The 288,358-nt window shown below is 41.1% G+C and overlaps 6 protein-coding genes and 2 long non-coding RNA genes across 14 annotated transcripts in view; 5 read left to right on the top strand and 3 right to left on the bottom strand.

Annotated features, from left to right (window-relative positions):
* Positions 1 to 33,901: 33,901 nt before the first annotated feature.
* On the bottom strand, positions 33,902 to 100,855 carry LOC135981704 (uncharacterized). The gene is made up of 4 exons (XR_010598842.1): positions 100,715 to 100,855; positions 86,626 to 86,701; positions 59,483 to 59,544; positions 33,902 to 34,032 (listed from the first exon to the last, which is right to left on the bottom strand). It is a non-coding gene; the product is annotated as an uncharacterized LOC135981704 (long non-coding RNA).
* LOC101932077 (desmoglein-1-gamma-like) lies at positions 51,515 to 91,043 on the top strand. Its single transcript, XM_024105467.3, has 16 exons — positions 51,515 to 51,755; positions 61,701 to 61,736; positions 62,156 to 62,284; positions 63,070 to 63,225; positions 63,406 to 63,553; positions 65,881 to 66,044; positions 66,326 to 66,460; positions 68,211 to 68,396; positions 69,960 to 70,231; positions 73,018 to 73,160; positions 74,810 to 75,031; positions 76,390 to 76,755; positions 80,729 to 80,877; positions 81,238 to 81,301; positions 83,059 to 83,276; positions 84,622 to 91,043. The coding sequence occupies exons 1-16, from the start codon at positions 51,708 to 51,710 to the stop codon at positions 85,627 to 85,629; spliced, it is 3,444 nt and encodes a 1,147-aa protein (XP_023961235.2). The 5' UTR covers positions 51,515 to 51,707; the 3' UTR covers positions 85,630 to 91,043.
* A 3,646-nt stretch (positions 100,856 to 104,501) lies between the features above and the next one.
* On the top strand, positions 104,502 to 153,409 carry DSG2 (desmoglein 2). 2 transcript variants are annotated; one of them, XM_065585424.1, is made up of 15 exons: positions 104,502 to 104,683; positions 125,850 to 125,885; positions 127,289 to 127,423; positions 131,459 to 131,620; positions 131,806 to 131,950; positions 135,730 to 135,884; positions 138,391 to 138,525; positions 138,678 to 138,863; positions 139,807 to 140,066; positions 140,549 to 140,691; positions 142,432 to 142,659; positions 144,238 to 144,468; positions 145,346 to 145,474; positions 147,409 to 147,956; positions 150,138 to 153,409. In XM_065585424.1, exons 1-15 carry the CDS (start codon positions 104,639 to 104,641, stop codon positions 150,579 to 150,581), a joined length of 2,982 nt encoding a protein of 993 aa, XP_065441496.1. In that variant the 5' UTR covers positions 104,502 to 104,638; the 3' UTR covers positions 150,582 to 153,409. The 2 variants fall into 2 exon arrangements, with proteins under 2 accessions (XP_065441496.1, XP_065441497.1); XM_065585425.1 differs by lacking the exon at positions 104,502 to 104,683 and adding an exon at positions 104,742 to 104,890.
* A 5,041-nt stretch (positions 153,410 to 158,450) lies between these two features.
* LOC135981705 (uncharacterized) lies at positions 158,451 to 161,264 on the bottom strand. The gene is made up of 2 exons (XM_065585426.1): positions 160,524 to 161,264; positions 158,451 to 159,528 (listed from the first exon to the last, which is right to left on the bottom strand). The coding sequence occupies exons 1-2, from the start codon at positions 161,098 to 161,100 to the stop codon at positions 159,053 to 159,055; spliced, it is 1,053 nt and encodes a 350-aa protein (XP_065441498.1). The 5' UTR covers positions 161,101 to 161,264; the 3' UTR covers positions 158,451 to 159,052.
* Positions 161,265 to 180,573: 19,309 nt separating this feature from the next.
* Positions 180,574 to 191,631, top strand: TTR (transthyretin). The gene is made up of 4 exons (XM_005279992.4): positions 180,574 to 180,726; positions 181,697 to 181,836; positions 189,950 to 190,085; positions 191,364 to 191,631. Exons 1-4 carry the CDS (start codon positions 180,658 to 180,660, stop codon positions 191,469 to 191,471), a joined length of 453 nt encoding a protein of 150 aa, XP_005280049.1. The 5' UTR covers positions 180,574 to 180,657; the 3' UTR covers positions 191,472 to 191,631.
* Positions 191,632 to 196,829: 5,198 nt separating this feature from the next.
* Positions 196,830 to 209,218, top strand: LOC101947881 (transthyretin-like). Of its 2 annotated transcripts, XM_065585429.1 has the most exons (5): positions 196,830 to 197,006; positions 199,025 to 199,155; positions 201,690 to 201,825; positions 208,858 to 208,965; positions 209,002 to 209,218. In XM_065585429.1, exons 1-5 carry the CDS (start codon positions 196,938 to 196,940, stop codon positions 209,014 to 209,016), a joined length of 459 nt encoding a protein of 152 aa, XP_065441501.1. In that variant the 5' UTR covers positions 196,830 to 196,937; the 3' UTR covers positions 209,017 to 209,218. The 2 variants fall into 2 exon arrangements, with proteins under 2 accessions (XP_065441501.1, XP_042710793.1); XM_042854859.2 differs by having other exon boundaries at positions 196,832 to 197,006; positions 208,858 to 209,218.
* Positions 209,219 to 211,059: 1,841 nt separating this feature from the next.
* On the bottom strand, positions 211,060 to 261,451 carry B4GALT6 (beta-1,4-galactosyltransferase 6). Of its 5 annotated transcripts, none has more exons than XM_065585428.1 (9): positions 261,292 to 261,451; positions 237,303 to 237,419; positions 236,734 to 236,847; positions 225,213 to 225,337; positions 224,100 to 224,216; positions 222,355 to 222,542; positions 218,937 to 219,059; positions 216,648 to 216,749; positions 211,060 to 214,695 (listed from the first exon to the last, which is right to left on the bottom strand). In XM_065585428.1, exons 2-9 carry the CDS (start codon positions 237,400 to 237,402, stop codon positions 214,548 to 214,550), a joined length of 1,017 nt encoding a protein of 338 aa, XP_065441500.1. In that variant the 5' UTR covers positions 237,403 to 237,419; positions 261,292 to 261,451; the 3' UTR covers positions 211,060 to 214,547. The 5 variants fall into 5 exon arrangements, with proteins under 5 accessions (XP_065441500.1, XP_005280045.1, XP_023961233.1 ...); XM_005279988.5 differs by having other exon boundaries at positions 260,496 to 261,369; XM_024105465.3 differs by lacking the exon at positions 261,292 to 261,451 and adding an exon at positions 252,822 to 252,958.
* Positions 261,452 to 278,254: 16,803 nt separating this feature from the next.
* The window catches only part of LOC135981706 (uncharacterized), a 15,380-nt gene continuing 5,276 nt past the window's right edge, over positions 278,255 to 288,358 (top strand). The window contains exons 1-2 of the long non-coding RNA XR_010598843.1: positions 278,255 to 278,644; positions 279,018 to 279,179. This is a non-coding gene — a long non-coding RNA (uncharacterized LOC135981706). The remainder of the gene's footprint in view (positions 278,645 to 279,017; positions 279,180 to 288,358) is intronic.

Genomic DNA, 288,358 nt, shown 5'->3' on the forward strand with positions numbered 1-288,358 from the left:
GTAAATGAAGATATAGTTCTTATATTTTACATAAAATACATGGGATGCACTGTTTATAAGTTTATTACACTGAAGGCGTGAATGGAGTTGGCCAAACTAATTATGTCTGGAAATCAATATCCATATCCCTGCATGTTGCATGAGTCAGTGTCAAAATCTATCTAAGTAATCTATTGGTATTTTAAAGCACTATCAGCACTGTGCATCGATTCAAATACAACCCTAAGGTGGTGAAGTATTAGAAGTGACTCCTTTTGCTTTGAATTTTGTGTTGTAATGTGATTTCACTGAGCTGAAAGCGGGGGACAAAGACATGTTAGACATTTCACAAAATATTTATAAAAGGAGGGCACCCAAAATCTAGTAATATAGTTTTTCATACTACACGAAACATTAATCTCTGACTCTAGAAGTCTAGGAAAACATTGATTTATGGACAGAAGGGGGACATTATGTTCTATTTCTCTGACCTGCATAACACAGGCTGCTAAAAATCATGCCGGAATTGAGGCGAGGGAAAAGCAAGACTGTAATTAGAACGACCTGAGTCGGTATCATTTTATTTATTAAATAGTTTTTTCATGATATTCCCTAACAAATATGAATGAAGTAGACGTAGCTTTCTCAGTAGTTTCACAAATCTTAAAGAAATTGATATTTAAATATCAGTTAGAACTCGCTCTCCCAAAAAAGTCAGGCGGCCCTATGCAGCTGCTTACATCAACTACTTTTTTCATATTCATAGGAGCTGCCACTGGCCAAAGAAATTAAGTGGGTGAAATATTAGGACAAGGACAATTGTCTGCCTGACCTAGAGAGCAAGTATGTCTGGAGCAGCCTGTGTTTGTAGCATAGCATACTTCCCTGTGACCCAGACAACCTGATTCTGTGGGATAGTATTTTTTTATGACTGGCTACAGTATTTCATGAGAGACTTGTAATCTAATGGCCTGAGCACAGGATTAAAATTCCATGAGCCCTAATCATGTCTCTGACAATGACTCCCTCATGGTTTTGGGCATACCATTTATCTTCTCTAACAGAGCAGCTACACCTGCAAATTGGAACAATAATGCCTACCTCACAGGGATGTTGCATTAATTGGTTAATGTAATTGGTTAATGTTTGCTTTGAAGATGAAAAGTTGTACGTATTTATTATTGCAGCAAATCATGAAGCCCTTACTCATTTCTCAGTCAGACTTCAAGGAGAATGTTTTCTGAGTAAGAACTTCAGGATTTCATCTCTTATTGTTAAATTCATAAGTGGACTTCAAACAGTCACAAAAATTGTGAGACTGTGGTACATCTGCCTCTTGAAGACTTCAGACCTGACAAAATCTAGAATTTTTCTACACCATAAAGACTTTTCAATGGGCAAATGTAGGAAGATCAGTGGAGAAAAAATGTATATAAGTGAACAGAGGCAGGAGGAAACAATAACCACAGTTTTTCTACTGCCAAGAAAAAGAATCAATCTTCTGAAATTACCAGTATTAGATGCTCGAATGATCATTGTGACCTTATTTCTAAGAAATAAGATTATCACTCCCAATCACTTGCTCACACAAAAGAGTAAATGAGATTCTAAAATATCCAAATATCCACCACTAAAATATTGAAATTGGGAAAAAACAAAGCCAGAAGTTACTAGCTGATCTTCATGAGGAATAGGGATGGGTTTGGGAGGGGGTAGTGAATAAATCCTGGGTACCCGTAGCATAAATTGGAGGAGTTGAGATCTAATGTGCTGCTCAGGACACAGGGTTTTGTCTCTACGAGACTATCAATATGATTATTTCATTTGTGTGGTAGCCGTGGCAACGATGGATGTTTTCCCTCTATGTGTTTAAAAAGAAATGAGATAAGATTCATGAATGTAGCTAATGAGTTATTGCCCAGCATAAAGGCATCATTTTTCTTTAATAAACAGCTCTGTGGGAATTTTCTATTCAAAAGTGTTGTGGATGGTTAATGTATTTTTGAAGTAATGATATTTTTCTTGTGGTAAGGAATATAGTTGTTCATATATTTTGGCCTGATGCCCAGAAAATATGTTGCTGAATAGGCTTGTTCTTTAAGAAGGTGACTGTATCAATGCACTTTGTTGCATTGTCCCATGCAGGAGGAAAGACAAGGGATTAGGTCACAACCTTGTTAACTCACCTGGGAACTATTTGACATTGCAGATCATCCATCTCCCTTAATCATTCCCACATATTTGAGGGCTGCATCAGTGCTCTCCTCTGCCCCAAATCTGGTCCCAGCCCATTACGAGGACCTAGTATGAGGGTTAAGGGACTGGGGAAATAGGGTTGTCTCCTTGCTGTACCAGACAGTAGGAGCCCTAATTCCATTCCCCAACTTTCTAAGTGCACTTCCAGTTCCAACTCCAGTTTATCAGGGAATCAGACCCCCTATGGAACAACTAGTACCTGACTTGGACACCTGCCATCAGGAAAGCACCAGCAATTAGCTTGGCTGCCCAGCCCCCTCTCTAGACTCAACCCAATCCAGGATCCCAGATAGTTAACAATTCCCTCCCTAACACCAGCCAAAAATATGTTTGTTCCCCCGATGGAGAAGTATACCACATTATCCCTGTATGGATCAGGTACCCATTATGATATATTTTGATGGGTAATTATTGACACTTCCCATTGATGTACAGATTTAGCCACTTCTTAATTCATGTACCGTCTGGCCTTGTCAACCCATGGAGGACAGCAGCTCCAGTATCTGGTGGCCCCTGGCTGCCAAAGAATGTAGGAGGTCCCTTGGCTCTCCTTCCATACCAACTCAGAATCTTCTCTCCACTGAGGCCCAGCTGTGAACCTCCAGGGAACGTAACCACTTGCCTGTGCGCCCAGTGCACAATCCTGTGTCCACAGAGCCACATGCCTGACCTGTGCACTTGTTCCTGAAACTGGATATATAGTCAAATTAGCCCTTTACATTATTGGACTCTGATTCTCAGTCAGAGGCCTCATGGACATCCTGTATGCATTTGAATGCTAACGCCCAATTGCCTGTACCCCTGATACCTTCCTGAATTGGGCCGCAGCTGTTGCTGCCCCAATCTTGAATGAGTGGGACCTGAATTACCTGACGTAAGACCCTTTTTTAAAAAACTCCCACAAACTGGTATTTTGTGAAGTGCTTTCTGTCACCATGAAGAAAGAAAGGTTCATCCCCAACCAGCCTCCATGTTTGTAAGTTCTTGAAGTCCCAACTAGATCACCATTTTCTTGTAGCACTATGGACTCAGCTTGCCCTCCCGGATCTGTTTTTGACATCCCACCAATCATGCACCCCACTGAAAGTCCCAAACCTTGCCAATTCAGGCACAAGTTCACTGACTCTAATGCTCCAAAAAATGCTACAGGACTGTCGCCTGGAACAACTGCATTGTCACATCTGGTGAAGAACTTGCATCAGATCCCTAAGAATCTGCATAGTGACAGGTTGGCCGGGATCTTGCCTTTGGCCTTTGGCTCAACAACACTCCACTAACAATCCCCTAACTAAAACCGACCACAAAGATCTGGATCATTTTTTATTCTGCTACAAACTGTGATGCCTGTTAAGTAACAAGAGATGGTTGATGACACCAGGCTATGGTGTACCAATAACACCAGGTACTGAAGTACTTGGTCTTCAGGACTAGGCCAGATCATAGGCAGGCCCACCCTGCTCGGCCTTCAGCAATTAATCTGCCTTCTGACCCCAGTCTCATGCTGCTGACACCACAGAGGAGTTCCCAGGGGCTTCCCCTCTTGTGTCAGCACCAGCTGCTTTGTGGCTGTGTATCTGGGGTTAAATCCTGGCCATTGACCTTAATGAAACCTTTGCCATTGACTTCAGTGGGGCCAGGATTTCACCCATCTACAGTGAGCAATGGCAGGAGCACATGCATCATAGGAGGGAGAAGAGAGGATGTGCGGGGGGAGGAGGTAGGGGAAAGGGGAATGGTGGATTTTTTTTTTTTTTAACCAGGACAGATGTGGCCCAATGATTGGCTACCAAAAGAGATAGTAAAGTAACATTTCTAGAATTCTTTCCCATGTCGGTTGCAGTGGCTAGTTGGAGGCAGGAGTTTGTGAACAAAAGAGTGTGATTTTCGAGTGACAGCTTGGAGGTGATACACATTATCAATAGCTAGTCCCCCAGATCGCCCAGGGTTAGGAGGTTGATGAGGGCATTACTCCCGTGGTGTTTAACTTACAGCATCTGTTTCACTGCTAAACATGTGCCCAGGATTAATAATGGCATAGGTGACGCTTTGTCGTTGCTTAGCGGCTTGTTCTTTAAGAAGGTGATCATTTCAGTTGATTGTTTTGTGCCTGCTTACTGAAACAGTTTTTAGTTGGAGTTCAACCAAACCTAAAATTCATGGGGTTCCCATGTGTTTCTGTGCTTGTTGCATGGTATGACTGGGTTTGTTTTTCTCCATTTCCTAGCAGAAAACAACAAACCTACGTCCACATATATAAAAGGCTTATTTGACTACCTCTTAAAAGATGCAGAATTGTTTTGAAGACTGTAGAGTGCCATGTAAAATAGCTCTCTTTAAAAGTGTCTACAAGCAAACAGAAAAACCTGCTAAACTACTTTCTTGGGTTGGGTGTTTTGTGAATAATTAGCCTTGAGCAATGAAACTCCAGAGCCACACCTGACTTGAATCTTTGAGCTGTCATCCTATAGCTGGAACCACATTATGGCCTGTATGCTTTATACTGCTCTTGCACATGATAAAATCTTTGCCATTGCTTACATACTACAGCAAAATATTTATTTCTTTAATTTATCTGTGGATGTTGCAGTTCACAGTTGAATTATGTTGAAAACATATTGTTTGTTCATATTTGATTTGAATGTGGTTTAGTCTTCTTAATGCTTTGCTATTTTTTCATGATTTTGTTTCTCTTCTTATTAAAAAAAAATCCACCTTGAAAAGCTGGAATTCTATGACACCTACTTCCCTGATAACATCAGTTATGCTGACAATATGTATAATAATCAGTTTGCTGACAATACAGAATCTTCATGTGCCCTATTTAACAGGTGTACTTATTTAAAGTTGTTTGGAGTAAAATAAAACAATATCATTTTTATGATTTATAAGAAGTATATAATTATTTTATGTTAGTGTAACTTTTTAGGATAAAAAAAATCCTTCTTTAAGGCAGAAATTTTATTAAAGAAGGGAAAGGGAGACATAGCCTCATGTACATATTATATTTGAGTATCTGATATGGTTATAAGTAAATATTCATTGCTGAATACTTGGGAGGAAGTGTGAAATAAGTGGTAATCTGTATCACCTCTTTTCTAATCCTGGCTGTGCTGCTGACTCTGTTTGTAGCCTTGGGCAAGTCACTTAACTTCTCTGTCTTCCAACTTCCCCATATGTACAGTGAGAATAATAATAATATAAGATTTATTGGTTTATTGTATATTGCTTTGAAGATTATAGGTCTGAATCTTCTCTCATTTACAGTGTAGCGCTCCATGCAGCTAATTTATAAAAGTGAAAATGAGAGAAGAATCAGGGCCAATACATGCTACTATTTTTCTGTGGATCTAGTTTATTTTATTGCAGAGGTTTCTGGAGGAAAGCTTTGGGAATGTCCTTATGTTTTGTTTGGAAATTTGTGAATATCTCCATCCTATGTAGCAAGATTGATTTTTAATGTATTTTCCTTATAACTTCTTGTTACTGACTACTAGAATGGTACACAGAAGGTTAGTGGCAATTTGAGAAGTGATTCTACTGTGACTTATATCACTAAAAATGTTCCCACTTTCGTGTTTGATTAGCAAGTAGACAAGTATTTATTTGGGGACTATGATTCTTCCATTTCTTGCAGATATGACAGCAGATTAACCCAGCTACCTTCAGACTACAGCCTCCCCAGTCTCTCAAAACAGCCACTTTTTCCTGTTTCCCTTCTGAAGCTCACACTGAGAACCCCTTCCCTGACCAATCTATACCGTTGGCTCCACCAGCTGAAATCCAGGGTCATGAGGAATACAAAGTGCATGGAGTCCTTGCTTCCCAATGGACATCTGGCTGCCTGTACCATCTGGTGGACTGGGAAGACTACTTCCCCAAATAGCACACTTGGAGCTTGTATCCCATATCCATGCCCTGGACCTGATAGGGGAATTCCAGAAGGCTCATCAAGCCAACTCTGCACCAGTACCACCCTGAAGGGCTAAAACCTGGGACCAAAGGGCAATGGTTCTCAAACTTTTGTACTGGTGACCCCTTTCACATAGCAAGCCTCTGAGTGTGACCCCCCTTCTAAATTAAAAACACTTTTATATATATTTAACACCATTATAAATGCTGGAGGCAAAGCGAGGTTTGGGGTGGAGGCTGACAGCTCACGATCCCCCATGTAATAACCTCATGACCCCCTGAGCGGTCCTGACCCCCAGTTTGAGAACCCCTGCCATAGGGTGTCTGGGCTGCTGAGACCTTTGAATTACTACAGGAGGATCCTGTGAAGTTATGCTTGGCAGTAAGTACTATCCAGCACAGCCTGAGTGGTGGCCCCTCACAGCCCACTGATTGGCTGATACCTAATATTTAAACTAGGAAGTCGGTGTGAAGAGCTCTCCATATCATAACCTGCTACTAACTGGTACCCTTGTGGTAGTGTCAGTAGAAAGGTTAAAGTTGAATGGCCTGTAAGACAAAGGGAATTTTTGGTGCATCTTGTGTGTGTGTGTGTGTATAATATGGAAAATTGGTAGGCTTCTGTCTTCAATGCTGCAACTTTGGCAACAATTAAAACTCACATTTAAAAAAAAGAAAAGAAAAGGAAGAGATCCATTATTTCTGCAGCTATGAAGCAAATTAATCCTAAAATAGACAGCAACATCAATAAAAAGCATTGTTTTTATGCTGGTCCGTGTACCCATTGTGATATGTTAACTTTTATTCTTGGCTGCTTAATTACCTAATATTTAAACAATTGTTTTTAGAAAAGCTATAATGGTACAGTGTATAACAACATGGATCTGTTCCTTCAACCAGTATACGAAATCTTAACCTTTCTACAAATATCAAGAATAGTACCATGAAGATTTATAGCTATTTGGACTATGCATGGGAACGTACTTTTCTCTTAACTGAGCAACCAGCATTCTTCCTAACAAACACCATCAAACTCTGTCAGCAATAAAAATGCCATACACAAAATATAATCTTACTGATTCTGGTACTAAAGTGGTGACACTGAGTTACACCAGATTAATTGGAGGTCTATTATACAACTGTTTTGCTGTTTCCTATGTATCTGGTGTGGTGATTTTTTCTCTTTTTATGGTTTGGAATATCTATTCCTCCTTTTTCACCTGCAGTAGCTTTTTCAAATAGACGGTTCTGTTGTATCAGTGATTCATTGGTCAATCCTGTTACCCAAGAAATCTAATAACTTTTACATTCTTCAGTGGATGAGTCTGACTCTGCTGTAAGAAATCTATTTTTTGCTGAGCTAATAACTTTAGTATCTTGCCTTAAAGTGAGGACAAGAGTTAGGCTGTTTGAGCGTATGCTGAGAAATTATGCAACAAATACACTGTCATCCACACCCTGTTTATGAGCTTGGTCATAATGTAAGTCATTGCTGTTAATCTTTCGGTGAGGAAATGCTTTGAAAATGAAAAAAACTAAGACATCCATAGCAATTTAGCTCACAATTTTTTTGACTACAGGCCAAATTCTATGGTCTTTACTCAGTGAAAACAATTAAAGTCAATAGGAGCTATGGCCAAGTAAGAGCTTTGGCCTTGATTCTCCACTGCCTTGTATTTGTATATTTATTTCATCTGTCGAAAGTGTGTTCCAAACAGTTATATTTATAATATATAATAGTTATACACACTTTGCATTGGTGTAAATGATTATGCAAGGTACAATGTAGTGAAGAATCATATTCATGTATGTATTGAGCAGCTGTAAGCACATTGGGCCTGATTCCCCAATCACTTGCACCATTTTTATACCTGTGTATCTCTTTCAGGCAACGTACTCCTGAGTTATACCAATGTCAGACAAATGAGAAGGAGGCCTGCTGTCTGCACCCAAGAAATAAACATTAATACACATGTTGAAACATTTTGGATTGGATTCCAGTTCTATAATGTTATGACTGTCTTCAGATATTATTTTCTTGGACTGGAGTATTTAGTCAAGGCTTACATCAAACAGGCAGAATCTTGTTCCACATTGTTAGTTCTAAGCCTGAGGGTCTTATGTGTCCCTTTATTTGTCAGGACTTGCTGGTACCCTGATTAATCATTTACCACATCTGCATCTCTTAAAATATACATCAGAACTGGTGAGGATACCTACTCTGTGTTAGTGTTATGTTTCCATGCAGGCATAATTGAAAGGCCTTCAAGATTTGACTAGTATCCACTGTGTTAGGAATTAGTAGAGATTAGCCCAAACCAGAATAACTTTCTTAACACCCAGTCCCTGGAAGTTTACATAACCCAAATCTGAACCACCTGTTTCTCTTTTGTACAGCACAATCAAAACTCAATGGGAAAAGTTTAGCAAACCAAAACCACCTCCAGTTTTGTCCATCTTTACTTTTTACAGTAATTCTTCTCTCCTTTTTATGAGAAGATATCAGAAAACAAAATGTTAAACAAGGGAATGGCAGGCGTAATCTACTACTACAATATTGCAGAGATCCAGGGTCTCCTTGCAAGTTTTGTTTTTGTAGATATATAGATGTGTTCCACTAATCAAGGCACCATCAAGTACTGAAAAGACTAAGGGATGTTTATGACCTTAAGGCTTAAATGCTAAGAAATCCTTAGTGGAGCATGCACAGTGATATCCTATACAAATTCTAGTGACTTAATAGTACTGAGTGGCTATCATGTACTCTTATACTACTTCCTGTTCACCCCACTACCACCACACATACAAACCACAAAATATACATTTTTTTTTCATTCTAAAAAAGTTGTATCTATGGATACAGATTACGTTAAGTTTGATGTGTAGGCAACAAGGTCAACTTTAAGATGATTTAAAAGTTTGTTGCTTTTAAAGGCCTAAAAATGATTTAACCTGTGAGCATTAATATTGTGTCAAAAATACACTGTGTTTGAAACCCATTTCAATGGGCAGTACAAATAAAGACTCCTAGTTGTTAATTTGGGTAAGACTAGTCAACTCTTGGAGGCCTTTTAATTGTACCTGCATTAAGTGTGGTGGATTCAGCTCACAGGTAGTTCCAAGTATTTTTTATTATTGTTCTTCACAACCCCTAGGGTGTGCGGTTTTGTGTGTGTGTGTGTTTGCTTTTAGTTTAAAAACAAAAAGAGAGAGAGGAAAAAAATGAGACGCTGCTTAGGTTTGATGGTTCAGATCCTCTCCTAGTATAAATGGTTGTAGCTCCATTGAAGTCAACTGAGCCATAACTATTTACCTTAGCAAAGGATCAGTCTGATAATACTTGTGCCTTGCTCAAAACTCATCCCAGGAAAGTTCACCTTTAAATTGTCGCCCGAGCCCCGCTCCCGGAGCCGGTGGAAATTTAAAGGGAGTGGGTCCCTAAAAATGGGTGTATATTATTACTTCGGGCATATTTTGTGTGTTATTTACCAAGGTGAAGAACATTAAAATGGCCACTATGGATGGGAATAATTATATCACAAAATGGTACTAGGGAATAATGATCTTTTAAAGATATTGGTGGACCTGATTTTCCTATTGCTTACACCAATTTATTGATTTACAAGTAAACATGAGGAGAATTAGGCCCTTCATAGACATTGTGTTCCTCCCCTAATCTTTCTTGCTCTGTTATCTTTCTCCCTCCTTTGCTATCCTGTGTTCTGCTATTTGCTCCTATCTCTTGCTCACTCTTGTATTGTATATTGTCTCCCCATCCCCAATCTCTACTTCCCTTCCATCAACTTTCTTCTTCTAATTATCTTCTTTATCTTTCTCTGTGGGAGACCTAACAGAATTCTTTCTGAGATCCAGATTGTACTTTGCAGGCTCAAATGGACCCTCTATGGCATGTACCCACATCCTTCTTGGCTTAGTAATGCCAGCTTGAATGTTGTACCCAATGGAGATGGCAGGGTGGATGTCCCTCTGATCAACAACTACCAGTCGACTAAAGGGTCTGTCTTTGATAATAATGTTAGACTTATAAGCAACCCTCTACATCTGACTGTGGATCCTGGCAGATGGGGAGTTGGGTTGCATGAGAGAAGAGCAGTGGTTAAGCTCATTACTGCAAAGTATGTTTCAAAAGGTGGTCATGGGTGCTTGCCAGAGGTGAAAGTAAGCCGGTACGCCCCAGTACGGCATACTGGCAAGAGCCATACGGCATACTGGACCGGCTTCCCCAGGCGGCAATTTAAAGGGCTTGGGACTCCGAGCAGCGGCTGGAGCCCTGGGCCCTTTAAATTGCTGCTAGAGCCCCGCTGCCGGAGCCCCCGGGTAGCGGAGGTGGCTGGGACCCATGGGGCTCTGGCAGCGATTTAAAGGGCCCGGGGCTCAGCTGCGGTAGCTGTGGCTGGGAGCCCCTGCCCCTTTAAATCACTGCAGGAGCCCCGCCGCCGCTACCCAGGGCTCCAGCAGTGGGGCTCGGGCAACAATTTTTAGGGACCCATTCCTGTGGAGTTAATAAATGAGTGAGCCCATGATGAACAGCTGAAAAAATATTATTGCGTGTTTATTGAAATGCTTCTAACAGCATGCACAGTCTGGATTTAATAAGGGAAAGATAGCCTCTGAGAGTAGCAAAGGAGAGAGAGAAGAGAACAAGAGAAAATAAAGAAGATAACAGTAGTGGGTTCAGAGATAATGGAATGCGGGGGTGGGGTGGGGGGAGGGGAGGAGGCCAGGGTGGAGCTGAAGGGGAAAGTGTATGAACAAGAGAAAAGAGCACTCTGCAACAGTTTATGACTGAAAGCTCAGATCAGTTTTTTAACAAGCTACCCTTACTTAGAGCTAGCTGGGAATTTTCTGACAAAACAGAGGGTAGAAGAGCTGACTGTTGGTCACTTTGTTATATAAATAAATGGGCTGAAATTTTCAAAGACGTCTATAGGATTAAGTTAATGGATCTCTAAATCCCCAGACTTGCTTTGAAAATCTCAACCATGGAGTACAGTGCTTTAAAAAATTCTTAAGCAACACACTATATTAATTATTAAACTTCATTCAAGTTTTAAACTTCATTCTTTCAAGAAACTGTCTTAGTTTATATGTTCATACTGCAGTTGTACTAACCTGACTGCAAGATTGCCATTGATGTGCCCACTTAGCTTCATATAATTTCATATACAGCTTTTAAGTATCTTCATTTAAGAGAGAGGTCTGTAGAACTGGCAAATATTAAAGCGCTCTGGTATTCACAGAGCACTGTAATTTGTATGTGTTTCATTGGGTCTAATGCTTTTGTATATTGTATTGTCTTTGTAAATTATACATTTTGCAACAGATCATGAAAGGTTTGCAATATTACTTATTAAAGAGATACTAATAACACCAAGTACTTATGTAGCTCTCTTCATCTTCAAACCATTTTTCAAACATTAGCAATAACCCTTTAATGTAAGTAAAGTATGTGCACTTTTTGGATGACACACTTTTTCAATTAATTTTCCCAAAGCCACAGAGAAAATCAAGTTTAAAATGAAAGATTAAAACGCAGGAATTCCTGGCTCCTGGTGCTGTGCTCCAACCGTTCAAACATGTCTCTCTAATGAATTGTAACTGAGGAAAAAAGCAAAACAGCATTTCATTATTTGATAGAGTAAAACTCCATGTTCACTTTTATTTTTCTAAATTAGAAAGTCAATCTAAGATTGGTTTAAAACAAAACATTTATTTAAAATGTATTTTAAATTTTGATTCAGTTCAGGTTGCCCATTTCTCTTTGTTTCTGACTATATTTGAATGACCTCTTAGAAATAAATAATTTTGCCCCTATTGATGGGTTGACACAATTTCACTTTTATTTTGCAAACTTCTCTCTCCCTTATTTTTCCAGAATCCAAGGCAAGCCTGCATTCCTCTGTTATCAGACACATGGTTCAGAGACTGAATTTAATGTTTAACTAAAGTTAACCCACACTGTTTTCATTTCCACAAGCTTGATGCATCTTTTCAGTTTTCTGTGATGTGACTGGTATATTTAACTTTGGCTTATCATCCAAGGTCTGCTTGCTAAAGTATATAAATAGCCCTGAACATTTTTTCATGTAATTTTCTGAAATGCTTTTGAAGCATTTTTGTTGTTGTCATAGAAGTCTATGTACTGTAGTGTAGCTGGAAAGCAAAAGCATAGGAAGCCTGAGTTGTCTGCTGAAATGTGTTGATTAATAAAAACCTGAATAGCATCCCAAATGTCAACAAAACACAAGCGAGAACTTTTAATTGTGAATATAGGACCTCATCCAAAGCCCATTGAAGTTAATGAAAAGATCCCTCTTGACTTCAATTAATATTGGATCAGACCCATTCTCTCTCTTTTGTATAATGGAAAAGCATAAACTGTTTGGCCCAGATCCACAGATGGTGTAAATTGAAGCAGCTCTGTTGAAGCTAATTTGATTGTTGATTTGCACCAGCTAAGCATCTAGCCTTTTATATTTGTAACGCTATAAAAACCAAATTCTCCTCTAGCCTATCTATTCAGTGTTCTTCCATTTCATCTTTTTATTTGTCACTGGAAACTATTCTTTCTAGTTTCACAAAGACTAACTGTGACTAGAAGGGAAGAAATATGCCTATATCTAAAAAGATGCACTATAGCCCTTAATGTATAATTTATTCAAAGGTGAGTGAAATCTTTGTCCAGGTAATACTCTGCACTACACAGAACAACATCAATGTTGGAGAGTAAATGTCTCCCAGTTTGCCAGAGGACTGCATTGTAGCCACTGATTTTATTAGTGTATGATTAATGAAACAAGTATAGCAAGCAGACTCGCTCAATTACAGCTTTCCTGCTTTGTCTTTGTGTTTCAGAATTTTTTTAATACAACTATTTAATTATGGTGTTTCAGGCATTTAAAGTAAAATTATTTGCTTTAATGGTTAATTAGTGCTTATAGCATGTTCACTCATTTCTGACTAAAAGCCAGATTTTAAAGACTGTATCACCACCTGATTATTATAATTTAAATGGGAAAAAAATAGGTATTGATTTTATTCCCATCTAATTTCATTCAGGTTATTGTTTTGCCCATAGACTCCACAGTCTTTATGGTTTTTTAAGCAAATCCATGGTTTTTGATGCTTGGCATTGCTCCACCTGAATCCAGCTGGAGAGCTGGATCAAGTGGTAAGCAACTTCACTGAGAGCTTTAGGAAACATGAGATTCCATTTATGCAAGTCCTCTGTATCCAAAAGTCCCTCTGTAAAACTGCCTCTGAAATCAGTGGGAGTTAAGTGATCAGAAAGCCTGAAGGACTGGCCCCTTAGGGCTAGAGCCACAAAGAGATTTAGGTGCCTAACTGCCACTTCAGGTGCCTAAATCCAATGTTTAGCTCCTCAAGCTCCCTGCTCAGCTGCTGCATAACTCTGTAGGCAACTAAAGTCCCAAAGTGCCTACATTTCTGCTGGTAAAGTTCCTTAGGCAGCTACAAATCTGCCAGTTAGCATGTGCACAGCTGCCTCAGCCTAGTGGCTAGCCCTCAGCAGGATTCTGCAGGTAGGCAAGGGAAAGTCTAGTTCATCTGTGGGGCCTGATCAGGTAGCCATTGTTAGTGTTAAATTGAACAAGTGGAACTTTATTAAATTCTATGGATTGTTGTGTCCATGCGGCTGAGCTGCTGCCAGCCTAACTCCCCTCAATTTCCATTTTCCTGGTGTTCTGTCAGTAACAGCCCCTCTAGGGAACGGGGGCCCTCTCCAGTTCTACTGATCACGATATATCTTCCCTGTTTTACAAATTGTAAATCTAACTATTAAAAGCAAATAATTTACTCCCAGATGCCCACCCCCTGTCCCTTTGGCCAGAGGTTGCTAGCACATAGCTGAGTTTGAATCTAGTCTTTACCACAGACTCAGCTGGTTACATAGTCTTTGAGATAGTTTGGTCTCATCAATAGGTACCACACTGGGCATGACTTATCTCTGTCCCATGTCATCTGTTTGTGAGTCTAGCAAACTATCTCTTTCAGGAGTCTCCTCCCTGTGGGGTTAGTCTCCAGATGGTTCACTGCCTCTCTGTTCTGTGATGACCTCTGTATTTCTGCAGAATATCTCTGGGTGTTGTCTGCTTACTCACAAGTATCTCCTGTTCCTTTGGATAACTTGTCCCTCTTGTGTAATCATCTCCTATGACTTGAGTGCCACTGCATCCCTCACCACTCCTTTAGCCCACTCCTTCTGGAATCTCTTTAATGGTTGAATCCTCACAGGAGAGCGCCGGTTTCTCAGGCCAGTAGGTCCTTGGCTGACCTGTTGTACTCTGGTGACAGCTATATCTGATTGTTAGCAACCTCCTCTTGGCAACCTTTCTATCCTGGCTTCAACAAGTCTAACCTCATTGGTAGCAAGGCTTTGGTCCTTCATCCCATCAGTGTCTGCTCTGGACTGTTTTGGCACTAATCTGATAAGGTATTCCTGTGTGCCGAAAATTCTAACAAGGGGTCTGAAGCAGAAAACGCAGCCCTGTGCAACAGTCTCTTAGCTGTTTTCACAGCTGATTCCACCTTCCCATTACTCTATGCATATGCTGGGAAGGGACTGTGGTAATCAAATTCCCATGTGTATGCAAATTCTTTGAATACTTCCAAGACAAACTGAGGACCATTGTCAGTGAATACAGTATCCAGAATGCTGTGTTTCACAAAGTGGGCCTTTTGTTAACCAATCAGACTTTCTGCTTGAATCATTGTTCCCTTCTCCTACAATGAAGATTTCATCTGCAATTATTTTTCATCCCAGGAAGTCCTTCCCGTGCTTGGTGAACCTTCTCTGGAATATATTTGGTGCTGGGCTTATGAACTTCAGCACGTGCAACCAATCTGTATTTACCAAATAGTATTGCAAAAGTTGCCAGATGCTGGACTTTTTATCCAAGCTTATGTGCCAAAACCTATTCCTCACATCCAGGACCATAAAGACTCCAGCTTTGGAGAGTTCTGGCAAGATCTCATCAACTGTGGGCAGTGCAGAGTGGCATCTTTTCAATGTCTGGTTCAGTGGCTTTGGGTCGATCCATAATTTGCTTGATGGTTCCTTACCACCACCAGGCTGCTTACCCAGGCTGTATTGGCTTCTACAGGTTCTATGATACCCCTGCTTTGCTTTCAAGCTTTTACACTGGATTACATAGTGCCACTGGAATTTTCCTTTGTGGTAAGCACACAGGTACTACTAGAGGGTCTACTTCCAGTGACAGCTTTCCTTCGACGCATCCCTCACCTTTGAAAACATCTTCAGATATTTCCCAAATTGTCTCTTCCATTATACGTAGGGCTCCTTTTGCTTCTTGCACTTCAGCTATAACTTTCTGATGCTGCACCCTGATCAGATCCATGGCTGCTCTGTCTGTATTCCCCAAAAGGGGTCTGTGGTACTTACCCAAGATGTGGGTGGGCAGGATTCAATTCCCCACTTTGCCTGATATGGAGACAGAACTTGAATTTTGGTCTTCCCACTCCAGGGAGAGTACCCCAACTACTGGGCTATGGGGTGCAGAGTTCTTTCAGTCTCTCCTGTTGAAGTTGTTCCATTTCTTCACTTCACTTCTTGACTGTTTTTCTTGTTTACAGGGGGGTCGGATGTGCCCATGATTCTTTGCCACTCCTTCTGGGCAGTGGCATGGGTTCATAGGTCTTGAAGTTCAGTCCTTTTCTCTTGAAACTTCTCCTGACAGAGTCTTTCCATTGTATTCTCAGTGTTCCACATCCTTTCTTGCCCTCTCTCTCCCAAGCTTTCTTTGCTGGTTGTTCTTCTCCTATTCTTATAACAGGTCCAGCCCACCTCAAACATGTACTCTCCAGCCTATCTATCACTGCGAGTCCCAAGTCCATTTGCCCCCAACTTCTTCCAATTACACTCTGTCTACCCCCTGCTTGCCTGCCATTCTCCCCAGTATATGAAGCCACTTTACTTCAGTATCTCCAACTGCCTCGATTATATCAACAGTTGTCTTGTCTTCACCAGCAGCTTTACCATGCTTCATCTTATTTTGTACCCGTTGAAGCTATTCCACTGTGTAAATACTTAAATATGCATTATGCCAGCAAAAGGGTGAGACAGACTCTAACACAGTGGTTAGGGCATGCTTATGGCAGCAGGGAGACCCAAGTTCAAGACCCTTCTCTACCTCAGGTTAAGGGAAGAATTGAACCAGCTTTGGCACAACCTGTCTGGGCTTTAATTACTCCATCTCCACGTTAGCTTGCAATACAGCAACATTCCACGTTAATATTAGTTTTGGAGTGTTATTCTTTTATGATGAGCTTCAGGCATCTCAAGCCAAAATGATATTTTAGCGCTCTCTCTCATATAGATATAGATATTGATGTAGATTATGACACTGAGATGATAATCAAATGTTACTAGTGAATAATATATTTGTATTTAATGTCTACAAGGACACTTGCAAAGTTTTATTCCTGTCAAAGAATTACCTTCCAACTGAATACAGTACATGAATACAATACATTTGGTGCATGAATTTATGTAAACTGATATATTGGATGCACTTCAGCAGAGAACAGTGGTGATGCTGACTTTTATTATGCTATTTAATTTAAGGCGTTGTATTATGCAGCTGTGAATTCCATTGTTATGGTTTTGGTGCACTAATGAGACAGAACTTCTTTACTAAATACTTGTACTTTGGATTCTTTTAAAAAAAAAAAAAATAATAAACAAAGTACATCCAATCCAAAAAAGAAAATGGTTTTAATTTACACCATATGTTTTACTGTTTAAAGAAAACTAAAGAGCTTGTCATATGTATTCTGTAGGAAAAATGTTTTTGAAAATTTATCAGAATATATTCTACTCTCCGTCTACCTCCCCTCCCCCAACATTTCCCACTGAAATTAATGGAAGTTTTGTGCACCTGCCAATGGACACTGTTGGCCACATGCAGAAATAAATTGTAAAGCAGCGTAAAATAGACTCCCTTATAGTAACTCAAGGCTTGATTCTGCAAGGTGCTAAGTGTTCTGGCCCCAGTCCACTATAGCAGTTAAAGTTAAGCATGTACTTAAGTTCTTCACTGTATCAGAGCTAAAGTGCTCAGCAACTTGCAGAATCAAGACGTTGATGCCAGATTCTGCCGGATCCTTATACAGATGCACAGGGTGGTAGAAGATACAAAGAACCTCGTCCCCCAGACTTCCTCATAGACAGCCTGTGAAACGATGATGGAGAATTAGAGTCCCTGACCTCAGATGGGTGCAGACTGCTGTCTCCCTACTGCCCTGGAGGAGGTGAAGGAGGTAGGGCTATGGTTATGCCCCATTGCCCATGCACCAGCAATGGAACTGGCCAACTACATTGGGGAAGCAGACTTCATTCTATAAACAGATGTAGCAGAAGACACCTGGGGAGATACAGCTCCACATAGCTTCTTGTTATGGGCTGTGCCTTTAAGGCACAGTTGAGCCCATAGCCTCTCTTGCACCAAGTTGGTAGAATGTATTCACAGAGCAGCTGGAAGAACATGTACATGGTGACCTACATTTGTATAACTTTCTGTTAGTTGCCTTACATGGTGCATTCCTGTTTTCTAGTCCTTTGGCACATTAGTTAAACCATCTTCTGGCAGACTGCCTTAGAGTTGCTTAGCTAGAATCAGGTGTGAGTCTAAATTGGTTTAACATGCATGGTAAGTTACACCAGTTTAGATCGCCTCTAGAGTTATTTAAACCCACATCTGAATTTCACCCTGTAATCCCTAAAATTGCAATTTAGAAACAAACTACAGTGACTGTTACATGGAGCGTAATTCCTGAAGGTGGCAGCATTATAAGCAAATCCATACATAACCTTCAACACATGTAAAAAAAACCACCCACAAAATATTACCACATAATTATATGCACTTACTTAACAACAGAGCCCTATCTGAAGTATGAATACAGCATAGCCAAGAGTATGGCTTGTGTGAACATTATGTTTGCTTAGAGGTTTATTGGTAGTATATAAAATATTGAAAAGTCACACTAAGTATTGTACATATGTAAATATCTTGCTTCACTGAGTATTTCAGCATTTTTTAAAACAATGGAGGTGCATATTTTTAATGTTCGCATTTGAATACTATAATATTAAAAGCCCAGCTTAGCACTGTAACACATTTTTAGTTAGGCAGAACTATTTACATCATTAATGAGAATGTGTAATGCTTTGTTAAACAGTGGTAAAACAGCTTTAAAAGTCCTTCACCTTAGATTCCTTTTAATGTTCCACACCAATAACTATTATGAATCAGAGTAAACACTAGCTGTATTAATGTTGCATACTGCAACATTTTGGTAAAATTGACACATCCTGCTCCTGATTTGTGTTTCACAAAGACCCCTTTACACCATGCTGGCAGCGTAAAGGGGCCTTAAAATGGATGTAACTGTAATTTATGCTCACTTTAAGGCCTCTTTCCAAAGTAAAGGGGCCTTAGTATAAATGAGAATTCAGCCTTCTCGTGCCCCCAAAATGTAGATGATCCCCAATGTTGTCCCCAGTTACTTGGATATGTTTGTTTATTTATTATGACTTCCAGCTGCACTTGGCTGGATGTTCAGCAGAAACGGGATAAGGGGCAGGGCCACTGGTTCACATACCTTGTGACTCCACAGACACACAACTATGCATAGAAGCAGCAGGCCACATCGGAGGCTTGGTCTCTCCTCGCGCTCTCTCAGGAGCTCTGCACAAGCAAAGTAAAAAAGCTGGCCTCAAATTTGTACAAAGTTAGGGACCACTTCGGCTCACAATGAAGTCAGAGGAAAAGGACCCATTACATTCAATGAGAATGGGATGGGCCCCTTATTTAGGGCCAGATTCTGCTTAGCCCTTACCCAAAAGTGCAGGGCTGGAAGTGGGAGAGACATAGGGACCTTCCCTCCCGAGCCCATGGAGAAGGCCAGGCAGAATTGTAGACCCTGTCCTCAGGAAACTGTAGGGGCTGCTCCATTCTTATTCCCTTGGGTAGCACCTCTCTTCATCCCTCCCACCCCCCCAACCAGTGGTGCTAGTTAGCCATACATGATGAAGTAAGCTGCATCCCACAAATGGGTGTAGTAACAGGCACAAATGCCTCCCAGTGCTCTCCTTGGGACATGGCATCTTTGCTCCAACCCTTAATATATACCAGTCATCCCCAAACTTTTTACCTCACATCACCCCCAGGGCCAGGAGCAGGGCCGCAGCTCCAGGAGGGGGGACACAGACTGGGTAAGGGGACTGAGGCGGGGGCCACAGCTGGGAGTGGTTACCGATTGTAACTGCCAGCTAACTACAGGACTACAATATAAAATGTTCTAGCCATTTCTCAAACTCTTTTATTATAACATTGCAGATAGGAATGCTATAGTTTAACTTGAGAAGGCCAAGCCATTCTAATCTGTTTTGAATGAGTCTTAAATTTTCTTACCAGTGTTTCGGAAATGTGCTGAAACATCACACACTTGATGTGCTCGAATTTTTAAAAAATAAATGAAAATCCACTCAGCCATATTTGCTTAGGTGAGCAGAAAACACCACTTTTTCCCATTTAAAAACTTGCAAACTTTTTTTTCGCAATGAAGCTGAAATGGCTGAGTGTTAAATATTAAAATTTAGTCACAAGTGATCAAAATTATGTATGTCAGAAAAATCAAGAAAAAAACAATCAAAATGACAGAAAAGGAAAAAATGTAATAGACATACGGGTGTTAGCCTTTCAGCACTGTGGGTGGGGAATTAGGCTTGTGACCATGACTGTAACTGGGCTAGATTGTGCCCTTGGGAAGAGCCCTGAGTCAGGGACAGGGTATAAACTGTACCATTCCAGGCATGAGGCACTATGCCTCAGAGACACCCCTCTGAAACGCATTTTCTTTGGTGCTCCTCTCTTCTCACCTCTCATATTCAATCATCTCTGGGGGCCAACACATGGAGAGGGTGGTGTCAAGGCTCTTTGCCCCTCCTTTCCCACTCCCTGCCCCCTTACTTCCCCTTGTGAGCAATTTGCAAATCCTCTTCTCCCCATTTCCACCCTCAGACCAGGCCAGTTTAATATGTCCATGCACAGTTGTGCGAATGGACCTTACTCCCCTGTTGTTAAACCCAACAACAATCTAGCTCAATAACAGGAGTTGTTCACCTTTTTCCTCTGCATGCTGCACTGAAAGATTTCCCAATGACTGAATTCATGTATTGAACATCTTAGGCTGCAGTTTTTGTGTAGTACCTTTTTTACATGCCTGAGTGGTAGTATGCTTAACTATAATGATAGTTGGGAATGGAGCTGTTATTAATAAGAACAAGAAGCCAATGCACGTTAAAGGCAACTGCATGTTGAAATTTTTGGAACATTCCCAAAGTTTTGTAGGCTAGAGATGTCCAAAGGTGGTGGTGTTTAAAATGAAACAAAACAAAAACACAAGAGTTGTTAGCTATGGAGAAATGTTTGCTCATATGACTGGATGGTGAACTTCTGAAAATATTCATAACCTTTGTCAGATTCTGCAACATGAAAACAGCTGGAATTCGTGACACAGGGATTTTCTCCACTTAAAAATATAATCAAGTCTTGCACAAGAAGACCACTTCCAGTGATATCTTCTTGCAATCTAAAAGAAAATAAGAGCTATAATGTAGCTTTTATAAATTCAAAATCCTTTTAATGCACAGTATGTCTCTGCTTGTGATTACAACATATTGCGTCTGTACATCTCCAACTTTTAAACATTTAGTTAATCATCATCAGAAAAATTAATCCGCATTGTTTAAGGACAAACAAATTCTAGAAAAATTTTGATTTTTCTTTTTTTCTTTCTGTGGATTTCACTCCTGAAGATTCCACACACTTTTATATTTTAATTAATGCTCAATTCCATCTGAGTTTCAAAGTGCTTTATCGATGGAAGTTCGTTCATGGGAACTGAGAGTTCTGAAAAACGTTTTTTAAATTATGTTGACTTGAGATGGGAGTTCACTTTGGCTGCTGTCCAAGCTGAGAGAGAGCTAAAGGAGCAAATTACACCTCCACACCCAGTTAGAAACAGGCTGTAGGTATTAGTCACTTGCTGAACAGAGTCATTGCGTTAGCAATTTTAGCTTTGTTTGTTCTTTGTGGAAGATAACAAGCTCTTCCAGATACTTGGAAATTATGGCAGGGCCAAGCATGATTTTATTAATCATTATGCTAAATTTCTGCAAGTACTATTACTTTTAAATATGCAACTATCTTCTATCTAAAATGGCTATTTTTATGTATGTGTCTCCTAAATATTTTTTATAAATATTTATTTCAGAAATTTTTCTAAAACACCTTGCTCTGTTTTTTCCTCAGAGAGATATGTTCACTGTGTATTTGATAGTTAAGTCCCACGCAGACTGAGAAGAGCTACAAAAGGATCTTACAAAACTGGGTGACTGGGCAACAAAATGGCAGATAAAATTTAATGTTGATGAATGCAAAGTAATGCACATTGGAAAACATAATCCTAACTATACATATACAATGATGGGGTCTAAATTAGCTGTTTCCACTCAAGAAAGAGAACTTAGAGTCATTATGGATAGTTCTCTGAAATCATCCACTCAATGTGCAGCAGCAGTCAAAAAAGCAAACAGAATGTTGAGAATCATTAAGAAATGGATAGTTTCTGTTTTATTATCTATCATATTGCCTCTATATAAATCCATGGTATGCCCACACCTTGAATACTGCGTGCAGATGTGGTCGCCCCATCTGAAAAAAGATATATTGGAATTGGAGAAGGTTCAGAAAAGGGCAACAAAAATGATTAGGGGTTTTGAACAGCTTCCGTATCAGGAAAGATTAATAAGATTGGGACTTTTCAGCTTGGAAAAGAGGCGACTAAAGGGGGATATGATAGAGGTCTATAAAATCATGAGTGGTATAGAGAAAGTAAATAAGGACGTGTTATTTACTCCTTCTCATAATACAAGAACAAGGGGCCACCAAATGAAATTAATAGGTAGCAGGTTTAAAACAAACACAAGAAAGTATTTTTTCATGCAATGCACTGTCAGCCTCTGGAACTCCTTGCCAGAGGGTGTTGTGAAGACCAATACTATAACAGGGTTCAAAAGGGAGCTAGATAGATTCATGGAAGATAGGTCCATCGATAGCTATTAGCCAGGATGGGCAGGAATGGTATCCCTAACCTCTGTTTGCCAGAAGCTGGGATTGGGTGACAGGGATGGATAACTTGATTATAACCTGTCTGTTCATTCCCTTTGGGGCACCTGCCATTGGCCACTGTCAGAGGACAGGATACTGGACTTGATGGACCTTTGGTCTGACCCAGTATGACCATTCTTATGTTCTTATTTCTGTTCCACGTTGATATATCTTGTAAGTGTGCTTTTGTATTTCTTTGCATTGAAATGTGCAGCATCTCTCTCTTGGAGATACAATTTCTGCTGCTTTCTATAAAATACTCCTGGAGCATAACCATCAATAAAGGAAAAGCTTTGTAGGCATCCTCAGGCTTGTGAACAGAAAGTTTTAGAATTAGTCATCGCTGTAGCTCAGTGTGAGAATGATCCATATATTCATATAGAGGTGTGGCCAGAAATTCCTATCTGCGTGTACTTGCTTGGTTTCAAGCAAGGATGAATGGTTACAAAATAAATCATATTTCTCTTCACCCTATGCAGGGATAATAGAAGAACAGTACTGTCTATAAATAAAAATAAGGCATAGAAACAAATCATGTTCCCGCATGCAACTGTGTAAATCTGGAATATCCATTAAAGTCAAGGAGTTACTCCAGTTTCACGTTGATGTAACACAGGGTAGAATTTAGTCCACAGTTTGGCTACAACTTAATCTGCAGCCTCTCATCTTCCTTGAATTCAATGGGGCTGCTCATGTGAGAAGGATGAACAAGATTTAGTCTTGCAGAGGAACTTGTTCTGAACTCTTGAAAACTAAACGAAGGACTAAAATACAAGATAGATGCAGTAATTTTGCTGTGTCTGCTGGCCCCCAGAAATGGTAATTCTGCCTAGAGTAGGGTGACCAGATAGAAAGAGTGAAAAATCTGCAAGGTGGGGGGGAGAGGGGTAATAGGCGCCTATATAAGACCACGCCTGAATATTGGGACATCTGGTCACCCTAGCCTAGAGGAGGACTGCAGTGGCACACAATGCCTGCAACACTCTCCTCCACCAGGGTATCTGCAGACAGACATCCCAACCCCAAAAAATGGCATTACCATTGTGGCTGGGGATGTCCCCCATAACCTCTCCTGGCTTGATAAAATATAAAGCTGCCTTCCCCTTGTGGACATGGTGCCCTTTGCTGGCATAGGTAGGTACAATTTCAACCTCCCCATGCAAACTCCCGTAATTAATTCACCCATAGCTCCCCTTTTTCTCCATGTATGTACAAAACCAATGAATTTTATCAGAAGAAGCAGATATGCTTGAAAGGCCTGTATGTGCTAACACTGGTTAAAACTGGGTGAGGGTGGTGTTGGTGGTGGGGGAGAGGGTGTTGTGCAATTAATTTCCAAGTTTGATAAGCAGGAATGTCTCTTGGTTGGCTGAATTCATAATTTACAAATGATAGACTAGATCCTGCTCTTTGCTTTGCTATCTCATATCTCTGTGTGGGTTTTCTCATAAAATCAGTGGAAGCAAAGGCACCTTAGCTGGTTTTACAAGATGCACAAGAGTGGGCTGGGAGCATATTTAAGTGCAGGGTTCAGCTTGAGGATTTTTCTCCACCAGGGTGTCAAGTCTCGAAAAATGCCATTTTCATATTATTGAAAATATTGTGTAACAAGGTCCTGATGGAATGTATGGTATTCAGACGTCTGGAAGTTTATATGTGCTTTTTGACACATGCATGTTACAGTGGAGTCCAATATGAGGATGAAAGAAGCAGAAAAGGAGTAAGGAACCTAAATACTTTGTGGATCTGGGCCTAGGAGCCTTTGCAAATAAGTAATATATGTGAATTTATAAATGTACCAGATAAACTGAATTCTCATTGGCCTTAGCAATAATTCAGTAGAGACAATATTCACAGTGAGGGTGACTTCATGAACAATTTGTCCTGCGTACCTTCAGTACTGAAATGGCCCCTACTACCATAATATCTGAGCACCTTACACTCTTTAATTTATTTACCTTCACAGTGTCCATTTGAGGTAGGGAAGTACTAATATCCCCATTTTACAGATGAATAACTGATTCAGAGACTAAGGCCCAGATCCTCAATGATATTTAGGTGCCACACGCCCAATTAGGGTGACCAGACAGCAGGGGTGAAATTAACTTAAAGAACTTACCGGTATTCTGGAGTCCTTAGGAGGGAGTGGGGCCTCAACCGGAAGAGATGGGGCCTTTAAATCCCCAGGCACTTTAAATCAGGATTTAAAGGGCCTGGGGCTGGGACTGTGGTAGCAGCAGCTGGGAGCCCCAGGCCCTTTAAATCATCCCTGGAGCTACTGCAGCTGGAAGCCCCGGGGGTGATTTAAAGGGCCCAGGGCTCCAGCTGCTGCTACCGCAGTGGAGCCCCGGGCACTTTAAATCACCATCAGAGGGTGATTTAAAGCTTTAAAGGACCCGGGGCTCCACTGCAGTAGCGGCAGCCAGGAGCCTCTGGCCCTTTAAATCGCCACCCAAGCGTCACCACCGCTTCCCCAGGGTTCCGGCAGCAGGGATCTGGCGGCAATTTAAAGGGCTTGGGGCTCCAGCTGCTGCTGGGAGCCCCAGGCCCTTTAAATTCCTGCTAGGGGAAGCCAATCCACCCCAGTACAGCGTCCCAGCTCTTGCCGGGACACCGTACCGGGGCGTACCAGCTTACTTTCACCTCTGCCAGACAGCAAATGTGAAAAATGGGGATGGAGGTGGGGGGTAATAGGAGCCTCTATAAGAAAAAGACCCAAAAATCCAGACTGTCCCTATAAAATCGGGACATCTGGTCACCCTACGCCCAATGGGAGTTTGAGGATCTGGGTGTGCCCGACATCACACAGTAAGTCAGTTTCAGAGTAGGCGATTGAACCCCGCCCTCCTCAAGCCACCAGACCATCCTTCCTCTCTGTTTAGGAATCAGCTGTAGCTATGTTTTAAAATGACTGGGAAAGAATACCTGAGCGAGCCATTTGCAGTGAATCATTTGTTTTGATAAATTTAAAACTTGTTGGTGTTCACAGATTATTCTGGAGCTATGATTTAGGTTTTTTTCACTATGCCTAACTGACAAACATTCACTGGGAATAGATTTCAGCCTATGGATTGCTTGCGGACTCATTCAAGCAGTTTTGGCGTGGTGTGGCCTTTGGGCCTGAGTCACAGGGCATTGTTTCTGGTCTCTGATTAGATAACCTAACTTTTATAAATGGGAAGCACAGCTAAAAAAAAATCTTTGGAAGTTTGATTCCCTCAGGGAGATGGTGGAGAGCAATTCAGGGCTGAAGGTTCAAGTGATAAGTATGCCGAAGAAATTTTAGAATACTTTCTTCTTTTCCCCTGGAAAGTAGGCTGTGTGTAGGGCCCTGTATTTAAAATACCTGAGTTGCTTCCTGAATCGGAGGAAGAGAGAAAGCTATGAACTAGGGATGAAAACCTGGCTCCATTGAAGTCAATGGGAGTTTTACCATTCATTGTAATGAGGCCATAATTTGACACCAGATTTATTATCTGCCCTGCATAGGGGCTGGTGCACAACCACACTGCCCCATGAGCCACACCAGAGAGATTGTGCCTCAGTAGGTGGTATCTCTCCTGATGCTGCTCAGTGCATAGTCAGTCAGAACAGATTGCTCTTCCCAGGGTGCCAGCCCACTCCATGCACCAGTACACAGGGGAGGAGGGGTCATGGCCCTACCTCCTCCCCATGTGTCCTTGCTCCCTTTTTGGTTACTTCCTCCTAAGGGGAATAACAGCGAGCACTCCCTACGACCGCTTTTGTGGCTATAAGGTGTTTTGCATGGCTTCTGGCCCCCTCCTGTCCTCTTAGGACCTCTCACAATCTGACCCTTCCTTTTTCATGTCATAGTCACAAAAAGTAATTGTAGTTGCAGGTACTTGTGGGCACCTATCATTGTCTCCTCTTTGATTAACGCTGTTGGATTAACACATTCCCCCTGCCATGCTAACATTAATCACTCTCTGATGAGTATCAGCAGCACACATAGTGAATAGCCAACGTCGTCACAGGAAGTGGAGCTTTACAGAGGTTAGCGCCTACCAGCAAGTCATGCTTAGGCCCCAGATGATACTAGAGGAACAGGAACACTTCTAACATGAGTACCACCAGCACAATTAATCATTGCACTGTCTTTCACTCCTGCCACTAACCAAACATAGTGATCCGCTAAGCAGAAATTTCAGTCTAGCACACAGTTTGTGTGAAAAGGAGAAATATTGTTACTTAGCGGGGGCTCTTTTGATTATAGGGGATGGTAACCACTCTTGTCTGTTCATCAGACTATGAAGGTCGTAATTACCAAAGAAGGGTTCATTTGCAGAGGATTTGTGGCTGGGGTTTTCTTCTTCTGAGAGAAATCTTTATGATTGATTAGTGGTGGTGTTGCCCTAGTGACAATTATTCCTGAGGAGCAGGAGAGCCTAAGTATTTTTCATAGCCTGTAAGTACTTACATGAATAGAAAGTATTTGTTACTACAGGCCCTTTAATCATTCTAGCAGATGAAGACATAACAAGAGGTAATGGTTGGAAGTTGAAGCTAAACAAATTCAAATGGGAAACATGGTCAGGGCCGGCTCTAGGTTTTTTGCCACCCCAAGCAAAAAAACTTTCGGCTGCCCCCCCCCCCCCACCAGCCCTGAGATCCCCCCCAGTGCCCCCACACCCGCACCCCCTGCCGCCCCAACACTGGGCTCCCCCCCAAACGTGGGATCCACTAACAGCAGACGGCGGCCAAGCCCTGTCCCAGCCGCGAGTCTGTCCCCATGCGGGTGGAGCTGCTGGGAGGTGCGGAGCGGGAGTACTTCCAGGTGGCGGTGCAGCTGCGGGGTGGCGCGGACAACACGGCCCCCTCCCTGGGCTTCGCAGCGCTGCTGGTGGCCGAGGTGGATCAGTTCGTGCTCACCACCCTCATCCCTGACATGCTGGTGGCCGAGGACCTGGAGAGCCCCCCGGACCTGCTGCTCTTCAGCCTCACCGTGCCCTGGCCCAGCCCCGGCGGGCGGGAAGGCGAGGATCTCCGGCTGCAGGGCTACCTGCTCAGCACCAACGAGCCCAGCCGGCCACTCACCTCCTCACACACTCCGGGAGCCCCTCTCGCTGCCGACGCAGCCCGGTCTCGGCTCCAGGGGACCCCGCTTCCCTCCCTCCCTGGCTCCTCACACACTCTGGGAGTCCTTCTTGCCGCCGCCGCAGCCCAGATGGCGGCAGCAAGAGGAGCTCCCGGAGTGTGTGAGGAGCCGGGGAGGGAGGGAAGCAGGGCCCAGGATGCAGGGAGGGAGGAGGGGTCCTGCTGCCGCTGCAAGTCTCCCCAGGGCCGAGCGGCGTTTCCCTGAGTGGGCTGTGCAGGGCGCCGCCGGGTTGGGCAGGGGGGACGGATCCTGGCTCGCGCACTGACAGGGCGAGTGGCTGGGCCAGGGCCGGCTCCTGGCAATGCCACCCCAAGCAAAAAAATTAAAAATAAAAAAAGGGGGGGGCGGAGTGCCACCCCTTAGAAAGTGCCGCCCCAAGCACATGCTTGGAGGGCTGGTGCCTAGAGCCGGCCCTGAACATGATGCAAATTTTTAACAGGGAGGGTAATTAATATTAAACAACTTACCAGAGGATGTGTTGGACTCTCTATCACTTGAAGACTTTTATATCAAAACTGGATGTCTTTCTAAAAGATAAGCTGTAGCTCAAACAGAAGCTATGGCCTGTTTTACACAGAAGGTCAGACTAAATGATTATAATGGTCCCTTGTGGCTTTAAAATCTATGAATCCTGTATAGCAACCTAGGGCAGTGGTGGTAGTGGGCAGAGGGGAGGAGTTTACCGTAGTATGCTGCTGACATCAGACTCGCAGAGCATCGCAAAGAAATGCGGATTGAGGGGAAGAAATTGGTATTACTAGATTAATGAAAGGTTGCAGTGACTAATACGAATACTGGACATATCTATATTGCTGCCTGTACTGGTGCATGCAAACAGCCACGAACAGTGGAAGACCAGGGTACAGCACTTGGTAAATAGAAGGCGAGGATGAAATCATGGGTTTGAGAGAATTTTTCAGGATACCACTGATCAACCCTGTGTAACTTATCTGATATGCCTGTGCTGAGGCAACAGCACCAGTAGAATCCAGCAAAGAAGAAGGTTGCAGGATCAACGTATCCTCACCACAGCCACTGCAGCGTCCTCCTGCATGGTGTCCCAATGCTGTCACAGCACATTCTGGCCTACCTCCAGCATTTGTTTCTACACCAGCAACACCCATATGTCCTCCTCAGTTACCTTCTCTCTGTGCTCAAATTCCTGCTCCCTTATGGTCTGAGCAATCTATTAGTGCCAAGTGACTGCTGTCAGATGGGAGATGTTGGCATCAAAGGCAGGATCAAGGTCCTCCTCCACTCCATCTACCTTCTACTGTGACCCCCTCAACTACTGCTTGGCCCCCTTCACTTTGTGTTGCCATTCTCTGGTGACCCAAGATGCCCTCTCTGCAACAGTGTATACTTTTGAGTGCCACCTGCCCTTTGGCTAGCAGTATGCATCTGCTTGAACTGATCATTCATTCCCCTTTTCGCTGCCTGGCGGAGTTCCAAGCACACAGCTGAATGACCAAGCACATACCACACTTCAAAAACCATTCATGCTGGTGGCTGGACACATCATTGTTGCTGCTCTGCAGCTATCCATCTCCTCGTTGCTGATGATGATTTTCTTTCCTTTTTTGGGTTGTTTGGATGGGTTTTAGTTCTTCCTGTTCCTCTGCCCAAAACTCTTTCCTCCTCTCCTTCCAAATTGCGGAAAGCTTTCAAAGTGGCCCTACAATCACTTGCTGTGCACATGCTCCCCCCTATGTACATTTATGAGGGCAGGATGCTCCTCCATCATTTCTAGAGACTAGGCCAGGAGCCCTCCATTCCTTTGTATTCAGTGGGATGGGATAGAAATGGTTTCCTCTTTCAGGTGTTTTTTTTAAAAAAGGAAACTGATCCTTTGTGCATGATATATCCATCTTCCCAGCTGATGAGGACAAATAGAAGAGCTACTTCAACTGTAAATCCATGTGCTTGGGATATGCTTAATACAGCTGAGAGAAATCTGATTGCAAATGTAGGCATTTGAAAAGTTGACTGGCTTCCTTTTGCTTTCTTAACACTCTCCATACAGGGAGGAGAACCATGCTAGCTACTACCATATAGATATGTCACTTTCTTCCTCAGCTGTTTCCTAAATCCTTTAATACCAGTAGTGTCAGTTTGAGACACTGCCTTTCTTTTAGCTTTTCTGGCAGCTGTTTAGAAAAGGGAGATTTGATTATTTTATAAACTGTATGTTTTCTCTATCAGTGGTTCTCAAACTTATTTGATCGCACCCCCTTCTTTGAATATGTAGTAGTTTGCACCCCCTCTCACCAGGACCGGTTCCAGGCACCAGCGCAGCAAGCAGATGCTTGGGGTGGCCAACGGAAAGGGGCAGCACGTTTGGCTCTTTGGCAGCAATTCGGCGGCCGGTCGCTCAGTTCCTCTCGGAGGGAAGTACCTGCCGCCAAATTGCTGCTGAAGAATGAAGCGGCGGCGGTAGAGCTGCCGCTGAAGTGCTGCTGATCGCAGCTTTTTTTTTTTTCTGGCCCTCTTGGGCGGCAAAAACGCTGGAGCGGGCCCTGCCTCTCACTCTGCCACCCAAATACATATACTGATATGTATACCACTTTGCCTTCAGAGCTGGGTGGCTGGAGAACAGCAGCTGCTGGCCAGGTGCCCAGCTCTGAAAGCAGTACCACCATCACCAACAACGCAGAAGTAACGGTGGCTATACCATACCATGCCACCCTTACTTCTACGCTGCTGCTGGTGACAGCGCTGCCTTTAAAGCTGGGCACTTTGCCAGTAGTTGCCACTCTCCACTCTGCCTTCAGAGCTGGGCAGCTGCTTCTCATGCCCTCCCCCAGAAGACATTCCACACATCCCAGTTTAAGAACTTCTGTTCTACACAAAGAACCAATAATATTACCAGCAATGGTAGTTCACATCTGTCTTTTAATCTTATTTCAAAACACCCGAATTCCCAGGCTTGACCCCTAACTATATTCAGCATCTCATTTAGTGTTCTTTATTTTTTATTTGAACACTTCTAAACCATCAGAACAATTCAACTACAATTTTTGCCAGCTGCGCCTGCATTAATTTTATGGCAGAAAAGTGTCTCACTTGAAGAAAACAGATGTATTCTCTTCTGGGAAACCCTTTAAAATTTTTAAATCAAGATGAGATGTTTCTCAAGAATGTCAAGCAGGAATTAGTTGAGGGAAGTTCTATGGCCTGTATTATGCAAGAGGTCAGAGTAGATGATTCCTTCTGGCCTTAGAATCTATAAATCTATGAAGCCTAGATAATGACAGGTTCTCTGCCCAAACAGCTTTCCACTGACTAATGAAAGATATGCACAATATTACACACAGAACCACAGTTCAGAGGAGTTAGGGTAAAGGGATTATTGATCTGTGTATTCTTAGACTTCATAGGGGACTGCCTGAGGAGCCAATGGGGAAGGTTACTAACTAAATGTGTAATTTTACTGAACAACCAAATGAATCTCAGTGCTTGACAGAAATGTTCTTATGGTTTGTACAAGGTAATTTTGAAATCACCTTGTCAGATTTTCGGTTTCCATGCATGCTACTGCAACAGTCAGAGAAGCGTCCTGGTGGCTAGCCTGGGTTTCTGCTTATCACTTTGTGTGTGTAAAGTACAGAAACTGTTTATCGGTTTCCTAGGTGGCTGCATGTTTTCTTGGGCGTGACTCAATACTCAGTGTGCTGTAAAGCTACACCTCTGAGTTCTCATTGCTTTCATTCGTTTATGCTGTTCACAGAATAATTATATGCACGCTATCATATCCTTGAGAAACTGGCAGCTGGTAACTAACTAAGGCAGTGACAGTTCTTTCTCTTGATTCATCCATTTATGTTTAACAATAAAAAGGACTTTTTGTGTTTTCTAGTCTTTGTTTTTATACCGCTTCATTGTGTACATTATAGTCACTGAGTCAAAGGGAGTCTAGGTGAGGGTTTTCTAAATTACCAATAAATTTTGATAATAAAATTTGGGCATTTATCCCCGATGGGTTTTTTTCTCTCATATCTCTGTCTGAACTTATCTTGACCTTTCAAAATGTTTGGGTTTGTTTCACACACATTGGAAGATGGAAATTTGGGCTGGTGCCAGTTTTTCTGTTTATTATTAGAAGAAAAGCAACCAACTCATTCTCAAAGTCCAATTTCAATTTTTGACAGCAATGGGAGTTGATTGATGAATATAATTAGGCTGGGAAGGACTAGATTTTTATGGGTAAATGTCGATTTCACGATACAAACACAAACAGACTAAAATATTTCCATCAATAATAATTGAAATTTATTGATAGGCAGAGTTTTTTAAAAATGGCTGTTTGATAACTTTAGAGTTGGATTTTGGAATATTTACTTTGTATATTTTGACTTTTAATGTTAACATTTTGTACGTTAATGGTTATAAAGCTTTAATTTTTTGAATCTCAGTGTCTGTCATTAAGTTATTATTGTCTAATCACCTCATAATTTCCCATAACTATGACAATTTTAATAGATAAAAATAGAAAAAAATTTGTCCAAAATATCATACAAACATAAAGAAAATAATATGAGTAAGTGTTTTCCCAAAGGCGGTTTCCTTAGTTAAACTACATCAAGAACAATAAGCGAGAGCATAATAAATGGAATAATATATACTTTGAATAAAGTGAAAATTATTCTAGATTTTTATACTTGTCAAATGTCATGCGAATAAATTACAGAAATAGTATAATCCATAATGTACATTAAATACAGTACATTGTTTTTAGAACATTTTTTCTTGATTAAAATATACAGGACAAGCCACTCATCTGGCATATATTTTTGTAGTTCCATTGACTTCTGTAGAGGTATGACATTTTACACTTGCTGAGGATCTTGCCACAGCATTTAGAACCAGCCTGTTCTGGTAGGGAATGGGCTAGATGCCATAATATGTCTTTTCTATAGCTATCTTTCTTCTGTGATTCAGTGTTACATGGGACAAATGTATTTGCCAACCCATTGCAGAAAAAGACCCATTAATCAAACTGTTATGTTGAAGTGTCTCCACTATACTGGTAAATATATTAGACTCCTGGGATGGAAAAAAGGCAGCAAGAGAGAATACACATGGTTATCTTTCATTTTAAGGACAGGTAATTTTTCAATTAATTAATAAATTAACAATAAATTATATAATTAAATATCAAATATTTTTATCTGAAAGGAATAGTGACAATCGTTTTGTGAATAATCAACAGTCTTTGTAAATTGACATCAGGTAATGTCACTAAGGTCTTTATTCCAAAAAGCTCCCAGGTCTCTTGTCCATAAAAACAGTCTTATCTCAAGACCTCTGAAGATGTCCAACCAACTTTAATCCAGATGTAATGATGAAAAGAACTTAAGTCCCTATAAAATATAAATATATTTTAATATTCACAGCAAGGAACAAAGATTTTAAGACAGATGGCAGAAGAAGCTTTAAATAAAATGAATAGTAATAGAAATAGAAACTTTGTAGGAGGAAGATAAGTTTCTCTCCACCACAATCAAGTGCAATTAGAAGATCATTAGAATCTTGAAAATTCAAAGTACAAAGACCCAAACACAAATGGCCTGATTTTCCAAAGGTTAGGCTCATACACAAATAATGTGAACACAATTATGTCCATAATGGTGTGTGCATAATTAATGTATGTACAAAATGTATGTTTATAGAAGTGTAATTAAATACCTAACTGGCCATTTGCTTGCACAAATTCTTGGTTTCCATATGTAGTTCCAGTAATTGCTTCCTATTAAATAAGCACCCAACCCAATCTAAGTATTCTCCAAGAGCTTGTCTCTGATGTCTCTTGGCCAGACTGTGACAGATGCTTACACAGGTGCACTGGGGTAACACACGGTGAGCCTCCTCCCCTGTGTGACCAGTGCAAGGACCTGTCACGTTTGCAGTCCATGCACACGTGGGAACTTACAGTCTGCTTCTGCAGGGCACCACAACAGTGCACCGTGCACCAAGTGGAATGGAGCAGAACAAGGAAGAGGTGAGGCTTCAGCCCCATCTTATCTTCATATTGACCCACAGAGGGGTCCTGCTGCAGAAGGGAGGACAGGGTGCATCATTCCAAAAGACCACGGTAACCCCTACTCCAGCCGGCGGTTAAGTGACCGATATTGGCCTGGTACATTTAGGAGTGTGAGAAATCCCCACAGTCAATTATTCAGAGAACAGAACTTCAGCTGCAACAGGAAGTCTGAAAGTCTCTGAGAGGATGACTCCTGCTGGGATGCTGGCAGGATGTTCAGGTAGATCTGAGAAAGCCTAGGAGGGTAGACTAGAAAAAGTACTCATACCCAAGGGAATGGAAAAAGGTCAGATATCCTATGAAGCAGCAGTAATCTCTGCCTCTAGTAGTACTCCATATTTATCCATCATGGAACTGTCCTTCCAGAGGAAGGTGGAGTCTTGGACAAAAGAGATGCACAGTAGTCATCCATACAGACAGCTGCTCCCCCATCTTGCTGTGTAAGTCAGTGAGGAGACACCACCATTCTGTGGGAGGCCAATGTGATCTTCAGCAGCCTGCATTATAGAAGAGACAATTGTGCTTTGTCAGACTTCATCTGTATAAAATATTCTGCTTCATTTTAGTCTCTGACTATTCATTTTACCTCGTCAAATAATACACGTGTAAATTGAAATATGAGTATTAACCATCCAATTGAGGGATATAACAATACCTATCACTGACAGAACAAGTGTTAGACAAGCTGAGCTAACTGGCCAGCAGTAGGAAAGTAAATAAAAATATAAATGAAAAGCTTTCTGAGCTCTCTGGTTTTTAGAAACTTTTCATTACAATAATGTTTCTGCCAGCAGGTAATCGGACTGGTCATCTGAGAACTGATAGGCAGAGTTTTGCTGATCCTCCAAAGCATCAGTGTTGGTTTACAGTAGCTTCTGGGATCTTATCTTGGTGTCTGCTCCCAACACCTCTGTTCAGCATTGATTGTTTCACTTTTCCCTGCAGTAAGTGGGGTCACTGTGCCTTGGTTTCCCCAAGTTTGGAGGGTTCACTTTATGACAGCTCCTCTTGAGTAGAGAATGCTGTTCCTCTTGAGTACGTTTCTACTGACTTTGGTTCTCTGAATGCCAGGTACCCCAGCCTGTCTCCTTGTACTTCCTAAGGGTGGGTTATTTAATCCTAGGAGTATGTAAGCAGCAGCTTTTATCCTTGGATCAACAGATAGATACTGATTATAGCTGCATTTAAACCGCATACTGTTCATTTAAAAAAGAGAGCACAGAAACAGACAAAACAAGAGAAAAGCATTTACTCTTCTCTTCCTATAGATGCATATCACAGGAAACCTGCCCATGGCTATTCTCCAGATGCGGGGTCGGGTGTGGGGTATTTGAAAGCAGGCATCCCTGGAGGATTAGCCTATAGTCTACTGGGAACTTAAAGCAAAATGGAGTCCCTGTCACCCACCTACTACCTGAATGTGGGTTTGATATATAAAGAGTTCTAAATATCATAGAGAAGTGAAAAGGTGTGTGTGTTTGAGAGAGAGAGAGAGAGAGAGAGATGGGAAGAGTCTGTCTGAAGATGGTAAAATATGTAGTGCTTTGAAACTAGTTTCACACTCTTTCTTTGTGGCTTCAGTTTGATGGCACAAGAGAAATTAGATTGGGAGAGGCCTTTTGTAAAGACTTAGAATATTTTTGTGGTTTTAGTCCAACAATTCACACAACAGTTACTGAGTGAGCACCGCCAGATTAGGCAAGAAACTGCATGCAGTGTCTTGGTTGCTGTCCAACTACCTGGTAGGCACTATATTTAAAAGAAGGGATTATATTCCCAGTAGTACATGGACATCAGGGCTCATTGTTGCCACCATGATACTCTACTCTACTCGTGCTCATTGAGTCTCAGTGAGGATAACAGACTAACACAACTGTTTCACTAGTGCTCTAATACATTTGGTCATTGCTATGCAAGGCCAGTGTAGGGGTTTCCCTAACCCACTCCAAGCAATGACATAGATTGAGCCATTGGAGCCATCTTAGTGCTGCAGTACAGTGGATTCAAATGGAATGAGCTAGGTGAATCTTTCTTTCTTTCTTTCTTTCTTTCTTTAATTCTCCCCAAAACAAGAGAGGCAGTTAGGGAACTAGTGACCTTCCTCATCAACTCAGGAGGCATTTGTGGAGACATGTCCTCTTCTGGACTAAACCTGTAGTTAGAGTTCTGCCGAATCCCACAGAGACAGCTAGGAAGAAGGTGTGCCCCTCTCTCACCAGACAGGCAGCGAGAGGTGGGAGGCCAGAGAGCCAGTCGGGCTCAGAGAAGGGACTAGGTAGTCTCCTCCAAAACAGATGTACAGGCAGGTGGAGGAGGGGACATGTCATGGAAGCCAGCCTTGCTAAATGCTTACTGGTAATCTCACAAATGGCTCAGTGCACATGTATGAAGTACCATGGTAACACTGACACTCATTATTGATACAGTACCTATGTGCTAATCGGCACAGGGTATTTAAACAGAACCGAATCGCAAAAGTGCCTTGCTTCTTTAAATCATGAACATAAAGAGAGATGACTTCTTCCCTCAGCTATCATCCAAAGCATGGAGCAAGTCAGCCATCCTGGCTGCCTAGCATCAGTGCCACATCTAGGGTGCAACCCTTCTCAGATCAGATGCCTTCTGCCAATGCAGCTGATTACCATTCCTGCACTGAACACCTGCCCATCCTTGTTCACAGACTACAGGTCAACTGGCTCTCCAACGGCTTTTAACTGCATTCTTTTCAAAAGGAGCAGAAAATGTTTTAAAATAAATGGGGATTTGAGTGCATGCTCCAAATGCTTACATACATTTTTGCACTGAATTTAATAAGTCTGGCTAACAACTGTGATCACCTACCACACCCGCATATTTAGGCACTGCAATCTTTTCAATTAAAAATCTATAGTCATGCAAATAGGGTAAAGTTGTTCCCTTAAACTTCTGTGAGTTTAGACATACATTTGCTGGCCACATTTTCCCTTTAAGATCGGTGGAAAGTCCAGCAAGTTAAACGTTTGAGGTTTATTATGGGCTCCCATGTAAAAGAAGTGATCCAATAATATCCTGCTAGTTTCATAAAGTTTTATGAAAAACTAGATCGGTGGGGGCGAGGGACTTGTCTGGCTTTAAGATTAAGTTAGATAAGTTTATGGAGGGAATGGTTTAATGGTAAAACATAGTTGTCAAGGAAAACCAAGCAATGGTAGGTAAATAGCATAATGGCTAAAAGGGGTCAGGATGGAGACTCTTGCCTATATGCTCGGGGTCTTACTGATCGCCATATTTGGGGTCGGGAAGGAATTTTCCTCCAGGGCAGATTGGCTGAGCCTCTGGAGGTTTTTCGCCTTCCTCCGCAGCATGGGGCAGGGATCTCTAGCAGGAGGGTCTCTGCCGATTGAGGTCACTAATAACAGGATTGGGGACTTCAGCAGCAGAGTCCAGGGAAGGGGCGGGGATGGTTTTATGGCCTGCAGCGTGCAGGGGGTCAGACCAGATGATCATAATGGTCCCTTCTGACCTTAAAGTCTATGAGTCTATGAGTCTATGAATGTTCAGATCCGCAAGATAGATCCTGCCCTAGATCTTGCTGCTTACATGTATAGACCTAGGGCAGCATGTGTGTCTGCTTGTCTTCTGCCCATTGTGGCAGAACTCCAGAGGGGTGTGTGAAGTAGCAAAACCTTAAGACAATCATATGTTACCACTGAAAGAGGTAGAACTTGGCTTGAGCCAGTATAGTAAATTTAAGTTATAATTGATGTTGGAAGGAAAATATATACTCTTTGGTCCACACAGGTTTGTGTTGCTGCCCTAAGCATTGTAGGCTTGAAGCTTTTGGTTTTTTTGTTGAATGTTTTTTTTTATTATTTATATTTTAAACAGAGCTCCAGAGCTTCTACAGCCGCCGCAAAAGTCTGAAGAAAACAGAAAGGCGGTGACCTCTTTCCTGAAGCCTAGAGAGAGTTCTCTTCTCCATTTGCAAAGCTTAGAGAGTGAGTTGGGAGGGAGGCAGTGGTCCGGAAATAGAAGGGAACTGGATAGCTGGATAGCTTTGCACGTAGCTGGGGTTCCTGCTCGTGGAGAGGGATTGACCATTGTCCCCCATGTTAGGACATTGTTCTGCCTAGACAGTGTAATATACTGGCACGTGTGTGTGTGTGTGTGTTTCTCTTCTATGTGCTAGATGGAAGGAACTTCATTGTAGAGATAGGTCAAATGACTTTTAAAAACTTTGGGTAATATATTATCACCCTGCAACAGGAAAGGAGTTATGGCTCCATGAGACACAGTTCCTACCCTACACTGCCCCTAAGTATGGACTCAGGGCCGGCTCCAGGATCTTGTCCGCCCCAAGCAGCCAAAACAAAACAAACAAACAAAAAAAAAGCCACGATCGCGATCTGCGGCGGCAATTCAGCGGGAGGTCCTTCACTCCCAGGCGGAGTGAGGGACCGTCTGCCGAATTGCCGCCGAATACCTGGACGTGCCGCCCCTCTCCGTAGCGGCCGCCCCAAGCACCTGCTTGAAAAGCTGGTGCCTGGAGCTGGCCCTGTATGGACTAAATCCCTGGGACATAATCATAGAATTGTAGGACTGGAAGGGACCTCGAGTGGTCATCTTGTCCAGTGCCCTGCACTCATGGCAGGACTAAGTATTATTTAGATCAGTGCTTCTCAAAGTCGGGCTGCCGCTTGTTCAAGGAAAGCCCTTGGCGGTCTAGGCCAGTTTGTTTACCTGCCGCATCTGCAGGTTCAGCCGATCGCAGCTCCCACTGGCTGCGGTTCGCTGTCCCAGGCCAAGGGGCGCTGCAGGAAGCGGCGCGGGCCGAGAGACGTACTGGCCGCCCTTCCCTTAGCCCCCATTGGCCTGGAGCAGCGAACCGCGGCCAGTGGGAGCCGCAATCGGCCGAACCTGCGGACGCGGCAAGTAAACAAACCGGCCCAGACCACCAGGGGCTTTCCCTGAACAAGCGGTGGACGGGCTTTGAGAAGCACTGATCTAGATCATCCCTAAGGTATTTGCCTAACCTGATCTTAAAAATCACCACTGATGGAGATTCCACAACCATAATCTTGACCAAGTAATTGTGGATATGGTTTAGATTATTAATATATCTGTGTACCTGATTTCTAGGCACATAGCAGTACTATCCAGAGATATACAGATGACCTAAAGTGTGTCCACAAATTGCGGGAGCAAAAAGGGAAGACACGTTTGGAAACTCTCATTTGTTTTTTTGTTTGTTTGTTTGTTTGTTTTTGTTTCTTTGGCTTTATTTTGTATGAAAAAATGTTGACTTTAGATTATAAAAGCCTTTCTAAAACTGCAAATTCCTTTTCTCCATTGTAAACTCCTCCGGGCAGGGACTGTTCGTTAATACATGGTTTTACAGCACTTAGCGTAATGGGGCCTGATTCTGATGGTGGCCTCCAGGTGCTATTGCAACGTAAATGTGTATGAATAATAATAATAACAATCTCAATTTGCTTTTAACGCTTATTATAATATTCAAATAATAATAATATTTATTTATTATAATACTAAAACAATAGAAGTATTTATTACAAGGCAGCTTTCAGAGCTCCTGATGCTCCCACTGACAATTTTGCCTCTGTAATCCTGGCATTATTAATCTGCACCTTAGTTCTTATTTTTTGGGCATAAACCTTACAAAGACTAACTCTCTGAAAGCCTCTGCTAAAAGCAATTGTTGAATTAATGCTGTCAAGGATGACTAGTGCTTCTAATACCATTGTTTTTATTTTCACATAGACTCCTTTTCATCTTTTCTCAAATTTTAAGGTCTAATCCTATGAGATGCAGAGTTTTCTCAACTCCTGTTGAAGTTAGACAAATGGGAGAGGTCCTTAAACCACAAACCCACTCACTAGTATCCAATACAATGGCTCAACTGCATCCCTGGTATGACTCTGTCTTTTGAGGGGTTTATGGCAGGGATTGATTTGGCCCGTTGTCTCCAGCTATATATAAGAGTGGTAGCCCTGGCTGGATCACAACCAGAAGATTTCAAAGTACTGACAGAGACTGCTGTGGAGATAATACAACATACCTACCTCACCACACCCCAGAGCCGGTCAGGTAAGTTATGACAGTTTATCAAATGTCTTGATCCTTCAGCATAATATTGGAATCGGTGTAGCTGGCGTAACATATATTATCTGAATAAGCAGGGTATACACTGCAAAACCATGAAAAAAACCTGCATTTATTTTGCACTCATATGTCCTCTGTCCACTAGTCTAAATGTACCATGTCTGTTTTTCAGATCCCGTCAGAACAGCTACTCTTTTTTTTAATAGAAAGGAAAACCACAAAAACCAGTTATTTTCCTCTCATGTGCAGCAGCCTAGATCCGTAACAGCATGGAATGAAACAGAAACCGTGCTCTGGGTTTTGCTATATTTAATACTGGACAAGTAACAATTGTAAAGGCCAATTTGTATTGGGATCCATTAGGGATAGAAATTAAAGTTGTATCCAGGGCAGATCATCCCAAGAGCTCCTTTGTGCCCTAAATTGTGTGTGCGTCCCATTCTTACATAGTTAACCTTTTAGATGCAAAGCGCCACTCTAGAGATCAAAGGCATACTTCAGAAGGGATGTTTTCGTAAAGCTGGCTCTCTTAGCCTGCCTCTGTAGCTCCTCCCACTGGCCCAACTCTCATCTGCCCCACATCCACTTCTTCGCTCTGCACTCACTAGTAAACACACTAGTTCTGCCAGCTATTCCCCGATTCTCTGGCTCTTTGATGCTACAGCTGTTGCTTCCACACCTATCTGGCCCTCCTAAAATGGCATCTCCAAAATCACTACTGGCAGATCAGACCTCATGAATCTGTTAACTAATGTGGACCTGGATGCCAGCACTGAGAATTTGAGCTTTCCAGTGATATAATGCAATAGTCGATAGCCCTGATAATTCACGAAATACTCACTGCTGTTACCTGCCTCCTCTTCTTCCTAGTTTCACTAAGAACTCTCACCCCTGTTTGTAACGTATGAGAATGAGTCCCCCTGCAGCTCTCTCCTGGTTGGAACAGTGGACCAGTAACATGAGACAGTTGATCTGCTGAAGACAAAAGTTCTTTCAGCCGCTGCAGAAGCAATAGGATCAAAGAGGAGTGCAGACAAATACCAATAGCTCCCAGATAGCTGGGGGTACCCAGGATTAAGATTCCCAAACTCCAAGTTCTTACGAGTGGTTGTGAGTCAGGAATGTCACCTATAACATTCCTGGATACCAACCAACCAGAGTGGAAACAGATAGGCCATTCTGAACTGAGGAGATCTGAGTTCAGATGCCTGGTTTAATAGATAATGACAGTGCCTGTAAAGCGGCCTAGTTTCCCCACCCCCATGCCTCATAAACTGACCAACCACTGACAGTTATTTTGGGGAGTGTGTCTCAACCACCCTTTGCCGTTGGATTTAAGGGGGATGCAACCACTCTTTCTATGTCCATCTCTTGTTATGGAGATCTTGGTTCAAATCCCAGCTTCACCTGCTGTTAGAATTTGGAGCTCCAGCTGTCTCTCCCCTACAGATCTTGCTTCTCTTTGCAGAACTTCAGCATTCAGCAATTGATCTGCCTTCTGATGCCACTCCTCTGCTGCTGCCACCATGGGGGAATTCCAAGGGGCTTGCCCTCATGTGTCAGCAGCAGCTGTTTTGTAGCTATGGATATGGGTGAAGTCCTGGCTATTGAAGTTAATGAGAGCTTTGTCAGTGACTTCAGTAGGGCCAGGGCCAGGATTTCACGCCTGGGCATTATCTACAGTGAGTCATGGCAGGAGCATCTAATATATCTGTACACTATGCTGGAGAAAATCTGAACAGCTGGCTAGACGGTAAAGCCTTGAGTTAGCAAGCGAGGCTTAACCAAAGAGTAAAGTACCTTACCTATATATAATAGGGAAAGGGAAAGTTGTAATGCATGTGGAAAAGGTCAAGGGCATTCAGGAGACACTGTCCCAGAGGAAGAAGTAGCAGGCCATAGCTTCCTAGGGACTTGTGGGCTGATATCAAACATATCTTACTTATTTTTCCTCCATCACTGCTTACTTCAGAGATCTGACAGTGAAGTAGGCGTCCTAAAGTGAGTAACTGTGTGATCATATTGCTATAACCCTTCTAATGCCTCACCCCTCCCTTTTGTTCATCACCTCCCACACATTATGTCATGTTTGATTTCTGCAAGCTCTTTGGGGCGGGGACTGTGCCTTTCACTGTCTACTCAGAAACGCCTAACGCACCTTTAGGAGCTGAAAAATTATTATTAATAATAATAATTATAATCATCTGGAATGGAATGAAACCTGAAAAGAATGTCTAGAAATTGAAAAACTGCCTGTGTGATGGTCCAGGCTTGAAAAACTCCATCAATAGTAGGATATAGGGTGTTTTTAACCCCAGGGGATATGAAGAAAAAACCTTCCTTTGCTTCAAGCTGCTTTGGTGGGCAGTAAATTGTGCTAAGGTTGAAAAGACTGACAACGAAATGGACACTTGACAGCCTGAACTATTGTCAGTTGGACTAACTCTTCACCCAAGAGAGAGATTATTGGGCACAGCGCAGCTTTATTGAAACAAAAGTGAGATTCACGACAACAAGGCAAAACATACCATGAACCATGTACCTCAAGCACTGCAAACTTTTCATGTGCCATAATGGTTAAATAATACTGAAGAGACCTCTAACTCCAGAGATGTAAAATAATGTGTACCAGAGGCCACTATAATGGCAGATGTGATGGTTGCCATATCCTTAAATGCAACAGAAAACTACAGCGAGGTGGTATGGCCTAGTAGTTAGAGCATGGGATTGGGACTCAAGAGCCTGGGTTCTATTCCCTGGCTCTGCCACTGGTTTGCTTGATGTCCTTAAGCAAGTCACTTCAGCTCCCTGTGCCTCAGTTTCCCCATCTGCAAAGTGGGGATGCAGATGCTGATCTTTGTAAAGTGCTTTGAGAACTACGGATGAAAAGTGCTATATAAGAGCTAGGTGGCATTAGTGTTATTATTAAGCTGTCATGCAGTTATGGTGTTTGTCATTTACCATGTGTAGGGTTCCCTCAGACATGGCATTCACCATGGGTAACAGACACTTCCCTCTGAGGCACTCTCATCAAGCAGTGATTAAGTTACTTTCATCTGTGTTTCTGAGTACCTCCCTGCTGAAAGGTGATGCTTTAGGAATTTCTAAGGGTGGGATCTTGCACCACTATGCTGTCCCATTGACTTGAGTGAGAGGAGAACCAGGCCCTAAGTGCTGGTATGAGACATTTCCTGTCATCTAGAATGAGACATGAGAGCTGGTATACATCTTTCACAAATGGAAAGCCTGATTTTATGATGTCATATAAGACATGTCCTCCAGGGAGGACCCACAATCTGTTTGAAATTCTTCATCAGTACTGTTGGTTTGACCTTTACAATGATAGAACAATACATGAGTAGGCTGTAGATATGGTCAATCAACTTCCTCATGTGTCTACATCCCCTGAGCTCTCTGAGTTAATCCACCTAAAATGAGAAGAATTTGTTTTCAATAAGACCTGGGAGTCATTTTTACAAATTTGGAGACCTTATAATGCATTCATTTTGCATTGAGCTACAGACGCCCCTCTTCATCCATCCCACATGCCCTTCCAAGAGACACATTGGGGGTATTTGGATGTGTTACACAGATTATAGAATTGCCCATCTGGAGACAAAAGTCTATGGAGAAACCATGATTCTGCATTGCAATCACAATAAGTCTGCTGCTTCAATAACACCCACTCAAAAAATTTCTTGCAAGGTGATAGCCGTAAGCTGAAGAATTCATAGTATGTCCAGCTGGCCAGAGGAATAAGTCACCACTGCATGGAGTCACAGAGTTAACTACATCTATAGCCTGCTAGAATAATTAAAGATGAGACCATATTTATCCCTGATAGCAATACAAAATACTAACCAAAAATAAATCCTGAAGGTGATATGGTGATATACGGGGCTAGTTTTTCAAACACTGAACTCATATTTCCCCACCTAACATTTTCAGAGTGAGTTAGATCATTTAGATGTCTTAAGTTCTCGTACCCACAAATCTGGTATTTAGATGTCTAAAGAGCCTAAATTGTGGATGCAAAGAATTGTGAGTGCAAAATTGTGCCAGGCTGAATCCAGGCTGCACATCTGTCTCTTTAAGTACAAGTATTCAGACTATATAGTTTTAGAAGGCTGTGAATTGGATCTCATTCTAAAATCCAATTATATTAAACAGATTATATAATGCTGATTTATATTGTGCTAGCAGATAGCCTTTGGTGCTTTCAAAAATTTTATGTCTACACTACAGAGCCTACGCTGGCATAGCTCCTTAGTGTACACACTGTACACACAGCCGGAGATTTTCTAATATGATAGGAACACCACCTTCCCGACTGGTGCCAGCTATGTCAACAGAAACACTCTTCTGCAGTGGGGGATGAGCTTGGCACGGCTATGTCAATCTGAGGGATGGGTTCTTTCACACCCTTGATCGACGTAGCTATGCCAATATAATTTTAAAACGTAGTCCAAGCCTAAATAATTTAGGAGCTTAAAATCCTATTGGAAGTCAACATGACTTAGGAACATTGAAACATTAACCTTAGTGGTGGGAAAGACCTACAACACTGGTTCTCAAAGTATGGGCCATAAACCACCAGTGCTCTGCATAGCCCTTTCTGGTGATAAACAGAAATGAATATTTTGAGATTCAAGGGTGGGATTTGGAAGAGAGGTGCTCCCTGAGAACTGTACAGCCTTTCCTTATTACATGCTCTGCAAAACAACTAAACAGATAGAGATTCATTGAACCACAGTAGCAGGTTACCCAGTCTGCCAACCTCAACTGGGCTTCCCTACATTTTGTTCTCTAGTGCTTTTTCCAGTCTAGTGTTAAATTTCTCTAGTGTTGGGACTTCCATTACCTCCCTTGGAGCCTCACTGCAGTTTTTAATAGTCCTCATGATTAGGAATTGTCTCCTGATATTCAGCACACATCTTCCTGTTCCTAAATTTAGTCCATTACTTCTGGTTTATGCTGTCCCTCTTGGAACACCTTACACAATTCCTCTACCTCCTGGCAGATGGTTTTCATACCCCAGCCCCATCTTCATCATTTATTGATATTTAGTTCCTTTAATTTCTCCTCTTAAACGAGTCTGGCCACAACTGTATTTAGGGGCACAAGAATATTTGGGTAAACCCACAAGCACAAACACCATTACTGAGTCCCCCAGTTACTGGATCGGATGGTGGCTGGCAAATGAGGCAGCCACTACCGTCCTTGCTGAGCAGGTGGCTTTCTCCCCACGTCTATCACATCTGGATGCTACTGAGACATGGGGCTCACCAGGCAGACAGATGAAGGTGTGACTTGAAAAGAGTTGCCATCTGCTTATCTTCGCTCCTGGGCAGAAGCAGGAGTTTCCTGCTTTGAAATGGAAATTTAGCATCTTTCTTCCACCTCATCCTGGCCCTCCTGGCTTCCACTCAGCTTTCTGTTTCTTCCCTGCCCAGTCAATTAGCCTGGGTTGAGGGAGACCTTGGAACCTGCTTATTCCTTTTGCAGCAGCGGGACCTCCCTGTACTCATCAGCCCCCAAGCAAAACAGTGGCTGCTAGGGTAGGATTGCTAGTGGCAATAGTCTAATACTATTCAGTCAGCTCTCCCCAAACAGTGACTGTCTTCCTGGTCTGTGTTATGATGCAACTGTGTGTTTGAACAAAAATCACACTTCTGCCTTTTTAAAAGTCATATATCCCATTACAGGGTCATTTTTGAGTTTGCTGTCCAATCTGTAAGAAGAAGGACAGGTTTATCACATTTCTGTCACAAAGTACTCTTGTGATTTGGGTCAATTTGCTTAGGATTGCATTTTCAAAGGGCCAATCTCTGTTTTGCAGGTGCAATTGGCCACAAAATTTTGCCTGAATTTTTGCACCTGCTATTGACATGAAGATGCAAATCTAAGTACCTGTGCCTCTAATTACATGATTGATGGTACAAATTGGGTAGTGAGAAGCTCAAGCACTCAGATTTGTGCTTGCAATGTGCTGCTTCAAATATGAAGGCACAAACTTTGTGGATGCCACAAATGGGAAGACCAGTCCTTGCCCATAACTGGCCCCTTAATCTGCGAGATGTGGACAATTAGACTTACCCACTTATAAAGTGATTTCAGAACATGGGTTGAAAAGAGCCACATAAGTGCAATGTTTTATTATAGTATTATTATTATCAGTCATACGTGTCTTTCAGCATTAATGTTTTCCAAGTGTCTCCCTGTCACTGCATTTCTGTGCCATAGATTCTGCTCCAGTACAGTTGTACCTCCTTAGGCCAGGGCTGTATTGATCCAATGTTTCAATATTTTCCCCAATATTGATATGTATTCACTAACTTTTCCATGTTGAATGTAATCTAATTTTGGTATTCCTTGCTCATATTTCTAGCATTTCTGGGTCCCTTTGTAGTACTTTGTTGTCCTATAAGTATGGTACTATACACTGGTATATAACATAGACATCTGAAAAAGAATATATCCCCCCATGTCTTTAAGTATTATAATAAATTATATTTGGATTTGAAAGAAAATCTATGAGTTAATTTCCTCTTCCGTCTACAGAACTGGCTCCTTTAATGCCAAAAAAAATTTAGTAAGCACTAAATTGTCTCTTAGTTGAAACAAGTTCTTTTTTTTTTTCTTTTTTTTTTTTAAAGATTGCTGAACTGTGAAAACTAGCCACTATTAGAGATAAGTTAGTTGTTCATGACACTGAGTACTTCTCCCAACTTCTTGCTGTATGAAATCAGTTATGATCTTTAAAGTGAGCATAGTAGGTAAAAATTTCAAAAGCATCTAAGTGGCTGAGAACCCTAAATTTCATTTTCAAAAGTGACTTAGGCCAGATTAAGAGGCAGATAGATGCCTATTGGGACTTTCAAAAGCATCTAAGCAGGTTAGGCATCAAACTCTCCTTGAAATCAATAAGACTTAGGCTGCATAGAATCATAGAATCGTAGGACTGGAAGGGACTTCGAGAGGCTTCGAGAGGTTGTCTAGTCCAGTCCCCTGCACTCATGGCAGGACTAAGTATTCTAGACCATCCATGACCAGGTGTTTGTCTAACCTGCTCTGAAAAATCTCCAATGAAGCAGATTCCACAGCCTCCTTAGACAATTTATTGTACTGCTTCACCAACCCGACAGTTAGGAAATTTTTCCTAATGTCCAACCTAAACTGCCCTTGCTGCAATTTAAGCCCATTGCTTCTTGTTCTATCCTCAGAGGTCATGTTTTCTCAACCTTTAATCATTTTTGTTGTTCTTCTCTGGATTTTCTCCAATTTGTCCACATCTTTCCTGAAATGTGATGTCCAGAACTGGACACAAGACTCCAGCTGAGGCCTAATCAATGTGGAGTACAGTGGAATAATTATTTCTCATGTCTTGCTTACAACACTCCTGCTAATACATCCCAGAATGATGTTTGTTTGTTTTTTGCAACAGTGTTACACTGTTAACTCATATTTAGCTTGTGTTCCACTATGACCCCCAGATCCCTCAGTACTTCCTTGTAAAGCTCACTAGATGCCTATCTGCATCTTTAGACACCTGAATATCTTTAAAAAGCCACAGAGGGTCCTGTGGCACCTTTAAGACTAACAGAAGTATTGGGAGCATAAGCTTTCGTGGGTAAGAAAGCTTATGCTCCCAATACTTCTGTTAGTCTTAAAGGTGCCACAGGACCCTCTGTTGCATTTTACAGATTCAGACTAACACGGCTACCCCTCTGATACCTGAATATCTTTGTAAATCTGGCCCTAAGTCACTTTTAAAAATGAGACTTAGGCTTCTAAAACACTACTAAAATTTGACCCAATGGGCATAATTCACTCATCAGCAAATATTCTGGTATAAAAATATATATGGCTAGTAAAACAATGGATTGATTACTGTTTTCTCCAATTAGAAATACAGTAACTCCTCACTTAAAGCCGTCCCGGTTAACATTGTTTCGTTGTTACGTTGCTGATCAATTAGGGAACATGCTCGTTTAAAGTTGTGCAATGCTCCCTTCTAACGTCGTTTGGCAGCTGCCTGCTTTGTCTGCTTCCAGGAAGAGCAGCCCATTGCAGCTAGCTGGTGGGGGCTTGTAAGGAGGGTGGACCCCCAGCCCCTCTATCAGCTCCCCGCTCCCCTAAGTTCCCTGTGCTGCAGCCACCCAGCAGGCTATCAATTGCTGGGCAGTTCAGCTGTCCCTCCTCCCACTGCCATGTCCTGCTCCTTCCCTCTGCCTTGGAGCTGCTCCCACAGACTCCTGCTTGCTGTGCAGGGGGGGATGGGGAGAGGCTACTGTCAGGGTGTCCCCCACGCCCCTGCTCCTGCACCCCGCTTACTCCTTCTCCATATAGATCAAGGAGGGGATATGGATGGAGAGAGACAGAGAGAGCTTGGGGCAGCAGCTGCTGTCTCAATTTCCTGATCCACTTAAAAAGACAATGCACTTAAGAGTGGGTCAGCTTACTTAAAGGGGCAGTGTGCATCTCTCTCTCTCTGTCTCTTTCTCTCTCCCATACACAAGGTGTGTGTCTGTCTCTGTCAGGGCCAGCTCCAGGGTTTTGGCCGCCCCAAGCAGCCAAAAAAAAAAAAAAAGCCGCGATCGCCATCGCGATCTGCGGCGGCAATTCGGCGGGAGGTCCTTCGCTCCCAGCGGGAGTGAGGGACTGTCCGAACAGCTGGACTTGCCACCCCTCTCAGAAGTGGCCGCCCCAAGCACCTGCTTGGTAAGCTGGTGCCTGGAGCTGGCCCTGGTCTCTGTCTGCTATGCTGTCTCCCCTCCCTCGTGTTCATGCTGCCTTGTGTGAAAGACTACATTAACAATGATGTGTTAACCCTTGAGAGCTCAGCCGAGGCATTCCCTGGGAAATATCCCTCCCTCTTCCACCCTCTAACTTCACCACCTCAATCAAGCTTCACAATCATCATAGCTGTGAACAGTATTAAATTGTTTGTTTAAAACGTATACTGTGTGTATATCTATATAATTTATAGTTTTTTGTCTGGTGAAAAAAATTTCCCTGGAACCTAACCTCCCCCATTTACATTAATTCTTATGGGGAAATTGTATTCACTTAACATCATTTCGCTTAAAGTCGCATTTTTCAGGAACATAACTACAACGTTAAGCGAGGAGTTACTGTAAACCTAACAAGGAATCCCATGCAAGTTTGTCTTCAGTGAAAACACTCCACAAAGAGACAGGAGGGCCTTTTTTTTTTTTTTTTTACAGCATGTTACTTTATATAAAAGTATTTGTATAGCACTATATTGGGGTCATTCCTATGCTGGTGCACAAAGGACTGAGGCAGAAAGCATATGAAGCCTCTATTCCCTATGCACTGAACAGGATTAAATCCCTTTATAGCAGTGGTGGGCAATCTGAAGAAAATCTGGGGCCTGCGGGCTGCACATGGCACATCAGGGTAATCTGCTGGCAGGCCGTGAGACCGTATTTACATTGACCGTCCACAGGCATGGCTGCCCGCAGCTCCCAGTGGCCTTGGTTTGCCATTTCCAGCCAATGGGAGCTGTGGGAATCGGCCTGTGGGCCCAGGTAGCCCACCACTGCTCTATAGCATAAATAAGAGCACTAAGAAATGAGCCTGACTAAGTACATCAGCCTGTGCAACATGTCCCGAGGGGGTAGTGGGCAGGAAATTAGGGTATGTCTATCCCAGCCCCTATCCCTCAGTGGATAGCAGGTATGTTGCAGTCAATAGCAAATGCTGGTTGACCGCAAGTAGGAGCATAATTTGCTTCCACTCTCGGGACTTGTTTACATTACCACTTAAGTCGATGTAACTTAAGTTGCTCAGGAGAAAGGGACACGGATTGACCCTTTTAGATACGGCCTACGTAGGGGGCAGTGTGGAGCTGCAGAGCCAGCATATAGTCCAAGCTATAGATTATGTAGTAATTATATTGATTACTTAAGAATTCCCAGTTATCACTTTGAGTGTTGATAGGTTCTTGTCCCAAGATTAGGCCCAGTTGCAAGATTCACACTACAGGAACCCTTCTATATTACTGTAGTTTATTCATACATTTAGTAAAGTCACAAACACTCTAACTCAGTAAGGTTGATAGAGATAATACAGAATGAACATCTGAACATCTATATACTCACATGCAAATGTTAGCCACTGAAACCTGAAATGGTAGCCACTGTCTTCCTCATCACCATCACCTTCCTCCTCATCACCAGTGGCCATCATTCTAGCACCTGCCGGGGGCTACATCTCTCTACTCCCACAGCCAGTCTGGGAGACAATTTTTATAATGTTACACTGATGCTGCTATGTATAATGTATATTCAGTAGAGGTTTCTCCCCCCACTTCCTTATTTGTATTTCCTCACCCTAATAATGTTGGGTTGCCCTTTTCCTATAGGTTAGTATATGAATTCTCAACTTCTTATCATATACGTCAATTCGTTGCCATGGCACTCTTGTGATCAGATATCTGCAGATGTTAGCTCATGTTCCTGGGGTTGGCTGGTGTCATTATAGTAAATTCCAACAAAAATCCCCCTTATATCCTCTATTCTCAGTTCCCCAAAACTTGAAAGTTTCTGTTGGGCTGTTTGTCTGTGCCAGAGTTCACAGGCTTCAAGCCTTATGCTAGCTGCTGAAGCTAATGTCTTATAGGGTACAGGCCTGTAGGTTCCTTGCATTACTGCTGAATATAATAAAGGCAGAATATAATGAAGGCAAGACAGTGAATATAATAAAGGCAAGCTAGCCCTATGAGCTACAAGCAAGAGCATTCAGTGGCACTGGGAATGACTTCTACTGGTGCTGAGCAATTCCTGAGTGCAGAGCACTCTCAGCTCCCATTGAACTCATCTCAAGAGATTCTTAGCACGTTGCAAATCAGGCCCATTGTGCCTCAGGGAGGCAGACTGCTCCCAGAATTCCCCAATTGCACAGGGGCACACCCATTGTACCTCCATTTAGAAAACTGGCTAGTTTGGAGAGAAGGTGGGGCTATTACCCCACCTTCTTTCTGTTCATTTTGGGGTGGCTTGTGCACCTGGGGGTGAAGTCTCTTCATTTGCTGTATTCTCAAGTGCAATTTTGGCCCACCCTAAATTGGGTGTAAAGAGAGGAAAGCTCCTTGAGACCTTCTTCTCTCATACACTTGTGCAAGGGCCATTCAGAGTCTGGCCCCAACTGAGTTCCACACCACATCTCCTTGGCCTGCCATGAGAGATCTAATCATGGTCAGCAGGATTCCTGTTTCAGAGGATGTACTCTGCAGCATCTCTGCTTCCAGTTGGTAGCACCAAGGAGGAGTTGGCCCATAGCAGGAAAAAAGATAGTGTCAAAGCACAGCAGTTAATAGGATCATAAGGGCTTGGTTTCTTATCCTAGATACTTCTGATGTTTTTATAACCCAATAAATAAAGCTTTTTTTATCAAAATATTGTATGATCTTGCTTGTGACAAGTTAGTTTATTCTTCCTAATCGCACATATAGTGTAGATGGGCCTGGGCTACGTCTGGCCCAGAAGACAGATACTGGTTTTACTCTTCTATAGGAAATGGATATGTATTTTCAGATGCACTAGTCAGTTGTTAAAGTTCATACTCTTTACAAAAATATTCCTAAATTTCATTATGTGCCTTTAGTCTACTGGCAGTAAGGAGAAGTCTTCTAACTGCATTTGAAGTGACCAGTTAACATTTTAATTATTTATCATGCTGTAACTTATAACGCACTCGGAATCTTCCCGGGAAAGCTTGTCTTCTCTCTTTAAAATGGTCTCTTTGGTATCCAGCAAAGGGTTTTGTTGCAATAAGAATTAAGGTGTGTCTCTAAGCTTTTACCTGGGAGCAATAATGATGTTGTCAAGCGTTTCAGTTGAGACCAACCCAGGATTTTTGGGTGGGGAAACAGACTCTGTTATACACCATCTTCAGTGCTTCCTTCAGAGGGAAGCAGAACGCCTCCAGAGCTAGGGTGTAAGAACATCTAGTGAGTGTCTTTTTACACTGACACTAAAGTGAGGGGGGAAAGGGAACAGCAGGGTAACCACAACTCACTTGGACTTGTATCTAAGAGTAATCAGATGCAATGGATTGGCTCCCCTTCAGAACAACTGCTGTTCTATTCATTTTAATGGTAAGTAGAATTTTAAAACAATATTTGTAAGCTCTCTTTTAATATCTGTCAACGTACTTTTCTACAGATGATTACATTTACTGCTGCCTCCACTTTTAACTACATTGAAACTCATATTAATCAATAAGGCAATTTTAAAAATTGTGCATTAGAAACTAACCATTGCTCGTTTTCAACTGAATCTTTTAAAAAGCTTCTGCAAAAACAGCCCATCTTTAATTTTAATGTTATCAGAATTATTTCTTTTGAATATAACTGTACCCATTGTACCATTCTGATTATTAATGCATTACATATCTATAATAATAAATACTTCTTAACAAGCTGCTTTCTTTATTATTATTTTTATTATTTTATTTTTATTATTTAGTTGTATGTTTGTCTTCATTTGTCCAGTGTATCGAGGGGGGAAAATCCAGCATTCTTTAAAAAATAATGGCTAAGATTACTTCACAATAGATCAAACCCTATAGTCTATTCAGGTAACCATCCCCACCTCCCATTTCATTGAATTCAGTGGAGGTTTTGATTGAGTAACAATTACAGGATTTGGCCCATTAGTTAATATTGCAAGGAACCATCACTGCTTGGTACATTAACATAGTAGCATTAGTATATAAAAGTAGAGAATAAACAAATCCTTACATTGGGGGTGTTATTCTCTTACTGTGTTTGTTTATATTATTGCAAAAAAAGAAAGTGGTGTTTGTTGTAAGGCAGAATAGTTGTGTAAGGTGTAGGCATCAGGAAGCTGAAATTCACTAAAACCAGAGAGATATAAAAGAGGATCACAGAGGATATTGTGACGATCTGTTCTGGCATCATATTCTGTTTTATTGGTTTTGGATTTGTTTTTCATAGTTTATCTTGCTTTTCTAGAATTAAGGACAATTATAAGGCCCTAAAAACTAAAAAGAGTAGATTCCCTGTACAATGGTTTGTTTTGTGGCGTTTGTTTCACACAATCTATACAACGAAGTGTACACCTATATTAACTTTTTAAAATAATACTACTGTACTAACAATATCTAAAGGATTATTGACATCGAATAAAAAATACTGGGGCTTATTTTGGAAAGATTAAGCAAACCTTAGCTCTTAGATTTGCATTCAGTAAAGTAGAACTAATCAACATGGGCAGAGGCCAAGTAAATAATTTTAAGGCTTGGCAAAAAACAGACAAGGTTATGATTCAGATTAGTTTCTGCTTGTTTAAGGCAACATACAGGTCTCTTCCAGGTCTGGAATAGTGTGTGGCAAAATAACAATTTTAGCCTTTTATTCAACATTATCAGCATTAGGTAAGATGAGATTTATTAAATCACATAGTAATAGGTATTTTTCATGTTTGGAACTTCAGTGAAAATAAACTATAACTGTACTATAAATTACCATCCATTCGAGTGCACATTTTACTGTAGAAAAATAATCTCTTTCAACACTGCAGCACTTTAATTTTTTTTAAAAAATACATAAATTTTACCATAGTTTTGTGACTGAGTCAGGATTTCAGTTTCAACCAGGAGAAGTGAAAGTTTATGTAAACACTAACCACATTTTGGCAGGTGTTAGCTGTATGAATGGTCATTATGCAGAGATATCAAGTAAACCCATTGGAATATGTCTTTCTCTTGTCACAGAAGGACTGGTCAAATGTTCATAGCTGGAATTTACAGGGATCTTATTTTAATTCAGTCTCAGTCCAAATGGATAAGAAAAAGAGGCTTTTTTGTACATACAGAAGTAGAGAGATTACCGTATATACTTGTTCATAAGCCAAATATTTCTGGTAAAAAAGTGACGCATCTAAGAGCGGGGGTTGGCTTATAAATGGGTCTTCACCAAAATTTGATTATTTTAAACTCTATGGAATCATTTAATTGAATATCTAATACATTGTCGTTTTGTTTACCTGGAGCGTCTGTAGGCACGGAGTCCCTCAGCTCTCAGTGTCCACGGTTTGTCGTTCCCAGCCAATGCGCCACTTCCCGCAGCTCCCATTGGCTGGGAATGGCAAACCACAGACACCGAGAGCTGAGGGGTTCCGTGCTTGTGAACGCTCCAGGTAAACAAAACGTCCAGGACTGCTAGTGGCTTACCCTAACAGGCCAGGAGCCAAAGTTTGCCAACCCTTGAAATATAGGGTTGGCTTATGAAAGGGTCATATAGTTTTTGCTATTTTTACTTAACCATCTTGGGGGTTGGCTTATAAACGAATTGGCTAATGAAAGAGTATATACGGTAAATAAATTATGAAAGAATTCAGTTTTAAAAAATGACACGAGGCCTAACCTTGTACTCCCAATTCACCCAAAACTCACATTGATTTAGAGGTTAGGTTTTCCATCTTTTTTTTCTTTTTTTAATGAAAGACACCTATGTGAGTGGTATATTTGATGATGGATTAGCATATTATTAACAAATTAAGCTAAATAAAATTGTTATAGAAATATACACCCTGTAGTATTCTGAATGCATTCTGAAATGAAAACCTTATTTTACCAGAAACAGACTGTGCTCTGCAACTATTAAATTTTTAGTACACATTTCCCTATTCGTGGGCCTGATTCTGCAACCCTTACTCATATGACTTCAAAGGCATTACTTGCATGAGTAGAGGGTGTAGAACTGGATTTTGTTTGTTGTACTTGCCCAGGCATGTTTTGTGGAAATTGTATGTTTGATTCAGTATGACTCATCTCCTTCCAGATACCATGTGATGGTTAGTTTATAACAATCTTAAATTCACCACCTGTCTTGCTCGGCTGCTTTTCTTCCATATATTTTCTTCACTTTCTCTTCTAATTGCAAAGATATGGGTTGCATTGTCCACTCATAATTTGGATGGATAATTACAGTATGCTGCGGGGGCCAAACCTTCCCCTTGGATATGCCTGTAGAACACTCACTGAAGTCAATGGAAGCTGCAACATGTATCTAAGGGAAGACTTTGGCTTTAGGAACTTAGGCCAAAGTTTTCAAAGTGTCTAAAGTTAAGTACTTAAATCAATATTTAGTCTCCTAAATAAAAGTGGACTGATTTTCAGAGATGCAGAATGGAAGCTGTGGGTTGTAAGCACCACTGGAAATCTGGAAAATTTTATTTAGGAGCCTAAATATGGATTTAAGTACCTAACTTATGAAATTCAAGTTTGAAAAACAATTGTTCTTAGAGCCTTTACTCGGGTTAGTTCTCCATTCATTTTTTGGATGGTTAATATTAGTTAAGAAATGGAACCCCACAGAATTTCTATGGGATTTGGCCTGTATTATTTATCAGATAGAGGAGAACAAATCCTGATGACAAACTTGTTAAAGTGTTTAGTTCCATGAATACAAATGTTTAAAAGTGAATGAAGCTTTGGGCCTTATTCTGCTCTCATTGCAGTGGGGAGTGTAACTTTCATTAACGCCAGTGGGAGCAGGGTTGGGAAAACATAGCATGTGAAAGTGTTGCCTTCAGCTTCCAATATATCACAGAAAGCATCTGGCCATTTTAAAGTTAACATCATCAACAACAACAACCAGAAAAGTCATCGTACAAAGTTTCCCCTTAAAAATGAAACTATTTGTTAATTAGGGGACAACGAGTAAGCTAACGGCAATGGGAAATATGCTTTTCTGTTTTGATTTAGAAGATACTACGTGGGTTGTTTAAATATGTAGGGGGAAAGATCAGTTCTAAGCTTCAGTATTTAGCATACAGTGGTTTGGTTTGGTTTCGGTTTTTTTATGGTTGAGTTACAGACTCTGGAAATAGACATTCATGAAAAGAAGGGTTTGTTCTCATAGGCCTTTACCCAGTGAGAGTTTTGGCTGAGTAAGGAGTGCAGTATATGACCTAAAGTGCTGACACAAACATAACCACAGTGGCACAAGGATGACTAATATATTGAGTGTGAGTGCCCAATACTCCTCCCAATGAGATCAACAAATATTCCCCTTGACTTCAAAGAGAATAGAATCAGGCCCTTTAGGAATAATGTTGGGAAACAGGGCAAAAAAGGAGTTATGGGCATGTTCAGTCATTTGGATGTGAATAGGTGGAGCAGGGAGGATTCCATAATTGCATATTATAATATTGCTTGGCAGTCAGCTAGCAATTAGTTAATGTCTGTACATTGCTTTGAAGATGCAAAGCACTATATAAATGCTAAGGGCCAAATTCTGCTCCCAGTTACGTCAGTATAAATCTGGAGTAGCTCCAGTGACTTTAATGGTGTTATTGCAGATTTTTCTCCAGTGCCAGTGGCACAGATCTTTCATATTATCCAACTGAATTGCAAAGCTTTGAGACAGACTAAACATAAACATGTTTAAGATTGTCCCAATAAAGATGATTTTTTTCAGCCTTGTATCCCCCACCCCAATCTAGCAAATACCTCCCTCAAGTGCCTACTCGCTCTTCTATGGACTTCCCTTCAGCAGGAAGTCTCACACAGGCTAATGATCTGTGAAAGGACAAAAATCTTGATGGTACTCTGAAGGGAACCAAGGCTCAACCCCTGAGCCTTCCAGCAAAGCTATCAAGTTTTCCCCTTTAATCAACTTCCCACCTGCTCCAAAATTCCAACAGCGTACCCCACACCTTGTACCCTTTCAATGGCGTCTGTTGCTGTACATGTAACAAAGCAATGGCTGCATAGATACTACAGCACTTAACTCTGTAGGTGTTTGGTGTAATAGACGTACTTAATATTGATATATAACCACAGACTTCCCATGTGACCTTGGATAAGTCATTTAGCCTCTCTGTGCCTGAGGTCCCCATCTGTAAAATGGTAATAATAGCACTTCCCTACCTCCCAGGATAAACATACTAAAGGATAAATATACTGTGAGGATAAATATACTAAAGACTGTGAAGTACTTTGAGATATACTGATGAAAAGCGCTATATAAGAGAGCATCATTATTATTATACTGTATACAGACTTCACATTCATCAGCTCAATGTGTACTTGTAGCATGAGGACTCTTGACTCAAAAAATAAATGTCTCCTAAGTAGAAGATCCTCCATTACCCACAAGTAGTGTCAGGGCTTTTTTCTTCTGTAGAGCAGCCACTAGAGGACAGTGGTGAAGCTAATCTTCCCATTCACAACCAGTGAAATATGGCGTATAGTTGCATGAAATCCTTCTCTTCCCCCAACAGTTCTGAGCTGCACGTTCAGAACATTCCCAACTAGTGGGGGCCCAAGAGCAAAGGAAAAATCTCAAGTGTAAAACTTATATCTCTCATGGCTTGCCAGCTGTGTTATCTCCAGGTCAGGTGAGGCTGAAAATAAAGATTTTATGAATATTCAAAACCTTAAAGATTAGTACTTAAGGTTTCTTTAGTAGCACAATTATTGTGCAGTGGTAATACTGTATCCTTAACACAACCTTGTTAATATGCATTTTGAAGAAAGGAATTCTAGTGAATAGCTTAGAGTATGTGAACATATGGAATATAAGTTACAGTGTTGTGTCTTATAATATACACCAATTAATACAGACACTGGACAAGATTCACTAACTCTTGTACACCTTTCTGGGCCAACAAGGTTGCTTGCATGCCAGAGGGGATTTCATCCTAAGGAAGGGGAAGCAGTGAGGCTACCAGAACTGTCTCTTAGGGTTCCATTTTAATTCCCAAAGGGGCTGCACAGGAGCTCTGCCAAAGGAAGCAACTCCTAATAGGCACTGAATCAGTGTAATGTTTGTCAGGGTGTTTCCTCATGCCCTTTTCCTGGTGGTGAGTGTAATTTGCTTCAGACTCTCCCTGATTGGGTCAACTCTGCATTGCCATCAAAGCAGGCTTGTGCCTGTCAAGCAGACTGCAGCCCTTTGTGGGTAGAGTATCCTCTCCTTCTCTCTCTAAGTGGGTAATAATTGTGCCTGAACTCAAATCCCATTCCATAGCTGAATGTTTAAATTGTCACCTAGTGTACATTTTTATATTAAAAGCGAGGCTAAAGCTACTAGCCCAACATGCCTATAGCTCTTTCTTTCTAAAGAGCCAATCCACATTTATAGTTATCCTTTCATGAGGAATACTTTTCTAGCCTATTTAGGTCTAGATTCTGCCCCCCAATCTCACAGTGACTAATACCTTATTCTGTGAGTAGTCTTAAATTCAGGTGGCAAAATCTGACCCATAATCAATTATCTTCATCTTGCACTAATAAATTGGGGCCAGACTGTCAAACCTTATTCAGTGGTATGCGGTCACACAGGCAGTCCCACTGATTTCAGTGGGATTACTTGCAGTCCCACTACTTTTGTAACTTGTCCCCAACATGCATAAATGGTTCACAATATGGCCAATTAGAGTCCAGGGGGCAAAATTGCCATTTGTGAACCTCATTGCCATTGGAGATAAATGATTTAAAAAAAAATAGAGCAAGCGGTATTAAGTGACCAGCTTCTGACAATACACTCATTCAGTAAATCGTTGGAGAAAAATGTTTACAGGAAGGATGCATGAGTTGAAATTACCATGGGTACATAGTAACTTCTGTGACAACTACTATTTTTTATCTTCCACAACACTTGACATAAAATCCATTTGTTTAAAATGCAGAGCAAATGAAACTGTGGTGACTTACTGCACATATGTACACTGAGAAATGGGCTTGGTAGCAGGGCTTCAGGGAAGAGAAGGCTATAAAAGATAGCCAAGGATGGTGAGAAAAGAGAAGGTCCACAACTCCATTGAGCCACTCACATTGGTGGGCCTTTTCAATGCCGAATGGAAATCAGGCTCTGATCCTGTAACACTCACATTAGAAGTCCTTTTTCATGAAAGAGATGCAGGATCAGGGCCTAAATCCATAGCTGACACTGTGAACTGATAATTTTACTGTACAAATTGCACTTGTATACTATATTTAAGTGTATAGTTAACTAAACTGAGTTGTATTTCAAATTTTATTTTAAAAAATGGCTCTTTCCTCCTGAGCTTTTTGTCATTTTAAAGCAACTTCACATTGGATCTGATCCTGCAATCTTTACTCACATGAGTATTTTCTTTCTCGGTTAGGGCTTGATCCAAAGCCCACTAAACTCCATGGGAATCTTTCCATTTACTTCCCTGGGCTTTCCATCATGAACTTAATCTCTTTGACTTCAATGGAAACATCCATATAAGTAAGAATTTCTCATATGGTTGGATAGTAGAAAAAACTTTTTCATTAGGAGGGTGGTGAAGCACTGGAATGGGTTACCTAGGGAGGTGGTGGAATCTCCTTCCTTAGAGGTTTTTAAGGTCAGGCTTGACAAAGCCTTGGCTGGGAAGATTTAGTTGGGATTAGGTCCTGCTTTGAGCAGGGGATTGGACTAGATGACCTCCTGAGGTCCCTTCCAACCCTGATATTCTATGATTCTATGATATGAAGAGTGGCACAGAGTATATCCCCCTGTACTTAAACCAAGCCAGTATATTGGCCTAGGTATGAACTTTGGAATGAATCTAGTAAGAACAATTTCAGCCTTTATACCAATAAATCTCCCTTATAATGAATTTGGGACCTTGTCTTATAGTCCTTTCTTTGAGAAACCCACTCTGATAGAATCAGATCAGGCCAGATAATTTTTATTTAATTTTGTTTATGCACATTTAAAGAAGAGGTTTAAATTTTTAAATTTAAAAATACATTAGGATTCTAAATTATGAACAGACAATTATGAAATATGAATTATATTTTCTAACAAAATGTTTGCAAAATAGTTTATCCTTCACTTACCTGCCAAGGATAAAGCTTAGGATTCTGTGCCACAGCGTCAGGAGTTGAAGACATCAGTAATGCTAAAACAAAACACAATGCTCAGTTTTAGATGTTTGTTTTGTGATCAGTTCTTGCAAGGAAAACACTGATCCCTGAACTCAGGGTCTTAGAAGGTAAGTAGAGGGGGAACAGATTTTCATATTTTTTTCTAAATATAAAATTGTTGGCAGCCTTTAAAGGACTCACTTTCACTTCCAGTGAAATCAATGGATGTCTCTGACTTCAGTGGAGGTAGGATCTGGCCCTAACAGCCCAGTTTTGTACTACTTGCCCAGCTAACTTCAATAGCAATCAGGCCCAGTATCCTTAGCAGCTCTCATGATGGCTCAGCACTTCTTTCTCACAACCTTAATGTGGACCCAGGCAAGATGGAGCCGTAAGTGACTTGTTCAAAGTCATACAAGACAGTAGTAATGCCAGGACTTAAACACGGGTCGCCATTACTCAGTCCTGCGTTTTTTACAAATACTGTAGTTCACACTGCCCGTTATGACAAACATCTAAAACATGATGAATTATTGAGAAAATTAAGATTGTCAGCTCCTTGTTTTATTGTAAACTAAAGTTTATTTATCATATTTCTTAGCAGCCCATTTTACCGAGTCTAGGTCACTAGACTGCTCCATTCGTGCCTATTAATAAGTCAGTTATTACAATGTTGAAAACTTTTTTTTATTTTAGATACTAAAAAGCTGGTATTGTCCTATTTCTAGAAGAAATGTTATGTCTAATCTACACAATGTGTAAAAAAGTATTTTGATATATATTTGACATTTGACAGAACAGTCATTGTTTAGGTTATATAACCCCCAAATTATTTTAATATATAAACATTGGTGACGTAAAGAAATGGAAAAGATTAACCATCGTGTTTTATATGTGTGGTGGATTTAAGGCTGGGGAATGCAAATTGATGCATCGGGAAGAGGGAGGCTTAGTATATCAGGCAAGTCCCATAATGATTTACCCCCTATATGATCCATAGATGTCAATGATGTTATAGAGGGTGTAAATCAGTGAAATGCTTGACCTTTGCTTTCTATTTTATCAGAACATCTTGCATAGTTAAGGGAAGAAAAGGAAGAACTTGTGCATTGCACTATCTTCCTCCTGTTCCCCCCCCAAAACCACCATGATTTATTGAAATTATTTATTTCCCATAGAGGAAATAAGCCATACTTGATTCTTAATTTTTTACAGACAGAGCCTTTGCCGAGGAGTTCCCTCTCGAAGGATGGAATAAACTGTCCTTTGCTTTTTCTTATTATTCTCTGATGAGAAATGATGGCACTAGCACTCCTTCTTCAGATCAATTTAATTTCTTTGTTCCTCTTTGCTTTGTGTTCCTTTGATTATTTTTTTCAACAAAAAAACTAAGCCCAGAACATTAGGACATTAGGTTCGTAGCATTAGGACAAAATTCTGCTCACCTTATCCAGGCAAATAGCCCCACTGAAGTGCCTGTTCCAGCTGAAGTAAATGGCAAATCTCCCATTGACTGAAATGGGAGCAGTGTTGGGCCATTGGTTGTATAGCTTCTGTGGCTACATCACAGTTCTTAACTGGAGTGTTTACATTCTGAAAATATTACTATTTGTGATCAAACCATTTAACACATGCTCATAAATTATCAATTGTGAAATTGCTCCTTTAATCCAAACTTGAAAAGAAATCTGGGTAAAAGTCACACTGATGTGAGGACTAACACAAAGCCCTCCATACCATTTAAGCCCCACATTGAAGCTGTACAGAAAAGGCACAGAAAGCAGTGACGGTAGCAGGCTGGAGAGAGGGCATGTGTCAGGGGAATGCCCAAGCATTGAAAGCAATTCAGCAGCCTCCTCACTAAGTGTCATGGGTGTGCTAGGGTAGCACATGAAGGATGGGGCATTGCTGCAGCTCTGTGCCCTAATGGCATGTAGAGACTGGGTTTTGCTTTCTCAATCCCACATTTTACCCACTTAAAGCCAGATTACTCAGGCTTTTTATAGACAAAAGGAATTTCATTATCTGTGCACAGCTCTTTTCAGGATATATCTACTCATTTCACACACAGAACTCCTTGTGTGGAACACACAGATTGAGTGCCAAATATGGCTCAGTACATTTTTCTTAGATTTGTCAGTGAAAGATACCCAACCTTTGTATTTGACTAACTGTATTACTGTATTTGCAGGTATTCTTGGATTTCAGCATTGGATTTCATGTAGAGGTAATATATTTATAAAAATAGTTATTATTAAAGAGCAGATTTTCTGAGCAATGAAAATGTAACTATCATTACAAATGAAATAAAGAATTGAAAGGGTTTTATAAGCTAAGATATAAAACCTGAAAAAAATACTTAAATGTTGACCTGCTAAGGAAAGAGATCTGGTCCTGCAAACTCCTAATTTTATTGAAGTCAGCGGACTACTCACATGAGCAAGAACTTGCAAGAGTAAGGCTGTGCAGGCTTAGGCTCTGGGACTATAAGTTTTATAAACAGATCATTAGTCTATACTAATGTTCATACTATTTACTATCTACTGTCTTCCATATTTTACACTGTTAAAATCCTACCAGTCTATATTGGTTTCAACTGTATTCAGACTGCTTGTCATAGTGACCCTGGAACTCTTTCTACCTAAGGTGAAAGAATGGAATGAAAATGGTGTGGCGCGATGGAAATCCTTCAGAAGACAAAAACGTGAATGGATTAAATTTGCTGCAAATTGTAGGGAAGGAGAAGATAATTCAAGGAAGAATCCAATTGCCAAAGTAAGTGTTGTTTATTGATTAGAAAGTATGTTGCAAAGAAAAACTGATAAAGCTAGAGACCTAACTGAGCTAACTGGTGGAGACCTTGAAATATAAATTTTGCCTAGCATGTCCCAAAGAAAAAAGGCAGAATAGGAGAGGGAAGGAGCGCTAGAGCTGCTGGTTCTATTGAGATTACCATACCCACATAAGATCAGAAAATTGTGGACTAGATTGTGCTACTGAGTGTTCTTGGGGCAGTACGGAGGCCTCCTAGAGCACAAGTGGAGCATGAATGCTGCTGCATTTTTTGGGAAGTGCAGCATACATTCTGTCTGATAACAGCTACACTACCACTTCATAATGGCACTCTCTTTCCCCACCCACTTTGAGGAATCCCTGAGAGCAGGGATTGGGATGGTGTCTGACTGATAGTGTGCAGGGAGGCAATGGGGCAGAAGAGCAGGAGGGTCCCAGAGCCCAGGCTCCAGCCCAAGCCCAAACGTCTACACTGCACTTTTGTAGCCCCACAGCCCAAGCCCCGCAAGTCTGAGTCATCTGACACAGGTTAGCCATGGGTGTTTAATTGCAGTTTAGACATATCCTGAAAGAGCAGCACTGGAAAGCTCTCTAAGGGGCTACATCCAGCCCACCATGTTACAGAGAATTCTGGCATAATGCAGTCTCTGGGGCCCATGAGGAGAGTAACTGAGAATTCTGTAAGGCTTTGTGAGGGGAGAAGCCATCACTTGTGTTCTCAGTAAACTGTGATAAACATAATATTTTCCATTTATTTATTGTTGTAGATTCGATCAGATTGTGAAGAAAACCTACCAATTATATACAGCATCTCTGGAATAGGGATTGATCAGCCACCTTATGGGATCTTTGTTATTAATTCAAAAACTGGAGAAATTAATATAACATCAATAGTTGATCGAGAGGTGACATCAGAATTTGTTGTAAGTATTGTACAATCCATTTATTAGCACAGTATATTCTCCTTTCTTTTTTACTTCATACCTTCTTTTGATGAATGCTGACAGAGAGGGAAGTGAAGTTTCAATTAATAATTATTTTCAAAATTTGAGTTTGTTTCTTCTTCTTTTAAATTATACATATTTGTAACCCTCTTTATCCAGATTCGCTGCTTTGCTAAACATGCACTTACTCATAGAGATTTAGAACCGCCTCTTGACCTTCGAGTCAGAGTTCTGGATATAAATGACAATGCGCCGATATTTTCACAAGCAACGTATATGGGATCTATTGAAGAATGCTCTATGGAGAGTAAGTAACTATTTTGTGCACATATTACAGCAATTGTCAGTAGCCATAGCAATAGTGGAGACTGCAAGACAATTACCACGCTTTTTTTCAGCTGCTCATAATGTTCTCAAACAAATTCTTTTCACATTTAGAAATGTTTAGGAAAATTGGGTTTTTTTTTCTTTTTAAGTTTGGTTACTTGTTTGTGAGGGTAAATATAATTATAAATAATATAATTTTCCCCATATGTCTTGATCTGAAAATATGTGTTTGTATAACTAAAAATGTGGCTGACGTTGGCAACTGCAAAGTAACATCCTAATACGGCAAACCCTTCCTACTAAGTACAGGGCTTACTACCAAGAGAATTCGTCTGACCTTACTCATGTGAATAATCTTTGTACACATCAGTAGTATCATTGAACTGAATGGGACTATAAAGATTACTCACATGACTATACATTTGAAGGTTATAGCCTATGTTGTGGCTATATTAGGGGAGGGATAGCTCAGTGGTTTGAGCATTGACCTGCTAAACCCAGGCTTGTGAGTTCAATCCTTGAGGGGGCCACTTAGGGATCTGGGGCAAAATCAGTACTTAGTCCTCCTAGTGAAGGCAGGGGGCTGGACTCAATGACCTTTCAAGGTCCTTTCCAGTTCTAGGAGATAGGATATCTCCATTAATTTATTTACTGTGACTTAAAACCAGTCTGATGAAAACCACTTACTGCTTTTTAAATTATGGACACTTATATTTGGCAGTGTCCAACTTTTATATTAGAAGAATTCCGAAACTTTTTTTCTGTTAGGCCCTAATCCTGCAAGTTACTTCACGTGCCCTTAATTTGTAATGCTTTTTTAAGAAAGCATTTTTTAAAAAGTAATTGATTACTGTGACCAGGTTTAGCCATAAGTAGCTGATACAATGTTAACCACAACTTGTCCTTGTCTATATTGATCCCAATGTTATGGGAAGCATCATTTAGTTAGCTCAACTCTTCACAATTTATATTCTAACACAAGGCACTTTTGAAGTGAAGTCAAGCCCTGGAAGTCAATAAAAGAAAGAGGGAGAGTCTGCTTCTTCCAGCATTCTCTCCCCTCCTATGAAAAAAGGACATATTGCCATATCTGTATCATGCACCAAGCAGGAAACTAGGGGACACCTAATGGCTCTGTCAGTTCCCTTTCCCCTCCTGGCAATCCTTAAGTGGGTGGAGAGGATGGTTGAGAGCAAAGTGGTTGTTCCCCTTCACAGCTTCACACTATGTGCTACAGGCCTGACGTGAATTCCTTTCAAATGCCCCCATTCTTTTCCTCCTGCCTTGTCCCTTTGCACAAAATAATGCAATTTGTTTAACCATATGATATCAACATCCATGATAATATACAGCCACAAAATTAGTGAACTCCCCCTACTTATTGTCATGTATTCATATTTTTAAAGGCCCCAATGAACCATTGTGATCATTTAGTCTGACTTCCTGCATAACTCAGGTCATAGAATTTCAAAGTTCATCTACTTTAACCATTGAGACTAAAGGCAAAATTTTATCCCACGGAAACTTAAAACACAGCTGTCCAGTTTAAAGCCTTGTGAATAAAATTAACTCATTTGATAGATTCACATATGGAAGCATGTTTTGGTGTAATTAATACTGCAAAGTAAAATGAATATACAAAATTCCAGGAAGGCATCAACATAAACTACTGAATATGAAGACGTTCTCCAAAAAACCCCAGCATGAAGTCTGATTTTCATGAATTCATTAAAACAAACTTTGAATTTATTGTTACTATGTTATTCTAAACTTAAATGGATGTTTATGCATCCTACATATATATGTGAGATCAGAATACAATTTTAAAAATATAGTGTGATTATATGTGCAGTATATCATCTTTAACAAACAACACAATAGTTAATTTACTATAAGATTATTTGCTGGCATTTCAAAATACTAGGGTTGCTAACATATCTCTTCATCTTTAAATAAAAACCACTTAATGTGGGAAAAATCATAAATAGTTACAATCCTGATTTTACATTTTTAAAAATTCACTGATATAGGTTTCCAAACCCCTGCTTATCACATTATGATAACCATTTCCATGGCATGTAAATGATGTTCATGATCACAAAACTACAGATTTCACTTGGAATAAGTACAGCCACCGTTTTACTAAATTAAGTACTTTCTATTATTTTCTTAGTAAATGAAATTAAACATAGCTCCTTATAGGTAATATAATTCTTGTGTTTTGATGACTGCTTGTCTTGCTGAGTAGTTTAAATTAACAAAATAGGGCTCTTATGCCAATTTAAGTGATACTGTCTTAATTCCTAGATACTCTGGTGATGAAAATAGTTGCCACGGATGCAGATGAGCCAAATAACTTGAATTCCAAAATTGCCTACAAGATAGAGAGTCAGGAACCTGCAGGTGCATCAATGTTTATTCTAAATAAACATACTGGAGAAGTTCACATAGCAAATTTTCTTGACAGAGAGGTAAAAGCTTCGATATGTTAATATTCAGTCTGAAAGAATGCGTGTGTGTGAGAGAGGGGAAGAGAGAGAGAGAGTAATGTATTTAGTGTTACAAAAGTGAAGTGGAAGATTGAAAAGGCTTTATTTTTTATAATACATAGATACAGTATGGGTTTTTTTATTGTATCCTAGCAAATATTTGTATCTATAACAAATTGGTGTATTTGAAAAGAGCAGCAAGAAATTACTATTCATTACGTTTTAACTTGTAAATAATGTGTTCATTTTTCTTTCCAATTTAGCAACATAGCAGCTACTCTCTTGTTGTGAAAGCCTCAGACCGCGATGGAGCTGCAGATGGAATCTCCTCCCTTTGTAGTTGTACTATTCAAGTTATTGATGTCAATGATAATTTCCCAGTTCTTTCACAGAGTTCAGTAAGTTTTTTTTCCCAGCAAAAGTAACACCCCTAACATTTCTATGCCCTAACATCACAGACATAACCAGTGGAGCCCTTACTCATTCTCAGGAGAACTTTCTCCTATGAATAGTCCTATCACAAAGGTACTATTCACATGAACAAGTTCTCACCAACATAGGTAAGCAAGCATTCCACAACCTGGCCCATGGTCTACAGCATAGGTACTGACTCTGTGGGTGCTCCAGGGTCAAGCGTCCAGAGTAAAAAAATAATGGGTGCTCAGCACCCAGGAGTCAGAGCTTGAGTGTGGAATGTGATGAGTTCTGTGCTGCTAACAACTTCTGCCCTTTTGGCAAGGAGTTTGTTTATAAACAGAGGCAGGGTAAATAAGATAACAAAAGGCTTGTCATTAAATTAAATTAAATTAAATTAAGGATCGTTAGATGATCCTGAAAGCATTCCCAGGCACTCCAGTTAAAAAATGGGAAACAAAGGGTAGGAATAAATGGTCCATTTTCAGAATGGAGAGAAGTAAACCAAGGTACCCTTCCTCCCCCCTCCCCCCGGGGCTTGTACTGGTCTGGGATCAGTGCTGTTCAACATAGTCATAAATGATCTGCAAAAAGGGGTAAACAGTGAGGTGGCAAAGTTTGCAGATGAATCAAAATTATTCAAGATAGTTAAGTCCAAAGCAGACTGCAAAGAGTTACAAACGAATCTCACAAAACTGGGTGACTTGGCAACAAAATGACAGATGAAATTCAATGATAGATGCAAAGTAACACACATGGCAAAATATAATCCCAACTATACATACAAAAGGATGTTGCCTAAATTACCTGTTACCCATCAAGAAAGAGATCTTGGAGTCATTTGCAGTACTCTGGAAGCATTGTTTCCAGAGTACTGCAAATTCATAAGAATCCTTCTCACTGTGCCTGTATCATCCTGAACTGTGGAATGCTCATTCTACTGCTTCAGAAGACTTAAAAATTATCTCCAGTCATCAATGGATCAGACACAACCGAATAATGTAGCTGTCCTTAACGTGTACCAGGGAACCTAGATGTAATTAAGATTGCTGACAGTTTCATCCAGAAAGCTATAGTGAGACATAATGTCTTTAAACTGTTAGTGAAGACAGCTTGTAGGTGATTGCAATGATCTTAATATACTGTAAGTCATGATAATGTAATTATGTAGTTCATAACAGTTGAATCATTATTAACATAGTAAAGATACCAATGATAGACACATTCAATAACTAGAATATGAAAGAAGTGTATAAATATGCTGAAAATAGCCCCCCACCCCAAAACTTGCAGAGTGCCCTCCCCAAACACACACACCTCTTCTAAAGCATCCACTGGCCAAAACAAAAGTCAGTGCCTCTGGTCTACACACACAATTCTGATTACAAATGCACAGGTTCCTTTTGCATCCCATGAAACCAGCTACAGTAGTAGCATATGAAGTGGGGGACAAATTATGTAGTCCATCCGCAGGATTTTTTCAGTCCTTATTCATGGAAAACACCCACTGACTTTACCCAGGATGATTTCACAGACATCTGAGGCAATACACACATTTGAATAGCAATCAGAACCACACCCTATGTGGGGCACATGATATTTTCACAACTAGTATTGATTGTGAAGATAACATATTTCAGAAATGTAAAACCAACATCTGCTTCTCTGTAGTGCTTCTTCATTACAAAATATCTTTTCAGTGCTTGTTAACAGAGTGTGCATCTGTCATTCCAGTATTCAGCAACTATTGTGGAAAATTCACTCAGTTCAGAACTGCTACGGATACAAGTTCTGGATGCTGATGAACAGTATTCGGACAATTGGTTGGCAGAATTTTTCTTTATATCTGGCAATGAAGACAACTGCTTTGAATTCGTAACAGATCCAGCAACTAATGAGGGTATTCTGAGGGTTATTAAGGTAAGGATGTATAAGTATTATAATTCACAGATTTTAAAATGACATTTCCATATCATTAAGGGCCAGATTCTGGTGTGTATAAAATGCAAGGGAATCCCAAATCATGCACTCCCCGTGTATAAGGTGTAAGAGAATCCTATGCTGAGAGTGGAGCTGGATACTTTCTTCCCCCTAGCTGGGGAAGGGGCTATCACACTGACTGGCAACCCTTGGCAAGGGATGCACATATTATGCCTCCATGAGAGAGCCTCTCATCAGGGCACTCCCTATAGTGCCAATGACTATGTTCTTCTTGTCTTTACACTGTGCAGGTAGTTTGCTTTTGATGCCCCTATTCATGTTCCTTACCAGAGCTGTGGTTTACATAGCCACTATATACTATTCATATAGCAATACACATTGGCAAGAACAAAGAAAATAAAAGTTAAGGCTAACATTCCTTCCTGCCACTGTGGCAAAAACAAAGTAAAAAAGGAATGTCAATTTTAACTTTATATTTCTTGGCTTTTTTCAGCTTAATGTAACTTTGATTAAGCATAGTATTTTGAATATGGATTTTTTTCTTTAGGTTCCCCCATTAATAGTTATGTGTGCTTTGTCTTAAAGCATATGATTTATCTATAGGAGCATAAATATTTTGTTAATTTGTTTTTAGAATTAGAAAACTAAATTTAGAGTGATACATAGAATAATAGTTTTCTGAGCAAAGCCCCATGTACTATGTGATTATGCAAATAGTCACATAATCCTCCCCTTTTGTAAAGCAGCCACATAAATCTCTCTTTTGTGGCACATAAAAGACACACCAGAGGCTTGGAGGAGTAGGATAGAAGGAACTAGAATAGCGAGGAAGCTAAAGAAAAAATATCAGCTGCAGAAAGAGAGTTGAAGAGGGGTTCCTGCCAGTGCCAAGTCTGCTGGATCAGAACCCCCAATCTCATAAAATGTAGGAGCTTTACAGGACAGGTATACTCCAACTCCCTCCTTCACTGTGTAAGAGTTCTACTGTAGTGGAGCTGGGGCAAGCTGGTAGCGATGAGGCAAGCAGCCTGGCTGCTCCTGTTGACAACTTTGGAGTGCTGCAGCTGGGATTGTGTCTACCCTGTTGGGTTCCTAAGCTTTACTATGGGCTGTGTTCTGATGTAGTTTGAGTTCAGCAGGACAAGCATCTGGTCCTGGGATCCTGCTCAGCTTTAACTTTAATGGCTTCCTAGCTGTAGTCCCTTTCGCAGATCTCCCCCAGACAGCCCTGACTCTCAAAATACCTTCCCAGCTGGAGAGTAAGTGGCTTTCAAAAATCCTGGGCTTGCTTCAATAGACAAAAGACGCCACACAGCTGGCCCTAACCACCTTTGCAGACAACCAAAGGCAGGGGCAGCCCCCATCCCTGTCATGAATGTGTTTTGGACTTCTCTCGTTCCCTGCTGTCCAGTCAAAGGACATCCCTTTCTAACGGCAGTAAGAGAGAATCTACTGGGAATAGAGGGGTGTGTGAATGAATGAATGAACTGAGAGTTTATGGATTTGACTAAGTTCTTATTTCTTTGTTTCTAACATTTTTAGCCGCTGAATTATGAATACTTGCAAAGTTATCCACTGAGTTTTGGTGTTAGAAACAAAGCTGCATTCCACCATTCAGTTGCTACTCAGTATCAAATTAGTGGAACACCCCTAATGATAAATGTAAAAAATGTGGTCGAACCACCATATTTTAGTCCATCTTCAATGAGCTTTTTTCTGCCAAGAAGCTTATCAACAGCTGCCATGTTAAATTACATTGTTGGAGCATATACAGCCACTGATGAGGAAACTAGAAAAATTGCATCAAATGTCAGGTAAGACTGTCTTTACTCTCTGTGAGTAACATCCTCTCCCCAGCATCCAGCCTGAACAATGATGTGAGCACCTGAGTACCCAGGGAGAGGAAGGAATCCTCTATTCCAGACCATGGAACAGAATTAGAGCCTGGGACGGATGCACATTTCAAAACAAGAAAGATTTCAAAAACTAAATAAATAAAGCAATAAATAACCATTTAAATAATTTGAAAATGTTTCATCCCAACAGGTAACAGATACATTTTAAACAAAGCATATAGGAAAGTCAGCAACAGTATTATCTCTTCATTTCTAAAAGACATTACACAGCAATGTATATTCCGAAGAGACAGTATTCATCACATCCCTGTATTGCCAAAGACAATTCAGATTGTTTCATGAGTATGGGACCTTGCCCAGCCAATATCTAGCTGGCTGGTCCTAATGAATATTAGCTGCTAGGAAAGCAATGGTGCTAAATCAGTTTTAGTCACATGAGATTATCTGGATGGTCAGATTGTTTGTCCTTTGAGGATTTATAATATATTACATTAAAAAAACTACATTAAAAGAACATACATTCTGCGAAGTCAAGCACTCGAAAGTTAGAAAATGTCAGTGTTATAGTCACCCAGGAATCCTTAATTCTAGTTCCTTGTGCATCCAGTCTATTCACTGAAGGAGGCTGGAGTCTTGTGGGAAAAAATAGTATGAGATCATGTCTTTAAAAACTATATCATAACACTTATGCACAAAGGGGTCAAAATAAGTTTGCACAGGTAACCATGAATCTAGCATCTCCTAACTTTTGAGTGTTTGATTTTGCAATCTAAATTACTCTCTTTTTTAAAAAGAGGCTTTTTTGTAATTTCCTTTTTAGAAAAATATAAAAACAAATTCTATTATTTGCAATTGCAACTGCCCACGTCCCCTCAAGTATCATCAACAGGTGAACCTTGGATATTTATCTCTGCAGCACAGAATTCTACTACTTAAACTACAGAAGGAAAAGATTTTTCCCAAGAATGTACTGTTGATTATATGCCCTGGATCCCAAGGGTGGTAATGGGGAGCCCAGCCCAAATTTTTCTCTCACTTCCTGGAAAGTGAGGGGCACCTTCTCCTTTCTGTGCCACGAGAAGGGCTGCTATGGACCTGGGCTGGGTCTGGAGTATGCAGTGGGGGATTTGGTAGAGGGGAGCCTATGCCAGGTGTTCTCCCTACTTCCCTGTGCTTTGCGGCTGCCAGGCATTCCCAGTGCATGCTTTGGTGGCAGCAAGGGCCCAGATCTGTAGAATGTTCATGTTTAGCTACATGTTATTTTGCTAAGCTGCCCAAATTATCCTTAGACTTAAATGCAAGAGGGGGGAAATGCTAGTGCCTAACAGTTTATAACTGAGCTGAACCTGAATAGAAATTAATTAGACAATGAAAGTCTCTCATCTAGCCTGGGGCCTTTCTCCCTGCCAAATATGAAAGGTCTGCTGCAAACAATGTAGTTGTTAGTTTCTCAGTAATAATAATAAGAGGAAAAAAATTTAAATCACAATATTTTTTCATAATGGAAAGTAAGAGTAGCTTAAATATAGAGGTCACTATCAGCTCATCCTATAATGTATTCCTATTGAAATCAGTGATAATTTTGCAATTTATTTCACTTTGTGTCTGTCTGTACATAGAGATTATCAACAGGATAATTTGCAGATGATTTCCATGGGAGCAGGATTAGTTTCTAGTGCATATATATTTACCTAAATACATACAAACTTACATATTTAGGAAGAGAGAGAGTTTGAAAATTTTCCATAGAGCAGACGATAACATAAAAAGGCATATAACTATATGATGTGATATCATACTGTACAATGGGATTTCAGTGGTACTTACTGGTGTTAGGAAGGGTTTGCAGGATTAGGCCCTACATTATTATTAGAAGGGGATGTCATGTTAACTACAGCGTGGATCTGGGGAAATATAGAACCAAATCCTTCAATCCATACTCAAGTATTATTCGGGCAAATCTCCTTTTGAAGCCAATGGTATATTTGCCTGATTAAGGACTATAGAACTCGGACTTTAGCGTACATGGAAGTATCTTAAAGTGACAAATATTTTTTAAAATTAACAAGTATGTAGCAGTATATAACAGTGTTATGAGCTTATACTAGGGGATTTTTATGACAAATTGTATGAGGTTTGCTTGCAAGGTTTAAAATGTCACCGGATCTCCTGAATAAAAGTACCCTTGTATTACATGGCTGATTTTCTATCATGCTAATTATACTGAATAGAGGAAAGGTAGTGTGCAGGCTACTGTAAGATATATTTTAAAGCTGTAATGAACATTGTACTCTTACAGGGGGAAGGGATAGCTCAGTGGTTTGAGCATTGGCCCGCTCAATCCAAGGTTGTGAATTCAATCCTTAAGGGGGCCATTTAGGGAACTAGGGTAAAAATCTGTCTGGGGATTGGTCCTGCTTTGAGCAGGGGGTTGGACTAGCTGACCTCTTGAGGTCCCTTCCAACCCTGCTGTTCTATGACTCTATGCAATGTCATAGTTTGTAAAACATGCTAGTATATTTGTATTTCTCCAACACATTAAACTTTATTTCAATATAAATGTTAAATTAATAATTCTCATAAACAAAATTTGAGGCCACATCCTCAGCTGATGGAAATTGCTGTATCTCCATTGAAGCCAATGAAACTATGCTAATTTATACCAGCTGAGTAGCTGGGACTGTCATGTTTGTAATACTTTACATTAAACATAATCCTAATCAGTTTTTGTAAACCAAAAACAGATATCGGATTGGACATGATCCAGCTGCCTGGTTCAGAGTCAGCCCCACAACTGGTGAAATCTTTTTGAACAAAATTATTGATCGGGAGTCATCCTATGTAGTCAATGGGTTATACAGAGCAAAGTTGCTGGCTATTACAAGAGGTAAGAAAATAGTTTTACCCTTTGTCATTTTGTATTTATTTATAGAACTGTCCTGGCCCTATAATACTGGTCTCCTATCCTATTAAAGTGGCTATTTCTCTGAACAAAAAGTTTAAGATGGAGCTGGTCCAAACCCAAGTGTTTTCACATAGAAATCTTCAACAAAAAATGAAAAGAACTGTAATTTTCATCAAAAAGTTTCAAGAAAATTTTTGCTTTTTCAACAGAAACTGGAAAACCAAAATAATTCAGCCAAAAATGGGAGTTGAGCTGAGGTTTGTTCCTTATGTCCCTTATTCCCCCCTATGGGCTGGGATCCCCAGCTGTACTACATCTCCCAAAATGCATCATACTTCCCTTGTTGGTGAGAAGCTGTCCATCATGGAGTCTCTGACTCTGATGCATTATGGGAGATGTCATCCAGCTGGGGATTCCCTCCCATAGAGAAGAATGGGGCATGAGGAGCAAACTACAACTCCCCCAAGGCACTGCAACTCTCATTTTCAGCCAAAAGTTTTCAGGTTTTGGCTGAAATATTTAATGAAAATTGAGATTTTTGCACAGAAAGCAGCCACTCTTTAGCTGAAAACCCAATTAGCCACTGAAAATCAGTTTAGATGGAAAAATTTTGACTAGCCCTAATATAGGTCTGATTCTGCAAACCATTATTCACTGGAGTATCTTCAATGGGATCACACATGAGTAAGATTAGCAAGCATAGAATGTTCTAAAAATGATGTAACTAGTTTCCTTCCCTCCACTGTTAGTTGAGATCAAATATGACTAACACATATGAATCAATCGCTACCAGCCTTAAGTAGTCCTGAGCTCAGGCCTTCTAAACTCAGCTAGTACTGCACCCAAAGGCTAGATTGCTATTTATTCTTATGGCTGCCACCTTTGAAGACATGGAGGATTTGAGTGTTTTGATAGCTCTGAAATAATAAATGATAATCACCATAATTTAAAGATTTAGAACCAGCAAGGATTCTAATTACAAAACATTGCCATCAAAAATGGGGATGTCTTCCAAATATACTACTGAACAGTCCAAAGCTCTAGCTTCTGGAGCAAATAGTTGCAAAATAAGTTTGATTTGGGATATTAATGAGGCCTGTGTTTGTCAGTTGTGAACAATGAGTTGGAAAAATGTTGAAAATTTCCCATAATTAAAAAAATAATAAGAAACAAATGCACATGCATTTTTTCCCCGTTATTCAACCACCTATAGTTGTGAAGCCAAATTCTGTTTTCACTTACATTCGTGGAAGTCCAAAGTGACGTCCATTCCTGCAAATCTTTACTTATGCATGCAACTAGCCCCACTGATTTCATTGAGACTTTCATGGGCACTAAGTCAATTGAAGTCAATGGTGTTACTCTGGATTTACACCTGTGTAACTGAGAGGTTTGGACCCCTTCACTTTAATTAGCACACCATCAATGTGTGAACAAATAAAGTTAGGCTTGGGTTGAGTTAGAAATTTAATTCTTGAATTGTAATTTTAAGAAAATTGCTAGCATTATTTATCTGTATTACTGCATTAGTATTTTAGACAGTGATATAAAAGAGAAATAAATGTTGTGCATGTTTTGACAGGCATTTACAACCCCTTGAATACTTCTTTAACACCAATTATTGTTGACAGATGTTCCTGCAAAAACTTCCACTGGTACCATTGTACTTGTAGTTGACGATTCCAATTATTACTGTCCAACTCTTAGTACTGAAATGAGAAAAGTATGTATGAGTTCTCCAAGAGTTATTATCACAGCAAAAGATCTGGATGGTGATACATATAGTCCTCCCTTTACATTTATCATAGCTAATCAGCCTGCAAGAAGTTCATGGAGTATTAGACCAATAGATGGTGAGTAAAGTTAAATTTTTATAACATAGTAAGTCATAGAAATAAAAACTCATCTAGGGTTTTCTTGCTTGCTTGTTTATGTGTAAGATTGATGACAATGATAATCAAACATCTAATAGAAATTAAGATGAATACAGTTATTGGGCCTCATTGTGATATCACTTGCATAGTTTTTATATTGGTATAGTTCATTGACTAACTGGAGTTGCTCCTGATTTTCAACTGTGTAAGATGAGAAAGAGGCTCATTATTTGCATTTTATCTAAAATGTATTAGTTTTAAAATATAAACCTATATGAAGATTCCACGGGACAGCTATGCTTTTGATTTTATTTTGCTGCACTGTAATTATGGTGTATAGGGTATATAGCTGAAGAGGGTCTAAAGCTAATCTAGTAATTATTTTGTTTTGTCAATTGCCCAAAGAGTTCTGAACATGTCATGAAAATGTATTAATTATATGTTATCCATGAATTTCTTGCTCAACAGAATACTTGATTTATGAAATGAGTATATTAGAATTGCAAATACGATTTGTATTACAATCTACAATCCTGAATCCATTGCAGTTTTTTGCCACTGACTTTAATGGAAGGAATGTCCCCTACATTAGTTTAATACATTAGTTACATAAATTACAATGTGCTTTTCAGATTCTATTTTATATTGTAATAGTCACAGATTACTCTTTCAGTTAGCTATGTAAGACATCCAACCAGGGATTGGAAACAATATCACATGACTTAAAGAGTGACTGTTAGCAAGTGGTGTTCCAACCATGCTGTAAATACAAGTCCACATATTTTGTATATGGTCAAATCACCCCCTTTCTGGGGAGGGGGGGAAGGGGCTATAAACAAGTCACTTCAAAATAATCTCCATACCCAACTCCCTAGATTTATCTTTCAGAGGAGTGCCCCTACCTCCTTGTATCCAGGGTGGAGTTAATAAACCACACTGGCAACACAGTCAAGAAGGTTCACTAAGTATCTCCCAGAGTCAAAATCTGCCAAGAAGGTGGGTCCATAGGAGAACCTGCCGCCATGTTACACCAAACAACACAGTGTAAATTCTGAATTGAATATACATTATTTTATTTATATTACAATAGCACCCAGAACCCCAACTGGGATCTAGGACCCAATGTAATAGGAATTGCAAATACATAGTAAGAGTAATCATTGTCCCAAAGAACTTAGTCTATTTTCGCTTCGATCCTTTGTCTGTCTTGTCCATTTAAACACAGACAAGTGAAGTGACTTGCCCAATATCACAGAGCAGGTCAGCAGCAGAGGCAGGGCAGAAACAGGTGCGTTCCACATGAGAATATCATCTTTTATTCTTTTGTTTCCCAAAAGGTTACTCTGCAGAACTGAGCACTCAAAATATCGAGTTTTTCATTTATGACGTCTATGTCCATATGATAGATAACCAAGGCAGAAGATGTCAACGACCACAGAGAATTCTTTTGCAAGCCTGTCTTTGTGATAGCCGCCTAATATGTACTAATGGTGCTACAAAACGAAATGTTACCAATGACATTCCGGAGGTGACGATTGTTGATGGTGTGGTCACTGTTAGTAGTATTGTTACATCTGTTGAACCTTATGCTGATTATACTGATATTTATGGAGATCCTAATACTGGAAGCCGGCAGGGTGGAATAACTACACTTGGTGGTGCTGCTATTGCTCTGATGTTTCTTGGAGGCTTAATATTTGTGTGTAAGTATTCAATAAGGTATGCTATTTAATGATCTCTCTATGCAAAGAGTATTGTTTTACTCTTCCAAAATATTTTTTTATTTTTTTTATTAAAACATAGAAGCACAGAGTATCTCTGTGGAAAAAAAAGAAGCATCCTTTAAATAATATGAATTTTTGCATGTAGTTTATTCAGAAATTATTTTTTCTGTCCTCTTATATATAGCTTTTTCCTAGAACACTGCCCTTATCAGAATAAGGATCTTACGCTGCTCCTACTGAAGTCAATGGGAGTTTAGGCAGGATCAGAAAGAAGTGTGGAGGTTAGGATCAAGAGTCAGTAAAATCTGGGCAAAAGTAGGCTCTAAAACTTTACCATAACTTGCATTTATCTCAGGAACATAAATGACCCTCCTTTTTTCAAAACATTTCTAAAAAGAGCGGTTGATGCTAAACTGAAAATAAACCCAAAAATAATAAATAAGAACCCAATCCTGGTTTCAGTAAAGGCAGAACAAAAAATTTCATGGACTTCAATGGTAGCAAGATCAAGGCCCTAATGTAGAAGTCATTTCATTATGTTGATGAAAATTAATATTTTCTGTGAGAACAACTAGAATACATCACTTATTTAAATATGTCCTCATTTTTCAAACAATGGAAGTTGTGGTCTGGAGAGGAAAAGAATGAATCCATCCACACTGTCGTGTTTCAGCAGTAGAAGTGGTATATGAACTTTAGAAATGACCTCCCATAATGCCAGAATCACAAATGGTGACAATTTTCAGCAGTCTGACCGCTCTTAACATGCTGGTCAGAAATGAAGAGTATTCTGAATGTCCTTCTAACAACATTTTGAAATGGCCTGATTCACAAATATTGGCTACATTTACTGTAGGAATTTAATTTGTTTCCCATTTTAGAACTTTATTTTTAAATCTTTGATTACAATTGGGCAAATAAAAATAGGTGCAGATTTTCAAAGATAAAAATAGTTGTTAGGCACCCATTCACTTTCAGTGAAAGTTATGCGCCTAGCTGCCCCATTTTTGCCTTCAAAAACCACCTCCATAATCAATAGCTGCCAGGGTAAACCATGGCCTTAATCTTGTAATGTGATACGTATGGGCAGACCTTCATGCATCACCTGGCTGCATTGGCCCATTGTTGTAAGGCACTTTGTATAACCCACTTTGTATAACCCACAGCCCTGCATTTTACTACTCCTCTTAAAGTCAGTAGAAATGACAGGTTATTTATTTGTAAGTCATGGCCAAAGAAATCCCCCATCCCCAACTTGTCTGTTCCTTGGCTTTAAACATTCAATTTCCCAAACAGGAAATGTATTTTCCTTGTTGTGGTTTTCAGTATAATCAATTTATTTATAAAGTGTTCTCTCACCAAGATTCTTGGAGTACAATAATTCAGTAAAGCACAATAAAAACATGTTGAAAACCATCCTATTCAAACATCAGGCCAACAGGACAAATCAATGGGAACCAAAAGTGGAAGAGAAGGTCATAAATGTGGGGCCAAATAGACTACATCTTATGTATCTTGGTCCCCAGGTTTTGAGAGTTTCATGTGTCTTCCCAAATGCCTAAATTTCACATACAAATCACTGATGAGGCTATTTATAATTGTAAGAACCACCATAGAAACACCTATAGTTAAGGTAGTCTGACACTTTCCATTTTAAGACCCTGCTTATAATTTTGCCAAACTTAATCTGTTCAGGCTGAAATTTTCCATGCCAGGTTTCTGCCTCAGGCTGATTTATTTTTGTTGTCATTGAAAGTTTCAGCTAAAACAATTCAGCTGTTTCTGAGAATTAGGTTAAGGGAAATACACTGTTGTGCAGATATTAAAATATTCTTATAACTATTTGATTGAGAAGCTCTAGCATTTCCATGCTTTGTTGTCCCCATGAAAACCAGACCAAATTTAGCCAAGTAATAAGCCTCTGAAAATCACAGTTCTCACTTGCTCAGTAGAGACTTGTAAGAGTTTGGTGGCTAAATTCTTCAGATTCCATCTCTGCTGGGCATGTTTCAGTCCAGGACTGCAGAGCCCATAGCAGAACTTTTCCTGCAATTGCACCTCTTGGCAGCTGAAGTCCACTATGTTCAGCTTCACGGGAACTCTCCTTTGCTCTCAATCATCCCACGCTAGTGCTCAGGGAACAAAGAGGAAAAGGAAGAAGCAACCTGACTGGAATGAGGCGCAATGAAGGGGAGAAAAGAAGAATAGGAGCAGTGGGAAAGAGAAAAGTGGGGAGGGGGGAAGGAGCTGGAGTAGATGGGGGTAGGAGCTATTGGGTGGAGGTGGATATGTTCAGAAGGGGCTGAAGGAAGGAGGCATGGGGGCAGGGATGAACAGAGAGGGAGGGGGCAGGAGCCAGGGAGCTGGAGAGGAACAGAGTAGAAGAATATAGGAGCAGAGATTGACAAACATGTGCCAAATGAATTGGAGCAAGAGGGGGTCAGGTTGGAAGCACAGGGGCAGAAGGGTTTATAACCATTAGAGCACACTCCCCTCCAGAACCTGGAACTGAACCCATTATTCCTGAGTCTCAACATGGTGTCAAGCAAATAGCTGTGAAACCCACTGGCAAGTATGTATGTCATCCCCTTCTAGTGGCTGGTCCACATAGAGGATAACCTACCACTGCAACCACTGACTTTGTTATCTCAAGTGGTAGAGGTATGTGCTGTGATCCGATGTGGTAGAGGTCTGTACCCTATTGGTGTCTCATGTTGGGATCCATATGGTTCCACATGATGGAAATTTTCAGTTTGCTTTTTTAAAAACCTAGGAAACAACATTTTTAAAACTGCATTAAAAGAATGTTAAGGTTGCAAAGTCAAACTCAGACTTTAGGAAATGCCAGAAGTAAATTTGCCTGTGAACATTTAATTTGGTCCTCTTGTTCATATGCATTATGCTACAATCTTTAATTACGTGATCACATACTATTTTATCACTGGACTTCTGCCTTATTCATTGCACAGGATTGTCAGGGCTGTGTCATGAATGAGTCTCTTATCTGTAGAACTCTTGCCTCATGCATTTTAGAAGTTGGAAGGTATATAGTGAAGGAGGCAGGAGCTTTTAAGAAGAGAAGAGAGGGCCTCATGGTTAAGGCAGTTGAATGCTGCCCTGAAGAAGTGGATTATATCCCAGTCTCAGCCATGGAGTTCCTACAGGTTTCTGGAGTCAATTGGAGCTATACTTTGAACATATAAAATTGTTAAGTACTCTGAAAAATCAGGCCTGAGGGTCTTCAAATTGAGCACCCAAAAGCAGTGGATATTTTGACCTTAATCTCTCTCTCTCTCTCTCTCTCTGCCTTAGTATTTCCAGTTGTAAAGTGGTGATAATACTTCCACCTCCATAATCTTTGTGATGTATTCAGATAAACCCATTCAGTGAATAAGGCAGGGTCCTTTGGAAACTATAGCATGTGATCATGTAATTAACGATGGTCTCATAATGCATATACATAAGAGGGCTGAATTAACGTTGCCAGGGCAACCTTAATTTCTTTTTGCTTAGGCTCTGACAATGACTTCAGAGGAAAATGTCTGCTCATACGTGTAGATTCAAGTTACCCTGAACCTGAGTCTGCTTGGTTTTAAAGTGTTACTGATATAGCTGTATGGACCAAAATCTGTTCCCAGTTATACTGGAGTAAATCTGGATTAGTAACTCCACTCTGCTCCAGATTTACTCCATTGCAAGTGGGAGCAGAAGTTCTCCTGATGACAAAATAATATGTGCATTTTCAAAAAGTCACTAGTGATTCTGAGTGTCCCAGTTTTTGAGTTCTCAACTTGAAACATCTTAAGGGAGTCAGATTTTCAGAAAGTGCTGATCACCAGCCCTCTGAGGAAAAAGACATCTGAAGAACTAGATCTAGATGTAGATATATATCAGAGATGGAAATACATTTAAAAAGATAATTGATTTACTTTTTTGTTTCTTTCTCCATTAGTGTTTCCAATTTTGATGGCAATGAGTGACTGTTGTGGTTATGGAGCTAGACCTGTAGGTGGCGTTGGGGCTGGATTTGAGCCTGTACCCGAATGCACAGAAGGAGCAATTCATTCATGGGGAATAGAAGGAGCACATCCTGAAGACATGGTCAGTCCATAGTTTGTAAAAACACAGTTATTTGTACTTAGAATTAATTCTATTGTAATGCCTAGAGTTGGGACAGTGATTGTGGTGCTGCGTCTTTTTTTAAATAAAGGAATTGATAGTGCAAACTATTACACATGCAAGTTTATTCATTGACTTACATAGGACTTAAGACGCCTGAGTGAATACCTGAGTAAAGTTGCAGGATCAGGCCCAGAATTTGTAAAGTATTACAGCTGACCTTCCCTTCTTGTAAATTACAAATTTAAAAAAATGAGCAAGGTAAAAAAAGAGAAAAAATGGAAATTCACCCCAAATGGTGATCTTAGTGCATATTTAAATAGCTGAAATATTATTTTCCAGGCTATCACAGGCATCGGTGCATCAAAATCAGTTGCCACTGCAGGTGACTTTGTTGACCCCTCTGGTAAGTAGACACTGAATTTCTCTAAGTTTTGTAATGCAGAGAGCCGTCTTTCAGCATGGAATGTCCTTTTGATATAAAAGGCCATTATCTGATTTAAAAGGTTTCCTTTTCCAAGCAAGGGCCCAATCCTGGAACATTTACTCATACAAATAGTCTCACTGAAGTCAGTGGGATTTGTCATGTGAGTAAAAGGCTACTTGCGTGAGTAAGGTTTAAGTCTTAGATACAGGTAGATTTGGGCCTTAGCTATGTGTTTAAGAAATAATTGTTTTGAAATATTTGCCAATGCTTTCAAGCCCAAATACATCTTGCTTTAACATTCCAGTTAGCAAATTATTTTTTCCTCATCAAAATTAACTATTTCAGGTACAGCATAAGAAATATAAGCAAAAATCATTTTCAGTATTGGAATAATGTAATTCTCAGTAATAGCTAAAGAGTTCAGTTCTTCCCTGACTTTAAGCAATGTTTAGCACCGAGGAGGGTGGGGACTGCCAGGGAGCTAGTTTCTGCTCCCTGATCCTTTGTCAGCCCAGACACAACATCCGCTAGAGCAGCCATTGTGATGCTCTAATTTACACATCTGCTATAAGGTCCCTTAGAGATCTTATGCCAGTGGAGAATCAATTTAACCATTGCTCTTCCTTCCCCCAGTACTCTCCCTGTGCCAAAGCATGAGGTGAGGATGGCCGACACAGCAGCAACCTCCACTAGGTTGATGCCAGCAAGGAATTCCCTTCCACAAATCGTATTCTATGATGGCCATTTATAGACAAAAAATTTGTTACCCTCAAGATAAATCAAAAGATGAAATCTTATGGTTCTGAGAATGGGAACTTTTATTCATTGATGTCAAGGGGAGCTTTGCCAAAATAATGACTATAGGATTAAGACATTTGCAACTTCATTCCAATCCTTCTCTTCAGTCCTCTTGCAAGAGCCTATGGGCCAAACTCGAACATCAGTTAAGATCAACAAAGGTGACTGGGTATAAATGAGAGCAAAATTTGGCCTTTGGGTATAACTTACCACAGTCATAGTCAAGACAATAGTGACTGAGCAACTAATTGTTTTAGTACAAGTTGACATTTGAGACCAATTCATTGGTTGATCTCATACAAAGACTTCTGGAGAAAAGAAAATTCCACACAATATACAGAATTTTAAAAGGAATTTTTCATTCTGCATTAGGAATACTATATTTATATACTTTAGCTATTGCCTTTTATTTCCCCCCCAGAAACACTGCTTTTGAACAATTATGCACAGCAAAGGCAGAAGGGTCTTTCTATTCTTAACATCCAGTAAACATAGGGACTGATTTTCAGTAAGATTATAGGTGCACACTTATGCATGTCCATATATTAAAGTACAATATCAGACATACTCATGCAAGTCCCTGATATATGCACACACATGACTACATAGTCATCTATCATGTGCATATGCAAATCAAGGATTTTTTCAAGCATATTCTGTATTGTTTATGCAAATACAGGCCCAGAACTTTACAGAAAATCAGGAAGATTGTAAGTGTATATTTGCATGCATTTAATTTTTATTGCAATTCCACTATTTAGCACTATAGCACATGCTTGTGTGAATCTGTGAATGACACTAGCCCAAACTGCCCTTAATTGATGGTTTACTAGTTGTTGTTTTTTTTAATGTTTGTAGTAATCAAACGGGAAGCAATTAATTTCAGTGAAAGTTTTCCTCACAGTGTATTGTAGGATAATATTGTTTTCTATTTTCAGACATTTATACAAATACATATGGAGGAGGAGCAGTGGTAACTTCAGGACTTGAAGAAACTACAGGGCTCGGAACAGCTGTAGGTTATGGAACAACTAACAGCTATGGGGCAGCTACTGCCTATGGAACAATGGGGAAAAAAGAGTCAATTGGAGGGACATTAAGAGAGTATAGAGAAGGAGGAGTGAATATGGCTTTCTTAGACAGCTACTTCTCGGAGGTAATTTTTCTACCTGATTTTTAATATATTTGCCTATATAATGTCAGATTCTAATTGGATTTACACCTGTATAACTGACAAGTAACTTCAATGAAATCAAAAGAGTTACATAGTATAAAATGGTGTAACTGAGAGGACAATCAAGCCCATTGTGCACATTGATAAGAAAAAAAGGGAATGATAAATAAAATTGCTCTATGTGTTATTGATATAATAAATCTGAATGCTCAATAGCATTTTGCATTAAAGTCCCCTTGTTGAGGGATACAGTGAACATTTTCATTAATTGTCAAACTGGTTATTAATATGATTTATCATTGCCTTGGTTAGGATTAGAGCTGGTAAATAATTCATAGCAACTCATGCATTTGATGAATGTCACCTTTTTTCTGTTTGTGAATTATTTATGAATAGATCATGAAATTCTTGAATATATATTTTATTCAAAATTTCTCATTAATTTCTTCATCAAATAATGCACGGTTAGTGCATAGTTCATGAATTGTGAATATTATCACTTCACACTGTCTTGTTCTTTTCTTATTGTCTCTGTTCCCTGAATGGATGACTAAGGTAACTAACCAACATGGTGTGAAATGCAAATTGTATATTCAAATGTAAAATTCAGTTTGCACCATGTTGATTAGTTACATAAGTCATTTAAATATGGAACAGAAACAATATCATGGGACTATGTTGTTAGCTAACAACATGACCTTTGAGTCTCAAATGTTATAACTAAATATGTTATCAAAATTCATTTCTGGTGGATATTTGAACTTAAATTTCATTCTTCATAAGTACTTGCCTTAGCAAAAGCTTGAGAGATTAAATGTTCACAGAAAGCAAGCATAAAAGGGTGACAAATACTGATAAGTAGACATTTTATTAAAAATTCACACAAATATTAATGACTACATTTTCTCACTGCTTTTATCCACTTGTAGTTGTAGTCACCTGTGTTCTGCAGTATTATCACAGTAGGTCACATTCTGCCTGGGAGTTCATGCATGCTAGAAATCTACAATTGGTAGATGAAGACCCACAAGGCACAAATCAGCTACCTCAGTTCTGGCCGACTTGAAACATTGCTCTTCTGCAAGAGGCACAATAGATGGAAGATAATGCACCATGATCAAAGGTTCAGGGGCCTACTTGTTAACAGGCGAATCACAATGATCCCTCCAATCATGCCTCAGATATTCAACATCTCTTCCTCCTGTTTTTGACACTAAACCATTAAATGCCTTGTGAAAATCACCAGTATAAAGATTGCTAATATTTGATCTCATCCGATCTAAAGAAAAAAGTCAGTCTAATTCTGTTTTCCCGTTTTCTCCTTCAGAAAGCATTTGCCTATGCAGATGAAGATGAAGGCCGACCAGCAAATGATTGTCTACTAATATATGATCATGAAGGAATAGGTACTCCTGTTGGTTCCATTGGCTGCTGCAGTTTTATTGGAGAAGATATCGATGACACCTATTTAGATACGTTAGGACCAAAATTTAAGACCTTGGCAGAAATCTGTTTAGGCAAAGTCATCGAACCCATGCCAGGTGTTAATGCTACCTTTCCCAATATCGAAAGTGATCTAAAGCTGCCACCACCTGGAACTACGATCATCGTTAATGAATCTTCATCTATGCCTCCCCCTGTTGGTAGTACAACAATTGTTACCGAAAACACTTACACATCTGGTTCTACCCTACAGCCTGCAAGGCCTATACCTGATCCTTTGCTCCATGGTAATGTAATGGTGACTGAGACCTACACATCCGGCTCAACTTTTCAACCACCCACACTTAGTGTCGATCCTCTCCGTGCATCAAATGTTGTTGTAACAGAAAGGGTGCTTGCTCCTGCCTCTGATTTGCGTGGCATTCTAGATATTCCTGATCTAACAGATGGGGCAAATGTTGTAGTCACAGAAAGGGTAATTGCACCTGGTTCAAGGCTACCCCCTTCTTTGAGTATTCCTGATCTAGCAGATGCATCAAATGTAGTGGTGACAGAACGGGTGATTAGACCTGCCTCCGGTCTGCCAGGCAATTTAACTATTCCTTCTGAGCTATCAAATGCACATAATGTAGTTGTTACAGAGAGAGTAGTGTCTGGCCCTGGCATGGGGGGAATGGGTGGCATGGGGGGCGTGAGCAGCATGGGGGGCGTGAGCGGCATGGGGGGCGTGAGCGGCATGGGGGGCGTGAGCGGCATGGGGGGCATGAGCAGCATGACTGGTCAAATGCTTAGCGCTGACACTCATCTTAGCCAGACAGTTGGATCCGTCTCCCCTGGTACATCTCGAAGAAGGGTAACAAAATACAGCACAATACAGTATGCTAATCAGTAAGGCTTCTATCAGTACATTTTTCTGCAGAGATCATGATTTACATTGAAATTTTTAACTCTTACTAAATATACCAAAGTATATTTTTATTATTTATAACTAGCAAATAGTACTAAAATTCCTGTGATTCTTGTCTGAGTAAGAATCTCGTAAAGTTATCCAGTTTCAAAGTGAAACACAGAAACATTGTCAATGGGGGAAAGTTCAGGTAAGCAACTTTAAATATTTTCTTTTATTATTACAAATGCAGTGCTAAAAACAGATGGTGATTCCTCTTCCATAACGTGGCCTTTTGCATATTGCCAGTGTTAAGAGTGAGAGCATTGTTCATTCAAAATATTACCCTCCTAATATACATTAGTCAGCTTGCTCTCTGTTTCTCTGCCATATTTCTCAGGCAATATGAAAATGGAACAGCACTGGAGCAGTGTTGAAATATTTAGGATCAATTTGAACAGTTCATTTGGCTCAGGACTAACTGACTTACGCAGAGTCTATCCAGAGCAAAAATTTCATTTTGGAAATCCATTTCCAATACTTACTCTGCTAAGGTAAAATGAGCTTAAAATTGGTCCAGGAGAAAGAGCTTAGTATCAGAATGTGTCAGTGAGAAGGGTTGACTGTATGTGTATAGTATTGAGCTGCATGAATTTCACATGGTGCCCATGCTGAGATATTTTATCCTATTATGACCTGTCGTGATATCGTTGGCCTTTATTTAAATTGGGATTAAAGGCCTTTGACTGATTAACTGTCCCCCTTCCGCTTCCAAATGTGGTGTGGCAATAGTGCAGTGCTGTCTCGGGAAAGGGTCATTGTTATGAGTTGTCAACACAATGTTTAACTAATCACTTTCAAATGCATCGAATTTACATTGCATGTTGTCACTATATGTTTTACAAAAAGTTACTTATCAAAAGTTATTCCCTTGCCACTAACATAATACAATGTATAGAAACAGTTACAAGCATAAAAATACAGTATATTCTCATTACTCACCACACTTCTCAGTAAATGCCAAGGCTTCCATCCCGAAGGGTTTGACTCAAAACACACCACATCTAGTCCATCTGATCTGGTAAGCGTATGAAACTATTAGTCACGTCTGTGGCTCCACTAAACTTACTACCATAGTCTAATCAGCCACGACTGCTATCCTCAGTGACTCGGAGGTTCTTAGTCAGGCTTGTTGCCATCTACTAACCAGAAGATAATCTCCAATTACTGAGTATATTCTGAGTATTATATTATATCTTACTAGTTCTCTGCACTATCAAATCACAAGAAAATATCATCTTAGCTTCGTGTTCTGTGGGTACAATTGCAGTTTAGTCAAAGTGTTATAAATTCTGATCTTGGCCATAGAAGTCTTTCAGGAGAAGAAAAGACTACTTGGGAAAACATAGCTTTGCTAGCACACAGTACAGAGACTAGATATTTCATATCAGGTCTGTACTTTGCATTGTATTTCGAAAGTGAATTTGAATATGTTAAATGGGAAAACTACATGGAAGTCCTTATGGATTTTATCATCTAAATTAAATTGGGTGTTTAGTTCCTATTTTTCCACAAGACACCACCTCAGCCAAAATCTCTATTTGTTTGATTCTAAATAAATACAAACAGTAAAAATTTGGCCCCAAATTTCAGCTGATACTTAACAAAAAGTTGGAAATCTTTTATCCATTGCTTAGTGCCTCTGTGGATAGCTTACTAATTGCATATATACATCATCGAATACATGAAGCTGAATGAACAAAATACTGAAATATAGTAGCTACCTTGTTTCAATTCTGTACCATATGTAAAGTATAGTAACTGTAGTGTACACAACAATACTTTAGTGTAAATACAATAAAATTATTAATGGGGCTTGTTTTGTCACTAAACTACAAAATCTGAATTTCTTTTCCCTCTTGCTTTGCTCCTTCAATGCTGATGGGTAAGTTATTGAGGAGTTTACGAGAGTTGTATTAGAATAATCACTTGATCTCTGACATCACTTCCCATGGGTTAAAAGGGAGGAGACTTAGTCACCTACCTAGATTGATTTATCTCATAAGATCTGGACAAAGAGTTTCTGAGCCTGATGTCATTTAAAGGCTTTTCTAAAATATGCTTTCTGAAATGCAAATTGGCCCATTGTCAAAGACAATGTGCAGTGCCTTCTGCACTGACATTACAGCTACAGATATCAATGGCTTCCTGAAGTTTATCATAAAGCCCAAGGCTGCCTCACAAAACAGTTCTCCCATGGTATTGTATCCAGCGTCAAACCTCTTATAAAGCCACTTGTTATGCTACATATTCTACACATTAATGCTGGTGTAAAGTCTCTTATGGCCTGATTCTGCAATCCTCACTCAAGTTGGGTATCACTTAGATTTTATTGACTTAAATGAATTTTTTCTCAACAGTAAGTCCTACGTAGTGTGAGTAAGGATTGCAGGATTGTTCACTGAAGAAGGAAAACAGGTTACTACTGTACACAGGCTTATGGTTTCATGACTGAGTATTGCAAACTGTAAAGTTCAGTACAAAAATCAAATGTTGTCTTTTTCACTAATCAAAAAGCTTTTATTAACAAAAATGATTTTGATGTAAAAAAGGATTTTTTGCAAAATATCAGTGTTGTGTAAGTATTTCTCTAATCATCTTATGCAAATCAAAAATATTCTTCCCCCCATGATATTCACTAGTTGTAAAATTAGGTTTCAGAAACATTTGCTGTATTCTTTCTTTACCCTGTTGAACAGGAATGTTATATGATGTATCAGTTTTTGAACTAGCTATAGTCTCTTGCATGTCTAGGAATAGAAATGGTTTTAAAAAAAGGAAAAAATGTTAAAAAATCTGGATCTATTTTGATTATATGGTAGTTGCCTTTCTTTGTTCTTAATAATTTCTGCCAACTCTTTCTGAAGAACAGTAGTTTGATGTTTAGTGAAGTGTCATGAAAGAATATTCTAGTGTACTTTTTTAACACTTGATTTCTCATGGATCAAGTAGCAACAACATTATTCTCTTTCAAACTGGACTACCAATGCATTTCTGAATATTAATTTCTCTTGCTGTGTAATTTCAGCTTTTTAAAAAAGTTTTGTTAGTAAGATATGGAAGTCTTTAGGTTACTACAAATTGTTGAATAAAAATGCATTTGGAAATGTAAGAAATTATTCAGTTTATTAAAAATTCTGTACAAACACTTTTGCTAGACTTATTATTGCTGGAAATGGCATATAGTTTAATCCTCATTAAGAGATATTTAGTTTAATTTTGCTTTCCTTCAATTATTGTATAAAAGTGTGGTTTCTGCCTTGGTTGTTTAATAATGTTGTTTTATATGCAACATAAGTGCTGTTCAAGTTAGAAGGGCAAAACTGAATGCGAATATATAGATTTCAATCCTGCTGCAAGCCTTTCCCACAAAGTATTCTCATTAAAGTGTGAAGGGCTTGGAGAAGCAGGTCCACAGCTTTTATATTTGAGCCTGATCCTGCAATTTTACACAGGATGAGCTAAATCCTCAACTGGTATAAATGGTGTAATGCCATTAAAGTCACTGGAGCTATGCAAATTTACACCAGCAGAGGATCTGGCCTGGTTACTTCAATTGGAGCACTACCTGACTTGGAACTGCAGGATTTAACTCTTTGGTCTCATTCCTGCTTCTTTTGGAATAAATAGAATTTTTAATATTGGGAGTAGGATAGGGCCCATTATTTGTAACTCAAGAAGACTCACGCTTACAGTTTAAAAATGAAGCATATCATTAGAGAGTCTTCCTGTTTTGTCTGAGATAGTATAACCATACTCTTGAAATACTTTCTGCTAATGAATTCCCAAACAGCATAATTTCTCTTATATGTTTAAACTAAATTTGACTTGTAATAGCCAATGAATGGCACAGAAATAATAAGATAGAGACAAATATCCATTTTCAATATGTCATGCTTTTTTAAGAAGTGCTGGTCAGGAATTTTCAGTCAAAATGTCTTTTGACAAAAAACGCAGCTTGAGCAAAATTTTCTACAAGAAAATTTCAATTATGCCAAAATGTTTGGATTTTCAGTCAGAAAAATTGAAATGACATATTTTATTTGGGGTCAGGTCAACCTGAATCAAAACATTTTGGTTTGTGTCAGTTCAACATTAATCTGTCTCGCATGCCCTCATTTGCCTTTATGAGCCAAGCTCCCTTTCTGGATGATATTTCCTATGATGCCCCACAGTCTCCCTTCTGGCTGAATCATTAGATTGCATCTTGGGAGATACGGCCATGTAGGCCAGCCCATACAAAAGAATAGGGGCATGAGGCACTACAACTCCCAGGAACAGCAACTCAGAAAGACACAGTTTAGTGTTGAATCAAGTCAAAATAAAACAATTCAGTTCGACAAGTGGAAACAAAACATTCTGACATTTCTGAATCAATCATTTTCTGAAATTTCCATTCTATGAAAAATTTTGATATTTCAACTTTTCAACTCAATTTGTGACAAAAACAAATTTTGAAACATTGGAATTTCCCTTGGGACACAAATTCTGAATTTCAACCAGCACTACTTTTAAAATGTTTTATTTGAAAGTAGTATGGTATTTTTTTTGTTAGAAAAGTACATTTTTAATTTTTAAAAATCTAATTTATCACTATATTTTGCTGTTAAATCTTGACATTCTTTCCTTCAGTATTTTATACAACATTGCAAACAATTGATTTAAATATCTGGGCATCAAGTTCTATCTTTTATTCGTCACTGATCATTTTCAACTATATATTGATAATATAGTGACTTCCCTGGGAAGACTGTAATTTAATACAAAGAGAAGTACTGGAAATGGCAACATTTCCCCTTAATTTTCAGTGTACTGAGAAGCCTCCCATTACTTTTCAGTGTAGAAACAAAACAGAGGCAGAATAAAGGATCAGATATGCCCCTTTTCTGCACAAGCAACCCCCATGCAAATCTATGGGAGTTATGTGTACAGGTCAAGGATAGCCTATGGCCCTAAATAATAACACCATATTCCAACTACACTGAAAACTTATGTAAAAGGAAACAATGACAAAAACATACTTGTGATATTTTCAAAAAACAATCATATGACCATAAAAAAGTCACTTTCTTGTTGCCATTGATATTTAAAAGGCCATCAGAGGTATTCTTTGGAAGGAATAGGTATTTCAAGATGCAGTTAAATAAAGTATAAAATGAAATAGTTTATCTAAGACGCTAAATAAGAACTCTGAAGCTGTTTAACTGACATTTACTACGTAGACTGACTTTTGATATTGATTATGCATTAGCAGATTTATTTGCAAGTAAGTTTGTTTAGCTGATTTTATATGTATTGTCTATTGATTGGCTATATTTTTGTACTTTCTCAAAAGCCCTAATAAAGTGATATTAAATACACTGTATTTATTGCAGATTTCTTTTCAGCTTGTTCATTAAAGGTTTATTTAAAGTCATTCAAACTCTAGGTGTAACGGATGATAGTTTTACTCCCATAGTTCCCAATCCTACAATGAGTCCATGTGTATGGAGCCCTCTAGGCTTCAATGTAGCTCTGCACCTGTGCATGGATCTGTTTGTGTGGAGTTCATGGCTGGATCAGTGCTTTAGGAAGAAAGGGTGGTCTTGTGACCCTGGCCTGGGACTCAAGAGACTTGGCTATGCAATAGACTTCTTGTGGGACTTTGGCAAATCACTTAATTTCTCAGAACTCTCAGTACCTTGTCTGTAAAATGGGGATGAAAATTAATTCCTGGCCGCTTAGGTTATGACTACGCTGCACTAAAAGACCCGTGGCACTGAGTCTCAGAGCCCAGGGTACTTGACTCAGGCTTGTGATGCTCAGGATGCAAGGCTAAAAATAGCAATGTAGACATTCAGGCTCAGGCTGAAACTTGGCAAAGGGGTAAGGTCTCGAAGCCTGGGCTGCAGCCCAAGCCCAAATGTCTACATTGCTATTTATGGCCCAGTAGCCCAAGCCCCGGAAGCCTGAGTCAATTGACCTGGGCTCTGAGACTCAGCACTGTGGGTTTTCTTTGCAGTATAGACATACCCTTAAGGTATTGTGAGGATAAATTCATTGTTTGTGTGGTATTCAGATATTATGGTGCTGAGCACCATATAAGTACCTAGATAGATTTTCCAACCATGTATCTTTCAGCATCTGATACTGTAGACTACTGAACACCTGGTGCAACCTTCAATGCTAAGAACCTACCTTCAGCGCGCATTAAAACCAAACGAAGTTGAGGGCTGCCAGCACATTTTGGAATAATTCTGTTGCATTCAATTTGCATTTGATAGTTTCACTACTTCAAGCTCAGAAATACAGTATTGAGCTAGCTTCTAAATTATTTCTGTGGAGTTGAAAGTTTGCCTAACATTGTTCAGTTAACATTACCAATACTGCAGTTCTGATGTAAGACAAAAGAACCCGCTGTATTTATATGAAGCAAAATCAGAATCAATTGATATATAATGGTGCCAAAAATTACTGGATATTAATCTTCTGCCAATATCATTATTTTGGGTATGTATTTTAGTACATTTATTTTGCTCATTTACTATATTACTCCACGGGTGTTACTATCATTGCTAATATGATTTATTGAAACTTGAAATATAAACAAAAAGTCCAGCCCCAACGTCTTTAATCAGGTAAAATTCCCAGTGAAGTTATGGACCTAAACTGTCAAAAATATTTAAATATCATAAAATAATAAATATGCAACAAAGTGCATGTTATCACTGATATTAACCAGAATAGCTTGCACTCTACAGCATACAAAGCTGTGAAATCCTGAGAGTCTAGTGACTATGGTCCATGGTTCTGATCCTATTCCCACTGAAAACACTGAAAGCTTTGCCACTAACTTCAGTGGGAACAGAGTGGAAGCCATTTGGGGTTTTTTGGTTTTGGGTTTTGTTGTTTTCTTTATATTTACCATTTAAACCAGAATTTATTGTGCATTTCCATAAACCAATAAATAGATTGTGAGAGAATGTATCCTGTAATCATTCCACACAGAAAATCTGGCATAAAAATATATGGCATGTAATGTCTGGCAGAACTGTCTTCTTGCCACAGATATTATCTTGCTTCATAACTGTTCATGGTATGTAAAAGAAAACTAACCATTTTCATCAGTACAGTAATGTGATATTTCAAAAGGAAATGACACTTCTAAGTATACATATGAATTATATATGTTACACATACATACAATTAATTTGGTATCTTTTAAAATATCATACCTCTGAGAAAAGTAATTGGGGTGAGGGTTTTTTTTTTTTACTGGTTTGATAAAGCCATGTGTAACCAAAAATAGCAGGTTTCAGAGTAGCAGCCGTGTTAGTCTGTATCCGCAAAAAGAAGAACAGGAGTACTTGTGGCACCTTAGAGACTAACAAATTTATTAGAGCATAAGCTTTCGTGGACTACAGCCCACTTCTTCGGATGCGTATAAGAAGTGGGCTGTAGTCCACGAAAGCTTATGCTCTAATAAATTTGTTAGTCTCTAAGGTGCCACAAGTACCCCTGTTCTTTTTTTTTTTCAAAAATAGCAGGTTCAGTGTGAGATGGGGGTTGCAGCATTTTATGGCATATAACAGTGGTTCCCAAACTTGTTCCGACGCTTGTGCAAGGAAAGCCCCTAGCGGGCCAGGCCAGTTTGTTTACTTGCCGCGTCCACAGGTTCGGCCGATCGCGGCTCCTAGTAGCCGTGGGTCACTGCTCCATGGCCAATGGGAGCTGCTGGAAGAGGCGGCCAGTACGTCCCTCGGCCCGTGCCACTTCCAGCAGCTCCCATTGGTGTATAGTCTTCCACACGCATGCTTTTCAGCCGTGATATGACACAGGCTATGCCATACCACAGACCAGCAGTATCATGGAAAAGACCCAGTAAATCCTTCAAGCTTGAAAGTCCCCTTGATTTCATTAGGCATTCTATGAAATCAGGGTTGCACCACAGTCAGCATATTCAGCAAAATGCATGGCTGTTACAGGCCTCTCACTTTCCCGTCATGCATTACATAAAAAAACAATTTTTTTTGCATAATGTAATAATGTTGTAATCTGTAGCAATGTTGATTATTTATGGGGCAAGACTCTTTTTCCCCAACGCATAGTGTCTCCAAACCATACAGCTGCTGTTGAGCGTCTCACCAGTTTTCCTTCTCAAACAATTGGGCCTTTTTGGTGAGATAAATTGTAGATGAATCCGACATAATGGATTTCAGGCCCTATACAGAGTGATTTAGGTTTTCTCTTATGTATCCTTAAAAGGATCTATTTGTTCTTGTATTTAATTCCAATCCAACTAAGAATAAGTTCTGCTACATAGGGCACAACACTGACCCCCATCCAATACCCTTAAAGGCTTCTGTAGCATCATGCTATTCTCCTTTTACACGATAAGAGTTAAGGCTCTTTTCAGAGTGCTATTTTCGTTCTTCTCAGTCTATTTCTTCTCTGATCTAAATCCCTCTTTCTGGAGTGCAGAGTCAGCCACATGAAGCTCCCAACTACTACTAGCATGAGAAATGTGGAATAAAGCTGAAACCCACCAATCACCAAATCATACTGAAACCCATCAACAATGTGGTAAAGAACTAACAGTAAAGCACAAAGATGTAGGTGACTATTCTTCCTGTGAATATCTGGTTTTTGTTTCAGGTTTTAACTCCATGGAAGGAGAGAGAAACATGGGGCCTGATCCTAAGAAGTACTGAGTACCCTGAGGTCCTCTCGACTGCAGCTCAGCATCCTGTATGGGTAGGCTCAAGCAAAATTTCAGTGCACATAAAGTAATACTTTCTAGGGGTCAGAATGAGTAGCACCTTACTGTATGTGTAGCTCCACTGAAGTAAATGAGATTTCTTAAGGAGAAAGATGCTACTTAAAAAGTAAAGAAATCTGGCCCTAGAGTAACAATAATATTGTGGTTTACCAGTACCTGTAGTTTAAAGTTATTTTGTAGAAAAACCTGAAAAACTTAGCAAGAGAGGAGTCTGGATATTTTATATTTACTTTTAGCTGACCATTAGACATTACAGAACCCAACATCATGATGTCTTTACCTACAATTTCTTTGAAATCTACTGGTAGTCATGAACTCATTGTTCTAATGTTCATTCAGGGTCCATCATGCCACCCTTACTCTCACTGGGTAAGATTTTTCAAAAGCACTCAAGTGATTTAGGAGCATGACTCCCCTTGAAAATTAATGGAACATGTGCTCCAAAGTAACTTGGACTCTTGAAAAGCCCAACCACTGAGTAGGATGTTACTCACATGAGTAATCCCATCAAAGTTCACAGGAATACCCAGGGTGAGAAAGATTACCGAAAAAGATTGTGTAACTGTGCATCTGAAGAAGTGAGGTTTTTACCCACGAAAGCTTATGCTTAAAATCTGTTAGTCTTTAAGGTGCCACCAGACTCCTTGTTGTTTGTGTAACTGGGTATTCAATGAATCTTTCACCTAGGAAGTCTTGGCTATTCTATACCATTCTTGCAGTTTTTCTTCTTAATATATTTTATCTTTCATGTGTTATCTTTTCTAGCTCACTTCCACTCAATATTTGCCCAACTAGAGCAAACAGATCAGTTTGTGTTATAAATATGTCAAGAAAGAAAAGCATGTTGGACAGATGACAACAAAGGAATAATGCTGGACTCTGTGGTTTCACACATCGCTGGATGTAAGTTAACATTTCATTTCAAAGGCTGCACTGATGTAAAATGTGAAAAACAATAATGTTTAAAAGTAAAATTCCAACTGTAACAACTGATAGAATGAAATGCTGAGGTTTATGTAGATTTTGATTAGAGAGCATCTCCAGTACACAAAATCTGTCTGATGGCAAATACCCTTTGATCAGTACAGGAATAAGAACCTCCCCACAATAACAGTTTTTCCTGTCTCCTATCTAGATAATGACAGTATCTTTTTCCTTCATTCTCTAGTAGGACTCCAAAACTTGAAACCCTAATTGTGTCTTCATATATGCAGTTCTTATTTTAACTGGTATTTCTAAGCACACAAATTGGTCAAATTGTATTTCTTATTCAAATTGCAGTGTAATCAAGTTCTCTCAGATGAGCTAGTGGGCCAAATCATCCCATGGTTAAAAGTGCAGAAGGAAATCTCTTATTGGGTCACATCATGAAGATCCACCATGTCACTCTGTCAGGGTACTGGGAAGAGATCCCACTAGAAAAAGCCATGGAGTTTGCTGGCAAACCTGGCTGATCCCCAAAGATCTGCAAGGATTCTGACCTCCCAGTGGCTTTCATTGAAAACACACTATTAGGGACCCCTTCCAGCCACAGCTGCCCTACTGGGGTGGGGAATGTAGAAAAGATAAAACAAACTTGAGCTGTATGTACTTTCCCTATAAATCTCTACAGGTTTGAAGGGAGGACAATGTGTGTGTTCCTCCAGCCCCTCTATTCTCCCTCACTTTCCCCAAGGGTGGACTCAGACCCACAGAGGACATTCTATATGATCCAGAAAGTGGGTGGAAAGTTGCCCTGGAGATAGATTAATTCCCCCTTTTGCTTGGAAAAAATAGATCCACGTGTGGCGGCAATCCAGGCCATTATGGGGGATTTGGGTAAGAAAAAAGAATAAATTCAGATTACCACAAGGGGTACAAATTTCCTATACTCCCAGAAAATATTCAAATAAAGGTCCAAATTCTAACCTAAAATTTTCACCACAGAATCTAGGCAAGAGGATAATTTGGGGTGATTTTGCAGCTCAGAATAGTCTCTAGCAAAATCTTGATATGGCCACATTCTACCTAGCTGAAAGATAATGGATCTCTCTGCCCTCCACATTTGTACTCTCCTATCCTTAAAAGAAGATAGGATTTCAGACTAACTGCACAACTTCCAATGCTATCCACTTTCAAACACTGTTCTTTGCCTACTATTCAAATATGCCTTTTGGAATGGACAGCTTAGTTTCTGTAGTCCCTTCTGATGTGGAGCTACTGGGATATCTGAAGTTAGTAATGAAAAACTTACCATGCAAGTATCGGTATTTAATAGCTTTGGCATGGGACATTACAGGGATTTTTGCTTCATCAACTACATGCTAGTTATTATGTACTGCAGAGGAAAAGGGTGATCAACACTGTGCTCCTGTCTTCTCTTCAGACCACTTTCATTTCCTATCGATGGCTGTGTTCCCTAAGGAATAGCTTCCCTGTAGAGTTAACTCAGGTGATTGGCACCCAGGTCTGAGCACCTGAGTTAGCTTAGCCCAGGTGTGAGCAGCCACACTGCAAAGCCCTACCTGAGTTACTGTCTCCTCGCTGGTGGTGCATTCAACCATGTGTGTCACTAGGACTTTTGGGGGGCATGTCCTGTGTTTCTTTTGTGCTGCAGTACGCTGAGTCATTCTATATTTTTTCCCAGTGAATTGTGGGAGAATTTGTCTGACTTTCGTGGCACACGGGGAGGAATTTGGAGAAAGTACTAGAAGACTATCAGCACCTGAGTGGTTTAGTGTGCCTCTTCACTGCCAGATGGACAGATTACCAGCCCAACTGAAAGTGGAACCCAAGTTCTTGCCTTCATCCTCAGCCACGTAAGTTAGGCTGTGTTGCAAGCACCACTTACCTTGAGTGAGACATTTTTGAGTGTGGAACAGATGGGAGATAGGACCAACACCTGAGTAAGAATCTCGGCTAACTGCAGTTAAGACATACCCTAAGAGTTCAAGCAACTCCCAGGCTAATTAACTTGACACTATATGATATGCCCTCTCAAAATCTATGCAACACTTACACAGATCTCATCCTTGACCAAAGCACTTCCTGGTCTGTTGTCTCAGAGTGAAGAAGTAATCAGCACTTCTATGTCTCATTCAGAAGTAGACATGATTTTCATGTCGTCTTTCACCCAGGTGTCTTTCCCTTTTTCCTCTGCTCTGCAAGAACACCAGCTCTCTAACCTCTTGATTACTAATACTTTTGTCTGTCTCTTCATCCCCTTTTCCAAACTTACTATACAGTGAAAATATTATTGCTTGTTTTCAAGCCTTAAGCATTTTTTCCTGATCTCTAGGTACAGTTTTTTCAAGTCCCATGCCTTTGGCTAGGAATAGACTAGAAAAGGATTTCTGATAAATCTATACTGGTATAACTACTAGCAAACACTCTGAGTGTAAAGCAGTTTATATTGGTAAAAAGTGATTTAGGTAGTACAGTTTATACAGGTTCAGTGACCGTAATAAGGAATACCAAGAATTTTATATCAGTATAATTGAGCCTATACTAGGGTGTTTGCCAGTGTAGAAATGTCACAAAATAATCACCCCCTCACCCAATCAACATTGCTATACTGGCAAAAGTTTCTAGCATAGACATGGCCTTTAACACTAAGGGGGAAATCCTGCTTCAACTGGAGTCAATAGCAAAATTCTTACTGACTTCAATGTGAGCAGTAGTAATTTCCTCCCCTATTCAGGCTGCAATATGTTTGCAGAAGCTGTTTACTGAATAACTACAAAGAGTGAACTGATTTGTAAATATCAAAGTCTGTTTGTGAACGATTCACAAATAGAATAAAGGGATTGATTCACAACATATATGTCTATCAATAGCTTTAATTTAGCTTACTCCTTGCAATGTCTGGTTACCCTACCTGAGCTTGCCCAGAAAGAGCATCACTGTGGCCTTTCATAAAAGACATTTTAGATAACATACAAATCCATATCAAATGAGCTGCGTTGCTGCGCAGCTTGAAACAACAAATGAATTGTTCTGCCACTCCCTTTTCTGTACAGTGAAAGGGCCTTTCTTTTTCAGACTTTGATATGATGTCAGAAACCTGTGTTAAAGACAGGAATTTTGTCAGGTTTTAACAGTTTTGCCAAGCAAACAGGTCAACATGTTCAACACTGTTCAACATGCCAACTAAAATGTGTAATTAGAACTTACATAATTTAAATGAATTACAGTTAAGCAACTTTGCTGTACAAGGGAACAATCAGTTATCTATTAACACTCCTGCAGAGGGACTGAACACTGCCTTTCCTATATCCATGCTGCCCAAGCAAAAGCCCGATTCAAAATTCATTAAAATCAATGGGAATCTTTCCAGTGGGCTTTGGATCATGCCATGAAAGCCAAGTTCTGCATTTGGCACCCTGTCCCGTAGTATCTCCCTACAGCTTCTCCCTGAATTAGAGGTAAAATTTTCTAGAATCATCAGCAGCATTCCCTTTGCAGACTACCGTAATCACTGAGGCCAAAGGATCAGAGTATGGCACAGCTGCTGACATCTAGCTACTCCATTCTATCCATCAGTGCCACAAAATACAAGGGTGACAAAGAAAAGGGTGAGGAAACGGACCGTAATTATGACAGAGAGAACATAAAATAGGAATGGGAAGGAAGATAAGTGGGAGAGAAAAGAGACAGAGATTGAGTTTGAGAAGAGGTAGAACAGGAGGAGGAGGGAAATTATTTCAGCCAGTGAAAGAGAAATAAATACCCTGAATTTATAAAAAAGATCTGAACAGAGGAGAGACAGACAGGATCAATCAAATACAGTTTACAAACACAGAAGAATCAGAAGCATTTCTGTATGTGTCCAACTATAATCTGTTTAGTAGAAAGTAATGACAGTGAACCACTCTTCCCTGTCTGTACTTTATACTTCTCAACCAACATTCTCACATGGGCCCCAACATACAGGTATAACTTTGTAATTAATGGGATTACGCCTGCTTAAAGTTAAACATGCTTAATGGATCAGGGCCTTAATATGAAAAGTTTTTCTCCTAATCCTTGATATCAATTATACCTTTAAAAACTGATAATAATAATAATTAATTTTATACTTAGCCCTTATATACCATTTTCTATTAGTAACTCTCAAAGCACTTTACAAAGGAGATCAGTATCATTATCCCATTTTACAGCTGGGGAATCTGAGGCACAGAGATGTAATATTTAAACTCAATAGGTGTTAAAATTAGTGGCAGTTAGAAGCGAATTCTTGTGCAACCCTGTGAAATCTGGCCAATATCCTTTAATTGCAAATTCTTGGACAGATCATTGACAATAGTTACAAGAATAGTGCGGTAAGAATTTTAAAACAATGGAAGTAGAGTGTGATTTTAAGACAATGAAAAATATTCTCATATTACCTTAATATGACATACAATGAGCTTGGAGCATTTCATCACAGCTATACACTGGATTTTCTGCTGCAGCAGCCCTTGTTAAATACTGTATCTGTTCCATTTAATTTCTTGATTTTAAAAAAATCACAGATGATTGTCGAGTCTTTGGTTTCAACACTTTAAAGGCATTATAACAAATTTTCATTGATTTCATAAGGAAGTGGGTTGGACCCAGGATGTTTTAATCTACCCCACCCTCCCTCATCCCCATCGCCAAAAAAGAAATTAATCATATAATAGAATTGTTACTGTAGCTTTACTCAGCATAAAATGGGAGAGGCACTTATGGGTGATCACATGAGAATGTTTCACTGGAAGTACACAGGTCTCATTACTGTCACTCATAAGATGGCAGTGGATGTCCTCATAATAAATAATACTGTGACTTATTACAAAAATAATTTTTTTAATGAAATTGTGTATTTGTTGTTAAATCCGTATCAGGAAAATTATATGGATGTTTAAACTTTTAGAAAAGAATAGCAATTTAGGGCCTGCTCCAATGCTCATTGAAGTAAAGTAGAACCTCAGCGTTACGAACACCTCGGAAATGGAAGCTGTTCGTAATTGAAATGTTCATAACCCTGAACAAAATGTTATGGTTGTTCTTTCAAAAGTTTACAACTGAACATTGACTTAATACAGCTTTGAAACTTTACTATGCAGATGAAAAATGCTGCTTTTAACCACATTAAATTAAATGGAACAAGCCCAGAAACAATTTCCTTACCTTGCAAATCTTTTTTTTTTTTTCAAACTTTCCCTTTATCTTTTTAGTAGTTTGTTTAACAAGGTACTGTACAGTATTTCCTTCTTTAATTTTTATTTTATTTTTATTTTTGTCTGAGCTGCTGCTTGATTGTGTACTTACAGTTCCAAATGACTGGTCTGTTTGTTACTCTGCAGTTCTACTGTAATTGGAAAGACTTTCACTGGCTTCCATGGGCTGTGGATGGGGCTTGGTCATTTGTAGATTTCAATAATGAACAGGGTGTTATGCAAAGGAACTCAGCCTGAGCTGAGCTCAGCTTTGGAGCTATTTCCTTATTGTTTTTTCAGCATGTTTGAACTTTGAGCTTATACCAGATAGCGGAAGGATACAAACACCTGTATCCTTGTATAGTTTACCTGTATCATGTATAAACTGATTTCCTGGGCCATAATTGCAGACCAGTTTTAGGGCTAATGTTAGTAAAAGTGCTGAGATCCTATTGTAAACATTTGTCATTCTTGAATGGAAGAAGCAAAATAAGTGCAAATTATTATATTTTTTAAGGTGTATACCATGTCTTGGAGAACAGGACTGAAGCCCTTAATATTATCTGTATTTTTAATTGGGTGAGTTAAAGGTAGATTCAAAGCTCTGGGTATATTATGATTGACAGCCTAAGAGCTCCAGCATCATTACAATGTAGATGAAAGTATCTCATTATGTCAAAGATATGTATGGAAAGCTGGGAGAGCGAGTTTACAGCTTTCAGAGTAGCAGCCGTGTTAGTCTGTATCCGCAAAAAGCACAGGAGTACTTGTGGCACCTTAGAGACTAACAAATTTATTAGAGCATAAGCTTTCGTGGACTACAGCCCACTTCTTCAGATGCAGCATAAATCAGTGAAATTGAGTGGATGGTCATGTGGTGAAGGGACTAGGTTGGAAACAGATAAATGTGGATTCAGCTCCTTGATCTGCCAGATGTCAAATGTGAACTTGGGCAAGTTACCTCCATACAATAGGGATAATATTTCCCTATCTTAAAAGGAAGTTGCTATACAGTTAAATTCATAAACATGTTTAGGTATGTCAATAATGAATGCTATAAAAATGATAAACAAGAAATCAGGAAGTTCAGCGTTAGTAGTAACTGGAAGTATTTGCAGGAGCTTTGACTGACCTATGTGAATGTTCTAAGCATCACAAGGGCAGGTTCAGCAGAGGGAAGTTTCCGGGAGCACAGCTTCTGCATGCTCCCTGGCTCTAGCGGCTGATCTTTCTCTGGCTGGACTCAGGGGGACAAGAGTTACTGCTGCTCCCTGGCACCTCACTATTCCTGCATCTGGCCCTACTCCTACAAACACTCATGCATGTGATGTCAGTGAGATTACGCAAATAAATAAAGTTACACACTTGCCTAAGTGTTTGTAGGATTGGGGCCTCAATACTATACATGGAACTATTATTTTTAAATGATTTTAAATGGAAATGAAAAGGTTTCACTTTATTTTAATTTAGAAATTATTTTGATTAGTTGTAGAAATGTATTCCACTAACAAATGGTCCCAACAAATAATTAGCAGTTGCATCAAGGTTCCGCTTGGCTACATTAGAGAGCACACAAAAAAAAAAAATCACCAAAACATTTTGTAATAGTCTATTATTCAGCAAATGAAAAAGCTTTCCTTACAGATCTTTGACATGAGACACATTCATTTACATTGTAATGATGCTGGAACTCTTAGGCCATCAGTCATAATATACCCAGAGCTTTAAATCTTGGTATAACTCACCCAAATAAAAACACTGTATATAGATCATATTAAGGGCTTCAGTCCTATTCTCCACTGCAAATCTTAAAAATTATAAGAATTTCCACTTATATTGCTTCTTTCATTCAAGAATTACAAAACTTTAAAATAGGATCCCAGCCTTTTAGTAACATTAGGTAAGCCTCAAAGCATATTTGTGAGGAACAAAACTATTAATACACCCATTCACAAGTAGCTACACTTTGGCATAGAGAAGTTATGTTCCTTGACAAGTGAGACTGTTACTCAGTGGCAGAGCAAGGAATATAACACTGCATCCACTGCTCTTGGACATGTGGTATCACTGATTTTTTTCTAAGTAGCAAAATGATGTGCATAGAAAGGCAGCAGTAATTTCTATATCACTATTTCCTAAATCAACAAAAGTAAAGACATTTTGAGATAATGCTCAATTTATGCTCTGGCCTCAATTTACCATTTTGTGTCTAGCTATTGCAGTTGTTTCAAATGGAGTTATTTAGGAGATGCTGCATGTATAATGCAAAATGCTCCTGGGTGGCTATTCCTTGGAAAGAGTCCTAATTCTGTTCATGATATTACAATTGGTTGCTTCAGAAATGACGTGAAAAGATATTTACCACAGTTGAATCTGACCTGATCAACACTAATTAATCACCATCTAGTCACATAAAGGTGTTCCAATCCTTGTAAAAGTAGGAAGCATGCTTACCTTAATCTTTCCCCCTCATTGGGTATCATTAGGTTCTGGACTGGTCAGTGCTAATTAATCAGGTGGTATTGAGCAGACAGCAGTATCCGAAATGGATACAAAGGAAATGGCTTTCAGGTTATGGAACACAGATTAGGAGTATCAACATTGGCAGGTTGTGTTGGAGCAATTCTTTCTACTTCCCATGAGTCCAGGTTTTTACTGGGAAGCCACATTACTCATTAATGAAGGCTGCCTCTTTGTGAAAGGATTATCTGTAAAGCATACTCTGCTTGCTATGACTTGTGGTGCTCTTTCAATGGAAGGAGTCTTCCTTATATTTGAAATCCTCATACAAACACATGTTCAGCCGAAAGCTGCCCAGGGACAAAAGCATGACTCTGTATGAAGAATCCTTTATGAAAGATACCCTGCAGCGAGTGGGCAAAAGACTTGTGGTGTGAGAAGCAGATACACGAAACAATCAAATAGATCAACATAGAAAACAAGTAACATGGCCAGTTTTATTAGAGAAACTCAGTACTGACGATGGTGGGGATTTTTTTTTGCCCAGATCCTAATTGGGAAAAAAAAGTGGCTGCAATATAAAAAAAAAAAAGAAAAGAAAAGAAAAGAAAGAAAAAGAAAAAAAATGAAAAGTTCTCGTCCTAGAAAATCCCAGGAGCGACCAGACCTAGAGGATAAACAACCCCCTGATCCCTGTAAGTGGTCCCTCCAGGACGGGACGGAGGTATTGCCCCTGCCAGTGCTGTTGCTGTTGGGTGAAGGAACAGAGTCGGTCAGTGTCCAGGGCTGGCCAAGGCTATTCCCTTCCACGAGCTCCGCTGTGTGTGTTGTAATAAACCGAGGAGCATCCCTGGAAACGAGCCCGGGCTTGCTGGGACAGCAGGGCCTTCCCAGGTAAGTGGCTGCGTTGTATATGGCTGGCGCTTCCACCCAGGCACAAAACATCCCCTTCATTCTTCGCTCCGTGTCTCGCTGTAGGGAACAAGGGGCAGCTGTGGCACAGCCAGTGTTTGAGTTCACAGGTGTATCGCCGGCAGTTTGGACTTTGTCTCCCCTCCCCTATTTGTGGCTTCCCCCGACAGAAGCCCGAGCGAGGAGCGGTCCCACCAGGCTCAGCCGCGCCACGCGGGGGAGAGAAACACGTTCCCAGAGACACTGCTTCCAGAGACAGCAGCGGCTGCTGCTGAGGGGTCACCGGCAGCTTCCAGCCCCAGGCTCTGGTTAGCTCGCAGCCAGGAGGGAAGCAGGGCGGCCTCTGCCCCTCCCCTTTCCTGAAGGGCCCTGGGAGATATCACCCCCCCCCCCCTCCCCTTCTTCCAGCCCTGCCTCGGAGGAAGGCGGGATTCACCTGTCCCCTCCCCCCAGGTGTACAAATATCAGGCCAGCCTCCCGGCGCAGCACACTCCACCCCTCCGGGCTGTCTCCCTCCGCACACCGCGGCCCCAGTGTCTCAGCTGCCACAGCTGACGTGGGAAGGAATCCCGCCCCGGACTGAGTCTTGCCCGGGGGGCGGCTGCTTTGGGCACAGGACAGTCGGGCAGCGGGCGCCGGGGGAAAGCGGGCGAGCGACTCGGCCATGGCGCGGGTCCCGGGAGGGCTGGCGGCGCTGCTGCTCGTCACGGTGAGTCCCGGGGAGGCGGAGCGGGAGCCTGCTGCCGGAGCGGCTCGGCGGGGGCAGAGGGAAGTGTAGCTCCCGTGCGATCAGAGCCCCGCAGGATTGCACGGGGCCGAGCGGCACTTGGACCGCTTCCCTCCCGCCACGCCCGGCCCGCAGCCGCACCTCGCCCCGGCGGGCTGTTCCTGCCTTCAGCCAGCAGCGGTGGGAATGGTGAGCTGGGAACAGCCGGGCGTGAGCCCCGCTGCGTGTGGGGCGTTCTCAGCACTTCGTTCCTGGCGGGTTTGCACGGGTGCTGAACTGCGTTGAAACAAAAATAGTTGCCGAGCGGCCTGGGGTGCGTCTAGGAATGTGCCTGGTTGGCCGGAGCGGTTATTTTACTCCGTCTTCCAGCTGGTAAATGTGACCATTCCCACCAGTCACGAACACCTCACCCTGGCTGCTCTGCCTTCAGTGTTTGGACACGACTCTTAACCCACTGAGGCTTCCGTAACCTTGCCAGTCCTGGTGGTTTTGTTTTCACTTATCTTGAAGGGATACTGCTAGTTAAACAAAACTTTCCAAAGAAAGAACTCCTTTTACTGACGTTATTAATAGCTTAGGTTTGTTTTTTTAAAAAAAATCTCTTTTAATAAGCTAACTTACTTTTCAGTGGTTTTGCTGGCTGTTTATAGTCAGAGCTGGTTAGAAACATAATTTCCATCCTATGGAATCTTTTGGGGAGGGGAAGCTTGGGGAGGGGGAGAGGAGGATTTCGAAAATAATCCTGAATTGGGATGAAAAGTCAAAATTTCAAACAATGTCATGGGACTGTGCAGCCCATCAGGGGTGGAACTGGGTCAACTGGCCTGACTGCCTGCCTTCCATTGAAAGTTTTGATGAAATTGACACATTCCCATGGAAGATTTTGCTTCCACTGAAATCTCCATTTTCAAATGGAAAACTGTTCAGCTGAAATTTTTTTGACCCACTCCATTTATAGTTTCCTAAGCTTCAGACAGTAACAGCAAATTATAGGGATATCGTCAACTTAAAAGTCACCTTTGTTGGAAAATGTCTTACTCATTGTAGTACGAGTTACAATGGGTGAACTTACAAATTTTAACTGGTTTGACATTTTCACTAGTTTTACCATTATTCCTGATCCTGCAGGACAGACCATTGGCCTTTGCTAGACTAGGAAAAAGGTGCCTTTTCTCAGTTGTTCGCTCAAGCCATAGACTATAATTAAGGTGACCAGATGCCCCGATTTGGGGGACTTTTTCTTATATAGGTGCCTATAGCCCCATCCCAATTTTTTAACACTTGCTATCTGGTCACCCTAGCTATAACCCAACTTGTTAAAATCAAGCTAATGGTGTTAAACGGTGCCTACATTAGTGTCAGATGGGATATTCCATCAAATAAAGCTAGCTCGATAGAAAAAAGCACCTTTTTTCCTAGTGGCCCATCTGAGCAAGTCAGATTGGAAGATCAGGGTCATTTTATAATATTATTTAAACTTTATTATGTATCAAGAAGGCATTGAAAGGTTTAGAAACAATAATATATATTTAAATTCTACATGTCCTCTATCTTAGAAATATCAGGAATGTGATCTCTTCTCTTCCCTGTGTTTGCTGAAGGTATCTTTGGAAAACTTGGCGCTTAGTGGAAGGGGCTGGTGTGTTGAATCTGTAACAAAGAAATCTTTTCTTTCGACATTTTGTCTCTCATTTGAGTCAGTGAGGACTAAACAAAAATAAGAGTTTTAAGGAGTGGCTAAATTATGTTCCCAAAACATTTGTTCAAGTTTCACTTCCTTGATACCTGTGATGTCATGATTGTAAGATTGTAAGAGACATCCAGGTATCCATAGAGGGGGTTTTTGTTTGTTTATAAAAAACAGTATGACAAGATGTGACTCTTCAATGTGAAAACATTTGGTGGGGCAAACTTTCAGGCTTTCTTCATACATCCCAAGGAAGCAAATATGAGCTCTTTCCTTCCCCGCCTTTTGTTTTGTTTTTGTTTGTTATAACTTTGCAGGGCGAAAAGATAGTTTTTACAGATTTTAAATTTGGCCCCATGCTGTCTCTTTAATAATATTAGTTCCTGTCACAGTGACTTGTAATGGGAATAAAATATGGTGACTAGGTTGTCCCCTTCTGTGATGAAAGCCATGAGAGGAAACTATTTGCAAAGAAATCCTTGTGGTGATTCTTCCAACAGCATCCTGTCAGGCAGTGTTTTCTCCCCAAATCCAGAGAAAAGCATCACGCAGCCTGATGGATTTCCCCAAGTTTTTCCCAGTTGTAGAGTGATGTGTAGTGGAGTGTAAGCAGAGCCAAGGCTTCACACACTAGTCAGCAGAGTGTGCTAGCTATGCAGGAGGGAGAGGAGTTCTCTAAACCCACATAAGAATGTAGCAAAGAGAACATTCCACTTATACGGCATAGAGCTTGCTCTGGTTTGCTCTGCATCATCTCATCCCCAATAAAGGGCTGCCTGCACCTAGCTGGACCTTTGTATGTCAAAAGTTGAGGCTAGATTTTGATCTTACAAACATCAGTGTGAATGGGGAGTAACTTCACCACAAAAGTTAAGTATATTGGCACTTCCACCCAAGTAACTTTGGAGGAGTTAGTCTGTATTCACACCAGTGTAAGTGTATCTCTACACTCGAGCTAGAGGTGTAATTTCCAGCTCAGATAGATTTATGCACACTAGCTTTGATTGAGCTAGCATGCTAAAACTAGAAGTGTAGATGCAGAGAGCTGTGCGGTTAGCCCATCTCTTTGCCCACAAGTAAGTACCTAGGGTTCCATGCAGGATTGTACTCAGGACAGCTAATCACCTGCACTGCTATGGCCACACTTCTGTTTTAAGTGTACTAGCTGGATCAAAGCTAGTGTGCGTATTTCCACCCAAGCTATAAATCACACTTTCAGCTCCAGACATACAGTAAATGAGATCAGACTCTGACTCACGGTGTTTAAATGGAGGGCTTTGTTACAAGGGTGGAGTGTACTCATTCTCATCCTCCTGAATAGGTAATTTTTCTGTTAGCAATTCCCCAGAAAATAATTCTGAGCTTCTGAGTCGTTTAAGTGAAAGGCCTTCAGGGGTTTCCCTAGAAAATATGCTTCTGTTAAAGAAATCTTAAATTAACACTGAAGAGGCCTGTGTACTGTGATTTTAATTTTAGATGTTTATGTGAAAACAGAGCAGTACATTACATTTTTTACTACTGAAAAATCTTTACGCTCTACCTTGTGATGTATACAGTTTTCCTAATCCTCTGAACGCCTTTAATGCAAAGCAATACATTGATGTGAAAACAGAAATTCAGAAGTCAATACCTATTTGGAAACATCACTCTTCACTAACAAAGGAAGTGCCAATATTAAATCAACAGCCCTTTAAAAGTTTCTGCCAATAAAAAACAAACAACAAAATATCAGTCAATCGGATCAAATCTATGCTTTCAGCTCTTTAAATGAAAAGATGTCAATCCCACTTAGCATATTTAACTGTCTGGTGTTTTGTTTCTATTTTACTGCAATCCATTGTTTTAAAAGTATCAAGAGAGGGCACATGGTTATTTATACACTTCAGACATTTTATATAATACAATGGTTTGCAAAGGTTCCCTATCAGGGCACACCCTGCCCTGAGCCTCCAATCTAGTCAAAATCGACACAGGACTCCTCTCACCTCCCACTTAAAAATATGGGTAAGAGCAGGGTAATTTCCCTCTTGACACCTATTTGTGATTTCCCTGGTAGGTTGCAACCTCCATGGGGAAAACCAATGGCCAGGTTCTGTTCTCAGTGCATCCATGCAGTGTCACTGATTTATAAATAAACTTGTTCAGTGAAGATGCAAAAAGTTTAAGGAAGCAAATTGTCATACAGTTTAAGATTCCGTAGCTTCCATAATACGCATCCTTCATAGAACTTGTTCTCTCACTGCGTGTAACTCCATTGGCATGAACGGTAGTTATGCTGGCCTGTCAAATTTCAGAATATACTTTTTAAATATGTTAATATAAATGAACCATGACAGTTCACCTGAAATCAGAGTGACTAGTTCATTTGTGAACTCAAAGCTGTGATTCTCTGGAGGAGCCCCTGGGGGTCTTCGTTAAAAGTTTTCTACCAAATGGAAGAGATTCTTTGGTTGAGTTCCCTACCTTTTAATGAAGTTAATTCACCTTGTCTTTAGTTACAGCAAAATTACTCCTGCCATAGATGTTGCCCTCTTACTTGAGTGCAGTTCTGAGAAAGTGATATTGTTTAAATGGAAATTAATGGTTTCTTCAGTCCTGCACTGCTGGGAAATAGTTAATCACAGGGAAATTTTGTGGGAGTCCTACGTTAAAATATTGTTATATCACTAACTCAATGGAAATAACACAGGTATTTTAATCTGATATGATAGATAATGTCCGCATTAGCAAACAAGAATGTGCAATGTATTTGGCTAGATTTCTAGCAAGATATTTCGTATTATCACTACCTATAATATGACATGTTGCCTTTTGCTTTGAATTCTGTTACAGTACCTAATAGTCTGAATGGTAATGTTTGTATGTCATTCAAAGTAATAGTGTGAATAATAAATTACAAACTAGGGCTCCAATCCAGCATCAGGCTTCATGCAGGCAGACCTCCTGAACCCATGTAGATGCCCACAGGCATAGAACTCCATTTGTATAGAACAAACTTCAGGATTGGGGCTTAGAATGGTCAGTATGTTGATTAAAAATTGTAATTGTTACAATTACAATTTTTAAGAATATTGAGAGTTCTGGAGATGAATTTCAAATATAGAATCTGGTTTCATTTATTTTTGATAAAAGTTGGCTTAATATTAGTGTTACTTGAAACAACACTTTTCTGTTTGTGATTGTGAAATAGGCAAATGGTGTCTGTGGAGGATTGTTTCCTGTAAAACAAAGATTCATCCTGGAACAGACACTTCCTTGGGGTGGATACGCATCTTTCTTCAAACATGCTGGGGCTTGAGAGACAATGGGTCCATGGACACACTGGCCATGGTGCTAAGCGCAGGGAGACCATAACGGAAAGTGCTTTTAGGTAATGTGTCGGTTTCCTTAAACAATATCCTGTAGCTAAGTCTTGGCCACTTAGGGTATATGTACCCTGCATGTCCACAGACTCATGCTAGTGGAGCTCTCACTAGTGTGCTAGAAATAGCTGAGTAGATGACCCTTTGACATTGTGGCTTGGGTTCTGAAGGCCTCCCCCACCCAGTCTTCAGAGCCCAAGCTCTAGTCCGAGCCGCAATGTCTAAACAGCTATTTTTAGCATATTAGCTGAAGCCCTGCTAGTACGAGTCTGTGGACGTGGGCTGGGAGGCTCGCTCCCAGATGCAGTATAGACCTACCCAGAGGGGCATTTTTTGTAGTGACCTGCCAGATTTGATTTTTAATTCTAATTTAATAAAAATATTTTGTTTAACCAGCTTTGATTTTCTTTTGTCTTTTTTTCCTCTATGCTGCCAATAAAACCTGATCTAATTTGTAATGACTGGAATTGGGTGTGGTGACAAATTCAAGACAGTGCCAGGTGGAGCACCTCAGAGATAGAACGTGAAGTCTGACTACCAGGGAGGCTGAAGGCTTATCTACATTTGAAGCACAGCGTCTATATTGTAGTTTATATAGCTACAATATGAGCATTACCTACGCCAATAGGAGGGTTCTCACATCAGCATAGGTAATCCACCTCCCGAGAGCAGTAGCTAGGTTGACAAGAGTTCTTTTGTTGACCTAGCGTATCTATATGGGGACATAGGTCAACTTTACTATATCGCTCAGGGTTGTGGATTTTTCACACCTCTGAGCAATGTAGTTGGGTCGGTCTAATTTTCTAGTGCAGACCAGCCCTGGGTCAGGAGTAGCATAACCATGTATGCACCTACTCAAAGGTAACAGAGGTTGTGATCTCCGTCACCCAACAGTGCCAAAAAGGGGCTTGTGTAAACCATCAGATTCACAGGGAGAACTAAAACTCTCTCTACACTCAGAAAACCTCACCAAAACATTTAAAATGGTAACAAAAATGAAAAAGGTGTATGCTTTAAAAGGTTTATTAATGAAGAAATACATAAACAAGTTAAGATTCTTAATCATTATTGGCTTGATTCACCTAGGTAGCAAGTGGCTTCAACTCTTCTACTGGTTTCAGTGGAAACTGAGTATGCAGCAATTCTCAGAATCCTACCCACATGTGTGTAAGGATGATATAAACTTCACATTGACTTAAATGCAGTTTTAAAACAATCTGTGCTCATTGGTATGAGAACTTAGCACATTGTGGGTTTTTGTTTTTTTTTCATTTTTACTTAATCTTTAAAATGTATTGATTTAAAAAAAATCCTGTGGTGGGGATATTTTCAACCCTTCCCCCATTCCAAAAACATAAAAGCCAAACTTTAAAAAAAATAAGACATCTGAGGCAAACCTATGGTTATATACATGGGTTGAGTTTCATTTTACTTGCACAAAGCCCAAGCATTCAGGCTCTATGGAAATAGAATATAGAGCAGTTAAGGAGGAAAAAATCACATGAAGAGCACAGTGTGGATGATCTGCTGCTGATGTGGCAGCTATTCCATGTGGCTGCAGCCCCTTTGTATCAGTTTTGCAGGGTACTGGGGCTACTGGAACACTGCAAGCTCACCTCTCTCATTCATTCACATTATAGCCAATGCAGAGACTCTGTCTACAGGGTGTAGGAGATGCTCTCAACCTGAGGAGTTCTCATTCAGCCCTTCGGGGGGCAGCTGTAGATTTTAGAAGGCCTGGCACTGGCCCCAAGTCCAGGTTTCTCAAACTGGGGGTCAGGATCCCTCAGGGGGTCATGAGGTTATTATGTGGGGGGTCACAAGCTGTCAGCCTCCACTCCAAACCCCACTTTGCCTCCAGCATTTATAATGGTGTTAAATATATTTTAAGTGTTTTTAATTTATAAGGGGAGGTCGCACTCAGAGGCTTGCTGTGTGAAAGGGGTCACCACTACAAAAGTTTGAGAATCACTGCCCTAAGTTGTATTTGTCAATTTCGTTATTAGTTGTCGAGCTAGTGAAAGCATCAGCAAATGGCTAGCTAGGCAGCTGATCTGGAAATGCCTGCAAAATCTTATATGTGGACCTCGAGCCTCCTTAAAAATAAAAAGTGGATCCAAAAGATTTTTTTCTGTTTTTGTTATGCAATGGACAAGAAGAAGGTTAAATTTCTCATTTTAGTTCTTGGATAATCTCTCTATCAAAGGATTTTTACAGCCCCTTCTTGGCACCATCCAATACGCTGACACATGGAGCACAGATTTCACAGCACTAAGTAAAATCCTGTAAACACTTATGCATATGCATATCTTTATATGGCTAAATAGTCCCTTTGACTCTGATCCTGAGCCCAAGCCCAGCGAAAGCAAGCCCTCCATGCACAAAGTTAAGAACATGTGTATGTGTTTAGCATTATAGTCAAAAATTTGGACACATAAGAAAGAGAATTTTTGTGTTTGGAAAGGTCTCTAATCACAATGAGACTTAACTTCATTATGTCACAAGCTTAATTTTTTCTCAGTGATACTTGTAACACAAAGCAAATATGAAATATCTAAGTTTTAGAAATGCTGGAATTCTAGATTAATTTAATCCTTTTAGGAAAGCATATAGGACTAAATCTTAGTTTGATAAAACTCAGTAGGAATTTTGCCTTTGAGATCAATGGGACTAGGTTCTCCCCCATAAAGCAGTCATATTCTTCCCTTCAAACTGCTTCCTTGACAAAAAGCCAGTGATATGGCTTTTGATAATGGATGCTATTTGTACTGGAGGTAGTCTAAAGGCTCCAGTTGAAGATCAAGATCCCATGGTGCTAGGCATTCTGCATACATAAAGTAAAAATACAGTTTCTAACTCAAAGTTTACAATCTAAACGTATGAGACAGATGTTTGGAGGCTTTGTATGCATTTTTAATGAAAGAAAATACTGTCATGATTGAGGCATGCATTTAATTTTACTTTGTAACAGCCTACCCATATATCCTTCCAAGTGTACATTTTCTACTCATTGGGTGAAATTGTGACCTTACTGAAACCCGTGGGAAAAACTCCTATTGACTTCACTGAGGCTAGGATTTCATCCATCAAGTTTGTTTGTTTGTATGTTTCATATTCTGTCAGTGAAGTATATCGGATATCAGGAATGGTAACATACACAAGCCACTAAGTGAACACTTCAATCTCCCTGGTCATTCTATCACAGATTTAAAAGTCACTGTCATTGAACAAAAAAACTTCAGAAACAGACTTCAAAGAGAAACAGCAGAACTAAAATTCATTTGCAAATTCAACACCATTAATCTGGGCTTGAATAGGGATTGGGAGTGGCTGGCTCACTACAGAAGCAGCTTTTCCTCTCCTGGAATTGACACCTCCTCATCTATTATTGGGAGTGGACTACATCCACCCTGATTGAATTGGCCTTGTCAACACTGGTTCGCCACTTGTGAAGTAACTCCCTGCTCTCCATGTGTCTGTATATAATGCCTGCATCTGTAGCTTTCACTCTATGCATCCGAAGAAGTGAGGTTTTTACTCACGAAAGCTTATGCCCAAATAAATCTGTTAGTCTTTAAGGTGCCACCAGACTCTTTGTTGTTTTTGTAGATACAGACTAACACGGCTACCCCCTGATACTTGTCAGTGAAGTGTGATTTCTATGGGCTGCATGCTCATTTGTGCTGCAGCAGATTCTTTTCTTTGCAAACTAAACTGAAATTAGCAGAGGGGGTAAAAGGTTTTGCTCTACCTTGGGTTGCTGATCAAGCTCCCATTGAACACATTGGAAAGACTTCAGAATAACCAGATCAGGGCCTTATGGCTCCAATCCGCAGCCCTCTACATAACCAGAATGCTATTTGTTTGCTGTGTGTCGTGACCAAGGAGCAAGGAAGTTACACAAAGGGGAACTCTGCATCTCCATCCCTGTCACAGAGCTGAGGCTCCACACCAATCTCTCCATTGCAGTAGGGGATTAGTTGGGAGGGTAGTAACATAGCCAATGTGTCCACAAGATGGTTGGATATGCTAGACGATATGTAGGGTGAGTTACAGCAGGCCTTTGTAGGCTACTCTAGTGCTATGGGCACTGCCTTCCAATCATGGGAGAGAATGCCATTTCCTGACTCAGCTGCATAGTTCCCAACTTTTATTCACTTCCAGTCTTTTGTTCCTGTATTTAAAGTTTTTGTGGGGGTTTAAAGCGTAGGGAGATGTTCAGCTCTCTCTGTAGGTCCTGCCAGCATTTTTGTCACTGTTCAGGTATTGCGATTGCATCTTCTGTTACCCTTTAGTAAATGCATTGGTTGTTGCACCTCTCCCGATATCAGACTTCAGGTTCTTTCTTGGGGTGGCCACCCTGAATTTATACCCAATTTATGTTTCTGCATCCAGTTCCAGTTAGCACAAATTTAAACCAGTTTCACTGGCAGAATTATCCTTCAGGATACATATGACAGAAAAGCCCTCTTCAGGAACAGATTTTTGGTTCTTAACCTGAGACAACATTCAGTCCCATCTCCCAACAGCACCCACTAAATAGTGTGGGGAAAGAAATAAAGCTTCCTACAGAAGTTGAAAGAATAGTTGTAGAGAAACCGAGAGCAACTAATTCTGAATCTTCACAATCACCATTGCTGTGTACAGTATTAAATTGTTTGAATAAAACTTATAGTGTGTGTGTAGCCTTTTGTCTGGTAAAAACATTTTCCCTGGAACCTAACCCCGCCTATTTACATTAATTCTTATGGGGAAATTGGATTTGCTTAACATCGTTTCGCTTAAAGTAGCATTTTTCAGGAACATAACTACAACGTTAAGCGAGGAGTTACAGTACAATAGCTCTTAAATAACACCCTACACCCACTTGAAATCCATTATGTCTATGTAGACAAGTATGTAAGGTGGATTTAAAACCAGAAGAGAAACTACATTATATCACTATTGAAAAACCATAATTTCAGAGATACTTAAGACCCTGGAATCTGTTGAATAATTGAAAGGGAAGAATATGTGTGGACATCATTGATCTTTCCATGTTTTTTTGGGTAAACTTGATCTTTGGGTAAACTGACAGCTATAGTAGTTTCCTGCAACTATCCTTGAAAAATCTTATTGTATTAAGTGCAAAGTTTGTGTTATTTTGGGCCAGAATTGTTTGTAACCTGGAAGATGTGATATGAGGCCTGAGAGTTCAAAGGAATTTTGAAAATGTGCCAGATAATAATGGACATTGGGACAATAAGTGTAAAGTGAATTTCTTGAGAAATACCTAGGAAGAGATTAATGCAAATTTCTCCCACCTCTGGTAATGCAAAAATGCCATCTTTTGAAGCTTCACCCTGAGGAGTGAGTCGTTGTCTGCTGATTACCTGTTTCCAGAGGCAAGATCAAAGGCTCAAGCTGTGTAAAGAACAGCTGAACTTCCTGGCCTGGCTTCTCATTCTAAATCTGAGACAGTTATGAACTTGCCAGAGGAAGATGTGAAGGCCAAGACTATAACAGAGTTCAAAAAAGAACTCAAATTCATGGAGGAGAGGTCTGTGACTGGTTTCCCCTGGGGTGCCACCTGGAACTGGGTTTACCACTGAGCCCCCTGACCCACTAGCCTGGGCTACATTTAACACTGTACTGCTGTGACAAGCTACAAAGTCTTCCAGCCTGCACTTTCTCCAGCATACATACAGGTAGGCATACACCCAGCTGCAGTTACATGCAGATGCTCTGACCAGCCCCTGCATGGGAGGGCTCCAGCTAGAGTACCTCCCAGATCCTCAGGCACTTACCATCTCTGGAGTATGAACCCAAAATTATACCGTCTTGCGCTGCACAGGGAACTGTACAGCCTAAGCTTATAAAATTCGCCCCCTCCCTCAATGTGGAGAGGCATACGCAACAAGCTTTCTGCCCCCCAGTTATGATTTCCCCCACACTGGTTTAGCTAAAACAAAAACAAGTTATTAACTACACAGAGAGATATTAAGTGATTATAAGGGATAGAAAACAGATCAAAGTAGATTACCTAGCATAGGGTTACCATACGTCCGGTTTTTCCCGGATATGTCCTGCTTTTCGGCAATCAAACCCCCGTCCGGGGGGAATTGCCGAAAAGCCAAACATGTCCAGGAAAATGCCGGCTGGGCACTTCCCCTCCCGCGGCTGCTCTGCTCCGCTCCTCCCCTCTCAGACTTTAAGAGCCAAGCTGCCTGAGCCAGCACTACTGGCTTCAGGCAGCCCCCCCTGCCTCCGGCCCCCGAGCCGCGGGCCAGGCACTTCCCTTCCCGGGCTCCAGCTGCTCTGCTCTGGCGGCTCGGGGTCCGGAGGCAAGGGGGGCTGCCCGAAGCCGGTAGCGCTGGCTCGGGCAGCTCGGCTTTTAAAGTCTGAGAGGGGAGGAGCGGAGCAGCTCAGCTGGAGCCCGGGAAGGGAAGTGCCTGGCCGGCGGCTCGGGGGCCGGAGGCATGGGGGGCTGCCTGAAGCTGGTAGCGCTCAGGCACCTCGGCTCTGTTTAAGAGCCGGGCTGCCCGAGCGCTACCGGCTTCGGGCAGCCCCCGTGCCTCCGGACCCTGCGCCCCCTCCCGGGCGCTTCCCCTCCCGGGCTCCAGCTGTGCTGGGGAAGCGCTGGCCGGCAGCGCAGGGTCTGGGGGCTGCCCGGCAAACCATGAAGCCGGTAGTGCTGCGTCAGCCCTTTCCCCGTGGCTGGGAGTGGGAGGGAGGAGGGGGCGGAGTTAGGGTGGGGAAGGGGCGGAGTTGGGTCGGGCTAGGGGTGGGGAAATGGGCGGGGCCAGGGCCCGTGGAGGGTCCTCTTTTTTTTATTTATTAGATATGGTAACCCTAACCTAGCAAATAAAAAAGGCAAACTAAGCTTAATATACTAAATAGATAGGGTGAGAATATGCTATTCATAACCAAAGAGATGATACAGACATGATGCAGATTCTTAAGGGGCAAGCTGTACTTGCTTACAGCTTAAAATCCCCAGGGTGTTCCATTCACAGGCTAAAAATCACTTTAGCCTGGGTCCAGCACTTCCCCCAGTTCAGTCTTTGTTCCTCAGGTGTTTCTAGGAGTCTTCTTGGGTGGGGAGTCAATGAAGAACCCAGATGATGTCACTCTATTGCTCTGTATAGCTTTTGCATATGGTGGCAACCCTTTGTTTTAAAGCTTGGTTCCCATGCCAGTCAGTGGAAAAATGGAGTCCAAGCACCAGGTGACCTGGTCATGTGTCCCTGTAGAGTCACAGCAGCCATCCACCATGGGCTGTTTGGAGTGTTCACAGGAAGGCACACCAGGTGGGAGCTAAGCTTCTCCTACCGCCTGTTATTTCTTCCTAATGGCTCATTAACCTAAATGGGCCCTTCCCAGCCAACCATCTAGACTGAGAGCATTTTGCCTAATGTTCACAGGAATAGCTACATGTGAAAAAGATACATAGTCAATATTCATAACTTTGGATACAAATATGATACATGTGTACTGTGATGGGTTCCCTCCGGGGTGCCACATGGAACTGGGGTACTACTGAGCCTGGGCTCCCTTTCCATTGTACTGCTGTGACAAACTGCTCATCCCACATGTAGCTAGGGACACACCCAGTTGCAGTTACATGCAGATGATGTGACCAGCCCTGCAATGGGAAGGTTCCAGCTAGGGAACTTCCCAGCTCCTCAGGCACTCACCCCCTCTGGAGTGTAAACCCAAAATTATACTGTCTTGTGTTGCACAGGCAACTGTACAGTGTAAGCTCATGAAATTTGCCCCCTCCCTCAATGTGGAGAGGAATACATAACTGCTTTCTACCCCGAGTTATGACTCCCACACACTGGTTTTAAACAAAGGAAAAACAAATGTATTAACTACAAAAGATAGATTTTAAATGATAGCAAACAGATCAAAGCAGATTACCTAGCAAATAAACAAAAACACAATCTAAGCTTAATATACTACAGATCAGATATGAATAGCAAACCTTCACTCTAATTGATGATACAAGCAGGCTGCAGCTTCTTAAGGGGCAAGCTGCACTTGCTTATAGCTTGGAATCCCTAGGGTGTTCCATTTTCAGGCTAAAAATCCTTTTAGCCTGGGTCCAGCACTTCCTCCCAGTTCAGTCTTTGTTCCTCAGGTGTTTCCAGGAGTGTCTTTGGGTGGGGAGTTAGTGAAGACCCATGATGATGTCGCTCCCCTGCCTTGTATAGCTTTTGCATGGGATGGGAACCCTTTGTTTTAAAGCTTGGTTCCCACACCAGCCAGTGGAAAAATACTAATATCCCAAGATGGAGTCTAGCACAAGGTGACCTAGTCACATGTCCCTGTAGTGTCATAGCACCCATTACTTGGAGGTTGTCTGCAGCATCCTCAGGAAGGCCCCCAGGTGGTAGATAAGCTTCTTCTAAGGCCTATTGTTCTCCCTAATGGTTCATTAACTTGAATGGGCCCTTCCCAGCCAGCCATCTAGACTGAGAGCCTTTTGTCTAGTGGGCATTCCCTAGTATAAACACATTCATAGTACAGATCATAGAATCATAGAATCATGATTAGAATATCAGAGTTGGAAGGGACCTCAAGAGGTCATCTAGTCCAACCCCCTGCTCAAAGCAGGACCAATTCCCAGCTAAATCATCCCAGCCAGGGCTTTGTCAAGCCGGGCCTTAAAAACCTCCAAGGAAGGAGACTCCACCACCTCCCTAGGTAACGCATTCCAGTGTTTCACCACCCTCCTAGTGAAATAGTTTTTCCTGATATCCAACCTGGACCTCCCCCACTGCAACTTGAGACCATTGCTCCTTGTTCTGTCGTCTGCCACCACTGAGAACAGCCGAGCTCCATCCTCTTTGGAACCCCCCTTCAGGTAGTTGAAGGCTGCTATCAAATCCCCCCTCATTCTTCTCTTCTGGAGACTAAACAATCCCAGTTCCCTCAGCCTCTCCTCATAAGTCATGTGCTCCAGACCCCTAATCATTTTTGTTGCCCTCCGCTGGACTCTTTCCAATTTTCCACATCCTTCTTGTAGTGTGGGGCCCAAAACTGGACACAGTATTCCAGATGAGGCCTCACCAATGTCGAATAAAGGGGAACGATCACGTCCCTCGATCTGCTGGCAATGCCCCTACTTATACAGCCCAAAATGCCGTTAGCCTTCTTGGCAACAAGAGCACACTGTTGACTCATATCCAGCTTCTCGTCCACTGTGACCCCTAGGTCCTTTTCTACAGAACTGCTACCTAGCCATTCGGTCCCTAGTCTGTAGCAGTGCATGGGATTCTTCCGTCCTAAGTGCAGGACTCTGCACTTGTCCTTGTTGAACCTCATCAGGTTTTTTTCGGCCCAATATTCTAATTTGTCTAGGTCCCTCTGTATCCGATCCCTACCCTCTAGTGTATCTACCACGCCTCCTAGTTTAGTGTCATCTGCAAACTTGCTGAGAGTGCAGTCCACACCATCCTCCAGATCATTAATAAAGATATTAAACAAAACCGGCCCCAGGACCGACCCTTGGGGCACTCCGCTTGAAACCGGCTGCCAACTAGACATGGAGCCATTGATCACTACCCGTTGAGCCCGACGATCTAGCCAGCTTTCTATCCACCTTACAGTCCATTCATCCAGCCCATACTTCTTTAACTTGGCGGCAAGAATACTGTGGGAGACCGTATCAAAAGCTTTGCTAAAGTCCAGGAATAACACATCCACTGCTTTCCCCTCATCCACAGAGCCAGTTATCTCATCATAGAAGGCAATTAGGTTAGTCAGGCACGACATAGTCAATATTCCTAACTTCACATACAAAAATGATACATGCATACAAATAGGATAATCATATTCAGCAAACCATAACCTTTCCGATGACACTTCATGTGCGTTATGTTGCATAAAATATATCATATGAAGAATATGGGGTGCAGTGTCACAAGGTCCATCAATGGCTCTTAGCCAGGATAGGCAGGGATGGTTTCCCTATCCTCTGTTTGCCAGAAGCTGGGAGTGGGCGACAGGGAATGGATCACTTGATGATTACCTGTTCTGTTCATTCCCTCTGAAGCACGTGGCATTGGCCACTGTTGGAAGACAGATACTGAGCTAGATGGACCTTTGGTCTGACCCAGTATGGCTGTTCTTATGTTCTCACAGGCAAAACCCAGTTGTGGGTTTTGGAGAACTGACATCTACCACAGCCTGAAGTTTGAGATGGGGTGACCTCTGATAAGCTTTTTAGCATGTATGTAGTTTCTTTATTGTTTTTAAGATGTTTTCTCGTCAGTGCTTTCCTTTTAAGAATAAATGCGTTTGCTTAGAAAGAGTTGTGTGGTGACTTGTAACTGTGGGCAATTATACTGTTCACAGCCTTCAGAAGGAAAGCAAAGATGCTGGCCTGTTTAGGCAGTCTGACTTTCTGGGATTATCACAATGTAATGCAGGGAGCTGCCTTAAAAAAAACAGGAGGGAGAGAGATGGGGTCTTAGCCCAAGAGAGGAGCTAGGAGTCTTCAGTGGGTGCCCTTAAGGAACCACAGAGGGGGAATGCAGGTGCAGTTCCCCTGAACTGTGCACACACTATTGACATATGTGTTTGGAAAAAATATCTAATACATTTTAGAGTATAGGATTTGGAGTTGAAGGCTATTATTGTAAAGGTTTCTAGGCACAGAATTACCTCTTTCACTTCATAAGTATAAATGAAGAAGTTATTTTGATATATCCTTGCCTTAAGACATTACTTGAAACCTTTTTGATGCTCCTACGTGATCCCTGGCCTAACAGGGCAGAGGTACTCCAGAAGAGACAAAGGTTCACCCTGATAGTGCTGGCTTCAGCATTATGGCCCTGATCCTACACCCTTCTGAGTCAATGGAAGGCTCCCATTGACTTATTGTTGAACCAAGAGGTGATCACTTATACATAAGAAGAAGAGAATTAATGAATTCTTGCTTGCTTCCTGCTTCTCTTAAAAGAGAGGCTCGCAAAGATCCTAACAAAAAGAAGAACAGGAGTACTTGTGGCACCTTAGAGACTAACAAATTTATTAGAGCATAAGATTTCGTGGACTACAGCCCACTTTGCGGATACAGACTAACACAGCTGTTACTCTGAAAGATCCTAACCTTATTTAATTTTCTAATTATAAAATATTTGTATACTTTATAGACTGTGGGTAAAATTTTCAAAAGCACCTACATGACTTGCAATCAGGATGGATAAAAATCAATTATTTTTATTTTTTTATTTAAATCGGATCTTTTATATTTAAATTGGATTTTTTTGATAAAATGCTTTTTGAGGAAAAAACCTATCTAAAGATAGATACATTATAGCTCAAAGATATCTCAACATGGAATATGGATTATAAATTCTAATTATAATGAATGGAGATATCCCATCTCCTAGAACTGGAAGGGACCTTGAAAGGTCATCGAGTCCAGCCCCCTGCCTTCACTAGCAGGACCAAGTACTGATTTTTGCCCCAGTTCCCTAAGTGGCCCCCTCAAGGATTGAGCTCACAACCCTGGGTTTAGCAGGCCAATGCTCAAACCACTGAGCTATCCCTCCCCCCATATAATATAATTCTATAGTGTGAGACAATATATTCATGTAATGTTTAAGAAAAGTTTTGTAAAGGAGTTCCAATAATTCATGGATTAGGGATCCAATCTTATGGGGCTCCAAAGGCTTCTGTATAGATGACTTAGGTTAATCTTTCTATCTACCCAATGGGTCTGTCAAGAAGATACCATCAGAGATGCTTAGTTTTGCAGTTCTCAAACTGTGGATTTGTGTCTCCAGAGATAACATGCTTGTTAACAGCAAAAATGTTTTTAAATCAATAAATAATATATAGAGGTGAGAAATAACAGATATCAACCCTATTGTCCCTATGTAAATTTATGTACACAAAGTCAATCCCTTACCTCTCTCTAAAAGTACAAAGTTTCAAAAAGTTCAGTGAATAGAAGACTGTTGGGGGCGGAATAGATCTGGACAAGGAGAAGAAGTCTGGAGATAAATGTGAGAAGCATGGGATAGGCAGTAGAAACAAAAGTGAAACTGTTTGAGCAGCATATTCCAGAAGTCTTGAGGTCTTTCTGAGTATAGCCTTCATTGATTTGAGATCTACCATACCATTCTCTCACTAGAAGGGAAAACCTATAATGGCAGCAGGCAGGGTAAAAGAGACCCTCTACCTGTGGGTAAGACAGGCATGTGTGCAAAATGCAAACAGTGCAACAAAGAAATGCAAGGCCTGGTTGCCTGAATGAAACAACATCATGAGAAGTGTTCCTTCTCAGGAAGAAGCTGCGTTGAAGATGATGAAAGGAACATGTCTGAACATGCAGGATCTTCAGGTTGGTAAACTTTTTTTATTTCCTACTTCTTTCTTAATGACTGCCTGTCTTCCTTCTGGACTATTCTTGAATTCTCATGTTTGAGCAAAAAATATAGTTGTTACTCTATGGTACTATCATTTTAGATGCAGTTGTGATAAAAAATCAATAGCTGAAATAGGCAGATCTTCCTTTTACAATTTCACCTTTAAAGTAGTACTGTCAGTGAATGCAATGAGTAATACTAAATGAGCAGTATATTAATAATAATTAAATAACTGCATTGCCTTATTTTGTTTAGGAGACTCCATCCTCAACATACAGGATTCTGAAGACAATCTACCTTCAAGATCACCATCATTTTCTATAGTTTCAGAGTTATCTGCCAATGATAGTGTTTCAGTCACATCATGTATATCACATAGCCACAGTATATCAGCTGTAGCAAAAAGAAGAAAAAAACATAGATAAGTTTGTGATAAGAACCAGCAGATTACAAAAAAAGATAATTGATGAAAAAATTGCCCGGTTTGTTTATGCAACAAAGTCTCCTTTCTGTATGATTGAGAACCCACACCTCATTAACATGGTTCAGTCATTAAGACCAGGATACAGTCCACCCAACAGAGCAGATGTCACAGGCAAATTGCTGGATAAAGTGTATGAAAGAGAAATTGAACAGTGTGCCAAAGGTCTAGAGGGTAAAATTGTTAACCTGAGTCTTGGTGGGTGGAGCAATGTCCACAATGATCCTGTTGTATGTGCTTGTGTGACAATAGAAGAGGGAATGTCTTCCTTACAGAAACAATTGATACATCAGGAAATGCACACACAGCAGAATATTTACAAGAAGTAGCAGTAAAAGCTATAACAAACTGAAAAAAAATTCAAAGGTCTAGTACGCAGCTTGGTCACAGACAATGCTGCAAATGTATCCAAGATAAGAAGAAATTATTTAGAAGAGAGTGAAGAGAGTTCCAAGCTAATAACATACGGTTGCAGTGTTCATTTGATGCATCTCCTAGCCAAAGACTTCAGTGTTCCCGAAATAAAGACTAATGTTGTTGAAATTGCAAAATACTTCCGTAACAACCACTTTTTGCTCTGAAAAAAGTGAGAGGAACCAAGCTAACTCTCCCACAAGATGTGCGCTGGAACTCAGTAGTGGACTGTTTTGAGCACTATGTCAATAACTGGCCTAATCTGATAACCGTTTGTGAACAAAATCGTGAAAAAATAGATTGCACTGTCACAGCCAAAATTTCTCAAAATTGGACTTAAGAGAAATGTTGAACACTTGCTGAGTACCCTGAAGCCTATTTCTGTAGCCTTGAACAAAATGCAGGGAAATAGCTGTTTTATTGCTGATGCTGTTGAAATTTGGAAGGAACTGAGTGAGATCTTAAAAAGAGAAATCTGCAATGACCGAGTTAAACTACAAGCATTAAAAAAACGAATGGGACAAGCACTATCTCTAGCTCATTTTCTTGCAAATATTCTCAATACTCAGTCCCAGCATCAAACCTTAACCGCTGAAGAAAAGGAGTTGGCTATGACATGGACATCCAGCAATCATCCCTCCATAATGCTGTCACGTTATTGATTTGAACTGGGACCATATATAAAATGGTTGCAACCAAAGTCCTGTAGTGGCACCAAATCTTGTATAAAGGGGTCAAATTAGGTGTCTTAAGACAAGGTTATGGTTTGCTGGTTATGATTATGCTGTCTATATGTGTGTATCAATTTTGTAGTTGAAGTTATGAATATTGGCTTTATACTGTCTCTATTTCAAACTTATGCTATGCTTCTGGGAAACTTCCCAGACAAGATGGTGTTAGCGCTGTCTAGCCTGCTTGATGGCCCAGTAAGGACCATCAGCTATACAATTAATCCATTGAGACACGGCAAATACGCCTTGCAACTCAGCAAAGTATGCAGGGACTGGCCCATGTGACTCCAGACTCCATTTTGCTGTAATTTTCCACAGTAAGGACAAGGAGGTGTTCTTACACCTGGAGAAGACCAGAAAAGGCTGATGCCACTCCTCCATCTTGTCTTCAATCCTGCTTCTTACCTCTGGAGGGACTTTGCTACAAACAGAAGCTCTACACAAAGGACTGATGACCCATCCCAGCTGGGGATGTATTCCAGAGACTTGATTTTGAACTTGCAGTTTATTTCATCACTGCTACAAGCCTGAAACAAGAACTTTGCCATTACTGTATGTAATTGATTCCATTTAACCAAGTTTAGCTCTCATCTCTATCTTTTTCTTTTTGTGAATAAACCTTTAGATTTTAGATTCTAAAGGATTGGCAACAGCGTGATTTGTGGGTAAGATCTAATTTGTATATTGACCTGGGTCTGGGGCTTGGTCCTCTGGGATCAGGAGAACCTTTTATTGGGGTATTGGTTTTCATAACCATTTGTCCCCATAACGAGTGGCACTGGTGGTGATACTGGGAAACTGGAGTGTCTAAGGGAATTGCTTGTGTGACTTGTGGTTAGCCAGTGGGGTGAGACCAAAGTCCTCTTTGTCTGGCTGGTTTGGTTTGCCTTAGAGGTGGAAAAACCCCAGCCTTGGGCTGTAATTGCCCTGTTTGAGCAATTTGTCCTGAATTGGCACTTTCAGTTGGGTCCCGCCAGAACCAGCATCATTACAAATGCCAACTATAATAAACTTCAGAGCTAAGGGTGAAGCATTCAAGAAATATGTTTGATGATGATGTTTTTAAAGAAAGTCACACCAGTGAATTGGTGGAAGTCACTTAAGCACTTGGATTCAGACACTGTTGAAGCTATAATCTTACTTTTAACAGCAGTAGCTTCTTCTGTTGGTGTAGAAAGAATATTTTCTTCCTTTGGACTAATTCATTCCAAATTGAGAAATTGTTTGGGACCTGAAAAAGCAGGAAAGCTTGTTTTTCTATTCCAAATTATGAACAAACAGGAAAATGAAGGTGAAGATGACTGAGTTAGCTGCAGAAGCCAACATTTTAAGTTTCTCATGTTGACCTGGCTGACATAGTCGATGTAATTTTTTTTTTAATTTCATTTAACTATTTTAGTTAAAAACAATTTTTACAAAAACGAACCTGATAATAAAAAAAAACTTGAATGTTTAACTAAATTCAAAAATTCATGTGCTTGTTTTGTTAAAATATTATATGTTTGCTGTTGAAGAAAAAAATCCAGAATACATAATGTTGTTGTTTTAGTTAACTAAAACTATTTAAATGTCTGTCTGGTGATGTTCTCCTCCTAATACAGCATGGCAAGAAAATCCTCCAAATATTAATGATCAACCTGTTGAATTGGAAATAGTTCACCTCCCAATGACTTCATAAATATCTGCTTCAATTACCTTTTGGTAAATGAAATTACCAAACAATCATTCAATTTCTGATATAGCTGTAAAACTAATCTGAAAAGTTTTCAGAAGAAATCACTTAAAAATGTATAGTGTGTACCTTCTAAAAATGAAACCCACATCTATCTCTGAATTGTGAAAAACATGTAGTAAGGTAATAACAACCAACAAGAATGCACTTTTATGTAGAAATCCATGATTAAATCCATGATTAGTCTTTCCGGACTAGTGATTTAAATCCTGATTTAAATCAGTTTGATTTAAATCAAATCCACCCTGCCTTGCAATATCAGACACTTACTTGTTTTTATATTTTGAAGTTTGTTTTGGGTGCAGTTGTATAAGCTGTACCTTAATGCCATTAAATGAATGCAGAATGAATAACGTTTACTATGTCATTTATTTGACAGATCTGTTTGAACTTTGGAAATGGACTTCACGTAGAGGTAGGCAATGGCTGAGAAATAAATACAATGTCCATGTGTAGAAAAAGTTTTCTGAGCAAACAGTAAACAAGAAAAAAACACTTTACTTATAACTAGTAAATAGCTTGAGTTGCTTTGATGTAGACACAACACAAAAGTCAGTATATCTACTGCTTACTGCAGAAATATAGTTGAATAGGCCCAGTCCTAAACCCATCAACATTAATGCTATTTTCCATTGGGAGAAAACTTCCCTAGAATATTATGGTTGTGATTAATCAACTGAGAGATTCTCTGAGTTAATGGTATTAAGGTGGCTGGTATCAAGGTGAGATTCACAAGGGGGACTTAGGCACTTCACCACCACCACCATCTTTTGTGCAGTTTTAGTTATGCATAGAGCATTCCTACTGCACTGGGCCCTGAAAGCACGACAATGAAGGAATACTTAGTCTCAGAGTCCCACTGGGGCTTAGGCACGAGTAAGGAACCAAACTGCTCAGCAGTGTCAAGTTAGGGAGCTGCCTTCATGCTCAGCAACCAAAATTTAGGCACCTCTGGGATTTTAATGGAGGAAACTTGGGTGCCATGGGAGTTTAAGCACCTCCAGGAATAGGCAGTAGCTAAGCAGTGGTTTTGTGAATGCCAGTGGTGTCTGTATGTTGAATTTAGGCATCAAGCTGCCATTTTAGGACCTAAGACTCCGTCATGAATCCCACCCCAGATCTGAATCTGGATACTGAGAGCCACTGCACTGAGTAAGCCAAGCAGTGGGACAAAACAGGTGGGTCTCCATGGGAAAGAGGATAAGGTAGTGGAAGCAAGTAGTTCACAAGTCTCTGAGTTTGACAAGATTACGGCATACGGGTGACAAAGAGCGAGTGGGAGGATGAATGTGGAGGGCTCTGGCTCTATGGACAAGGTGGAAGGAGCAGCAAAAGAGAGAAGATGGAGGTTGTTTGATGGGGGTTGAGAGGAAGGCAAACAGGAAAATGTGAGAGGACTCTGAGATCTTTAAAATAGACTGCATCGATAACTTTCTCCTCTGGTCTGATAGCCACCACTTTAATTCACAACCATTCTGAGAGATTTGACTAATTCCCAGTGGTCTCATAATTTTATATTTATTTATTTTAAACCTGGCCTTTTTAAGTGAGCATTTAAAAGAAAAAGACATATTTCTTTCTTACGTGGGTTTTCAGGGAAGAGTCTGACCCTTATGATTAAAATAAACCATACTTATTAGGAAAAAAAATCTAGGGTAGAAACAGAGTGTAAATTTAAACAATCAGCCTGTTTAATTAAAATTACATGCAGAAAATGACATCCAGAAGTTCTAGACACAGCAGTGGTCAGTTGAGAAAAGTATTAGTGTTTAATGGCTAAAATGTAATGTTGAAATTTAAACCTGCTTTTTTTTATAGGTTTTTAATCAAGCTGCCAAAAATGACCATCTGCCTAATCAGAATAGTAAAATCAGACAAAAGCGGGAATGGATTGTTCCACCTGCTAGGGTTTTGGAAGAGGATGACAGTGTGACGAGAAAACCAATTGCTAAAGTAAGTCAGAGAACAGCTGAAACACCGTAAGATGGGAAACATTATTGAAAGTACATTGTTGCATGTAAAATATGGCTGGGGCCTACTCTAAACACACAAACCGTTAAGAACACCCTCCAATTCTTTAAGCCAGCAATTTAAAGAAAATATTACCTTGGCAATGATCCCAACAATGGTATTTTGAGCATGAATGCTTTGCAGGATTAGGCCAACAGTAACTGTTGCTCTTATTATGCCTTACAAAATTGGGGTTTTCTTCACCAATGTATCTGTTCAACAATGAATAATATGTAATAAATAACTAAAAATCAAACAAATGTAACAGTTGCTGTAGGTTCTACACAACATATGAACAACTTTATTTGTGCGGTACTTAGTATATGTGTCAAGTTCCTGTATTTTACAGTGTTTCTTTGAATGTTTTGGTTTTTTGTTTTTTTTGTTTTTAGAAAAGGTGTCTGTGGACACTGCTTAATGTTGGTTGGCCTTAATTTGCCCCTCCTGCCTTCTGTGTATGCATTATGATACAGTATTTAATTACATGATCAAATAGTATGTTTTTCCACATGACCCTGCCTCATTCGGTGCACAGGAAGGATGGTGCTTTATTAATGAACTGTGTGTGTGTGTGTGTGTCTCCATTATTAAATATGTGGCCTCAGGTCTTATTTACTGCACATTGTTCAAACTCTGTTCTGAAGAAGGAATTTTTAATTTTCCTTTGGACTTTTATATGGTGCTCATCACTAGAATATCTGAGAGCTTCACAAACATTAATCTATCTTCATAACACTCTGAGTGGAGGGGTGATATCCCCATTTTACAGATGGGCTGCAGAGGCACGGAGAGATTAAAATCAAAAGTATTCATTATTTTGGGTGCTCCACTTAAGAACATAAGAATGGCCATAGTGGGTCAGACCAAAGGTCCATCTAGCCCAGCATCCTGTCTACCGACAGTGGCCAATGCCAGATGCCCCAGAGGGAGTGAACCTAACTGGTAATGATCAAGTGATCTCTCTCCTGCCATCCATCTCCATCCTCTGACAAACAGAGGCTAGGGACACCATTCCTTACCCATCCTGGCTAATAGCCATTAATGGAATGAATTTATCTAGTTCTCTTTTAAACCCTGATAGTCCTAGCCTTCACAACCTCCTCAGGCAAGGAGTTTCACAGGTTGACTGTGTGCTGTGTGAAGAAGAACTTACTTTTATTTGTTTTAAACCTGCTGCCCATTAATTTCATTTGGTGGCCCCTAGTTCTTATATTATGGGAACAAATAAATAACTTTTCCTTATTCACTTTCTCCACACCACTCATGATGAATAAGATGTGTAAGACCTAATTTTTCAGAGTACTTAGTATTATATAGCAACCAACTCCTATTGACTTCAGTTACAGCTGACAGTGCTCAGCACTACTGCAAATCAGAACCCACAGTGTCAAGTTGGGCACCCAGAAAATGAGGAATGCACAGTTAGTGACCACGAGTGGAAAAACTTGTTTTAAGTGGTCCGGTGGAAAAAATATCACGTAATTAAATACTGTCATAATGCATACACTCGGGGAGCATTTCCTGACTTCTGAGTGCTTGACTTTGCAGCCTTAACATGTAATATCTTAGGTTTTTAAAAAAGCAAACATCAGAAACAGAAATTCCATCATGTGGTATAATGACAACAGCAGGATTGGAATCTTTAGATTCACTGTGCAGTTCTCTGGCACTTGAGCTAAAGGAGTAACTGATAGCAATAATAGTTTTTCATCCTTTGTGTGGATCAGAACTACAAGGGAATGAAACGCACATTTGACAGTGGCATTCACAGATATTTGCTGACAGCAGAGGACTGGTGAGATTCATCAATCTTGGATTCCATTTTGGTCTCTCAAGGGAGGTGTGCTGTGGTGAATGTAGACCCTTCTTGTTTCCTTCCCTCCCCACTTCTGTCCTGTCTAATCAAACTTGTCTCTCTTTCCCACCCCAACCATGTCCTTATCCCAGTCTCCACTTATCAGGTTTCGCATCCCAATCTCTTTGTTCAATCACTTTTGTCTCCCACTCCAGGCTCCCCATCTGAGTCCCAGGCTCCACCTCTCCTCCCAGTCTCAGTCATCTTGCCCAGCCAGTCCTAGACCTTCCCCAGTTTCCTAGTCTTTCATCTGATCTAAGTGTCCCCCCCCCCCCCCCCCATGCACACCAACTGGCTTCCAGTCATCCCCTCACCAGCTCTGTCTCCTTGACCAAGCAGGCCCAGTCCCCCTGCCTCCTCCCCCCACACCCAGGCTCCCTGTCTAGCCAGTCCCCAGCCTCTCCTTCCCCACAACTTCTAGTCAGAGTTTCATTCCCTCACCCATGCCAGTCTCATCAGTTCCTTGTTCTGATCTACTCCATTCCCTCCCCATTGGGTCTGGCATTTGAATTAGGCAGCTTCCTCCATCATGCTTCCTCAGTGCCAGCAGGGGATGGTCATTGAAAGCCAGGTTCTCTTCTCTCAGTTACAGTGCCCGGCATGATCCCAGCCCAGAGTATTAATTACAAGGGAAGTCTGACTTTGCCCTTTTAGCGCTGGGCTACCAGAGCATGCTCAGTCATTCTGTGGTGATGGCACATGATAATACTCCACCATACATAGGAACCGTGAGGGGATGAAGCATGCTCATTAAGTCTGGAATCTTCAGAAGATTCAGCTACTAAACTCTAAGAAGTGTCTACTGAGCATGGGCATGAACTGATATTTTTCAAAGGCTTTTCATTTGGCCAAATTCGGACAGTTTTTCATAAGAACTGAAAAAGGCATATTCTTGACATAAAAACAACTCTTCATACCAAATTTTATGCCCCTGGTCCGTAGCATGAGGGCACGAGATCCATTCAAAAATAGATCCTTAGAACATTTTAAATATTGCAAAATATTTTTCCCAACCATGTTCTCAGAAATGGCTGAGCTGTTTTGGCTGAAACTTTAAAAAAAAATTCAACCTGATGAAAACACCCAACATGGAGAATTTTAGCCAAATGGTTTAAGTCTGGCAAAGCTATAAGCAATTGAAAAGAGGATCTTCTAATAGGAAGTGTTGGGCAATCTTAATAATAGGCAATGATGGCAATTAATTTGTAAAGTTGTCAGCCCTGCCTATAATGACATAAAGCAAAAGTTTTAGGACCAGATTGTATAATTTGCATTGTAGGTACAGCTCTGAGAAGGATTATGTCTCAGGCCTGGTCTACACTGGGGGGCAAGCGAGCTAAGTCGGTCTAAGTTACGCAACTTCAGCTACGAAAATAATGTAGCTGAAATCGACATACTTAGAGCTACTTACTGCGGTGTCTTCACTGCGGTAAGTCAACTGCTGACGCTCCCCAGTCGACTCCGCCTGCGCTTCTCACTCCGGTGGAGTACCAGAGTTGACAGGAGTGCGCTTGGCGGTCGATTTATCGCGTCTTCACTAGATGCGATAAATCGACCCCCTGCTGGATCGGGCGCTCCGAAGGTAAGGGTAGACATGCCCTCAGGAGGCTCCCAGAGACACAGCAAAGTGCACAAAATTGCTACGTTCCTAATGATGGTACAGTACATTCACTGTGGCATACCCAGTTAGTTCTGAGAGTCACTACAGAGTGGTGGGAGAGGCCGTGATTCTCCTCTTCCACACCCCTTTTGGAGTGGTTTGTGCTTCTCAGGTTTTGTAGGAAGGAATAGTACCTGCACTCTGTCCTTGCACAGGACATGTGGGGTTCCAGCCTCTTGCATCCTTCACTGCCTCTTTGCACCCAAAGAAAGGCCAGGCAAAAGCTAGACCTTAATTTTGTAGTTGCTCATATTTTTACAATAAATAACTAGCATCTTTTCTTGTCCTTTTTAAACATTTTTTTTCCTGAAAATTAAAGAGAATGCACCATAGCTTCCTTTACATAGTTGGGGCATGTACTATAACTTGCTTGTTGTCCATAGTATGTTTATATATGTTTTTTAAAGAACTTCCATTTACTGAGTGCAATTAACTCTGTTAATTCCTGTTGTGTTCCTGTTAGATAACTTCTGATCATGCATACGAGCCAGGGGTGGTAATTACTTACACAATTTCTGGCCAGGGAGTGACAGAACCACCTTATGGATTGTTTGTTATCAATGGAAAAACTGGAGAACTGAGCATAACAAAAAGAGTTGACCGAGAAAAAACTCCAATGTTCTTGGTAAGTTGAATTAGTGGGCTATAACTTTCTTTTTTCTATATGTGCTCTCTTTTTAACTTTTCAAATTAATTGCCATCTCTTTGTTTTAATGTCTCTTGACTTTTTCTCCAATGCAAAGTGATAATTTAACAATTTATATCAATGGGGATATTCCTATTTTCCTGTTATTTATTTGTCTATTTCAGGTTAGAGGTCATGCACTTGATCAGAATGGGAGAAAAATGGAAGAGCCAATAGACCTGACAATTCAAGTTGATGATATAAATGACAATTACCCAGTGTTTTCAGAGAACGTTTTTATTGGCTCTGTTGAAGAGTTAAGTGAATCAGGTAAAAGACTATTTTTCTAATTGTATTAACATATTAAATAATGGTGCTATGTGGTCACTTAACCCCTCCTGCCATTACTTTTTTTATAACAGTCCTGTATGGTATGCTTTTCACCACTTCCTAACTAGAGCAGTATATTTGGTTTTACTTATTCTCTCAGGAAAAAGACTCTTGAAAGTAAACAGACACAAACTTTTTAGTGACAGTTAGGGTTGCATCAGGACACACCCCATCAACTCAAAACCTGAAAAGCATGGAAATAATTTAAAGGAAAAGTCTCCTGCATTCCTTATCACTTCATGTAGCCCATAGCACTCTTAACACTACATAAGGCTTTCATGTCCACCTCCAACAGATACTGAAAAGCAATAGGGACTTTTGCTTCATTAGGCCTGCAGCATGATACAAAATGTTTATCATGACCCCAGACACTTTTGTATCAGCAGATACAAGCACTGTCACGATGTCTAGAGTGGTTCACGATTCTGAGTGCCAATCTCAGGGCAGACTGTCAAAAAGCAGGCAGACACCCCAAAGGGGTTGTATGTTCTATAATTAGATTTCACCAGCTCAGTAACAGATGTGAACTCCTGAAACACTGTAACAGCCTTACCATAGAGTTACAGACACTCCAGTCTATTTTGCCATCCAGGCAAGCTGGATGGATTGATACTTCGTTGCTATACACCAAAGATCACAAAAGATTCAGGTTGCTTCCAGTCCTAAGAGACCAGTCACTTACTCCAGGTCAATTTGTACCTTAGATCTCACACTAAAGACAATGTTTGTAGCTGATTCTATAGTAAACTAACTAAGGATTTATTAGCTAGGAAAAAAGAAATGGGAGAGTTATTTACAGGTTAAAGCAGGCAACATGTATACACAAATGAGTTACAGTCTATGGTTCCAATAGGTGACAGAGTTGTAATCTGTTAGCACTGAATGTCTTTTAAAGCTAATCCAGGTTAGCCCTAGAGATCTCTGCTTTTGTTTCCTAGCTCCAGCCGTGTGAGAGTCCAAACAGCAAAGAGATGAAGAATTTTTTATGTCAAATATGTTTATTTCCTTCTTCCAAAATTCAAGGTGATGGGATGATCTTTCTTGCACATAGCACCTTCATGGGTGTAAGAGTGCCATTAGCCCTGTCTTTGTATCACAATATTCCACAATGGCACACTTAGTTTTGATAGTCCTTCTCGATGGGCAGGGAACCCCCTCCTTCTGCCTGGGTTCACAAGTTCAGAGCAGGCAATTTTACAGTTATAAAGTAAAAATTACATATTAACTTGTAGCATGGGATAAAGATGTTACAAGTAAAATTAATAATGCATGCTGCAACTTACAAGTATTTTATAGAGTCTAAATGCTAAACACATCCTTAAAAGTCTAGCATCTATCTTGAACAATACTAACATACAGGTGAGCCGGTATGGTTTCCAGCTAAGAATTTGTCAGTGCTCACCTGATGCCTAGAGCATTGGCCAGAGCTGATACCTGGTCTACCAGCATCACAGGCACATTTGATCCATTGAGAAGTTACTCTGCCATAACATTGCTAAGGTCACCGCAATGCTGTCCAGGGACTCTGCGATCTACCATAATAATAATAATTAATGTTAAATAGTAAGTAGCATTGAATGAGGCCACTTGCTTGAGATGTTGAGAAATTCCAGGTCTATAAAATGTGTGAAGTGGAAAAGAGAGACATAGCATTGGAAGAATGGAGAAAGCAGCCTCCTCGTTTCTAAATGACACCCATCACAGATCTGTACTTCCACTTAGGAACAATTTTGCTAGGATCAAACTGACACATGAAAATGTGGGCTATGGGAAGGCCTCAGGATATTCAAGTGGTGATTTGGGAGGGTGGCTGCAGAGCAGGTAAGCAGGGGAACTCCAGGCACCCCTGTGATGCTGCAGCTGGACTCTTCATGAGCATTGCATAGCCTAGCATATACAACTGGGCAAGTAGGTCACTGAGTCTGAGATTGCCCATATCCAGTGATCACAAAACCCTATAAGGAGTGTGCAGGGATTGCAGCCCCATTCCAATTCAGCTTTCAGGAGTGGATCACATATCCTCATTCCCATTTCAGTTCATCAGGCAAAGCATATTCACTTGCATGTTTAACTGCAGGTTAGAGAGGAATATTTCACCCCTACCAATTGCTGGCCTCATCCAAAGCCCATTGAAGTCAATTACAGTCTGTCTGTTGACTTCAGTGTTTTCAGATCAGGCTTCTGGGAGGTGAAAACATCCTGTTGTCAGTAGTTAAGAAAAGAGTGTTTTGGGAAAACAGTTTGATAAATCCTTTACACTGTATCCTTTTCAGCCTGATGGTGATCATAAGGAAGAGGTTATTGAGGGTCTGCTCTTGTGAGGTGCTGAGCTCCCTCAATTCAAATGGGAGCTGTTTAGTGATCAGCTTTGAAAATCAGGTAGGATTCAGGCAAAATTAGATATAGACTTAAGTGTCTAACTGGATACCCCAGTTTGAACTAAGATCCGCCTTCTTCAAAAGCACAGACTCCTGATACTTGAGCTAAAAGAGACTTTCCATCATATGCTAGCAGTATAAAGCCTATGATATATAAATGAGTAGTTCTGACTATGTATGTGTGCCACTGACATCAGAGGGCAGTGGCACACATACATAATGGTCAAAGGACTGTTTTCAACAGGCAACCTGTTTTAGAGAGTCAGGCATGGGAGATAGGGCAGATGATTTAAACGGACTTTTTTGTCTCTGTTTTCTGTTTGTATTAAATTATACCCATGCAGTTTCTGTCATTTTTTTAAAAACTTTTAGTTAAAGGCCACCCATATTAGGCCATTTGTCTTTTCTGATCTACTGAGGCTTTAGTACAGACGTGGGCAAACTACAGCCCACGGGCTACATCTGTCCCGCGAGACCCTCATGCCCGGCCCCTGAGCTCCTGGCCCGGAAGGCTACTCTGGCCCCTCCCCTGCTGTCCTCCCTCCCCCGCAGCCTCAGTGCGCTGCACTGCCAGCGCAACACTCTAGGCTGCCAGGCAGCACAGTTGCAGAGCCGCAGCCTGCGGTTCTCTGTGCTGCATGGTAAGGGGGCAGGGAGCAGGGGGGGTTGGATAGAGGTCAGGGGAGTTCGGGGTGGTGGTCAGGGGGTGGGGATGTGGATAGGGGTCGGGGTGGTCAGAGGGCGGGGAACAGGGGTCAGATGGGGCAGGGGTCCCGGAGGGGCAATCAGGAATGGGGGGGAGGGTTTGGATGGGGTGGCAGGGTGCAGTCATGGATGGAGGGGCCGGGGGTGGTCGGGGAGCAGGGGGTGGTGGATGGGGCAGGAGTCCTGGGAGGGACGACCGGGAATGGGGGGATTGGATGGGGCAGGAGTCCCGGGGGAGCCGTCAGAGGGTGAGAAGCTGGGGGGTTGGATAGGAGGCAGGGACCGGGCCACGCCTGGCTGTCTGGGGAGACACAGCCTCCCCTAACCGGCCGTCCATACAATTTTGGAAACCCAATGTGGCCCTCAGGCCAAAAAGTTTGTCTGCCCCTGTTTTAGTATGTATATCCATGATGTGCATTTGTTTGCTTGTACACACTATTTAATGACATTGTTGAAAGTGTTAAATAAACACTTCTCCAACTCTTAATAAAAGCAGTAATTAGAAGTACAACACAAAACAGTTAAGTGGTTCTGAAAACTCTCCATTTTGTATTCTATAAATGATACTTGCCAATACATAAACAAGGGCAATGTAAATCTATTTGGGTTTTTTGTTTTGTTTTTTTTAATTCTCAGGTACACTTGTGATGAGGATAAATGCAACTGATGCAGATGAGCCGAATAATCTAAATTCCAAAATTGCTTTCAAGATTCTTCCAAATTCTAATTCATTCAGTATTCTAAAAAACACCGGCGAGATTATAACATCAACATTATACCTTGACAGAGAGGTAAACTACACTCTTTTATATTGGCTCTTTCCCAGAGTTTTAACAACACTATATCAGCCCTCTTCCCTCATTGCTGCTTCGTCCTGTTTACTAGATGAGGACTGGATACATAGAGCTTCTGACCCACAACCTCCATCTCCATGGCCCTCCTGGAAGTGAAGGCATAGCCCTTTTCCTAGATCGGCTTTCTCCCTCTGTGTCTGCTCAGCTGTGCTGGCTGGTGCATTTTTTGGGGTTAAGAGTTAAGTCTCTGCTCACCCAGTCATCCTCAACTGCACAGGAGGGGAGTATTGGCCCAATAACAGCTTGTCTGTCCCCACTACATTGTTGCCCACAGTATGAGTAGCAATCACGGGGGCGCAAGGGGGTCTCCTTATTCCATCATGTGAGCAAACTGCAAGGATCACGATCTGATTCTGTAAGACTGCTGGTACATAGAGCTGGCCCTAGATTTTGTGGGTTTATATTACAAATTAAGACATGGATTGCCACAGGCAGACTTCTGTAACCCACTGTTAAAAACTGCATGTTAAGTGTTAGCAGCAACTTTATTGAACCTACTAACTTGTACGTAATGCTACATATTCTTATTGGCCTTATAGATGGAGCTCCTTCCATTAGCTATCTACATGTATACAAACCTGCTGTTTTTATAGAGCACTCTCATCACACCCACATTAGCATTCTGGTGGTGGGAGGATATGGCAGGAAAGTTTGTCATTAAGGGGATACACCTGTTGAAATGTTTTCAGCAGTTACAGAGGTGCTTATTGTTACTTGGCAGGAGTGTCAACAGGGGGTTCTTTAGCTATGAGGGATGGAGGACCTGTGAAATTTAGCCCCTCAGTTCATCTTTCAGGATACATTGAGGGGGTGATGGTGGTGGGTCAGTTGGTAGAAGTAGTCCTGGGTGATATTGGGAATTGATGCTGACAGAGTGACATTACCACCTACACCACAGGAAATGTTTTTGTCACCCAGTCTGCAACTCCACATGCCCTCCACGGGTGATAGAAAGCATGCGTGTACTAGCCATTTGCACTCGCTTTCACAGTGAATGTGTTCTTATTACAAAAACATAGTAAGCATGGTACAGTTGTGTGGGCCCAGATCCATAAAATAGACATAGGCATTGTGATGCTGAGCATCACGGTGCCTAATTTTTAGGCACCTAGAAAATCACAGGGACAGTAGTGAGATGCACAAAGCTAAGTGTCTAGACTCCTACACAATAAATAGGGAGAGAGAGGAATGTGATCCGTAAAGCCAGCATGGGAAGTGGGCAGCCACTTAAGCTAGCCAATATAAGATGCTAAGCCCCTCCCCTCTCTGAGTTCAGTACCCAAGTCCAGACTGTAGAGAGATATCTAGCTTTGCTTGTGATTCACAAACCAGGGGCAGATTGGCATTCAACTGCCTACATCACGGGTATGGGCACCTCCCATATAACCTTTAACCCAGTGGTTAGGGTACTCGCTCGGGCTGTGAGAGACCCCCAGTCAAATCCCCCCCCCCCACTGCCTGATGAGGAGAAGGGATTTGAACAGGGATCTGCCATGTCTCTTAAGTGCCCTAATCACTAGGCTATAACGTGATTCTAATTCTCTCTGGCTCATTTAATGTTTAATTAATCAATTATTTAATCTCTCTTATTGAAGTTCCACTTTGAGGAAGCCCCACATCAGAATATTCTGTAGGCCAGTGGTTAGAGAGCTCCCCTAATAGGTGGGAGACCCCTGTTCAATTCCCTTCACCTCATCAGGCAGAAGGGGGCTTGAATAGAGGGCCTCTCACATCCTGGATGAGTACCCTAACCACTGGACTAACGGTTATAAAGGAGGTTCTCCTCTTTTCCTTCCCCCATCTGTTTTGTGTGGGCTTTCGGCATGCCTACTGGATTGGGCCAAACGTACAATTCAGGCAGAAGAACATATGTATTTCCCCTCATCTGTGGATCACTTTGGGGCATAGGGGGGAGACAGGCGCCTGGGTGCCTAGAATGAGGCAGTAGTGCACATGCCCAGAGGGAAATAAGTAAACTATTAGTATAAATATTTACTAATTATTTCTGTAATCTGTGTGTAATAATGTAACAATAATTATTTTATCTTATATAGTATACACTATAACTTTCCCTTTCCTCCAGGTATGGAATGACCATTTTCTAGCCCCAGTTAAAGGACAATGATAAAATTCCCAAAGCCCTTTGTGCTGGAGTTGTTACTCTTGTTTCTTTTATGTTTCTCACATTCTTTCCATCCTCCATTTACTAAGTTATTTGGAAAAATGCTAAGGGGATTCCTGAGCTCAGGACTCTGGTGGAACAACTCCGTTATCAGGATGGTTATGATGAATGGAATTTAATATTAATTAAACATACTGCCATAGTCAGCCATTCCATATCAAAGAAATAATAGAGATAATGTACCAGAGCAAAAAATGTTTTATATAATTTTGTAATTGGTTTCTGTATAGATTTAAACACTTATTTTTGAATGTGACACAGAAACAAAGTAGCTACACTTTGACTGTAGAAGCAAGAGACAGAGATGGAAGCGAAATTGGGCTAGCTACAACCAGTACTGTGAAAATCGAGATTTTGGATGTCAATGACAATATGCCTGTTCTTGAAAGGGAGACAGTAAGTATGTTTGTTTGTTAACAGCCTCTGTGTGTTCCTATGTCTGGTAATAACAGATAATTTACTATCACCAGGCGCACAAAGGACTCATTTTGCCATAATGAAATACAGCAGACTTAACATTTTTTAAAAGGTCTATTGTTTGATTGCAGTATGAAGGCAGTGTTGAGGAAAACAGAGCAAATGTGGAAATTATGCGACTCCAAGTATCTGACAAAGATGAAAAATTCTCTGATAATTGGCTGGCAAACTTTACAATTGTCTCTGGGAATGAAGGGGGTTATTTCCGTATAGAGACAGATGCTCAAACAAATGAAGGAGTTTTGACTCTTGTGAAGGTAAGTGTATACTGTAGAGTGTCTCTCTTTTTTTTTTTTTTTTTTTTTTTTTTTTAATCATAACAAGACTTTTTTAAATATTAGAATAAATTACATAGGATATTAATTTTAACAAAAACTATTTACATTTTACCAGCATGTGAATAGCAAATAATTTACATGTGGAACACTCCTCCACTCCTCTATATTTTACCTAGATGTACTGAGTATGTACATAATATAAAAACAAAGGAAAGCATGTTTCCCTTCTGTTTAGGAGACCTAGGTCCCATTCTTGACTCTGCCATTGATTCTGTGTGTGACATCAGGTAAATCATTTAGAGCCTGATTTTGCAGGCTGCTGAGCATCCTCCGTCTCCCCTAAAGTCAACATGAGTTGAGGATGCTCAGCAACTCTCAGCATATCTCTGTGCTTTGGTTTCCCTTTCTTTAATTTGTAGGTAACAATGCTTAACGACATTTATCAAGTGATTTAAGCCCTACAGATGAAACGCACTTTCAGTGCTAAATATGATAATGATTAGAGGGCAAAAGCTAGAATATACGACAGCTAGTATGGAACTGATGCATTCTACTTCCTTTTTCCAATTGTGATGCCTGGAGTGAGAGTCCATCCCCAAGGCCAGAAGATAGGGTTGTCTCCAAAGTCAGCGACCTGAAGCTATTACTTTAAATTTATCCATACAAATGACAAGATATTGTATTCTTATTCTGTATACTATTTTACGACATTATATATTAAAAGGAGACTTGACAAGTTTAAATAACACTTATTTTTTCTGGTGCAGTCAATCGGGCACCTTTAGCTAGCCTTAATCCCTTCATTTTTTTTAAACAAAGAAAATGTTTTTTAAAGATTGAACTTTTAAACATTATTTGGGTGTCAAATTCTGTGTTTACTTTTTGAGTGAAGTTTCGGTTTTTGTGTGTGTCCTTTTTGCAGGAGCTCAATTATGAGGAAATGCAAACCATGAACTTGAGCGTTGTCGTTACAAATAAAGCAGCATTTCACAAATCAATTAGTAATAGTTACAAAGTAAAACCAATTCCAGTCACAATTAAGGTGAAAAATGTGCTAGAGGGCCCTGTATTCAAACCCAGCACAAAGGTGATTGAAACAAGTGAGACTATGACGATAAACCAGATTATTGGGACATATCAAGCCTTTGATGAAGACACTTCAAAAGTAGCAGAACATATTACGTAAGCATCATATTTTTATTAATTAGCAACATTGCCATTTATAGAATGTCACATTAAATCTTTGTATCAAACAAACACTAGGTTGAAATTATTTCATAGTCACGCTGTTTGATAGATGTGTCTAATTATTACAGTATAAATGAGATGGGTATTCTATAGGGTTTTATGTAGAATGTATGGGCTTTTTATTTTTTAAATAATTTGCTTTTGTGTTAGTTCATATGATAAGTGCATCTCCCTACAGAAACAATCTGTATTGACGTATCCATTTAGTAAATCTACAAGTATATCAATGCATGAGACTTTTGGTTTCAGTCTGTGGACTGAGGTTTAGGATGAAACCTGTAGAAATCCCATGAAAATGGAGATACAGTGGTATAGAGCAAATATTCGACGTATGTGTGTGTGCGTGCAAAGCAGCTTCAACTCCCGTGGTTGTCTTGCTCATTATAATTTGATTTTTTTTTTTTAATTTCTAACAGATATGTCAAAAAAAATGATAAAGATAATTGGATCATGATAGATTCTACTACAGCTGAAATCAAGCTAATAAAAATACCTGATTATGAGTCCTCTTATGTAATTAATGGTACCTACACTGCCACCATTCTGGCCATAACTAATGGTAAGTTGTGAGGCATTAGGTTTCTTCATGTCATATGCATTCATAAGCCTTTCTTTACAAACTTTCTGTATTGCTGAGGCCTGAACCTAATGTTGCACTGCAAGAGAGCAGTCTTACCATCTGATCAATACCCATTTAGGGCTAAATATTACAGCCTTCTGTTGATGAGCACTCCTATCAAAATGAAAGCAAGTGCTCACCAACATAAGCTGTATAGTCTAATCCTTAACAGTGTAAAAGTCAGGTTCTCTAGCATAAGCAGGCAGGGCTCCTTTGGCTGCATTATCTATGTATATTATGGTCACTTCTTTGTTTAGTTTGAAGTCCTTATGCTCTCTGGAAGACGTTTTTGCTGTCATTTTTAAAACCACATATAAATATAAAAAGGTTTCTAAATTCTGTACGTTGTTTTATTTCAAAATTTTGATTGTTTCCTTTTTGTAGTTGTTTTGCAAGATGATTAGATTAAAGCGTAAGATTCCCACTCAACTCTGACCCCTGTATGCTAGGTAAAAGCTAGGAACAGCGAAAAGGAGCTCGGAAAGTCACAGCTCCAACTGGGGAGAATTCTCCTGGCACAAAAACTGCAGAAGACCCCCTTGCAAGTACTGGCCTGAGGTGACGGTGGGGCTACCGCCCATATCACTGCGAAGATTCTACACCTGTAGACAGCCAGGGACAGGTTGCCATAACACAGACAGTTCCCCAAGACTGTCTAAACTATGCTGGGGGCTGTTCTGGAAGGGGCTTAAAGCCAAATAACACTTCCTCCCTCTGGGCTGCAAGTTATGTGCTGTGCCTCTGAAAGGTGTGGTTAACCACAAATGATAGCATGATTGTAGCACAGGTAGGCCATACGTGCACCAGTTTTTAATCTAGTTAGCACAGATAACAATAGCAGTGAACATAGGGCAGTATGAACCCTGGCTCAGGCCAGCAACAGAAGTACCTAACCAGGCAGGCTTCTTTTTGGGAGACTAGCCCCTGCCAAAGCTCATGCCACCACATCCTCACTACCACTGTTACCTGTGCCCGCTAGATTAAAGATAGCGGAGGCATGCCTACTGGGCTGCATTCATACCTTCATTTGCGGTACAGACATATCCAAAGAGATGCCTCTCAGAATCTGACCTAAAGGCTTCCTTGACAGGGAAAAAATTTTAGTCTGGTTGTTTTTTGTTGTTGTTTTGGGATTTTTTGTTGTTGTGTGTTTGTTTTTAATCGGTCTCTTGATCCTAAACTCTTTTTGCTTAGGGACTATTACCCATTTATTGATAGGACTACATTGCAAGAAATGTTTGTGTCCAGAACAGGCTTAATTGAAATACTGCCTATCAAAATGGAAGTGTTGAAATCTCTCAGTAATATGAGTAGAAGATTTGAAAAATCTCAATAGTCCTATGCTGTTTGAATACAATGCAAAAAGAACTCTCAAATACATGGTCTTTCTCATTTGTTGTTTGTAATGGTACTTTTGAACTATAGTTTTGTTTTACTTAGTTTTTAAAATGTATTATATTTAGAAAGTATAATCTTGCAGATATTTCTGTAAATATTAAGAGTTAAATCCTGACCCCATTAAAATCAAAAGCAAAACTACTATTGATTTCAATAGAAGCAGGATCGGATCCTAAATTCATATTACTGCTTTTTATAATCCTGGAAAAAATATGAAATATTTTTTTAAAGCAAAATTTTTTGCACACACAAGAATTTAAGCTTTCACGTTTATATTTGCAGATTATTCTAAGAAAACAGCCACTGGTACCATTGTAATTCAGGTTGTGGATGCCAATGATAATTGTCCAATCATTGTGACTCCAACACAGACTGTGTGTTCAGATGCAAAGTTCTTCAGTTTTACAGCTGAGGATCGAGATGCTTATCCAAATAGTGCTCCCTTCACTTTTACTGTCATTGATGAGCCTGAAGGGATGACAAAGAAATGGGTAATTGGAGAGACAAATGGTAAGAAAGTATCAATTTGACTTATAATAAACATTTTAGTAAAATCTTTTTCTGTTCTTTGCAGTTCTGCATTTATGTCACATTTTGTTAACTCTGGTTAGATCAGAATTTTAGGGCTTGATCCAGCCAAAAAGGATGTGCACATCTGTGCCACACCAGGAGAAGCATCAAGAGTTTGAAGTTTGCCTCCTCCCCCTTTCATTTCTAATGGCCATAGAATACAGAATTATGTATTTTGGAGTTGAAGTGGTTCTGTGTAACCTGATCACCTGTATATTGTAATTGGGCTCTTGCGAATGATGTTGGGACTAAGACCCCTTCCCTCCCCCTGTCCCCACAGCATTCAGGTGACAGATGTTCCTTTCTGCGTGACTGAATTTGCAGCCATATAGCTGCAGTCAGCTGCAGGGCTCACATTCCTGAATGGCAGTTCAGTTCAGGAGCTGAGCTATGGAGAAATAGGAAACTGCCATGCACCCTGCACATCAACTAGATCCTTAATCAGTTGTCCAAGATACTCCAGTACTTTAGGGGGAGGAAGAGGACCCTCACAACGATGTCCATCCGGGTGGGGAGTCCTACTCTGCAAGAATATATTTGCAATATGAAGTTGTGTCTGTACTCGGATTTGGGTGAGGCAGGAGCTCCCCCATTCACAGTCTATTTTCTTTAACCACATCACAATGTGATGAGCAAGGCAGCCTCTCTCTGCACACTGCCACACCCAAATACCCGTGCAGGTACTTAGAAGAAGTACTCCAAGTAAATCAAAGAGCTCTTTTGCTCAACTGCTGATCCTCCACTTCCTAGGCAGCTCTACAATTCACCACTACAGAGCTTTGCCCGAGGGCTGCCAGAGCAGAGTAACACCTCTCCAGAACAGATTAGCTTGCTTGCTGCCTAACTAGCATTTACAGTTGCTGTAGCCCAGATAGCAGCAGCTACATTGTTTTGGATGGTATGTTAAACATGTCCGTATTATCCAGAATCAGCCCCGCAGTGCCAAGCCCAAATAATACACGATCTCCATGAGGGCCTGACTGGGGAGAGATCCTCCAAGCACTTGTGCTCACATCTAATCAGGAAATGAGGGCGAATCCTTTGATTCCCGTACCCACTTCAAAAAATCAATGCACACAGACATGTTGCAGAGCTGTTCTTCATTATACCTATAGGGATACTCCTAGGAACCTGCTCCCACCTTCTCAGCACAATTGCAGTGTTTCCATTATGTCAGGATCCTTCTTACCTTCTGAAAATGGGAGAGGACTAGACAACTGTAACTTGTTACAAAGACAAATGGTATTTTGTGGGGGTTCATACAGACAATTCAACTTTTAACCAGGCTTTTCCACAATCTATAGAAATTAGAAATAAACATTGATTATATTTTGCCAGAGTGTGAATTATATGATGAAAATAGCAATTGGTTGTGAATTAAAGTCAATTCTATTGCATTGGTAGAATTCTTTTTTGTTTTTCTTTAGTAAGAGACAGTGATTTCTAACTTTCTCTCTCTACCCAGTTCTTGTTTCACTGATTATGTTTTTCCTTTACCCTGATCTTGTCCCCACAAAGCAACAAGCATGCAGCTGTTACTACCACAAGATGTAAAGCCCAGCACAAATCAAGTTCAAATTTTAGTGAAAGATATGCTAGGTTTAAGCTGTCCTGAAAAGCAGATCCTTACACTGACAGTTTGTACGTGTGTGAATGGGCATTCCTGCCAGGACAGACAAATCGGGTCTTCAGTTGGGCTGGGAGCTGGAGCAATTGCACTAATTATCTTGGCAATTTTATTATTGCTACGTAAGTAACCGTTTTATGTTATTTCTTAAGCACTGCATGTTCTATGCGATACAAAACACCAAAGAAGAAATGGTCCCTACCCCAAGGGGTTTATAATCTGAGTATACTTTGTGGGTGAAATCCTGAGTCCACTGGAGTCAATGGCACCATTCCCATTGACTTTCAGTGGGGCCAAGATTTCACCCTGGCAGTATTAGAACTAGTATGTGGCAACAGGAAACTGTTTCAGTCTTTCCAGTGGCTTTTAAATAAACAATTAACATTTGCTTATGATATACTAAAGGACAGATGATAACGCACTGAGAAATCCTTTTGGTTTTTCTTAGGGCTCCTCTTCTGGTCCAATGAATCACCACCAGGCCCTTCCCATTCCCTTCAGATAATGTCACCAGGGCTGCCCCTCTCCACTATTTTGGCCCCTTTTCAAAGTGTCAACTCCTGTTTCCTTACTCCAGTAACACAGCTGAAAACACTTGCTGACTGGGGTGGAATACTCTACTTTGGGAGTGGCAAGATGTTGTGTATATCAAGTCAGCTATTTATAGCAAAAAAAAAAAAAAACCTGGAGGAGGTGGACTTAATGGTATTTATGGCTCAGTGTGGCAAGGTGGTGACTTTAGTGGGACTACTTATATGTACATAGTTAAGCAAATGCATGAGTATTTGCAGAATCAGAGCCATAGTACACATTCATTATCTATTGACCATAACTAAATAAACTCTGCATTATATTCCTGAATTTCTAGAAAACTTGCATCTACCCTGTGTGCATGTTCACATAGTCCAAATGTTTATTACCTAACTACAGACCGTTACCTAAACATGATTTGAGCTCTAGTTATCAGACATTTAATGATACATTGTGGTTCCCCTACAGTTGTGCCACTCTTATTGCTGTTTTGCCATTGGGGATCAGGTGCTAAAGGATTCACAGCAATACCTGACAGTAATGAAGAGATGTTACATAAATGGAACAGTGAAGGGGCAGCACCTGAAGACAAGGCAAGTGTACCTTAGCCCAATATCATCTTTGTTTTCTTTTAATTTAACTATTTCAGTTTCCCGCTTGGTGTCAGTTTTAGATGTGGGTTGAGATTTCAAAGCAGTGCAGGAGATTTAGCCACATGTTAACATTAATTACTTAAAAAAATTGTGTGGCTAAATTCCATACACCGCTCTAGAAATATCAACCGAAGTGTCTAAATTGCAAAGGAAAAGAAGAGTGAAATAATCAAGCAAATAGTGAGTCTCACAGTTCACGACAATTGCACCTGTATTTCCTCCTCGTGGTCTATCAGTGGCACCTGCTCTTGGGCTTCTGGCTCCCCATCCATCACGTCTCCTGGGTGGAGACCTGCGTCTCCCTCCCTCCTAAGGGTTTTTTTTCCCCAAGCTGCGTAGTTCCCTGCCTACACTGTGAGTTCTCCAGCAAGCCAGACTGTCTAACAGGCTATGACCAGTTGTAATGGCCCAGTTCTAAGTTACCACAAGCTTTTCCTAAGCATGCACGTGTATTCTTAAGGTGAAAGCATTCCGGGTGCTTTTATTGTTTTTACTAATATGTTTACCAGAGTTCACCACCCCCTGTCCCCAACAACTCCAGTAGTAGCTCTGGTAAATGTCATTCCTTCAAACCCGTCCACAATGATTGGGCGCCCTCTCCCTCCTACCTAACCACCTTGGACAAAAGGTCATGTCTGTTTGCTGGATCAGAAAGAAGGCCCTGAGAGTCAGTGTAAACTCAGGTTATTTATTCAAAAGACCTTTGTTGTCCTTTGGAAAATCCAGTTTGAACCAGTATATGTGAGCCTTTGCAGATGTTGGTACTTCTAGGGAGGTGTTACAACCTGAGTGAATTTGCCGAATCATCCCTCCCTGTTCTTGATTCCTGGAAGAGCTGTGGTCATCCTATCCCATGGAATTGCATACAATCCTGGGCCCACAATGACACCTGTGGGGGATTTAAATTTATGTATTGCAGGAAATTGTCACATCTGCCACGGTGATACTATTTTTCTGAGTGGAAAGTGAGGAAGGGGAGTGTGGGAGAAATACTGGTGCGCCCAGTACCTGAACCACAAAAGAGTTAAATATTTGCATTCACTAGGGGAAGTGTCAATTCCAATCAGTGGGTGTATTAATTGAGCAGAAAAATGGTGTAATGGGAAGCTTCACAGCCTCTTAATTTAAAGTCTGAGGGCTGTATCCAAACTAAGTGCCCAGTGCTCCCTTTCAGTGAGGTATGGAGGAGAGCAAATATGATTTAACTAGATCAGAAATGGCTGCAAGGAGGAGAAACTGAGGAGAATAGTGAATACTTGGCATGCTGGCTGCCCCTCGAAGCCCCAGTGTGTCTACTGCATAAGGCTGAGGCTCAGGTGGGGTCTGTGGAGGACGGGTGAGTAATTACTAACATTAGCATCCTCTCTCCTGACTCTGGTGGAGGTGGAATCAGTGGGGCATTAGCTTTTCCTTAGCAACTGCATTCCCCTTGGAAAAGCTGCTGTTTGAAAGAGAAAGTGGCAATATGGGCAAGCTGCCATGAGAGAGAAGAAGGGCAGGTAGCATCACAGAAGGGCCAGCAGACCCTGCAGAGGCTCTAGGATCTGAGGGTTTAAGTTGCGGCATGCGATCACGTGCCTTTCTCACTGAAAGGAGCATTTGGAAAAATTTTGCCAGGTGAACTCGCTGGAGTTTCCTGCTTTTTCTTACTTCTCCTCTCATTGGTTTTAACAGGGGATGATACAATGTTGCCCTAAAATGGATTTTTTGAGCATTTTCATGGCACACTTTGCCCTTTGTAACAGCGCGTCTAACGCCAAATCAAACAATCATGCCAACCACCTCCCTCCTGGACTCCACTCAGCCCAACTGCTTAGAGAATTCCACGTGCAGCACAGAGCACATTTCATGTTGTATTTTAATTATTGTTTTAGGCAGTGCTAACCCTCATCGCTCCCACTGCATTGGACAACTCAGCAGGAAATATGCGTAGTGGAGCAGGAGCAGCGATTGGTGCAGAGGCAGTTGGTATAGGAGGAGGCAGTTCTCGATCCCATATTGAAGAACGCTATGGTAATGCTAACATGAGCAATGGGAGATGGGAAGAACAAAGACATCTTTTTTCTGGTGCAAAATATGGAGCCATGGCAGCTGGCGGGGCCATGGCAGCTGGCGGGGCCATGGCAGCTGGCGGGGCCATGGCAGCTGGCAGGGCCACGGCAGTTGGGGAGGCCATGGCAGCTGGCGGGGCCATGGCAGTTGGGGAGGCCATGGCAGCTGGCAGGGCCACGGCAGCTGGGGAGGCCATGACAATGGCAGCCGGCGGGGCCATGACAATGGGAGCTGGACGGACCATGACGATAGGAGCTGGACGGACCATGACGATAGGAGCTGGACGGACCATGACGATAGGAGCTGGACGGACCATGACTACGGGAGCTGAAGTGGGCATAGATGAAGAATTTTTGAGAGACTACTTCAATGAGGTAAGAATCCTGCTTGAGAATATCAATATATTAATGTTATTTTTTTAAAGTAAGTAAATCTTGTGGAAACAAGTTGTTAAAGGCCATTAATTCTATTTCAAACCTAAAAATATTTTATCAGGATTGTTTGATATGCATTTTGTTTTAAAAGACGATTAGTCTTCACAATCTGCCATGTTTTCCTTAGGCCCAATCCGGCAAAAGACATAACCATGTGCCTAGCTTTATTTTGGCTTCAATAGGATGATTGCCATGAGTAAAGTTACACACATTAAGTCTTCGCAGGATCGGGGCTTTAGTGTTACACAAATGCTACACATTTAAAACAGAATGCACTGTTTTCCAGTTCCAGCTGTTACACCTTGTAAAAACTGAATGATTTGAATACATCATAGAAATTATTGATGAAAAGCATCAATTAAGTTTTCTAGCTCATCTCCAAAAGAATTAAGGGATACATTTTTGGGGAGATGAGGGAAGGAAGAGCATAAATGGACACCAGTGTAATAATAGTGATTTGCTCCAAAAAAGTGACACATTTTTAAGGCCACTGAAAATTTTAAATCACTCTCTAGTGAGTGCAAACTGGTTTTAGCTACGGTCTCTGAATCTTGCTGATCATTTTAGGGGATTTAGTCAAATTTTCCCATTTGCTTTACATTTTTTCCTCCACACCATCAATTGCTCTGTGAAATATTCACTTACAAAGAGGAATCAGCAAACTGACTGTCACCAACTGCTGCCATCTACACAAACTGAAAGAAATCTTCTTTTCTTCGGTTATAGTATGTTGAGGGTAAGTCTGTACTACAAGATAGGGCTATGATTCCCCTGCTCATGCACACATACTTGTACTAGCTCTCCCCAAGGTAGGATGAAAATAAATAGCAGTGTAGCCAGGGTTGTATGGGTAGCAGCAATGGAGGCAAGTATAAACTAGGGTTACCATATTTTGTGCCTCCCAAAGGAGGACACTCCACGGGGGCCCGGCCCGCCCCCAGCCCCGCCCCAACCCCAGCCCCGCCCCAACTCCGCCCCCTCCCCAAAGTCTCCGCCCCCTCCCCTGCTTCCCGCGAACATTTGAGTTGCGGGAAGCCTGAAGCAGGTAAGGGGGAGTGTGGGGGGAGGAGGCGCGGTCCAGGCTGTCCCCGGCCCTGGGGTGCCGGCCCCGGCCCACCACCCCCGGCCCGGCCTGGCACCGCCGGCCCGGCCCCCGAGTCCCCGGCCCGGCTGGCGCCCCCGATCCCCCTGCCGACCCGACCGGCCTCGGCCCCACCGGAGGCCCCGGCCCGGCCGACCCGACCCGACCCGGCCCCGCCGGAGGCCCCGGCCCGGCCGACCCGACCCGGCCCCGCCGGAGGCCCCGACCCGGCCGACCCGACCCGACCCGGCCCCGCCGGAGGCCCCGGCCCGGCCGACCCGACCCGACCCGGCCCCGCCGGAGGCCCCGGCCCGGCCGACCCGACCCGACCCGGCCCCGCCGGAGGCCCCGGCCCGGCCGACCCGACCCGGCCCCGCCGGAGGCCCCGGCCCGGCCGACCCGACCCGACCCGGCCCCGCCGGAGGTCCCGGCCCGGCCGACCCGGCCCCGCCGGAGGCCCCGGCCCGGCTGACCCGACCCGGCCCCGCCGGAGCTCCCGAGCGCCCGGCCCCGGAGCCCCCGGCCAGGCACCGCACCGCGGGCCCGGCCCGAGGGCCCGGCCCGAGCCCCCGGCCCGATCCCCGAGCACCCGCACCGCTGGCCGGCATGTCCCGATTTTCCCGGACATGTCCGGCTTTTTGGGCTTTCCCCCCGGACGGGGATTTGGAGCCCAAAAAGCCGGACATGTCCGGGAAAATCCGGACGTATGGTAACCCTATATAAACCCACCAGTTTCAGGTGGGTTTGTAATCAGTACAGCTTGTGACTCTGCTGTCACTACCTGTGCTACCATGGCTACACTGCGATTTATACTCCTCCTAGAACACTGAGAGCTAGTGCAAATACATGTATGTTAGCAGGGCAGTTACACCCCTAGCCCATAGTTTAGACGTGGCCTTAGATGTTACTTATAACAATAGTGAGTAAAAATGTTCCAACAAAAATGCAGTTGTTTTTTAAAAGTTGGTAAATGACTCTTTAAAGTTTTGAAACAACATTTGTTAAACAGTTTTTGTTTGCTTTTGTTTCCTTTATTTTAGAAAGCTGCCACTTTTGCTGATGAAGATGAAGCTCAACTAGCAAAAGACTGTCTCTTGCTTTACTGTCAGGAAGAAGCAGGCTCCTCACATGGTTCCATTGGCTGCTGCAGCTTTATTGAAGATGACTTGGATGACCGTTTTCTAGATGATTTAGGAGATAAATTTAAGACCCTAGCAGAGATCTGTCTGGGCAAACATGCAGAAGTGGAAACCAGCCAGCATAGTTCTCATGGGCTGCAGGCTAGTTACACAACTCTGGCTGAGGTTTCAGGGATGCAAAGCATAAGCGGGCAGACCACCATTTCTGGGCCTGGAAGGCAGGAGCGTATACTAATCACAGACCCCCTCTTTAACCAAACAGGCTTAGGTTTGGAGGAGTCTTCTACCATAAGTAAGTCTTCAAACGTCACAAAATACAGCACTGTGCAGTATACTCGCTCATAAAATATATATCCCTCAGACAGCTCTGTTAGGCATCATTTATATCTCTACCAGCAACACTGGCAACTTTTTAGTATCTCAAGATCTCCATTTTCTTGTGCTTTTAAAAATAGACTGCATTTTCTTACAGTAGTTTCTTTAAATAAGAAATATGACCAGGGAAAAAAGCAGCTGACTTTACAGTGTTTTATAGCAATGCTTTCAAGGTGGACAATTAATAGGAATAATGTTTCCTTGTTTTTTTCCTTCTACTACTGTATAATTTATCACATGTAAGATAACGCTGGTGAAGGCTAAACTCATCACCCACATGCAGAGAATGATATAATTCGAAAGCCAGAAAAGTCTTGAAAAAAATTGTAATGACCAACTAAAAATGTTGTTAAACTAAATTTCTATGAACTGTTTGTCTCCTATGTTCTAAAGTGTCTTGCAGGCACTCTGGAACTTAGTCATCAATTTCATTCCCTCTCATCTAAAAGGGCCAGAAACAACTTTTCTCCATGGAGATGGGGGCTGTCTGTATATGCAATATCCCAGGCTCCAGCAGATTTACAAATGGAAGAATTTGTCAGAATTTCAGAAATAATTTGAGTCAGATAATGATCTCTAGCTGTGAGGTGCACACTGCCTCAGAGCTAGGAAAACCTGTTCCTGGGAATTCACCCCAAAGAGCAGTAGGTTTGCCGGTGTTCGACACATGTTCACCTCACATAGGAGGACCAGAACTTTCGACTTCTAATCTGAATTTTGATTTCTGCCCCATCTTTCCATTACATAGTTACCTTTTTAAGGAACATTTCAATACCATGGCCTTAAAAATAACTAAACTTGAAAAAGATAAAACTGTTTAACATGTTACCTTGAAAAACTAATTTCCATTGGGTAGGGATGATGTCCTTAGCCTCTGTTTGCCAGAAGCTGGGAATGGGTGACGGGATGGATCACTTGAAGATTACCTGTTCTGTTCATTCGCTCTGGGGCACCTGGCATTGGCCACTGTTGGAAGACAGGATACTGAGTTAGATGGTCCTTTGGTCTGACCCAGTATGGCCATTCACAGAGAAGAGATAAGAACATAAGAATTTTGCTTATAGTTATGGTTTAATGCTTACATAATACAATTAAAAGGAAATTTTCCTTGCATGATTCCAGTCCAGGCACCAAGAAAAATGTGCCTTTATATATGAGAATTTGTGTTGCAATATTTCCTCAAGACTCCTAAATAATTTGCAGATCTTGTCTGTGAAGATCTCTCTCTTTCCACACTGTGCCAAAATAAATGTGCCACCCCGTAAGCCAATATAAAAGTAAAATAGAGAGGCACGGTCCTGCTGGGAAGCCAAGCAGCCAAAACTACTTGTTACGTTCCCAGAAATGCTGCTTATGGAACTCGCAGGAGTGATAGCCAGAAGCTGTGAAATCAGTATTTCCTGTAATTCAAAGCAATGCTTGCACCTTGGCACATAGTTTGGAGAGTAAGTAGAAGACAGCTGAGCTGTCTGCAGACCATTGAATACTGAAGAAAGTCAGTTACTTTTTGACATATTGCACCAGCTTTGATGTAATGCACATAAGCATTTTAATCTTCCATATTTTTGCTTACTTCTATTGGTCATTAAATAACACATGAAACAAACATAGCTCTCCCTCGTCTTTCCACCACTATGAGCATAAACGTAGGGCCAGAGATTCAGGCATATTTGAGATCACTTAGACATCTATAGGACCTGATTTGCAGATACAATCAGGTAAGTGACCTAAAGCCTGTTGTAAAATTGCAGTCACAAAACTGGAGGTGCAGGTTAAAATTTGACATCAAGAGTCAGATCCTATTTCCACTGAAGTCAATGCTAAAATTCCTGCTGACTTTACTGCTTCATGCCTGGGGCCTTGCTTATATTTGGTGAGAAATGAGGGAACTCACTACAGTTTGTACAGAACTTTCAGTTAGTCATTTCATTTTTTTTCTTGATATTTAAATGTGGGGAAAAAGGGAAACTCATTTACTCAGAAAAAGGAGGGGAAAGTAATGTAGTATGTATATATCTGAATGTAAATGTTTATTTTTATGAAATTTGGGAAAACCCAAGTGAATTTTGTTTAAAATCTAAGCTGGAAGGTGCTATGAATAGGAGAAGCCACCTTAATGCTTTTTGGAACAGATATGACACAGTAAAAATATTACAAGCGTTGTTAATTACCGTTTAATTTTGCACATGAAAGATATGGGACTGGTTAAGTGAAGCAGATGTATAAGTATGTGAAGAACTGGGGCCTTCGATTGCAGAGACAGAACTTCAGTGGTTCTGATTATTACTTTCAGTTTCATTTCAGTTTCCATTTCTATCAAATTTTCATCCAATTGCATTGCTGTGTATTGCCATATTATTTTCTGCCTGAATTTTTTTTAAACAAAGATATATTTGAAACAGGGAAAAGTGTGTAGAAAGCAATTTAAAACAGAAACTTGTATTATATTTAAATAGGAGAAATATGAAAATGAGAACTATAGTCTTTGTTCATCACGGGGTAGGTAAGCACTTGCTAATTTAAGTACATGAGTAGTTCCATATAAGTCAGTGAAAATACTCATGTGCTTAAATTTGGCACAGGCTTAAGCACCTTGCTGAACTGGGATCTATATCTCTGGTTTTAGTTTTTAATGTATATGGCATAAACTTGTATTTCATTCCAAGCATGAATTTTGAATGGATAACTGCTCTTTTTTCCTACAAGTAGAGGAAATGGATTTATACTGGTTTTATATGTGACCTTTTTTAGGGTGATTTCTATATTTTTATGGAACTTCAAATAAAGGAAGATGCTGATATTGTCTTTTTCATTATTTATTTAGTTTAAAATACAGCCACTCAAAACAAAAATAGTGACTTTCTATTAACCTGTTTTTTTAAAATTCCTTCAGTTTATAGTAATGAACGCTGGGTTTTTCAAAGGTGAAAAGTGGCCAGTGCCCAAGTCTCAATGAAACTCAACAGGAGCTGCGTCTCTTACATACATGCTTTTGAAAATCTCACTCTACCTAGTTGTTGATAATATTACTTAGCACTGATCTAGAGCCCGCTGAAGGCACCCGAATGCTGCATATTGACTTTCATGGGGTTTGGCTCACAGCCATATAGGAGTTTTACATTTTCATCACACTTTACAAACATTAACTTTTCATCACAACACCTGCTGAACTGGGCATTATCTTCCAAATTAAGGCACAAAGACTTGAAGTAACAGGATGATAACACAGAAGATCCTGATACCGTATGTGTGTGTATGTGTATGTGTATGTGTGTATATATAATATATAATATTCTGAATTGCAGTTTATCAACAATCATTGTACAGGATCTTGTGACGAATGCTGTGAATAGCTCATTTACTTTTAATTTAAAAATCAACTTGTTTCTCACATTGGTTTAGGCAATCAGAAATTAGGGATTAAAAAGGACTGCTGATATAACTAACTTCCAGAAGTTCACAATCACAACATCTAACCAAAAATTCTATCTTTTTTTTTTCAGAGTTCTATGGGTAATTATTAACTTACTCCATTTTTTTCTTAAAGTTTATTGACTACATAACAAATGCACACATGTCTGAAGTGCAGAAAAGCAGAGCTAATTGGTATTGAAAGACTGGTGGTTCACAAATTGAATCAAAGTTCTGTATAATCAAATAAAGATATTTGCCATTTCTATATTGCATTTCATCCAAGGCTCTCTCATTCACAAAGAAGTTCAGAGAGTTTTTCCAGTAATTACCTTCAGTACAGAGTATGTGATTTGCCTACCACTTCTGCTACTCTTTTTGAACGAGAGACATTTTAGCCAATATTTTATATAATCTCTGCAAACTCTATTGCAAGCAGAATATCTACTAGATTTGACATTTTGATTCTGATAGATCTTTGTGTATCTGATTATACTGTGGGAAGAATTTACAAATTTAGATGAATGGAAACATATGGTCAGTGTTCAGCCACTTGTTAACTCTGTATCTGGGACCACATACGCATGTATCTTCATTCAAGATCCCTCATTCTGTCTTTAAAGATAATACAAGATCTCTAATTTTGTTATCTAAAACTAACCAGATAGTCTTCAGAACACAATTATATTGATGAAATATCAGTGGCAGGAACTGTAATCCAAATTATTGTTCAATGATTTAGTTTTCTGGCCAGTATTGACGAAGCACATCATATTTCACAAATGTAACAGGAAATCTACTCTAATACAGCAAATTAGCCGTGTGCGCTTAGCAATGCAAGAAGCTTGAATATACTGTGTTCAGATGGCAGACATCTTTAAGTAACCCTGTGTTCAAAGAGAGCTCACACTTAACACGTCAGGAGCTGACATCTTTCCTCCTCAAATGTCCTTTATTTATCAATACTGGGGTGTCTATTCTAGTCCTTGTTGTTTAGACTCACAACTTTGGTGTCATTCTCAATAGCTCTCTTATCCACACTGCTGTCTTTTTCTTCCACAGTACTGACATTGTCACTAAATCCTTCTGGTTATCCCTGTCCAACATCTCCACAATCTGTCCCTTTTTCTGTTTCCATTGCAAAAACTCAGGCTACATCTACACTACGGGGGGGGGGGGGTCGATTTAAGATACGCAAATTCAGCTATGTGAATAGTGTAGCTGAATTCGACGTATCGCAGCCGACTTACCCCGCTGTGAGGACGGCGGCAAAATCGACCTCTGCGGCTCCCCGTCGACGGCGCTTACTCCCACCTCCGCTGGTGGAGTAAGAGCGTCGATTCGGGGATCGATTGTCGCGTCCCAACGAGACATGATAAATCGATCCCCGAGAGGTCGATTTCTACCTGCCGATTCAGGCGGGTAGTGTAGACCCAGCCTCAGATCCAGGCCCTGTTTATTTCTCTTGTTGGCTACTACAACCTACTCACTCTGATCTTGTTGCCTTCCTTCTTCAAGCCATTCAAAATAGAGCTGCAAAAATCAACTGCTTCACCTGCTTCTATGACTGGAAGATCATCCTATCCTGCCCCCTTTCAAGTACCTCCTCTGGCTTAGTTACCCTCATTAAATTTGGACTCCTTTGGTGAAATCTGGGCCCCACTGAAGTCAATGGCAAAACTGCCATTGCCTTTAATAGGGCCGGGATTTTATCCCTTGACCTCACCATTAAAGCGCTACACACATCTTGACATTAAGGTACTATAGTAATGGCAGAGGGTGAGGGGGTGTATAAGTATACCTATTTGCTAACTGTGTTGGTGTTCAATATATGTGATGCAGGATTTTTGAACAGTTATCTCTTGATCTATAGTACAGTTAGTGAAGCCCAAAATTCCATTTTGGTGTGTGTGTGTGTGTGTGTGTGTGTGTATCTACATATAGTCGTCCTAATTGTTTTAGCATTTTTTCTTTAATTATTGGAACAAATGTGTAGTATAATTTTATTATCCTTTAAATCAATTATCTCATTTTAAAATATATATGTTGCTTGAAACTTGCAGGAAAAAGCTTCTTCATACGAATGGTAGGGTGGCACTAGACTGTACTACAATAGACAGTGTATGATTTGGAAAAAGTAGCTGAGAAATAGATATTTACTTGTGCAGTGTGCTCTCTTGGCCTTTTATAATCCCCATAATTTAGCTGTGACATAGTATTTAATCAGTCCCTCTTTTTATTTATTTATTTATTTATTTTAAAGAATCTATTATCTTGAGTAAACGAAACCCAAAGTTAAGCTATGAAATATCCTGGAGGTGAAGCAATTGAAAGAACTGATTCCTTGGTTAATTATTCATAAAAGGTGTTTGGATCATGGATGAAGTTTAAACTCTCTGGGAGTAATAGAATGTTAGAGGACATTCTGTGTCTACTTAAAGGGCCCTTATCACTGTTGTATTTGAGCACCTCACCAACATTAAATGAATTCATCCTTACTCCCCTCCTTTGAAGTAGGAAAGTATTATTAACCTCCATTGACAGATATTTTACATTGGTACCTCTCAGCAAGTATTGCCAACTATTTTTTAACCATTTCATCCAAAGTTTTAATGAAAAGTAAAATTAGATCTACAAAACACACTGAGGGTATGTCTACACTACGAGAGTAGTTCGATTTTACTTAAATCGAATTTTTGGAATCGATATTGCAAAGTCGAACGTGTGTGTCCACACTAAGGACAGTAATTCGACTTTGTGAGTCCACACTAACGGGGAAAGCGTCGACATTGGAAGCGGTGCACTGTGGGCAGCTATTCCACAGTTCCCGCAGTCCCCGCTGCCCATTGGAATTCTGGGTCGAGCCGCCAATGCCTTCTGGGTAAAAAAATGTGTCGAGGGTGCTTTTGGGTAACTGTCATCATCCGTCCATCACTCCCGCCCTCCCTCCCTGAAAGCGCCGGCGGGAAATCAGTTCGCGCACTTTTCTAGTCAGTGACAGCGTGGACGCCACAGCACTGCGAGCATGGAGCCCGCTGCGACCATCGCTGCAGTTGTGGCCGTTGTCAACGCCTCGCAGCTTATCATCCACCTTTCCCAGAGGCAGATGCAGATAAATCAGGCGAGGAGGCTACGGCACCGCGGTGAGGGCCTGAAGTCTGAGAGTAGCACAGACCTGTCAGAAAGCACGGGACCCGGCGCCGAGGACATCACGGTGGCAATGTGTCATGTGGATGTTGTGGAACGGCGATTCTGGGCCCGGGAAACAAGCACGGACTGGTGGGACCGCATAGTGCTGCAGGTCTGGGATGAATCCCAGTGGCTGCGAAACTTTCGCATGCGGAAGGGGACTTTCCTTGAACTTTGTGAGTTGCTGTCCCCTGCCCTGAAGCGCAATGACACCCAGATGCGAGCAGCCCTGACTGTCCAGAAGCGAGTGGCCATAGCCCTCTGGAAGCTTGCAACGCCAGACAGCTACCGGTCAGTCGCGAACGACTTTGGCATGGGCAAATCTACCATCGGGGTTGCTGTGATGCAAGTAGCCAACGCAATCGTTGATGTACTGCTGTCAAAGGTAGTGACCCTGGGAAACGTGGAGGTGATCATAGATGGCTTCGCCGCGATGGGATTCCCAAACTGCGGTGGGGCTATAGATGGAACTCACATCCCTATCCTGGGACCGGACCACTAGGCCAGCCAGTACATCAACCGAAAGAGCTACTTTTCAATGGTGCTGCAAGCACTGGTGGACCATAGGGGATGTTTTACAAACATCAACGTCGGATGGCCGGGCAAGGTTCATGACGCTCGCGTTTTCAGGAACTCTGGTCTGTTTAGACGGCTGCAGGAAGGTATTTACTTCCCGGACCACAAAATAACTCTTGGGGATGTGGAGATGCCTATAGTCATCCTCGGGGACCCAGCCTACCCGCTAATGCCCTGGCTCATGAAGCCCTATACTGGCGCCCTGGACACTGAAAAAGAACTCTTCAACTACCGGCTGAGCAAGTGCAGAATGGTGGTGGAGTGTGCTTTTGGCCGTCTCAAGGGGAGATGGAGAAGCTTACTGACTCGCTGTGATCTCAGCGAAACCAATATCCCCATTGTTATAGCAGCTTACTGTGTGCTCCACAATCTCTGTGAGAGCAAGGGGGAGACCTTTATGGTGGGGTGGGAGGTTGAGGCAAATAGCCTGGCTTCTGATTATGCCCAGCGGGACGCGCTGTGCATCCGGGAGGCTTTGAAAGCTAGGTTCCTGAGTGAGCAGGGTAACCTGTGACTTTTAAGTTTGTGTACAGAGAAGCTGAACCTGCCCCCGTTTCTTTACCCAGTTAATGTTGACTATCCTCTCCAGTTACATACCCCCTTCACCCCCTTCAACACACGTTTAGAAATAAAATCACTTCTACTTTGTTAATGAACGCCGTTTTCTTTATTACTGTTTTCGCGGGAATGTTTTAAACCTGGGACGCAGACTGTGGTGGGGAGCGGGTGTAGTGTAGTGACGCAAATGACGCTTCTAAACTCCAGGAATGACAGGCTCCGCAGTGGTGGACTGGTTGTTTCAACGGAGCCTGTCACCCCTCCTGATCGGGACTGTGTGTATGTGGGGGCTATGTGACTTTGTGGCAGGGGGAGGACGGTTACAGATCCCCTGCTGCGTGGCTCTGTGATCCAGGATAAGGACCGCTGCATAAGATCTGTAACTGCCCTCCCCCGCCACAAAGTCACAGAGCAACCCACCCCCCACTACAGAACATGAAAACCACCTCCCAGACTGACCAGGGTAACTAGTGACTGCACTGTGTATGTGCCCTGCTGCTGGACCTGCCCCCGCCTATGTACCCTGCTAAAGGTGACTGTCCTGTCCAATTACCAACCCCTTCCCCCCCCTTCAGACAGACTCTCCTCCAAAAGAACATGATGGAAACAGTAATTAACAGAAACGTATTTTTTATTAGCAACTACACATGAAACTGGGGGGTGAAACTTGGACGGGGGCTTGTGTGAGGCGGGAAGGAAAGGACTTGTCAAATTTTGGGGAATGAGAGCCTTCTACTACTAGAGCAGTCTGCAGGGGTGGAGTGAGAGTTTGCACGGACTCTGCCGCCCCTCCTTCTTTGGACTTTGGGTGAGGGGGGTATGGGACTTGGTGGCAGGGGAGGGCGGTTACAGATAGACTGCAGCAGGGCTCTGTCCTCCTGCCTCCGTTCCTGCAGAACATCCACAAGGCGCCGGAGCGTGTCCGTTTGCTCCCTCATTAATCCAAGCAGCGTTTGAGTCGCCTGCTGGTCTTCCTGCCGCCACCTCTCCTCCCGTTCCATGTGTGATCGGTGCATTTGGTACAAGTTCTCCCTCCACTGGGTCTGCTGTGCTGCCTGGGCTCGGGAGCAGCCCATAAGTTCCGAGAACATGTCCTCCCGTGTCCTCTTCTTCCTATGCCTAATCTGCGCTAGCCTCTGGGAGTGTGATGCCAGGCTAGGTTGTGAGACAGTCGCAGATGTGGCTGTGGGAATGGGAAAAAGGGAGTAAATTCCTCAGAAAGATAAATGTAGTTGTGAACAAAGAACATAGTCTTTCTCTGTGAACAAGACCATGCACAGCACCTATCACATGCGCACTCAGGACAAGGTCGAATTCTCGGCCTTCGCATTCAGTGCCTGGGGTCTTGCACTGCAGATCTGAGAAGCGGGGCAGGACACCGGAATTTGTGTAGCAGGCAGACATGGTAAGCCGTAGACTTGTGGATGCTTAAAACTTTAATAGTAGCACTGGCCTCCTTTCACATTGAAAGCAATGCCGGTCCCTGCTGCCAGCAATCCGGCAAGCAGGAACTCTGCCCCTGTCCCACCCCCTCGCGGCTGTCCCCGGGAAAGATCCCTGTATGCTGCCCCTCTCCCGCCTCCACCGCGTGGCTGCAAACCGGCGGTTACAGTTCTGTAAAGGAACGGGCAAGCAGTCCCAATACTAACATTCCCCTACCTAATTCAAAGCAGGTCACCATGAGCGACATCACCCTGATGAGGATCTCATATGAATGATAAAGAATGAATGCTTCGGGAAAGCCTCCAAAGACCAGGGCCATATGCTGCCATGCTCTGCAGGGCAATGATCCCGGAGTACTTGATTGTCTCCTGGCGCGGAAACGTTTCATACCACGGAGGACCCAATAAGGCTGCTCTCCCCAGGAACCTGATGCAAAGGCTTTCCAATTACCTCCAGGAGAGCTTCCTTGAGATGTCCCAGGAGGATTTCTGCTCTATCCCCGGACATATAGACCGCATTTTACTGTAGCTGCACTGGCAGGGACTAAACAGTAGAGCGGCTTGGGCAGAACAATCATGCTAAACCGGACATTGTTAGATTTTTTTTCAATAGTTGCACTGCCCAGGACTGAAACGTTAAGCGCCTAGGGCAAACTAATCATGAGAAACCCATTTTTGTTATTCTTAATATTCCTGTTCTGTTAAAAATAAATGTTTAGATGTTTAAAACACTTACTGGCTGATCCTTCCCCAGATTCTGTGTCCGGGTTAATGGCTGGGGACGGTTGGTAGGGGATCTCTGTAAGGGTGATGAAGAGATCCTGGCTGTCGGGGAAATCAGCGTTGTAAGCGCTGTCGACTGCCTCGTCCTCCTCATCTCCTTCCTCATCTTCCCCGTCCGCTAACATGTCCGAGGAACCGGCCGTGGACAGTATCCCATCCTCAGAGTCCACGGTCAGTGGTGGGGTAGTGGTGGCGGCCACACCTAGGATGGAATGCAGTGCCTCATAGAAACGGGATGTCTGGGGATGGGATCCGGAGCGTCCGTTTGCCTCTTTGGTCTTCTGGTCGCCTTGTCTCAGCTCCTTGATTTTCACGCGGCACTGCGTTGCATCCCAGCTGTATCCTCTCTCTGCCATGGCTTTAGAGATCTTCTCGTAGATCTTTGCATTCCATCTTTTGGAGCGCAGCTCGGAAAGCACGGACTCATCGCCCCACACAGCGATCAGATCCAAGACTTCCCAATCAGTCCATGCTGGGGCCCTCTTTCTATTCTGAGATTGCACGGCCATCTCTGCTGGAGAGCTCTGCATTGTTGCCAGTGCTGCTGAGCTCGCCACGATGTCCAAACAGGAAATGAGATTCAAACTGGCCAGACAGGAAAAGGAATTCAAATTTTCCCAGGGCTTTTCCTGTCTGGCTGGTCAGAGCATCCGAGCTCGGACTGCTGTCCAGAGCGTCAACAGAGTGGTGCACTGTGGGATAGCTCCCAGAGCTATTAGCGTCGATTTCCATCCACACCTAGCCTAATTCGACATGGGGAGGAGTACAGAAGTCGAATTTAAGAGACCTCTATGTCAAACTAAATAGCTTCGCAGTGTGGACGGGTGCAGGGTTAATTCGATGTAACGGCGCTAACTTCGACATAAACGCCTAGTGTAGACCAGGCCTGAGTTACCTTGTCACGGCTTTATCTTTCAGACAAAGCCAAATTATGCCTCCCAGATAACACTTTATGTCAGATGGAAATTTGAAAGGAAAATTTTCTACCTTTAGACGTGTGGACCGCAATGATTATTGGCATGCGGGAGAGTTTTTCCTCTGTGTGCACTGGCACTCAGAAGGAGTCTGCTCAATAATTTTCCCAGTGTTGCCATTTATCACCTGAGAAACACTCAACATTTTGTCCTGCAGCCAAGAAGTTTAACTTTCTCCTAAAAGAAAGATGCAACGAAATATTGATGCAGAAGGTCAAAAAGTATCTCAGCCACCTCCTTAAGACAGTATCCCTGACCGATCCTGCCAGGACAATATGAGTGTGAAATGTGCTTACTTGCTGCCTGTACTACCTTTTCTTCGGCTCCAAGGGAGCGTTCATAGAGATATCTGAAGACTGTTCTAAAAGAAGATAGAGGAAAGGTACTATTGTTGCATGCATAGCTAGAAGAGGGGCATGGGATTAGAGCCTCATGCAATTGGGATTTTTTTTATTAACTAGATGTTTTCCTTTGAAAGTTTCACTTTTAAACATTATTTTATACTCTTATGAGAAGGCTCAATGCTCTAGCGGGGTTTTCTGGCAGGTGAGACAGGGCAAAATATTGTGATTTGAGATAGCATGGCCGAACGAAGTGGAGTTTATAAAAAGTTGTTTCCACAGTGTATATGCTGAATGTCCCTCTTTGCCTGAGTTGCTATAGTTTATTTTATAAGTAATGTGGAAAAACCAGCTGCTGGGAAGGTTTCCAGCACTGCCAGTTCAGTTTGTGAACGCACTGGAATTAGGCCTTATCACAAATGAAGCACTATCCAGTGCCATGACTATCCAATTCCTCTTTCCAATAAAAAGCTCTCTTTCTTAAGAAAGTTCTCTTACCTTCTTTTCCCACCCACCCACTTTGCTGTCATGCTTTAAGTAGGGTTACCATATTTCAGCGAGCAAAAAAGAGGACGGGAGGAGCCCCGCCCTAGCCCCGCCCCTGCCCCTCCCACTTCCCGCCCCCCCTGACCTCCCAACCCTCCCCCCGTTCCTTGTCCCCTGACTACCCCCTCCTGGGACCCCTGCCCCTAACTGCCCCCCAGGACTATCTAAGCCTCCCTGCCTCTTGTCCCCTGACTGCCCCAACCTTTATCCACACCCCCACCCCCAGACAGACCCCTGGGACTCCCACGCCCCATCCAACCACTCCCCACCCACTGACAGCCCCCCCCAGAACTCCCAACCCATCTAAACCCCTCTGCTCCCTGTCCCCTGACTGCTCCGATCCCTCTCCCCACTCCTGCCCCCTGACAGCTCCCCCCCAGAACTCCCAGCCCCCTACCCCCCCCCCGCTCCTTGTCCCCTAACTGCCCCCTCCTAAGACCCCCCCCAACTGCCCCCCAGGACCCTACCCCCTACCTGTACCCTGACTGCCCAAAACTTTCTCCACTCCCCCCAAAAAGCCCCCCCCGTTTCTTGACCTCCACCTCCAGAACCTTCCTGCCCCCTGACCTCCTTACCCTGCTGCTCAGAACAGAGTGTTGGGCTCTGTGCAGCCGAGCCGGACACGTGGCTGAGCTCCCCTGCACAACAAAACCCGGTCTGGCCCTGCACAACAAAACCCGGTCTGGCCCTGCACAGTGCTGGTGGACTGGGCTGCAAGGGAGCTGCTGGCTCAGAATGCAGGGCGGATCCGGCTCCTCTACAGCTGCTCCTGAGTCCAGCCCGGGACTTCCCTGCAGCCCTCCAAGCCACTCGCTCTGCTAATCCCGGACATTGTGAGTGCTTTACAAATTCCCCCCGGACGCTATTTTTAGCACACAAAAGGAGGACATGTCCGGGGAAATCCGGACGTATGGTAACCCTACTTTAAGGCCAGCACCAGAGAACGAGCCCCCAGCCTCTGTGGCATGCCTTGTGTATTTTCCATTCTGAACTTTAGGTTTTTACTCCACACCTAGCTGTGTGTGCTTGGTTTCTCTAGGGCTAGTGGGCCATAAGAAAAAATATCCGACCTTCCAGTCCTGCAGACAGGATGTAGAGCTATTCTGTAGATAGATTTCCACTTCAGTGCCACAAAGAGCCCTCTCTGATTATAATGTGCTGCCATAATGGGCTTCTGGAGGCTCCCAAAATACAAATGCTTCATAATTAAAGGGTTAAGGCAGAGTTGCACTGATGGAACCGAAAGCCAAATTTGACCATCATGTCTATTATCAACAGATGACTGGCTACTTTCCTGTAGACACCAATGCTTTAGCATGTTTCGTGAAATACACAGGCATTCAGAGCAGTTATGCCTTCTTGTATAGGAAAAGATTTTAGGTCAAAACATATTTTCTTTAAGTTTGAGAATGTCACTGTAGCATCACTAACGTAAACAGCTGCTCCCAGCGGCATTGGAAAGACCACCATTTTTCTTCCACCTGCAGTTAGTAAATACCTGCAGCATTTCTGTGTTGTAACTATTGGTAAAGGCTTGACTGATACTCATCTCAGTCCTGCACTATGGTAGCCAAGGGAAGTTTTGCTATTGATTTCAGTGGGAGCAGGCCACCTATACTCTCAAAAGCAGAGGTTATACGGTATCCGGCCGTGCTGGTTTTGTAACATGAACAAATAGTCAACCTCTGGCTGGACTGGTTCAGGGAATGCTGCCAAATCTGCAGCCCCGCAGGCCATCGGGATACCTTCCTGTCTCACACCAGCAGCAGTTTAAAATGTTCCCATTGTGTCCTACTCATGCTCCAGGGGTACATGGTGTGGCATACAGACTCCTTTGCGCTGAATGAGAGCTTTGGGGTTTTCGTAATCTGAGGCATTGGTGGAAATCAGGCCATCTCATCTTGTAGCTCAACCCTGCTTAGGCCACATGGCTTTCTGCTCCCCTCAGCAAGCATGGCACAGCAGTTTGGGGGAGATGGGAGGCAGACAGCTCATCACTGAATCTTGGCGCACTGTAGCTGAGTGCCCCCATTGAATGGCTTTGCATATTGTCACAGATCTGTTAGAACCAGCCCTGCCCACTGGAGACAACCCTTTGTATTTTCAGATTCTGATTTACATCACCACTAGTAATGTAAATCAAAATTTAAACTCAAGTCATCTCCTGAACTGAAGAGCAAATATATGCACTTATCTCAAAGTGACTTAACACCACTAGATGGCACCCAGTTATTGCACTGACAGAAGAAAAGACATCCTGTAACTGCAAATAATTGACAACAGAAGTAAATCAGATACAGGCTTGTGCATATTACTGAAGGGATCGCATGCAGCTACATGTACATAAAGTCACTCAAAAATACTAGCAAAGGATAGTGACATAAAGCAACTGAAAAAATCCACCCTGAACCAACACTACAGTATTAGGAGGTAAACACTAGCAAAGACAATCCACCAAATTCTCTCCACTGTGATGACACCAGCAGAGCTTTTTGACCCAATTTCTTAGACTTTCCTTACTGATACTAAACCACACAATTTACATAAAAAATGACAAACTGCGGACAAGCAACACCCACACCGAAAGTAAAGTCTGGACCTGCTATGCCACCTCCCAATGAGCTCATGTATCTCTCACCTGCAGAGCTAGTGTCATTCATGTAAGTCATAAATTCCTCCCACGTCACACTACATTTTTCACTGTGGCCATTAACTCTTTAAATAAGATGCCCAAATGTCCCTAGCCTTTCTTTTGGTGTCCCTAGCTTCTGTTTACCAGAATCTGGGAATGGGTGACGGGATGGATCACTTGACCTGGTCTGTTCATTCCCGCTGCATCACCTGACATTGGCCACTGTCAGAAGACAGGATGCTGGGCTAGATGGACCCTTGATTTGACCAAGTATGGCCATTCTTATGATGCAACAACTTCTGCCACTGTCAAAGGAAGAGTCCCTTGGCATAACCTAGGGCAGTGGTTCCCAACCTTTTCCGTGGGGCGGGTGCTGGACGACTAGCCGCCGAGGACCGTGGCTGCCGGACAAGCAGCCACCAAAATGCCGCCATGAAGCGGCAACATCAAGAGGCATAGCCGCCGAAATGCCGCTGAAATTTGGCGGCATTTCGGCGGTAGTGCTTCTTGACATTGCCGCTTCCCACAGGCATTTCAGCGGCTGCTTTTCTGGCGGCCAGTAGGCGGGCACCATGGCACCCGCGGGCACTGCATTGGGGACCTCTGACCTAAGGCAATGCTGAGCCTTTCTATAAAAGACTTTGTGCCCCCCCCTCCAAATAATGAAGAAAAAATCTCATATAATTCCAGCTTGGCTGGCTATTGATGAATCCTCACTTTGTTAAGGGAATGATTTTAATATTGTGCCTGCTGGCTAGTCATGCAGGTGATAATGTCACTACTAGTTACCAAAAATCTACTACGCTCATGTTCTTTTCATCTCTCACGCCTTTATTCTGCTTTCTACTTTGTGTTCCCTTATTATCTGGCTGGTACCATCAGGATATGCAGCAATGTACCAGAGGTGAAATGAGCCAAACAAACGAGTCCCAGTCACAAATTGCTTACAAGACAGCACCAAACGACACCAGACGTTCTTTAACTCTTTTGATCTCTAGCTCCTCTTCCCACTCTGCTGTTTCTGGGAAATGCTGTTTCTTCTCTCCCCTTGCCACTTCCCTCTCCTGTTGGCTTTGCTTCCTTTGCCTTTCCATTAGCTCTGGATAGTTAATGGGCCATATAGTTGTATATGTCCAGTACAAGTACACATTCCTCCATTATATTTTGTATGGGCTACACATCAATCAAGTGGTCACTTGGTTCTGGCTAGACCAGCTATCTGGCACCCATGCCTGGTGTTCTGTTAACACTCCATTTTCACCCCATACTCTGAGCAGATGGGAGGAGAGCATGTGTCAGTTCTAATCAGAATTATTTACACACCTCTAAGCATGGGAAACATATGTAATTATGCAGTCAGGGTCAAATTAGTTACCCAGTCGCAACTGTGCTATTCTGCCAATAGCCATATTGCTATAGTCCTGTCATGTGTAGGGTGACCAGACGACCCATTTTTAAAGGGACAGTCCTGTATTTAAATCCTCCTGCAGGTGTCCCAACTTTTTCTTAAAACCTGGCAAATTATCCCATATTTTCTGTCTCCCCCTTATCAGTAGTGGCAGGTTTGTCTGCTGGCTGGATCCCTGCTCGCCAGCTGCCTCCCCACTAGTGGTGATTGGGGGAGTCCAGTGACTAACGATTGGGTGTGCAATGCTGATGGGAGGGCGAAGATGCAGTGTGCAGAGCCAGCCACTTCCCCACTCGTCCATCAGCGCAGCCTCTGCTGCGTGCCGGCTCTCGGTCAGCAGGGCCCTGCTCCCCATCCCATTTCTAGCTGGCAGTGGCTGTGCACTGCGAGTTGCGGAGGTTGGTGTGTGCGGGCAGGCACCAGGCAACGGCCGGTTACATGTCACCTGTGCTGCCCATCTATTGCCTCTTTACATGCGCCCCCTCTCGCTGTCCTCTCCCTGCTTTGCCTCTTCACCCTCCCACCCACCCCAGCCCTGCTGCTCCTCCATATTCCCCTTGGTGAGGCGTGTCCCGCTCCCAGTACTGTGCGGAGAACCAGCCCCTGGTTGGAGCGCTCAGCTCACCAGCAGCCTGGCCAGCAGACTCCTTCCCCCCACTGCCTCTGGCTGAGTCAGCGCCCCAGGCAAGCCCAAAACCCACTGGCCCAGGGTGCTGGCGAGGAGAAGCCAAGCCCTGCACATGCCAAAGCCCCACACAGCACTGGCACGGGGCAGCCTCTCTGCCCCTCAGCTAAACTCTGGAGTGTGAGGGAGAAGCGATTTCCAGCCTGTTCCCACCCCAAATCTGCAGGGCCTACAAAAGCCCCCCACCCCCTGACAGGGGCTTAGCACCCGCTTCACCTCTCTTCCCCAATCGTGCCCTGGGACCTTCCCCCAGGGAGTGCAGGGCTGCTGAGCCACCTCTCTGACCAGGTTCACTGAAGCCCCTGCAGTCAGGTTCCCTGGGCCCTGATGCGCAAGGCATCCTTAAGACTTAACCCCTTCCTGCCTGCACTGGAACCAGGGAACAGGAGGCGGCTGGGTTATGTTGGTGGCCAGAAGCAGCCTGGAGGTTTTAGCTGCCTTTCGACACTGTGCGGGCAGGAAGGGACAAGCTGCTTTGAGCCACAGAGAGAGAGGGTGGGAGAGATGACCTCCGCAAAGACACACACCAGGTCATCCCTTCCCTCCCACACAGTGCCGAAAGGCTGCTGCTGGCCACATTCTGGTGTGAACCCTGAAATCTGGAGAGGGCATGTGATCCTGCGTGCTCCTCCACGTGTTGCCTCAGGAAGATGCGGCACCAGGTATCAGTAGAGGCGGGTCCATGCCAGAGGCCCAGCTAGAGGGGTACAGGAGTGTGTGTGTGTGTGTGTGTTTCTAAAACTTCTCCCTATGTGTGTGTATAGGGGGGTAGGAGTGTGTGTATCACCCCTTCCTGTGTGAACCCTAAAACCTTAAAGATAAGATAAATAAAAAGAATCCAACTATGCAGTATTTCTTTTTAACAGGGGCTCAGTCAACTTGATGGTAATTTGAACATTTGTACTGCATAGTTCTGGTTGATTGCTGTTGAACTCACCTGAATATGAGTAATTTTACCAGATGTCCTGTATTCAGCATAGGGAAATATGGTCACCCTAGTCATGTGGTTTTAATGGGTTTCATTACTCTCAAGTGCTGACTGGCCTTGCAGCAGATGCAGCTAAGGCCTCTCGTGACTAATCAGCAACAACAACTTCCTATCTATGACTAGGACTCCATTCCTTCTCCAGTGGCCACCACTACATCAGAGCACCAGAAATAGTCCCTTGTCTTAGGCAGGCAAATTGCCTTTTCAAAAGCAAGGTTTCCCTTGGAGGCAGCCTCTAAAGGGCAGTGGCTATGAATATAACCAGCTAGAGGCACAAACTGGACCCTGGGCCCATGCTCTTCATAGATCTCAGCTCTCCATCTTCTATACAGTCTATGGTCCCCCAAATCTTTGCAGTACATTGATTTTGTGATTTCAAACTGCCTCAGCATGCCCTAGGACATTGTCATGCTGTCAAAACACCTGTTAAGGCTAAAGGTCCAGAAACCTGGATATTTTATGCAAGTCATGTACCCCTTCATTTGTATATGTAGCTGAGGTAATGCATCATTAGTTTGTCTTTAAAAAAAATCAGTTGTTTTTATTTTCTACTTCTACTTCCAGTTCTCAACCCAGGAAGAGCAAAAGTGATTGGCATGCTCTTACAGTCAGTGGAAAATGTTACTGGACATTTAGGTCCTAAAACAACTGAAGCATAATTACAAATTGAAGCTAAATACCTGAGCCCAGACTCCATCATGGAAAATGCCACACCAATTCACTCATTTAATGTTACACACAACTCACCAGCTCCAGGCAGCAGGAGCCCTGACACTCCTGCTTCCTTTGGGACAGGACCTGTCTCACTCCTCCTTAGAAGTAAATACATTTATACAACACCCCTTGCTGTCCCACCCCTCCATGCATTCCCTTTCCCCTCCCACCACACACACACACACACACACACTGTCTCTCTCTCTCCCCCCCCCCCCATAAATCGTGTCTCCCACAACTTAGAGCAACTGTGTTTCCTCTTTCTCCAACATTTGGGGTATTTCCACATCTTCCCCCACTTTGGGGGAAATATTCCTCTCCCCCTTCTCCCTTGAGGAAATTCCTTCCTGCCTCCCATTTTAGTGTATTCCCCTTCTGGAAGGATGATGTAGAGAAGGACACACTCCATTTAGCCCATGGGCTGGGGAAGAGGGGAGGTCAGAAGTAGAAAGGGAAGAAGGAAAGAGAAGGAGCCACCATCCTTATCTCAGGGTGCTCGACAGAGGCAGGAAAGTGGATGGAGTAGTCACTTGGGCATCCTCTGAGCCTGGTGCTGGGGAAGGTGGGAAAGGAACCTCCTCTTCAGACTCCAGTGTGGGCATTGTGGAGGTGGTGGTGGAGGAAAGCTGTTGCACGGTTGGGGGAGCAGAGTGCTCATTTGCCTATGAATAGTTAGGCATGTGCTACCTCATTAGCTCCTAGTCTCTGTGGTCTCAACTAAGTGGCTATAGTCAAGGACTGTGGCAACTTAGCTGAAACCACAGAGATTAGGAAGCTAGATAGTCCCAACCTTACTTCTTGTTGAGTCTCCCGGGGAGATCCAGGCACCTGCTCAGGAGTCGAGAAAAAGACCCCTGAAACCATGAGTCTCCAGCCAAAACAGCAGACGAACCAAGTTCTGAGTGCTGACGGCCAAAGCTCTTCTCCCTGACTTGTTTTTTCACACAGCATTAGCCTGCTGTTGCCTTTTAGCCTGTTTTCATATCCTGAGTGCCCCATTCTCCCTGTTCCCCTTCCTGCCTCCTCCTATTGCTTTGACGAACCCATGTCCTCCATATGCCCTGCTGCTGCTTCTGCAGCCTTCACTCGCTTATCCCCGCCTTTTCTGCAGCTTGTCAACCTCCTCTCCTCCCTGCTTCTCTGCCCTTAGTAAGTCAGCTGCTCCCATTCGCCTCCTTCCCCTGACTCCTAGTGACATGTCCTCAGGCAGCCCTGTCCCATTGTCTCTTCTTCCGGTGATTCTCCCCAACACTGCCTTTCTGCTCTAAACCTGCTCATCTCGTTTCTGACTACTGTTCTGTCCCTTCCTTCCTTACCTTCAGCTCACTGGGGAGCTTTAAACACCTCTCCCACAACACTTTTCATGATCCCTTTTCATTCCGCTTCACTGACATGCCTAATCCTCTGCCCTCTCTCTCCCCATTCACCTACTCTCACTCCTCTGCTCCTTAGGCCATTGAGCTGCTGTGCTGTTTCTCCTCTACTCTTCCTGCTGCTCATCACTTCCTGCTTCCTCATCCAGCATGATCTCCTCTCCACTCTATCCAATATTTCTTTATGGGTCTGATGGTTTCCTTGGGAAGAAGAGTTGTTTGAGTGAGTCTGTTGGATTGCTTCTCTAGCCAGGGCCAGCTCTAGGTTTTTTGCTGCCCCAAGCAAAAAAACGTTTGGCTGCCCCCCACCAGCCCTCAGCTCCCCCCCCCCGCCCACCAGTACCACCCCCCACCTGCACCCCCTGCCGCCCCAGCACTGGGCTTCCCCCAAAGTGTGATCTGCTACCAGCACATGGTGGCCGAGCCCTGGCCCAGCCGCAACTCTGTCCCCATGCGGGTGGAGCTGTTGGGTGGCACAGAGCGGGAGTACTTCCAGGTGGTGGTGTGGCTGCGGGGCGGCGCGGCGAACTCAGCCCCCTCCTTGGGCTTCGTGGTGCTGCTGGTGGCTGAGGTGGATCAGTACGTCCTCACCGCCCTCACCCCTGACATGCTGGTGGCTGAGGACCTGGAGAGCCCCCCGGACCTGCTGCTCTTCAGCCTCACCGTGCCCTGGCCCAGCCCCGGCGGGTGGGAAAGCGAGGATCTCCGGCTGCGGGGCTACCTGCTCAGCACCAACGAGTCCAGCCAACCACTCACCTCCTCACACACTCCGGGAGCCCCTCTCGCTGCCGACGCAGCCCGGGCTCGGCTCCAGGGGACCCCACTTCCCTCCCTCCCTGGCTCCTCACACACTCTGGGCAGGGCCGCCCAGAGAATTCAGGGGGCCTGGAGTAAAGCAATTTCGGGGGCCCCTTCCATTAAAAAAAGTTGCAATACTATAGTAACGTATTTGGAAATGTAAAAAATAACTAGTGAAATACATTCAAAAATTAATTTGTAATAATTTGAAAATACACTAAACACATTATTTAAAAACATTAAATGCTTTAATGGTAGGTATACCCGGTTACATAATGGGCTGTTGCAGGGTGATGGTGATGGTTGGTGCCAATGGGCTGTCACTGCCTGGGGATGATGCTGCTGTTGCCCAGGACTGGGTGGGGAGCTGGGCTCTGGGTTGGGGGGTGTCCGGCTCAGAGGGGCTGGGCTCGGAGCTGGGGGTCAGGGCTGTGGGGGGATGGGGTCGGGGGTGCCTGGCTCAGAGGAGCTGGGCTCAGAGCTGGGAGTCAGGGCTGTGGGGAGGATGGGGTCGGGGGGTGCCTGGTTCAGAGGGGCTGGGCTCGGAGCTGGGGGTCAGGGCTGTGGGGGATGGGGTCAATGGGGTGCTCAGATCAGGGGGGCTGGGCTCAGAGCTGGGGGTCAGGGCTGTGGGGAGGATGGGGTTGGGGGTGTCCGGCTCAGAGGGGCTGGGCTTGGAGCTGGGGGTCAGGGCTGTGGGGGATGGCGTCGGGGGGGGGGTGCCCAGCCTCGGCCCCTTTCCATGCCGCTTATCCCCTTTCCTGGACAGCGCTGCAGCGGTGTGGTGTCTCCAGTGGGGCCTGAGTTCCTGCCGCTCAGCCACAGCTCGCAGCCCCACCCCCTTACCAGCTGAGACGCTGGGGGATGGGGGGGGAAGACGGAGGCGGGGGAGCCTCCGACACACTCATGGAGGCCCCTGCAAATTGCCCCACTTGCCCCCCCCCCCCCCCCCAGCGGCCCTGACTCTGGGAGCCCCTCTCGCTGCCACCGCAGCCTGGGCAGTGGCGGCGAGAGGAGCTCCCGGTGTGTGTGAGGAGCCGGAGAAGGAGGGAAGCAGGGTCCGGGATGCAGGGAGGGAGGAGGGGTCCTGCTGCTGCTGCCACTCAAGTCTTCCCAGGGCAGTGAGGCGTTTCCCCGAGTGGGCTGTGCAGGGTGCCGGCGGGCTGGCCAGGAGGCGCGGATCCAGGCTCGCGCAGTGACAGGGCGAGTGGCTGGGCCAGGGCCAGCTCCCGGCAATGCCGCCCCACGCAAAAAAATTAAAAATAAAAAAATGGGGGGGGCGGAGTGCCGCCCCTTAGAAAGTGCCACCCCAAGCACATGCTTGGAGGGCTGGTGCCTAGAGCCGGCCCTGCTTCTAGCTTATTGGGAAAACTGAAGTGGGGAATTTGCTGATGGAGAGAGCACCTGTTGGGACCTCAGAAGAGCTGAACGTCCTATAACATTTTCCCAGGGGCCTATCATCCTCACGAAATAAACAGCTCAACAAACCTAAAGTTGTTCATGTATTAAGTGCCAGAGGACCTAAAAGCATAAACACGCTATGTATTTCTATCAGAGAGGTTTGTAGTTGGAGTCTAGAGGTGACAGTGAACAGTAAAGACAGAATGAATGACAGGTGACTGGGGTAACTAATCAATCAATGGCGGGATTTATCCCAGGAGGGAAAATAACTGAAAGTATTAATCATTTTCCAAATAAAATAAAATGTAAAATTATACAAAAGTTCTGAATAGAGATTATGACCCATTAATCTTCTTTAGCTGTCACTTAGCAACAGAATCACAAATTAAGGTCAGCAAACCGGGAATTCTTTTTGGTGGGGTGGAAGGTGCTAAAACCCACATTGTTCTTTCAAGTGATTACTGAATGCCTTTTGCTGTTATATTGAATTGTAAGTGCAAATTCATGATAAAATTCTCTGTACAACGAATACAGTATTACACAGTGCAGCTACTGATCTAGAAAGCCCGTTCAAAAATTGATGCCAATTTACACTCGATAGCTCTTATAAGTAAGAGCATTGTAAATTTCCAATTATGTGCCACACTGTGCTTTTTAGCACAGACCTGACAAGGGGAAGTGCAAAGATGCATTACCCTAGCAGGAGCACTGGAAGGACAAGGCCTCTTTGAGCAACTTGGTTTCAGTACATAGTGGTAGCATGCCATCCCACAGCCTGTCCTTAGGAGGCTGTACTGTACGCACCCTGCATGGTGCTGACTAGTGTGAAGGGGATGTACGCAGTCCATGGCCCTGCCTCTTCACCACTACTTTTGGGGTGCCTTGTGCTTGAAAAGAAGTTAGCAAAAAGCAGACCCTGGTTTCAGGAGAGTTCAGGGCCTGCAATGGTAGGCAGCCCATGCATGGCGAGGAAAGGGGGGCTAAAGCTCCTTGTGACTGCCATTTATTCATAACAAATGCACCAGCCACAACAAACCTTATATTCATAAAATCATAGGACTGGAAGGGTCCTTGAGAGGTCATCTAGTCCAGTCCCCTGCACTCATGGCAGGACTAAATATTATCTAGACCATCCCTGACAGGTGTTAGTCTAACCTGCTCTTAAAAATCTTAAAAATCTCCAATGACAAAAATTCCACAACCTCCTTAGGCAATTTATTCCAGTGTTTAACTCCCCAAGAGGAAGTATTTCCTAATGTCCAACTTAAACCACCCTTGCTGCAATTTAAGCCCATTGCTTCTTGGCCTATACTCAGATGTTAAGGAGAACAATTTTTCCTCTTTCTAACAATGTTTTCATAGAATATCAGGGTTGGAAGGGACCTCAGAAGGTCATCTAGTCCAACTCCCTCCTGCTCAAAGCAGGACTAATCCCCAGATTTTTGTCCCAGATCCCTAAACGGCCCCCTCAAGGATTAAACTCACAACTCTAGCTTTAGCAGGGCAATGCTCAAACCACTGAGCTATTCCTCCCTTCCCTGTAATTTTATGTACTTGAAAACTGTTATGTCCCCTCTCAGTCTTCTCTTCTCCAGACTAACCAAACCGAATTTTTTCAATCTTCCCTCAGAGGCCATGTTTTCTTTAATCATTTTTGTTCCTCTTCTCTGGATTTTCTCCAATTTGTCCACATCTTTCCTGAAATGTGGCACCCAGAACTGGGCACAATATTCCAGTTGAGGCCTCATCAGTGTAGAGTAGAGCAGAAGAATTACTCCTAATACATAACAGAATGTTGTTTGCTTTTTTTGCAACAGTGTTGCACTGTTGACTCATATTTAGCTTGTAATCCACTATGATCCCCAGATCCCTTTCCACAGTACTCCTTCCTAGGCAGTCATTTCCCAAGTAGAGTACATTGCATTTGTCCATATTGAATTTCATCCTATTTACTTCAGACCATTTCTCCAGTTTGTCCAGCTCATTTTGAATTTTAACCCTGTCCTCCAGGAGGATGGGTCTGTATGTGCAAAAAATATAGTTGGCCTCATTTTCACAGGCACAACACTATCCTAGGCCACAATGGCGAGTTAAACTCCTGCTAGCTCTGTTAGTTAGCACAAAACTAGCTTGCTTTCCCTCATTTGCAGGAAACAATGCGAGTTGCAAAGCCTAGTGTCCTAAGCAGGCGCCATGGCCCCTGCATTTTCTACCTGTACGGAAAGAGTTTGGGATGTTGCTGCTGAAATGTTTCACTGCTGAGATTCCCTGGAGTCAATTACTGAGTAAGCCCCTGGCTTTCACCACCTCTGTTTTGGCAAAGCCTGATGGCATTTAAGTGGAGGCTTTTGGTTTAGCTGCTCTAAACTAAGAATTGTGGCTGCTCAACCATTTACTTTGCAGCTACTTACTTTATTATCTGCTGCTACGTGCTGTCTCTCTGCAGGGTCTGTAGTCTATAACAGTGATCTGTTTCTATACCATACTGAACACTGGGCAGACCCCAAAAACAGAAAGCGAAAAATCCTGAAGGTTTTATTGAATTCTAAATCAAGATACATTCAACCATATGCAGCTCCCTTTGCTTTGCATGCATGAGCAAGGTTTTGATCAAGCTCACATTTATGTGCATGCACAAATACACTTACCTATGTGGGCTCAGGAAATTCAGTTAATGAATTTGGGGCCTGATCCAAAATCCACTGAAGTCCATGGTCAGGCCCTTGTACCTATTGGAAACGGTGTATATGAGACAGAATGCTTAGTACAGCATTTCCTGAAAATCCTTGGCCAGAAGCTGGCATTGGGGCAAATAATAAAAAGAGAAGAACAAAGATGTGTGACCACATTCTTCACATGTGTGTATATGCATGACCCATAATTACTAAACTGTGTGACAGTAACTGTAGTGACTGGGGCTGGGAGACAGAAAATGGAAGCCAGTTAATTTAAACAATGTACTTGATGACATCTTGCTGTATAGGAGCTGAGACACTGTACTTACTAATGCAGAGGTGAGATAGAATTCCAGAAACCCGTGGCCAGAAGCACTGAGGCAATTAATGAAACAAGACCAACAATGGTCTGTGTTTTATCACAGCTCAAAGTAAGCAGTGAGCGAGCACATACATAGCATTACGAAATGACTGACATTCATTTATAAATGGCTGACATGATACTCCACTAAAACATCCTCATGGTGTGCAGCTCCTGAGCAAGATGATACCTCAGACACATGGAAACCATCTCAATCCAGCAGCCTCTGAGGGAGGATGACCATTCAAACAGGTTCTCCACCTAGATAAGAGTGGGGATGGGCCCTACCTCGTCTTGCAGGAAGTGATGATCTCCCCAAGTATAAGGCCTCATCTTCATGTACCAATCTTGATTCCCTCCCAGAAGATAAGATCCAGTGTAAGCTCACCTGAATGAGTTGAACCCCAAATACCTGAAGTACAGTAATTCCATGATTATGACAGGCCATGCTATCCTAAGAACACATGCAAGAATGGTCACTGACATGCACAACGAAGTCACCTAGAATACGGAGGACTCCAGTGCTACTCCCAACAACAATTCATTGAGACAGGAGTCTAGGAGAGTAGCAGGGGGTCTGTAGACTAATAACTCCCAAATTTATTTTATTGCCAGGACTCTCAGGCCAGGAAGACACACTGAGATGAATCCAAATAGTAACATATAATATACTGAACCCACTCAAATGAGAGGTGTAAATATCATTTCATAGATTCCTAGATTCTAAGGCCAGAAGGGACCATTCTGATCATCTAGTCTGACCTCTTGTATAGCACGGACTTAGAATTTTCCCCAAATAATTCCTTTCGAACTAGAACATATAATCTTTTTTTTTTTTTAAGTGCAATCTTGATTTAAAAAATACAGTTTTTCAACAGCATGTTTTATGCAAGGTAGAAGAAACTTCCAAGCACATTACGGTACAATGCTGGAACTGAGTACTAGGGCCGAAAAAAGTATTTCCACATGTCTATTTGTATTAGGTACCAGAATAATGTGCCTGTGATCATTTGACTAAGCATTTAACAATCTGAAACAACAAGATACTGAGCAAAGTACACATCTGTGATAGCTGACACAGGATTCACAGCAAACATATGCACAACCTAAAAAGATCATAATCTGGCCCTACAGACTTGAGTTAATGATAATAGTGGCTAGGGATAGGCATTTAGTGACAACACCACCAGTATAAGTAAAGGTCATATTAGATAATATCATTAGATCAAAATCAAACCAAACAAACATATTTCAATGAAAATATACTAGTTTTTCTGCAGTTTATGAAACATTTTGTTCTTTTTATAAAGCAGTGCCTCACACTGTCTCTTTCAAGTTTCTATCTTGCACCCTGTGAAATCTGTGAGTTCTGTTTTTTTCCTGAAGAAAAACTTTCCATCATGTTGCAGGATTTTATACCACCCACTACCACAGCAAGTAGCACAAAATAATTTCATAACTTAAACCCTCTAGTCATCATGCTAAGAAAAGTTGACCTTTAAAAATACCGATCTTCTTGACAGCGCAAGCCGATTCTCAGTAATATGGAGAGGTTAAGAGCGGTTAAGAGAGATTTCATCTCTGTCTCTGTGTGATTCAATTAAAGTTGTGTATAAACTGATTGCCAAAAAAACAACAATCATTTGTCTAGGCTGATGGATTAGTCTCTTGGTTTGACTATGTATTAAAGTAAAAGAACAGAAGTTTTGTTCTAATGGGATTGCAGGAACTGCACAGGCAGCTAACGAAATAGTATCTCAGAAACTATCGTGCTCATTTGCCCAGTGACCTCGGAGTTTAAACTCTTCAAAGTGAGAGCTTACTCAGATGAATTGGTACCAAGTGCATTCATCAATTACAAAAGCATCACAGCAAAAATTCACTATCTGGATGTTCCTTTTATAGGGTTTGGGTTCCATCCCAGAAACTTATAGACATGAGTAAATAATTTGAATTTGACTTTATGCTTGTTAAAGGGAATACAACTTAAATGTTTTCATTAGTTCTAAATCCTTCTGGTAGCACTTTTAACCTTCTGTCTTTTTCAAGCTCACTTAATACACAAGATAAATATGTATTTATTAACTACATGCAAACCACAGAAGTATTTCTCTCCCCCTCACTCAATCAAAATATTAATTTAAGAAAAATGTCTGAACGATAATTAAAATTGTAAATATATTTATGCTCATTAACCCAGAGCTAAGTGTCCCATAGCCGATTAGTATTTAACATTTAAACAGTGCTTTACATATTTAAAGCACTGTGCAAATATTAACCCTCAACACCCCTCAAAGGAAGGAAAATAATATCCCCAGTTATACAGATGTGGTAACTGTGGCACAGACATTAAAAACCAATTCAACACTCACCGAAGTCAATGGAAACACTCTCGTTGACTTCACTGGACATTGGATCGGGTTCTCACTGATTTACCAAAGGCCACATAGCAAGTCAGTGTCAAAGCTGTATTTAGAACACAAGAGCTCTTGACACCCAATGTCGATGTTCATTCTCCTTGGGCTGGTCTACACTGAGGGGGGCGGGTTTGATGTAAGATACGCAACTTCAGCTACAGGAATAGCGTAGCTGAAGTCGACATATCTTATTTCGACTTACCTCCCGTCCTCACGGCACGGGATCGACGGTCAAGGCTTCCCCGTCGATTCCGCTACCGCTGCTCGCCCTGGTGGAGTTCTGGAATTGACGGGAGCACGTTCAGGGATCGATATATCGCATCTAGACGAGACGCGATATATCGATCCCCGATAGATTGATTGCTACCCACCGTCTGGGCGTACCCCTAGATTTCAAGGGAACTAAACTGTCCATCTCCCCACCCTTCCTTAAAGCTGTAGGCATACTAGTCTGAGAAGTAAACCATAGATTATCCCCCAAATACAGTTCACTGTGATGTTATTCCATAGTAACAAAACAGAATCCATCCATGCCTTTCAGAATAGATAAATGATTAAAATTTTTATAAAGCCTACAAATTCATGAACTCTTTGGGAAACTCATTGTGGAAAGCTATTCAGATTACTACACGACAAATTCTAATGTCTATTTTCCCTCAGATAATAGATGATCAATCATACCAGCAGAAGGTTACAGTTTTGTGGTGGCCAAAGTCAAATGTTAAAATACAAGTATCAGGGGGTAGCCGTGTTAGTCTGTATCTACAAAAACAACAAGGAGTCTGGTGGCACCTTAAAGACTAACAGATTTATTTGGGCATAAGCTTTCGTGAGTAAAAACCTCACTTGCATCCGAAGAAGTGAGGTTTTTACTCACGAAAGCTTATGCCCAAATAAATCTTTAGTCTTTAAGGTGCCACCAGACTCCTTGTTGTTTTTGTTAAAATACAGTAATTGTAATGGTCATTCCAATCAATTATTCATGTAAAAGTACTTGGATTCCTAATTAAATACAAAATACATGTAAATACAACAGAAAACAAAGAGGTTACTAGTGAAGTGGGGAGTGAGAGAGAGAGAGAGAGAGAGAGACGTATAGTATAGCGTCTGGAAAACTGCTTTGACGTAAACAAGAGAATTAACAGGACATGTTTGTTCTTGATCCGAACACTGTAATTGTTCCAAATAGGTAGCATGCTTTCATTAAAAATATGTATTAATTTTAACTAGGAGCTGGTGAACTTCAAACAATTTGGCATTCAGCTAAGCCCTAAAGGGTTGGCATATTTGAGGATTATCCACGTTTCCATAACCACCTCCTTCTGTATCCAACCTAGTCTCTTGCTGAGCCAGCCAGAACCCCCTACCTTTATCTAACCCCTATCAAGTCTCCTGACTCCAAACAGACCTCTTTTGTCTAGTGCTCCAATTCCAACAGGCCCCTAGCCACTTATTTTCTGTTCCCTGATCCTTTCTATACCTTTTATCTTCAGTGGAGGGACAGCCCTTGTCTGGCAATGCCTGCAGTGGGATATGGTCATTCTATTTAAATTTCATATGCTCCAAAGTTCCCCAGGATAGAAGAGCCCCAGAGCTCATTACCTTCCTCCTGATTCCAGAGATGTCCTAGGACTCACAAAATTGAAGATATAATTCAGACCATCTTCAAAAAATCAAAAGGAAAGAGAAGGAGAGATTGGTTTGATATTTAGGCTGAGAGGCATAATATTTCCATATCTTTGTACCCATCCCTACTGACAGCCCTGCCAAAAGGACAATGTTATTTTGAATGAAAATAAAGTACATAATACTAGATACTGAAATATGCTATTCCTATAGATAATTTTGCAAAGCTGAAATCTTGCAAAGAAGTCAAGAAAGTCTGCTTCTTCCAAATTCAGTGTCCAACCACTGAAAGCTAAATGTACTGCCTCCTCAAAATTCATGCCTCCTTTTTAGATAGATTTTGAAAATGAGGCAAGAACTATATGACTCACATTTTCAGTTAAGATAGAAACCACGCTGCCATGCCAAGACAAAAAGCAAATAGTGACAGGTGCACAGATAAAACAAAAATCATTTGTTATTAGCACTGTCATTTGCCATTTTTTGTGTGAGTTAAGTTCACAAAGATATGCCATTAAATAACTAGGGGTGAAATCCTGGTCCCATTAAAGTCAACAGGAACTTGGCCATTGCCTTCAATGGGACCAGGATTTCACCATAGTATTTTTTGTGTATTGTGCAGCGTTTTATCATATTACACCTATACTGTGTCATGAAAGGCAATATCACTTGATTGGACAGCTGGTCCTCAAAAACATTACACATAAGAGGAAACCTGCATGGGAGTAGACAAGGAATAAGACTGAATATATGAGAAATTCTCCCAATAAGTCAGCAAGGGTAGTAGGGCCTGCTATAACCAGTTACATAGCCAGAGAAAAACAAATTACTTGCATTATTTTACAGAGGGTATTCCAACAGCCTAATCTCCCCAGGCAAGGTTCATGTTTGTGTGGGTTACTTATTCTCTTAGCTCCAATCATCCTGCAGTCCTTCCACATGCAAAAGTCCCATTGACTTCAGTGGCAGTTCCATGTATGGAATGACTGCAGGATTGGATTGTTTACTAAGTAAATAATCAGAATCAGCAGGTTTGAAGTCATATGGGCATCAGATAAGCAGCCTGTTTTGTGGTAGGCTTGGGTATAAAATCCCAAATCCCATCAGCTTCTAGCTGCTGGCACAGAGGCTCACTAACAGCAAACAGAATGGCCTTTCATTCTGTGCTTCTCGTTTTCTTAGCTGGACTGGTATTTCTTTCTGAAGCTGCTCCACTGGTAAGTATTTTGGCATTGAAGGGGGAATTAAAATGATTGCAAATAGCATAAACTCTCTGAATACAGGCACACACATCTATTTTATATTTATGCATTACTAGCCTAAAACCAATTCCTGCAGCCATTGCTATGCTACAATGGTCTGGTACTGCCATTTTTCTCATGTGTTTCCTTGAAAATTTACAGTAATAGTTAAAATAAAGTCAATTTTGGGATTCAGCTATCTATTATTTCAAAGGTCTTGGGGCTCATTTGCTTCAGTGAGGTTTTGTGGTTAAAGTTAAGGGCTGGGATCTAGAAGATTTGGGCTCTATTCCTGGTTCTGACAGTGATGTTAGGCAAGTCCCTTTGATTCTCTGTGATTCCATTTCTATATCTGTAAAATGGGGATAATTTTACCTTCCTCACAAGGGTGTCGTAAGGCTTAATTGTTTACTCCTTATAAAACACTGCAAGATCCTCAGATGGGAGATGCTATTGAAGCATTACTAAGAATTAAACACAGTATAGCAAAGTTGGAGAAACCAATTTCCTCCCAGCCTCAGAGATATTTCTAAGGCAAAGATGCTGTTTATCAGAAGCAGAGGCTGTGGTGATTGGCAAGAACAGATACTCATTCATTATTTTCTTGTCCTTTTTCTGACCTAATTTAAAGATACATCCTTAATTAGCATGTTGTTTTCCAGAGCTATTTATTGCCTTAAACTATATCTACATATTTATTATACAAGCTTTCCCTGAAGTAGTACAATGTACCCAATCTAAGATTATTCTGGCATGAGAAACATCTATTTGTGAACTATATTGTGTTTAAAATACTACTTTGCTTGGAATGTGCCCTCATGTGGTCGTTAAACGTGGCAAATGTGGCTTTTCTGCTCTTTGGAAGAAGATTTCTAATTCTAATAGGCATGTTGAACATGCCCTATATAATTTGCTGCACTACAAAAACCTTTTTTACTTTCTCAAGGTTTCCCATGGGTCTGTTGATTCCAAGTGCCCTCTTATGGTGAAAGTTCTGGATGCAGTTAGAGGAAGTCCAGCTGCCAATGTAGCAGTTAAAGTGTTTAAAAAGGCTGCAGGTGGAAACTGGCAGGACTTCGCTACCGGGTAAGTTCTGTTGTGCTATGAAACTTTCAAGATGTCTTGAAAGAACAAAATGAGATATAAAGGGGATCCTAACTGGAAGATCAACTTATTTTGTAGCTTGTCCCACTTACTTTGTAAAAACGCATATGGGGCCTGATCTGAAGCCCCATGAGTTCATGGGATTAGGCCCATGGTGAGAATATATACTAGTAGGGAGAGTTACTTCAAGTTGTTCATTTTACCTTAGTGAGGGAATATTTTAAAATTTTCTCCTAGTTTTCAAAAGGTGCAGTTGTACCTATGTTTAAAAAAACCAACAACCTGTGAACCTGACTTTCTATATAATTCGGGGTAACCATCTTGATATACAGTAGGTCCAGAGCTTTATTTGTAGAGGAGGAATCCAGGCTCTAAACTTTGTTAGAAAGCCCTAAACATGCACACAAGAAACGCCCTTTCCTACTGCTTTCATTTACACAAGTGTAAGTCAGGAGAAACTCCTTGGACAATGTTACACTGGGGTAACCAAGAGCAGAAGAGGGTCCACAACGTTTGTGTGTTTTTATTTATGGCACTTATATTGCACATATTACTGTGGTATTTAAGCAGCTCACAACCTTTAATGTATTTATCCTCAAAACACCCCTGTGAGGTTGGGAAGTACTATTATTCCAATTTTACAGATAGTGAACTGAGCCACAGAGAGATTAAGTGACTAGCCCAAGGGCACACAAGCAGCCAGGTCTCCCAAGTGAGCACCCTCGCCAATAGATCTTCCTTAATATCTTTTGCTAAAGATTTTGAGACACTATTTACTTCTGTCTGCAGCACTGAGACCTTTGTTTGCCTCTGTCTCTAGGTATTTCACAAACAAGCCCCATATGTACTATACAACATAGCTGAACAGATCTGCAGAAACTTCCTAGAGCCAATCTAGGAACAAGCAGCATTCAGAAGGGATTTAAAGAGCAAAATCCTGTATAAAACTTAATATTTTTTGCCAAGCTTCTGATGCAGGATGATGGGATAAATCTATTGATCTGTAAAAACCACCATATGCTTTTCTGCCATCATTAGGAAAACTATATTCTTTTCAAAATATGTGAGAGTAGTTTTTTAAAGCATACATAACATGATTATATGCAATCTGCAGAGGACCGAGATAAATACTATCATCCCTTAGCTGTGTGATATAACAGTTTAGACTGTAACATTGTTCTTAATTGCCATTTGGGGATATATCCTGCAGCTTTTATGAGCCAGTAGCTTCCACTGAAGTCAATGGAAACTACAGGTGTTCAGTACCACTGAAAATCAAGTCACTCTTTTTTAGGCATCTAAATATGAATTTAGGAGACTAACTTTAGACACACAAATTTGGAAATTTTTGCCTGGGAGAGTAGTAGGAAGAATTATAGTCTAGTGTTTTTGTAGAAAGTCCACTAAACTGTATTCCTTCCTCTATTCCATGACCTGAATGGCATGGTGTTAATTCTTCCCTGGATATTTGGCTAACGCCCTGCTACTTTCAAACACGCTACTTGTTTGATCAGCTGACAAATTTTGAGACATTTTATAACCACTGGGCTTGCAGTACTGTTAGGTTATTTTCTATTTTAAACAGATCTATGTTTACAAGACCTAACTTGAGCCACAAGACCTGGTTAATAGTGGTTCTAGACCAGGGTGGCCAAACTTACTGGGACTCTGAGCCACATACAACAATCTTCAGAAGTTCAAGAGCTGGGGCACACCTGCCAGGAGCTGGGGCTTCAGCCCCCCAGGAGGTGCCTGGCAGAGCTCGATGCTTCAGCCCCACTCCTGCTGAAGCCCCGAGCCCTGACAGGTGCACTCCACGGGGCTGAAGCCCCAAGACCCTCCTCCATGCTGGGCAGAAACCCATACCCCACCACCCCACTGCAAGGCAGACATCCTGAGCCCCCTCCCAGGCTGGTAGGTGGAGAATGGGAGTGGGCTGGGGGTGGGGTTCCATGAGCCACACTTTAATGGTAGAAGAGCCACATGTGGCTTGCGAGTCATAGTTTGGCCATCCCTGTTCTAGACCTTAAGTATAAAACCCAATTAAAAGCAAGTGTGCCAAAGTTGCAAATATTTTGCATAATTCAGAAAGTAAAATAATAATTTGACCAACGCCAAGAAGTGGAGAATTTGAAACTTGATGTTACTCAACATTGTTAGGATGACCCCTGCACTGCTATTACATTGATTCAGAACGGGTTTTGTTGTTGGTTTTTTAATTGTTGTCCCAGGGATACAGGAGTTTAGCAGACTGTAACAACAAAACTACTAATAGGTTTTCCCATCATATTTATTTTGATAGAGCCTCTGACAGTGAGAGACTCACAGGAATGGATGTTTTCTGTATTAGTGGCCCATTTACTCCAGCTTTCACTGGGACACACTTTCATCGTGTTTGCCTACTGAGTAACTTAAAATCAAACTAATGCCTGTGTCCTTGTTCCTCTGCTTTAGTGTAAATGAATGAAATGTAACTCTGGCAGTTCAATTTAGGATACCATTACAGTGAGATGAAAAGGAAATTGGGGGCTAGAGAACTTGTTAAACAGCAGCAGTCACAAGCAAAAGATGCATTTCTCCTTTACTTTGTGTTAAGGATGCATAGCTATCTGGCTGCCTCTGCTTGTGATTTAGTGAACTCACCAATGTGCTTGCCCAAAACGGCTGTCAGTCAAGAAACAACAGAGAGTCCTGTGGCACCTTAAAGACTAACAGATGTATTGGAGCATATGCTTTCGTGGGTGAATACCCACTTCGTCAGAAGAAGAATCTCTCATTATATATATATATATATATATATATATATATAAAAAAGTTAGCAGGACTCTAAATGGCCAATCATTTAATTTATCCAAATCTAAAACTTAGATTTTCTAAGGAAGTTCTTTAAGAACCATAATTTATTTTATTGATAATTTTGAATTTACTACAGCTTTTTAAACTAAAGTAAAAAAAAATTCTTTGGATTATTTGATCAGTTTTGATCATCTTAATCATTGTAAAGCATTCTACAGCATCCCTATAGAGGATTCTACCATATACATGCGTGTTGCTGTTGAAATGTGTGAAAATTTTTGACCAACTCTAATGATTTCCTCTCAAAAATATGAGTGAGTCAAAATCAAAAGGTTTGCCAGAAAATATTGACTACATTTTTCAATTATCCAGTTGGGAGAATTGAGCCAAAAAGTGTCATTTTGAATCACCATTTCCAAATGAAAATGTCATTGATCATGTCACATTGTTTCAGTCAAAATGTCAATTTTTGTTTGTTTTGACATTTTGGGAATTTTTCAAGTCACAAAATTTTTCAATATTTTGGCTTTACATTCCAACACTCCAATTAAGAACAGAAATTAACTTTGAAATGTCAAAATTTCCCCTGTGATGAAAATTTTGTTTTCTGAACTGCTCTAGTTATAATGTCCTGAAAAGATTCCCTCCTGTATTCATGACCAGAACTTTGGACCATCAGAAAGAAACCCTACAAATATTCAAGTCTAGGTTTTAAACAAGACCCAATGCATGATGATAGAAAAATTTACCTCACAGACCTTCTGAATATCTGGTTACAATCAATAGATACATCCGTTAGGAAGTGTTACTTTTGCTGGTGTGTTATGCTAAGGTTATGGCAGTTAGAGTGTATATAGGGGGAGGTGCCCTTCTCAGGATGTCCCTATAAGTATGAATAATTCTGTCTCTTAATATTACATTTTCGTGTATTAAGAAAAGCACCTTGAATTTGGATTAACAGTATTTAAAAGGCAGGAGGAGAGTTAGAATACAACAAGTGACTTCATTAAGAAGCTTACTTCAAACTGAGTTTAACTGAAAATATGCAAGGAAAGCTAATTTCAGCTGAGTACTCAGGAAGAAGTATGGTCTAGTTGTTCAGGGGATTGGGAGTCAGGTAACTATTTAACTCTTCACTTGACCGTCTTTGACCTAGTCACTTGTACCCTCTGTGCCCACATACTTTTGCAAATACAGCCCCTATCATATATTTTAGCAATTCCCTTTGCCAAAATTAGTTCTTTTGTGGGTTAGGGTTTGAATTTTGAAAATAAGCTACTGCGTATGCATTTGAATTAGTTTATGTCACAAATTTTACTCTAAAGCACTATTTCATTCTGTTGAATAAGGTCCAAATGAATAGGATGCCTGTAAACATTTGAGGGCATAGTTTAATTTCAATACAGCATATGTCCCATGAAGAGGATAAATGACATTGATTTCAAGGGTACTTTACACTGAGCAAATTACATAAACCCCAAGACAGCCTGAGTGTAGGTAATAAAAAGCCTTTGGTCACCATACACAGCTTTATAATGGAAATGTCCGAGATAATGTAATTGGAACAGGTTTTTGAGCTCTACTAGCTACTATTTTACCTTCATCCATAAAAGATAACAACACCCTTGAAACAGCTCCCTGCATTCCTTATGTGCAAAGTGAAAATGTCTTCTTTTCGCTCTCCTTCCTTCCATCCCCAATACATATGATTAAAACATTTTTCTAAAGAAATTCAGACATCTGTTCTCCATGAGATTTCTGGAAAACGGGGAACATGAAGTTACAAATTACCCTGAAGGTATCTTAATCTTCAGAAACTCAGTCTGACAATTAAGACAAATAAGAGTTTAATATTCAGTTATGCTTAATCAGGTAACCAAACTGGAGATCCAGCCCCTGTGTTTCTGCACCGTCAAGCATGCAAGTGAATAATATGTCCCAAGGAAAATGGTGGACATATCATTTGAGATATGCAAACTAAATGCAAAATCTATTAATAGTTTTTTCTCTGTTAGGCAGAACCTGTTAAACTAAGAGTATAAGTCAGTTTCACACTCACAGAGGTTTTGTTTACAATCTGTTGATTGAGGCCTTGAGGAACTATACCACTACAATGATTAATAATAATAATAAATGCTGCTAGGTCAGGGAACCTGGTTACAGTTCAGCAGTCTCCTAACCTGGTTACAAAATTGTTCCGGTTTGTTGCACAGACTGGTCTAGCTCTAGTCTGGTAATTAAATATGGTTATGGTCCAGACTACAAGGAACATTGGAACCATGCTTGTAACCAGACCAGGGGACAACCAGGTTGTAACCAGGCTTCCTCTTTGATTATATTTGTGTTATAAACATTGGGCTCATGGGGTGTGATTGCAACTCATGTGGTCATACTCTTAGATAAACAATTGCTGTTTTTCACTGGTGCAACAGAGACTTTTTTTTTTTTAATTCAACCCTTAATTTGAAATTGGTGTCTCCATGGCTGAAGAAGGCCCACATGCTATGTTTTTGCCTCTTCATCAGATGGAGAGCAAAGAGTGGATGGAGGGGCTCCTTATAAACACAATCTATACTCAGATATTTACAACTCTCCTTTCGCAGGGCCTAAATTAGGGCAAACTTCTGCATCAATGAAGTCCCCTAGGAGTTTTGATATTGACTCTTATGAGCACAACATCAAGCCCCTAAGGATTTTTTCCTGGTACTACTAACATACACTTGGCTATAGGACTGGGAGCAACTTGCTTGATGCAAAATTCCCTGAAGCTCTAGAATGGTGGAAATGCCACTAGATGTATACTCAAAGTGGGATTTCCAAAATGCTCAGCATTGGTCTAATTCTGAAGTTGAAGTTGAGAGCTTTTGAAAATCCCACCCTCAGAAAACTACATTATTCGTAAGTAAACACTATGCTCAGCTGCTTTTCCCAAAAATTGTAACAATCACAATTTTAACGATTTAAGTAAGACATTAGCAACCAAACCAGTAGAGCAAAAGGCACTGAAGTTTGAAATACCTATGATTTCATCTAGCTTATCGCTTGTCAGCACTGGCTTGTTCACTATTTTCTATTTTTATGGATTTTATAGACAATTCATTGGCAATAAGTTAATTTTGCTTTTGATTTCATGATTGTCATGTGTCATTAACTCTTTGGTATCTGCAACACACACTTGAACCATAGTATCCAAACTCATAACATACTTCAGAAAGCTACTGTTGCCTTGCCTTCTCTTTCCCTCTGATTAGCTGTATTAGCCTCTTGTACTGTAGCCTCTTTCTATTGCTACTACACCAATGATCTTTGTGCCCAACAGGGGGAGAATAGCTCAGTGGTTTGAGCATTGGCCTGCTAAACCCAGGCTTTGAGTTCAATCCTTGAGGGGGGCCATTTAGGGATCTGGGGCAGAAATCTGTCTGGGGATTGGTCCTGCTTTGAACAGTGGGTTGGACTAGATGACCTCCTGAGGTCCCTTCCAACCCTGGGATTCTATGCCCCTGCAATGTTTTAGTCCCAAATCCCGCTTCTGCTGGATCATGCCTAAACTAGAAATGGGGTCACATTGCAAAGTCTAAATCTGGATTCCATCTTCTCTTAAGTTCTGGATTGTTCACATCTGACATATTGATTCTGTATATTATAAAAATACAGTCTAACTGCAAAATTCAATTTGGACCCAAACTTTTCAGTGGTTGTTCTGATGAGAGATTTTGGTTTATGCTCAATTGTTAGCTTTAACTGAAACATGGCTAGAATACGTAGGCTAACAGGATTAAATAATTTCCACGCTCAAAACTCATAGTTGCCTACAACAAACTTCTTCAGAATCTGATCCTCTTCCTTTTGCAAGTGCAAATACCAATGAGCATTCAGCAATTATTCTTTTTTCTTTGTTCACTTAATTTTAACCAACAAGGTGCAATTTATAAAAAATTAATAAATGAAATAAATTAACCTTTTTTGAGTCAGTTTACTCTAGATACAGTTTATTCCCACTGGACCAAATTGTGCCCCCCGAAGGGAGTTTTTACATCAACTTCAAAGGAACTAGACTTTCCCCCAAGGTATATAATCCCTTTACTTTGTAATTAGAGTAAATCCTCCGTCGTTGAGATTATTTTGCATCATTGCAATTCATTTTGGTACAAAAACCACACAAGTAAAATGAAGAGGGTGTGTGGAAAGAAGAAGAAAGAGGAAACAATACAACTGATTTCTTCCCTGATCATTAGGCTCCTTCATTGTCTATCCCTCTCTTCCACTTCCCACTCTATGTTATCTGCCTAGATAGCCATTCTCACAGGTGGCAATAAAACTGGTGAGTCCTATTAGCTTTTCAGACTTCAGGCCAATTCTTTCTTCAAACAACATCAGGCAAGATTGTGAAGTTATTTCATCCATAAATATTTCAAGAGGAAAAGCCAAAAAAAAATGTAGAAAGTAGAAAGAAGTTTTGGAAATAAAAACAGAGAAGAGGAGCAGGAGCTAGAAACCAGCTATGTTACCAGTTGAACAACCATTTTAGTTCAAAGAGATCTAGTTGCTTATACTGGCTAGATCACATCACAACTACCCATTCTTTTCCACTTTTCTGTTTTAGCCACCTGTGGTATTTTATCATAAACCTAGCTGGTGAGCTCTTTGGACCAGGGATTCTCTTCATTACTCATTTATACAGCAGCTAACATAATGGGTCCCTGATCCTCAGTTCGACCCATACAAACTGTAATTCAATAACAATACTAAAATAGAGATTTTATTATCATGAGACCATAAGAAGATACCTTCAGGGTCATGTAAAAAGGCTTCAGTAGGCACATTTAAAATGTTTAGCCTCGTATGCGTATAACAATTAGTCAAAAGATCTTTTCCTCAAAAAAGCCTTCCTCCTTCCCTAATTTTATCATGGCAACCAGCATGTCTCCTATCATCATGACAATCCTTTTTCTAGGCCTCTAATTTTCAGTTCCAGGGCACACTTAATGCAAGTTAAACACCAGATTAAAATAGGCCTTAGCCATAATGCATGCCATAACAGCAGCAATGATAAAGTTTTCTGCAGCCCGGGCTTGATTTGTGATGTAGATGGCTGAGCTGGTAGCAAGAATAGGCTCTGTGATGCTGGGAAGTATACGCTGCACAGAAGATAGGGAATAATTCAGATAAATAGAATTATTCAGTGGGGTCCGAAGAACATGGCTTCACACCTGTGCTACTTAACATTCCACACTGTCTACTGCTGTTATACACCTGATTGTACAGATTAAATTGTTTACGTGGATATTTATCATCACAGGAAAACCACAGAATTTGGGGAGATCCATGAGCTCACAACAGATGAAAAATTTGTAGAAGGGGTATACAGGATTGAGTTTGACACCAGCTCTTACTGGAAGGGGCTTGGCCTTTCTCCATTCCATGAATATGCTGATGTGAGTATTCCTAACATATTGAGCAGAGCATCTGCTTAACAAAAAAAAGTAGATATTCCCGTAATGCACAAAAAGTAACATTATGCATTGCAGTGTTTCACCATATCATACAGCATCATCTGGACAAAAACTGCAATACATACAAAGAGTTCCTTTGTAAGTTAATGGGCCAAATTCTCTGCTAGTGTAAATGGGCAAAACTCCACTGAAGTCAATGGAGCTCTTCCCATTCACCCCAATAGTGACCCAAATGGGTGCCTTATTCAAAAACATTAAAGATTTAAAATGTTCTGCAATATGGAAATGCAAAATGGAAATCTTTGCTGGGATGGATGCAAGGCTTCGGAGCCCCATAATGAATGGCATCACCATAACAAATTGGAAAAGGTCTCTATTTACACCAGAGGCATTTTCTTGGTTTGAATAGCAACTCCAGTTTCAGTAATCTGGAAATCACTGAAATCTCTTCAATTTGATGTGTAGCCACAGAAACTCAGAAATATTATCCAATATTTTTTGCCTGTGCGTCATTTGTTTGTAAAGTTCAAAGTGCATTTTTCCCCAGATCATTTCTAAAGTATGTGACAGAGAAAACTGCAGCAAACAACATCTAGGAATAAATTATAAGGGAAAGGAAAAAATAGACAAGGCTTTTTGATGCTTTTCTATCCAAATTTCCAGAAGAACTGAAGTGTAATTGTGCCTTATGTTTCCCTTGGCTGACTGCCCAGCACTTCAATTTTTTTTTTGTATTCTAGAATGTTTATATAGTGCTTCCAGGAAAAAACAGCCTTATTTGCAGCTTGCCATTGAGTTCTCGTCAAATTTCCTAAAAGACTGACTCAGCTATTCTGAGAACATCTACAATACAGTGTAGATTACATTTTAAATCACAAGCTTGTTTTATGTTACTAAGGCCTGAGCCTGCAAGGTACCGACTACGCTTCCACTGTCTTCTGAGAGCTTCACACAGGATAGAGGGGTAAGGGCCTAATCCAAAGCCCAATGAAGTCAATGAGACTCATTCCACTGACTTCAATGAGCTTTGGATTAGGCCCTGAACCCTCTAATAGATACTTAGATTGATCAAGGCATTAATCTGGTAGAATATCTTGCATCTACTTTATTAGATTTGCACAGTTAATAAAAGATAAAACCTATAACTGAAAGAAATCAGCCAAATACTACTCCAGGGAAGACTGTATACTAAATCTAACACTGAGGTAGTTTTAGCTCATATATGTTGTGCTTCAAGCTTACAAGTATTTTCTTTTCCAGGTGGTTTTTACTGCTAATGATTCTGGTCATCGTCATTACACCATCGCTGCTCTCCTCAGTCCCTTCTCTTATTCAACTACTGCTGTAGTCAGTAACCCACAGGAATAAGTATACACCGAAATCAGCCCCAAATATCCTCCATTGATAGAATTACCATAATTTTAGGAGGAGGTTATTTCCTATAACTAATGGCATGCCTTTTTGCTACAGTAGTCTATCATTTTGTAACCTGGCTAAAAACTCAGGCAATAAACATTTAAAGAAGAAACAGTTGTGATTTTCTCAGTGATGTTTTACTTTGTTCAGAAGGGACACATTTAACGCAAAAGAAACGTTGTGTAAAAAAACAACAACACTGACTGGCCACTCAGAACACATCACCCTTGACTTGGTACAGTAATCTATAACTGGGCCCCTCCCTACACTGTTAGAAAACAGATCAATTCATCGTCTTATTCCAGGGTATCTTGTGTTTGAAAGAAGGTGACTTTTGCATGGTATGCAGTGAACATCAAGAGCTATATTTGCCTGTCAGCATACATGCTTAAATCCCAGAGATAGCTGAACTAATTCTAATGAAATAACAGTCATATTTATTTATTATTTGTATCATGGCAATGACACAGGACCAACTGACAATAGGGCTCCATTGTGCTAGGTGTTATACAAACACAGAACTAAAGAGTTTATAATCTCAACAGAAAAGACAGATGACAGGTAAGGGAAAGGGGATATAGCATTCAAGCAAATTGAACAGAAAGATTTTTTTTTATAAGAACATAAGAATGGTCATAGTGGGCCAGATCAAAGGTCCATCTAGCTGAGTATCCTGGTTTCTGGCAGTGGCCAATGCCAGATGCTCCAGAGGGAATGAACAGAACAGGTAATCATCAAGTGATCCATTCCCTGTCGCCCACTCCCAGCTTCTGGCAAACAGAGGATAGGGACATCATCCCTGCCCATCCTGGCTAAGAGCCATTGATGGACCTTGTGACACTGCACCCCATACTCTTCATATGATATATTTTATGCAACATAAGGCAATGGAAGTGATCCATTCCTCTGCTGCCCATTCCCAGCTTCTGGTAAACAGAGCCTAGGGACACCATCCCTTCCCATTTTGGTTATTAGCCATTGATGGACCTATCCTCCATGAATTCATCTAGTTCTTTTTTGAACTCTGTTATAGTCTTGGCCTTCACAACATCCTCCGGCAAGGAGTTCCACAGATTGGTTGTGCGTTGTGTGAAAAAACACTTCCTTTTGTTTGTTTTAAACCTGCTGCCTATTAATTTCATTTGGTGACCCCTAGTTCTTGTGTTATGAAGAGTAAATAACACTTCCTTATTTACTTTCTCCACACCAGTCATGATTTTATAGACCTCTATCATATCCCACCTTAGTCATCTCTTTTCCAAGCTGAAAAGTCTCAGTCTTATTAATCTCTCCTCCTATGGAAGCTGTTCCATACCCCTAATCATTTTTATTGCACTTTTCTGAACCTTTTCTAATTCCAATGTATCTTTTTTGAGATGGAGCAACCACATCTGCATGCAGTGTTCAGGATGTGGACATACCATGGATTTATATAGAGGCAATATGATATTTTCTGTCTTATTATCTTTCCCTTCCTTAATGATTCTGTTCACTTTTTTCACTGCCCCGCTGCACATTGAGTGGATGTTTTCAGAGAACTATGCACAATGACTCCAAGATCTCTTTCTTGGGTGGTAAAGGCTAATTTAGACCCCATCATTTTATATGTATAGTTGGGATTATGTTTTCCAATGTGCATTACTTTGCATTTATCAACATTGTATTGCATCTGCCATTTTGTTGCCCAGTCACTCACTTTCGTGAGATCCCTTTGTAGCTCAGTAAAATCCCAAGCAGAATGCACAATCTTGAGTAGTTTTGTATCAGCTGCAAATTTTGCCACCCCACTTTTTACCCCTTTTTCCAGATCATTTATGAATATATTGAATAGGACTCGTCCCAGTACCGACCCCTGGGGGACACCACTATTTACTTCTCTCCATTCTGAAAACTGACCATTTATTCCTACCCTTTGTTTCCTATCTTTTAACCAGTTACCAATCCATGAAAGGACCTTCCCTCTTATCCCATGACAGCTTACTTTGCTTAAGAACCTTTGATGAGGGACATTGTTAAGGCTTTCTGAAAAGCTAAGTACACTATATCCACTGGATCCCCCTGGTCCACATGCTTGTTGACCCTCTCAAAGAATTCTCGTAGATTGGTGAGATATGATTTCCCTTTACAAAAACCATGTTGACTCTACCCCAACAAATTATGTTCATCTACGTGTCTGACAATTTTGTACTACAGTTTCAACCAGTTTGCCCGGTACTGAGTTCAGGCTTACTGGCCTGTAATTGCCGGGATCACCTCTGGAGCCCTTTTAAAAAATTGGCATCACATTAGCTATCCTCCAGTCATTTAAATTATAAGTTACAAACTACAGTTAGTAGATCTGCAATTTCACATTTGAGTTCCTTCAGAACACTCGGGTGAATAAGCATCTGGTCCTGGTAACTTATTACTGTTTAGTTTATCAATTTGTTCCAAAACCTCCTCTAATGACACCTCAATTTGGGACAGTTCCTTAGATTTGTCACCTAAAAAGAATGGCTCAGCTTTGGGAATCTCCCTCTCAGCTATGAAGACCAATGCAAAGAATTCATTTAGTTTCTATGCAATGGCCTTATCGACCTTGAGTGCTCCTTTAGCATCTCGATTGTTCAGTGGCCCCACTGGTTGTTTAGCAGGCTTCCTGCTTCTGATGTACTTAAAAAATATTTGTTATTATGTTTTGAGTCTTTGGCTAGCTGTTCTGCAAATTCTTTTTGGGCCTTATTATATTTTATATCTTTACACTTCATTTGCCAGAGTTTATGCTCCTTTCTATTTTCCTCATTAGGATTTAACTTCCACTTTTTAAAGGATGTCTTTTCGTTTCTCGCTGCTTCTTTTACTTTGTTATAACGTTCATTATCATGAACTTTTGTTCAAAATGCTAAATGCATACAAACATTTGACAGAATTCAGTTAACATATGCCGTTTGTAAATCTTCTCAAACATCTCTGCACTTGCCAAGTTCAGCTGGAAGTAGATATAATGAAAGAAGGGTTGTCCCTATTTGAAACAAGAAAGTACGCCAGGTGGCCCCCTTTGATGGCACTGTGAACTTATACCCAAACTTGATCATTTGAAGATTTCTAGCTAGAGTTCTATGGAACTTTGTTAGTTCAATCCAGACCTCATATGGAAAAAAACTCTGCAGGTTTTCAACATCAGTCACAACATCAAATGGACACAAAATCACTCTATAGATCAAGTACTATCTGTTCACCTGAGCTTAAAGGGGAAGTGCTAAGACAGAGGCATGACTTTTTAACAAAGTTATCTGCATAACAACTCATAAGAAATCTTCTAAAGTCAGCATGGGTTAAAATGCAGACTGATTGTGTGTGATTCAGTTGAAGTAATGGAGAAATTGATTTTTTGGAGGGGAAGGGAGGGCAATCATTTGTCTACACTGGTGGATTAGTCTGTTGGACTGAATATGTTTTGTTCTAGTGGGATTGCAGTGACTCTACAGGCAGCTAATGAAATAGTACCTCAAAAATAAATCAGTGCTCATTTGTTAGTGACCTTATAGTTCAAATTCTTTAAATCAAGAGCTTGTTCAGAAGAATGAATACCAAGTGAATTAATAAATTACATAAGTACTGCAGCAACAATTAACTGTTTGGATTTCCCTGATTTCTGGACTCTGGCCTTGTTACACAACTCTTATAAACATAAGTCAAATATTTTCATTTGGCACTGTTTCAATGGAATATGTTTCAAAGGTATCCAGTTTTTGTAAATCTTATTCGCACTGAAGCTTGAAAAACAGTATGTTTGCACTTGCTCTAGCTACACACAATAACTACATATTTATTTGACAATAATAACTGCATACAAACAACAAAATGTGCTTACCTAATCACATTCAGTTATCCACCCAACTCTAGGTTTAACAAATGACGACTGAATACATGTGTTAAAAACAAAGACCACAAAAACCAAGTCCTTATTTCAGGGCACTGTATGAAGCAAAGATTTAAAAAAAAAAAAAATTCTCCATCCAGGACTCTCAAACTCATCACATGTTCTTGTCCTGACCCCAATCCCACAATCTTTTGTGGCCACATCCCACAATCTGTTGAGGTTAAAGCAAGAAACCACGGCTGTTGTGATGGTGGGAACTGATAAGGTGTAGGATGATGCCGGGGGGAGAGTGTTTAAGAGACTCCTGGAGGGGTTAGATTCTCCTCAGGGGGAGCTGTTGGCTATTTTCCCACCCAGTGTGGGTGCTAGATGGCCTGGGTGGTTGATGTTTACTGATGGCATGGCTGGGAGGTTAGGTGGTGCTGGGGGAGTAGGTAGAGCTTACATAAAGACTCCTATGAAGAGATGTCAATGATTGTATTAAAAAAATAATCCAGCTGATCACAAGCGTAGAGTGACAATTAAGGTTACAAGATAAAGCACCAAATTAGAAGAAATAACTTCCAATTTTATGGGGCAGCTTTCCATGGGCAATTAATTTTGGCCATAAATTTACTGCAGGAATAAATGACAGCATTTAGATCAGAATTTGACTGTACCCTGAAAACAGGCAGTTAGATGTCCAAAAGCCATTTGCACCCATGGGGCACGGATGGGTGATAGGCAAGTGGAAGCATCACAGAAGGTAGTCAGACACAGCTGCAGAAGTCTGCAGAGACAGTCTAAGAGGATGGAGTGGTCCACACTGATTTCAGTACTGCTTTCAAGAAAGAACGAGAAGGGTGACAGTTTTCATCAGCAAAAAGAACAGGAGTACTTGTGGCACCTTAGAGACTAACAGATTTATTAGAGCATAAGCTTTCGTGGACTACAGCCCACTTCTTCGGATTGGGCTGTAGTCCACGAAAGCTTATGCTCTAATAAATCTGTTAGTCTCTAAGGTGCCACAAGTACTCCTGTTCTTTTTGCTGATACAGACTAACACGGCTGCTACTCTGAAACCAGTTTTCATCAGATAAACTGAGAGGTTGCTGATTCTATGGATGAGAATATTTTCCATGCTATGACAAGAATGAAATCCAGACTAAAAATTAAAAGTATATCATCGTGCAAGAGAGAAGGAAAATCTACTTTCCCACACATTGTCAAGACCACATACAGTACAGCAATGTAAAACAGAACAGGAAACATGGAGGGAATAGGCCATTTACAATAAAGTAATTGTAATCAGCGGATCAGCGACACAAAAAAGTGATCCAAGTTATTTTACAGAAGATAATGCAGCAGACTAATCTCCACAGGCAAGGTTCATGTTTGTGTGGGTTACTTATTCTCTTACTATTTACTATTACTATTACTAAGTAAACAATCAGAATCAGCAGCTTTGAAGTCATACAGCATTTGATAAGCAGCCTAATTTGAAGGGATTGGATATAAAATCCCAAATCCCCTCAGTTTCTAGTTGCTGACACTGTGAGCCTCAAACTGCAAGCAGAATGGCCTTTCGTTCTTTGCTCCTTGTTTTCTTAGCTGGACTGGTGTTTTTCTCTGAAGCTGCGCCATTGGTAAGTGTTTCGGTATTGAGGTGGCCTTTCACATGTGATCGACGTAACCTACCTCATCTTTCTTTTTTAAAATGATGAGAATTGGAATAAGTGAAAGACAAATCAGTCTATTTTATTACATTTATTTTAATTGTATATTGTGTGTTGGCCCTGCACTCTCCTACCTCCTTTCTTATTTCTACAAAAAAGTGCTTTCCCCATTTGCTGTAGTTATTTATGTTGATGAAAGCAGTAGATAAGCTGTAATAGGAGGTAGCACCTGCTATCAGGACAATTTCAACAGCCATTAAAAAGGACCTTCCCTCCCAAATATGTTTCAGCTTTGGGAGACTGTGGAGAAGCAATTCCTTCCCTCAAGACATCAAAGCCATCATCAGCTGAACAACATCTCAATGGGCAGTACTGGCTGGGTGGATATATGACATGAGAATTCATCTCCCAGCAGGCCTGCCAACTGCTGCCTACTGACTCACCTGCTAATTCCTTCTGCAGAGAAGGGAAATGAAGTGGTGCCTGGTCTCTTCTCTACTCACTCTTCCTTTATTGCTCTAGGTCTCCCCATCACCATTCTGTAGTTGGAATGGATTGCCACATCCACTGCTCTGAAAAAGGCCTGGGACCAAGTCTAAAGCCCCCTTTCCCCTCCTCTCACTTCTGGTTGCACTCATGTGGCTCTGAAAAATGTGGGAGATCCACACACTGTGTAGCCTGTTGATCTCCCCCAGCAGCATTGCCCTTGTACTCCCGCTCTGCTCCACAGGGCCACTTCTGATGTTTGGAGAAGCTAGTCCATATGATTTTGGTGTGGAGAAAAACAAGTTTTGCTTATCCTGCCCTCCACACCCTGACAAAGCTTCTGAGATGATGGCTCAAAAACTCCTTTATCCATAGAAGTTGACCACTCCTGCTACAATCTGCCCCACTGATTACATCAGAAACCTCAGCAGGCAGGAGGCTCTTCATCCTAGAAATTGGGGTGAATGGGAGGGGGGAGTGAGAAAGTCAAGCAAGGGCACAGAGTTTATTTCAGTTTGTTAGTTTAATAGATGAGCTTTTCTCAGGCTATGTGGCAGAATCCCCAGAGGTGAGGTAGATTGTCATGGGTCCCCAGAAGGGATTTCAGGTGAGGGAAGGGGTCATACAGTTTAAGTTATTACAATTTTTAAGTAAGAACCTTTCTTTTTTAAAAAATTCAGAAACTGAAACCTGATTTTTGAAACCACTGATGGTTAAACACTTGGTAATTATCACTAACCAGCAGCTACCATAGAGTTCTAGTTTCTTTTTTACGTAAGGGGTTATGGGAGGGGCATGGCCCTGTTTTATCCTCATTCCCTCTGGGGTTGCTGGCTTCTCAGGGAGGAAGCAGTCACTGATCTAATGAGCACATGGAATATAACTGTTGCAGGCTTTGTGCAGGGGAAGCTTCTTATACCTTTCTCACCCATGCACACTTGCCCAAGGGCTGACCACAGTCTGGCCCATAATGGGGTTATGATAGCGAGAGAGAGGACATGTGCACGTCTTGCCACAGTTGAACAAAGGGAGGAATGGGATAATGTGACCACCGTGAAGCCTCTCCTGACTCCTCTAGCCCCCACACTAAAACAAGGAGATCAGGCTGTTGGATTCCAAACCATCCACTCCCCGCTTCCAGGATTAAATTTTTATTCTGTCATCTGTGGGCTTGGTTGTGCCAGTTAGCAACAACTCTGCACTGGATGCTAGTCAGAACTGCATCACCCCGGAACCAAGGGCGGAGAGGCATTCTGTCTCTGAGGACAGGTTCTCAGTGCACACGAGTGCACCCCTTTGTAGGGTGCAGTATATGCTCGCTCCCTCTGATCCTGCAGGCTAAATTTTTGTATTATACAGTAAACTTGTGTAGTTGGTATATGAAAATGTGATACCCTCTAATTCTAAAACATGCAATTTCTGAAGGACATGCTTTATCATGGCCCATCACTCCTATATAATTTGCTATACAAGAATTACATCTCTCTTTTCCCTACATGCAGGACTCTCATGATTCCAAGCACCCTCTTGTTGTGAAAATTCTAGATGCAGTCAGAGGAAGTGCAGCTTCCAGTGTACCAGTTAAATTATATAAAAAGGCTGATGATGGGACCTGGCAGCTCTTAAGTTCAGGGTAAGTCATATAATACAATGAGAAGGGGGGCGAGGGAGGCATTGAAAGAGGCCAAAGATTAGAAAACTCACCTTTTACATGCATTCATCTTAAAAACATATGTATAATGTCATTAGTTACAATCTGAGAAGTAATAAGGTAATTTATGCCTACACCAAATATTTACTGTGTGTGTGGGTCTCTTCTAAATAATTATAGCTGCAAAGCTAGCAGACTGACTCCTGGATGGTTTGAAAAAATTGTAAACACAAGGGAGGTAACTCACAGGCAGCATGAAAGGTGGTATAGAAAACTTTTCTTCCTTCAATTGCTCTTTGACTCTTCCCTCTTCATGACACTTCACTTTATGGCTACAAGCAACACATCAGTTCTTAGTATGAAGTTCACCTCTGCTCTAGCATGTTGTCAGAGAATGAATGCCCACCAATTTCTACATAATATAATATGGCCTAGTCAGAAGACTTCTAATCTGTTTGAAGTTTAAAACTCTAGTTAAGAATTCTGGCTGCACTGGAGCATAAAAATATTGTTTCAAGATAGGATAGCAACTTCCAGGAGAAAGTCTAGGGAAACCATTATCCTCTGTCAAGTAGCCTACAATAGCCTGGATCATTTCAGAAAGTGGATAGTTAAAGTCGTCACACTGCAGGAATCCACCACTAATGGGATCACAGCCTCAGATCAATAATGAGCCTACATCAAAACTGTATGCAAGTTCTCCAATATTATTATACAAAGGAATGCTTATAGTGGTGGTGCTCCAATTATTAGAAGGTGTCAATACATTGTTTAAAGAGTTAGCCTCTGACAAACCTAATGGCCCAGGGCTGCATATGATCACACTGAGTAGGGGTGAAGGAATGGAAAATCTAGCCATATGTTTTCCCATTTAAACCAAAATGTGCCCTCGTACCCAGAGAAGGAAGCAAGAACACGTGGTAAACAGCTTAAAGCATATACTGCTGCTTGAGATATGTATACTTATTGCTAAAAAACATATTGACTATACTGGTAATATACACAATACAGTGCAATTGGGAGGTGGAATGTGTGGGCAGGTGTGTGTGAAAACATTGTGTGGGTGTAGGTGGGTGGGAGAGTTGGATGCTCTAAGGTCAGTTTCTGAGGGTATTTAAAAAAAAACCTGAGATCTGATGCAAAGAACATGCAGTGGTAATTTTATTAGTTCTATTTGGCAGAGTACTTGAACTTCATTAGAGACAGAGAAATTACCTCCACACTCACTTCAGTGTGGTAGTGGAGTTTTAACAAAAGGAGTCTCATAAGCTCACTCTAGCCCATCACTGTACTTTTAGCTAAAAGAGTTATCAGGGTTTAGTTGAGAAAGTTTGTTGAGTAAATGGAGAGTTGCTTAACAGTGATCAATGTAGGATAAAGAAAAAGTAGACAAACATTTTAATCAATCAGGAAAAATTCTAAGAACAGGCTTGAAAGCATTCTAGTAAAATATGAAAATGGCATCCTAGATGGTTTATCATTAAGTGCTGAATTTCCTTGTCTTATACTAAAACAAATGAGGGACTCGAATGTGTCAGTTGATGTACTGATTAGTGTTTGCCTTTTATTGTAATGAAAAAATACAACAGACATTTAGAGACTGAGTCTCAGCATTCAGAACTTTAAACAATGATGGAGATTATTGAAACACTAACATAAAATACAAGCGTTATACTATCCACTGATATCCAATCACTAGTTCCTACACTATAGGACTGATTAAGTGGAAATAGAGTATTTCTAGAGGAGCTACATTAAGCCAGGAGACAAAATTCAATACAGGCTCCACATCCCCACATTGGCTAGCAATTAAAGCTCTGCAGTTTCGAGACAATACTAATGTCCTGATAGACTAATTTAAACAAACCTATCTGCTTGTGAAGGTCAAACAACGCAATGGACTAATAAGATTTCATAAGACTATACTCTTGGTCAAACTTATGGCAACCTCAGTGTAATTCAAATAAATTATAAACAAAGAGTGTTCTTGTAAATAAACCAGAACAAAATACTCTCCTAAAAAGAAAAAGAATTAGGAACAACCTTATGTGAAGTATTAATAAATAATAGAGTAAATAACCACTAGTTTAAATGTGTTTATTAAAACATCATGAGAGTTATGCACTCTTAGGCCAGCGGTGAGTTTTTCTTGTGTGCCCCCTGTTGGCTCTGAAGTAACATTTAAACAACTCTGGGCTCGGCCCAACAGCCTTATCAGGAGACAGTGAACACCCATGCCAGGTTTCTTTTGACTCACCTCCAATCTTTGCAGCAGTAACAATAAAGAAGTTTCTACAGCCCAGACATACTTTGTGGTATGCATGGAAAATCTAGATGCAAGGACAGACTTTGTGAGGTCGCCACAGTACAGAAAGGAACAAGTTATTTCAGATGACCAGTCAGCATTTTCCCAGATGTCTGGCTACAGAACGTCATTGTAGTTCAATGCTATACATTGCCTCTTTCTTTCAGACATCTGAACACAAATAAATGTATATTATCTTGCTCTCATACAGAAAAACCAATGAATATGGTGAGATCCATGAGCTTACAACCGAGAAACAATTTGTAACAGGGTTATACAAGATCGAGTTTGACACAGTCACTTACTGGAAGGGACTTGGCCTTAACCCATTCCATGAACATGCTGATGTGAGTATTCATTATATTTCTATTTCACATTTTAAAAAGGACCTATAATTGCACAGAACAAGGCTGTGTTAACTGTATAGGGTTTAATTAATAACTGCGTCCATTTATTGCTCTCCAGTTTCAAAGGCTTTGCCATGAACTAACACCTTCAGGTTCACTGAGCAGTTCAAATTTGCAAACTCAAAGCTCCACAGGAATTTCCACACACCAAATACCCCAGAACTAGCCTCCCATTTTCTCTCAGCAGGCTCCCAGACTTGTTTCTCATCTAGGGACTTACCCCTCCCCCCTCCCCCGACTTTTGCAGCCACCCAGTGGTCCTTCCTAGGTTTTTGGGGGTACCTGTGGAAGAATAGCAGGGCTATTTCTCCCTCAGTCTAGTGGGAAAGGAGGGTTCCATATTTTCCTTGGCCCATCACCACTGCTTTTGTTAATGATGTTTGCCACACAGTGGTAGCAGTACAGCAGCTTCATATGCAATTGATTTTATTTAGATTTTTAAAGAAAAGTTGATCCAATGCTCTGCTTGCATGCAACACAGTTCTTTAAAGTCTAGATAAATAAGATGGTTTAATATTAACAATATTTCAAGCTAAGTTCTTTTTCAGTTCATTCCCCTCCCCAAGAAATCCTGAATACATCAGTTTTGAAAACTGTTCTGAAAATCTTCAGCCTTCTCTGTTGCATCAAGGTTTGGGGAGGAGAGGATGTTAAGTTCCAGAGTGGAGGATCCTCCACTGAAAACACTTTACCAGCAGCCAACAAACAAACATCTTGCAGCTATCAGTTTGACCATCCCAAATTATTTCTACAGCTGGGTACAATATGAAGAGAGAAACAATCCCTTAGCTACTTAAGGCCCACAGTATAAGACAGTTGTGGTATTTGGTTGAAACCAAACCTGGAAATGTTTAAAAAGTGACAATTTCAACATTTTCACAAGTGTTAAACTTTTTGGCGTCCCCTTAATTGTAAAAAAACTTGACTCTAAAATTTAACTTTACAGTTAAATATAATTGAAATCAACAGAATGGGCTAATTAAAATATTATTTCCAAAACCTGACTGTTTGGAATAGAGGTGCATATATCATAAAGTCTATGTATGGCAAGGAGAATAGATGAGAAATAGGAACTTGTAGATAATTCCTAAGCTTGACAGGGCAGTGCAAGACACCAGTAAATTAGGAATCCACAGAACATACAGTACTATAGAGGGCAAGGAAAGCAGGGTAGCTAGAGACCTTGCAGAATGAAACCTGTCAGGAGCTGGGAACTTTGCAGGAATCATGATTTATGTAAGGCAATATGAGTTTCCGGTGCCAGCAACCCTGTCACGTGAAGCTTAGGAGTTTTTCAAGAGAGATGTTAGTGCTGGGGACTGTACAGAGGACCTTGAGTCTTCATTGGTCACTTCTTAAAGATATACACAATTAAAACTTTAAGATAAGACTATGACTATGTCCAATATAGCTAAATATTTAAAGTATAGAATAAAAATAATCAATTAAGGGAAAATAGATAAATACTTAACTACATTCAGAGGTTGGGACATTAAAAGTCAATAGGACTTATGCCAAGTCACTTAGGGCCTGTTGAAAATCCCATCTGCAGTTCATACAATCTCTTAATGTACATGTGCCAGATAAATAAGATATTAGCCTGGTGTGATTAACTGAATATTTTGAGGTATGCAGCTTAAATATACAGAATGGATTGGATGAAGTTGGAAGCTGTGTCTGACTCACAAGAGGGTGAATATTAGCAGGAAAAGTATGAAGTTTTAAATCTGCATAGGGAGGATGGTTGGGTTAGTTTGTATTTTCTGGTTCACTGTGGAATAACTGAGAGAACATTGTTCTTTTGGAACTGCACATACAGAATGAACGCCATGCTGGACTCTCAATGATCATGGTTATCTGAAATAAGGGAGCATTGAGTCTTTGGTCCACATGTGGAGAGGAGATAGCAAGATTTTGGGTGTTTGGTTTAAAATGGGGAGATGAACTGGTTATACATAGTGAGTAGATGGTGATATGTAAAACTAGTCTGTACTAGAAATGAATACAATCTAGGGCAGTTGGGTTTAAGAGGGTTTCTGGCCTATAAGCAGAGTCTGGAAAGGAATTCAGGGAATAGAGCTAAATTTGCTTTCATGTGTACATACACTTAAGAGCTTGTGTGAACTGTCAACAGATTTGAATGCTTACCTTCCATCCCTTAATTGTTCATTTTTCCACTCCTAAATGCTTAGAAGGTTTACATACTGCACACAACAGAAAGAAACTGTTTTAAATGAAAATCTTCACCCTCTCACCCCATGTAAATGCACTCTTAACTTCTGCTGCTCTTTGGCTGCTTCTGGATAACGAATGATCTAGTAATACCTTAAGTTTCAGACTTCAAGGACAAAAGACAGGAAAAAACAACTTGCTCAAAAAGAACTGATACTAACCTCTGCCATTTCCTTGGTGGTTTTCCCCAATGTACCAATATTATCTCTGTTTTATCTGAGTTGACCAACTTACTATCATTCAACCTGTATCTTGGATAGATGCTAGAAAAGCCAAATTAACCTGGTCCAAGCCTGAAGTACCTCATAAAAAGCTGATCATCTGCATCCTGATGGCACAGCAGTTATGACTAAATATCTCCCCTGTGTTATACATTGAATGGAACACAAGACAAAGGAAGCATCAATACAGACAAGTAATTGTCATCTATTACCCTGTAATTAGCTTACCTTTTCGGTGTTGGTGCCTCAGTTTCCCCTCTTCAGCTAGTGGTCTGCAGTCTCCATGGTAGAAGGGGTAATCTGAGGTTTAACCATCCTGCCAAATCTTAGAATCATAGAATCATAGAATATCAGAGTTGGAAGGGACCTCAAGAGGTCATCTAGTCCAACCCCCTGCTCAAAGCAGGACCAATTCCCAGCTAAATCATCCCAGCCAGGGCTTTGTCAAGCCGGGCCTTAAAAACCTCCAAGGAAGGAGACTCCACCACCTCCCTAGGTAACGCATTCCAGTGTTTCACCACCCTCCTAGTGAAATAGTTTTTCCTGATATCCAACCTGGACCTCCCCCACTGCAACTTGAGACCATTGCTCCTTGTTCTGTCGTCTGCCACCACTGAGAACAGCCGAGCTCCATCCTCTTTGGAACCCCCCTTCAGGTAGTTGAAGGCTGCTATCAAATCCCCCCTCATTCTTCTCTTCTGGAGACTAAACAATCCCAGTTCCCTCAGCCTCTCCTCATAAGTCATGTGCTCCAGACCCCTAATCATTTTTGTTGCCCTCCGCTGGACTCTTTCCAATTTTTCCACATCCTTCTTGTAGTGTGGGGCCCAAAACTGGACACAGTATTCCAGATGAGGCCTCACCAATGTCGAATAAAGGGGAACGATCACGTCCCTCGATCTGCTGGCAATGCCCCTACTTATACAGCCCAAAATGCCGTTAGCCTTCTTGGCAACAAGAGCACACTGTTGACTCATATCCAGCTTCTCGTCCACTGTGACCCCTAGGTCCTTTTCTGCAGAACTGCTACCTAGCCATTCGGTCCCTAGTCTGTAGCAGTGCATGGGATTCTTCCGTCCTAAGTGCAGGACTCTGCACTTGTCCTTGTTGAACCTCATCAGGTTTTTTTCGGCCCAATCTTCTAATTTGTCTAGGTCCCTCTGTATCCGATCCCTACCCTCTAGTGTATCTACCATGCCTCCTAGTTTAGTGTCATCTGCAAACTTGCAGAGAGTGCAGTCCACACCATCCTCCAGATCATTAATAAAGATATTAAACAAAACCGGCCCCAGGACCGACCCTTGGGGCACTCCGCTTGAAACCGGCTGCCAACTAGACATGGAGCCATTGATCACTACCCGTTGAGCCCGACGATCTAGCCAGCTTTCTAACCACCTTACAGTCCATTCATCCAGCCCATACTTCTTTAACTTGGCGGCAAGAATACTGTGGGAGACCGTATCAAAAGCTTTGCTAAAGTCAAGGAATAACACATCCACTGCTTTCCCCTCATCCACAGAGCCAGTTATCTCATCATAGAAGGCAATTAGGTTAGTCAGGCACGACTTCCCCTTCGTGAATCCATGCTGACTGTTCCTGATCACTTTCCTCTCCTCTAAATGTTTCATAATTGATTCCTTGAGGACCTGCTCCATGATTTTTCCAGGGACTGAGGTGAGGCTGACTGGCCTGTAGTTCCTCGGATCCTCCTTCTTCCCTTTTTTAAAGATGGGCACTACATTAGCCTTTTTCCAGTCATCTGGGACCTCCCCCGATCGCCATGAGTTTTCAAAAATAATGGCTAATGGATCTGCAATCTCACCCGCCAACTCCTTTAGCACCCTCGGATGCAGCGCATCCGGCCCCATGGACTTGTGCACGTCCAGTTTTTCTAAATAGTCCCGAACCACTTCTTTCTCCACAGAGGGTTGGTCACCTTCTCCCCATGCTGTACTGCCCAGTGCAGCAGTCTGGGAGCTGACCTTGTTCGTGAAGACAGAGGCAAAAAAATCATTGAGTACATTAGCTTTTTCCACATCCTCGGTCACTAGGTTGCCTCCCTCATTCAGTAAGGGGCCCACACTTTCCTTGATTTTCTTCTTGTTGCTAACATACCTGAAGAAACCCTTCTTGTTACTCTTAACATCTCTTGCTAACTGCAACTCCAAGTGTGATTTGGCCTTCCTGATTTCACTCCTGCACGCCTGAGCAATATTTTTATACTCCTCCCTGGTCATTTGTCCAATCTTCCACTTCTTGTAAGCTTCTTTTTTGCGTTTAAGATCAGCAAGGATTTCACTGTTTAGCCAAGCTGGTCGCCTGCCATATTTACTATTCTTTCTACACATCGGGATGGTTTGTTCCTGCAACCTCAATAAGGATTCTTTAAAATACAGCCAGCTCTCCTGGACCCCTTTGCCCTTCATGTTATTCTCCCAGGGGATCCTGCCCATCTGTTCCCTGAGGGAGTCAAAGTCTGCTTTTCTGAAGTCCAGGGTCCGTATTCTGCTGCTCTCCTTTCTTCCTTGTGTCAGGATCCTGAACTCGACCATCTCATGGTCACTGCCTCCCAGGTTCCCATCCACTTTTGCTTCCCCTACTAGTTCTTCTCTGTTTGTGAGTAGCAGGTCAAGAAAAGCTTTGCCCCTAGTTGGTTCCTCCAGCACTTGCACCAGGAAATTGTTCCCTACACTATCCAAAAATTTCCTGGATTGCCTGTGCACCGCTGTATTGCTCTCCCAGCAGATATCAGGGTGATTAAAGTCTCCCATGAGAACCAGGGCCTGCGATCTTAGTAAAAATTCTCTCATTTTCAAGTAACAAAGCAGTCTTCCAGCTCTCTCCAGGCTTGGTAATCTTCAACTGCCCTCCATGGACTCAGTAGCCCTTTTCCCTTGTTGACACAAGGATACACACTTACAGTGGTGGTGTTGACAATTCCTTTGCCCATACCCACGGCTAAGCAGCTCCTTACCAATGACATGAGGCTGTGTGAAGGGAAAGAGGTTGCTTCCACTTTCTGTTGAACCTCCTTCTGAGGCGGCCCTAAATAAGTACAAGTGTCAACTCCGGCCACACTCCCACACCTCCACTGCGTTGCTCCAGGTCTCCTCTTTTGCCAGTTTACCCCTCTCCAGGGTTTCTGTCTTTCCACAAAGCTTTACTCACTAGCTTAGTTTCTCTGACTAATCCTTCTCCATGTTTCCTCTCCCTCCTATCTAAAGACATCCTTCCCCTCCGTCTCTCACTGAGCCCAGATTTCATATGATATAGTTCCATAATCACCATTTTTCAGTTACAAGGTTAGTCCCAATAATAGAAGGGCCAGCATGCTGTGTTACATAACCTTAGAGTCTGCTGAGAGCAAAGAGAGAACAAACATCTATCCTTAGTAGGGTTCACAAATGGTTAACAATACCTCACGGTCAAAAAGCACATCAATCAAATGCTGTCTGTACTGTAACAACACTGATTTATAAGGTCATGCACATATTTTACTAGCTTTATATAATTAACAAAATGTAAAAACAGTGACAGCAAATTTTCATCAAAACATTAGACAAGAATATGCATGCTTCCAAAATTAAAACTTGAGGTTAAATGTATACAATAGTTTTGAGGCACAGCTTGTTATTTGGGGACTGGCAAGTAATGAAGAGGACAGGTCACAGATACAGAGCCATCTGGATCACTTGATAAGTTGGATGCAAACACACTATGTTTCAGTACAGCCAAATTTAATAAACAAAGAATACAGGCCATAATTACAGGATGGGCACTCTACCTTGGGAAACGGTGATTCTAAAAAGGGCTGGAGGGTCATGGTGGAGAATTAGCTGAACATAAGCTCCCAATGCAACACTGAGGCCAAAAGGGCTAATGAGAGCCGTAGATGTATAAGCAAGGGAATCTTGAGGAGCAGAGAGGGTATATTACCTATATATTTGGCACTGGTGCAATGCTACTGAAATACTGTGCCACACTTCAAGAAGGATATTGATAAGTTAGAAAGGGTTCAGAGAAGAGCCGTGATTAAAGGATTGTAAAACGTGTCTTATAGTGATAAACATATGGATCTCAATCTATTTAGCCTATCAAAGAGAAGATTAAGGGGTGACTTGATCACAGCCCACAAATACCTACATGGGGGGGGGGGGAAATAATAGAGGGCTCTTCAAATTCAGCAGATAAAGTTATAACAAGATCCAGTGACTGGAAGTTGAAGCTACACAAATTTAGACAAGAAATAAGGAGCAAGTTTTTAAACAGTGAGGGTAAGTTTTTCCAATGGTTAGTTACGAAGGGTTGTGGTGGATTCTCCATCACTGGAAAGATTTAAATTAAGATTGGACTTTTTTCTAACAAATTTGCTCTGGTTCAAGCAGGAATTAATGTGGGTAAATTCTATGGCTTGTGATATGCAAGTGGCCAGATAAGATGATCACAATGGTTCTTCTGGCTTTAAAAATGTACAACTATGTTTCAAGCTCTCAAGTGTTTTTTTCTCTCTCTTCTCCAGGTGGTATTCACTGCTAATGATTCTGGTCATCGTCATTATACTATTGCTGTTCTCATCAGTCCCTTTTCCTACTCAACTACAGCTATAGTTAGTGAACCAAAGGAATTAGGAACTACACATTAACCATGCAAATTCTCCTACATTGGAACTACACATTAACCATGCAAATTCTCCTACATTGGTCAATTTAAGATTTGTAGATTGATTTCCTATAATGAATGATTCTGCAATAATCAGTCTTATTACTCACATAACATTTTTCATCTTCAAACACTAACTCAGAAGCAAACTGCTACGCAATGGATTTTTATTTAATGAATGTGTTAACTCTGGTAAGTCAATAAACGTTTCTTCTTAAAAATGTTTTCAGTTACTCTTTCAAATGGTTTTTTTTTTTTTTTGGTTCAGAAGAAACACTTTCTGAGGGTTGTAAAAAACTACACTGAAAATCCACTGCTGATATACTGAAAGTAAACTGAAATCTTCTATATGGCCGATAAGCCATTGTCCTTATCACAAAGAACTGTGAGAAAAATAGATCTGTAACACAAAAAAAGTCTCAAACACAAAATTATGGAACAAGACATATTTACTGAATTATCTTCATTAGTACATTGTTTACTTGGGCCCAGACCCTACCAAAAGAGGCAATAACATGGAGCCCCTGCACAGAGTCCCACTGATTTCCCTGATGTCGCAGTTCTGCAGCTATGCCTACAAAAGAGAAAATCAGCCTACAAATGATGACAAGGTTGTATGGCATTCAGGAATAGCTAATATTTATATAATTAAACAGCAAATGCATATTGTAAATAAGAAAAACAGTATACAGGTGTGTATTTTAAAATATCGTCCTTCTCCTTTTGCATGTCACTTGTCATTTAGAACCCAAGTGCTAACGCAAAGATCATTACCTATGTTTGTACAGTACATATAAACTTGGCCACAGTTGTGATGGGGGCTCTAACTACTACTGTAATAATAATTAAAAGAAATGAATGACAGATGAGAAGGGGGAACCACTGACAAATGAGGAGCTCTGTCTGCTCCCAGGTTTAATAATTCCAAGAAGCTTGGTTGAACTCTCTTGATACTGGGGTATTTTCCTGCTACTTGTAGCTGTTCAGAATATTTCTAGGACAGCTGTGCTGTTTTATGCTAAGAAGAAGAAACTTGTTAGTTAGACTCCAATCAATATAGTATCTTTGGACCACCATACTTTATTTTTTTCAAGTACTTTCAGATCTAAATAGATGAAAAGTGTTATAAGAGCTAAGTATTACTAAACTGTTGTATTTCACTCCAAACATTTCAGCAGGAGATCAAATCTGTTAATTAGCTGAGGTACATTTTTAGATTTTGTAACAGTTTTAACAATGTATTGTATTACAATAGCACAGGGGTGGCCAACCTGTGGCTCCGGAGCCACATGTGGCTATTCAGAAGTTAATATGCGGCTCCTTGTATAGGTACTGACTCCGGGGCTGGAGTTACAGGCGCCAACTTTCCAATGTGCCAGGGGGTGGCTCATTGCTCGACCCCTGCTCAACCCTCTGCGACAGGCCCTGCCCCCACACCACCCCTTCCCACCCCCTCTCCTGAGCCTGCCATGCCCTCGCTCCTCCTCCTCCCCCACCAGAGCCTCCTGCATGCCACGAAACAGCTGATCGGGAGGTGCGGGGAGGGAGGGGAAGGTGCTGATCGGTGGGGCTGCTGGTGAGCGGGAAGCGCTGGGAACGGGGGGCAAGAGTTGATGGGGGGCTGCTGACATATTACTGAGGCTCTTTGGCAATGTACATTGGTAAATTCTGGTTCCTTCTCAGACTCAGGTTGACCACATCTGCAATAGCACCTAGACACACCAGAAGTCAGACTCAAGGCTGCATTATGCTGGGCAAAATTTAAAGAGTGGGTCCTGCCACAAATAATTCTCACCTTATGCTGTCACAATTTTTTTATAAAATAATGTAACATGCTCTGAAAACATGTTTCAATTTTATCTGTAAAAGGTTTCTACAGGATGAGTCCTTATCAAATAAGAAATTTCCCATCCCGTCAAGCTGTGAGGTCAACGTGGGAGTAATACTGTACCAGACACTTCAACTAATGCTTATTTTTTTCTAAATAGAATTCATTGAAGGAGCCACCTTCCATAGAATACAGTGCCTAGAAGGGGGAAAAAATTAGACAACCACGCAAGTCTTTAGAACATTATATTTAAAAAAAGACAATGATAAAAAAGTACAAACATTTTCATGAACAAAACAAAAATAAAAGTATGATAGTACACAGGAAATTGCCAGCAATTGTTTCAGTGCAGTTTTCAATAAGCTTGCCTCAGCTACCTCTGAAAATAAAATCTTAAGTACACTTCCTCTTGCTGATATGCAATGTGTCCTTTTAAATTTTTATAATTGGCTTATTTGTAATCCACTATAAGACTAATATATTATTTTAAACAGAAGAGTACAAAAATAGACCTAAAAGATCTAAGAATAAACATTTTGCATTTGTTTGTCAATATATTCTTGGTTTCAAGGAGAATACTATATTTTATATTTTTCTCATTGTAATTTAAAATATGGCAGATGGGAAGGAAATTTAGATGACTGGACTTGAGACACGGTTAGTGTTTTTATAGCATTTCTACCTCTTAATTTGTAAAACCCTTTCAGAATCTCGAAAATATTTTTTCTATATGTCATGTCCTCTGTTGAGGAACAGTCAAATTTGCTGTCTGTCCGGAACCAAAATGCCAGCATGAATTCTTTTCTGTTTTACTAGAATTAAGCATGTTATCAAAAGGAATGTGCATAGCTCTCAGCTCTGCACTTCATTTCTTTTCTTTGAAGGCACTGTTTATGTTAAAGTCTGCTACAGAACAGTACTGGGTTCAGACAGAGTGTACACACATTATTTTGGTGTAATATCAATAATAAGATGGCAGCCTTTAAAACTTCCTGATACTAAAAGGTACGTATCTGGCAAAAGTGATTGGTAAACATCTTTTTTAATGTAAGCTGTGTCAAATTGGGACATAAGTTTGTGTCATGTTAAATTAAAGAAATTACAGTTATGCCTCGTTAACTCATTTATATATAATTGTGACTATGTATTAAATCACAACATTTTCTCTCTCTTAGACAGTACATGATTAATCAACACTTAATTAATCACTTTGCAAAGTTCCAGGACTTTGGCTGAAGCATATTCATGTGTATTTTTTTAAAATGCACCAGGAGATATTAAAAAACCCAAATCAAACATTAATTTCACTGGATGTCTTCCACAGGCATAACTGAGAAATGGACATGTCAATAAAAGCATGCTGGAGAAACAAGGCACAAACCTAAACTACCTAAAGATGCCTCAGAAGCAAAGGTGCTAAAATTGATGGTACTGAATACCAGAAAACACTTCAAAATAAAGCCAGACATTTAAAAACTATTCCTTTTAACAATCCTGCAGGAAATGTGTTCAGCTAATGTGACATATGGATATAAGACCAAATTTACTTTGAGAATATAGCTGCTTATTTAGTATACTAGTTATTGAGTTCACATCTACTCATCTGCCTCTCAAAATATTCAGTATGCTCAAATACAGAAATATATCAAGTAGTAATATAAAAACTCAAGCATGCTTATTTTAAGGGTTTGTTCAGTTTATGCTAATCTTTTGTTATTTTTCCTCTACATTAAATAGTTTCTATAGAATACTATATTGACTAGATTTAAAGATCATTCCAATACAATATGAAATATCTCCTACAGCCTGCTTTCAACTATGTCAATCAAATCAGTAATTACCATCTTTCTGCAAATTATTGGAATGTCTACAAGTATACTCATAACTTTCATTAAAGAATGGCCAGGGGCACAACTTGCTGCTGGGATGGCCGTAAAAGAAAAGATGCTAACAGCAAACAAACACCTGCATCCCACCATGTGCTGTGGTAAATCCAGGAGGCACACAAATGGGCAGTGAGATTAGATTGGTATTTCTTGTCAGCACTCTTGCAGGAACACTATATAATAAATAATTTATCAATACACTGTTTTTTATTCTTCAGGGGAGCAGAAGAAAGTCTTTGGTTCCTAAATCACTGAATGATTGTGACAGTCACAAAATAATCTCATAGATCATCTTGGTCAACATTTAACTGATTTGTGTTGCATTAACAGAGAAAATAAGTGTTTCAGACTACCTCCTTACATCATATTACCTATGGATATATAAAAATATTAGGCAAAGATAGTGTTTTTGAATGGGATGCTATTAGATAGCATAACAATACAGGCAAAGCAAAAGGAAAATTAAGATTTATGATGAACAAAAACATAGAGGCTAGATATTCATGCATTTAATTCCACAAAAACAGACAATTATCTGGGATCTATCCTGATCAGTCCTGAGTACCCTCAATTTCACTGCAAGTCATGAAGTTGAGGGTGCTTAGCACTTTACAGGAAGTGCTCAGCACTTCAAAGGATTAGGCCCTTAATATCTATGCTGATTAATATATTATGGGGGAGATTTTCAAAAGCACTCAGCACTGGCTTAATTCTGGTTCCATTGATCCTATCATAATCAATGGAGCAGTTAGGCCAACAGTGTGCTTTTAAAAATCCCACCCTACAAAAGGTTAGGAATATATTTTACTATCAATTCTTTAAAAAATTAACTTTAACATTTGTCTTCCAATGAAGATACATTTTTGGCTCTTCTGATTCTTGAGGAATAAAAGTGCTGTTTACTAGGAATAAAAAAGAAGATACTACCAAACTACAATACACGGACTTGAACACACTGTTTTAGGCATAAAATCCCTGACATTGACACTTGTGGCACATGTGCAGACAATTAAAGTAAGAGTTCCTGTATATCATGATATGCAACAACCTTAAGATTTTTCTAAAATGCACATGCAATATGCATAAACTATGATTTAGATGGCAAGCAGGGAATCATAGGATTTTACTAGTAATAAGTAAAATTAAAAGCTTTCTTCCTAGCAAGCTTACATGTTAAATTAATTCTTCTATACAGATATGCAGCAGGCCTAAAGCTCAAAACTTGTATAACAGTTTACAGTCATAGCTGGCCATCAATTATTGATAGTTCCATCATTTCATATAAGGTATAAACTTTGTTTAAACACAAATATTTACATTTGTTCTTTCATGCTACTGAACACAGAATGAAAACAGTAATATACCTAAATACATACTGAAGCATAATTTACCATATTTAAAAAGCTATTTGAGCACATTAATTTACATCACATATTTACAAAACACATTTTAAAAAGGAAACAAAAAGCATTCATTTAAGTTACGGTTTTTAACTATAAAAATTTCCTGGGAGAAAAGGCCTCTCTCTTGGCTTCCAAACAAGCTACAGATCTGTTTTCTGCAGTATATATAGTTGAGTGGCTTAAGATAGAGAATATGGTGAAACAAGGCTTGAATATAGTAGTCCATGCTGTAAACATTGAGTAGTAGCTGCTGGCATTTCTTTTCATAATAGAATGCATGGTAACACATGCAGTCATTTTTCTTCTCTTCCCAAACATCTTTCATCAAATAGTCAAAAAGACCTAATTTAAGGTCTTTTCATATGTCTTTAATTTGTATTTTCCAGTGTTACAAGTTTGAACTCCAGGAGTGTAGCTTGCCACTCCACTTCCATCAATAGTCTTTAACAGGAGCTAGCTCTGGTATGAGGTTTACAGTTATATTTTTATAAAATCTACTGATGAGTATTTTAGGAGTATATATTAAATTGTTCAACCCATCAATGTACTGACGCTCTCTGGAATACCTCAGGAGTTTATACCTGTAGGGTAAGGGGAGAAGGAAGAAGGAAAAAGGTTTGTAAAGAAACATGTTAAATTGGTATCAACTGTGTTATTGTAATTAAAGACGGGTCATCATTTATTTTGAAACCCCTATTTTACAAAAACTCACTCTGGGAGCACTTTGTTTATACTAATTACAATCATCAGCTTTAAATGCATGAATTTTTGCAGTTTTATAAATTAGATGGACATTCAAGTACTGTTCATATTCCTAGACAAACTACACTGAGATTAACTACACAGCCAACAAATGATTAATGCATATTAGTGTTTGTGGTCCCAAATTAGGAATGTCTATATTGCAACTAGACACCTGGAGCTGGCCCATGCCAGCCGAGTTGGGCTTGCGGGGCTCAGGCTGTGGGGCTGTTAAATAGGGATGTAGACTTTCAGGCTTAGGCTGCAGCCCGAGCTCTGGGACCCTCCCATCTTGTGGAGTCCTAGAGCCCAATCGTAGGTGTTTAAACTGCAATTCAACAGCCCTACAGCCTGTATCAGCTGGCTTGACTCAGTCGCAGGTTTTTAATTGCAGTGTAGACATACCCTTAGTGACCCCTCTGTATTCCTGCCTCAGCTCCCAAGGCAGTGCTGCCTCACTATGAAGCATGGCCAAGCCAGTAGTGCCACGAGGAGCCTTTTAAACACTGATGCTCTAACTAGCATACAGCCACCACATAACTTCAAAGGAGCAGTGACAGCAAGTGCCAACTAACTGACCAAAGACAACTCCTGATACATGGGTTCAGTTTCTCTCATGACACTAAAACTAATTTTCATGTTATGATTCGGTTCATTTTACTGAGTCAGAGAGAGAGTGATTGCTTGGATTTTTTAATGCCACAAGAGCCCCAACTAATAGTGACATGGGCTGTTTACTTAGATTTATCTATGGTCTATAATCATATATATTAATCATTAGCCTAGTTTAATTACAACCTAGTATCTTGAAGTGTTCCTTATGCACAAAATGTCAATGATTTTTAATAATATGGAATATTTGAATAGAGTGTTATTTCATTGTTCAGATTATTAGGGATAATAAAAGTTGACACACTGCGCTAAATTTCTTAAAGAACCCATTTTAAATTAATTTTAACTCACTATTCAACAGATATATTTGTACATTCTCCTAAAAAATAATTCAGTACTCAGAGAAAGTACAGAAATGTTGGTAAGGATACACAGTATTTTTCATATACAAGAGGGTGGAAAAAAATCACTGTTTTATGTGCAAAAAACTCAACTCAACCTTAACTATGGAGCCATAATTAGCGTTTCCATAATAAACCATGGAAAGCTCTTTATGTATATACTCTCCAGAAGCTCAAAAACCACATCTCTTGTACTTCCACCTATACAAATAAGTTCATGTTACTGATCACTGAGACACATTGTCAATTTAATCAGGCCTTTGCCAGCAATTTTTTAAGCTATTTTAAAAAAGATATCAGACTGCTATAACAAACAGGTTAGAGGAGAGTATTTTCTTTTCAGTTTACTTTCTTTGTTCACTGTACTTTGTGAAGTCAGCTTTGTTGTTTCCCTTATGTAGTCAGTATCCCCTGTTGTGTGGTACTCACACATTAACAGTGGGCTGGTGGGGGTGGGGTGAGAAGAAGAGAGAGAGAAAAACTAAAAACAAAACCAAACAGGAAAATGTTGTTGTAAAACCACAGAAATCAGCAGGACCTCCCACAGTAGATCTCTCACCTGAGTTTAGCAATTTTAAATAAACTAGATTTGAAGTTTATATGTCCCTTGAAAAATGGAATGTATCAAAATAAAAGCCAGTATAGCACCTTACAAAAGGCTCAGAAGTTTATTAATAGTTCTACATCATTGTGTGTGTGTTTGTGTGAGAATATGCTCCAGATAAAATCTTTGGTATTCCTTAGGTTTTAATGTTTGAACACACCGCCCTTTTTCTTACCGTCCTAAAAATTGGACTTCACCTCTGTGATGATGAGGAATGGACTTGTACTTCCCTAGGTCTCCCTCTGGTCTTGTTACATTGTATCCAGCATAATGAACCCTACAGTACAATAGTTAAAGATAAAGTGTATGAACAAAAATGAATTTATAAAAAAAAAATTTGTGACTTACAGCAGAAGTGAAAAAAATCAGATTAGTGTTCGGATCTTAAGCTAACTCATCTATGACCTTTGTTTACGGTTTTTAATTTAAACAAACAGTGCTATATATACATGACAAATAGCAACCAGGCCCCTGTCCCAAGCACTTTCCAACCTACTTCACACAGCAAAGTAAGAGATGACAGACTGGGAGCATATAGAAATGATGAGGGTTACAAGAGTAGAAACATGGGATATGCTTTTGTTACATAAGACTGTTCCTTTTAGACCTACATAGCTGTTAATTTACATATAATTTAATCATAAAAATTAACAAATTAATAAAAATAACTTTTAAAAAGTTTGTTTACGGTGAGCATTTAATGGTGTTTTTATATAGTCAATTTCACTGTTCTGTTGATGGTCAACTACAACTCTGTGTCATAGGATAGCATGATGTCACTCATACACTGCTCTTGGACATGGAAGCAACTTATGTGCAAGCTTTTCCCCACACACTGTAAGAAAGTTTTTAGTAGCAACAGCAGCAGCAAAACTGGGGGGGCGGGGGATAAAAAAGCACATGCACAGAGAAAAAGGAGAGAGGAGCCCAAATATGCTTGGTGTTATGCCTAACAGGGAGACATCTCTTTAAGAGACTCGGGGGGGGGGGCGGGGGTGGAAGGAAGGAATGGTATCTGGGTCATTGTTGCTAGGCAGATGTACAATCAGCATTCGTGTCCAGAACTTCCAGGAACTTGGTATGGTAGTTTCGGGCATGCCTAATAGGCTTCCTGTAGCTGGACTAAAACTCCACCGAGTCAGGGCAAGCAGTCAAGGTAGCTGTAAGACGCTCAGCCATAGTAACAGAAAGCAAGCTGTTTTCCCCCAACTCTGAAGCATTTTGCAGCAGGTTGGGTGATAGTGTTAACTTTCCAACAGGGAACCAGCAGTGTTCGTTATAGGAGAAATCTGGAAGGAAAACTTCATTTTTAAATTGTATACCTTGAATGTTATTTTAGTCAAATTGTCTTAATTGGCATGGTTCACAAACTCTTTCCTCATTTAAATGTGCTGACAGGGAAAGAATCATATATATTTTCCTATTATTGCAGTGCTTTTGACTCATGAGACAATACGGAGTTGATAAACAGGACTGTAACTGAGACTCAAGTGAATTCAACTTAAGCTTTTGGACCTCTCAGGTACATCTCGCTGTCTTTCTGTGGGGCTAACCTTTTAGATTTAATTTTTGTATATATATTTATGTATAACTATGAAGACAGTGCATGTGGATTATGAAGTAAACTGGTCATTTAGTAGAAATTAAGATATTGTTTCTTTATCATTATAAATTTTTATAAAGTTGATACTAAAGAATTAAGCTAATTTCTCCTCCTTTTTGGACTTCATTGTGTGGGAGAGGTTGACCCTGTGCAAACCTTACTGAAAATCCTCAAGGAATAAATTCTGGGTCTCCATGTGTTTTTCTATAGGAGTTGTGTTGAAGCACTAGGAAAGGGGCAATACATTTTAGCCCACCCAAAGGTTACACTACTAGGCACACCCAAAAAAGCCTTTTAAAACATCAGCAAACCAAGCAGAAAACCCCTCGTATATTTTTTTTTTAATTTCAGAACATATTATTTAAGGGGAGCTATATCAGAAACATGATTTTGAAATCTGAAAACTTCAAAAAAATCTAATTAGCAGTGCTCCATTTAATTACAGTTCTTTTAAAAAAATAGCTAATGTCATCATCTGGCTCTCCCCAGCACACATTGTACATCCACCTAGGGAGAGATATTCAAAGGTAGAAAGAACAAGTAGGTACCCACATTCCTTTGAAAGTCAATGGGAGTTGGGCACTTTAGGCACTTCTGAAAGTCTGTCCCCTGGAGTTTAAGCTTTTCAGGGCAGAGACTGTCTTTCTTTATAAAGCAAACCAAGTACACTGTCAGTGCAATAATGAATACACACATTTTAATTTAATATAACAAAAAACACACTATAAAGAGTCAATAAACACCTGCTAACTCAAATAAGCTTCTGCAAACTTTTCTTAACTTAGATAGTTTAATAGCGAAAAAATGTGAACGTCACTGTTCAGGAACTCATGTCTTACACAATGTACTATAAACACTCACCTATTCCAAAGATCGTCATCTTCTCCTCCCCATCCCCAGAAAGCATTTGGAAATCCATTGATCTTTTTGAATTGTTCCACTGTCAGGCCACTTACACCACCAAAGAACTCATTGTATGGAAGACTGAAAATGATAGCAAGTAAGTTTTATTCTATTGATTAAATTCAGAGAAGTAAAAATCCTGTTTGAACAACTGCTTCCATATCTTGCAGGAAAAAAAATCTAGTGTATGTGTAGATGTTCAATATACCTATTAGGAAAAATGCTTTACAGATCTTTTATAATGAAAGTTGGTATTAGCAAAGAATGTGGAAACTAAATATTTGTAATAAGGGCTTTCATTTGCAGAACAGAAAACAGCAGCTTAACCCAGGCTTCAGGTAGCCGGTTTTAGAAAAAAGACCAATTTACAGCTGAAGGGACTATAAAAAAAGCTTTCAAAATGTGGTATTTTGACACTATTGAGTTGAAAAAGTTCTCTTCACCTGAGTCAGCAGTAAAAGCTCTGATATGTCAGTAATATTTCCAGTCCATTAATGTATTCTACAAAACAGGGAAAACTGATAAAAAATAAAGCAGTTTAACACCTTATATTAGCCTATTCTGAAGTATTTTTAAAAGTAATGGAAATTCCTCCCTTGTTTCAGTTTTTAGAGAGCATAGCTACACACGTTCAAGATTATTTTAATCCTTTTTGCACCAAGAGAATATTTCTCTTGACAATAAATGCATGTTGACTACCATTACAGAAGTGTTAAGTAATAAGCAGCTGCCCAACCTGTACAGCCACTACAGCTACGTAGCTAAAATTACTACTGTCGGTCACTCTTTAAATTTTAGGAATTGTAATTTCCTGATTCCAAACAATGTATACACAGTGAAAGACCATTAGCACGGATGTTCCCTTTAGCCGCTGCCTCCTATAGTTACTGGACTAGATAGATCATCCCACCTCCTATAAGCTATCACAGAAGGAGGACATTTCCAAGGATCCTCTTTCAGAAATGTCTGATGATTTAATCCCAACCAAAATAGCTGGGTTTGCTCCCCAAGTGGCTCCTCCAAATATGGATTCCTAAGGAGGTGAAGACCATCTGCAAGGAGGCCCGGCACTTCTGCACCAGGATTCCACTGGTATTGTGCTAACAAGGCTTCCTTCTACCCATAGCTGCCTCTGGGATGCTGTGGGAGAGGAAGCTGCTTGATGAAGAAAATAATATAGCCCTACTTGTATTATAGATAATGTGGAAGCAAAGAATGGACAGTAAGTGGACAACTATTATCCCCACTTACCAATGAGCAAGCAGACAAAAAAGTAAAATGGACTCAATCTCCTGACTCTTAATCTCTATTAATTTTGGATTGTTCTACCTATCATGTACATGATGTTCTGAAAAGCCTTAACACAATGACATTTTCTGTAGCACAGGTCCAGGGTTTTCAGGGTTTTCAATGACTTTTTGACAAACTGAACTCCAAACACAGCAAGCAACACACACAAGTTGGAGAAACAAATTACAAAAGTTATCTGGAGCAATTGGAACAGTAAGAGTTGCAGACAAGTTGACATTTAGAATTAATAATGTAAAGGAAAAACATTACCAATATAAAACTGCAGGGGAAGGGACATAATCCAGCTGCAGCATCCACATTATATTAAAGCTTAATACTGCCTGAATACATGACGGGAAGCAATCTATCAGGTGGGGAGAAATCTTTCATTGAAGAAGTGATCCACAAAGTTAAAATAGGAGACCCTCTTTATTAAATAGTACATTATTGCAAAGTTGAAGTGGGAAACATTTCCTACAATATTGCCAGTACTCCTACTTCTCCTACTCCAGGGGTCGGCAACCTTTCAGACGTGGTGTGCCGAGTCTTCACTTATTCACTTGAACTTAAGGTTTCGCGTGCTGGTAATACATTTTAACGTTTTTTTAGAAGGTCTCTCTTTGTAAGTCTATATTATATAACTAAATTATTGTTGTATGTCAAGTAAACAAGGTTTTCAAAACGTTTAAGAAGCTTAATTTAAAATTAAATTAAAATGCTGATCTTACGCCGCCGGCCCACTCAGCCCGCGGCCGGCCTGGGGTTCCGTTCACCTAGTTCAGCAGCTGGCCGAGCGGGGCCTGTAGGACCCTGGCTGGCGAGGGGCCGGCAGCCGGGACCCCAGACTGGGGGTGCAGGTAGGAATGTGTGTGTGTGTGTGTGTGTGTGTATGCGCGCGCAGGAGCGCCCGTTTGGTGCTCAGGGTGGGGATGGGGATGTCGGGGGCGCAAGAGTCAGGGCATGGGGTGGGGGGGGGGCTGGGTATGTGTGGGAGTGCAGAGATCAGGGCAGAGGGCTGGGTGTGTGTGGGAGTTCAGGGGTCAGGGCAGAAGGCTGGGTGTGTGTGTGGGGGGTCAGGGCAGAGGGCTGGGGTGCTCGGCTCATGGGGGTGCTCATGGCAGGGGGCCGGAGGGGATATGTCCAGTTCCCACCCCTTTCCCCAGGGCCCCATCCCCACCTCTTCTCTGCCTCCTCCCCAGAGCAGCGAGCACACTGCGGCTCGCCTCGCCTCCCCATCCCCTTCGCAAGGGCGATCAGCTGATCGGCGGCAGGGAGAGGGAGGGGAAGGAGCAGGAAAGCACCACGCTGGGGGAAGAAGTGGGGGAGGGGGAGCTTGGCTGCCGATATGATCAAGCTTCTGCCTCCTGCTCCCGCAGGAGAAATCAGTGGGCGGAGGGGTTGGGGGGGGCTGAGTGGGGCCAGGACCCCGACAGGCAGCAGCGTGCCATCAAAAATCGTCTCGCATGCCATCTTTGGCACGCATGCTGGAGGTTACCAACCCCTGTCCTGCTCCAAGATAGTGATATTACAATGATGGTAAGAGACCTCTCAAGAAGGCACACATTCGAAGGAAATAAGTTCTGACGCCCTATTACAACAGTTAGATAGATGAAAACATAGAGCTATTTTAGAAGCCAATATTAAAAGTTTATGAAAGCAACAGAGACCTTTTGAGAGCTGTAATTACATCAGGGTAGTGAACGTAAAACCAACACTCAGAATATTTCTACAAAGGTAGACGAGCTTTTCTACAAAGCAGAAATATATTATCAAGAGCAGCTTGCCTTTATTGCTACATATATTTTATATAATCATTTAGTAACAAAGAGGGTGCTAAAGGAGGTGGTGTCTATACTAGTAGCTTCTCAAATACAAAAACTAAAACTTTCTCTTCTGTTCTTTCCTTTTATGATACTGTCAGTTAATAGCTTGTACAACATTTAGAATAAGAAAATGGCATATCTGTTGGTTAAAATCTTACATTTTTGTAGGTTGAATGTTAACTAAGGCTAAGGTTTTTTTATGTGCACATTCAAAAGACATTTCTGCATCTTTTAAGACAGGAAAGGTGAACTGCAGTACTTACATGTACATGTATTTGTCCAGCTTTCCTGCAAAATGACGTGGCATCTCTCCACATCCATAATAATTTCGGTCATTTTCAGGTAAATGATCCACATCATGAAAAATTACACAGTCCCAGGCAACATCCTTCATAGCCTCTTTGAAGCCAACGTTAAAGAGCATTGCACGGTTAAAAGGTTGTGTACCACTCTTTATGCGGAAACAAAGGAGAAACCGAATAAGGCAAGAGCAAGTAGACATTACTTTGATGTACAGGAAATTTACCAGCCCCCCTCGTATTAGAAAGAAAAGGGTGTGTTGATACCGAGGCTTGTTATGCTTTCATTTAATCACAGCAGCAGCAAGAATAGCAGTATTTCAGCAACTCCATTTTGTGCAATTAAAGAAAAATCCTCCCTCTAGAATTCCTGCCCTTGAAGAGCAAGAACTTAAAACTTCTATTTAGTTTACATTAAGAAACATTGCACCAAATCAATCATAAGCACCAATACTATAAGGAGCACTGATACTTATCTTCAAGTACAAGTTGCAGTTAAGTTTTATGCCGAAGTATAAACGCAATACCAAATCACTAATGCAATACCAAAATTGTGAACAATGTTTAACCACTCAAAAATGTATCTTGTTAAAACAAAGCACACAGTATTTATGAATTTCAACTAGTATGAAATACTTTGCTACATGTTTACAGTAAGTTAACCTTGCGATAGGACATATGTCCACAGCCTGATAAAATCTTGTTAGATAATTTTATTAAAAACCTTTTTAAATTTTCAACATTATTTAATCCTTCTAAATAAAAAATGGAATTTGAGGAGCAGCTCCCTGAAGACTGAAAAAATTAGTTTACAAGCCTTTTTAGTATCAGAAAATTATCACGTAATTAGATCTTTTTAAGAACACCCATTTCCTCACTCTCCCTTATTCTTTTTCCATTAAAGACTGAATGTATGTATGTATGTATGTATCTATGTGAAAGATGCAGAATTCACTGTCCTGGAAACCTAAATCATGTAATTAATGTATAGATCAGCTATTAATATAATACTGCCAACAGCAGAGCAAATTCCTCACAAACTGCCCCACCAATGTGCCATAACCCTGTTTTGAAGGGATAGAATCTTCGGGGGTCAGTCATTCTCCAAACCAATTGAGGTCTATGCATTTATGATGAGACTACCTTTCAGGGTACTAGCTGGTAACATTTGTAATGTGATCACATATTCAGTAAGAATTAGACAGAGTCCACCAATTCATTTAATGACAGCCAAATGGACAACCTTCAAATGATAACTACTTTTGGTAACTATAGATTTGAGTTAGATAAGAATATGCAATCTAGAGGTGTAAATCTGTGTAGCCCTTTATTAGTCCCTGCCCTCAAATTCCTTTGCAAATATCAATTTTTAATTTTTATAACTGCAAAGATAATGGTTTTGCACTACACGCCTTAACTTTGTATACAATAGATTCAATGAGGTTAATGTTAACAGCTATAAAAATACTGCTCTATATTTTAAGAGAAATAAGATGTCACTGATCACCAATAAATCTGAGAAAAAAAAAAGAGTTGAGGGTTTTTTGTTTGTATTTTACTTAATGGTTTAGAAGGTAACTGCTTAAATGTTTAGTTTCAGAAGTTGAGATTTCCTGTTTCACAGAATATTCAATAGCAACATCAGACCCCAATCTGTGAGGAAGTTCCAAGGAGCTAATTTTGATATACTATTCTAATTAAAGACTCACCTGTTCAACAACATAAAAGGCAAATTCCAACCGTTGCTTCTGTAACATAGGTATGAGGTGCCGGAAAAAAATCGGAAGATGTTCATGGCGATTGCGAAAAGGAATGAGGATTGCCACCTGCAAAATAAATCAGATTAGAAAGTAATGTTAAGATGATATGAGTATTTTAAAATCATAATGTGTTAAATTAAATCTGTTATGGATTTTTCAGTGTTTTAGCCTTAATGTTCAATTGGTGAACTCTTTTACAACTTTTTGTGCTCCTCTAGAAAGCAGCTAAACAAGGCAGTACTTTTTACATACAAAACTATGATGCATTTTTCTAGTGAATGAGTCTACAAGTGACTTTAAGGGGTAATGCTGACGTCCAATCACAGTTTATTGTAAGCAATTTATTGAACCAAAGGACTGAACATACTTGGAAGAGTCACCACTGATTAAGGCAATACCTTTTTGACTACATTCATTGTTCTCATGAGAAATGTTCTAATCTGTGTATATTCACGATGGGAACACTGAAATAATGAATTCATGTTTATATATCGGGGTGGCCAAACTGGCTCACGAGCCACATGCGGCTCTTTTACCATTAAAGTGCAGCTCACGGACCCCCCATGCATCCCCCCCATTCTCCACTACCAGACTAGGGGGAGCTCGAGACCTCTGCCTTGCAGCAGGGTGGTGTGGTAGGGGCTCTGCCCAGTGGGAAGAGGGGTCTTGGGGCTTCAGCCCTGCGGAGCACACTTGCTGGGGCTCAGGGCTTCAGCAGGAGCAGGGCTGAAGCACTAAGCCTCGGACCCCGGCAGGTGTGCCCTGGCTCCCGAACTTCTGAAGATTGTTGTACGCAGCTCAGAAGGCCAATAAGTTTGGTCTCCCCGTTACATATTAAATTCCTACACAAATACCAAAAATGTCCTTAACTTCTCTGTAGATATGTTTTCAAGTACTGAAATTTTGTGAAGGTTCATGACAATATTTAAACTACTCTTCTTGGATCAAATGACCAGCACAAAGATTTAAATTTCTAAGAATGGGTGCTTGTAGTTTTCAAATATTCTCAATAAGCAGGAAAACAATTAGTGGAAAGGAGGTCAGTAAGGAACTTTGTCTCACCTTCCATCTTGGTTTACAATCTTTTGGTTTCCAATGACCACCTGGCTCAATGTCTAAATCCTTTGAAAATACTTCCTGAATTTCATCAAAACTAATTTCACTCATGTTGATGCTGATAAGGCCTCCTAATGTAGTAAGAAATATGAAAAATATTTATTCATTTTAATTAAAATGTATAAGTCTAACGTGTTTTTAATTTGCTCCACCAGAGACACTGTATAGAAGTAATCCAATAAATGGTTATTTTGATTACAGTACCCATTGATAAAAAGAGTCCTAGTTCTGACTCATTTCTTCCAGAATATTTAGTGTATATAGGAATGGAGTTTAGTTTTTTCCAAAGAAATTAAAAAAAGCTATTCCTCTGCAAAAGCCTGTAAAAGAATTCTATAATTTTGTTTTTATATAACAATCTACAATAGTTAAAATACAGCTAAAACTTCTAATCATACATTTTATCCAAATTTTGCAACAAGACATTTAGTAGGCAAAGTAAACTTACCATAAGTGTGTCTTCTCATAATAAAGAATCACCTTCTCTAGAAGTCACAGTAGTTAGTTAACTGTGCCCACACTACCACACACAGAGGCACTAATCTGATACTGAAATTCCAGGTACCTTCACAGCTCCCCTTACATAGAAATGGAGAAATACACATCTCCATTCTCTAAACTTCTGAAGTTTTAAACCTAAATAATTACAAACATAAAAGTATATGCTACCGTGGGGGAAAATATATAGACTCTTCCCTGTTACAAGACGACATTTACAGTAAACTGAATTTGCCTAATCCCTCCATACATTCATAAACCTCTAGTCTGGATCACCATAACTGATGAAAAGTAGTAAGCAGCCCACTCAAAAGAGGGAGAAAGAGTAGAAGGAAGTGAGACAAATTAAGGAACAGTAGCAGACTAAGACCCAGAAACAAAATGTAAAACAATCTGATGAAGCTGTGTTGTTTCACAACATCTAAGTTGTGTCATTTTTCTGTCAGATGTTGCCTCTTCAGACAGAATGAAGGATGACTTTTCCCAGGAAGAAAAGGCCTTAAGAGTTCTCAGCACCACCCTGTCATTATGAAACACACAGTAAGATTCTTGCATTGATAACACTGCCAGCTCTGATACCTGTCTAGTTGGGGTGATAATGACCAGAAAAACCGGTTTTTATCGACAGGAAGAAGGCAGCCTCTGAAGTAAGGTACTCGAAGGAATGATCTGTTAAACCTTCAAAACCAGTGGTAGATCCCATTTTTGGAAAATTGGTCTGAATGTTGGCCGGCTAGCCTGACAACCCTGAGGAATCTGGAGATCTAGGGGTTCTCTGCCAAGGACCCCACAGACCCCATGAAAAGGACGCAGCTAAGAACAGAAACCTAAATTTGACATACTGTCGTGCTGGACTGAAGGCCCTTATCTACACCTTTCTGAATAAGACCAAAATGGCTGGAATCCCTAGATTTCTGGGGTCCATACTGTTTGTCTCGGCACCACTCACTGAACCTGGACAAGATGGAAGGGTATGCGTTTAGAGTTAAGGCTCTCCTGGATGCTAGCAAGGTCTTGATAACTTTGGAAGATACATCTAGGATTGTTAAGGCTTCCCTTTCATTAGCCAGGCTGTCAGCTAAAGCCAGACTGGATCTGAATTGAGAAATGGGCCTTGGGAGATAAACAGTCTCCCTTCGGAGAAGATAATTATAGTGGAGATTCCAGTATCAGGTCCTATCAGGTTGGAAAACCATGTCTCCTTAGTCAATAGGGAGTTATCAACATGACTTTCACCTGCTCCCTGTTTATTTTCTGAATCACTTTCCCCGGGAGGGGAAAAGGTGGTCATGCATAAAGTAGGCCCTCTGGCTATTTGTGCAAAAGGGCTTCCATTCTCAGAGATTCGGGACCTGTCTCCATGGTGTAGTACCTCAGCCTCTTTGTGTTTCTGCAGCTCACAAACAAAGGCTGAAGGAAGACTGAACATCCTCGAGGTCAGTCCAAAGAGCTCCTCATACAGGCATCACTCCAGATTGTTGAATTTATGCCTGCTGAGACAATCTGCCTTCTGGGTCAGTTCTCCTTTTATGTGGATTGCTCTGAGGGACAGAAGAGATTGCTCTGCCCATTTCATTATTTCCATTGCTTCTGTGTATAGCTTTGGGCTTCTTGCCCCTTCTTTGTTGTTTATGCATGTGACTGTAGTTGTGTTGTCTGACTAAACCATACGTGATTTCTTTCCAGGAAGATCTAAAACTCACATTTCTAGCTTGCCTGCTCTGAGTTCTAGAAAGTTCATGCTGTATCTTTTTTCTCCAGGCTTGAGATTCCCTGGGTGGTTTGAAAACCCAGATGAACACTCCAGCCCTCCAGTATAGCATTGGTAGTAAGGACAAGAGGCTCTTGAAGACATATAGGCAGGCCTTTGCAGATATTAACATGGAAAGTCCACCACTCTAGGGAGCTTAGTATCTGGATTTAGACTTGCACTTGGTCTTTCATGTGTTCCAGCAAGTGGTTGCATGTTCTCAGGAGGAAGGTTTAAAGGCACCAGATGTGTGATCTTGCCCAAATTCCTATTCACGATACCAGAAAGCCCAGAAGCTGAAGACGCCATGCTATAGCAGGACATCTACAGTTCGCAAAAAACTGTTAAGATCCTGGATCTTCTGGAATCTTTCAGGTGACAGATTTTTGCTATCAGGGTTTCTGTATCAACTCTCCGGTGAGAGATGCTGGTTGAAGGAATCAGGGAGCAATTTTTGAAGTTGATGATGAAGCCATTAACTTTCAGAAAGTCCAGACTCAGAGCTGTGGCTTTGTGCACTTTGGCTTGGGAAGGGATGTGGTCGAGGAAGGGACATAGGTGGATATCTTGTGCCCTATGCCTGATCACTACCAGCAGCTCTGTAAAGACGCTGGGGACCGAAGACAGTCCAAAGGGGAGCATTTGATTCTGGTAATAGTTTTTCCATAAGTGAATCTCAGAAGTCTGTGGTTACATGACCTTACGAGGATCTGGAGATAGGCATACCCTGACATCAAGGAGTCTCCTTGAAATAAGGAGGAGAGTGCTGAGGCCAAGGTCTCCATTCAGAACTTTGTCTTTCTCATCCATATGTTGAGCCTCTTGCGGCAGAAGATGGCCCCCACCCTGATACTCTTCTGGGTATACAGAAGATGGAGTAAAACCCTAAGAATCTCTTTTCTGAGAGCACAGTTTCTAATACTCTTACTTCCAGATAAGAAATCTCATTCTGGATCAGCTTGTGTTTTATGGGGACTGGATGAAGAAGAGTTGAGGGCTCCATCTCATCCTAAGGGACTACTTCAGCTCACTATATCCCTCACCCACTTGTCTGCTGTGGATGCATACCACTGCTCTGTGAAGGGAGAAATTCTGCCTTCTAGCTTCAGCCATGGGTGTGCGCACATCCAGTCATTGTCATAAGGTGGCCTTGGAGGCTGTGGAGCAGTCTCTGGGCCTCTCCTAGAACCTTGATTCCAGGATTTACTATTGGAGAAGCTGCTGTCCGTTCATTGGTACTTCCGCAAGGAAGATGGATGAAAGATGTCCCTATCTGAATGTAAGTTACTGAGGCTAGGAGGGTCTGCCCAGATTTCGCCATGTTTTCCACCACTAGTTGCTCCAGCTTTTCCTCAAACAGGATGGAGACTATAAACTTTCTTAAGCATAGAACCTGTTTAGAATGGGAATTCATTTTTCAAGGCAGAACCACACCTGGCACCCATCTGCTGAGCTATCTTGCCATGGTTCTGGCTGACAAGCTTGATACATTCACTGAACTATGAAGTGCTACAAAATGCTGTTGCTAAGGAGATTTTTTTTTTATAAAGAGTAGCGCTCGAATCAGGGTGATCTCTGTTCCTTAGATCCATGAGATCCTCCAGCCAGAAGAGAGATGCTTTAGCAAAGCATGTTGCTGTCAGAGATGGTCTTTCAGGTAGCCAAAGAGGTCTCAAAGTCTTTTTTGAGTGTGTCCTCCACTTTCCTTTCTGTGTGATCCTTAGGGTAGAATTTTCCTTGAGGGGATAACCATCCCCTTACTAGGGTTTCAATAACAGCATTTACCTTTGGGACCTCAGCAATAGAGTTTTTTGGCTCCTGCAATCTGTAGAACTGGAGGTCATTTTTACTGATATGTTTGCCTTTGTCAGGCTTGTTCCCACTCCTCTATGACCACATCCTCAAAGGAGGAGTGCAGAGGAATAGCTGCCTCAGAAGAGGATTCTGAGGGCAGGAATTTGCTTTCAGGCTTGCTCTCAGGAACTTGTTCAGGCTGTATCTGTATGGTGGACACAAACTTTTTAGAGGGTAAGAATATTTTTTGTGTCTCCCCTGCTCATATTCAGAGCCCCATAGTTGTTCTACTGTGGAGGAGGAGGGGGAGGATAAAGAGGAAGAGTCAGAAGGCATGTGCCTCCTGTTTGTCTTCCCTTTTTGGGTTTCTCTGCCCTTGTAGCCTGCCTTGCAGGTCAATGACCTCTGTTGTGGCTCTGATGAGGTCTTTTATAGTGTGCCTCCCAGAACATCTAAGACCTCTAAGGAGCTCTCTGTCTCATTCCTCCCCTGCAGGGTCCCAGCCCCTAGAGAAGGCTCAAATTGGGAGTGAAAAGGGCTGTTTATTAGACCTGCTTCTCTTTCCCCAGGGAAAGAGTCATTTTAAGAATTGGTGTAGGGAGAGGGGGTGAAGCCCACAAGGCTATTCTCGTCAGAGTTTCAGGAGTACCCTGGGCAGCTGGATGGGGGGGGGGGGTCCTCATCCTTCAAGCCTCTCCCTGCTCGGTTCTGTGGCTCCAGGTTCAGTTTTCCCATGTTAGAGTTGCGGCTACTCGGGCAGGTAGTGGACCCTGTAATCCTGTCAAGCTCGGATCCCTGTGCCCTAATGGAGCTAAGATTGGTTGACTGGGCGTAGGCAGTGCACACCTCACTGTCTGCTGAGTCTGTGAAGGCTGCCTTGCAAATAGAGTAATTTTTGGACTTGAACTGGCACTTCCTTAGCTGTTCTGCCATGCCAGGGAGGGAGGGGAGGCAGAGAACCTGGCAGGGTGGAACTGCTGCTGCAGTTTAGTCACCAAGGGTATGTCTATACAACGAAATTAGGTCGATTTAATAGAAGTCGATTTTTTAGAAATCAATTTGATACAGTCGATTGTGTGTGTCCCCACTAAGTGCATTAAGTCAGTGGAGTGCGTCCACAGTAACGAGGCTAGCGTCTACTTTTGGAGCGTTGCAGTGTGGTAGCTATCCCACAGTTCCTGCAGTCTCCACCACCCATTAGAATTCTGGGTTGAGCTCCCAATGCCTGATGGGGCAAAAACAATGTCGTCAGACTCCCCCCCCTCCCTCCCTCCATGAAAGCAACAGCAAAAAATCATTTCTCGCCTTTTTTCATGGGTTACCTGTGCAGACGACATACCACGGCAAGCATGGAGTCTGCTTAGCTCACTGTCACCATACGTCTCCTAGGTGCTGCTGACAGACTCGGTTCTGCATTGCTACACAGCAGCAGTTCCTTGCCTTTGCAAGTTAGCAAAGATGGTTAGCAGCCGTATTGCACCGTCTGCTGCTGTCTCCTGGTTGCTCCTGGCCGACCTTGGTGAGGTCAGTCGGGGGCGCCTGGACATAAATGGGAGTGACTGCAGGTCATTTCCTTCTTTAAGTTTAATTGAGTTGTGCGTGTTTCTCCTTGATGCAAACCCGCCCCCTTTGTTGATTTGTTTCTCCTTGATGAAAACCCGTCCCCTTGGTTCACTCTACTTCCCCATAAGCCAACCGCCCTCCCCACCCCCCTTTGATCACCACTTGCAGAGACAAAGTCATTGTTGTTTCAAATTCATGCATTCTTTATTAATTCGTCACACAAATGGGGGGGATAACTGCAAAGGTAGCCCGGGAGAGATGGGGGAGGAGGAAAGCACTGGGTGGGGTGGTATAGGAGGGGAGTAGGGAAGGACAAGGCCACACTGTACTTCAAAACTTATTTATTGAATGCCAGCTTTCTGTTGCTTGGGTAGTCCTCTGGGGTGGAGTGGTTGGGTGCCCGGAGGCCCCCCCACCGCGTTCTTGGGCATCTGGGTGAGGAGGCTGTGGAACTTGGGGAGGAGGGCGGTTGGTTACACAGTGGCTGCAGCAGCGGTCTGTGCTCCTGCTCCCTTTCCTGCACCTCAACCATACGCCGGAGCATATCAGTTTGATCTTCCAGTAGCCTAAGCATTGCTTCCTGCCTCCTCTCATTACGCTGACGCCACCTCTTCTCTTGCTCCCGCCACCTGTCCTCGCCTTCATTTTGTGCTTTCCTACACTCTGACATTGTCTGCCTCCACACATTCTGCTGGGCTCTTTCAGTGAGGGAGGACTGCATGAACTCAGAGAACATTTAATCGCGAGTGTGTTTTTTTCGCCTTCAAAACTTCGCTAACCTCTGGGACGGAGATGAAACTGGGAGTGTTGAAACCATTTGCAGCTGCGGGAGGGAAAAAGGGAGTGTAGTCTTTAAAGAGACATTTTAGAGAACAATGGGTAGACTCTTTCACGGTGAACCAAGCTGTTAACATTACATAGCACGTGTGCTTTCTTTACAAGGTCACATTTTGCCTCTTATATTGAGGGTCTGCTGGTTTGGTGTAAGAGATCACACACGCAGGGCCAGCGGGCAACAGAATTTGGCTTGCAGGCAGTCATGGTAAGCCACAGTCTTTTGGCTTCTTTAACCTTCATAACATGTGGGAATGGTTTCAAACAGCAGTGCCCTCATTTCACATACCAAGCTCCCATTTAAAATGGGTTGGCCTTTAAAAGGAGGGGCTGCGTTTTCGGGTTAACATGCAGCACAAAGCCAACTAAACCCCACACACACCCAATTCTCTGGGATGATCGCTTCACCCCTCCCCCCACCGCGTGGCTAACAGTGGGGATGATTTCTGTTCAGCCACAGGCAAACAGCCCAGCAGGAATGGCCACCTCTGAATGTCCCCTTAATAAAATTCCCCTATTTCAACCAGGTGACCATGAATAATATCACTCTCCTGAGGATAACACAGAGAGAGAAAGAACGGATGTTGCTTGAATGCCAGCAAACACCGGGACCATACGCTGCCATGCTTTGTTATGCAATGATTCCAGACTACGTGTTACTGGCCTGGCGTGGTAAAGTGTCCTACCATGGAGGACAGAATAAGGCTGCCCTCCCCAGAAACCTTTTGCAAAGGCTTTGGGAGTACATCCAGGAGAGCTTCATTAAGATGTTCCTGGAGGATTTACGCTCCATCCCCATATACGTTAACAGACTTTTCCAGTAGCTGTACTGGCTGCGAATGTATCCCAAGTCTTCAGGGAAAATTAATCACTAAACACGCTTGCTTTTAAACCATGTATTATATTTACAAAGGTACACTCACCAGAGGTCCCTTCTCCACCTTCTAGGTCCAGGAGTCCACCTTCGGTGGGTTGGGAGGGTACTAGATCCCGGGTGATAAACAGTTTCTGGCTTTCGAGGAAAACGGTTTCTCCGCTTGCTTGCTATGTGCTATCATCTTGCTCATCCCCAAAATCCGCATCCCTATTGCATGAGAATCCAATGACGGAGTCCACGCACAGGGCTGGGGTAGTTGTAGGGGCACCCCCTAGAATGGCATGCAGCTCATCATAGAAGCGGCATGTCTAGGGCTCTGACCCGGACCAGCTGTTTGCCTCTCTGGTTCTTTGGTAGGCTTGCCTGAGCTCCTTAAGTTTCACACGGCACTGCTGCGGATCCCTGTTATAGCCTCTGTCCTTCATGCCCTTGGAGATTTTTTCTAGTGTTTTGGCATTTCGTCTTTTGGAACGGAGTTCTGATAGCACGTATTCATCACCCCATACAGCGATCAGATCCAGTACCTCCCGTTCGGTCCATGCTGGAGCTCTTTTGCGATTCTGGGATTCCATGGTAACCTGTGCTGATGAGATCTGCACGGTCACCTCTGAGGTCGCCACGCTGGCCAAACAGGAAATGAAATTCAAAAGTTTACGGGGCTTTTCCTGTCTACCTGGCCAGTGCATCTGAGTTGAGAGTGCTGTCCAGAGCGGTCACTATGGAGCACTCTGGGACAGCTCCCGGAGGTCAATACTATCAAATTGCGTCCACACTACCCCAAATTCGACCCAGCAGGGTGGATTTCAGTGCTAATCCCCTCGTCGGGGAGGAATACAGAAATCAATTTTAAGAGCCCTTTAAGTCGACAAAAATGGCTTCGTCGTGTGGATGGGTGCAGGGTTAAAATCGATCTAACGCTGCTAAATTCGACGTAAACAAGTAGTGTAGACCAGGACCAAGATGCTGAAATTCAACCCAGGCAGGAGGAGAAAGGATTAGGTAGAAGATCCTGCCTGCTACTGCCCAAAAACAGAAGAGGAAAAAACCAAAGAAAGCAGAAGCAGCTAAAACTGCTAACTGACCAATCCCGTGAAGGCAGAGAAACTGGCAGCAAGCAAGAGCAGAAGGGTGTGGCTAGCACACTTAGCACAGCAACTATGGATTGCCTTTGTGAGCTGCAGCGTGGAGAGGAGCAGCCCAGATGTCTCAGAATTGTGGAAAACACTGAGCTGCAGAAAGATATTCTGTTTCAAGTTATGCTCTAATACAGCAGTTCTCAACCAGTGGTTCTAGAGGTCACCAGCTGATATCTGCAAAATCCCTATGTGTATTTTAAGAGCGTAAGTTTGGGGCAAAATATGACCAGACAGTATCTCTTCCAGGATCAGGGTCCCCAGGTTAACTTCAGATAGGTAAAGAAAGGCAACTGACCTAGCTAAGCTGAAACTGTGTCAAAGTGCACTTGATTCCAGGCACAGTAGTCTTCACTGCCTGCTTCAAGAATGATTTAGTGAGGTGAAAAGATGAAGATGGGCATAAGAATGTCTCATTTACGTTGAGTAGTTTAGAGAGATGATTTAAATTTGTTTTAAATCAAATACATCCTGTACATTTACAAAGTTTATCATTTTTTTAGGCAGTTCAGTTTTAAATTAATGTTATCAGTACAGTCCCATACCTACTTGTCATTTAGCTAAATTCCTGAAGTCATAAAGTAGTAATTTCAATTAAGATGAATTTGTAATATTGGTGCAGTAAGGTAAAATTAAAACATTAATATCAATTAACAATAGATATAACTTTTTTTCAACTCATCTCATTTTTCAGTCAGAAGCAGTTTCTGTATTTTTAACTATTGACTTGCCAAATATGTCCTATCTACTTGTATTGATTAGTCCTTTTATATCCAATCTATTTTTAAAAATAGTTAACTACCCAGAAATCTCAGACTGTCAAGATATCATTACGTGTAATATGGATTTGAGAGAATTTAATATACTAATGGGTAATTATGTTATTGCACAGCTCTTGAGACTGACTTTTTAGCGGGAGGGTTAAAAAATACATTTTTAGCCTCGAAGACAAGTTGAGAGATTTCTGAAAGTTAGCTTGGAATTTCTGTTTTTACAGATTTAAAATTTTTATTAACGCTAATGTTAAAAAAAAGATTTAATACATAAGTTGAGAAAATAGTGTCTGTAAGTCTGGGTATAGTGCTTAGATTATCCACAAATACAAAGATTGTTTTTAAAGTCATAAGATACATATGGTACATAATCAACAATAAAATTTTGATAATATTGAATCATAAGAGGTAATTAAAACATTTTTCTAAATTAATATGTAACTAGTGTACAATCATATCATGGTCACACACTAGCCCTTTCCTGTGTCAAAGTTTTTAGAGAAATGTTGTGATAATTGGGTCTATAAATTTACTCTAGTTGTAAATTCAATTGTAAAAGCATAAGAATGACCATAGTGGGTCAGATCAATGGTCCATCTAGCGCAGTATCCTTTCTTCCAATAGTGGCCAACGCCAACTGCTTCAGAGGGAATGAACATGTAATCAAGTGATACATCCCCTGTAGCCGGCAAACAGAGGCTAGAGATAATGAAAGTAGTGAAGTAACAGCAATGCAAGAGTACACGACAAAGAGACTAAATTAGTCCAAACTAAAAGGCCATGTTGATATAACTCAAAGAGGATACTGAATTCATGCTTGGTAAAAAACAGAAAACATGGAACCAGAAATTAATTAACCAGAATTGGTGTGTCAGACATCAGGCATTTTTGGTGGACAAAATAATGAGGGTATGGGCTATTCCATCCACCATTCCCTTTGTGGGTCCTGAAAGAAAGAAACTTCGGGAGGAAATTCAGAAGACTGGACAGAGGCTACTGGAACAAACTTCACCACCAGGGCTGCCACCCTCATCATCTCCTGGGACCAGAGACTTTCTTTGCCCTAATCATAATCCTGAGAAATGTCCTCACCAGACTGGGCCAGTGAGAGGGACCCAGATAACACTGCCACTTCTACCACTCCAGCAGAAACCCAAGCACGACCTGGGATGAAATGGGATCAACACACTAACAACCACAACTATAGCCCATCTCAACTAATGTCTTCTTTTTTCCCTAAAGGGACAGTTATTACAATCTTTTGTAAAACAGAGACTGTCAAACAAGGGGAGGTTTCCTTTTAAAAATTCTCTCTAGCTAAAGGGAAAGGGAACAAAGCGTGCTGTTAAAATGAAAACCTTATTTAAAACTTTACATTTAAAATGCTTTAACTGTTTTTTCTTTATCTTTAAATAAAGGTTAAAAGGATTTTTAATGGTATGTTTGCCATCGTACTAAGCAGGCTGAAGTCTCTGTATACCAAACCCCAAACCTTGTTTAACACTATTTAATGTTGGACAGTGACTGGATTAGGTTAACACCTTTGGCCCATTTATTCCAGCTAAATAAATACAACAGAATTTAAGCTAAGATTTTAATCTAATGCTAAAAGGAGTTTTTGAGTGTATATACACATGAGAAAAGAAATAAGATTGTATGAGCAATTTTTGTTGCTTTTTAATTTTTAAGTACTTCACTTTGAAACCTTAATCTTCTCAACTTTTCATACAAATTATTTTCATGTTTTTTTCACATTTTATGAAACCGTTGCCTGCTCAGTTATAACAGGATTTAGGACTTTTTTACCTTCTGAAGCACTCACTTTGCTATCTTATGCAACTTCTCAAATATTGGTGCAATTCTGATTAACTGATGAAAATGTAGGCAACTTGTTTTTGTTTCATTCAATTTTCCACCAAAAATACTCTCACCTCCAAAAATTCTAGGTAACAATTCCCCAAAGCCTCTAATTCAAGAAAGTGGTATATAACAAAAGATGCACTCTAACTGTAGGTGTTGAATACTGTCTTAATTGTGGAACAAATGCCAGAACACAATACACAGAAAAAAATGTATATCAAAACATTAGGTATTAGTCAGAATATTGGGCCAAATTCTGCTAAGCATTATTATATATGTTAAAGTGAGTTTTATTCAAGAATTCTGGTTAATAGTTTGCATTCTGGTTTAACGGAACCAGATGCAATAAATAAGGCTATAAATTAAGGTGAGATTATAAACTTACTCATGTAAGGCAGCTTTTCTGGACAAGCCTGGTAAGGAGAATATGTGAAGTTTTCTGGAAGATACATTGTTGTTTGAGCAAGGTAGTCACTGGAATTGTTGCCTTCAGGATAATCTTAAAGAAAAAAAAAAACAGTTTATTCTTGTAAAAATGAAAGTTTCCCAATGGCTTCTCATCAATATATCACTATGCTGGGGGGGACTGTTTTGCATCTTATCCTGACATCACTGCATAAACTTTATGTTTGCTGCAAGTTCCGACAGTGAATATAAAAACATTCTCTAAATCATTATCAAGTTGATCCTCATGAATTCTGATCTATTTACCCCAGCTCTTGATAAACCTATTTCTTAAAGAAAACTTAACTTCAGTTTCACAAGTGACTTTGTAAAGAGTAACCACTCTTCCCTTCCCTATTACTCCTCAAAGTTGGGAGAGTATGGGGGGGAGGGGAGAAATGAAGGGTGCTTAGAGCTAGGTTTTTGTAAACCTATGTATAAACAAGCTATGTCATTGTCATGAAGAAACAGACAACTTTTTTAAAATAATTAAATAGGAAATATTCTTACCTGTGCCATTCAGAGTAGCATTTTTATTAGTGTACAATCTGATCAGATGTCCTATTGTTTTCACATTTTCTCTCAACATTATGCCTCGAGCTTGCACCATAAAGAGATAGGTGTTTGCTGTTAAACACAAAAGTGACTATTTCATGTTAAACGTAATTCAATAGTATTTCATTTTATTTTAGTATTTACCAATGTATAATGTCATCAAATCAATACTGAACGATCTTGGAGTTCAAGATTAGCCCTCAAAAACCTATTAGGCCAAGAGTAGGATACACAGAGTAAAACCTAAAAATATTTAGGGTAAAAATCAAGATACAGACAAGAGGAAAAACATTAATTCATATTTCTAGACCTAACTGAAAGGGTAAAAATATCAAGTTAATAAATAGTAATTGAAACCTTAACACTATTTCATTTTCCTCCACCCTGCAAAAAACCTATTAAGATACAGCATTAAAAATCAATTTACCCATAGTGAGTTATATATATTTTAGAGGAGAAAGAGAGAGAGAGAGAAATATTTTTAGAAGAGAAATAACCGTAACCCACAAAAGCATCTATTTCCTACTTCTTGACTGTTTGTAAGGGTATGCTAAGATTTACCTCTGTTCATTCACCACCAGCTGGAAGTATTAACTAGCAGCTATGCCATTTTACAATTATATAACACCAATCATTGAAAAATCTCAAAATACAGTATAACCCTGTTTACTGGATCCTCCATTATTTGGCTCTCCTTATTAATCAAGGAACCAGCACACAAAGGTTCAGAAGTGGGTAATCTCCTGTGGTCTCTAGATGGTGCTGCAGCCTCGCACTTTCCCATTCTTCAGATTACCTGAATTTTTGATTATCCAATCTGGCTCCGGTCTCAATTAGATCAGCTAAACAGGGCTCTGCTGTACTAAAAGTCAGTTTCTCTGTGAAGTAGTTATTTAGGGTTACCATACGTCCGGATTTTCCCGGACATGTCCAGCTTTTGGGGGCTCAAATCCCCGTCCGGGGGGAAATCCCCAAAAGCCAGGCATGTCCGGGAAAATCGGGAGGCTCGGCCGGGGCCTCTTTGTGCGGGGCCGGGGTCGCGGGGGCATGGTGCCGGGCCGGGAGCCGGGCCGGGGGCCAGGCCGGGCCGGGCCAGGGTCGCAGTGCCGGGCCGGTCCCGCGGGGCTGGGAGCCGGGCCGGGCCCGCGGGGCTGGGAGCCGGGCCGGGGAGGCAGGCCCGCGGGGCGGGGAGCCGGGGGTGGTCGGCCGGGGCCGCGCCTCCTCCCCCCACACCCCCCCCTTACCTGCTTCAGGCTTCCCGCGAATTAAATGTTCGCGGGAAGCAGGGGAGGGGGCGGAGACTTTGGGAGGGGGCGGAGTTGGGGCGGGGTCCCCTGGAGTGTCCTCCATTAGGAGGCAGAAAATATGGTAACCCTATAGTTATTAGAGACATTACAGGTTGGTAAACTCAGGTACAGACAGACAATTTAACTGATTCACACAAGATGACAGCACATCAGTAACAGAACCAAGAATCCTGTCTCTCAGATCAGTAATCAAAGCCATATACAGAGCTCATATAATACTATCTTTGGCCTGAATAGAAAAATGAGATGGACACACAAATCAGAAAGATAAAATGTTCTGTTGCCTTCTAAATAGGCACAAGCCTAAATGGGATCCATACGACTTCAGTAATCTACAAGTGGATGGACAAATTCCTTTTGAAAATCAGTTTTCATACCGGGTAGCAAAGTTGATCATCGCTGTCCTTTCACATATGCCAAGCATGCAAAGACTCATGCTTTTGAAAAATTTCTCTACTGACTACAGCATAGCAACATAGTGTCACTAATAAGGACCCCCCCAATAAAACCTTTTGAATAGAAATCTGGCTGGTCACATGGCACTGACTCATATTTCCAGCTGATAAACTGCATTAAAAAACAGCTAAAAATCCATTTTCAAAGCAAACCAATTGAGAATTCCATCCACCATATTATTTACATCTATATGAATTTGTTGGCAGAGGTGGTGATGGGCAGTACACTAATACCAAAACTATCATCTCCTTTATGTCAAACAAGCACCATCAGAAGAGGTGAGTGCTTTGAAAATCTTGCCTTTATAATGTTCACCACTCTCAGGGGCCTCTCCCCTCAGATTAGAGGGCATTACTGAGCATCTTGACCATTCATTCATATATATGTTAGATAGATAGATGCAAATCAACAAAGATTTTATTTTTCTGTGTCTGAAAGCTAGATTTCATATTTCCTTCTTTCCTGGTGGGACATTTCAATGTAATTTTACTATATAACTGTTCAGTCCTCTTTGACATCTGTATGTACTAAGTATAACAAACTTTAAGACAATGTGTGTTTATTGACTGATTAATACAGGAGTCAGGTGGCTAAAGGCATGAGGCCACAAGCACATTATAATTGATTTAAAACATACATCTTCATGTGTCTTAATGCAGTGGGCATTTAAAATTATTAATTGCTATTTTGACCATATGATTCCACCAAAACAAGCATTGCAACATGTAAAATTTTCTTTTTTTTCCTTTTTGCTGCAAGCCAGATTTCTTTTCTCTGTTGCTCTGTACTCCATACTCAAAAATTAAACCTCCAGACCCTGAGAGGAAGAAAGAAAATCCTGTGTCATATACCTTTAAATACACAGAACAACAAGGTGACTAGTTTTCCCTTAAAAGAGTGAAAATCCTGTGATGATGGTAAGCAATTCAAGGAACATGTCCATTTAATAAAATGATCAGTAATGCATACTACATTAGAAAGCAAGGAAGATAGAGGTCAAAGCTATATAATCAGTATTTTTTTGTTACTGTTATTTTGTTTTGGGTTTTGTTTGTTTCATTTTGTAATTTAATAAAGAGGGGATCAGGTGCCTACAAGCCAAATGCAACCCAAAATTTAAGGCTGCATCCGCATAAAAAGAACAAAAAATAAAAGTTTGGCTAGTTGAGAAAAAGAACATCCTAACAAAACCAGGCAGGATTTTGAATCCCTCTTCATTAGGGGACATGTTATGAAGATCTGCAAAGCAGAGCTAGTAGGATTTTTTTTTACTTTTTTTTTTCCCCAAATCAGAAAGTGTTAGGTCATCAAAACCAAAACTGTTCATGGAAAACAGTTTCTATAAATTTCCCATTTTGATTTCTAAACAAGAGAGGTCATTTTGAGAAGTAAAAATTACTTTTGTTTCAAAATTTTGAGTTAATTTACATTAGAAAAATGTTTAAAAAAGAGTCAAAATCCAAATGAAATGTTTTGATGAACCCACTTAAAAAAAACAAAATCATGAAAAATTTTGAGATTGACTTTTCATCCAAATTCAGGATAAGAATTTTTTTTAAACTCTATACATCCCATGGGATAAGAAAGCCATTTGCCATCTGGTTCTCTCAGAAAGAATAAAGAAGGGTTCACACTACAGAAGTATAAATTTGATCTAGTTGGTATTACTGAAACCTGGTGGGATGATTCACACAATTGGACATTAAAATCAATGGTTATAACCTATTTAGGAAGGATCAAGTAGGCAAAAGGGTAAGACCAGTGGCACTTTATGTCAAAAAATTGTTTTACCTGTTTCCGAGTCACTGATAACTCAAAATGCTTATGATCATAAGAATGACCATGTCTTCTGACAGTGGCCAATGCCAGATGCTTCAAAGGGAATGAACAGAACAGGGTAATTATCAAGTGGATCCATCCCCTCTCATCCAGTCTCAGCTTCTGCCAGTCACAAGTTTAGGGACACCCAGAGGATGGAGTTGCATCCCTGACCATCTTGGCTAATAGCCATTGATGGACCTATCCTCCATTAAGTTATCTAATTCTTTTTTGAACCCAGTTATACTTTTGGCCTTCACTACATCCCCTGGGAATGAATTCCACAGGTTGACTATGTGTTGTATGAAGTACTTCCTTTTGTTTGTTTTAAAACTGCCTATGAATTTCATTGGGTGATCCTTGGTTCTTGTCTTAAGTGAAGCTGTAAGCAACACTTCCTTATTCACTTTCTCCACATCTGGCATTGACCACTGTCAGAACACAGGATACTGAGCTAGATGGGCCACTGGTCTGACCTGGGTATGGTTCAATAGCCCAACAGATATAAAGCACAAAATGGGGTATTAGTTGGTGGTCTACTACAGACCACCAAATCACACTAGGGAATAGGATGACCACCTCCTTATGCACCTATCTATAATATTTAAAACAAAAAACTGTGTAATTATGGGGGACGTCAATTTGAGTGACATTTGCTAGAGGTCTCACACTACCAGAACTAAAACATCCTGGGAATTTCTAAACATTACATATGATACTATCCTAACTCAAAGTGTAGCAACACGATGGAATTCCTTATTAGACCTTGTTCCTAACGGATAAAGAGGAACTGATCACAGAACTAAAAATAAATGGTAGTTAAGTACAAGTAATCAAGTTTTGATCATATTCATAATGTGCAAGCCCAATAAAGCCCAGACACTTAGTGTTTTAATAAGGCAATTTCATAAAGCTGAAAACAATTTTGAGCCAATCTGCTAGGAGGAAGAATTTCATCAGAAAAATTTGAATGATCATTGGAAGTCATTTAAGAACACCTTACAAGATGCCCCAAAAGCCACAATACCATAACCGAGAAAGAAGGCCTTGCTGGTTAAAAAAAACTGACCTGGTATAGAGGGAAAGTGAAGGCAGCTATACATTTTTTTAAAATATTAACAAATGGAAGAAAAGACAACTTGATAGTAATGAATATAAATCAGAACCTAGAAATTGTAAAAGAAAAAAAAATGATAAGGGAAACAAAGGGATACAGAGGAATCCATGGCCAGGAGAGTTAAGGACAATAAGAAGGATTTTTTAAATATATTAAGAACAAAAATAATCTTGACAATGGTACTGGTCCATTACTAGATGGAAATGGCAGTATTAATAATAAGGCAAAAGTGGTCAAACTATTAAATAAATATTTCTGTTCTGTATGGGAGGGGGGGGGAACTGAGGCTACAACCTCAATATATGGTGATAACACTCGTTCCGTTCCACTAGTATCTCTAAAAGACTAGAAACAGAAGATACTAAAGAAAGATATTTATTTTCAAATCAGCAGATGCAAATAACTTGCATCCCAGAGTTTTCAAAAAACTAGCTGAGGCACTCACTGGACCATTTATGTTGATTTGGAGCACAGGGGAAGTTCCAGAAGGTTGCAACAAAGCTAGTGCTGTGCCAATATTTAAAAGGGGTAAATGGGATGACTCGGGTATTTATAAGCCTGACATTGATCTCTGGCAAGATAATGGAGCGGCTGATACAAGATTCAATTAAAAAAATTAAAGAAAGGTAATGCAATTAATGCAAATCAACACGGGTTTATGAAAAATAGATCTTGTCAAATTAACTTGATATATTTTTGATGAGATTTCAAGTTTGGCTGATAAAAGTTCTGTAAGGTATTTGATATTGTATCACACAACATTTTGATTAAAAAACAGTAGTGTACATCCCCATAGAAACTTAAACAAAAACAAAACAGGCGTAGAGTATTATCCCACTCCCAACCCCCAAACAGGAGGGCTGGTGGACTGCCTTTACGCTGGCTCTTGTCTGGCATGGGTCACCATACCAGGAGTCATGCTGCCACCAGCACAGCTCTCAGGGTCATGGGGGCATGCAAGCCTTCCCACCGCATTGAGATTTAGTCCATGGGGAAGGATTCAGAATCACTAGTCACATTAAGAAGTTTTAGCCTTAAGTTTTGGGAGTTCCCAGCCATTCTCACACTGAAGGTCTGAGACCCAAGAGTGAGAATCAGATTCTCACCAGGAGAATGTTTGAAGTTATGGTTACTCTACCTCTAATATTCTTTAAAATACTACTTTAAGTGGTCAGCTTTAAAATAGCACTTTTGTATTCCAACTGTTCAAACTGGAGCTTTTCCTGCTAGCTTCTCTGCTTTGTCTGAAGCTTTTATAGCTAGCCTGTCAGGAAATCTCCAGAGACTATTAATTCCCTGAGCTTGTATTTAAAAGATACAAGGAGGAGGGATAGCTCAGTGGTTTGAGCATTGGCCTGCTAAACCCAGAGTTGTGAGTTCAATCCTTGAGGGGGCCACTTAGAGATCTGGGGGAAAATCAGTACTTGGTCCTGCTAGTGAAGGCAAGGGGCTGGACTTGATGACCTTTCAAGGTCCCTTCCAGTTCTAGGAGATGGGATATCTCCATTTAAAAAAAAAAAAAAAAAAGATTTTCCAACTAATGAAAACTTTTTCCTTAGAAGCCACTGTAAAAATCAATTACTTGAATTAATAATTCAATGACAACTCTTTACCCTTAGGCAAGTAACTTGTTTTTAAATCAGATTTCCCTCAGGGGTCAGTCCCTCAAGGTTAAAAATAATGTTTTAAAAACATGACTCCTATAATAAAAAGTTTATTTTTCTGGTAAACATGGGATGAGATTACAATGGAAGAATCTCAGAGCAGTCCTTTCAAATATTCCCAATCTGCCCCTCTTTTTCCTCATGATCATATGGCTCCTTCCTTGGATACCTTCAAATATTCCAAGACGACAAGCTAAAAATAATGTAATGTACTTTGGTTTTTGAACTCCTTGCTTTGGATATACACACTAAAATATTTGCTGCTTCCAAATTTTGACTGCAATTCTAAAATGTTGTAAATGAAGTTACTTTCACTATTAAAAATGCCAAGCATTCCTGAAGAGCAGATTACAGAACACAAGGTTAATAAAAAAAATAGGCAAGAATAACCACAGTCCTCACCACATTCGTAAATAAATGCAAAAATCATTTATTTGAGATGACTTTCCCTCAACCAGGTCCCCAAAGAGAAAAAAGTCCCCTAGAGTTAAGTTAAGTTTTCTTCTGCAGCATGTAAAAAGATACTATTATTTCTAATTGTAGTTACTTTGCTGCATTATGGGCATCCATACAGTCAAAAAGAGTGTCTGGGGCCATAAAAGTACTTGGATTACAGACTTAAAAGGCTCCATCTTTTGTGACATTATTTAGAACTAGACTGGATAAAACACTTGAGAATGTTATAGGGAACCATTCTACATTAACAGAAAGGATGGAAAAGTTAACTAATAGGTCTTTTTCATCTCCAGCTTCTGTAGTTCACTAGCTGTGTAGTTTGCTGAGGTGGGCTGATCAGGAGACAGTTAAAAGCAACTGTCTCTGGGCCTCAGTTCCTCATCTATACAATGGGGAAAATACAATTTCACCTCACAGGGAAGGGTGGATAAAAATCACTGATTTAAAAAAAAAATGTAAATGCTTTTTGAGGAAAATCTATCTAAAGATAGTTTTAATTAAGATACATTATAGCTCAAAGATATCTCATCATGGAATAGGGATTATAAATTCTAATTCTATAGTATGAGACAATATATTCATGTAATGTTTAAGAAAAGTTTTGTAAAGGAATTCCAATAGTTCATGGATTAGGGACCCAATCTTATGGGGGGTGCTAGGGGCTTCTCTATAGATTATTTAGGTTAATCTTTCTATCTACCCAATGGGATTCAGTGCTCAGTCTAGAAGATACCATCGAAGATCCTTAGTTCTCAAACTGTGGATTTGTCTCTCCAGAGATAACATGCTCATTACCAGCAAAAAATGTTTTAAAATAAATAAATACATATATAGAGGTAAAAAATAACAGACAACCCTATTGTCTCTCTGTAAATTTGTGTACGCAGAGTCAATCCCTTACCTCTCTCTAAAAGTGCAAAGTTTCAAAAAGTTCAATGAATAGAAGATTGTTAGGGGTGGAATAGATCTGGACAAGGAGAAGTCTGGAGATAAATGTGAGAAGGGAGGGACAGGCAATAGAAACAAAAGTGAAACTGTTTGAGCAGCATATTCCAGAAGTCTTGAGGTCTTTCTGAGTGTAGCCTTCATTGATTTGAGATCGACCATACCATTCTCCCACTAGAAGAGAAAAACCTATAATGGCAGCAGGCTGTAAAAGTGACCCAGTTTAGGAATATTTTAATGAAGTTCTTCTACTTGTGGGTAAGACAGGCATGCGTGCAAAATGCAAACAGTGTAACAAAGAAATGCAAGGCCTGATTGCCCGAATGAAACAGCATCATGAGAAATGCTCCTTCTCAGGAGGAAGCTGAGTTGAAGATGATGAAAGGAAGATGTCTGAACATGCAGGGACTTCAGGTTGGTAAACTTTTTTATTTCATACTTCTTGTTGTCAGATGCTACTGGTGTGGTGCTCTGCTTTCTCCTGTGTTGATATCACTCGGCTGCGTGCATGTGTTCCCTCTGTGTGCGGTCCCAGCTCTGCAGATAGGGGTTCTCGTCGGGTTTGCTGTGTCAGCTAATAACCACAGAGTCTAGTAAGATGCAAAATCACATCGAGTAGGTTTATTGCGACCTCGGACACAATTGCAGTTCCCTGTAGGTTTCTGAGCCTAACTCAGGGCATACTACAAGAAAGTGCCTCTTAGCAAGGACCCGGCTCAGTGGCGGGACTTTCCACTGCCCCCGTGGCCGGACAAAGACACCACCCCAGGGATACATTTTTATACACGGGTAAACAAGTTACACATCACTCCTGACGTATTGAGGTGCAACCCCTTCACCTAGCAAAGTACAACCTCCCTATGTAGTAAGGTGCCGCCTCGCACCTTGTACCTGTTGGTTCGATCAAAACAACTCTATCCATCATTTTACCCTTTTGCCCCTGTCATTGGGATGGGTCGGCCTGTTCCATATTATCTGTGGAATGTTCCGGTATGGTGTGTCTTGGTACCATGTTTATACTTTAACTATGCTAGATGAATATATATTTATACATCAGCCCTTTCCTTGCCAGCTTCTGTGAGCAGGGCCTGCCTCTTGCTCACAGCTGAACTTTGCTTTATGTTAGCAAAGTCTTGACCATTACTTTAGTTCATGCCTCAGGCCTCATACTGAGCCTTTATCAGGGCCTTCACTTACTACACTTTTTTCTTAAAGACTGCCTGTCTTCCTTCTGGACTATTCTTGAATTCTCATGTTTGAGCAAAAAAAATATAGTTGTTACTCTATGGCACTATCATATTAGATGCAGTTGTGATAAAAAATAAATAGCTGAAATAGGCAGATCTTCCTTTTACAATTTCACCTTTAAAGTAGTACCGAGTCTCAGTGAATGCAGTGAGCAATGCTAAATGAGCAGTATGGTAATAACAATTAAACAACTGCATTGACTTATTTTGTTTAGGAGAAGCCATCCTCAACATAAAGGATTCTGAAGACTGACTACCTTCAAGATCACCATCATTTTCTATAGTTTCAGAGTTATCTGCCAATGATAGTGTTTCAGTCACATCATGTCACATAGCCACAGTATATCAGCTGTAGCAAAAAGAAAAAAAAAAATTCCATCATCCAGAAACAACCACAGATAAGTTTGTGGTAAGAACCAGCAGATTACAAAAAGAGGTAACTGATGAAAAAAAACCCTCTCCTTTCCGTATGATTGAGAACCCACACCTCATTAACATGGTTCAGTGATTAAGACCAGGATACAGTCCACCCAACAGAGCAGATGTCGTAGGCAAATTGCTGGATAAAGAGTATGAAAGAGAAATTGAGCAGTGTGCAAAAGGTCTAGAGGATGAAATTGTTAACCTGAGTCTTGATGGATGGAGCAATGTCCACAATGATCCTGTTGTATGTGCTTGTGTGACAATAGAAGGAGGGAATGTATTCCTTACAGAAACAATTGATACATCAGGAAATGCACACACAGCAGAATACTTACAAGTAGTAGCAGTAAAAGCTATAACAAATAGTGAAAAAAAATTCAAATGTCTAGTATGGAGCTTAGTCACAGACAATGCTGCAAATGTATCCAAGATGAGAAGAAATTATTTAGAAGAGAGTGAAGAGAGTCCCAAGCTAATAACATACGGTTGCAGTGTTCATTTGATGCACCTCCTAGCCAAAGACTTCATTGTTACAGAAGTATTTTGCAATTTCAACAACATTTGCCTTTATTTCTGGAACAACCACTTTGCAGCAGCAGCTGCTCTGAAAAAAGTGGGAGGAACCAAGCTAACTCTCCCACAAGACGTGCTCTGGAACTCAGTAGCGGACTGTTTTGAGCACTATAACAAGAACTGGCCTAATCTGATGACAGTTTGTGAACAAAATCATGAAAAAATAGATGGCACTGTCACAGCCAAAGTTCTCAACAATGGGCTTAAGAGAAATGTTGAACATATGCCGAGTACCCTGAAGCCTATTTCTGTAGCCTTGAACAAAATGCAGGGAAACAGCTGTTTTATTGCTGACGCTGTTGAAATTTGTAAGGAACTGAGTGAGATCTTAAAAAGAGAAATATGACAGAGTTAAATTAAAAGCATTAAAAAAAATGATTGGGACAAGCACTATCTCCAGCTCATTTTCTTGCAAATATACTCGGTACCAGGGACAAACCTTAACTTCTGAAGAAGAGGAGTTGGCTATGACATGTACATCCAGCCATAATGCCAACTATAATAAACTTCAGACCTAAGGGTGAACCATTCAAGAAATATATGTTGCTGATGATGTTTTAAAGAAAGTCACACCAGTGACCTGGTGGAAGTCACTTAAGCACTTGGATTCAGAGTCTGTTGAAGTGATAATCTCACTTTTAACAGCAGTAGCTTCTTCTTCTGGTGTAGAAAGAATATTTTCTTCCTTTGGACAAATTAATTCCAAATTGAGAAATCGTTTGAGACCTGAAAAAACAGGAAAGCTTGTTTTTCTTTTCCAGATTATGAACAAACAGGAAGATGAAGGTGAAGACAAATGAGTTAGCTGCAGAAGCCAATATTTTAAGTTTCTCATGTTGACCTGGCTGACCTAGTCAATGTAATTTTTGTGGTTGTTTTTTTAAAATATTTAATTTAACTATTTTAGTTAAAAAACAAACAAAAACAAACCTGATTTTAAAATATTTGAATGTTTAACTAAATTCAAAAATGTATATGCTTGTTTTGTTAAAGTATTATATGTTTGCTGTTGAAGAAAAAATCCAGAACACTTAACATTGTTGTTTTAGTTAAATAAAACAATTTAAATGTCTGTCTGGTGATGTTCTCCTAATACAGCATGGCAAGAAAATCCTCCAAATATTAATGATTAACCTGTTGAATTGGAGATAGTTCACCTCCCAATGACTTCATAAGTATCTGCTTCAATTACCTTTGGTAAATGAAATTATCAAACAATTATTCATTTTCTGATATAGCTGTACAACTAATCTGAAAAGTTTTCAAAATAAATCACTTAAAAATGTATAGTCTATACCTTCTAAAAATTAAACCTACATCTGAGTTATGAAGAATATGTATTAAGGTTATAACAACCAACAAGAATACACTTTTATGTAGAAATCCATGATTAATTTGAGTCAGACTAGTGATTTAAATCAATTAATGAATTTATTTTTAAAATACCCTGTCACAGGGTGGATCGGATTTAAATCAAATCCACCCTGTCACAGGGTGGATCTGATTTAAATCAAATCCACCCTGTCACAGGGTATTTTAAAAATAAATTCATTAGTCTTTGTGAAGCACTCAGAATTACAGTGATGAGAACCATAGAAAAGCTCATAAAGGAAATTCAGGAAATTCTATAATCAAAGCAGTAAATAATGCATGAAGCCACATGTTAAACAATGAGGATAAAACAGAGATATTGCATATCCACTCGGTGAACACTCTCCCTTTTGAGCACTGAATGGGCAGTGATCCTGTGATAAAGATAAAATCCATATAATAACCATCTGCAGAAGAGGCCAAATTAAGATGGCAAAGGCAACCTTCATTTTGGCATTTTCTAACTTCTGAGTGCTTGACTTACAATCTTAATGTTCTTTTAATGCTGTTTCTTGTGAATAATATAAATAAAATACTATTGAAGTATTATTTATTTAGCAGAGAAATGCTATATCAATATGGCTCCCTTATTAGGAAGTCTCCTGGAACTTGATTTATCTTAATGAAAATAAATGGTAATGACTTCTGTCTATTGGGAATAGTAGCATTAGCACAAAACATCTATTAAGAAGAGCGCAATAGTTTAACTAGTTTTTAACTAACGAAGACATTCTTAGTGCAGGTCTTTTGGTAAACCAGTTGCCTAGCAAAGATTAAGAGACATGTTTTCCAGGGTATTCTAGGAGTAATGAGACAATGAGGAAGGAAGAGAGAAGACTGTTTCCAAAGAAAGGTGTAGTGCCAAATTTGGGGTAAATTTTATTCCCAAATTGGTTTTGCCAATGTAAAAATGTCACTTTTCCCCTCCATAAGTGGAAAATTGATAATGTTTTTTCAGTGTTGCCAACTCTTACAATTTTATCATAAGTTAGGCAAAATTTGTCGTTTTTCTTAAACCCTAGCTTTTGGAAGCAAGAGACTGTCCAGAAATTGCAGCTTTCATCTAAAGCAGATTTTTTAGTCTTCATGGTAATTGAGAAGAGCTTGAAAACATAACCAATTGCTCTCTACAGGCTCAGAAATCAGAAGACAAATGAAAAGAACCCAAAATTTATTTTAAAGAAATATCATGAGGGTTTAGGGCCTTCCTTATTTTTGCATGCTTGTGTTTGGTAATACTGCTGTTTGCTTATGTAACTGCTCAATAGTGTGGCCCAGTAACTTTAAAGTGTTTTTTTATGTAGATAGTGGCAACCATAACAACTCTTGGAATTTTGAAGAAACATATTGGAAACAATTTACACTGCTGAAATAAGATTATCGTAGCACTCCACTGACATGGTGCAGACACTTCAGAGCTACTATTATCTCCACTGTAGCAAGCAAGATTTGATTTCAGAACCCAAACACTTTTTTAAAGGTTCAAAAGACACGCTTTTTCATCTCCATCAGCGGCTAACTTATAAATTTGCTGAATCTACATCAATCCACCTGAGATTTGATACATGGTCCTCAATTAAATGAGAGTATCAGATGGGTAGCCGTGTTAGTCTGGATCTGTAAAAGCAACAAAGAGTCCTGTGGCACCTTATAGACTAACAGACATATTGGAGCATTGGCACTGTTAGTCTATAAGGTGCCACAGGACTCTCTGCTGTAATTAAATGAAAATATTTTTGCCAATTCTTGGGTGGTAAGAAAGTAAGAAATTTCATTTGTGGAAGTCTTCAGTAACTTTTTGGAAAAGCATATAAAAATATTTGATTTCTTTCTCTCTCCTGAATTTGAAGTAGTGCTTTTGAATATTTTTAGAAAAGCTGGATTCTGTAAGTTTTCAAGTTGTGTGCTATGGACACTTGGACTTCTGCATTTGGATGCATACTTTGTAAGCTTTATAGGTACTTCCACATGCTATTTTGCAGCTTCTAAACCCAGTGGAGACTCCTAGAAAACTAGTAAGTAGAAATGACAAGATTATCGGAAGTTAAGAAATCTGCAAATACAGTTTTAAAAACAATTTTGGTACATCAGCAAAATAAAAATCGGAAGCAGGAAGCCTGCCAAACAATCAGTGGGGCCACTGGACAATCGAGGTTCTAATGTAGTACTCAAGGAAGATAAGGCAATTGAGGAGAAGCTAAATGAATTCTTTGCATTAGTCTTCACTGCAGAAATGTGAGAGAGATTTCCGCCCTGAGACATTCTTTTTAGGTGACAAATCTGAGGAACTGTCCAAGATTGAGGTGTCAGTAGAGAAGGTTTTGGAACAAATTGATAGATTAAATAGTAATAAGTCACCAGAACCAGCTGGTATTCACCCAAGAGTTCTGAAGGCACTCAATCGTGAAATTATAGAACTACCAACGGTGGTATGTAACCTATCATTTAAATCAGTTTCTGTACCAGATGACTAGAGGGTAGCCAATGTGACAATTTTTTTAAAAAGGCTCCAGAGGTGATCCTAGCAAATACAAACCATTACGCCTAACTTCAGTACCAGGAAAATTGGTTGAAACTATAGTAAAGAACAGAATTACCAGGCACACAGATAAACACAATTTATTGGGGAAGAGCCAACATGGCTTTTGTAAAGGGAAATCATTCCTCAACTATCTATTAGAATTCTTTGGGCATGGGGTGGAGGGGTGGGGATTGGGGAAGGGTCAACAAATGTGGACAAGGGTGATCCAGTAGATATAGATATCTTTTCATAAGGTCCCTCACCAAAGGCTCTTTATGCAGAGTAAGCAGTCATGGGATACGAGGGAAGGTCCTCTCATAAATCAGTAACTGGTTAAAAGAAAGGAAACAAAGGGCAGGAATGAATGGACAGTTTTCAGAATGAAGAGAGGTAAACCACAATGTCTCCTAGGGATCTGTACTGAAACCAGTGCTGTTCAACATATTCATAAATTATCTGGAAAAAGGGGTAAACAGTGAGGTGGCAAAATTTGCAGATGATACAAAATTACTCAAGATCGTACTCTGCTTTGGACCTAAGAATTACAAAAGGATCTCACAAAACTAGGTGACTGGCCAACAAAATGGTAGATGACATTCAATGTTGATAAATGCAAAGTAATTCACACTGCAAAACTAAATTCTAACTATATATACAAAATGATGGGATCTAAATTAGTTGTTACCACTCAAGAAATTATGGCTTCATTGTTCGTAGTTCTCTGAAAACATCCATTCAATGTGCTGCAGCAGTAAAAAAGCTAATAATGTTAGGAACCATTAGGAAAGGGATAGATAATAAGACATTAATAAAATAAGACAAAGTATCATAATGCTACTATATAAATCCATAGTATGCCCACACCTTGAATACTGTGTGTAGTTCTGGTCACCCCATATCAAAAGATATATATTAGAATTGGAAAAGGTACAGAGAAGGGCAACAAAAATGATTAAGTGTTTGGAACTACTTCCATATGAAGAAAGATTATAAAGATTGTGACTTTTCAGCTTGGAAAAGAGATGAATAACGGGAGATATGATGCAGGTCTATAAAATCGTGACTGTTGTGGAAGACAATAGGAAAGTATTATGTGAAGGAGTAAATAACAAAAGAACCAGGGCTCGCCCAATGAAATTAATAGACAGCATGTTTAAAACAAACAAAAGGAAGTACTTTTTCCACACAATGCATAATGAATCTGTGGAACTCATTGCAAGGGATGCTGTGAAGGCCAAAACTATGGCATAGTTCAAAAAAGAACTGGATAAGTTCAGGGAGGATAGGTCTATCAATGACTGAGTGTCCCTAGCCTCTGATTGCCAGAAGCTGGGAGTGGATGACAGGGGATGAATCACTTGATGATTGCCTGTTCTATCCATTCCCTCTGAAGCATCTGACATTGACCACTGTCAAAAGACAGTATACTGAGCTAGATGGACCATTAGTCTGACCCAATATGGCCATTCTTATGTTCGATTCTACCAAGCAGATCGCCATTAATTAGCACTGATGACATCAAGATTTACAAACTATTTCAAAAATGAAAATAATTCTGGATGATTGTGTTACCTACCTTACTTTGTCTATGAAGAATTTTGAGTAATTTCCTTACTGCAGGTGGTATCCCTGTGAATGTAGTTTCATGACAATTGATTAACAGCATCATTATTGTGGGGAAATTTAGAAATTTTCTCTCCCCTCCGATTTCCAACTCCCATTTCATCTATAAAGAACACAGCCAGAGTGTATAAGAAATATGTTTGGTTTTTTTTTCAGTGTTCAACTAGATTCTACTTGCTTAACATTTACTGTCCATCTAAAAGGGACTTGAAATATGAGAAACAAGGTGGGTGAGGTAACATCTTTTATTGGACCAACTTCTGTTGGTCAGAGAGACAAGCTTTTGAGCTTATACAGAGCTCTTCTTCAGGTTTGGGAAATGTACTCAGTGTCACAGCTAAATACAAGGTGGAACAGATTGTTTAGTGTAAGTAGTTAACACACGGTTCAAGAGACCATTCAAGGTGAAGTGGCCTGTTAACACTCTCCAGTCATAGGGTGGGAAAGGAGAAAAAAAGGTGAGGGAGGGAATTTAGTAGGTTATGGATTGTTGTAATAAGTCATAAATCCAGTGTCTCTATTCAGTCCATGATTTTTAGTGTCTAGCAAAGTCATGAATTTAAGCTCCCAGGCTCATCTTTTGAAGGTGTTGTGCAGGTTTCCTTTGAGGATGAGGACTAAGATTCAAATATAGAGTGATTGTTTTGTGAAGCATGTAAATAAGCAAAGATTGTGAAAAGTAAGTTGGATTACTAGAGTTATTTCCATTTTAATAAACCAAGATTTTTTTCAAAAACAGGTGAAGATGTTTTAAAATATGATTTTTAATATTACAGGTTCCCTTGTAACAACCAATTAGTTATACTTCTTCACAGAATGTGTAAATGGAAAATATCTCATTCAAAAATAATCCATTATAATACATGGATTATGAATACAATATAGTTGTGATAAATCATTATTTGAATTCTGCAAGTGGTAATAAATCATTATCCTGGTTTAAAGTATTTTAAAAAAGCTAAACTCACAATAAGGGCAAAAAAGAAACTAAGTACAAGCTACTGACATCTACCATTTGCGAAATACAGACAGTGTCCTTAACGGTATTTTAGAAGACCAAGACCAATAAGAGAAATGGCTCAACAGATACTTGTACGAAACAAAACTAATTGAAATGACAATTATTCATTTTCCATCTTCATTTTCCACATAAGTTTTTCTACTAAATGCAATACATAAAGAAGGAAGAGTTGACTAAAGCACGCAATGCACTAAAATATAATCAGGGATTTAAAACAAGGAAAAAAAATTCAATGCCGCTACAATTATGGAGACATGAGGAGTGCTTTCATATTTAAACTTGCAATTAAAATTGGAACATAAAGTAAGAATAAAAAATCCTTGTTTCACACTTTAATTGAACTTAGTCTCCAAATTTGTCATGATTACTCTTCAGGAGTAATTGACTGTCTTATTTTTAGGAAAATATTTCCTCTGCAGTTAGTAAATATTTTTAAATGCTTTCTTTTTGTAAGCTTTGTCCTGTTTCTCACTTTTCTTTGGTTTCCTACTGCTAATCAATCACACCTCCCCCTGCCCCGAATTCCACAGATAAAAATATTTAAAATAGGCCTCTTTGATTTTAAAATTAAACAGTTATTCCCTTTATTCTGGATAACCCAACTGAACTATACCAAGAGAAGCCAATTGAGCTGCTCAGATAAATCAGATACCTACAAACCGCTGAACTGGCAACTTGGATTTCAACTCTACCTCTCTCATTGCTTCCTGCTTTCCATTACCTATTTAAAAAAGGAGTCATGGAGGAGACCAGAAGAGAGGGAGAGAAGAGATGGGAAGATGAAGCCCAAATTGTCAGATACTCAGCTTGCAAAGGCAGCTGCTCCTTCTAAAAAAATTCTTGTGCTTCATCAGAAGTTCCAGTTTGATGTATCAGAGAAGTCCCTCAGACTAGGGGCTTTTCTACGCAGTTCTTTAACACTAGTATATTGTGCACTAACTAGTCTGTGTGGACCCTGCTGGAACACACTAAAAGTTTCCAGTACATGTTAATATAGCACTGTTTGAAAAGGGACTATGTTAACATGCATGAGGGAACTTCAGGATCCACGCAGGCCAGTCAGTGCTTGACATGCTAGTGCAGACTAAAATTTACACCCCTGTGGTGCAGACTAAAACATCATGTAGACAAGCCTGAGGACTCAGTTGCTGGACTAAACAACTGGAAGAAGGGGTTAAATGTTGAGCAGAAACATGCTTAATGGGGAAAAATATACAGTGACATGGATAATGTGTGTGTATGTGGTGAAGGCACAGAGATTAGCAGTGGGGTGGATGGCCATGCCAACAGAGCATGGGTGAGCAGTTTAACTCCCAACTGACTTCTTGGCTCCTAGAGAGACAAAATGAGTGAAGTAATATCTTTTATTGGACTAACTTCTGCTAGTGAGAAACACAAGCTTTCCAGCTACACAGAACTCTTCTCCCTGGTTTCTGTTACTCACATGGCAACAGCTCCACTCCATTGCCTAGCTCCGCAGCCCCAATGGGCAGCCCTTTCTTCCATGCTCCAATGGTCCAACTCCCATGAGCCACATTTCAAGTACAGTAGAACAGTGGCTCTCAAAGCCAGTCCGCCGCTTGTTCAGGGAAAGCCCCTGGCGGACCAGGCTGGTTTGTTTACCTGCCGCATCCACAGGTTCGGTCGATCACAGCTCCCACTGGCCGCGGTTCGCCGCTCCAGGCCAATGGGGGCCGCAAGAAGTGGCGGCCAGCACATCGCTCGGCCCACGCCGCTTCCCGCAGCCCCCATTGGCCTGGAGCGGCAAACCGCGGCCAGTGGGAGCCGCGATCGGCCGAACCTGCGGATGTGGCATGTAAACAAATTGGCCCGGCCCGCCAGGAGCTTTCCCTGAACAAGCAGCGGTCCGACTTTGAGAACCACTACAGTAGAACACCTCAGAAATGGAGGTTGTTCATAACTCTGAACAGTTCATAACTCTGAACAAAAAGTTATGGGGGCTCTTTCAAAAGTTTACAACTGAACATTGACTTAATACAGCTTTGAAACTTTACTATGCAGAAAAAAAATGCTGCTTTTAACCTTCTTTATGTAAATTCAATAAGCACAGTAACAGTTTGATTGCCTTGTCAAATCTTTTTTTTAAAACCTTTCCTTTTTTTTTTTTTTTTAAAAGGAGTTTGTTTAACACAGTACTGTATTTGCTTTATTTTCTTTTGTCTCTGCCGCTGCCTGACTATACACTTATAGTTCCAAATGAGGTGTGTGGTTGACCAGTCAGTTCATAACTCTGGTGTTCCTAACTCTGAGGTTCTACTGTAGAAAGATTTTTCCCACCTTTATTTATGCAATAAGAACTAATGAAAAAATAAAAAATAATTTTCCATTTCGAATTGTAACTATTTGAGGGAAGGTGGGGGAGTGTAACCCACAAAATTAGGGAGTCTGCCCACTAGGGACAGAAAACTGGATTCTAGAAGGGAGCTTGTGACCAATGGACAACTCTGATACCAATCTCTGTGCCTGTCCAATATTATCCATAGCCCTCTACAAATCAAACTCATCTTTTATCCACACACTCCTGCATTTATGCATATGGAAGTTTTCCCAGTGATTCTTCAATTCAGGACTCTCCTCTTGCAAACCACAGGAGGGTCTCCAGAATAGGTAGCTGCATTCCTGAAGCATGTTCAGATAAAATCTCTCCCATCTCCTAACCCCTCTCCATCACCCCCGTGTCTTAGATTTTATCATTACTAAGTAGAGCTGGTCAGGGTAAAAAAAAAAAAAAATTCTGTTGCATGAGAAATTCTGACACTGATTGTTTTTGTTCCAAATTTTAATTTGAGGCTATTTAAACTCTTCATTTGAAGAAGGCAAACACTTTTTAAAGAAGTTAATATATATTACATATAAATATTAATATTTTAATATAAGACAAAACAAAATGAATCAAAATGATAAAGTCGAAACAAATTGTTTCAACTCTCTCCTGTTGATTTTGATTAAATTTTTGGCATGTTTCTGCAAACCCTTTGATTTTGACAAAACTGAATTTTTCAGTGGAAAACTGTTCCACTGGAAAAAATTTTAACCAGCACCACTACTAACAGGAGCAGGAAGAAGGGGAGAGTTACAGCTTTGTATGACTCAAACTACTAGGAGTTTTGTTGTGAAGGCATCTTTTCCCTCTTCTAGTGAGCCATAAAAGGTTTGCTAAAGAGGAATTTCATTCAGATGACCTGAATAGGTCTGTCAAACTTGAATTCCTTCTAGAGAAGGGTAGGTCTTCCCAGGGAACCTGTGGAACTCCTTGTCAGAGGATGTTGAGAAGTCCAAGACTATAACAGGGTTCAAAAAAAAAAAAAAACTAGATAAATTCATGGAGGATAGGTCCATCAATGGCTATTAGCCAGGATGGGCAGGGATGGTGTCTCTAAGCCTCTACTTGCCAGAAGCTGGGAATGGGCAACAGGGGATGGATCACTTGATTACCTGTTCTATTCATTCCCTCTGGGGAACCTGGCATTGGCTACTGTTGGAAGACAGGATACTGGGCTAGATGGACCTTTGGCCTGAGCCAGTATGGCCATTCTTATGTTCTTATTATGTTCTTATGTAACATGGGAAGGCAAAAATGCCCTCTTCTTCCCCAACTTTCCCTGATTATTCTTCCTTCTCACTACATCACCACCCCATATACAACCCAACCTTTTCCTCTTCATTCAACACTCCTCCTCTCCTGCTGTTAACCCCCTCATATCTTTCTGGTCTCAAAAAGAAGGAAACATGTCAGAAAGCAGCTCCACTAAAACAACCTTCTGTGGTCACAGTTGAGCTGCCCTCTGATTAATCTCTTGTGGTTTGCTGGAAAAGAGCTCCATTCTGGTGAACCAGAGGAAGTTCACCACTGCAAAGCTCCATTGTGTTGAATGCATTTATTAGTCTAACGTACAGATATTAAACAATTTCCATCTGCATTTCCAAATTAAATATACCAACTGTAGAATAATTACTAACATAGATCACCCTTTCACACAAAAGTTTTCCTAAACATTACAGGAAAACATCTTGCAGACATCATTTGCAATTGGACATTTCTCACTTACACACACTAATAAAAACCTGTGTATTCACAAACATAACCAATAAACACAGTTGGAGTTGAATTTCAAATTTCTCATTGGTTATCTACAATTCAGGTGGAGATGTGCTTGGTGTGCTTAGAGGAAGGGAGATAGCTGGTGAAGAAGGGGAATTGGTTTGAGTGCAGCATTGATGGGGTGTTGAATGACAACTATACATAACCTTGCTTTTTAAAATTCGCTGGTGGGAAATTCAACCTAGCATCATTAATATTGTTAGAATGGATGTGATCTTAAGGCCAGGAATTGGGGATAAGAGTCACACACCAAAAAAAAAAAAAAAAATTAGATGGAAATGTAACTGAATTTAACTGAAAATTGTTGTGGCTTTTGCATGCTGGCTGGCTCAGAGAACTAATGATAATAGATCAGATGGGAGGAGGGGGAAACAGACTGGCAGAACACATTCAAATCCAGTCTATGTCAGTAGTGACTGAATGTTTTCTTAAGGCTAATAGGATGTGTGACCTAAGTTAAATGACCTTGGGCTAGACCAACAAAGACGACTCAGGTTCAGCATTGCAACTGCTAACATTTAGACACATTTCCACCTAATGGAATCCACATTCCCAAGTTAGATTCCCTAGGCTTTGTATACAATGCATGGGGAAAATTAGGTGCCTAAGACTATATCTATACTTAAAATGCTACAGCAGCAGAGCTGCAATGCTGCAGGTGTGCCGCTGGAGTGCTTCAGCGTAGACACTTACTACAGCAACAGGAGGGGTTCTTTTGTCATCGTAGGTAATCCACCTCCCTGAGAGGCAGTAGGTAGGTGGACAGAAGAATTCTTCCATCCAGCTAACACTGTCTATACGGGGAATTAGGTTGACTTAACTACGTCTCTCACGGGTGTGGATATTTCAGACCGTTGAGAGACGTAGCTATGCCAATGTAATTTTTCAGCGTAGACCAGCCCTAAGTAATCCTCACAGCACTCTTACGAGCTAAATAAATATCATCCCAATTTTGTAGATGAGGAAACTGAGGCACAAAAACTGAAGATTCTTTAGTCACGTAGCACTCTGATGGCAGAACCAGGAATAGAGCCATGGAGTTCTGGCTCCCTGTCCCCTGCTGGAACCACTTAAATTAAATACACCTCTTAAATTGTAAATATGCTCCCCTGTACTTGATGACGGGTATAAATCAAGAGCCAGGCTGATTTTTTTAACTGAGGGCTGTTCTCTTCTGTCACTGAGCAGTCTCTTAACATGTTTGTACCATTTTTTGAAGTCCCATTTAAATGAAGAACAGTATCAGTACAAGAAACACTAATCTTAAGTAACTACAGATGTCTGGGTAAAACTGATAAGAAAAACCACTGATTAGTGTGCTGCTTTTTTAGTCTGCATTCCTATTGTCTTCAGTGTTCTACCAGAGGGCTTTTAGCTTATTAGATGATATTTTGTAGCACTGGTTGTTTCAACTCTGTGAGGTAAGGAGGGAAGGATTCTTTCATATGATACTGACATGTCAGCCAAATTATGCCAATTGTGATGGAAAAATGTTTGTTAGTCAAACAAGCACCTATGGACTTTTTCCTGTTATGCCTGGTAGAACCATCCAAAAATATCGGCAAAGCCACTTCACTGCATTCCTTGAAATTTCATCTTAAAACTTTTTCCCTGCTAAGATGTCAAAAAACAAAAACTCCACAATGGTTAGGCAGTTACCTTGCTATGGCCACTGCATACAGGTTGACACTAAAAAGTTAGGTCAACCCAGCTACATCATTCAAGGGTGTGAAAAATCCACACCTCTGAGCAACATAATTAAGCAAACAACCCCCAGTGCAGCCAGTACTAGGTTGATGTGAAAGTTCTTCCATCAACCTAGCTACTTCCTCTTGGGAAGGTGGATTAACTAGTGATGGGAGAATCTGCAACAATGGGAGGCAGAGTGTCTACATTGAAGCAATACAGCAGCGTAGCTGCAGTGTTTTAAGCATAGACATAGACTTTATGTTTACAAAGCATTTGAAAACCTTGAATGAAAGGTGCAACAGACATATACTGTACTACCCTAACTATCCTTCAATCTCTCGCTCATCATTCCTTGAGGGGAATATCCTTTAGTTTTAGACCTAAATTTACTTCCATCCAATACCATTTTTGTGGCATCTCTCTCTTACTCTGAAAGAAGAAGAACAGGAGTACTTGATGCATCCGAAGAAGTGGGCTGTAGTCCACGAAAGCTTATGCTCTAATAAATTTGTTAGTCTCTAAGGTGCCACAAGTACTCCTGTTCTTCTTTTTGCGGATACAGACTAACACGGCTGCTACTCTGAAACCTGTTACTCTGAAAGATCTCCCCAGTGCTGTATTATGCAAAGCCCATTATTATTTAAAGCCTCCCGCAAAACAGACTCACAGACAGACACTCTTACCTTGAGCTTCTGTCCCAATTACATTCCTCACACTTGGGGATTCTGGCAAGTTAAGAGATTTATAACCCTCCACCTCACCCGCCCGCCCAAGCGGAACTCTTCCCTGCTTACCTATCCCAGGGGCCACATAGATGAAGTAGAGGCACGATGAGGAGAAGGAAAAGAAGAAGATAAAGGCGAGAATGGAGCGATTGGAGACCCGCAGCACCTTCCCGAGCAGTGACATCCTCCTCCTGGACGGGGGCTGCTGCCTCCTAATCCCAGCAGTAGCCGGCGGCGGCAGCACTTCCCAGCGGGAGGTAGCAGACTCCCATGGAGCGCACAGCGGGGCGGCAGCGGGGCCAGCCAAGGGAGAGGGCCTCGGGCGAGCCGGCGGTGGCGGGGAAGGGGCTGGGGCGGAGGGATGTGGGGAGCGTGTGACAGCAGGAGATGACCGGCGGGGGCTCGGGAAGCTGGAGCGAGTGGCTAGTACACAAGGGTGCTATCGGAAAGGCGGGGGCTCCGGGTGGGCGTTGGGTATGGGGCTGCAGTAGCGGTAAACACTGCACCGCGCAGGGGAGGGGAGCGGCTCGCTGGGGGCTCCGGTGCTCCCTTCCCCGCTGCGCAGGTGAAACGGGGGCGCGGAGGCCGGTGGGAGGGGCTGCCTCAGCGCTGCGAGCCCGGGTGTTCCTGCCCCTCACCCAGCGGGGGTGGGGTTAATCCACCCCGCTCCCTCCGCCGGCAGTGGCAGACCCCGGGGCTGGGCCGAGGGGGGTCGGGAGGGGAGTCCTAGTGCTGCCGCGGGCGAGGCTGCGGTGGCTGCTGGGTGGCTCGGTGGCTGCTCATTCCGGCGGGGATCGCGGCCGCCTGCTCCCGTCTCACGGGCGGCGGCGGCGGCAGCATCGTCGCCACCAGCGGACAAAGTCACCTGCGCGCCCCGCCGCTCCTTCCTCCCGGGCCGGCGGCGGGGAACGCGCTACAGCCGCCCCGCCCCTCAGCGACCCGGCTACTGCGGCGGTTGGGAACGTGCGCGAGCCTCTGCGTGATTGGCGACCAACTGCAGAACTTCGGCGGGCGCGCGCGCCCGCCCACTCAATCCGCGCGAGCTGTCTAGTCTGACACTGTCAGAGGCTCGCAGCAGCGCTAGACTGCTCGCGCGACCTGAGTGGGCGTGGACTGCGCAGGCGGCCCAATAGGGGACAAGGGAGAAAAGAATCCGCTTTCCTGATTGGCTGGTAAATACACTACTTATCACGGGTGAAGGGCGTTTTACCAGACTCTCCGACGGCTATTGTTCTCCTCCGGAAGTGGGGATCCAGGGGAGAGAATATTAGTGGTAGGACAAGAGAATGGGTGGCTGGGGAAGGGGCATGGAGGGGAGGCACAGCTGCCATGGACCCTGTGTGAAGAAGCCTGGCTGGAGCCTTTAGGCTGGCCTCTGTCTCCCCCTAGGTGTGGTCCAGGGCCATAGGAGTAGAGCAGTGGTTCTCAAACTTGTGTACTGGTGACCCCTTTCACATAGCAAGCCACTGAGTGCAACGCTCCCCCCCCCCATACATTAAAAACACTTTTTTTATATATTTAACACCATTTTCAATGCTGGAGGCAAAGCATGGTTTAGGGTGGAGGCTGATAGCTCCCAACCCCCCATGTAATAACTTCCTGACTCCCTGAGGAGTCCCAACCCCCAGTTTGAAAACCTCTGGACTAGAGCAATAGCAGCTGGTGCCCTTTGGCAGACATAGTGCTGGGCCTGGCAATGGTACAAATGCACTGTTTTTTAACAAGAAGATGTGTGAGTGCCAGGAGCTGCATGGCGAGAGGATATAAGGGGCAGTAGCTGCCTATTGCAACAGAGGGAGATGAAAAGAAAGAAATGGGGTAATGCGTTGGGGAACTATATTATGTATAACTTTAAATCCCCTTTTGCCTGCAGCTCAGCCAGGGCTCAGACTTTTGAGGACTTTGCGGAAGGTGGTGGGAAGAAATTTCCACAGTTCAATATTATTCAGAAATAACTATATGGCACTCTTTCCAGTTTAAGAGCTGTAAACTTCTGCTATCAGCGTATGTAACATTTCAGTACAAAATATATCTTTGTATACATATATCTGCATACTGCCCTCCCATCTTGACATAGAAATAACTTCTCACTCTGTGGTGTTTCAGAGTGGTACGCTGTGTAAGTCTGTATCAGCAAAAACAACGAGGAGTACTTGTGGCACCTTAGAAACAAATTTTTGGGGCATAAGCTTTCGTGGGCTAAAACCCACTTCATCAGATACATGGAGTGGAAAATACAGTAGGAAGATATATAAACAGTACATGAAAAGATGGGAGCATGGAGAAATTAGTTTTTGTAGTGACCCATCCACTCCCAGTCTTTATTCAGGCCTAATTTGATGTTGTCCAGTTTGCAAATTAACTCCAGTTCTGCAGTTTCTCGTTGGAGTCTGTTTTTGAAGTTTTTTTGTTGAAGAATTGCCACTTTTATGTCTGTTAATAAGTGTCCAGGGAGGCTGAAGTGTTCTCCGACTGGTTTTTGAATATTATAATTCTTGAAGTCTGATTTGTGTTCATTTATTCTTTTGCGTAGGGACTGTCTGGTTTGGCCAATGTACAAGGCAGAGGGGCATTGCTGGCACATATCACATTGGTAGATGTGCAGGTGAACGAGCCCCTGAATAGAAACGTGGACAGAGTTGGCAATGGGGTTTGTTGCAGGGATAGATTCCTGGGTTAGTGTTTTTGTTTTGTGGTGTGTATTTGCTGGTGAATATTTGCTTCAGGTTGGGGGCTATCTGTAAGCGAGGACTGGCCTGTCTCCCAAGCATGTGAGAGTGAGGGATCGTCCTTCAGGCTAGGTTGTAGATCCTTGATAATGTGTGCTAGAGAGATTTTAGTTGGGGGCTGAAGGTGACGGCTAGTGGCGTTCTGTTACTTTCTTTGTTGGACCTGTCCTGTAGTAGGATACTTCTGGGTACCCTTCTGGCTCTGTCAATCTGTTTCTTCACTTCAGCAGGTGGGTAGTGTAGTTTTAAGAATGCTTGATAGAGATCCTGTAGGTCAGGGGTTCTCAAACTGGGGTCAGGACCCCTCAGGGGGTCACAAGGCTATTAAATGGGGGGTCAAACTGTCAGCCTCCACCCCAAACCCTGCTTTGCCTTCAGCATTTATAATGCTGTTAAATATATAAAAAAGTGTTTTTAATGTATAAGGGGGTCACACTGAGAGGCTTGCTATGTGAAAGGGGTCACCAGTACAAAAGTCTTAAGACCCAGTGCTCTATCTTCTAAAGTGTTCGCAACTCCCCCTAGCGTTGTGTCCCCCTGCTGTAGGTGTTTGTCTCTGTCTGAGGGATTGGAGCAAATGTGGTTGTATCTTAGAGCTTGGCTGTAGACAATGGAGTGTGTGATGTGGTCTGAATGAAAACTGGAGGTTCGTAGGTAAGTATAGCGGGCAGTAGGTTTCCGGTATAGGATGGTCTTTATGTGACCATTGCTTATTTGCACTGTAATGTCCAGGAAGTGGATCTCTTGTGTGGACTGTTCAGGCTGAGGTTGATGGTGGGGTAGAAATTGTTGAAATCCTGGTAGAATTCCTCAAGGGCCTCTTTCCCATGGGTCTAGATGATGAAGATATCATCAATGTAGTGCAAGTAGAGTAGGGGCGTTAGAACAATGCTTCCTCAGCTCCTGTCCCCTAAGTCAGCCATAAAAATGTTGGCATACTGTGGGGCCATGTGGGTACCCATAGCAGTGCCGCTGGGGGTGGATGGGTCACTACAAAAACTAAATTTCCCCATGCTAATTTCCTCCTACCGTTACTCACACTTTCTTGTCAACTGTTTGAAATCAGCCACCCTGATTACCACTACAAAAGTGATTTTTCCTCCTGTTGATAATAGCCCGCTTTAATTGAATTGTCTCGTTAGAACTGACCCCCCCCCCCCCCCACTTGGTAAGGCAACTCCCATCATTTCATATACTATGTATTTATGTCTTCCTACTGTATTTTCTACTCCATGCATCTCATGAAGTGGGTTTTAGCCCACGAAAGCTTATGCCCAAATAAATGTGTTAGTCTCTAAGGTGCCACAAGTACTCCTTGCTGTTTTCTCTGTAGTGTGTCTTCAGAAGTGCATGTCACCTATTCTCCTCAGAACCAGAGGACAATAGCAGCTTCACAGTTCCTGCTGAACTCCTGAAAATTGCCTTGGCAAAGCAGTCCAAAGATCCTCACAACCAGCAGCAGTTCCTGTCCTGGAGTCAATATTAAGCAGTTCTTCAGTTTTCAGGTACATCAGGAGTCCAGATGCTAACTAGCACAGGATCTGGAATGGTATTCTGATAGCAGATATATGCCTTAAACCTGGGATGTCCAACCAATTAGTATATAAGGCTGTCTCCAAACTCCAACTCCCTCTATTTATAACTTATACTGACCTCAAATGGTGGATGTTTGCAAATGGTTTGACCTTAATGGAAACCTTGTACCACTTTCAGAGACATCTACTGAGCATGCCCAGTAACTACCACACACCTCTCCTCTAGAAGTCTCCAGGCCCTTGTAACTAAGACACACCTTGTTTTTTACACATATGAAGAGACAAGATTCAGCATGAATCCATGTCTCCTCCCCAGTGCTTTGCTCCCTGTTTTAGGATTTAAAAAATTAATCAAATGCTGCACTATAATCATGTATGTTATAAGGGTACCCCAGGACAAGTTTTGTGTCACTTTTCCAAGGTTTGGACCATAAGTCAATTAGGCCATGTCCACACTACAGCCTGTGTCAGCATAATTTATGCCACTCAGGGGTGTGAATAAATCACTCCCCAAGGGACATGTTACAGTGATATAAGGGCTCATGTGCATAGTGTTGTGTCAGCGGGAGAGGTTCTCTTGCAGACATAGCTTCTGCCACTCATGGAGGTGGGTTTTTTATGCCAATGGGAGAGCTCACTCCTGTCAGCACAGACAGTCTTCACCATACGTGCTGCAGCCGCACAGCTGTAGCAGTACTGCTGCACCACTACAGCGCTGTACGTATAGACATGGTCTATAAATTGTGTCATGGACACCCACACTCTTATTTGCAATTGTGTGTTCTGCTTTTCTTTCCATGAACAATCAGTACTATCCCTGTGGCAACTGTAGCAAATGCTTAAATGGAAAATTTATTTTTAGCAGCTTTTAGTGCAATACACATATATCTGTAGAAACAGTTGGAAATGAGGAGAGTTTGATTCATTAGACGTATGAGGTCTCCCTATAGCACCACCAAATGTTTAATGATTTTCAAACTGTCATCTACTAAATTAAGCAATCTTCTAACTTTCTCTAAGTGCATGTCTACACTAGAGTTTAGTTAATTGTTTGCCAATTCTCTCAAGTTAGCTAAAATATGCATCCGAAGAAGTGGGCTGTAGTCCACGAAAGCTTATGCTCTAATAAATTTGTTAGTCTCTAAGGTGCCACAAGTACTCCTGTTCTTCTTTTTGCGGATACAGACTAACACGGCTGTTACTCTGAAACCTGTCTATATGTACATGGTAATCTAGACACACCACCAATGGTGGTGGTTTACCCTTTAAATAAACCCTTGTGAAAAAATACCCTAAAAGTGTGCAAAGCCAGCACTGGGCTGGGCACCTGTTCTCCCTGTTTGCTTGAGCAATCTGATGCTGGCTACTAGCAAGCCATTAGGTGACTGGATCAAATCAACACTGCATTCCTGTGACAAGAGCTGTAGATGAAATGCTGTGTGCTAGGGGAATGGCTGCTGGCCAAGGTGTGGCTGGGTGCACTTGAGCCATAGGGCTCAGTTTTCACGGGAGTTCAGTTCTCTTTTGTATGTGCCGTGTTCAATCTGAAATCCTGGAGTGCTTGAAGGAATGAGAAAAAACATGCATTTTTTCAAATGCGTTTTCCACTCAAAAGGCCAGCACTGTTTTAATGGTGTTTGAAATAGTTTTTGAATCTTGGTAAGTTCTGCAATCAGCACACTTAGTGTTCAGAAGCATTGCTCAAACCCTAGTAACAAGCTCATTTTAACCTAATACAATTGTTTAGGGGCAAAGCCATTTTGATATGGAATACCCAGCAGTGATAGCTACAGCAAGGACAGAAGCTTTCCCTCAGAACAGAAGATTGTACAATTTGTTTTTTTCTGAAAGGACTAAAATGCCATTTTCTGTAATCAATGGCAAACCATCTGGTCTGTTTTCTTGCATTTCAGTATTTTCATTTTAAAAATAAATTAAAAAAATGTATATGACAACCAAAAATTAAACATGGAAATGAACACAGTAATAACCCAATGAGAAATGTTAGAACCATCACACTTATTTGGTTAATCAGTGGATAATTAGGTAAATAATTCCCACTAATGACAACCACAATTTAACTGAAAGGGAATTTGGGTAAAATAGAAGTAAAATAAAGGGAGTTACACTATAACTAGTATCCCGTAATATTGCTACATGTTGAGAGGAACATTCCTATATATTATACTAGTCATAATTCTATAGCAATCCAGGAACTTCAGTTATTATGCTTAGGCTTGACAGAATCAGATGTGTATGTTTTATTATTTCAATGGATAATATCAATAGTTAAATTTTTCTTCAATTTATAATCAATTTTCAATTACAGCTAATTTTAGGGGGCAGGCAATGACTTAATGATAGTAAATATTGAGATTCAAAAAGTCAAAATATCTGTCAAATTTAATATGTTCTCAAACATTTTACTTTGCCTGTCTGTAAATCTTGATAATTAGCAAGAGAAATATTTTTCATCAGTTTGTGTACAGTGAAATGGAAGTCTACCGACATTTACAATAAAAACCTAATCCTTCCAAGCCTAATTATGCTGCACACCATGGCTACTGGAATCTCCTGGCAACAGCAAGGAGAGAACATAGCGCTCTCTGCTCCAAAAACATAGACCCCCTACTTCTTGAGCCATTCAGTACTATTCTAACTAATAATGAATGTATTATTGTTGTTAGCATTGGGTAGCTTGGGGGTGTTTGGGAATATTTGTTTTATAGGAAAAACATGAGAGCTGTAGATACTGTATCATCTATCTATGTGAGTTTTATTAAGCAGAATATAAAGTTATAGAAGGAATAATACAATGGAAAGCACTCAGACAAAATATACAGTTGTTTACATTGACTTTTCTTGCAGGTGTGCATAACACAAGGCCATACTAATTTAGCAGCAAATGTTTGCATCATTAAGTGAAAATATATCTTGCTGGTGTGATGTCTAACTTATTATTATTACTACAAAACATGAGCAATTTGAGCGGTGAATAAAATTTCCTTTGTATACAATACAATGTTTATACTATTATTCTGGATTAGCGTGTATTTGTGCACTATATTTAGGATTTACTTCTCTTTATGTTTTGCTTTTATTTTAACAATATTGTCAATATTTTGGTAGATCTTTAACATTTTATTTGGTATATATATATATATATGAAGGAGAATATTAGTATACCAATACAAACATTTTGCACAAGAGCAGGACTTGTGGGACCAGGAGAAAATCTTCCCCAGCCTGACCCATGACTGTTAAAGTCCCTCCCATAAGAGTTAAGACTTAATACAATCCTTACTACCTTCAGGACCTAACACAAAACCCATGCCTTGTGCATAGCTTTTCCCTAATGTTAATATTAGATTAATTAAATGTAAAGCTTCTTCAAGTGCAAGGTAGAAGGAAGTATACTAAACAGAGAGCTGTTTAGACTGGCTGTTGTAATAATATAGTTATGCAGGTGCTCAAATAGTACCATGATCATCATGGAATAACATGCTGGACTAACAGCCACCAACAATATGGATAGACATCCTAACTTGGAAACTTGTATAACATCCAAAGAAACAATCCCAAAAGATAACAGAAAAGTTTCAAATAGAGGAACTTTCATCTTAGCGTTAGTAGGTTAAAGAACACATGGTAAAAAGGAGACAGTTGTTTTATAATTTTCTATAGTCACCTATCACCACCAGCTGTTTTTATTATTCTTTTAATATGAGTGAGGTTTTTGACACCCTGTTTTGCCGTATAGAACTGAACCAACACTAATGTAGATTAGATTTGGCAGCAATAATTAGATAGATGAAAAGTCTATTTAGGATTGAAAATGTAAAGTCTCAATATCAGCAAGTGTCACTAAAATTAGGAAGGTTTTTTGTTTGTATAGGACCGGATTACATAGCAAAAATTCAGCATTTAGTCAAATGTATTTTCAATAGCACCAGTGAAATAATCATTTGTGTTGCAATTCATCTCCATGAGAGGGCAATATTTACAACAGTTATTTAAATTAGATAGTTGGTTAGCCTTTTCAAAAGGGTCTTCTGATGGTGGATTGAGTGACAGCTTCCTCCAGCCTTACCATTGCTGGTTAGATGAAGAAAAAGAAAAAGAGTATTCTGTAGAGCAGGAATCGGCAACGTTTGGCACACGGCTCGCCAGGGTAAGCACCCTGGTGGACCGGGCCAGTTTGTTTACCTGCTGCATCTGCAGGTTTGGCCAATTGCAGCTCCCACTGGCCGCGGTTCGCCGTCCCAGGCCAATGGGGGCGGCGGGAAGCAGCGCAGGCTGAGGGATGTGCTGGCCGCCACTTCCCGCCGCCCCCATTGGCCTGGAGCGGTGAACCGCGGCCAGTGGGAGCCGCAATCGGCTGAACTTGCAGACGCGGCAAGTAAACAAACCGACCTGGGCCGGCCTGCTAGGGTGTTTACCCTGGCGAGCCGCATGCCAAAGATTGCCGATCCCTGCTGTAGAGAGTGGAACTCTTTCTAGCAAAGCAGTGTGTCCAAATAGTACAGCCAAGTTTTCAGAAATCCTGGGAGTCCAGAGGCATTTGATACTTTTCTGAAGGAAACTGCAGAGTGAGGGAAGGATTTGTAATTCCCAGATATTAGGCTCAAGTTAGATTTTACAGGCATAATTTAGGGGGGGGGGGTTGTTCTGTTTTTTAAGTAGGCCTGTAAGCCTTTCTGTAGGTGGTTTAATATTTATAGAGAGAAGCCGCTTTTCAAGGCAGAAAAGGAAAAATGAAGCCTACCCAACACCTGTGTAGGACAAGTTCTTTCTGGAATCTATAAATCATCTGCTGTATTGTTGATTTAGCAACTGGTCTGATGTAGGATAATCAGTCTTAGAATTCTTCTGGCCCCCTCTCTCTACCTCAGACAACATAAAATTTGACGGGTGCCTTTAGTGTTTTACTCCCCCATCACCCAATGGGAATTACAGTCCTGAAAATGCTGGTGATCTCAGATTAATATTCTGATAACACTATAATGGGGACTGTGCTGTACAGAGAGAGGTCTGTGCCAAATTGATATGTCCTGACCTAAAGAACTTAGAATCTTCCTTGCCTTCATATTGTATTAGGTTCATAACACTTGGCAACCTTTGATCCATGACCTTTTTATTCTGCACAGAGACATATATTATGACACTTTTCTTGGAAGAAAGTTGATGGTTTTTTAATTGTAATTATCTAGCTCTTTTGAAGAATATGAAGGCAAAAGTAGGACAACCACCTTGGCATTGTTTGGTCACTCATAGCAGCAATACAGAACAAGGAAGTAGCCAGTATAAAACGTAAGTTTGTAAACTGTGTACTTGGTAAACTTGGTTACATCCCCACATGCAAACAAGCTAGTTCAAGTTTTTCAATTGTGGAGAAGAAAGAAAAATGTTTACACCAGGGACTTTCTATAAAGGCATGAGAAAAAAGAGTTTGTTACCTTCAGCCCTGATCCTGCAAACACTCATGTGCTTAATTTCATTCATGTTAATGGAATGACACATGCTTAAAATTAAGTACTCATTAAGTGTTTGCAAGATAAGGGCCTCAGACATTAACTGCTTTTAAATGATAAAGGAGCCTTTTTTCTTTCTGCCTTGGCTTTCATGAAGTTGGTTCACTTTCAAAGAAAGAAAAAGTGAACAAAAGGATAGCGATGAAGCACACTTTTTGCCTATGTCCTTCATAACATTTTGACTTTCAAGGAAACTAAAGGCCCAGCTCTGCTCCATTTAAGTCGGGGGGCGGGGGGAGGAGTGAGAGGAGGGGGAGAGAATTTGCCACTATTTCAAAGGAAGCAGATCAGGCCCTACATTTTCAGAGTAGTTTTATTTTAAGAAAAAACAAGTCTGCAGTATCTTGTTCTAATTTAAATAGAATCTCAAAAACAGAAAGTGACATTCATCAGCATTTGTATACAAAAAGAAAAAGGCCTAATAAAAGAATATTTTAGAAAAACAAGCTTTTATTTTTTGTTAAATGCTAATGAGTGTTTGTCCCTTTCCAAGATAAAAAAATAAAGGTGGTCCCAGAGTCTTTAACTTCATGTATTCTAACAAACAATTTGAATCTATTTTTTCCCCCTAAGATGACTCTCAAGGCTCTTCATCATTCTGGTTTTTCTGTCTTCCTTTTACATTTTGCCATATTTTTATTAACAAAATCTGGCAAGTAAGCCTTTTATTTATCACTATTAGTCCCATATGTAGCACTAGAATAATTTTCTTCTACTTTTGGATACCCATATTTGTTTGTTACTTTGGTTGACTTGGTTTTGGAGCTGTTTACAACAACTTGAATTGTTATAACACTGTATTATGTAGTATCACAGCATTTCAAGACCTTGTACAGTAACTAATATCAGAAAATAACCCTCCTGGTAGGTTAACAATTAATCAACTAAAGTAAACAGATATCTTACACAAGTATTTAAATGGCATAAAAACATTCTACTATTAATTCTTAATGTCAGTAGATAATAAGCTCTAAGACAATGCATGGTGTATCCAGTATTTGTTAGTACTTTAACTGCTTTATGTCCAAGCATCTTATTTAAGCTGGTGATCTAGAGGTTAGAGAGTAATTTAGAAAGGTAACTTGGCTCTGTTTGTAGAAGAGCTCTAATAATAGTCAGTGTGTGAACCTTGCAACTAATCAAAAACCTAACCAAAAACCAGTAGAATTTGGGCAAGATTGGGATCGTGTGTGATACCAATCATAATCCTACTATTCAATTTAAAAGTAAAAGTACCATAATGATAGGACTTAATGAAATCTTTTTTGCAGTTATACTGTTGGCTCTAGAATATATGTTTTCTGTAGTCTTCACCTACCTATCCAGTTATCCATATTTTTTAAAAAAGAATTCAATAGTATAGTAAGCTATTTGTTAATTCCCTACGAAGAATATCACTTAGGCAGGTTGATTCTGTGGTTATGTTTTCATATAGTGATAGATATTTTATTTCCTCCAGACAGATATAACTCACTATTTTTTAATTCCACAAATTGTTTCTCAGTTCTAGTACCTTTGTATTGGTATATTCTGCTAAGCCATTCCTCGCTATACTCAGTTGAAGTAACTCATGCTCACTGGATCCAATTTTTCTATTCTTCTAATTTTTGCCTGAGTCAAATCCTCTTTCTTGGCGTGCAGGAGATCCAGCATGGATTGTCCTATAGTTAAAGTCTCCCTTGTTGGCTTCATAAAGTTTTTTTCCCCACATACCAGTAGAAATAAATCTCTGCAAAGTCTAATGGACTCTGCAATGGCATATGCTTGGTGGAAGCATTTTCCGCAAATGAACATTGGTGAGTGTGATAGGGTGCATTCACCTCTCTCAAGCGCCCCCCCTTGTCGAGTATATGTGCCTGAACGTTCTCTCTGCTTTTTGGTGAGTCTTCCTGGGGGATGTAACCCAGCCTTCTGGCCAAGTCACCTCACACACAGTCTGTATGTGAGATAAATCAAACCCCTTCTGGGATGTAAGTCCAACAGGGGGCCTATCTCTGTGCCTGCTGTCAGGTCCCTTCATCTGCAGCCCTATCCCTGGGCTCACTCCTCAATCAGTCCAGCAGGGCCTATCACAATACCCTTCTGTGCTCCCTCGAATTTTTCCTGCTCTTCAACCAGTCCTCACCCTGTTGTGGGGCTTCATCCCCCAGGAAGAACCCTGCGTGGGTACAAATTTATATCTGCAGATATAAATCAGTATCTGCAGAACTGCAGGGCTCTCCCAGGAACTGCAACGGCAAAAGGAGCAGAACAAGGGGTCATTGCTCACAGGAGCCAGCGCTCCGTGCCAGCAGTTCCTCCAGCACAGCTGTACCACCCCCAGCACTGCCCCCGTCCCTTCCACTCAGCTGTCTGCCTCTCCTGTCTGGGGTGAGTATAGCCACGCCGGAGGAGCTGCCAGCACAGGGTGCTGGTTCCTGGGAGGGGCAGTCCCACATTCTGCTCCTTTTGCCACTGTGGTTCCAGGAAGAGCCCTGCGGTTCCACGGATACTGATATATATCCGCAGATATAAATTTGTATCCATGCAGGGCTCCACCCCCAGGGATCCCTCTGTGACGGGTTGGATCACAGACCCCCCCTTGGGAGCTGCCACCCGATGTGCAAGACTACTTCTACCCCTGCCTTCCCTGCCAGCTCAGGACTCCAGCACCCTGTCTTGCTGAGCCAGACACACCCATCTGCTCCAACAAAGACCCAGGATCTGAATTACTCGCCCCAAAGCTGCAGGTTTACCTGAAAGCAGCTAACAGAAGTGTTCCTGTCTAACACTCAGATGCCCAACTCCCAATGGGGTCTAAACCCAAATAAATCCATTTTACTCTGTATAAAGCTTATACAGAGTAAACTCAAATTGTTCGCCCTCTATCACACTTATAGATATAAACAGTTGTTTGCTCCCCCAGGTATTAATACATACTCTGAGTTAATTAATAAGTAAAAAGTGATTTTATTAAATACAGAAAGTAGGATTTAAGAGGTTCCAAGTAGTAACAGACAGAAGAAAGTAAGTTACCAAGCAAAATAAAATAAAATGCGCAAATCTATGTCTAATCAAACTGAATACAGATAATCTCACCTTCAGAGATGCTTCAGTAAGATTTTTCCTCAGACTGGACACCTTCCAGGCCTGGGCACAATTCTTTCCCCTGGTACAGCTCTTGTTCCAGCTCAGGTGGTAGCTAGGGGATTTTTCATGATGGCTCCTCTCCTCTCTTTGTTCTGTTTCACCCCTTTATACATCTTTTGCATAAGGTGGGAATCCTTTGTCCCTCTCTGGGTTCTCACCCCCTCCTTCTCAATGGAAAGACACCAGGTTAAGGATGGATTCCAGTTCAGCTGACATGATCAGATGTCACTGCAAGACTTCATTACCCACTTGCCAGCACACACGTATACAGGAAGACTTACAGGTAAAACACAGCCATCTGCAGACAATTGTCCTGGTTAATGGGAGTCATCAAGATTCCAAACCACCATTAATGGCCCACACTTTGCATAATTACAATAGGCCCTCAGAGTTATATTTCATATTTCTAATTTCAGATACAAGAGTGGTACATTTATAAAAATAGGATGATCACATTCAGTAGATAAGCTTTGTAATGATACCTTATAAGAGACCGTTTGCATGAAGCATATTCCAGTTACATTATATTCACTCATTAGAATATTTTTATAAAACCATATAGACTGCAAGTCACACCCTCCCTGGAGACTCTTTGCCTCTCTGGGCCTTTCTGGCCTCAACTCTTCAGATGAGCCACTAAAAGAGTTCAGTTCCTCTTCTGGGGAGTATCAGAGTCCAGGCCACTTTCCTAGTGCCTGGTGGGGGGGGAGGGGGACCCAGGCCCAACCTCTACTTTGGGTCCAAGCCCAGGGACCCAATAGATAGAAGCCATCTCCCACATCCCTTTAAATAAACAGCATTGCTGCTAGAATTCCCCGGGCCACTTCTCTGTGGCCCCAGCACATTCTTCACCCTTACCTCAGGGCCTTGTCCTGGTGGAGTCCCAACAGCCAGCCCAGTGCTCCTTCACATTCCCCACAGCCTCTGCCAGCACTGCTCTGTCCAAGGTCCTGTAGCTCCCTCTGCCAGCTAGGCCCACTATCTACTCTCTCTACTGCCCGTTTCTGGGGTGGGGTGTGTGGCATGGCTATGAGGCCTCCAGCAGGGGGCCTCAGAGCGTTGTCCACCCCATCACAGTAAGGCTACATCTACACTACAGGGGGGAGTCGATTTAAGATACGCAAATTCAGCTACGTGAATAGTGTAGCTGAATTCGACGTATCGCAGCCGACTTACCCCGCTGTGAGGACCACGGCAAAATCGACCTCCGCGGCTTCCCGTCAACGGCGCTTACTCCCACGTCCGCTGGTGGAGTAAGAGTATCGATTCGGGGATCGATTGTCGCGTCCCATCGGGACGCGATAAATCGATCCCCGAGAGGTCGATTTCTACCTGCCGATTCAGGCGGGTAGTGTAGACCTAGCCTAAGACTAATATCCCAAGCTGCTTCTGGTAAAAGTAGTAGGTCATGTTAGTAAATTTCAGTTACTTGAGATTGTGAATGCTACAATTATAAACAAAATCTACTGCTATCCTCTCAGGGTACCTCCATTTTGTAGAAGGTAGACAGAGGTAGCCCTAGCAGGCAGGGCAGGATTGCAAGACATTTATTGTCTTCCTCATCTCCATCCTAAGTGAAATAAATTCCCTCATAATCAGATCATTAAGCAGGAACCTCCTTAGGATTTGGGAGAAGGTTAGTGAGATTATTCTTTGACATACATCCCAAATTTTGTAATATATGGGTATATCACCATCCTTGTAAAGCTTCCCCTGCTGGTTACTCAACTGGGCTGCTGTATGTGGGTCCTACCAAGCTGGACTCATTGTGCTTAAGCTTCCCTTGGTCTGGGTAGGCTACTGCATGGTCTCTCTTTGGCCTCTCTAACGGTTTCCCGCACAGAGAACTTCTTACTCCTTCAGAGAAGTAGGACCTCATGATCCAGCTGCCCTAGGCCCCAAGGACCAGGGCTGACCCCCATATCACCCAACTAGCTTAAGCAGATCCTTTCACAGAGCTCCAACCTGTGAGCACTCTAGTTTCTCTCTCCAGAAACACACGATAATTGAAAAACATAACACACAGTCTTTGTAAAAGTTTCTAACACAATTGCTCCTTACTTTGGATAGCGCTAGTGATATTTAGATCTAGACACGACAACAAACACACCTATTAATATTTATAATTTGTATTACTATACTGCCTGGAAGCCTTAATCATTGACCAAATGTGGACCCTTCCCTGCTCAGTTTCCTCACCACTCTTGAGCTTTCTTTAGGATTTGGTCAGAGTTCTCTGGGGTGTTCTGGCTCCTTCCTCCAACACATGGCTTCTCCAAATTATGGAGTCTGAGTATGTGAGTGACTATATCTCCTTCTCCTCTCTCCCATAAAAACAGAATGAGAAAACCCACCCTTTCTTTTATAACTTCCAGTTCCCTTTGCCAAATGACCCCAATCAGCCTCTTCCAGTGATCAAATTGTTCATCCAATGGTGCTTCTATTTGAATAGAGGGTCACCAGGATTTAACAACCTTCCCTTGTTAGCCCTTTGTCATTACCTCTTGGAATTTTGGTCCATGATAGAAGTAAAAAGACAGCAGAGAAGGCAAACCAGCCTTGCAATCAAAATGGAATTTGTAGTCTGATACAGATACATAAACTCCCCAAATCATCACAGGGAGCTTCATGCTGAAAACTGGAACCTATTACTGCTTTTTTCCCCGTTCAGCTTAGTGATTGCTTTACATTTCAAGGCTCTCTTTGCAAGGAAGTGAGCCAGAAACATACCTTTTTTAAAACAACAAAAGCTGTTTTACATGTCTGTTTCCACCAAATCAGTGAAGTCACATACGTGTGGCCTTTGTGGGACACAAAGGCTAATTCTGGATGTAGATAATCATAAAGGACTAAAAGGTTCTGATACAAAATAACTGGTGGTTGTGTAATTTTACGATATTAAATGACTGCTTATTATATTCTCATTTATTAAAGTTTGAAAGTACATTGATTTTTTTAAAAATTAATAGAATTCTACATATATTTATAAACAGCACTTATATTGCAGCTTTCTAAAACATACAAATGAAGATATTTGATATGCTAGCTCAGAATTTTTAATAAATATGACTGTTTGTTTTTAAATTTACCACAATCCCTCTGAAACGACTCCTGTTTAATGGATCTTATTAAGTATTTAAGCAGGAACATTTGCATCATCCTGAAACAGGGGAAATAAATATCTTTTCAGTGGCATTCATCATGAAAACTTCATGCTGACAGCTCTGCAGCCTAGCTAAGAGAAGGAGAACGTCACCCGCTATGCCTGCACAGCTGCCATTAATCTGGATAGTTATTGAACAAATCTCTTCTACTACTTGATGCTTGTGTTTTGTACCTATGTTCTCTCCCCCCCTGCCTCTTGCTTCTGGATCATGACTTTAGTCCTGATGGGAGTTCCTCAGCTAGGAAATGCTGTTGAGTTCAGTTTTCTGTATTATCATTTCTCTTCTGTCATTTTTAACAATTATTTTTAAACACTGTAAAATGTTTGTGTCCATATATTCAGTTTATTAAAAAAAACCAGAAAGAATGTGACAGTTTATATTCAACTATTAAACTGTAAAATAGTGTTCTCTCTTAAGGCAGTATGTTATTTTAAAATCTCAAGGTTTTTTTATTTTTTTAATGATGGCACTTACTGTAATATAAATACTGTAATAGTAATTGTAACATCCATCCAAAGGCCCCAGTCAGAAACGAGGGCCATTGTGCTAGTGCTGTTTGTCCACATACGTAGGAAGACAATAGTCTCTGTCCTATAAAGCAGACCTTTGAATTACTTCAATTCTTATTAAAGAAGGGCTAGTCCTGCAAATGAATCTGCCTAGACACACCCATGCAGAACCCCAGCTGGATTTCTGTGTGCCCCCACATGGATCCATTTGCAGATTCCAGTCTTAAAGCACCAGTCATGCCTCCAAACTGGACCGCTGCAGAACTCCATTGACGTATGATACATTTTTGGGGGGGGGGTTAACTTCATCATTGTTCTTCATGGTAAAAGACAACAAGATTGCTGTATGCAGTGTTGTTATAACTGTGTGGATCTCAGGATATTAGAGAGACAATATGGGTGAGCTAATAGGTTATTGAATCAACTTCTGTTGGTGAGAGAGACAACAAGAAGAGCTCTGTGTAAGCCTAAACGCTCGTCTCTCTCAACAGACATTGGTCCAATAAGAGATATTACCTCACCCATCTTGTCTCTCTAATAAGGTTGTTAAAATTTCTGAAGGCACCAGCAAATGGTTCATTAATACTACCTATTGTAGATATTTACAACATTAAAGTAAATTACACAAACTAAGTAGCTGCTATGGTGATAGACACTCTATAACAGTGGTACTCAACCAGGGGTACACAGAGGTCTTCCAGGGGGTACATCAACTCATCTAGATATTTCCCTAGTTTTACAACAGGCTAAGTCAGTACAAACTAAAATTTCATATAGAATGACTTGTTTATACTGCTCTATATACTACACAGTGAAATGTAAGTACAATATTTATATTCCAATTGATTTATTTTATAATTATATAGTAAATATGAGAAAGCAAGCAATTTTTCTGTAATACTGTGTTGATACTTTTGTATTTTGTCTGATTTTGTAAGCAAGTATTTTAAGTGAGGTGAATGAGCTGTATTTTAAGTGCTGTGCAAGACAAATCAGACTCTTGAAAGGGGTACAGTAGTCTGGAAAGGTTGATAGCCACTGCTCTATAACAACAAAAACAATCAGATGTGTGTATAGACCCTTGGGCTGAGGAGGAGCCCCATTGGCTTCAACAGCTGAAAATATCTGCCCAGGTTTAGTTTTTATTTGACAGTGTTTATCACTGTAGCAGCTGCTAGAGACTTATTTACAACAGTCCAAAAATATATTACACAAGTTATCCACAATGGGTAGTGTTAATGATCTACTACTGCTGCCCATAGAAATTTTAATAACTGTGTTATCAAGTTTGTCTTTTCATCATTTCCCTCATATTAATGAGTGTTTGGAGGAAACAGTTAAAACAGAATAATTTAAAAGGGGAAATCTTTTATTTTCTGCTTGATCAGCAAAGCACTGTGGGAGCTGGAATGTTATAAAATCCAGCCCTACGCAGCTCAAGTAGCGTTCTGTTTGGGAATTCATCATATTTTAAAATCAAATGTAAGCTTGTGTGTTCTTCTCCAAAATCTGTACATAATTAGTGATGTCCTGCTAATATTTCAACACAGAGCTCCTGCAAGAAACTTCTCTCCCTGGCCTGAAATAAACCCCACATGGGAGAGAAGCCTGCAGAGAGGTGAGGCTAAAGATTGATCAATTAATTTCTTTACCCATTTAAACAAAGTCATCCTCTCACCACAGCAGCCAAGATGGTAGGCCATACCACCAAGCCGACAAAAATCTTTTAAGTGAACATCCTGGAAAAATATACAGATGGAACAGCACATTGTTGAGCTTGGGTAATTTGAAACAGCCAGGAAAGAGGAGGGAAGGTCTTGTAAGAGCAGGGGTGGGGAGGAACCCCTACATGATAGTCCCTTTGGAAAATCATTTGAAAATATTTGATACTTTGGTGCAATGTGGTACATTCCAAAGATTTTTTTTTATTATTAAAAAGCCTGCTTGTCATAAGTATTTAATGAACCCCAAAGACATGTCATTCCTAACAGGAATGAATAAGTAGCAACCACACCGGGATGGACTTCAATCAGAGCTATGAAAATCACTCCAATCCTCCCTTCAGTTTGATGGCGGAATTTTGTCAACATGCTTCCAGGAACCCCGCAAAGGCCACTTGAGCACACCACAGCATCCAATCACAGACCTGGTAGGTAAGTAAATGTCAATTTTTAGACTTCGTACCAATAAAAAGGTATTTCTATGTATATTTAGGTACTTCAAACCACAAAGATAACAGCTATGTGGAGGTTAGGATAGTTATTTTCACTTGTGTACATACATTCCTATGTAGAAATTCCTGGGCATAAGTAACTCGCCTCATTTCTTTGTGGGCATGACTGGGAAGGTAAATGGATCAGTAGGCTACAGATAGGATGGGATAAGGAGGAATAGCCTGGTACCATTTACAATGGACAAGCTAAGCCTGGAATGTAAGAGGAGGTAAAGAGTAGGTCATGTAAGTACAGTGTGTGGACAGAGCCTGCTATACAGGTATTGATTCCTGAAAAGTAACCAAGACAATCTGTAAGTGTGTAATGAAATGTATAGTTAAGAATACATACATTGGTAAAAGTGTACATAAGGAAAATTTTGCTCTGTAACACTGTATGTTGAGTACTTTCTCTTGAATCTGATTAATTCAGCATAGGTTTGCGCTATGAAAAATAAAGGAACCTGAGTGATGAGATTAGAGTCAAACTGAGTTTTTGGGGAACCAAGTGAAAGTGGTCTTGGGGGAACCACAACAAAGAGGCACTCATGTTTTTCTGTCATATTTGATGGAAGTTCATTACAGTACAGTAGGTAGAATGACATTTCAGTCATGCCCCCACTATTCTTTGTCTGTGCCTGGCTTTGCTTGTTTGTAGAGCACTTTGCCTTTTCTATAGGAAGAGCTATGTACACTGTAATCAAATTCCATCCTAAGTAGTAAAGAGTGCTAAATAATATAGTGTAGCTATATATATCTGCTTAACTCAAGGCAAAGCCCTATCCAAGGCTGTTTAGAGGAGAATTTGTGACAATATATCATAATTAATCTGGGCAAACAAACCGTAGGTCCCCAAAGGAGATTCCAGTTTATCCAACAAGAATTGATTAAACATCAGTTTGTTTCTTAATAGCCTTTAGGGTCCTCACATGGCCTTTTCTGGCAAGGACAATTAGATTACATGGTCACATGGAAGGGCAACATATGCATCTTCATAGTCACAATTTTTCAAGAAATTATTTATTTATAGATTTGCTGGAGCTTTACATTTAATTGAAAGCTTATTCATTGCAAAAAAATTCATTTTAAATAAAAGTTAAGGTTGCTAAGTGACAAAAGCATAGTTATTCATTATTTATAAAACCCAAGCACTTAAAGACAAGAAAGTGAATAGTTAAAGATATCAAAGTTTGCCCATTGGAATCAGTTCTCAGGTCTCCTCTGGCTGCTTTGAACCAAAAAACTCAGTATATCCAGTCCCATCACATCAATTTCTTAAATATTTTATCATTCCTGCCCTTGAAACCTGCCTCTTGTAAAAAAAACAAACTAAAACCTCTCTCAAAATCTATGTATTCTTGACATGTGTGTGTAGTACAGTGGTTCTTAAACTTTTGTATTGGTGAACCCTTTCACACAGCAAGTGTTAATAATTTAACACTATTATAAATGCTGGAGGTGAAGCAGCATTTGGGGGTGAAGGCTGACAGCTCGTGAGCCCCCATGTAATAACCTCATGATCCACTGAGAGGTTACAACCCCCAATTTGAGAACCTTTGGTGTAGTGTGATTTTTTTCATTCAGAGAGAAACATTTGACACTTTACAAAAAAATTCAAAGACATTTTAAAAAATAATTTGATGTAATTTAATTCAATTTTTCAAAAAAGTGATTTCTCGATGAGATTTAACCCTAAAAATCTAAAACCATGAGAATATTTTGTTTGTTTGTGGAGTTACAAGACTTATCAAAATGATTGATCTGGTTATAACCTTTACTACGGAGAACTTATCCCCTCTCCATAATAAGATATCCAAGAGTATCTTTCTCTCTGTTAGCGATAGAAGGATTCATGTGTTCTTTGTAAGATTCAGTTATCCAGCAGAACAATTTGATAGATTTAAAAAAAAAATTTAAGTGAGCTGCAAAATTCTACTTTCCACTCATAGTAAATCTAGTTTTCTGGCCAAACAAATATTCAAAGCAAAGCTATAGGGTTTTACAATGGAAACTAGTTGCAATCTTAACTGTGGAGAGAGTACTGCCTCTCCATAATGTGGCAATTTTAACTGCTCCCTTCATATATTTTCTACACTGATAATTTTGGCATTCTAAATGGAAACACAGGAAAACTTAACTCCTGGCATTAGGGTTTTTTTGGAGACAGAATAGGGAGCAAAATACAGAGTTGTCCTATAAGGTGCTGGGGATATGTCAAGTATTCTGTACTTCCAGGAAAGCAGGAATACATTTTGCTGGATGGCAAAGTTAATGGAAAAGCAGAGGCAACAGGAAACAAGTCATGTTATTAAAATATACCAGCTGCTAAAGAGAGACAATGAAACCAAAATACAAAAAGACTCTAAACATATCAAAACTTCATAGAAGTAGGATTCACAGGGGCTAATGGTGACTCTGTTCTTTCCGTCATCCTTTACAACTTGAATCTTGTGATTTGAATCTAAAATTAAGGACATATAGGACCAAATTCATTCCTTGTAAGTCAGTTGAATTCAGTAGTCATACTCCAAGGAAGAGGTTGGTTCATTGTCTGTCCTGCCCTTTTATTCATTCAAGCCCTTTGTGGGTAGAGTGCAGGCAGACAGGGAAAATTAATTTCACCTGTCAGTCCAAGACCACAGGGATTATCAAAATTTTGTACAGGAAGTTATTCTGGGAGGTATCTGTTTGCTATTGAATTCTGAGCCAAATTAATTCCTTGTGGAAAGGTCTGTCACACAACTTTAACCCATATAAGGCCTATTCAGGAAGTTGCCTATCTTCATACTCTCAGTGAGTTCTTCAGGGTGGTCTCTGTGCTAGTTTATGTGGGGCTAATGCAGATTGTCAGTTTGGGAGTGAACAATCCAAATTTATGCAGCTCAAGTGCCCCCATTGATCCCAGTGCATCATGCAACCAGCATGCTTCAGTCTTCACAGAAAAGGGTAACTGATCAGCTCTTTAATACCATATTAACAATGAGGGGGCAATACAACAAGCCAGAATAGGAAAAGAACAGGCTAAAGAATATTTCGATAAGTTAGATGTATTCACGTTGGGGGATCTGATGATAAATAAATAGGATATCTCCATTATTTTTATTTATCTCCTAGAACTGGAAGGAACCTTGAAAGGTCATCAAGCAGGACCAAGTACTGATTTTGCCCCAGATCCCTAAGTGGCCACCTCAAGGATTGAACTCACAACCCTGGGTTTAGCAGGCCAATGCTCAAACCACTGAGCTATTCCTCCCCACCCCAGTGTACTTAAGGAACTAGCTGAAGCTAGCTCAGAACTATTATCAATTATCTTGGAGAACTCATGGAGGATGGGTGAAGTCCCAGAGGACTAGAGAAGAGCAAATATATAGTACCTATCTTTAAAAGGGGGAACAAAGAGGACCCGGGAAATTATAGATCAATCAGCCTAACTTCGATACCTACAAAGAGACCGGTACACATAATTAAACAAACAATTTGTAAGGGCATAGGACAATGCCTCTCAAAGCCGGCCCACCACTTGTTCAGGGAAAGCCCCTGGCGGTCCGGGCCAGTTTGTTTACCTGCCGCGTCCACAGGTTCAGCTGATCGCGGCTCCTACTGGCCATGGTTCACCATCCCAGGCCAATGGGGGCTGCGGGAAGCGGCGCGGGCCGAGGGATGTGCTGGCCATCCTTCCTACAGCCCCCATTGGCCTGGAGCAGTGAACCGCGGCCAGTGGGAGCCGCAATCGGCCGAACTTGCAGATGCGGCAAGTAAACAAACCAGCCCGGATCGCCAGGGGCTTTCCCTGAACAAGCGGCAGCCTGACTTTGGGAAGCACTGGCATAGGAGATAATGGATAATAAATAGCAGCCAACATGGATTTGTCAAGAATAAATCATGCCAAACCAACCTAATTTCCTTCTTTGCCAGGGTTACTGGCTTAGTGGATGGAGTGACAGAGGGGAAGCTATAGATGAGACATATCTTGATTTTAGAAAGGCTTTTGACACAGTCCCACATAACATTCTCATAAGCAAACTAGAGAAATGTGGTTAGGATGAAACTACTATCAGGTGGGTGTGCAACTGTTTGAAAGACTGTACTCAAAGAATAGTTAAATGGTTCACAAGTGGATCACAAGTGCAATATGAGCCAATCATGTGAAGCAGTTGCGAAAAAGGTTAATATGCTGGGGTGTATTAACATTAGTGTTCTTTGTAAGGGAAGTGATCGTCCTACTCTACTTGGCATTGGTGAGGCCTCAGATGAAGTACTCTGTCAAGTTCTGGGTGCCACACTAAGAAATATATGGACAAATTGAAGAAAGTCCAGAGAAGAGCAACAAAAATGATAAAGGTTAAAAAAAAACTGGGTACATTTAGTCTTAAGAAAAGAAGCCTGATAATCTTCATCTATGCAAAAAGGTTGTTATAAAGTGCATGGTGATCAATTGTTCTCCATATTCACCAAGGGTAGGACAAGAAGTAGCTGCCTTAATCTGCAGCAAGAGAAATTTAGGTTAGATATTAGGAAAAACTTTCTAACTATAAGGATTAAGTACTGGAATAGTTTACGAAGGGAGGTTGTGGAATCCCCATCAGTGGAGGTTTTTATGAACAGGTAAGACAAACACCTGTCCGTGATAGTCTAGGTTTACTTGGTCCTGCCTCAGCATAGCATTTCTATGATTCTGTGACAGAACGGTGGATAATACTGCAGTTCACTGGCTGGAGTAGCAGTCATGGGAATGGGTGGATTAAGGGGTGAATTTCACTCTCTCAATTTTTCTGCACTCCACCCACAGAGTTCAAACATTCACATGTTATGCAAACAAAGCGAATGTCCTGTACTGTGCATTTGGCATCAAATAACATCTTAACAAAAAGGTAAAAAGAGAAAGAAATTGAAAACAAAACTGAATGTTACTGTTCATTCTGCTGAGCAGAGAGAAAGATGCTTTGCAATTCTGCTAGCAATCAGCTGATAAATTTCTGCTGATCCAGTTCAGACCTAACACAAAGCTGGCAATCAACAGGGAATGAGTCACTCTTTTCAAAGCAGAGATGAATGGAATAATTTAATGGAGGTTGTATATGGGTAAGAGTTCCTGTATCTTTATTTGGGAAAGATTATCTGCCTAAAAATCAGTGTTTAGTTTCCCAAGACCTAGATATGACACTGGTTTCTAAAATGTGAAACAAACTCAGTAACAGATCCACAGCTGGTATAAAATGTTATACTTACACTGAAGTCAACGGAGCTATGAAAATTTACATCAGCCGAAGAGCTGCCCTTTAAAAATACAATAGATTGACAGAGCTTGAAAAGACAAGATTAATTTATTTACCATGGGCAATGTTTTCTGCAGCTTTAGACATTAGAATTTCTGGTATTTTACAAGAACAAACAATAAGAAGACATTAGGATTTGGATGGTATGGGACTGGCTTTAAAAATAAAGAGAAATGAAAATTAAAAATTAACATTCTTGTTATTGAATGCTTGCAGAATGAGAAGGTAAATACTCATAGTATGGTGATGGGTAAAAGACTAGATGGAATAGAAAAAGTATGTTGAGTGACATAGGAGGGTAGACACCTGCAAGACACCATGGAACAACAGGTTATTCTAGTTTGCAATACAGAAACATTTTATTTGTTCTCAAAACGTCAGGACCAATCTGATATCACCAGTCCCTTAGTTTCTAGAAACAACCTGAGACCAGGGGGCCTTTCAAACACTTGCATTAATAGAACACAAAAATTAAGAAATAGGAGGTTTGACTACTAAAGATAATTTTTTCCCTGAACATTATACATAGGACATCTGATAACTACATAACTCTTTAATACCTGAAGGGGGAGGTTCCCAGGACTAGCACTTTCCAAGCCTTGGTGCACCACACACTAATAAGAAAGGAACCCCATTTCTTTAACAGAATGCTATCTATTAAGCATTACATTGTGACTAGGAAGTGAGAGATTAGGAGCCTGATTCTCCACTGCCTTATACGCTGTGTAGTCATTTATACCATCTTTGCATAGATTTAAATGACTTCACAAGTGCAAGGGAGTGGAGATTCAGATCCTATGATCTTTACATCTGTCATATTCAAGATTTTCTGGAAGGCCCAGCAATATCACATCCTTCTGAAAGGAGTCAAGGATGAAGGAATAGAGGTAGGGTGACCAGATGTCCTGATTTTATAGGGACAGTCACGATTTTGGGGTCTTTTTCTTATATAGGTTCCTATTACCCCCCCACCCCGTCCCGATTTTTCACACTTGCTGTCTGGTCACCCTAGATAGAGGCAGTGAAGAAAAGATCAAGAGGGAGTCTGCTCTTAGCAATAGATTGAATCTGACTGTTTATGATGGACCAAAACTGCTGTAGGCAGTCTGCTGTGGGCATTTGTGCAGATCCGACAGATATGGATGAAGTGTCCTGTTTGACCAAAGATTCTCACATTCTTCTCTCCCTTTCCTTAGCGATATTTCAAATGGTCTCCCCTCTCCCCATTAACATACCACAGCACTGTTGTTGTAAGTGCATTTTATCTGCTGCATACACGTTTTTGCACTGCATCTCAATATTGCACAGTTCCTTTGAAAGAGCACAGATTTCATAGTCACCGGACACACTTTAATAATCACGGGACACTCTAATAGGTGACTAACGCATGAAAGACATTCTACTATAAAATCACTTTACTGTAATTATTTGCTGCCAAGCACCAGTTGTTAATGATCCAAGACAAAATCCACTCTAGATTTCACAGTAATGATTCCCTTGTAAGCTAGATAACTCACTTTAATTAGATTCGCAAGAACAGAAATGCCAACTCTTTACAATGAACCAGAAATTTCTACTTCTCAATAATAAACCAACCTGATGATTAACCCTAGCCTTTTCAAGAGCTAACCTGAAAATCTGGGGCATGCATTGTGTTTGCCTGGTAAACATCTTTCTTTCTTTCTGTTAACAAAATTTCAAAACTAAAGATTAAAAAAAAAAAAAACATGTGGATCTTTTCATTTTGTCATCTACTTATGTGTTGCCATAGGAGGAAATTGTATCTAGTTGTGTGACAGATATTTTTTTTATTAAAATATACTCAGATGCTGCTTAAGAGAATATTCCAATGGGCACTAATCTCATAAAAACAGGATTCTAGACCATTTGAGTTGGGTTCTAAGTATTATCAATTATATGTATTACAATACAGATGCCCCCCAACTTATGCAAGCGTTCCATTCCGGAATGCCTTGAGTAACTCGAATTTTGAGTAAGTCAGAAATGTATACCCGACCATTACGCCAAAAAACCCCCAACAAAACAAAACCACCTCCTATTTCTAGCTTATAGAACTTTTTCCGTAAGTGCAGATTTGCGTAAGTCGGGTTTGCGTAACCCAGGGGGCGTCTGTAATAACTAGAAGTCCAAACAGAAACTGGGTGATAGGCACTGCAACACAAGAGACAGGCCCTGCCCTGAAGAGTTTATAATCCACTTGATAAAACCAGTAGTGCCAACCCCAAAATTCAAATATCATGAGATTTTTGTGTGTGTGTTTTTTGGTCTGTTTTAATTTTTGGACTCTCCTTCAGAAGTATTATCATCCCCATTTTACAGAAGGGAACATTGAGGCAGAGAGAGATAAGTGACTTGCCCAAAGTCACCCAGAGAGTCCTTAGCAGAACCAGGGATGAAACCCAGATCTCCTAGGTTGCAGACCAGTGCCTTAGCAGTAAGTCCATTCTACCTCTTGAAGGAGCTAACCAGTGCTGTCTGTTCTGGAATGAGACTGCTCCAAACATTTTTTCTTTAAGACCACTGCTCTTCAAATAAAAAGCAAGTACCTAGCATGTAGTGAATACATATTAATCACATTTATTAATATATTTGTGCATTTGATGTTTTCCTTAGAGTCTAGGACTAACATATACAATCCCTGTATGTGCACTTTACTCTCTACATATTAGTGTTTTGTACATGGTTTTGTCAGAGACAAGACATTTTTTCTCCCCGTGAAAACTGCTATGTGAATGAGTGGGATATGGTTGAATATGCATCAGACATAGGCAATCACATGTATTATGTTGAATCAAACATGACTAAGCTACATTTTCAGTGCTGGGTCTGGTGGAAAGCCTTAGTCAGCTTCACTACCTGGTTTGTTTCATAGAAAATGTTAACGCATAGCATCCTGACGAATGATGGAATGAAGCAGTGATTAAAAAAACCCTGCTCCTGCAGCAATTTTTTTATTTATTAATTATTATTATTAAGTGCCTGCGGAGCTAGGGAACGGTGTTTAGTCTGACTCCCTGCACTTTAGAATAGAATCGTCCTGAGGGTATAATGAGGCTTGTAAACGGGCACATTGCCATCAAAGTTTATGAACATGACAAAGTCAAACACTGAATTATCATATGAAATATGAAAGGAGTCAGAAAACTAACCCAGCCCCATCCAAACGCAAAAACCTCTGACCAGAGTTTGGTGGTGCCTTCAGCCCAAGCTAGCTGGCCTCTCTGGGGTACAGGCAAAAGCCCAGCTGCTGCTTTCATTAGGGCTAGTATCCCTCCCACTTTCAGCAAGCTAAGCTACTTGGGTCATGTCAGTCCTTTAGTGCCTTCCCATAATTCCCCCTTTAATGCCCAGAACAGACAAGTTTTAATGCCCATATATAATGCCCAGAACAGACAAGTTCTCCCACAACTCATTGGAAAATAATCATAGAGTGACTCAGCCCATTGTAGTGCTAAGAACCATGGGATATGCTTCTGGAAGTCCTAGCAACACACACAAGTGAATGAAGCACCACTGTGGACTAAGTAGCTCGGCTATGGCTTTGCAGTAGGGCTTCTCACACCTGGGGTAGGCGTACCCATGTACCAATTACCCAAGTTAACTCTTTAGTGTTTCCAAACATGTAGGGGATCCAAGCATGTCTCAAAGCTCTGAGAATCCCATTTCACAATCATGTTTTTCAATATATTACCCCTTTCCCAAGTGCAAGTGAAATGACAACCATTCTTTCTGCTGAGAAGATGTAATGCTGCTCCCACTGGACCTTGTCAACCTGGACTTAAAAATGTTTTTGTAATAAGTCACTCCATGTTATAGAAAATGC

This window comes from Chrysemys picta, chromosome 2 (genome assembly GCF_011386835.1).
Source record: "Chrysemys picta bellii isolate R12L10 chromosome 2, ASM1138683v2, whole genome shotgun sequence".
Classification (NCBI taxonomy): domain Eukaryota; kingdom Metazoa; phylum Chordata; order Testudines; family Emydidae; genus Chrysemys; species Chrysemys picta.

Excerpts from the sequence above, each read along its gene's own strand:
- LOC101932077 (XM_024105467.3), top strand. The coding sequence starts at position 51,708 with ATGGATTGGCTCCCCTTCAGAACAACTGCTGTTCTATTCATTTTAATG. Across the intron at positions 51,756-61,700 it reads CTGTTCTATTCATTTTAATG|GTATTCTTGGATTTCAGCAT; the intron begins GTAAGTAGAATT and ends CTGTATTTGCAG. Across the intron at positions 83,277-84,621 it reads TAGACAGCTACTTCTCGGAG|AAAGCATTTGCCTATGCAGA; the intron begins GTAATTTTTCTA and ends TTTCTCCTTCAG.
- LOC101947881 (XM_065585429.1), top strand. The coding sequence starts at position 196,938 with ATGGCCTTTCGTTCTTTGCTCCTTGTTTTCTTAGCTGGACTGGTGTTT. Across the intron at positions 197,007-199,024 it reads TCTCTGAAGCTGCGCCATTG|GACTCTCATGATTCCAAGCA; the intron begins GTAAGTGTTTCG and ends CCCTACATGCAG. Across the intron at positions 199,156-201,689 it reads TGGCAGCTCTTAAGTTCAGG|AAAAACCAATGAATATGGTG; the intron begins GTAAGTCATATA and ends GCTCTCATACAG.
- LOC135981705 (XM_065585426.1), bottom strand. The coding sequence starts at position 161,100 with ATGCAGAGCTCTCCAGCAGAGATGGCCGTGCAATCTCAGAATAGAAAG. Across the intron at positions 159,529-160,523 it reads ATCTGGGGAAGGATCAGCCA|CCACATCTGCGACTGTCTCA; the intron begins GTAAGTGTTTTA and ends CCATTCCCACAG.
- DSG2 (XM_065585424.1), top strand. The coding sequence starts at position 104,639 with ATGGCGCGGGTCCCGGGAGGGCTGGCGGCGCTGCTGCTCGTCACG. Across the intron at positions 127,424-131,458 it reads CGAGAAAACCAATTGCTAAA|ATAACTTCTGATCATGCATA; the intron begins GTAAGTCAGAGA and ends TGTTCCTGTTAG. Across the intron at positions 145,475-147,408 it reads AGCACCTGAAGACAAGGCAA|TGCTAACCCTCATCGCTCCC; the intron begins GTGTACCTTAGC and ends TGTTTTAGGCAG.
- B4GALT6 (XM_005279988.5), bottom strand. The coding sequence starts at position 260,610 with ATGTCACTGCTCGGGAAGGTGCTGCGGGTCTCCAATCGCTCCATTCTC. Across the intron at positions 237,420-260,495 it reads CTATGTGGCCCCTGGGATAG|CAAACACCTATCTCTTTATG; the intron begins GTAAGCAGGGAA and ends TGTGTTTAACAG. Across the intron at positions 222,543-224,099 it reads CCTTTTATGTTGTTGAACAG|AGTGGTACACAACCTTTTAA; the intron begins GTGAGTCTTTAA and ends TTCCGCATAAAG.
- TTR (XM_005279992.4), top strand. The coding sequence starts at position 180,658 with ATGGCCTTTCATTCTGTGCTTCTCGTTTTCTTAGCTGGACTGGTATTT. Across the intron at positions 180,727-181,696 it reads TTTCTGAAGCTGCTCCACTG|GTTTCCCATGGGTCTGTTGA; the intron begins GTAAGTATTTTG and ends TACTTTCTCAAG. Across the intron at positions 190,086-191,363 it reads CATTCCATGAATATGCTGAT|GTGGTTTTTACTGCTAATGA; the intron begins GTGAGTATTCCT and ends TTTCTTTTCCAG.